The sequence below is a fragment of the Panicum virgatum genome, chromosome 5N (genome assembly GCF_016808335.1).
Source record: "Panicum virgatum strain AP13 chromosome 5N, P.virgatum_v5, whole genome shotgun sequence".
Taxonomy (NCBI): Eukaryota; Viridiplantae; Streptophyta; class Magnoliopsida; order Poales; family Poaceae; genus Panicum; species Panicum virgatum.
In genome coordinates this window covers 64,301,245-64,580,285 of record NC_053149.1, presented here as the reverse complement: position 1 = coordinate 64,580,285, position 279,041 = coordinate 64,301,245, and the positions used below count along the sequence as shown (strand labels likewise).

At 47.2% G+C, this 279,041-nt stretch overlaps 21 protein-coding genes, 5 long non-coding RNA genes and 2 pseudogenes across 55 annotated transcripts; 14 read left to right on the top strand and 14 right to left on the bottom strand.

Moving 5' to 3' along the window:
* The first annotated feature begins 2,816 nt into the window (after positions 1-2,816).
* LOC120672944 (transcription factor LG2-like) lies at positions 2,817-13,294 on the top strand. 2 transcript variants are annotated; one of them, XM_039953580.1, is made up of 13 exons: positions 2,817-3,019; positions 3,130-3,265; positions 3,853-4,004; positions 4,692-4,792; positions 5,166-5,396; positions 8,843-8,893; positions 9,410-9,469; positions 9,626-9,703; positions 9,829-9,874; positions 9,987-10,258; positions 10,352-10,582; positions 12,532-12,674; positions 12,884-13,294. In XM_039953580.1, the coding sequence occupies exons 2-13, from the start codon at positions 3,141-3,143 to the stop codon at positions 12,972-12,974; spliced, it is 1,581 nt and encodes a 526-aa protein (XP_039809514.1). In that variant the 5' UTR covers positions 2,817-3,019; positions 3,130-3,140; the 3' UTR covers positions 12,975-13,294. The 2 variants fall into 2 exon arrangements, with proteins under 2 accessions (XP_039809514.1, XP_039809515.1); XM_039953581.1 differs by lacking the exon at positions 8,843-8,893.
* A 1,564-nt stretch (positions 13,295-14,858) lies between these two features.
* On the bottom strand, positions 14,859-18,233 carry LOC120672946 (uncharacterized protein YnbD-like). Of its 4 annotated transcripts, none has more exons than XM_039953582.1 (4): positions 17,878-18,233; positions 17,010-17,377; positions 16,387-16,932; positions 14,859-15,318 (listed from the first exon to the last, which is right to left on the bottom strand). In XM_039953582.1, exons 2-4 carry the CDS (start codon positions 17,017-17,019, stop codon positions 15,089-15,091), a joined length of 786 nt encoding a protein of 261 aa, XP_039809516.1. In that variant the 5' UTR covers positions 17,020-17,377; positions 17,878-18,233; the 3' UTR covers positions 14,859-15,088. The 4 variants fall into 4 exon arrangements, with proteins under 4 accessions (XP_039809516.1, XP_039809517.1, XP_039809519.1 ...); XM_039953583.1 differs by having other exon boundaries at positions 14,861-15,318; positions 17,276-17,377; positions 17,878-18,232; XM_039953585.1 differs by having other exon boundaries at positions 14,861-15,318; positions 17,329-17,377; positions 17,878-18,232.
* A 1,156-nt stretch (positions 18,234-19,389) lies between these two features.
* On the bottom strand, positions 19,390-24,011 carry LOC120672127 (bZIP transcription factor ABI5 homolog). Of its 2 annotated transcripts, XM_039952426.1 has the most exons (5): positions 23,742-24,011; positions 20,211-21,296; positions 20,048-20,119; positions 19,905-19,934; positions 19,450-19,783 (listed from the first exon to the last, which is right to left on the bottom strand). In XM_039952426.1, exons 2-5 carry the CDS (start codon positions 21,216-21,218, stop codon positions 19,691-19,693), a joined length of 1,203 nt encoding a protein of 400 aa, XP_039808360.1. In that variant the 5' UTR covers positions 21,219-21,296; positions 23,742-24,011; the 3' UTR covers positions 19,450-19,690. The 2 variants fall into 2 exon arrangements, with proteins under 2 accessions (XP_039808361.1, XP_039808360.1); XM_039952427.1 differs by lacking the exon at positions 23,742-24,011 and having other exon boundaries at positions 19,390-19,783; positions 20,211-21,218.
* Positions 24,012-43,164: 19,153 nt separating this feature from the next.
* Positions 43,165-45,584, bottom strand: LOC120676981. Its single transcript, XM_039958326.1, has 5 exons — positions 45,285-45,584; positions 44,604-44,879; positions 44,283-44,494; positions 43,905-44,184; positions 43,165-43,799 (listed from the first exon to the last, which is right to left on the bottom strand). Exons 2-5 carry the CDS (start codon positions 44,865-44,867, stop codon positions 43,470-43,472), a joined length of 1,086 nt encoding a protein of 361 aa, XP_039814260.1. The 5' UTR covers positions 44,868-44,879; positions 45,285-45,584; the 3' UTR covers positions 43,165-43,469.
* Positions 45,585-50,249: 4,665 nt separating this feature from the next.
* LOC120676842 (protein TRANSPARENT TESTA 1-like) lies at positions 50,250-52,568 on the top strand. The gene is made up of 2 exons (XM_039958171.1): positions 50,250-51,033; positions 51,664-52,568. Exons 1-2 carry the CDS (start codon positions 50,329-50,331, stop codon positions 52,084-52,086), a joined length of 1,128 nt encoding a protein of 375 aa, XP_039814105.1. The 5' UTR covers positions 50,250-50,328; the 3' UTR covers positions 52,087-52,568.
* Positions 52,569-61,832: 9,264 nt separating this feature from the next.
* Positions 61,833-63,559, bottom strand: LOC120675603 (sialyltransferase-like protein 1). The gene has a single exon (XM_039956803.1). It carries the CDS (start codon positions 63,385-63,387, stop codon positions 62,200-62,202), a length of 1,188 nt encoding a protein of 395 aa, XP_039812737.1. The 5' UTR covers positions 63,388-63,559; the 3' UTR covers positions 61,833-62,199.
* Positions 63,560-65,493: 1,934 nt separating this feature from the next.
* On the bottom strand, positions 65,494-68,414 carry LOC120672525. The gene is made up of 5 exons (XM_039952960.1): positions 68,094-68,414; positions 67,887-67,993; positions 67,081-67,582; positions 66,613-66,728; positions 65,494-66,028 (listed from the first exon to the last, which is right to left on the bottom strand). The coding sequence occupies exons 1-5, from the start codon at positions 68,355-68,357 to the stop codon at positions 65,824-65,826; spliced, it is 1,194 nt and encodes a 397-aa protein (XP_039808894.1). The 5' UTR covers positions 68,358-68,414; the 3' UTR covers positions 65,494-65,823.
* A 703-nt stretch (positions 68,415-69,117) lies between these two features.
* LOC120672523 (transcription initiation factor TFIID subunit 12-like) lies at positions 69,118-73,924 on the top strand. Of its 2 annotated transcripts, none has more exons than XM_039952959.1 (8): positions 69,118-69,812; positions 70,448-70,609; positions 71,079-71,504; positions 72,200-72,274; positions 72,935-73,013; positions 73,112-73,176; positions 73,281-73,316; positions 73,530-73,924. In XM_039952959.1, exons 1-8 carry the CDS (start codon positions 69,294-69,296, stop codon positions 73,632-73,634), a joined length of 1,467 nt encoding a protein of 488 aa, XP_039808893.1. In that variant the 5' UTR covers positions 69,118-69,293; the 3' UTR covers positions 73,635-73,924. The 2 variants fall into 2 exon arrangements, with proteins under 2 accessions (XP_039808893.1, XP_039808892.1); XM_039952958.1 differs by having other exon boundaries at positions 69,125-69,812; positions 71,010-71,504.
* Positions 73,925-91,062: 17,138 nt separating this feature from the next.
* On the bottom strand, positions 91,063-100,811 carry LOC120673790. 3 transcript variants are annotated; one of them, XR_005674850.1, is made up of 4 exons: positions 100,459-100,811; positions 95,440-95,529; positions 91,543-93,636; positions 91,063-91,436 (listed from the first exon to the last, which is right to left on the bottom strand). It is a non-coding gene; the product is annotated as an uncharacterized LOC120673790 (long non-coding RNA). The 3 variants fall into 3 exon arrangements; XR_005674849.1 differs by lacking the exon at positions 100,459-100,811 and having other exon boundaries at positions 91,543-92,455; positions 92,960-93,636; positions 95,440-98,692; XR_005674848.1 differs by lacking the exon at positions 100,459-100,811 and having other exon boundaries at positions 95,440-98,692.
* Positions 100,812-107,585: 6,774 nt separating this feature from the next.
* LOC120675776 (cytochrome P450 94C1-like) lies at positions 107,586-109,547 on the top strand. Its single transcript, XM_039956986.1, has one exon. It carries the CDS (start codon positions 107,651-107,653, stop codon positions 109,223-109,225), a length of 1,575 nt encoding a protein of 524 aa, XP_039812920.1. The 5' UTR covers positions 107,586-107,650; the 3' UTR covers positions 109,226-109,547.
* A 5,397-nt stretch (positions 109,548-114,944) lies between these two features.
* LOC120673801 lies at positions 114,945-127,703 on the top strand. Of its 2 annotated transcripts, XM_039954810.1 has the most exons (14): positions 114,945-115,528; positions 116,290-116,416; positions 116,534-116,571; positions 117,129-117,222; positions 119,281-121,880; positions 121,969-122,100; positions 122,239-122,311; positions 122,423-122,462; positions 122,623-122,695; positions 122,767-122,826; positions 123,631-123,708; positions 124,712-124,884; positions 126,585-126,631; positions 126,715-127,703. In XM_039954810.1, the coding sequence occupies exons 1-14, from the start codon at positions 115,329-115,331 to the stop codon at positions 127,348-127,350; spliced, it is 4,371 nt and encodes a 1,456-aa protein (XP_039810744.1). In that variant the 5' UTR covers positions 114,945-115,328; the 3' UTR covers positions 127,351-127,703. The 2 variants fall into 2 exon arrangements, with proteins under 2 accessions (XP_039810744.1, XP_039810745.1); XM_039954811.1 differs by lacking the exons at positions 124,712-124,884; positions 126,585-126,631; positions 126,715-127,703 and adding an exon at positions 124,036-124,122 and having other exon boundaries at positions 114,994-115,528.
* Positions 127,704-127,976: 273 nt separating this feature from the next.
* On the bottom strand, positions 127,977-131,067 carry LOC120673803 (WD repeat-containing protein ATCSA-1-like). Of its 2 annotated transcripts, XR_005674852.1 has the most exons (10): positions 130,649-131,067; positions 130,185-130,442; positions 129,925-130,084; positions 129,661-129,836; positions 129,127-129,361; positions 128,823-128,977; positions 128,644-128,733; positions 128,492-128,563; positions 128,163-128,340; positions 127,977-128,094 (listed from the first exon to the last, which is right to left on the bottom strand). XR_005674852.1 is itself a non-coding variant. In XM_039954812.1 (9 exons), the coding sequence occupies exons 1-9, from the start codon at positions 130,799-130,801 to the stop codon at positions 128,281-128,283; spliced, it is 1,359 nt and encodes a 452-aa protein (XP_039810746.1). In that variant the 5' UTR covers positions 130,802-131,067; the 3' UTR covers positions 128,088-128,280. The 2 variants fall into 2 exon arrangements, 1 of the variants encoding a protein (XP_039810746.1); XM_039954812.1 differs by having other exon boundaries at positions 128,088-128,340.
* Positions 131,068-135,451: 4,384 nt separating this feature from the next.
* Positions 135,452-143,366, top strand: LOC120675787 (protein BUD31 homolog 1-like). 4 transcript variants are annotated; one of them, XM_039956994.1, is made up of 5 exons: positions 135,452-135,693; positions 136,320-136,445; positions 136,540-136,727; positions 137,031-137,067; positions 141,743-142,444. In XM_039956994.1, exons 2-5 carry the CDS (start codon positions 136,352-136,354, stop codon positions 141,859-141,861), a joined length of 438 nt encoding a protein of 145 aa, XP_039812928.1. In that variant the 5' UTR covers positions 135,452-135,693; positions 136,320-136,351; the 3' UTR covers positions 141,862-142,444. The 4 variants fall into 4 exon arrangements, with proteins under 4 accessions (XP_039812928.1, XP_039812930.1, XP_039812927.1 ...); XM_039956996.1 differs by lacking the exon at positions 141,743-142,444 and adding an exon at positions 142,944-143,366 and having other exon boundaries at positions 135,454-135,693; XM_039956995.1 differs by lacking the exons at positions 137,031-137,067; positions 141,743-142,444 and adding an exon at positions 142,944-143,366 and having other exon boundaries at positions 135,508-135,572; positions 135,618-135,693.
* An 801-nt stretch (positions 143,367-144,167) lies between these two features.
* LOC120675786 (protein starmaker-like) lies at positions 144,168-147,162 on the top strand. The gene is made up of 4 exons (XM_039956992.1): positions 144,168-144,476; positions 144,591-145,009; positions 145,111-145,411; positions 145,718-147,162. Exons 1-4 carry the CDS (start codon positions 144,363-144,365, stop codon positions 146,909-146,911), a joined length of 2,028 nt encoding a protein of 675 aa, XP_039812926.1. The 5' UTR covers positions 144,168-144,362; the 3' UTR covers positions 146,912-147,162.
* A 1,800-nt stretch (positions 147,163-148,962) lies between these two features.
* Positions 148,963-153,795, bottom strand: LOC120675491 (nucleobase-ascorbate transporter 12-like). Its single transcript, XM_039956694.1, has 10 exons — positions 153,321-153,795; positions 153,113-153,210; positions 152,847-153,017; positions 152,613-152,713; positions 152,011-152,146; positions 151,861-151,911; positions 151,466-151,753; positions 150,910-151,144; positions 150,499-150,785; positions 148,963-149,528 (listed from the first exon to the last, which is right to left on the bottom strand). Exons 1-10 carry the CDS (start codon positions 153,793-153,795, stop codon positions 149,307-149,309), a joined length of 2,064 nt encoding a protein of 687 aa, XP_039812628.1. The 3' UTR covers positions 148,963-149,306.
* A 3,812-nt stretch (positions 153,796-157,607) lies between these two features.
* LOC120674360 (GABA transporter 1-like) lies at positions 157,608-167,840 on the top strand. Of its 2 annotated transcripts, XM_039955537.1 has the most exons (6): positions 157,611-157,931; positions 165,041-165,271; positions 166,059-166,156; positions 166,261-166,447; positions 166,537-166,667; positions 166,791-167,840. In XM_039955537.1, exons 1-6 carry the CDS (start codon positions 157,811-157,813, stop codon positions 167,403-167,405), a joined length of 1,383 nt encoding a protein of 460 aa, XP_039811471.1. In that variant the 5' UTR covers positions 157,611-157,810; the 3' UTR covers positions 167,406-167,840. The 2 variants fall into 2 exon arrangements, with proteins under 2 accessions (XP_039811472.1, XP_039811471.1); XM_039955538.1 differs by lacking the exon at positions 165,041-165,271 and having other exon boundaries at positions 157,608-157,931.
* Positions 158,667-160,939, top strand: LOC120674362. 2 transcript variants are annotated; one of them, XR_005675064.1, is made up of 5 exons: positions 158,667-159,061; positions 159,638-159,961; positions 160,042-160,083; positions 160,230-160,291; positions 160,592-160,939. It is a non-coding gene; the product is annotated as an uncharacterized LOC120674362 (long non-coding RNA). The 2 variants fall into 2 exon arrangements; XR_005675065.1 differs by having other exon boundaries at positions 159,623-159,961.
* Positions 167,841-168,233: 393 nt separating the features above from the next.
* On the top strand, positions 168,234-172,868 carry LOC120676054 (annotated as a pseudogene). Its single transcript, XR_005675633.1, has 12 exons — positions 168,234-168,626; positions 168,717-168,759; positions 169,205-169,327; positions 169,528-169,647; positions 169,727-169,805; positions 169,954-170,070; positions 170,902-170,999; positions 171,286-171,400; positions 171,481-171,600; positions 171,692-171,762; positions 172,055-172,259; positions 172,348-172,868. The product of XR_005675633.1 is annotated as a probable 3-deoxy-D-manno-octulosonic acid transferase, mitochondrial (transcript).
* A 131-nt stretch (positions 172,869-172,999) lies between these two features.
* LOC120676055 (cis-prenyltransferase 4, chloroplastic-like) lies at positions 173,000-180,654 on the top strand. Of its 2 annotated transcripts, XR_005675634.1 has the most exons (6): positions 173,000-173,286; positions 173,382-173,449; positions 174,900-175,022; positions 178,108-178,344; positions 178,456-178,569; positions 178,935-180,654. XR_005675634.1 is itself a non-coding variant. In XM_039957273.1 (5 exons), exons 1-4 carry the CDS (start codon positions 173,020-173,022, stop codon positions 178,313-178,315), a joined length of 666 nt encoding a protein of 221 aa, XP_039813207.1. In that variant the 5' UTR covers positions 173,001-173,019; the 3' UTR covers positions 178,316-178,344; positions 178,456-178,779. The 2 variants fall into 2 exon arrangements, 1 of the variants encoding a protein (XP_039813207.1); XM_039957273.1 differs by lacking the exon at positions 178,935-180,654 and having other exon boundaries at positions 173,001-173,286; positions 178,456-178,779.
* LOC120676056 lies at positions 178,980-184,208 on the bottom strand. Of its 2 annotated transcripts, XR_005675636.1 has the most exons (3): positions 183,927-184,208; positions 180,891-183,590; positions 179,033-179,294 (listed from the first exon to the last, which is right to left on the bottom strand). It is a non-coding gene; the product is annotated as an uncharacterized LOC120676056 (long non-coding RNA). The 2 variants fall into 2 exon arrangements; XR_005675635.1 differs by having other exon boundaries at positions 178,980-183,590.
* A 2,675-nt stretch (positions 184,209-186,883) lies between these two features.
* On the top strand, positions 186,884-198,816 carry LOC120674086 (RNA polymerase II C-terminal domain phosphatase-like 2). 7 transcript variants are annotated; one of them, XR_005674969.1, is made up of 18 exons: positions 187,064-187,420; positions 187,838-188,308; positions 188,613-188,823; positions 189,347-189,504; positions 189,591-189,661; positions 189,760-189,865; positions 189,947-190,036; positions 190,399-190,456; positions 191,172-191,302; positions 191,385-191,438; positions 191,956-192,052; positions 192,735-192,943; positions 193,347-193,427; positions 196,252-196,317; positions 197,368-197,441; positions 198,272-198,344; positions 198,426-198,541; positions 198,647-198,816. XR_005674969.1 is itself a non-coding variant. In XM_039955196.1 (16 exons), exons 1-16 carry the CDS (start codon positions 187,064-187,066, stop codon positions 197,676-197,678), a joined length of 2,247 nt encoding a protein of 748 aa, XP_039811130.1. In that variant the 5' UTR covers positions 186,888-187,063; the 3' UTR covers positions 197,679-198,180. The 7 variants fall into 7 exon arrangements, 2 of the variants coding, with proteins under 2 accessions (XP_039811130.1, XP_039811129.1); XR_005674966.1 differs by having other exon boundaries at positions 198,260-198,344; XR_005674967.1 differs by having other exon boundaries at positions 186,884-187,420; positions 198,260-198,541.
* LOC120674087 lies at positions 198,341-200,888 on the bottom strand. The gene is made up of 5 exons (XM_039955197.1): positions 199,787-200,888; positions 199,570-199,639; positions 199,294-199,469; positions 198,873-199,220; positions 198,341-198,801 (listed from the first exon to the last, which is right to left on the bottom strand). The coding sequence occupies exons 1-5, from the start codon at positions 200,252-200,254 to the stop codon at positions 198,577-198,579; spliced, it is 1,287 nt and encodes a 428-aa protein (XP_039811131.1). The 5' UTR covers positions 200,255-200,888; the 3' UTR covers positions 198,341-198,576.
* An 864-nt stretch (positions 200,889-201,752) lies between these two features.
* On the bottom strand, positions 201,753-206,774 carry LOC120674088 (pleckstrin homology domain-containing protein 1-like). The gene is made up of 2 exons (XM_039955198.1): positions 206,176-206,774; positions 201,753-202,134 (listed from the first exon to the last, which is right to left on the bottom strand). Exon 1 carries the CDS (start codon positions 206,652-206,654, stop codon positions 206,199-206,201), a length of 456 nt encoding a protein of 151 aa, XP_039811132.1. The 5' UTR covers positions 206,655-206,774; the 3' UTR covers positions 201,753-202,134; positions 206,176-206,198.
* Positions 202,907-206,634, top strand: LOC120674089. Its single transcript, XR_005674971.1, has 2 exons — positions 202,907-203,089; positions 206,006-206,634. It is a non-coding gene; the product is annotated as an uncharacterized LOC120674089 (long non-coding RNA).
* A 3,730-nt stretch (positions 206,775-210,504) lies between the features above and the next one.
* LOC120673317 (nuclear pore complex protein NUP62-like) lies at positions 210,505-220,310 on the top strand. Of its 2 annotated transcripts, none has more exons than XM_039954096.1 (9): positions 210,505-212,130; positions 212,405-212,492; positions 212,579-212,663; positions 212,850-212,972; positions 213,361-213,438; positions 218,698-218,801; positions 219,180-219,267; positions 219,346-219,444; positions 220,053-220,310. In XM_039954096.1, the coding sequence occupies exons 1-9, from the start codon at positions 210,606-210,608 to the stop codon at positions 220,143-220,145; spliced, it is 2,283 nt and encodes a 760-aa protein (XP_039810030.1). In that variant the 5' UTR covers positions 210,505-210,605; the 3' UTR covers positions 220,146-220,310. The 2 variants fall into 2 exon arrangements, with proteins under 2 accessions (XP_039810030.1, XP_039810031.1); XM_039954097.1 differs by having other exon boundaries at positions 210,509-212,028.
* A 1,830-nt stretch (positions 220,311-222,140) lies between these two features.
* Positions 222,141-228,636, bottom strand: LOC120672816 (auxin transporter-like protein 1). Of its 5 annotated transcripts, none has more exons than XM_039953410.1 (9): positions 228,065-228,618; positions 227,742-227,965; positions 227,402-227,587; positions 226,800-226,912; positions 226,509-226,692; positions 226,276-226,373; positions 224,072-224,537; positions 222,786-222,979; positions 222,257-222,727 (listed from the first exon to the last, which is right to left on the bottom strand). In XM_039953410.1, the coding sequence occupies exons 2-9, from the start codon at positions 227,931-227,933 to the stop codon at positions 222,610-222,612; spliced, it is 1,551 nt and encodes a 516-aa protein (XP_039809344.1). In that variant the 5' UTR covers positions 227,934-227,965; positions 228,065-228,618; the 3' UTR covers positions 222,257-222,609. The 5 variants fall into 5 exon arrangements, with proteins under 5 accessions (XP_039809346.1, XP_039809347.1, XP_039809344.1 ...); XM_039953409.1 differs by having other exon boundaries at positions 228,149-228,618; XM_039953411.1 differs by having other exon boundaries at positions 228,263-228,618.
* Positions 228,637-241,057: 12,421 nt separating this feature from the next.
* LOC120676629 lies at positions 241,058-242,017 on the bottom strand. Its single transcript, XR_005675925.1, has 2 exons — positions 241,694-242,017; positions 241,058-241,358 (listed from the first exon to the last, which is right to left on the bottom strand). It is a non-coding gene; the product is annotated as an uncharacterized LOC120676629 (long non-coding RNA).
* A 16,651-nt stretch (positions 242,018-258,668) lies between these two features.
* LOC120672119 lies at positions 258,669-266,129 on the bottom strand (annotated as a pseudogene).
* Positions 266,130-279,041: the final 12,912 nt, after the last annotated feature.

Below are 279,041 nucleotides of genomic sequence, written 5' to 3'. Positions count from 1 at the left end.
TTCCGGTCACTAAGCCTGAAATTCCAACTGGCGTGTCATGTCAAAACAAAAGGGCTACCGGTGATAAAATCTAGAAGACAACGAACGAGATTTAAGTGGTGCAATCCGAGACTATGTTGTCGCGATGTCTGTGTGTTGTTCTTTATTTTTTAAATATTATTAGAGTGTATGTACGTTGCTATGGATAATATAAATTTTATCTGAATCTATACGAGACCATCAATTTATACTCTTTCAATCCGTGTATAGAACCGCACCAGGTGTTGATTGTTCAGGTTCTAATTAGGATTCCGATTAATTAATTTGGGTTCTGATTAAAATTCGGATTGATGGATCAAATAATTATTGCTTACTTTAGAAACAAGTAGAGTTACAGATTTTTTTGCGGTGTCTCGTTTTCACTTTCGTAATTTGCCATTGTCGGATGGCAAAGCATGATTCGCCAGAACTGCATGCCCATCTCCCTCTTCTTGCGTGCGTGTATCTCACTTGCTGATTCCGCAATGTTCTCTGCCCAATAAAAAACGGCGAAAACGAGATACTAGACCATAGAGTGCAGACCTATTCTTGCCAAAAGATTTGCAAAATCTTAAATCTACCGAATCTCTGAACAAGGAATTGGACAGACCGACAGGGCGACCTTCTACTGGCACTGGGTAGGGTATACAGTATAGTATTTTCTGCTCCTTCTCCGTACGCACTGTTCAATGATTCACTGAAGGCCCAGGCCTCCGGCACATGAACAGGAAGCCTTTTGGAACTTCAGCCTTGACCAAGCCTGGTAGAAGAAAGAAAGTCTCGCTAGAGAGAGAAAGAAGTGTTAAACAAAACCAGCAGTGACAGAAACCAATAAGTTATTTCAAAAAAAGAAACCAATAAGAATTTTCCAGAATTAATGATCTTTGTTGGGCTTTTGCAGCTCAAGGATCAAGCAATTTCTTATAGTTAAAAAAGGTTCAAGCAATTTGGTTAAGTGACCTGAGGAGTTGGCCAGCAAGTATAAATGCAGCTTCTTTTTGGAGTAGTTTATCATGCGCTTGAGGCCCTACTTAGGCAAAGGATTAGGCACTAATGACCAGTCAGCAACTTGGCCTCAACTCATGCAAATGTGTTTAGTGTGCTCCCTGTTTGCAGTTATCCATAGCATCTCAGGAGGGGAAGACCGGGAGAGCCAAGGAGGCCAGAATGAGGTCTATGAAACAAATACTGTATTTCTCTTTATTTGAGGAAAGAATGTTTTTAGTATTTGGTGCATGACAATGCCATGATGTTGACCTGTGAAGACGGGGATAATCCCAAACAAACCCATTTCCAAGCACCTACCAGATTTTAATATTTTCCATGCTCCTAGCCTTTTATAATTCTTCACATTGGATGTGTATCCATATCATATTTGGTGGTGTTTCGGTTAGGATAGATTGCTTGGGATTAAACTAGTTTCTTGTGATAATTGGAGATGTATTATGGAGTTAGAGCATACACTTTGACGAATCAAATTAAATGAACTCCCTCTGTCTCTCCTAGCTAGGCTTCCTCTCTGTCTCTCTCATCTGCTTTCAACACCATAGAATCATAGAAGGGGGAGGAGATAGAAGTGTAGAACAACTTCTCAATCTCAGACCTTTTATAAAAAAAAGCTTGTGTTCCTTTCTCTCTCTGTTCTCTTTTTTCCTCTCCCTCCTCTTTCTATTCAATGCCTTCTTTTGCTGAGTACTTGCCGTCTCAGAGGGCGAGGGCCAGAGGCCGGCCAATGAGAGGTGAAAGGTGGTTACAAGGAGTGGAGTAGGAGACAGAAATGCTGACAGAAAAGCCCTACCACACCCCTCTCTATCCCTCGCCTCGCCCCCTCTAGCCTCCCTCTGCATCCCTTCCCTCCCTCCCAAGTCCCCAACTAGCGAACCTGAAGGGCTAATAAAAGAGGCGGTGAAGCTTCGCTTCCTCTCCCTTCTCGTCTCTTTGAAGCTGCTACAGCACAGGAAGGCGAAAAAGGAGGCGGATTGATTTCCCGGCGGCGATTTTGCCGGTCCTCTTCCACTCCGGCGGCCTTCTGGGCGTCGGAGAGCGAGATGGACCGGCAAATCACCGTGCGGTTGTGTATAGATTAGGTAGTGTCCTATCTAGGTCTAGGTTTTGCCGGAGAGGGGTGTCCTTCTTGCGGCTGTGTCTTCCTGGTGGCGCCGGCGAGGCGATGGCGGTGGCGTTGCAGAGGGATAAGGTTTCCCGGTCTCGTCCTCGCCCCTTTGGAGGTCTCCTTCGTCGTCAAGGGTGGATCCGGGGAAAAGGGGATCTGCCGAATCCCCTGTGTTGGAGTTGGCGCGGTCGTCTGATGGCGGCGCCTTTTGTCAAGGGTACGGTGGCGGTTGTGGGCGGTGCGGCAAGCTGGAGGATGGGTCGAGCTCGAGGTCCCGGCGGCAGGAGTCATCGGCGAGCTTTGTCCCAGGATCGGTGGAGTTCGGGGTGCATCCCCGGCCGATGCTCTTCCAACGGCGCTTTCATCCCGGCTTCTTTGTCGGGTGTCCTTTGCGGCTCTTGTCAAAGCTTTGCAGCGATGGAGCTCTTCCTGATCCATGGTGGCCACGACGTCTTCCTCGACGGCGGCCGATTCGTCGGTGCTGGTTAGCGGAGACTTCTGGTGGCTTCGAGTAGCACAAGGGCCTGGGACTTTTATGTAATTTCTATTTCTTGTAGGGGCCTTTGTGTAAGATGGTGAGAACAACTGCCCATGTATCCTTACACAGGGTATCTGTATTTGTTCTCGTATGTGTACGCTTTCCTTATCCAGTAATACAGGTATGCTTAATAAAAAAAAGTCCCCAACTAGCTGTTACAAGCCTGTGAGAAAAGAGGAGGCAGGACGTGTTCAAAAGGACAAGATCTTCTTTGCAGTACAGTGGATGAAACTCCAAGGCCGGTTCAATTCGCCAGTGCTCCTCTTTTCCGCGTGCGAGAGCTGCGAGCAGAAACAAACAAAGAGGCGGCGAGGGCTCTGCTTGCAGCCTTGCATGCTTTTGCAAGGATGGTAAGCCCACGGCATCTTCTTCCTTTCTCTACTAGCCCTCCCTCTCTTCCGGCAAGCGCCACCACAATCACTCACTCTTCTTCTTCATGGTCTCCTGTTGGTAGCGGCAGAGCTCGTGACCATGGTGCACGGCGAGGAGAGCTCCTGGAGGATGGAGCGGGCGGCGCTGCCTCTCAATCCGGCGTTCGCGTACGGTGTCCAACTCCAACACCATGCCGCCGCCGCCCCACCGCCTTCCTGCTTCCTGTACGTGCCGCCTCTCCTCCCTCAACTCGGTTCCGGTTGGTTTTTTCTTTGATCCCTCTGGCCCGCCATCTCCTACCTCGCCTCATCCTCATCCAAGACCAAGAGCCAGCATGCAAGAGCTCCCGCTGCTGCAACTTTTTCCGCGTCGCAACCCAGCTGCTGCAACTACGAGCACTTGCCGTGTTTTCAAATCCTTGAGTGCGCGCAGCTTCTTTAAGTAAAGTATTTTTCGCCGTCCTTTTAATCCGTCTTTATAACAGACTGATTCCACAAGCTTATGCTGCGCCACTTTGGTTGGATTACACCTCCGCCCACGCACCGGAATTTCTTAATGCCCAAGGCCTGCATCCCGCGAGTGATTTGAGCACCGAGGTCGATCGGATCGGCTCGGCTCGGCTCCATCTTTTCGCTTCGCCCTCATCCTTATCTGCCTGCCCATCAGCAGGAGGTCTAGGCGGCCTCGGGTCTCGGCCTTTCCATTCCTGAAAAGTTTTTATCTGCTAGCTTTTGCCTCCTCGGTGGCTATAGCCTAGCTAGCTTGGGGGGGCGATGACTGACGGGCTCTGTGTGCGCCGCTGCTCGAGCAGGGACATCCAGCCCGCGGCGCCGGCTTCTGCCTACTTCGGGTTCGTGGAGCTGGAGGAGGCGCTCATCCATGGCGGAGGCGCCTCTGCCAGCACCGGCGGCTGCGTCGACCCGGGCGTGATCACCAGGAGCGACGTCGCGGCGCAGACAAAGCGTAAGCTGCTCTTGGGCTCTTGTTCTTCTTCGCTCTCCGAACCTCAGCTACATGCCAAAAAGGCTCTTGGGCTCGCTTTCGTTTCTCGCCTCGCCGTGCACAGCGCCGCACAGGGCGAGACATGCCTCGCCTTTTGGCGCCCCTGCTGGTTTCCATTCCTATGCAACACAGTGTGCAGCAGCTGCAGCTGCACTGCATATAATGGTGTCGATGCCGATGCCACAAAGATGGAAACATTACGTATTACTCTCTTGGTTTCTCTTTCTCATGCATTATTTCTTCTTGCTACTAGCTACCTCCTCCCTCTCTCTCTCTCTCTCTCTCTCTGCAACTTCATGGCATGGAGGATGATGGATGAGAGAGAGGGAGAGGAGGGGATGCATGAACAGGGGAGGAATCGGTATTCGATAAGGCCCCGTGTTAGGCCTTGTTTAGTTGCGTAAAAATTTGGGTGTAAAACACTGTAGCACTTTCGTTTGTATTTGATAATTATGGTCCCGTCATGGGTTAACTAGCTCAAAAGATTCGTCTCGCAAATTACAATCTAACTATGTAATTAGTTATTTTATTTAGCTACATTTAATACTTCATGCATGCGTTAACATTCGATGTGATGGGGAATCTTGTAAAGTTTTGAAATTTTGAAGGGAACTAAACAGGGCCTTAATTCTCCTTGTATGCATGCAGCGGCAGCGGCAGGATACCTCGCGGGCGCTGGCGCAGGCAGGCCCCCCACGCTGGAGATCTTCCCTTCGTGGCCAATGAGGCACCAACAGCAGCTGCACAGTGTAAGCAAAGCCAAGCACAGGCCTCCCGATCTCCCATGATCATTGATTCATGCATGCACGCAGCGCATTCACTCGCTCATCTCGCCCTCTGCCTCGTCGCTGAACCCAAGAAAACATGTGGCTGTTCTTGCTGTGCTGTGCTGTGTTGGCCTGCTGCAGCTCTGCATCCGCAGCAGCCAGCCAGCCACGGCGACGAGCCGACGAGCGAGCGAGCGAGGGTAAAAACGAGGACGAGGAGGACGACGAGCGATGTGCGGCGTGGTGGCGGCTCATTGATTGTGTTTTTTATGGTTTTTACCGCGGCGGGGCGGACCAGACATCGGCATAAATCTTTTTACCGGCCGCTCACTGTTGCCCTGTAATTGCTGAACAGGGGAATTCGCAGTTAGTAGGGAGCACCACTGACTCGAGCTCAGCTCAGAACACAATGTCTCAGATGGAGTTGGTGTCCCCAGCCTCCCCTGCGCCGGGACAGGAGGTCATGATGGTGACCACTGATGATTACAGCTACAAGCCGGGCCTCGCCGCTGCCGCGCCCCCGCCAAGCTTTCAGCAGCACCACCCGCCCCCGCTGCAGCTGCACGGAGGGGGAGACCATGACAAGGTACGCCTGCCTCCTGCCTCCTGCCCCCTCCCTCTGCCTGGCCGGCTGGACCTCCTCTTTTCCTGCCACAGTAGCAAGCAGTGGAGCACACCCCCTCTCCTGTCGTAGGCTCTCCTACGGCCCCCAGCCAGCCAGCCACGAGCTCCCGTCGCCCAGCACGACTCACCAGTCTCTTCTCTTCAGAATATTGATTGCTGTCACGTCGTTGAAAAAACCCGTCCTCAAAATCTTGCGGTACTTCTTGTACGTAACACGACGCTGTTCTCTCGTGTCACACCAGCGCCGAGGCAGTGCCCGTACGGCAAGAACCGCGCCACTGTGCTGTTGCCTGTTGGTGTTGGTGTACCCTGCCCCCAATCGCTTTGCAGCTTAGCTCATGTCCCTAGGATAGGATGAGTGAGTGAGGGAATGACGGTGAATCTTGCCGCTAAACACAGAGGCATGCCATGCGTGCGTAGGGTGATTGGGCCATCCGAATTGGAGGCCAGCCGTGCCCAATCCCCTGGGTGATTGGACTGATGGCATCTGGTCAATCCTACGGAGGGGACGCCAAATCATGGCCAGGGTCACCCCTAACCTCCCTTTTTGTCTCTCTCTCCCCTGGATGATCATCATGGATGATGGATGGACGGATAAAAGCTGTGGTAATTCCCCTTCAAGAAACAAAGGGAACAAAGGCTCTGTTTAGTTCCCATTCCATAAATCTCGTAAACACAAAAAAACATCACATCAAATGTTTCGACACATGTATGGAGTACTAAATAAAGTCTATTTACAAAATTTTTTGCATGGACGAGCTATAAATCGCGAGACGAATCTAATGAGCATACTTAATCTATGATTTGCAACAGTGATGCTACAGTTACCAGCCGCTAATTATGGATTAATCATGAATTAATTAGCATCATTAGATTCGTCTCGCGATTTACAACCCATCTGTATAAAAGGTTTTATAAATAAATTTCATTTAGTACTTTAAATTAGCAAGATTTTTTCGAAATAAAATTTGCGTTTCAACTAAACAGGGCCAAAGCTGTGATGAGCCCCATTTTATCTGCCTGCACTGCACCTTGCCGCCAACAGCACCGATCGATAGCAACAGGGCCGTGGCTGCCAACACCGGCCTCACTGAGCTTTCGGGGACAGCTACAGGCCTACAGCCAAAAGCTGCCTGTGTGTGTTGGACGGAGATGGACAGTGGCGGTGCAGCAGCAGCGGGCGGCGTCCATCGACGGTGATGGACGGACGACAAGGAGCTTCGGCTACAACGTGCCTGTAGCTGTAGCTGTAGCTGTAGCTGCAGTTCCCTTTCGTTGGATGGCGATGGCGAGATGGTGCTGCTGTATAGTGTTGTGTGTGCTATAGCTGTAGCTATCTCTAAACCTCTAAACCTGGACCAAGCTCTCGCATTTCATTGGGCCACGTTGCTTGTTTTCCTCAGCCGTTGGATGTTGATCGAACGTCCCAGCACGTGCATTACAGCTAGCGTTTCCAGAGGCTTCGAGCACAGGCCACGGAACGGCCGACTGGCCCCGCCCCGGCCGTAAGCGCAGCCCGCGCCGCCACCGCCTCCGTCCTCGTCCCGCGCCGCACCGAGCCACCGCGGATGAGGACAACGGAGGAGGAGAAGCCGCACCGCATCGAGCTGCCCGCCGGGCAGTCGCGCCGAGCCGCCGGGCCACCGCGCGCCGCCGGGCCGCCACGCCGGAGCATGCCGAACTGCCTACCGGGCCGCGGAGGAGGAGAACGAAAGAGGAGAACCCGCCGCGTCAACCTGCTCGCTGGGCGCCCTCGGCGGCGCGACCCGGCGTCGGCCCAGGCAAAAGAGGAGAACCCGCCGCGTCGACCTGCTCGCTGGGCGCCCTCGGCGGCGCGACCCGGCGTCGGCCCTTTGCCTGGGCCGCGGCTCCAGCTCCACGGTGCAGCGCGGACAAGGGTGAGGAGACACGCCCCGCTCCCTGACAGGCGGGCACCGGGCGAGGAAGTCCAGCAGCGGGTCGAGGACAGGGTCGCCTGCCGGCGCGGGGACGGCGCGGCCGTCCTGATACACGAGCTCCCACGCCTCGAGCGGATCCGGGGAGGAGAACGGTAGGCGGCCCTTGGTGGGCGTCTCAGCCTCGCGCGCGTCGAAGAAGCCGTCGGCGTGGACGGATGCGACGGTCGGCTCGGTCGGCGACGACGGCGGGGAGTCCGCGGCCGGGTCGTCTCCGGCACGGGTAACCCCGGGCAGGTGGAGAGGGTCCACGAGTGCCCAGTCCGTACGCAGGCATAGCACTTCGTGTGCGCACGACCTGTTCAACGAAATGCCGCACTGAGCGGCCGCATACCACCCCGAGCTGCATTTCAGACGGCAGCAATGTTCAACTTCAAGACGCTGCTTCTGGAGGATGACAATACCCCAAGAGCCCGACGGGGACAAGATGGCCACAGGCGAAAAAGGAGACAGTGAGATGGAGGGCAACGCCGACAAGCGGAGTGCACATGCAAGGTTTAAGTTTTCTATTCCTTACTCTACGGTGCTCTAACTCCAACAGCTGCTATCCATCACTACAACAGCGTAGTAAGGAGCTCGGCGAGGTGTTAGTGGAAAAGGAAGAACTTTGATGTTTTCTTCCCTCAATCTGTCCATTACCGTGGTTCTACATAGAAGTTGCTACTACTTCAGCTCTCTGAAAAAGCTATTAACAGCTGTATCATTTGAAAATCAGGTTCATGACACAATATTAGCTGTCAACTATTATGCTAGCCAAATTAACAGCAAAGAGTAGTGTCTGTTTGGACAGCATAACACGATACACTAGACTGCTACCTCTTTATATTGCCTAGTAGGATAAAACTTTGTGCAGGTTACTCACAAAGTAACCAACAAGGAAATAATGAGGGAGCTGACAAAAATTGTCCCACCAAGGACCATGCATTGACTCATATATATGCACCTGGTTTAATGGAATTCAGGTGGGGATTTTCCGTCCCCCTGGTGACCTCTCAAAAAAAAAAGTGGGGACTTATCGTCCCCCGTGTTTCCCCTAACATATATATATATATATATATATATATGCCAATTCAATCATTTAACTTCAACAAATGGTTACTGATTAACTTCTATATTAATTATTGGGTCCATAACGGTACCAGTTCACTCACCCAGGTTCAGCCAGGAATAATTGTAGATGATATATGAAGGTTTAGGTGATCTATAATCTTGATTGTTGTGCAAAACAAACTTCTATCCGTTGTTTCTACATTTGACGCATTATTACAGCTTGTACGAGAAGGGAATATATGGTCCAAGATAGCCATTCAATTTGATGGAGTATTAGTGTTTCCAATCATACAAGTCGTCTACTAGCTGGGCAGCCCAATCTGGCGCGGCAACGCCGCGCCCCAGGTTTTCTAGTACCATCTAAATTCGGGTGGCTTGTTTGTTGCTGGTGTACTTTGCACAGAGGAAGCAAGGAGGATCCACAAGGAAAGATGGCAAGTTGGTGGATGCCAAGGTGGGATGGCTGCTCTTGTTGCACTGAGGCCCTATTTAGTTCCAGCGCAAAAAAAATTTACGTTGAAATCTTACTAATTTGAAGTACTAAATGAAGTCTATTTACAAAAATTTTTGTACAGATGGGTTGTAAATCGCGAGACGAATCTAATGATGCTAATTAATCCATGATTAATCAATAATTAGCGGATGGTTACTGTAGCATCACTGTTGCAAATCATGGATTAAGTCGGCTCATTAGATTCGTCTCGCGATTTATAGCCCATCTATGTAAAAAATTTATAAATAGACTTCATTTAGTACTCGCATGTGTCGAAACATTCGATGTGACGATTTTTTTTGCGTTTACAGGGTTTATGGGTGGGAACTAAACAGGTCCTGAATGTCTGGATTTCTCTCATGTCTGGATTTCTCTCCGGCTTCATCACTGTTCCTGCTTTCGTAATCATATATGCATCGCATGGACAGACCTGCATCTGTTTCGTTTTCCTGCACGCTGACCATTGGATTCTGGCAGACGGAACGGCGGCTGGCGCAGAACAGAGAGGCTGCGAGGAAGAGCAGGCTCAGGAAGAAGGTGATGACTTGACTGATTGATTACAGGAACTCCAGCCATCAACTGTCATTTCGATCTTTTCAGAAAAGACTGTCATTTTGTTTGATGATGGGCAATGCCTGGTCCTGAGATTGCTGATGAGTGATTATCTTATCTGCCCTTGTCCTTTCACCGCAGGCTTACGTGCAGCAGCTGGAGACTAGCCGGATCAGGCTCCAGCAGGTCGAGCATGAGCTCCAGAGAGCACGGTCACAGGTTTGTTCCAGCCCGAACTCCGAAACTAACCCATCTGATGAATCTGATCGTGCATTGGATGCGAGCTCGTATCATTTAGAGCTTGCTTGATGTGTCATGGGCATTTTCATTTTGCCGTGGTCCAGGGCCTGTTCGTTGGAGGGTGCAGCGCCGCGGGGGGCATGGGCTCTGGTAACTCAGCGCCGTCCATTTCGTAGTACTCACCACTAGCTGCCGCCGCAGGCCCGCCGGCGCGGTGGCCGAGACGGCCGGCTGCTAACTCCGCTGTGCCGTACGCGTGCAGGCGCCGCCATGTTCGACATGGAATACGCGCGGTGGCTGGACGACGACAGCAAGCGGCTGGCGGAGCTCCGCGGCGGGCTGCAGGCGCACCTGCTGGACGGCAACCTGGGCCTCATCGTGGAGGAGTGCATGCAGCACTACGACGAGCTGTTCCAGCTCAAGGCGGCGCTGGCGCGCGCCGACGTCTTCCACCTCCTCACCGGCAGCTGGGCCACCCCCGCCGAGCGCTGCTTCTTCTGGATGGGCGGTTTCCGCCCGTCGGAGCTGCTCAAGGTACGAGCACGACCGCTGCCGCCGCCATGGCGTCCGCCCCGTGCGTGCTACTGCTAACCGAGCCTCCCTCTTTTTCTTGCATTGGCCATGCAGATCCTGATACCGCAGCTGGACCCGCTGACGGAGCAGCAGCTGCTGGGGATCTGCAACCTGCAGCAGTCGTCGGAGCAGGCGGAGGAGGCGCTCGCGCAGGGCCTGCACCAGTCCCTGGCCGACACCGTCGCCGCCGGCACGCTCAACGACGGCGCCGCCGCCCCCAACTACATGAGCCTCATGGCCGTCGCGCTGGAGAAGCTCGCCAGCCTCGAAAGCTTCTATCAGCAGGTCACTATTTTTACTCCCCCTCACCGTTCCCGGCATCATTCACTGCCCCCCGCATTGAGCTCTTATTCTTACTGCATCATGATCGGTAAACATTTTTTAACCCAACAATCTAACACAAAGAGGAAAAGCTGGATTAAACTTTCAAGTACAGTAGTCCTTCCCTGTCAGAACAGCACAGTAACAGTAGCAATGGAGCTGGTCCTCGTCCAGTCGTCCCACAGGCTACTGGGCCTTGTCCTGCTTTCTCCATGGCAGGCCAACCTTTTGTCAGAAAGCTAGCTTAAACCTGCAGAAAACCGGATAAGCATCATTACCACTTTCCAGCACGCATAATTAGCTCGTGATTAAACAACAAGCAAGCTAATGGCTTTGTTTAGTTCCAAAATTTCTCTCTTCAAACTTCACTATTTACCTATCACATCAAATCTTTTGCCTCATATATGGAGCATTAAATGTAGGTAAATAAAAAAACTAATTGCATAGTTTTGATGTACACGATGAAACGAATTTTTTGAGTCTAATTAGATCATAGTAGGACAACAATTACCACAAACAAACGAAAAGTGCTACAGTGTGCTACAATGTCCGATGTGACTTTTTTTACTACCATTTTATGGATCTAAACACAGCCAATGCTGTTTTTTGTTCAATGATCACAACAAGCTAATGCTGCTGGTGACAATTATTGTATGTTTTCTGGAGGAGTTGGTAGGGACCAAAGAAGGCAAGGCTTTGATCCTTTTTTATGTGTGTGGTTTTGGCAAGGCTTTGTTCCTGGTCACACGTGTACTGGCTGTACATACACGTACACACCTGTCTCTTTCTACAGAAAGTCAATGGCCGGATACATACGGTTGGCACTGTGCAGAAACGATGCCTCTTGTGCGTCTTCCCTGTGCCGGCCATCTCCTTTTTATTCTCTCTCCCTCTCTGTTTGCTGGTGCCTCGGCAGAACAGAGGCCCCACAGCCACAGCAAAAAATGCTTGAGGCCTCTCATTCATGGTGTGCTCCATGGCTTGCAAAAGTTGCAAGGGCTCAATCCATGAACAGTGTCAGGAAAAGGACACGGCCACCTAAACTTGAGCCCCATGGACGGCAAGAAGCCTAAAATAAATGACCATGCCTTTTTATGGATTAAGGAGATTGCGACCTCCAATTTGTTAGTTTATTTTCACCTTTCCTGAGCTATTATTCCTTTTGAGATGTATGCTTATTTTTGGTCTGTAGACAGAACTTTGCAAGAAGGCAGCTAATTAGTATTTCCTAGGTTCATGATTGGAGCAATCATTCCACAGAAAGCCTTATAAGACCCATGGGCACAATGAACAAAGTTGTTAGGAGTAGCAGTGTATTTGGATAAGATAGAGGTGCATATGAAAAAGACCTATTAGAAACAAGATCACAGATGATTGGTCATTCTCCTATTTTTTCAGGCTCTCAGGATAGAAGCTGCTTGTTGCTGATACTCACAACCTACTATCTCCAATCATTAATATATGATGTTTTGGACAAACAAAATGAATTAGTTTCAGTTTGTTTTGGTTGTCCAAAACATCATCATCGTGTATTGGTGACTGGAGGGAGTATTTCTTTTCATTCTCTAGAGATATGTAATATAAGAAAATGGTAAGCATAACTCAGCAAGTTGATATACAGCTGTCAATAGGTGGAAAACAATTGCTACACCATCAAAAGTCCAAACTTTTCTGAAAAGGACGTTTCATTAGATTAAGATTAAGCACCACCAGAGAACTTTGAGCCAGAGTCCAGGCTAGAATATAGTAGGAATAAGACAGCACGACAACACTAGAATAGATGCATCTGCATGATCCGAAAATGCCCTGTCATTCAAGATAATGGAAGCGCCAATGTGCAGCATAGCCAAGACAAGAAACAAATCTAATGTGACATCTCACCTTTCTTTTCATGTGTGCTGTTCCAACTGCAGGCCGACAATCTCAGGCAGCAGACATTGCATCAGATGCGCCGGATCCTGACCACTCGGCAGGCGGCGCGGTGCTTCCTCTCCATTGGGGAGTACTACCGCCGCCTCAGAGCTCTCAGCAATCTCTGGGCTTCCCGCCCCCGCGAGTAAGATTCAGACTTCAGCCTTCAGCTGTAAAACTGCACCCTGTTATTAACTCACTGCACTGTGGTTGTTCCCAACCATGCCTGAATCACATGTACTCCTTCTCTTTCCGAAAGATAAGATCACTTTTTTTTTGTTCAGATTTCAACACATGAAAAGTGAGAAATCTACATGGCTGACAATGCATGCATTTTACTCTCTCCTGTAACAGTAACTTCATCGGTGCAGAGAGCCTCAGCCCCACAGCAACGGAGCTGCAGGTTATGCACCAACAGCAGCAGAACCAGTTCTCGGGATTTTGAGGCCTCACCTGGAGGGTGTAGTAAAGTAGGGGCCGCCAGTGATGTGACCAAGATTCTGATTTTTGAGAAGGAGGTGCATTGTAATGTTGTATTATTAAAGTACTGAGAAAGCAGCATCACTAGGCGAAAGGGAGAGGAAGGAACTGCTGTGGTGCAATGTTGGGTGGCTCACCAGTTCATATGGCTCTTGAACTGATTGAAGGGTTAGCACTGCAGATTTTTTTTTTTGTGAGTAGCAAGAGAAAACAAAGCAGAGGCAGAGTAACCATTAAATAACTCTCAGGTTGTTTAATTGTTATGAAACACTTCTTTAGTAGACTTATCCAGGATGGATAGGCAGGGCCTAAGAGATTATTATACCACATAAATATGGTAGACAGGCAATGGCCTATCATCGGGTATAATCTGGTAGTGTTCCTCAATAAACAACGACACCAGCTAACCGGGCTGTCATCGCCTCATCGGCTACAATCTGGTATTGCTCAACAATAAACAAAGACATGGATGGATGGACCAAACGTTGCCTCTCCTAACAAAGAAATTGCTAACGAACTAAACAAACTGAATCAAACCAATGCTAATCCAAATTACAGGCAGCCAATTTTCGAAACACTTCTTTAGTAGACTTATCCAGGATGGATAGGCAGGGCCTAAGAGATTATTATACCACATAAATATGGTAGACAGGCAATGGCCTATCATCGGGTATAATCTGGTAGTGTTCCTCAATAAACAACGACACCAGCTAACCGGGCTGTCATCGCCTCATCGGCTACAATCTGGTATTGCTCAACAATAAACAAAGACATGGATGGATGGACCAAACGTTGCCTCTCCTAACAAAGAAATTGCTAACGAACTAAACAAACTGAATCAAACCAATGCTAATCCAAATTACAGGCAGCCAATTTTCGAAACCTGATTCTGCTAAACACTGATGGGAAATAGAGAAACAGCAATCTGTCTAAAGCCGACACAAAAGTTTAATATCATCACCCACAACAAGAAGAAGAACAAGCCTTTTAATACTGTCAAATAATATTTAAAAGCATGACTAGTGAAGAGTAAGGCAGAGCAATGTCTGAAACAGCTAGAAATAGACGTCAAGAAAGAAGAGCAATAGTCAGCAACACAAGTGGAAATAACACAGATGCTAACTGAATAGCAAATTAGAAGATGCAAGTCCATTCTATTCATGGACAAATGAATCTAAGAGAGAGCTGTCATGGCCTAAGATCAACCTATCAATGGGCCTGAAGATTTAGAATCAGCTCTGCTTTGAATGCATCTACCATGAACATTTTTTTAAAATATCTACCACGAAAATTTGAATAAGTTGTCATGTACAGCACTTTCCATCAGATGAACAATATTCCAATCACGCAGGTCTCAAAAATCCATCCTTTTGACTGCAAATTTGTGATTGAAAAGGCCTGGCAACAGCGATAAGGATAAAGGCCACAAGAGCATCCAAAACACAAGAGAACTTCATAGGAAAACTTAAAGAGAAGAATAGCTGAACACTTTCTTTGCGATCAAGTGAATGAAACATAGCAGTGATATTGAATGCAGGTTGCTGAAAGAAAGAAACATATCACATTTAGCTATAAATGAGACCCCATCAACCTAGCAGGGATTTTTTTCCCCCAAGAAGAAAAGGGTTCGACAACAGCACTTGCCTGGCAAGCATTCAGTGAGGAGCAAAGGTGTTTGGTTCCGGAGGGCTAAACTTTAGCCCTATCACATCAAAGAGAATCTTGTTATTTAAGAGTATTAAATGAAATCTAATTACAAAACTAATTGCAGAATCCCTAGGCAAATTCGTGAGACAAATCTAATGAGGGTAATTAATCCATAATTAGCAGATGTTTACTGTAGCATCACTGTAGTAAACCAAGGGTTGATTAGGCTCATTAGATTCGTCCTGCGAATTAGAACCCAGCAGTGCAACAACAGTAGTAAATTTATACATATAGTTCATACAACATACATACCAGAAAAGGATACCTTAGAGAATGAGCAATGTACATACTAGGAAGCAGTAAACAAATCTACAGAATGGTATAGTCCATCTTACATATCACAGTTATTGAACAATCCTGTTTCTTCCAGTTTCATTTTCGGTTATAATCTGAATGGATAACAGAACTCACATCTGATTCCCCACTTCTTTTTGAAGAGGCGAGCAGATGTTTCGACCATTCCTCCAAGCTTTTGCGGTGAAGAGTGTTCATCCTAATACAGGGCCGTTTCTCACGAATCATTTGCTCAGCAGCTTTCCAATCTTCAGCCAATCCTAGTGCAACAAGAAGTGCACACATCACACAGACGCTTCTGCCATGACCTGTTGTTAGGGATGTAACACACCATTAAATAACCAGCCAATCCTAGTGCTCAATCAGTCAATTGCATGGTCTATTAGAGAAGTGAGGAAATTGGTATGCACAAACCATTATGAAGAGGTTTAATTTTGAAACCAGTAACAAGGAGGTTTAAGCTAAAAGGCAAATTAAAGGTTGAGTTGGGTACATGTACCAAGCTTAAGCTTAATTTTCTTTTAATTTTTACGTTAATCTTGGCTAGCATTAGCAAACTCCCAAGGTACACTATATACTACTATATATGGGATGGATCAAGATACAGCCCAAGTGCAATGCAGATGCCGTTCAGCATCCCATGACGGTTTCATACTTGTTTGCAGATAAGCAAAAATAAATTATACATGAAAAATAACACACATGACACAAGATGACATAAAGGGCAGACCCAGTGCCGGCGGCTCCCACTGATTGGGGTCTAGGGAAGGGATAAAGAAAGGCAGGCCTTTCCCGTACAGTAACTGCAGGGAGGCTGTGTCGAACCCGCGACTTGGTGCTCAGTGGGTTGGCTTCACATCACTACACCAGGCCTGCCCTTCTAACACAAGATGACATGAAAATTGAAAAATAATGTATCAGTATGTTTTGTTTACTGACTAAACAATCAATGCCAGCATCTTTTATATGGTTCACCAATTCATTAGAACTCATCACCTCTGGAGGTAAATATGTATCTCAAGTCCCAACAACTATCTAAATACAACTAAACTACACAAATGCATTCTGGAGGGCCGACTGAGAGCATGTGTGGAGCCGTTTGTGGAGACGCTACGAGACAAGCAGTCGGAGGACTTCTGTTGATTAGTGGCTTAGCTAGTTTCTTTCTCGGTTGTCGAGCGGGTTGCTCTTTTTCTGTTCTTTTGCTTTGCAAAAACTGGTCTCCCCAGTTCTGATTCCTGTAATAACTCTCATTCGCTTTCTATAAAAGCCAGGTGAACCCTTTTTCTAAAAGAAAAGTATTTCCAAGAAAAAAATACATAGGGAAAAACAGCATAGTTCATTATCCAAAGTAGAGATGAGGAAAACATTTTTACCATAGGCACAGTGGACATAGATAGCCTTGTTCTGTGATCGCTTTCTCATAGCCCATCGCACCGCAGACTCAATCTGTGATGGCTGAGGAGCCCTTGTATCCCAAGTAGCAACGCACAGATATGCATTATTGGATAGAGTCGGGCTTTTTGGCAGCTCGCATGTGCAATCTATGACTGCAGGGTCACATGGTGGCAGGTGTTCAACTGAAGAAGGCCATCCTCCAACAAACACTCCATCTGCAATCTCAGTGTACAGGGGCTCATTTTTCACAAATCTTCGTAGCAGCACAAACATGTGGATGAAAAGAAGAAATGGCGAGAACATGATCCATGACCACAAAGGAAAGCTTCCATCGGATGCCTTGCCAAGGAGTAAAGGAAGATCAATCGCTGGATGGGAAGCTATGGAGACTAGCATTGCAATCATGGATGCATATATGAGAGGAAATGAGATAAGGGTTGCTCCAAGTCCATGGAAATAATATGCCACAGAAAGCAGGACAGCAGCCTTCAGTCCAATCAATCTAGATATTCCCCAACCCATCTCTGCAAGACATTAGATATAGACTTCAGTCCAACAATCAAGGACGAACAAGCACAAAATACATAGTAGTTAAAGCAACCTTTCACCATAAGAAACTACAGCTTGTTTAATGAACACAACATACAGGAATTATGTTATTTCAGTGGGATAATGACATTCAATATTATGGCTTGCTCAGTTGCTTTTTGTTTCGAAGTGAGCAGTATCAATGATTTAACATTCAAGGCATGTGGAGTTTATTAATTCCCCAAGCACAGCACAATATCTGACGTGATCCACTGATCCTTGATTAGCACAATCCAATGGTTCTGAAAATTTGCATTTTGAAACTCCACAAGGACGCACGTGAATCTGGAAACACGGTGACACTATATGCATTCCCGCAATGAGCAATTCACCATTTCGACACACGGTCACTTCATCCAGAACCCCTCAAATCACAGGGCCCTGAAAATTGTCAACAAAATCAATTCAACATCAACAGGACTGACACAAGACCTTGGTCCTATTTGTTTCTGCTTATCTGGACCTCGCTTTTCTGAAAAAGTAAGATTCTGAGATAAGCCAACTGTCTGGAGAATCGGCTGTGTAAATAAACTGGGTATTTGGCAATCCTGATTATTTTGAGTTGATTGTGTAAGTCGAGTGGTAAAATGTCTGAAGTGGCCTGAGGCTGATGCTATCTCATTTTTTTATTGAATACTAGCAGAAGTCAATAATTCTAATGTTTTCTAGTAACTTGTCTACATATTATAATGTCACAAATATGCCAAAGGATATACCAGCAGAACGGGCAAATTCCAAAACGGCGAAGGAACACTTGTATTAGGAGAATCAACTATCGCTATTGCATTTCTACTTTGTAAATTACATGTATGTTAAATAAGACTAGATTGGTCTATGTCAAGTAGTAAAAGTAGGGGCATTAAGGGGGTGGGCATCCTTACTCGGATGGGTGATGGAGTAGAGCACGCCGAGCACGAGCAGCGAGTCCCCCAGCTGCCAAAAGCGGAGGCAGGAGAACCAGCCGGCGTCAGGTGCACTGCAGGGGCGACGGCGAGGCTCCGGAGGCAGGGGAAGGGCAAGACGGCGCGGATGCGGAGGGAGGCGACGTCAGGGGAGGGAAGGACGGCGCTGGTCTGGAGGCAGGCGCGGGGAGGGCAGGGGCGACGGCGATGGCGGCTGCAGCGGGAGAGGGCAGGGGTGGCGCAGGGAGAGGGCAGGAGCGAGCAGGGAGAGGGCAGGAGGCGGCGGCGGAGGGACAAGCAGCGACGGCGCACGGAGAAAAGGAGGTCGGGGTCAAGGAGGCTCGCTTGTCACATAGGGAGTTCTCAACTTCTCATACGCGAAAAATCTAGGTTTTGCCGATTTTTAATAGAAAAAATTTAAAAAATAAGCTAATTTCGGCTGATTCAATAAATAAAGTTCTGTGAAAGTGAATAAATTAAAACAAGCTGAAAACAAAAAAAATCGAACGGAAGGAATCAAAATATTCAGAAAAGATTTTAGTTTATTTTCCATAACAGCTTATAATCACCCAAATAGAACCCTTGTCTCACCTATGCCGCAAATCTCAGAGTCACACACGCTCCGGAGGAGATTACCCTTAGTGCCGCCTGTTGACCAAGCTGCCTCACTCGCTTCGCTTCACGGCGTCCTCTCCCCTAACGGCTCGCCGTAGAGCGTTTCCCTGCTCTCGAGCCACGGAGCTTGCCGATCGTCGGAGTGGGACCCTCTCTCTCTAGGTTGAACATTTTTTATACCTCTAGGTTGAACAGTTTTTTTAACTCTAGGTTGAACAGTAGATGAGGGTGGAGACGAGTCCTGAGTCCTCACGTGATCGCCCTCTAAAAAAAAGAGTCCTCACGTGATCAAATTTTCAAAAAGAAAGAAAGAAAGAAAAAGAGTCCTGATGTAACCGTGTGATGGAGTCGCGTGCACCGTACCGTGGGTGGGAGGTGGAGTCTGTATATGGGCTTGCAGCAGAGCCACAGCTCACCAGAGGGCCCATGTTCCTACTTAGGTCCTGAGTGCGGGGGAATAGGTCCGTGCGGCCCAGATATGATCAGGTAGCTTGTAGGTTGCGTTTTTTTCTAGTACACAGCATCGATATTTACTGTAACTCAACAAACACTAAAAAATGCTGGAAATATTTTTTTCTGCGAAATACGCATGTTAGAATATGTAACTCAATAAACACTAAAAAAACTTTGGAATCGGCATGGTTTTAGGAAAGAAAACCTGCAATGCAAAACACTTGGCAAAAGCACTCTGCTGTGAAAAAATATTTGTACTCGCACTAGACGTCAGAAGCAAATGCAGACGATGGAGAAACAAACGGTATAGTATGGCTCTTGTCAAATACTACTATGTACGAGCAAAACACAAAGCACTCTGCTATGAGAAAAATTTTGGTAGTACTAGGTACTAGTAGACGCCAGAAGCAAATGCAGAAGATGGAGAAACGAACAGTATAGTATGGCCCTTGTTAAATACCAATATACTATACACGAGCAGAACAGGCAGAGCTTGTGTTGCGTTGCTATCTTACAGCGGGTTTATTGTTTGTACTACGACGCACGGCTTATAAACAGCAGCAGGCCAACGCACAGCTCGTGCTCATCAACCATTTTACAGCGATCACATCGCGTGCTGTTACTAACGACGTTGCTACTACCGACGCTGTTGCAGGTACAGCAGCGCTTCCGACGGAAGCAAGCGGATTGGACTCTGCACAATGCGAGCAGCGCTGGTCACATTTCACCACTTGGCGCTGCCGCAGCGGCGCAGCCCGCGACCGCTCTTCTTGGCGCTGACGTTCTCCCTCGCCTGCTCGATCATCTTCTCCACCAGCTGAAACAGACACAAAGCCATGGCATGTTCCCGTCAGCACACTGCCCAACAACCGTTTTGATTGCTACACTGACAATTAGCGGACGATGAACACTCTGCAAGAGAATGGCAGGGACATTACCATCTTTTTCTTCGACAGCAGAATTGTATTCTGCAGGAGAAAGAAGACGGAGCGCAGAAAATGTGTTTGGTCAGAACAATGTCTTAGATTGCTAAGAGAAATAATTGGGAGATGTTGATGAATCATGCTTCGCTTCTCAGTACCTCCTCGGCTTTGAGGCGCGCGTTCTCCTCCTTGAGATGGTTCAGTTCGGCCTCGAGCTCCACGGTATACGCCTGCACCAGCACCGTTTCAGAGCACATCAAGTCTCTTGTCACTTGAAACGCAAAGACCACCGAAAAACAGACGAGAACAGCAAATGCAAACCTGCTTCCTGGCTCGTGACCGGGCCGCCGACTCGCGGTTCTTGATCATGCGGCGCTGCCGGCGCTCCACCGTCTTCTCGGTGCAGCCGTCCTCGGGGAAGTCGCGCTTCCTCGCGCCGCCGCCGTTCCGGACCATCCCTCCGTTGCCAATGCAGCTCATCATCTCCGCCTTCGTCATGGCGCTCATCCCGTCCGACGACCCCGGGCTCACGGCGGGCGCCACGCACTGGGACGGCGGCGGCGGCGGCACCACCGCCATGGCCCCGGGGTACCCGTTGGGGTACCCCATGCCGTCGCCCATCACCGGGAACACGGCGTTGGCCGGCGCCACCTGGTACATCATGGGAGCCGCGAGCTGCCCCTGCGGCATGTGGCCCATCGGCGCAGCCGGGACCATGCCGACCGCCTGGCCGTACCCGGCGGCGAAGGCGCCCCGCACGACGCCGGCCTTGACCAGGAAGTCCTCCAGGGTCATCTCGCCCAGCGTCACCTGCCGCCCGCTGGCCGCGACGCCGCCGCTCCCCGCCTGCGGCTGCACGACGGCCTGCGGCGCCGGGTGGGCCCCCGCGTCCGCCGGGCCCTGGTTGATCTCCGCCCAGACCTCCTCCACCGTCTTCCGCGACAGCGGCGGCGGCAGAGCGAACGACCCCTGGCGAACCAGCCCGCTCCCTCCGTTCCCACCCACCCCTGTCGCCGCCGCCTCCTGCTCCGCCGCGTCCTGCTTGCACCCGCCGGTGGCGGCCTGGAACTCCTCGGCGTTCCATATGTTGGCCACGAACTCGTCCATGTTCATGGACCCGAAGTTGCGCCCCGGCTCGCAGAGCGAGCTCTGCAGCTCCTCCAGCGTCAGCGACATGATGGACGCCTGCCGCGCCAGCTGATCCGCCTGCGCCTGGTCCTCCGCCGCCGCGCCGCCGGGCCGGGCGCCGACGCCCTGGTCGCCGCGCTGGTGCGAGGTGACCTCCTGCTCGTCGAGGACCTTGACGTTCTTGCTCATCTCTGACGCCATCACGATCCCTCCCCTAGATCTTCTTTGTTTCCCCCTTACTGCTCTGCTTGAACGCCGCACGCCGTCCTTATTTATAGCCTGCATGCCAGAACAAAGCGCGGTGATTAGAACCGGCTCCAAATCGAGAAAACCCAGGTGCATGCGGTGCCGGTGCTTGTCGCATCCGCTTGAATAAATGAACAGATAAATGGGGGCGCTGATCGGATGTATGCGAGTGGATGGTGGATAGATACTTCCTCGTTTGTACACTTGCCTCGTCTGTTACGTAGGTTCAGTTTCATGCTCTCGCAAAACGGGACCGATCTTCCACGCTCGGCCAAAGACGGTAAAAAAGAAAGGTAATGCTGATTACTTCACCCTGCCTCTTGTTTTGTTCTCTTTGTACAAAAGACTTCACTCTAGTTGTGCCGTAGTATTAATTTGCGCAAAACAGGTGAAGTCGAGAACAGAGGTAAACGCTTCCATCCATCCTCACAAACTAACACTTGTGCTTTACCAGCCAATCGCTGGCAGATACACGAGACGTTAGTAGGCTTGTTCCTTGAGGCTTCAGCGGCGGCTCATGGCTGCATCCGGCTTCGATATGCATGGCAGGTCATCGGCGCACGTTTTCCTTGGGTTCCGGCATGCGAGTCAGTTAGGCCTGCGTGCGTCCTCTGCTCTGGCAGTAGCCAAGGAGCGCGTGGTGACGTCGCCCCCCTGGCCGTTTCCCAACAGAAACGAAGGCCCTATTTACCACTCCATAAACTCCGTAAACACAAAAAAATCATCGCATCCAATATTTCGACACATGTATGGAGTACTAAATAAAGTCTATTTACAAAACTTTTTGCATAGATGGGCTGTAAATCACGAGACGAATCTAATGAGCCTACTTAATCCATAATTTGCAACATTGATGCTACAGTACCACCCGCTAATTATTGATTAATTATGGATTAATTAGCATCATTAGATTCGTCTCGCGATTTACAACTCATATCTGCAAAAAGTTTTGTAAATAAACTTCATTTAGTACTTCAAATTAGTAAGATTCCAAAAAAAAAATTTGCCCTGTAACTAAACAGGGCCGAATGCTGGTGGTAGACGGGGCTGCGAGGAGGCGTGACCATCTTGAACCTTGATCCGTCTCCCCCCACGGCTTCCGTGGTGGGACAACCCGGCCGTGCGCTAAGCGCGAGGTCTGACGAGCTCCTTGTTGACATTTAGCTTGTGGTTCGCTGGGCCGCCGCGGACGTAGCGTGATCGGCCACTCCTATTCGACCTCGACGCGCGTGCTAGGTGCAGTCACAGTAATTTATTTCTTTTTTCTTTTGCACGACGCAGTTGTGCATGCAGAGTCATGCTATACGGCAGCAAGTGGCGGACGCAAATTACAAACTTAGGGGGCTTGGTTCTTTCTCATTCTCATCTCCACTCATTTTCTCTCATTTTCTTCATCTTTTTTTTTCTTCTCATTTTTCTCCTTTGATTTCAATGGAGGTTTTGGGCAGTAGGCGGGGCTAGAGCCCCCCTAGCCCCCCCTAAACCCGCCCCTGACGGCAGCCTGAGGTGAAATTATCAACCAAGGTCCTTGAACTTTCCCGGATTCTCACATTGGTCCATAATATACGCTAAATGGAAGGCGGCGCATCTAGGATAAGTTTTCGGACGTTTGCTCTAAATCCAACGATTTCAGAACTAACTGGAATCTCCATTAGAATGAATCAACTGATTCAAAAGTCTAAGTCTAAATACCCAGATGAAGATTCATGAAAAAGTTGTGCACGTCTCGCATCATCTTTGTGTCAAGTGTGAACTCTGAAAAGCATACATACTCCTAGCCGAGCGCGGGCCAATTTGTTCTGAACATCTTCCAGACTGAATGAATTGTAGGCCCATAATTTGTATGTAAGGTGTAAACTGGCATTTGTCCCATAAATCCGATGTTGGCCCATTTTAGGCCCATGTCCAGATAACATTGAAACCACTGGAAGCTATCACTATATCGCTTCTTGTCTTCTTCTTCTTCTTCTCCACAAAAGCTGACACTTCTCTTTTTTTTAAGTTTTAATCTCTCATGTGTTTTAAATTTTTAAATTTTGTTTCTCATCATCATTTAAATTCTTGCCGCAAAAGAAAATACACAATTTAGTCCTATATCATTCGTAAATGATAAAGGTCGCACCTACGAAAATCTGAGGGAGCTTGTAGTTGTAGGTACTTCCCCTTTAGGACGGGTTACTGGCAGTGGCAGAGGCAGATGCATGGTGGTGTTCACATTTTCAAGGGCTGCCTCAACTGTAAATGAATGGAGGGCCAATCGACCAGACATGCAGCAACAGAAGGTCGCTTCTTCAACATTACGGCAAAAAGATGAGGAATGAACAGCATAGTATCAAATCAAACCCGGTCAGCAATAGTCAGTCCATCGACCTAATTCCTGCCCCTCGCTGTTAGCTCTAATCACGAATTACGCCGCAAAGCGCACCGTCAAACACCCCGCATTCATCCCAAGTTAGCACAAACGGTAGTGAAACGTACCTGCTCAGGCGCCGCGCCCGAAGCGAGCACCGAGCGCGGCCGCGCGCCGCCCGGCAGCCGATGCCCAGCGCAGAGGTTGGCCGGCCGGCGGCGAACCGAGCAGCCGCCGCCGGAGTGACGGAGCGGAGCGTTAAGCGGGGAGAGTTTCTCGCCGCGCGGACGGACGCCGCGCGAGAAAATGGGCGCTTGGCTTGGCGTGGGAGCCGCGGGGCGGTCTGGGTGCGGCGCCTAAACGGAGGCAATTAGCTCTGAGCTGCTAGACATGTGCGCGGCCGTGTCGGCATTACTTATAGGCAGGCGCGGCCGCGTGGGGGCGAGACGGCGCATCTGGCGCTGCTCGCCCCCTGTCCATCGTTTGGACTTGTCGGGCTCGTCGGCGCGCTGGCTTTCCACCCCAATCGCGATCCTTTTCCTTGCCTTCCGGGGGAGGCGAGGCGAGGCGAGGCGATGGGCTCCAAAGTTTCGAGGGGCCGCTACGGCCTAGCCGCTGCATGCGGCTTGCTTCCGCCTCGGGGTTTTGTCAGCTCTGCAGCCCCCATGCAGGCAGGCGCAGGCAACGCCGCAGTCTGCCGCGCGTTTATCTCCTTGTTTTTTTTTGCGAGGAATATCTCCTTGCTTTTGTTTGCCCTTAGGCTCTCTGCCGAGTTGCCACCGCCCGCCGGCTGCGCGCACCGACGCCGGTGTACACCGAGGGGCGTTAGGGGGTGATTGGTTGCTCGTATGCAGCCGAACCTGGCTCGCGGGATGCAACGTGAGCGTGATTGGTTGGTTGAATTAGCACTTGAGCCTGGCCCGTGCGGTGCAAAAAGCTTCTCCGGGCCTGGCTCACCGCATGCAGCAAAATCGAGCGTTTCCTGGCGGCCAGGCTCGTGTGGTGCAAGCTAAGCTTATGGGGGAGCGTGCACTGAGATGAAAAAGGGGCTGGACCGGCGCTGGATAGGCAACCAAACAAAATCTCTGATCGACCTGGCTGATTGGAAACATGAGCCAAACAGATGGCTGCCGCACCTAGCGAGCCAGGCCAGCGGGGGCCAGGATCTGTCGTGCGAGCCAGGCTGCGCAGGTCCGCAAACCAATCGCGCCCTATCTGGCTGGCACACTCTGCATCGCAGATTTGCGCCGAGTTCAGACAAGAGCTCGCGAGATGGGAATACGAGATGAGAAACATCCATGCATGATTGCATGTCAGTGTAAAGTCGTCAGAAATTCAGCTACGAACCGGAACCAAAACCAAAACTTGCCCTTGCTCTAGCTAGGGTGTGTTTAGATCCGCGAAAATCTAGTAGAAAATGTCACATCGGACACTGTAACACATTTTAGCACTTTTCATTTGTTTGTGGTAAATATTGTCCTATTATAGGTAACTAGGCTCAAAAGATTCGTTTCGCAACGTACATCAAAACTATGCAATTAGTTTTTTTATTTACCTATATTTAGTACTCCATGCATGAGTCGTTTGCTATATTTAATATTTTGATGTGATTTTGATGTGATGGAAAGTTTGAAAAATTTGGAGAAACTTGGGGAAGTGAACACAGCCCTAGTTGCATTGCATTTGAATTGAACATTCTCCCGGGTAGCATGTCAGCACCGAAAAGACAGACGCACGCCGTGCCGGGTGGCCGTAGGAAAACGAGGAGGGGTGGCCAAAACGTACAGGCCGCGAGAGGCGGACACGTGCAGGATACGTGCCGTGACGGTGATCCCCACTCCGTGCCTGCAGTCGACGGTCCAATCTCCGTTGCGCAGTGCAATCAGGTCCTGTTTAGGCTATTCCCAGCAATGCTCCTATCAGCATGCGGATGCGGAAAAAAGGCACGCAGATACGAAAGATGCTCATGCAGCAGGTTGCGCATGCGGCTGCGGAAAAAAAGAGTCCGCTCTCAACGCCACGCATATCTACGGTTTCTCTCTCATCGCATCCTTGCAGACTGCTTTTGGTATTCGCACCAGCAACCGCATGCTGCTGGAATTGCTCTCGTTTTTAGGCAGCGCTGGTGGTGGGCCATACTGAGTTTTTGCGTATCCGCATCGGAGGACTGCTGGGAATAGTCTTAGTTCACACCCCATAAATCCCATAAACACAAAAAAGAGTAAAATGCACTGGAGTCCTTAAACTAGTTGATCTGTTCTGTTTAAGTCCATGAACTTTGAAAATGCATTTTTAGATCCACAATCTATTCAAGTGTGTCATTTGAGGTCCAAAACACCTCTTACCAGCGTTGACCGCCTACGTGGACCGCCACGTAAATCCAACGTGGACCGTATATTTGCAAATCACCCCTTTCCTACACTTTGTTCCCCCAGGCCTTTCGCCGGGAGAGAGGAATGGGCAACGCGCAGAGGTGCTCGCCGGCCGCCCCTGCTCCGCGCCCCGCCCCGGCCATGGAGGTGCTCGCCGGCCGACCCTTCTCCGCGCCCCGCCCCGCGCGCAGAGGTGCCATGGCCGCCGCCGCCGCCGAGCTCGAGGGCACGGGCACGCCTAGCCCCCCGGCGCACGGGCATGCCCAGCCCCCCGGCGCACGGGCCGCCTCCTCGCGCCACTCGGCCCTATCCCACCGCGCGTGCCCAGCTCCGGCTCGCCGCGCATCTGCCATGGCTGCCGGACACGCGCGTTGGAGCAGCGGCCGGCCTCCTCCGCGGCGGGCCCGCCATGGCCGCCAGATCCGGCCGAGCTCGAGCGGGCCTGCCATGGAGTAGGAAAGGGGGCCTGGGCCGCCCTGCCTCCGCCGCGCCGTGGGCGAGCCACCCGCGGGCCGTCCGCACTACTCCGCCGCGCCGCGTGTGCAGGGGAGGGCCGGGGATCCGCGGCGCTCGCCCAGTCGCCTCCACCTTTGCCTCGCGCGCGCCCGGCCGAGCAGGGGCCGTGGCCGCCGCGAGCAGAGGGAGGCCCGCCGCCGCCTCCTTGACCCCGCCGTCCTCCGCACCTCCTCCGCGCCGCCGGTGCCAGCGCGCGGGCCAGCTCGAGGTGGGGAGGGGCAGCGAGCCGGGGAGGGGCGGCGCGGCTCGCTACTCTGCGCGAGCAGGGAGGGTGCTCGCCCGCCGCGCGTGCCCGGCCCTGCTCGCCACGGAGCAGGGGCCGCGGCGGCGCCCTGCTCTGCCCCCCGTGAGCTCGAGCGGGAGGGAGAGGGAGGGAGAGAGAGGGAGGAGGGGCCGCCGTCGCCATGGCCGCGCCATGACCCGCCATGGCCGGCAGCCAGAGAGACGGCCCAAGCTCAGTCCGTGCTGCCGGGGCGGGGCAACGCCGCGCCGCGCGCGGATCCGGCCGACGGCGGGGCGCCTCCGCGCCACGAGCCTCCGCGGCGAGGGAGGAGGAGGACTGGGGCGGCGCGGCGAGGGAGGAGGGGAGAGGCCGCGGCGGCGCAGAGCTGAGGCCGGAGGAGGGGCGCGCCCATGGCCGGCGCGGGGAGGGAGCAGGAGCGCCCATGGCCAAGGCGCGGGGAGGGAGCCGAGGAGCGGGGCTGCAGTGGCCCGGCGGTGCGGGAGCAGAGGAGATGAAAGGATGGGGGAGAATTGAGGAGGGCTCGGCTTGGGAGGGGTGATTTGCAAATATACGGTCCACGTTGGATCTACGTGGCGGTCCACGTAGGCGGTCAACGCTGGTAAGAGGTGTTTTGGACCTCAAGTGACACACTTGAATAGATTGTGAACCTAAAAATGCACTTTCAAAGTTTATGGATAACAAGTCAACTAGTTTAAGGACCCCCAGTGTATTTTACTCAAAAAACATCACATCAAATGTTTCGGCACATGCATGGAGTACTAAATAAAGTCTATTTACAAAATTTTTTGCATGGATGGGCTGTAAATCGCGAGACGAATCTAATGAACCTACTTAATCTATGATTTGCAACAGTAATGCTACAGTAACCATTCACTAATTATGGATTAATTAGCATCATTAGATTCGTCGATTTACAACCCATCTGTACACAAAGTTTTGTAAATAAACTTCATTTAGTACTTCAAATTCAAATTTGCAAGATTCTTTCGAATTTTTTTTTTTGCGTTCCAACTGGCCTCAATTGCGCGGCCTGCTCAGCCGGTGCCCGCACCTCCACAGGAAGCAGTCAAGCAGGTACGCACATGCACAGATCCACTGGTCTGTCGGGTCGCTTGCAGCATCCACACCACACTTGACACTTCCACACCCCATGCGGATGCGGGCCGCCGATGGGCAATGGCTTGCTGAATGGAAGGCATGGAAGGATTGCTTGTGCTTATCTTTGAATGAAGTGCTTGTGCTTGTGCTTGTGCTTGATGTGGGTGTGCTGCTACAGCGGAGTGGCAAAGTATTGGTTAGAGAAAAGAAAAAAGAACATCGTTTTTATGTTTCGTTTATAGGAAATTTTATTCCGTCTTTTCACTGTGTAAATCGTGTTGGGATGAGATTTTAGATTCTTTTTTCACTCAAGATGTTTCTTTTTCCAAGGGCACTTCCGTTCAGACAAGGTTCTTTTGAAAGCCTGGCCTTCTTCGATGGAATTTCAAAATCACCAAAAGAAAAATCTGACTTTAGATTTGGGGACCATTTTGTAAGCAGCAGAGAATAGAAAAACAGGAAAAGCATCCGGTTGCTGTCAAACTAAAGGTGCAAGCTTTGAACAGAGCTTGTTGTTGAAGCTCTCCGATTCCTGTTCCGTGATGTTTGACCAAGCTTTGTCACCTCCTGACGTAGTGTCTTTCGACCATTCATTTTACAAGATATTTGGGTGGGTTCCGTGCATTTAAAAAAAGGATCAAATAACTAACTGCCTTAGATGATATATTAATGGGCAGCCCACATGAAATTTTTTGTGAGCCGTCCACTCTCCTCTCTCTCTCTCTCTCAGAAATTTTTTCGAATAAGTCCCTAACATTTTCTGAAATCAACTCGCAGTCCATCACACCTCCCGTCGGCCACCGCCGCGCGCCACACGCCGTGCGTGCGGCCCGCCGCCGGCTGCGTGCCGCGAGGCCTCGCCCGCCGCCGGCCCGAGCTCACCGAAGAGAGAGAGAGAGCGAGCGAGCAGAGGGACAGCGGGAGCAGAAGGGAGCAGGCCAGCACGTCATTGCACGCAGCTCTCAGCCGTGGCGAACGCCGCCGCGTGCCCCGTTGACCAACCGCCACAGTGTGCCCCACAAGCCGAATCGAGCTGCCAGCGTGTGCCACCTCAACCGCCACAGTGTGCCCCACAAGCCGAATCGAGCTGCCAGCGTGTGCCACCTCGACCGTCGACGAATCTAACGCGCCCGCCACGCGCATCCGTGCTAAGGGGCAGCCGCCGCTGCACCGCGCCCCCGCACGGTGGAGGCCTCACCCGCCAGCGGCCAGAGCTCCGGCCGCGACCAGGTGAGAGAGAGAGGGACCCGATGCCAGTTCGAGTTCCCACCGCGTCCAGGGGAGAGAGAGAGGGAGAGTGGGAAGGGACCGAGCCAGTGGAGGGGCGTACGGCAGCACGGCGCCACGCGCCCCATCGCCGCCGCCCCACGCGCCGCGAGGCCCAATCATCGCGCAGGAGTCCTATCAGCGCCCGCTTTGTCGCCGTCGCGACCCTTCGGTCGCCGCCGGCCTCGTGCGCCCCTGGCCGTCCTTGGCTCCGCCGCTGGGAGGGCCCAGGTGAGTGAGGTGCGCCGGGAGGGAGCTGGCAGAAGGCGTGAGGAGAGAGAGAGAGAATGACAGGGAGGGAGGAGGACGTTGGTTGGGGGAGTGGGTAAAAAAACTGGCATGTGGGTCCCACAGCCTATGACGAGTGCGGGGAAACTTCGTGTAGATAATGAATCTCGATGACCAGAACAAAATATTCAGAAGAGATGCTAGACGTACAAATAGTACACGATAAAAGAAATAAAAGTCTATTGATGACAAAACACACACCTGCCGCATTACTCTACAGGTATCCGGATCCCCACCTGACCCTGATGGCTAAAAAAGTGCTTAGCGTGCGACACATATTTAAAAATCTCATGCACGAATAAAATAAAAACACATCTGTGCATGCTAATGCTATATAGTTGTTCCACTACACAGGTTGTTCAACCTACTAACAGTTAGTGCAGCAATAACCTGCGACCAAAACAAGAAAAGGAGAACAAATTGACCAAATCGTCCTACATACATAGCAGTATTTAAAAAAATAATATCAACCTAATTACATTCTTTTTTATGTATCAAATAAAGTTTCAAATAATACAAATAAATGGTACAAGCAGGTCTTCGGGGCGTTTCTAGTTGTAACAGAGTTTGGGAGGAAAAACGAAAAGAAAAGGTTGGTGGTGGGGTTGGAAGGAGAGGCTGGGTAGAGCCCAATGCTGCCCCCACACAAGTAGGAGCAGGCTTCATGGCACGGAGGCCTTTTGTCACAGAATAATCCAAATAATACTGATCAAGTGCAATAATTAACAACTTAAGCTTAAACCACAGCTTCTGCACTCAACCAGTACACCCAGACTACCTGCTGTAACCAGGATCGATTACACGGGAACTCTCGACAAAAGACGAGCACAGGTGATTACAAGCAAAAGCAGAATTCAAATTAATTTACAAACAGAGTTTAACACAAGCTTCAGAAATAATTTACAACAAAGTTTTACAATCCAGGGTTTACAATCCAAATCTCAGAGTTCAACACAGCGGAAGTAAAACAGAGTTTAAAATAGAGACCCAAAATACAATACGATAACTGCCATCGACGACAAAAGACGAGCTTCACATCTTGCCCACTGATGTGAGGCCAATCTGCCCGTACTTTATGGAGAAGACGGAACCCACTCGACAGTCCAACTCGGAGAAGAGGCTGACCACTCCAAGACGCACAGATCTCCTCGAAGTCTTCCGGAACATAGCCTGCTCAGGAAGGGGTACAACCAAACCCTGAGTACTCTAATACTCAGCAAGACTTACCTGTCTATGGGTATACTTAGCCCATTAACTAGACATGCAAAGCTCTTTGGCTCTGGAGTTGTTTTGCGGAAAAGCTACTAATACTGAATCCTTACTTTCAACATTTTAGCTCCAATTGATTTGACAGCTACAAACTAAGTTCACCTATTTCTCTAGAGCATACAAGGTTGATCATATTATCTTTTAGTAACATACAACTTAACATTTCCATTCCAGTCTCATTCCACTTCTTTACTACGATGTGACAGAGAGATCAAGGTTCTCATATCCGCGAGTCACGGCGAATCGATCCGATTTAACCTTGCAAGGTGAACCTAACTCACACGCCCAGTGCGACCCTGCCGAGTTACACCGAGCAACCATTCCCACGATTACCCCGAATCCTGAATCAAGCCCGCCAGCACCCGGATGATGAGCTCCGCACGTGCGAACACCCGGTGAACCCGTGGACGACTTCACCATCCGTCATCCCCTACCCAGCACCGCAGGTCGAGAATCAGAGTTCGACGCAATTTAGATAATTAGCTTACCGGTTTCGACTACCTCCTACTCCCGGCATGTGGTTAGTATTGTTCAATCCTCGATCAATAGTGCCAACAATGGTACGGTCCTCAATCGACACAGGTGGAGTCTTGGTTTTTCCTTTATTCCATAGTCATGTCCAACTTTCCTCCACCCGGTCTCCACTTTCAATCATACAGTACTCTTTTCCCATAACCTTCTGAGGTGGAGGTGCGGGATGAGGTGGAGCGGCTCGGGGAGGGCTCGGGCTCGAAGAATGGCGGCGAGACGGCGACGGAATGGTTGGCATGGCGAGCGGCGGCGCTAGGGTTTGCTTGCTCCGCTCGCGGCGCGAGGAAGGGTACGACGAAGGCAAAACGGGATTGGCTACTGGAACGGCTGCAGAGGCTTAAGCAGCGCTGGGACTCACCGGAGAGGCGACGCGTGGCGGCGCTGGCACTGTCGCCGCCACTTAAGAAGAACAGGGGAGATGACCGGTCTAACCGACGCCCCATACCGGTCTAACCGGTCCCGGCCAGACACGATCAATAATTCCATATTCCACTTTTAACTGCCCAAAACTCAAAATTTTCCATTGAAACTTGGAATTCGGCCAAAATAGAAGTTGTAGAAGAAGATTAGTTCTACCACTTTGGTATTGGGCGAAATTTGATTCGGAGTTTGGATTACGGAGAAAAACGTGCTCACCGTTCGGCTAGAGTTGAGTACTATCGACGATCATGATCAAGCTAAAGACATTACTATGCCATGATTAGCGATTAATCATAGGATTAGCACCAAAATTAACACCGGGGTGTTACAGCCTTCCCCCCTAAAAAGAATCTCGTCCCGAGATTCAGGACGATAGAATTACGGTGGAAAGTTCAAGGGCAAATACCTTGATGCGTGCGTAGAAACTCTAGATACTTGGACTTTAGAAATTCTTCTTTTTCCCAAGTAGCTTCCTCTTCGGAATGATGAGTCCACTGAACCTTATAAAATTTGATGGTAGTACGACGAGTAATATGGTCCTTGCGATCAAGTATCTTGATTGGACGCTCAACATAAGTGAGATCAGATTCTAACTGAATTGTATCACTATCAATAGCTTCAGTTGGAATTCTCAGACATTTCTTCAGTTGTGATACATGGAAGAAGTTATGAATTGCCGCAAATTTTGCTGGAAGATTCATCTGGTAAGCTACAGGACCACATCTCTCCACTATTGGATATGGACCAATGTAGCGGGGAGCTAGCTTTCCTTTTACTCCAAATCTTTGCACGCCTTTCCAAGGTGATACTTTCAGATAGACGTGATTGCCAACTTCAAAGGCAAGTGGACTACTTCTTTTATCAGCGCAACTCTTCTGCTGAGACTGCGCAATTTTCAAATTTTCTTGAATAAGACGGACTTGCTCTTCAGCTTCTTGAACCATATCGAGTCCAAGTATAGTTCTTTCCCCTGCCTCTGACCAATTCAGAGGTGTCCGACATCGACGACCGTATAATGCTTCGAATGGTGCCATTCTGATGCTTTCTTGGTAGCTATTATTATAAGAAAATTCCGCTAATGGCAAACATTCATCCCATTTCTGTGGGTAAGTTAAGACACAGGCATGGAGCATATCCTCTACAATCTGATTTACTCTCTCCGTTTGGCCATTTGTTTGAGGATGATATGCAGAGCTGCGAATAAGATGGGTCCCCAAGCAAGCATGTAATTGCTCCCAAAAGCGAGCAACGAATTGGGTCCCACAATCGGATATGATGGTCTTTGGCACCCCATGCAAACACAGTATGTGATCCATGTACAACTCGGCATACTTCTTTGCCCGATAGATAGTTTTAACTGGAAGAAAATGTGCTGATTTGGTATGGCGGTCTACAATAACCTAGATAGAATCATAACCCTTTTGAGTTCGAGGTAAACCGACAATGAAATCCATACTAATGTCTTCTCATTTCCATTCAGGAATATTCAAGGGCTGAAGAGTTCCCGCCGGTCTGAGATGACTAGCTTTAACCCTTCGACAGATGTCACATTCAGACACATACTTGGCAATCTCTCTTTTCATCCTAGTCCCCTAAAATCGTTGTTTCAGGTCTTGGTACATCTTGTTGCTACCAGGATGGATGGATAGTCGGGAAGTATGAGCTTCATCAAGAATTTGCTTTCGGAGCTCAAAATCCATAGGTACCACTATTCGATTATTAAACCATAACACATTCTGATTATCTTCGTGGAAATAACTTACTTGCGGATCTCCTTCTGATAATCTTCTCTGAATTTCTTTTACTCCTTTATCTTTCTTTTGTGCTTCAATGATTAGGTCACGAAGAGTAGGAGTGAGTTCTAGATGGGCCAATGTGCCATGTGGTACAATGCTCAAGTTCAATTTTTCAATTTCAAAGCAAAGAGACTCACTTAAGGGTGTAGCAGAGAGGCAATGACAGTGATCCTTGCGACTTAATGCATCTGCAACCACATTTGCTTTTCCTGGGTGGTAGTGTACTTCGTGTTCATAATTCTTAATCAACTCGAGCCATCATCTTTGATGCATATTCAGATCAGCTTGAGTGAAGAGATACTTGAGACTCTTATGATCTGCATAGATGTTACACCTTGTACCCATAAGATAATGTTGCCAGATCTTTAAGGCATGGACTACGACTGCTAGTTCAAGATCATATGTAGGATAGTTCTCTTCGTGACGCTTGAGTGATCGAGAAGCATAAGCTATCACTCGATTCTCTTGCATCAGAACACAACCAATTTCGGTGCCTGAAGCATCACAATAGACATTGAATGGTTTTGTTGTATCTGGTTGGGCTAGGATTGGTGCTGAAGTAAGTAGAGTTTTTAACTTCCGGAAAGCTTGCTCACATTGGTCACTCCAATGAAATTTGGTACCTTTTTTGAGAAGTTCAGTCATAGGTTTAGCAATCCGAGAGAATTCTGGTATGAATCGACGGTAATAACCCGCTAAACCTAAGAAACTTCGGATTTCAGCCACTGAGGTTGGAGCCTTCCAGTTCAGTACATCCTGTACTTTTCTGGGATCAACAGAGATACCCTCAGTCATGATAACATGACCTAGAAATGGAACTTCCTTTAGCCGAAATTCGCACTTGCTGAGTTTAGCATATCGCTGATGTTCTCTGAGACGCTGAAGTACTATATGAAGATGCTGAGCATGTTCTTCCTCCGTCTTGGAGTAGATTAGGATATAATCAATGAATACCACTACAAATTTATCCAACTCTGGCATGAATACTGAATTCATGAGGTACATGAAATAAGCTGGAGCATTGGTTAACCCAAAGGACATAACCAAGTACTCATAAAGACCATAACAAGTGGAAAATGCTGTTTTTGGTATATCTGATGGCCGAATTTTGATTTGATGATAACCAAATCGAAGATCTATTTTTGAGAAGAACTTGGCACCGGCTAATTGATCAAAAAGGAGATCAATGTGAGGGATAGGATACTTGTTTTTAATGGTGACCGCATTCAAGGGTCGATAGTCTACACACAATCTTAACCCATGATCTTTCTTTTTCACGAACAAGGCTGGACAACCCCACGGTGAAGTACTTGATCGGATGAAACCCTTATCTAGTAATCCTTGCAACTGGATTTTCAATTCAGCCAACTCACTATGAGTCATTCAATATGGTCGTCGAGATATAGGTGCTGTACCAGGCTGTAGTTCAATCACGAACTCCACATTTCGATCGGGAGACACACCTAGTAATTCTTCTGGAAACACATCAGGATACTCACTGACCACCGGAATTTCCGCTAAGCTTTTTCCTTTAAGGTGATAGATTGCATTGATGGGTAGTTCATGCTTAGAGAGATGAATATCCAAAATACTATGTGTGGAAGAATTGATTCGGACAATGCGAGATGAAGTATCAAGGGTAACACGATGTTCTTCCATCCAATTCATTCCAAGAATGATATCTATTCCCCGGTTTGGAAGAATAATGGGAGTGGTTCGAAATTTTTTTCCACCTAGGTCAAGGAATACGCCCGAAACACATTGTCTGGCGTTTAACTGTGCACCCGATGCATGAATAATATATGGTCTTTTCATGTATGTTACTTGTAAGTTGAGCCGTGCTACACATGCTTCGCTGATAAATGTATGAGATGCTCCGGAATCAAATAACACAACAACAGGGCGCTGGTTAACGGAAAACATACCCATCGTCACTTGAGAACCGTCAGTAACATCTTCCAGTGTAGTGTAGTTCACACGACCAGTTTTGATAGGTGCAGCTTTCTTCTTGTGATCCTGTGTACTGGCAGTTGGAACTGGTGCGAGAGGCTTATAGTTAAACTGCTTGCGTGGTAGACGACAATCACGAGCCAAATGCGCAGGAAGTCCACAGTTGAAACAGGGATAGTTATTAGTGCGTGTAACTTGCTGCATTGGCGGCCTCTGTCCTTGCTGCGGCGCTGGGAGACGTGGTACCCACGGCTGCTGTTGTGGCGGCCTAGTGACCCAACGGCCTGGCTGCATAGGGCGTCGTGGAGCTTGCTGATTTCCTGTATGTACTACCTTGTACCTCTGGGGTGCACTGTTGGAAGATCCAACAGGTGCCTTCCTCTTTTTATCGGCCTTGTGAGCTAAGGTAGCATCTTCTTGAGTAATGGCCTTATTAACCAGTTCTGTAAAGTTGGCACAAGTAGTTAGGGCCAGTTTGTCTTGCAGTTTGGTGTTCAGTCCCCTCCGGAAGCAATCCTGCCTCTTTTCGTCACTATCCACATGGAAACCACCATACTGAGACAACTGATTAAAGATTTGAGCATACTGCAGAATAGTATTGTTTCCTTGCTTCAATGCTAGAAACTCTACCATCTTCCTTCTCATCAGACTAGTAGGGATATGATGGGCCTTGAATGCTGCCACAAACTCATTCCAAGTGAGTTGTGTATTGGGAGGGAGCAATGCTTTATGATTAACCCACCATATCTTTGCTGGGCCTCTCAGTTGCTGCGATGCAAAGGCAGCCTTGTTCACTTCTGTGCAATTGAGGATGCTGAACTTGTCCTCGATGGTGTGAATCCAAGCATCTGCCTCAAGGGGATCATCTGCCTTGTGAAACAGAGGTGGTTAGGTGCCCAGAAAACCGACATAGTCAGTTTCTGCTGGTGGTGCTTGTCGACCTCTGCCGACATTGTTTTGCACCAATTGCCTCATCAATTCGGTCTGCTCATTGCGGTCAGCGATAAGGGCCGCAATAGCCTGAGCCAAGGAGAGAGGTGGCGGTGGTGGTGCTCCGTGATCTCCATTTCCATGGTTAGCAGCGTTGTTATCGCCCATCTGTAAAAGCACCATCCCTTGGTTAGCCATTTCGCTATTAGGAATAATCCATGCAATAAAGAATGTGCATAATTAATATGAACACACATCATGATCTATTCCCCTCACGATATGGTTCACCAAGAGAGTAAAAATACTTGTTTCCATTACATCCGCATATATCCAAATTTAAATAACAGATTGAGTACTCGGCTGGCTACAATCTTGCAGTTATACACGTTACATATCCGGTCCGAAGTAGCCCTAAAGTAGGTAGTACTGAACATTGCTCAACAAAAATGCAGATTCATAGACATCCAAAGCCTCGCTCATAACCAAAATTTTCACACATTAACATGAGGATCATTACAGGACAAATTTTACATTAAGCAGCCACGCTGCTTAAGCTGATGCAGTTCGTTACATTACCACACCCTACTACAACTCCATACTAGCATTAAAAAAGGGTTTGTACACAACCCGAACAACACACTATCATTAGCGAAGGGGTTATCCTACATGACTCAAAGTCACTGAGTCACAAAAGAATTCCTCTACCCAGGGTTAGCCAAATGCGTCACACTAGCCATCCTACCAAACTGTGCAAAAGTTAGGCTATCACAAGGGGAGAAATTTCGTCTTCTGGCTAAGTCCTCACGGTGTCCCAAGTCCAGACTCAACTCCGGACACTCCCTCAATCTCCTCCGGGTCTTCCTCCTCCTCCTCCTCCTCCTCCTCCTCCTCCTCCTCCTCCTCCTCCTCCTCGGCCTCCATCGCCTCCATATCTGCCACTGCCTGCACTTGAGCCTGGACATCCTCAATCAACTCATGGGCCTGCTGAAGTTGCCCCTCCAGGTGCTGCACCATCTGAGTCCTGTTCTCCAGCTCCTCATGCAACTCCTGAATCCTTATCTTTCTAGCTCTGGACTTGGCCTTCAGGGTCTTGATCTTGTCCTGAGCGCCCATCATGTTTTGCTCATGAATGTGGGCATCTTGAGCCTTGCTCCTACATATCGCATTCTCCTCATGAAGCTGCTCGTACATGTTGATCAACGCAGAGGAGTAGCTGAAAGAGAGGGTTGTCCTGACGTTGTAGTCGGGCATCATGTAATTCAGGTTGCGGTTCACTCGATCTGCATAAGCCTGAGTGGTCTCATCCTTCAAAGGAATCACACTGTAGGGAGTATCCATAACCTCAGCATTATGCTTCTCAGAGAACTCCTCAATGGCCTTCCTAGCAGCGATCTCCCAGGAGTCTGCCAGCTTCCTACCGTAGACAGTGATTTGCCACGAGTCCAATTCCAAACGAGCGGGGCAAGCAGGAATCTTCACTATCATCTGACAGTGCTCGATGCCCAGCAAGCTAGACTCATGTCCCGAATACTGTGGGGGCTCGGTGTAGTCAAACGCCCTGAGCATCTGCCACAGCAGACGAGGAAAATGGCCGGTGTGAAGGGCACTGGAGTGTGCCCAACCCTCGTTATCCACGATCACGTGCGTGAAGTTAGCCATCTGTAAGAAAACATAGCGCTGACGTAAGTCTCCAGTTTTGACTAGAAAAAGAATAAATTTTTAGTAACACAACACAAATAAATTTTTATGAAGCGCAACAATTAACAACAAGGCGATCAACCGACTAAAATTTGCCAGATGCATGCACGTTCTATCGTTTCTCACCCAAGCAAGTACCATATATGGTATACGAAAACGGCTAGTGGCACAATTACGTACTCTCCCTCTATATACATATTAGTCGTTCCTACGGTCAAGGATTCATAATGCGCTTAACGTAGTTAGTGTTCCTGCAGACCAACCAGGACAACAAGAGATATAAATATCCATTTCTGGACCCTTCGTGCCAGCACACACGAACGGCCCCCATGTGTCCTACGCCACACGGGTAACGCATATGCAATTTCCCACATATTCACCCATACATTACCGACCACTATAGAGACGGCACCCAAACGTTCGACGCTGAATGGGCAGCGCTGCATACGTTACCGAAGCAACGTATTCACTTCCCGTACAAATTGCCTTACGGGACACCCAAGGGTACACGTGCCCCAAGGTACACGGTTATAACCAACTGCATAACGAGTTTTCACCTTGTAACATTGCCTTACGAGATGGCCGTGATCACAATCACACGGTAAGAAATCCGCACTCTATATCAGGCGGCAGATAGCGACAGGCTCGTTTGAATTGCGCCTTATCACCTCCTCGTATGCTCAACATACGGGACCCGCGCACGTATGAAATACGTGGGCTATTCTAAGGACTATCAGAATACTCACCTTCCTTACCTCAGCGTAGGTGCGTCGTTACAGAATAAGAGTTGTGCACAAAAGTAAGGTTTAACGAGAAGTAAATGCTGGAAGTGCTGGAATGAAATAGATACTTAGATGCCTCCTAACTTATATCACATAATTAGGGCATACAAACTATCTATCCTATTCCTTAGCGCATCTAGCGTCAACTTTTCGAAAAACCAAAAAGTTTTGCAGTTACGCACTCAAATAATCACCCCCCAGTGCAATTAGCTCTGATACCAGCTGTCACAGAACAGTCCAAATAATATTGATCAAGTGCAATAATTAACAACTTAAGCTTAAACCACAGCTTCTGCACTCAACCAGTACACCTAGACTGCCTGCTGTAACCAGGATCGATTACACGGGAACTCTCAACAAAAGACGAGCACAGGTGATTACAAGCAAAAGCAGAGTTCAAATTAATTTACAAATAGAGTTTAACACAAGCTTCAGAAATAATTTACAACAAAGTTTTACAATCCAGGGTTTACAATCCAGGGTTTACAATCCAAATCTCAGAGTTCAACACAGCGGAAGTAAAACAGAGTTTAAAATAGAGACCCAAAATACAATACGATAACTGCCATCGACGACAAAAGACGAGCTTCACATCTTGCCCACTGATGTGAGGCCAATCTACCCGTACTTCATGGAGAAGACGGAACCCACTCGACAGTCCAACTCGGAGAAGAGGCTGACCACTCCAAGACGCACAGATCTCCTCGAAGTCTTCCGGAACACAGCCTGCTCAGAAGGGGGTACAACCAAACCCTGAGTACTCTAATACTCAGCAAGACTTACCTGTCTATGGGTATACTTAGCCCATTAACTAGACATGCAAAGCTCTTTGGCTCTGGAGTTGTTTTGCGGAAAAGCTACTAATACTGAATCCTTACTTTCAATATTTTAGCTCCAATTGATTTGATAGCTACAAACTAAGTTCGCCTATTTCTCTAGAGCATACATGGTTGATCATATTATCTTTTAGTAACATACAACTTAACATTTCCATTCCAGTCTCATTCCACTTCTTTACTACGATGTGACAGAGAGATCAAGGTTCTCATATCCGCGAGTCACGGCGAATTGTTCCGATTTAACCTTGCAAGGTGGACCTAACTCACACGCCCAGTGCGACCCTGCCGAGTTACACCGAGCAACCATTCCCACGATTACCCCGAAGCCTGAATCAAGCCTGCCAGCACCTAGATGATGAGCTCCGCACGTGCGAACACCCGGTGAACCCGTGGACGACTTCACCATCCGTCATCCCAACCCAGCACCGCAGGTCGAGAATCAGAGTTCGACGCAATTTAGGTAATTAGCTTACCGGTTTCGACTACCTCCTACTCCCGGCATGTGGTTAGTATTGTTCAATCCTCAATCAATAGTGCCAACAACGGTACAGTCCTCAATCGACACAGGTGGAGTCTTGGTTTTTCCTTTATTCCATAGTCATGTCCAACTTTCCTCCACCCGGTCTCCACTTTCAATCATACAGTACTCTTTTCCCATAACCTTCTGAAATAACAACCCTATATCTCGCGGGTGACAGGAAATCACCCGTCTTCTACCGAATCTTCTTTACGCGTAGCAGTGCTATCGTCCCGCACATACTAGTAGAGACACTGGAGTAATCTAAGGATTATGCATCTAGGGTTCCATACAACTCCTAGAAACTTAATGCACAAGTACATACTTTAAAAACACTTTGTAAATTTAAAGTAAGGGTTATGCTCCGGGGCTTGCCTTGCAAGTTAGCGGGGTTAGCAACGTCTTCCGGAGCTTGCTCAACGGTTTCCTCGATCTGCTGCTCTCCTGCTGGTGGCTCCTAGACCGGCTCAGCAACTAGCTCGTAGGTTACCTCGGTGTCAGCGGCTACACGAGTAAAATATGCTATGCATGAGATGCATAAAAAGAAAGGCAATGCAATGCAAAGCAATGCTTCCAAAAGAATGCGCGGCCAAAACTGGAAACAACCTTCTTAGCTATGGTTCAAGGATGGTGCAGTGCTGAATGGAATTTTAGTCCTTAATTACTTTTAGCCTGAAGTGTCTCCAGCATGACGACCCGACTAGGAAATTCTCTTGAGCGGATCGGCGCAGCTCTAGGGCCGAAAGGATTTTTTCTTCTTCTAAGTTTCAGCTACTAGCAAACCAATGCAAGCAACACTATCTAGTAAAAGTGACTAAACTAACCATTTCCTATCTCCATCAGATAGAACATGAAATCAGGAAGCTAATGGAATTGGTTTTGCAATTTTAGGATTTTTTTACGAATTTCTACGAATTTGGAAGATCGGAACACATAAAAGAATAGTGAACCGGTTGGACTGGTCCACTACACCGGTCTAACCGATCAAGACCGGTCCCACCGGTCACAGCAAGCGGTTAAACCGCTCCCACGGGCGGCGCTCCCTCCAAAACAGAGCAGCGCGCGGCGCGGCTGCCGGCGGCGGCGTTCCCGCAGGCAAAGGGCGAGGCGGCGGTGCGGAAGTGCCGGGACACGTTCAATGGAGGTAGGCGGACTCTGTGCGCATGATAGCGGCGCGGGACCACGCGCAGACGCGGACTGCGATGAGCGGGCGGCGGTGGCGCGACTACTGCGGTGGCGCTGCACGTTCCCGGCGGTGGTGGCGCGAGAAGGAAAGGATAAAGGGTTTGGGTAGGATGAGTAGGCCACGGGGAAGCTCACCACTAGCTGGAATCGGTTCGAGGAGGGGTGGAGAATGGGCGTCGACGAGAGGGCGGAGCTCCGGCGGTCGGGTTTTGGGTGGTCGGCGGCGGCGGCTTCGATTCTGGCCGGGTAACGGCCCAATCGAGGTCGGGGCGGGACTATGGAGGTGCGGGGTGAGGTGGAGCGGCTCGGGGAGGGCTCGGGCTTGAAGAATGGCGGCGAGACGGCGATGGAATGGTCGGCACGGCGAGCGACGGCGCTAGGGTTTGCTTGCTCCGCTCGCGGCGCGAGAAAGGGTACGACGAAGGCAAAACGGGATTGGCTACTGGAACGGCTGCAGAGGCTTAAGCGGCGCTGGGACTCACCGGAGAGGCGACGCGTGGCGGCGCCGGCACTGTCGCCGCCGCTTAAGAAGAACAGGGGAGATGACCGGTCTAACCGGCGCCCCATACCGGTCTAACCGGTCCCGGCCAGACACGATCAATAATTCCAGATTCCACTTTTAACTGCCCAAAACTCAAAATTTTCCATTGAAACTTGGAATTCGGCCAAAATAGAAGTTGTATAAGAAGATTAGTTCTACCCCTTTGATATTGGGCGAAATTTGATTCGGAGTTTGGATTACGAAGAAAAGCGTGCTCACCGTTCGGCTAGATTTGAGTACTATCGACGATCGTGATCAAGCTAAAGACATTACTAAGCCATGATTAGCGATTAATCACAGGATTAGCACCAAAATTAACACCGGGGTGTTACACCTTTTTCCCGAGGCAAGCCCATTTTGTACATTGTTTGCCGGGAGGCGATGTGTGAGCAGTTGCCGTGCATTAGCGCAGCAATCTCGGCGCGCGTTAAATTGGCCTTGCCTTAGTCAGGAGCCCAGCATTAGCGCAGCAATCCCGGCGCGCGTTAAATTGGCCTTGCCTCAGTCAGGAGCCCAACCGGGCGTGGGAGGGGCCCAGGTATTGTGGTCGGAATGGGCCTGAGAGAGCCCACACCCTAGTGCACAACCTGGGCTGTTGCGCTTTTAAGCAGCGCAGACTCGAGCCCATGTCCCTCCTCCCAACCCCGAACCGTGGCCTGCGTTGCGCTTATTTGAGCCCGTTTCCTCAAGAGTAACCAAACGATACGGTACCAATGAGGCTATAGTTAGCCCAACGGTTGCAGATATGAGCGGGCAATGTAATTCCCGGCCCAATTACACGCCAGGCCTAAAATCTTCAGCGATCACGAACTGACGCAGCGTGGGCTGCGACAAAACTGCCATGGAAACGCATCGCCTAGTTTTCTGAAGGGAAAAAGGGGGCATGCAGCATGCTGCTCCATGTTAAGCATGGGTGGTTAACTGGTCATTAGGTTTGCTGATGTGTTCGAGATGCTAGTATAACTCGAACAGCCGAACTTCTCAGCAGAGCACAGACTCAATCTTAATTCTACTCTTTCTATTTTTATTTACATATTGTCGTATTAGATTTGTTCGAACACTTTTTTCAAAATGGTGGGGGAAACATGAACGGCTCACATCGGTCTGCTGAGAATTTGATATTATCATATTTAATGAACGGCTCACTTTTTCTACATATTATCATATTAAATTTAACTAAATCTATAGAAAATATAGTAACAACTATAATATCAACCATATGCACTATCGACGTGTATTTTATGGTGGATTTAATGGAACAAATTTAATGTTTTCTCTATAGTTTTGGTAAAAATTATCACATTTAATATACGACAAACCTAATACGATATGTAAATAAAAATAGAGTACATACTTAACACCGTAACGGCTCAACATTTACATGGGTAGCTTCTTAATCCATCAATGTGGATCAAGTACCATGACGCCACTGGCCAGCTGTTCCAATTGCTAATTCGATCAACTGATGTTCATCAACTACCAAGTTCCTGCACTTCCCAACTCGTCAGGACATCAGCGCATTGACTTGGCCCAACGCCGTTTATTCTCCACCTACATACGTGCGGATATCTACCTGCTCGTTTAATTTCCTCACCAACCTCTCAGCACGTTCAGCTACCGTGGCGCGCGCGGCTCGCTCTGCGGCGCCTCGCCGGCGCCGAGCAAGAGCTCCCTGACGATCTCGTCGCCGACCCCGTCCATGTCCGGGAGCGCGTGCCCGGCCTCGGGGTGCTCGTGGTACCGCACCCACGGCAGCCTCCGCGCCACGTGCCGCTGGATCTCCACCTGCACGATCCTGTCCTCGTACCCCTGCCAGATGCTGACCACGCCCTCGCCGTCGGGGAACGGGTTCCTCATCTCCGTGGGATCGAACTCCCATCTGCCGAACAGGATCGTCGCGTCGCGGCATAGCGACTCGTAGGTCCCCTGCCGCGTCGCTTTGGCCTGGGAAAGAAAATTGTGATTTTGAGATTTTCCACCACGTCAGTACGGGTAAAATCGCAAGAAAAAATGGTAAAAAAAACTGGCCAGGGAATGAGAATTTCTTACCCGATCCACCTGCTGGCCGCTCTCGCGCTGCTTCCTCCAGAGCTCGGTGAGGATCTCCCAGTCCTTGGCGGTGAACGCGCCGCGCTCGCCCCTGACGATCGGCGACGTCGGGAGCCACGTCTGCGTGAGCCAGGCGCAGAGCAGCGACGGCGCGTGGTGCGCGATCCAGAACGTCGTCCTGTCCCAGGCGTCCAGCTTCCCGTACGCGCTCCTCCGCACGTCGTCCGGCAGCGGCCACCAGTAGTTCACCGCCGGCACGACCAGCGACGCTCCGGCCAGCCTGCAACAAGCCCGATTCCATCCACTCAGAACAAGATGATCATCTGAAGCTGCGGTGTATTCGTGAACTGGAGTGCATGCGAGCTGCTCTGCCCTGACCTGTGCGGAATGTAGTGGAGGCAGCTCCACGCGATGTATCCGCCCATGGAGCAGCCCAACACGTAGAACTTGTCCCCGAGCTGCAGCGCGTCGGCGAGCTCCTCGACGTCCGTGGAGTCGCTCTTCAGGCACCTCTTCGGGTTGGCGTCGCTGTCGCCGTACCCGGCTCTGTCGAAGAACAGCATGTATATCCCCAGCTCCTCCACAAGCTCCTGCGATCGTGACAAATTAAACAAACAAGAAGTGCGATCATCAGATTTGTGCACGCAAAACACGGCGGTGCGATTCGGATTAGTGCGATCGAGCAAGATCTGTTACTACCTGGGACACCTGGAAGCCGCTCTCCTTGGTGGAGCCGAACCCGTGGACGAAGATGACCTTGTACCTCGCGTTCTCCTTGCGCACTCCGGCTTCCATGTAGGCTAGGTGTCGGCCATCCTTGAGCCGGACTCTCGGGGAGGTGATCGGCAGCCCTCCCGGAGCGCCCAAGATCGCCGGGGGAGGCGGCCGGGTGGCCTGGTATGCCCAGCCCAGCAGCGCCACGGCAAACACCACGGTTACTTTCGAGAGCGTGACCATCGTCATCCGTCAGTCAACCTGCATGTGAGACGATCAAAAATCCCCTCAAGCGGATGATAAATAAGATGGCAACTGAAGAAACAGAGCATCTACTAGATGGCACGGTGATCAGAGAGTATCAGACGAGCCAACGGGAGCAGCAGGCAGTTTCAAGTGTGCCAGTGCATGCGCATGGAGCCAAGCAGCAGTTACGCAGAAGACTATGGAATTAGGGCTCAGGAAATACGGCAGATAAAGCATCTCACGTTTTGGGGTGAATCAAACATAAACCTCATGTTCTGAGTGCCAAACTAGCACCGCATCTCAAGTTCCGAAAGAAAATGCACAAAAATTCAACTTCTACCGTGCACAATCACAGGCAGGAGGATCAAGTATCGAGAATCGTCAAAGAACCAACTGATGAAAAAGATCAGGCGGACTTGCCATTTGAACGGTGGCCCCAAAGTTCGGCAGCCGGCAAAAGCGGAGGCCGGCGAGCAAGACCTTCCGCCGTGCACCCGCCCTTCGGTTGTTTCCCAGCAGACCCCAGGGTATGAGCGATGCGTGGGTGGCGATGAGAAAGAGGTCGCTGGCCTTGCCGGGCGCTTGTGGTATGAGGCGGCCCGTCTCTCGGGAAGTCGGGATCAGCCAGCTCCCGATCAGGACTCATGTTAGATGCCCATCAGCGCCGCCGGCTTTGTCCCACATGACAAGATCGACCCGGTGTGGTGTAGGCCTGCCGCCGCCGCCGCTGCTGCTGCGCGGTGCGTCCAGTTTGTCTGCACCCGCGATCTGGCACACCAAGCTGCACCGGCCGTAAACAAATTTCGGTCCGACCGGGGCCGGGCCACCGGGGTCTATGCTGTTCCTGTTCGGGCAGTGACAGCGCCAGCGAGCGGGGGATGCCATCCACTCCACCGATCCCCGCCGCGGCCTTTGGTGCATCTGATCTCGCTGATCGAATCCTTTCGCTGGCCGTAAACAGGCGTCTTGAATCGTCGGTCTGCCGCGTTCGGCAAACAAGCAACGTACGGCCGGAGAAGATCGACGCACCGCGGCCGGCAGCGCCTGCACGACTGGTCGACCGCGACTCTTCACAGTTGCGAGCACCACCGCACCGCTGCGCTCGTCCGTGGATTCGTGACGGGGATTCTGATGATGGTTGGACAGAACGACCGAGGAGGCAAGGACCGCCGCGGGGTAAAAGTCGCGACGTCCCGTTCATCGCCTTCTGGCTTCTTGTGCTGACTGGCTGGTGGGCTGGTCGCCGCGTCGCTTGCGCAGCATCATCGTCGGCGACCACTGCGGCCTGGGCCGTAGCTGCGGCGTTGGATGTTATGATAGGCCGACGAGTGGAGGCTTCCGGCCCAGAAGCACGTTACGAACGAGCCCGCCCCAGACAAGAGGGCCCACGGCACGGACGTGCACACATGGCGTCTTTTTATTTTTATATTTTTCGAAAACATTTTTTACAGAAATATATTTTCAATTTTACAATTTACAGTTTTGTACCCCTACCGCCCGCCTGCCGGGCGGCAGGGACTTATATGTAAATAAAAAAAATTATTTACGCGGTGGTCCTTGGCGGGAGCCTGTCGCCCCTGCCGCCCCTCCACTGGGCGGCAGGGGGCCTGCCGCCCGGCTGGGGGGCGGCAGGCTCCCCCGCAAAATTGCAGTGGCCCATTAGATGTGTTTTAGATATGGATACAAATAAAAACCATTAGTAAAGAACATGAATATGAAAAGTATAAGCTAGCAATTCACACACATACGTAAATGAGAACGAAATAGGTGATGTATGAGAACGAAATAAGTATAACATGATGACATGTCCATAACAAAAATACAGAAACAGCTAGAAGCACCTCCTAACCACCCCGGCCACCCCGGCCATGTCGACCTCTTTTACGCTGAGCGTGGACGTGTTCTGTAGAGTAGGTGTGTCGCTCTGGAGGCCCTACGTCTTTACCTGGACGTCCGGTGGGCACAGGTGTCTGGAAGGTAGGATCGGCCTGCGGGTTAGGTGTAGAAAATAACCGACTCCAATCTTCGAAGTTCGCCTCAAAGGTATCACGCGGCCAATTCGCAACCCTCCCTCCCTCCCTTTCTCCCTCCCTTTCTCCAATTCGTCCGGTCCGGGCTAATGATGGCTGGCCCCTGGCGCCTCTACGTGTGCGGCGCCTCCGTCCCGAAAAGCCTTCCACGCGACCACGAGTGCACGCACCTCGCGCGCCTAGGCAGCGGCACACCGTGAACGCCGCCCGCCTACTTCTGGCCAGCACCTGCATCTGTGGTTTCCGGCCGGTGCATGCATGCGCTCGCTTGACACGTCGCGCAACGGCTTTGAACGGTTAAACGTGCGGCGCCGGCGGGCGTGGTCGTGTAACGAACCGGCCGGCCGGTCCCATGCGTTCCGGCGGTGATCGGAAGCAACGGCGGGTCCGGTCACGCGGCGGCGTCCCTGCCTTTTTGACGGCGTCTTGGCCGGTTGATGTCATCATGTGTCTACGGGAGTAAGGTAAAGCTGCACTGGGGGGCTATGTCGGCACCCAGTGTTACGTTTTTTCAGTGTTTTCTGGTGGTCTTGCCAGTCACGAGGGTGCAGAGATTACGGGGGAAAGGTGCTCGACTGAGCTCGATTCTGGTCTTAATCTGGATATTCCTGGGGATTGGAGAAAGGTGCAGTGGAAGAACAAGCCGACGTTAGTGGTGAGCTGAAACTTTCCGATCTAAAATTTTCAAGTAGAAAAGGAAAGACGACATGCAATGCATGCCATGAGTATCTTAGAAATTTTTAAATATGCTTACTACAAATTATAAGAGGAGGAAGGGGAACATCCAGTTTGGATCGCTAAACTTGCATGGTAAGAATTTTGTAATTAACAAAGTTAATTGCTCCTAGTCAACAGTCAAAACAGGGGCAAAAATATGTTGAGTACGTAGGGGGTACAATCATATGGACTTGTGAATACTAAGAGCAAAATCACAAAGTTAAGGAAATTGAGAGTACAATAACAATTGCACTATAAAGTAGGGACAAGAACACTAATTTCTCAATTAATAACCTCTTCATACAACCTTACCAAACGATGATGTGGACGACAGTCACACTAATCACAAATAGGAGCAAGAAGAGGGTAAGTGGAAGGGACGATGACAATGGTGTATGAGTAGAGACACCCAAGTGGCAAGATATATCCTCACGTGTATGAACGTCAATTCTAATTCCAGTTTTAGTGTATAGTTTTATTGCACAGTTGTCAAGATTGAGAACTTGGTAATTAAATTGAAAGAGTGTTATGAGAATAAAAATTCTCTCTCATCCTATGAAACTCCCCTTCCTCTCTCCACATATTGATCCTGTCATGTCATCAAATTTGATGTGGCATAAAATTTAATACCTATAAAACTCTTAGAAGACTCCCACGGAGACTATCCTAAAGGTATGGACGTGCACCTAAAAGCTATGATCATCCTTTAATAAAATATATTAATGAGACACACAGTGCACTAAATCATAAGTTTGACATCTAATGGATTGGGGGTACAACCATCGCTGCTAATCATTCTAGGCTAGTTTTGTTTCATTCTCAAGTGGCTATCAAACCTATCCGGTCATCATCCCATGACCCACAAGCTATAATTTTTGTGTATTTATTTACTTAGTAATTCGTTGATCAATAATATAAATATTTTATAGACTTCTCTGCCATTTGCAAATATTTTTTAAACAACTATGTTTTGTCATAATTTATTTCTCAAATAAGCAAGAGAGCTGCACATCATTGTATTAAGAAGAGAAAAAAGTTTATTTACAACTAGCAGAACAAAAGAGCTCACGCGACATAATAGGCACTAACCTAGTGCTAAGAAGCAATGCCCTATAGAGCCAACCCTTAACAGACCACTCGTGCTTAAAACAACTCAAGCGACGAGCGCTCAATGGATGGCATCACGGGCACATCACTCAAGCAGGTCTTTACCAGCCTCAAAATGGCCTTTGTCAAACTTCTCCGTATACAGCTGCGTGTAGCCTTCTTGGAGTCTAAGTTGTTTTGAAAGGGTAACATGGTCATCTCGCTTGGAGTATTCCATTTTTTTTATGCTCTCAAAGACAACTTGTATTCCAAATCTAAGGCAGAAATGTATTTGTATACTAGCAACTAAAATAGCACTACTAGAAAAAGTGGCATTCGTCCACCTCCGATTAGTACCGGTTGCTTTAAAGCCGGTACTAATGTCAATTTAATACCGGTTCTACAAAACAGTGCCCCCCCGGAGCCATTTAGTACCGGGTCATATCTCCACCCGGTACTAAATGCCACCATTTAGTACCGGTTGGTGTTATAGCCCGGTACTAAATGTCTCCCGGGGGCCCAACTATTTAGTACCGGTTTTTAACACCATCCGGTACTAAATGGTGGCATTTAGTACCGGGTGGTGTTATGGCCCGGTACTAAATGGTCCACCTGGGTTACTTCAAAAGGATGATATCTTCCATCCACTCACATGGATTGTGTGGATAGAATGGTAAAGGAGACTACGCGCGAGGCCACACGTCACAAGTTCGAACTCCAACGCACGCGCATTTATCCGGATGTATTTTTTCTAAAAGATGGTATATTTAGTACCTCCATTTACTACCGGCCAGCCGGTACTAAGGGCGCCATGCGCCCGGTACTGATGGCCCTTTTTCCTGCAGTGTAGGAAAGCAGCTGACGACGACGGTGCGTCAACAAGGCTATACCGCGGGCGTTGATGTAGGTGAATGAGGACACAAAAGAAGACCCCGTTCCGTCCTCTGTTCCTCGTCCCAGCGTGCGTGCCTCACCAAAACCCCATTCAACGCCCGGTACTACCTCAGCACTGGCCAGTGAGGACCGTTCACTGGTCCACTCTGCTCGCAGCACGCAGTGGACCGCGCCTCCTCTGCGACGCATGGCGGCATGCTAAGAGACCACCCATCCATGATCATCCACCCGAGCTCCTCTGCAGAGACCCGAGCTGGATCGATGGGCACACAGCACTCTGCAAACGAAGATCACCCAGGTGCGTGACGCGCCGCGCATCCGCCTCGGCGCTCGTTCACACGGCCACGCGTTATCCGGAGCGGGTTTTCTTTCATCTCCGTGCCTGCCTCGAGTGTGAAAGCCTCCGGACTTCAACCCGCGAGAGGCGCACACGTAAAGCTAGCGAGCTACCCGGCTAGAGGGAGAAGGCGCTGGCCTGGCGTCGAGCGTATATATGGCGACGGGCTGGTGGCCTCGGACCCTTCGTTTTCTGCAGGGCCGTGACAGGCACGCCTTGACATTGGGCAGCTTGCTGCTAGGCGCTAGCTGCTACCTGTTCCTCCTCCTCTTCCGTCTTCTCCACCAACCCACCCCCCCCCCCCCCCCCCCCTCCAAGATCAAGAGAAGGAGCCGGAAGCCCGGAACGCACTAATATATAATAGCTTGTGAGAGGATCGATCAGCGCGATCACCGGATCCATGGGGCTGCGGGCTTGTGCCATGGAAGGCGGTGATGCCGTGGGGTCGCCGTTCTTCCAGTGGCTCAAGCCGCCGCGGTCCTCGTCGTCGTCGGCCTCGATGGCTGCGGCGGCGTCAGGGCAGCAAGTGGTGGTGCTCGGAGAAGAGGGGCGAGCTGGTGGAGGAGCGGAGGAAGCGAGCAGCATGACGTGCCTGCCGCTGCTCAGCAGGCTCGGGGAGGGGAAAGGGGCCGATGATCATCACGAACAGTGCCCTGTCAAAGAAGAGATCGCCATGAGCGGGGCGAGCATCGGGGATCTGGCGCAGTCGGGGGTGGATTTGAATATCGGGTTGCCGATGGGTGGACCCTGCATTGAGGATGCCGTCATGGACGACAAGGACGTCGACGAGGAGGAGGAGGAGGAGGAAGGCAACGAAGTGGAGGAGGAAGATGATGAGGACGAGGGGGAGGAGTGGAAGCATGTGCATGGCGGCTGCAAGGTGGAGGGGATGGATCAGCAGCATGAGCATGGCGAGGTGGTGGCGTCGGTGGTGGAAGGATCGAACAACAACGGCTTGGGGGAATTCGGCGTGGTGGGCGCGGAGAGCGGCCTGCCGATCGGCTGCCGGTACTGGATCCCGACGCCGGCGCAGATCCTCATCGGCCCCGTGCAGTTTATCTGCCACGTCTGCAACAAGACCTTCAACCGATATAACAACATGCAGGTATTGTGTGATGTTTCCTCTGTGCATGGTCTTATTTATATCATCTTGGATCTTCTTGCTTCCCTACTAGTGTTTTGTCTACTGTATTATTGTAAGTCGATCGACTTATGATCAATTTACCTTGCTGATTTAGATTTTTTTTTAAAAAAAAACAGAAGGCACGTCGTTATTGAAACTGCCAGCACGAACTTGCAAAAATGGTGTGAATGAATTGAAGAGTTCTATTATAAGTTAGAGATCACAGCATGCAGCACACAATTGTCTTGAATTTTCGACGTCATCGATCTATACTCTGCAGGAGCAAGAGTACACGCAAGCTTGCACATAGAGATGACAGATCACGACATTTTGTTGGAACTCGATTGATCGAGGTCCTACTCATCTTCATGACTGACCTTTGCTTCCATGAATAGCCTTCCTCATTCATACACTATTATATCATCCCTGCATGCACCGAAGCTTAAATTGATGGTGATCATCAGTTCTTCAGATCACAGTCAAGCAGCAGTGTAGTAGATGCAAACAACAAGAAAATGTTGATAATTAAAATTCCAGGCAAATTACAGTTTCTCCAAGCAGCTACGTAATAATTAGTAATACAAGCATGATGGATGCATTGCATATTTGCAGATGCACATGTGGGGCCACGGGCGCGAGTACCGGAAGGGCCCGGAGTCGCTCAAGGGCACGCAGACGCTGGCGATGCTGAAGCTGCCGTGCTACTGCTGCGCGCCGGGGTGCAAGAACAACGTGGGGCACCCGCGGGCGCGGCCGCTCAAGGACTTCCGCACCCTGCAGACGCACTACAAGCGCAAGCACGGCGCCAAGCCCTTCAGCTGCCGCCGCTGCGCCAAGCCCTTCGCCGTCAAGGGCGACTGGCGCACGCACGAGAAGAACTGCGGCAAGCGATGGTTCTGCGCCTGCGGGTCCGACTTCAAGCACAAGCGCTCCCTCAACGACCACGCCCGCTCGTTCGGCGCCCACCACCGCCCCGTCGACGACCCCGCCGCCGCCGCTGTCGCCGGCGAGGTCCGACGCTTCCACCATATATAGTACTACTACTTGTCGGTGAGATGTGATCGATCGACGATCATCTGCATGTGCTGCGTGCATGCGTGCGAATGAACCATGCAACCGATACAACGATGATGCTACTAGGATCAAGGTAACTGAGAAATAGCAGTACGTAGTAGCTAGATATTTCCTTGGATATATCGATCAGCACCAACAATGCTGATGATGTATCCAAGGAAAGTATTTAAAGCGAGATGATAGATCAACAATAAGGTGGTGGCTGCTTGCACCAAATCTAGCTGTGAAGTAGCTGAATTTTCTTCTGCCGGAACCGTGGGCTGCAGGCTGCGTTACCCGCTGCCCATGTAACCTCTTGTACTGGAGAAAATTTCCCGGCTTCACAGGCTAATTAGATGTAGTCCGGAATCTACTGGTATGCAATTTCTTTCATGAGACGTGCGTGTTGTTGAGGCATCGCCAATTGTTAACTGGCATAATATACTGATCAACCGGTTACTATCTGTCGGCGATGTTTTTCCTTGCTATTTTCAGTAACCATCATCTTGGATTTATATAGATCGATCTGTTCCTTCAGTTTCATCTGAGTTTTTACTTGATTAATATTGATGTGTATACTGTATGCAGAAACTTCAAATTGTGTCCTAATCTGCCATAATGCACAAAGGAAAATCAACTGCTATGTTAAAATATGAAAAATCAACTGGCATGCCCCTTAACTAGATTTTCGTTTGCCCCATGCGTGTTTGCAGGAGCTTGGTGCGACCGCAACGGTGATGCATGTCGTGTAACAAACTAACCGTATTATTCTTCTCTTAATACAATGATGCACCGAGAAAAAAAAAAGGTCTTTGTTAATTGGCTAGGTTAGCTAGAGTACCTTTTTTAGCACTGAACAATACAATGCACATATTGGCCCATTTTCTATCGTAACATAACTGGTGGCAATCATCATTTCAAAAAAAAATAGTGGTAATCTTATTACCATACTTTTCTTTGCAAACTGCTTAAAACTTAATAAGTTGGTGAATTAGGCTATACTAGATTAAAACTGGCTATGGCTACAAACACATGCGCGGCTGAATAGTGAATACAGCAGATATGTGATGGCTTGCAGGTAATAATAAGGTTTAGCATGCATGCATGCAGATGCAGTATTGCTGTATAGAAGATGCTACTCTCTGCATTTGCTAATTTGCAGCATGCTGTGCAGTCTACCGGTCTGCATACACGCGCGAGCATGCAGCCTGAATTCGGCCTCCTATGTGGCACTAGCTAGCTAGCAAAAAATTTCAACATTCCTCGCGGAGGGCTACATGTGTGCGCAAGTCAACAAGGGAAAGCGACGGATGCACGCGCACCTAGCGATATCGATCGCGTCAGCTGCCGACGCAGACGCAGCACACCGCAGAGACAAGATCAAAGGTTAACTTGGACAAGGATGATCGCACTCACACACACACACACACACACACACACACACACACACACACACACACACACACACACACACACACACACACACACACACACACACACACACACAAAGAGAGCTCTTAATTACTACCTTGATCAAGTGGGCGGCGGTCGCCGCACCTGCTAAGAGAGTAATTATGGCGGGGATTAGCTTTATTGGGGGCCTGCTTTGGCAGATATGCTTTTCGTCTCCGCATTTCCAAAGCCTCCCTGGGGGCCAAGGTGACGAGGACCCCCTTTTTTTTTCTGTTCCTCCAAGTCCAACTTTGTGGCGGCCATGGACCACAGCCTGGTCACACGCGCCGCGATCCAGACCGATCGAGACTCGAGTGTGTAGTGTTCACTTCATCCAGCCTTCATTTGGCGCGAGTGCGATGGTATGCAGGCAGAAAACTGGAAAGAAGATGGTAACAGGCCTGACGTATATACGACGTTCGTGTATTCCACCCATTGGTGTGGTTGACCACTTGAAAAATGCGTGCTCGTGCAGTAGACTAGTCCAGATAGATACTTTATCTGCATAGTATGTACCAAACAAGTAGCAATCGAGGGTCTTGCTTGCATACTGCCCAGCGAGACCCAGCCTATCTACGAAGGGTTCGGGCGACGCCGGCCGCCGCCGCCGGACGCGGCTGGAGCCACGGGCGGGTGAAGAGGAAGGAATGTCAAAAAGGAGGCCATGGGCGAGCGCCGAAGGTGACCGCCTGGCCGGCCGGCCGGTGATGTAATCTCGCAGGGCGCGTACGTACGTGCTGCGCCGGGGATCATGTGCTAGCTGCTGCTAGCTCCGAATAAAACCCGCCACGAAGGCCTGTCGGCTCGGCGATGCAACGCGGCGCCACCGTACCGGCGGCGGCCGTTTCCCACCCGGTCGGGCTCGCCGAGCCCGAGGTAACCAATGCAACGAATCGCGCACGCACGTCGTCCATCGTATCACGCCCGCCCGGTTCACATTGTAAAACGACAAGCAACAACCGGAACTTGGCAAATGCATGGCACGGCGCCGCGCTGGAGGGCCAGGGCGCATCCTGCCGGGCGTGTCGCGTGCCGTGTCGGGTGGGAACGACGAGCGGGCTAGCTCCGGGCGATCGTTCTGGCATTGCGGCCGCAAGCAACACATTCGGAGGAGAGAATCATATATGCTAGGGCCCCATGCCCATGGGCCATGGCTGGACGACGACGTTGATCGTGCGTGTGTCGCCAGCGCGGCTTGACGTGTCTCAACTCTCAAGTGGACGGCCATCTGCAGCAAGCTAGCTCCACACATATGTTGGGTTGATCTCCACCAGTTGGTCCAACGACCAATTGGGCCTTTGACTCGTGCTCTGATCGGGAGCGTCCAGCCCAATACAAGGCTGGTGGGCCCCCGTCGCGCAGTGCTATAAATAGGAGGTGGGGGCTAGTGGCTAGGGTTAACAAGGTTCACCACAGCCGCCACTGCCCCACTGTCCAAACCCTACCCGATCTAGAGGGCATGTTGCAGTGACGGGAAGCTCACCGCCGCCGCCCGCGACGCTCGTCCACCAGCGACGCTGCTATCGTCCTCGACTACGCCGCTACGCCACGACGCATCTACACCGCCCGTCGCTGCCCGTGCGCAGTCTCCATCGACGAACGCGGCCGCACCATGGAAACGGCAAGGTATTCCTCTTGGTCAAGTTCGTCACCCACTCGATCTACCACTACGCGATCCAAAGTAATCCAACAACATACATATTGCTGCATGTTCACATGAATGATTGCACGTACGAACTATGACAGCAATTTGGACACCTGATTGTAGGTATTACCACATCGATCTCAGCGCACGCGTCACGTTGGCGTCAGAAGACGGATAAAATCACGGGATGCGGGAGCTGCACATTCAGGCAGCATACATACGGTTTAATTAGGAGATGCACATTCGATTGCCAAGTTAGCTACAACCTAAGAAAACGTCTCCTCGATCGGCGTAGAATTCTTTTTTTTAGGGCTGATCGGCGTAGGATTAAGTTCTAGCACCATGCGCACAACACTTTGCTTGCCGGGGCGGGGAGCACAGCTTCGCAACCCATCCTTGTCCAGGTTTGCTCGTGCGCAAACTTCATCTCAATCGCGCTTCACAGAAGGAATGATTAAAGAGGAAGGAGCTAGCGAGCGACTTTAGCTAAAGAATGTCGGGTGAGGCAAGGAAAGGAGCAGACCAAAGGCGATCCGCCTTTTCACACCGACAGAATTGGAGCAAAAACAAGTGAAAATTTGTTTATGCATCAACTGGTTTTTCACTTTTCAAAAAACAAACCAGTCACCGCCGCTTCGCTGCACGTTGGTGTAGAGGAATAGGATGCACCACCAAGTTCGCGGCCTTTTTATCTTCCTTGTTATTTTCCAAGAAATTAAAAAAAAATCTCTGAAAGAAATTAACACTCCGTTTCTTTTATAACTGTGCAATAGCATCGGTTGAGTTATAATCTATATCAAGTTGCAATATGTAGCTTTGACTGCTGCCTACATGCACATTTTACACTTAATTATTAGATCAAGCTGTCCTAATTCTTTTATGCCTGATTATAGCAGCACTCGACAAATTGCAGTCAAGATACACCGACCAGGCCAGCAAAATTTCTCCTTAAAATATGATTGTCCAAAAACAAGGGCTATTACCAGTTTACCACTAACTGACTCACACAAACATGGTTACGGGCGCTATGTGATATAGCATGCCTGCGGCAGCTGCAAGGAAACTTTCAGTAAAGTAATACTTCATTATGAGCAACAGTCACGTCCTTGGAGATTGCTGAATTGGACGTTCTTTTATTATATTTGTCTGTTTGTGCTCAAAGGTATAAATACCATACAGACATTGTTATCTTGTGGTGATACTATATGTCCAGCATGATCTCCACAAAGGATAAAGTTTTGTCGGCTTGACCTCTGTTTTGGCAGCCATATATATGCAGCTACCTCAATTATAATTCGATTGTGTTAGATGCAGAACGCGTTCTAGCAGACCTGAATGAACCTGGTTTCTGCGTTGTTAATTATGCTCGAATTCTTCGCCGCGTATCCGTAGCAATTATCAATGACAATTTGAACCAACTGTAACATCAGGGTTGAACACACTCAATGTCTACATGGACTTGTGGTGCACGTACTTGGTAGGAATACTACCTTGACGAATGCGCGGAGTCGTCGATTCAGCGGTAGTACTTTTGTCCTTCAGAGGCCTATCTTCTCCTGATTAGTCAAACTGTCAAAGTCTGCGATTAAACGACGGGACCTAGCATTCAAATGCCTTGGCTAGCCTGTAGACTGCAGAGAGTGGTAATGTGAGACTTTCAGGAGAAGTTGCATCAGGCCCTAGTCACGCTGGCGCACTCCGACAGAAACTGATTTCTCGAGGGTATAGCTCGGACCAAAGCTTGGGCTGCTGATTGAGATTTTTATCTAGTCTATCACAGATTATGTTGATGAGTTGGAACAAAATTGTTTTACGCATTTGTGCATGCATCTAACAGTTAGATACATGCCCAAGTACGCAGTACAATGTCAATTTAGTGCTGCCAGCAGAATACAGGTCAACTAGGAAGGCCACCCCACGCATTTGCGCGGCTAGATGTTACCATCTCTAATGTTATATTTTAAATTATTTAATTTTTTGTATTTATTATTTGTGCAGTTTGTTGTAAATATATTTAAGATTACATCTTTTTAATCGGCTTTCATAAAGCATTTTTTGTTGACGAAAATAAACATCTATTAAAGCTATTTTGAGGATCAATAATTTGATTTTATTTTCATACTCGTTCTAAGTTTGAATTGGATACCATTTTGAGATAGTTCTAAGTTCGTTGTTGTATATGTTGATTAAAAAATGTTTAGTTTCACTAAAGTGTAATTTTTTTAGTAGTACTCAAAGTTGTATTTTGAGGATCGCGTCAATGTCAAACATATTATTATTCATTTGGATGTAGTGTTAGTTTTGACATAAGAATTTTTTGAGCATTTTTTTGTTTATGTGTTATAGTTAATGTTGTAGTGTAATGTTTTCATTTATTTAATTTGGATTCTATGTCAATGATTTGCGGCAGCTTCTTGGCGTCTTCCTGGTACTCACCTGCTGGTGCTGTTGCTTCTTGTTTGTTGTTATCTTGGTTGCTTAAGGGCAGAGACAAAAAGGAGAGGTTTACTTTCTCATTCCCAGCTTAATTTGTAGAATTGATAGATAGAGCGTGTGAATTCTATTCACCAACAACCATTCATTTCTTCGTTGTTGCCCCAAATCCAATAATAATTCCTCCACACTCCACACTCCACTCCTCCGCGTCGCCCATTCCGTATCCATGTTGGCTTATGGCCTTTCTTTTTTCTCATTTTCCTTTTCCTTTTTTCTTGTTTTTTCTCGTCCCCTTATCGTTTCCAATGGAATATGGATTTAGTGCATCTATTTTGTTCCTCTCTTAGCCTTGGGTACTCATTTAATCAATTTAAAAAATATGTTGCAACTGATTTGACTAAGATAGTGAGATAAACAATGGTTGACATAATGCTGTTTCTGGTTTTTTTCAGCGCCATTTATTAGTTTCAACATGACTTTTGACTGAAATGTTAGTAAATAGAACACATATTAACTTTATTTGTACATGTTTTGATTGTATACTAAAAATAATATTCCTCGCTCCTATAAGGTTACAATTATTCAACTAAAATGATACTATTTCTCAGTAAATTGTGAGGCTACAACTTTTCTACTTTTTCCAGCGTAGTGCTGTGGTGTGCAAATATTTTTCTGAAGCTTGTTCGAATTTTTTTTATCAAGTTTATGCCTATAAAAAATGAATTAAAAATCATGATAGTAATTTGTAAGAATCTCTTAGTTTACCCAATGCTAGTTGTTTGGAGTCTCATTATTATGTTACATATTAGATTAATTTCTTTATAATGGCATGGTGGCCTATATTTAGTCAAATACTGTGGTATTTTGGGCCGATTTTTATCATAATGACAATTGTGAGTAATTTTAATTTCTCTTATTTTCTCCGATTAACGTGAGAATTTTTAGGTCTTGAGATTGAACGCGGAGGCTCCGTTTGTTGGCCAAATAATAAAATATTTCAGTACACTATGAGGCTACAACTTTTCTACTTTTTTAGCGTGGTTTTGTGGCGTGCAAATATTTTTCTGAAACTTATCTGGAATTTTTTTATCAATGCTTATGCCCGTAGAAAAAATTAATTAAAATCATGATAGTAATTTTTAAGAATCTCCTAGCTTACCCAATGCTAGTTGTTAAATATTGGATTAATTTCTTTATAATGGCGTGTTGTGCTATATTTAGTTAGACACAGGGGTATTTTGAGCCGACTTTTATCATAATGGCAGTTGTTGGAATAATTTCTTTATAATTGCGTGGTGGGCTATATTTAGTCAGACACAGGGGTATTTTGGGCCGACTTTTATTATAATGGCAGTGGTGGGTAATTTTAATTTCTCTTACTTTTTCTGATTAATGTGGAAATTTTTAGACCTTGAGAGCGAACGTGGAGGCTCCGTTTGTTGGCCAAATAATAAGATAATAGATGGTAGAGTAACTTGGTAAAAGCATGTGCCAGAGGCAGAACTCTTTCGCAGGTTTTGGAGTAGTGAGTGGTAAATACTCCCTCCATCCCAAAATAAGTGTTGTTTTAGAGTAAGGTTAATAATTTAGTCAACTGTTGGCTGTAAGGATTCTTGTTGCCTACCTCTTAGCCTACTCATATAGTGGTTTAGTCCTTCATCATTAATACATGGCCCACCTGTCTATCTCACAAGGTTTTTTGGTTCTTATGTCGAAGCCGGATGTGAACTTACAGCCCACTTCTCTTCTCTCTCCTCTCTTTTCCACCTCATCATTCAGCCTGCCATAATACTTGCTCTTAGGAGTTGGGCATGGAAATTAAGGAGGGGTAAAAAAATGGAGTGTGCAGGAGGGGTAGAGGAGAGAGATAGAGATAGAATTGCATTGGAAAGCGAGAACTATATTTATTTTGGAATAAATTTTGAATCCTAAAACTACACTTATTTTGGGACACAGGGAGTATCAAAGTCTCATGTACTTTATAGTCAAATGAAAGACCCCAACTGCTCTGCAAAAAAAAAACACTAATAAGACTTGGTTTACTCCCTTTGCCTATACACAAGGAGCTACTTTGGATATTCTTTTGGAATGTTTTTATAGTGGTTTCGGGATACAACTTGGTTTACTCAGGAGTCAGGACTTTGAAATAAACCTGGACACCTGGTTATATTGTTCCAAAATGCATACCTGGGCTTCTTATGTTTTTGGCCTGGGCCTATCACTGTCACTGCAAAGTGTGGATAGTTATCAGTTTGGGCTTCTTATTTGCAAGCCTTCTTTCGCTTTCGTGTCTTGAATCTTCATCGAGATAGGCCCGATTTTGAACTAGGTAGATTAACAAGATCAGGCCCATGCAATAATCACAAACGGATCGGGCCCATCAAATCCAGGCATCTGGCAGAGCCTACCCTGGAGGCCAGGAAGGTGAAAGCATCAGAACTCATGCGATACATTGATAAGTGAAAATTTGTTCCAAGTGCGAAGCCTACCGGCCATCTGAAAATGGAGGTGGTCAGGTGGAGCACAGACATATGGAATCAAATAAAGAGTGAACTAAAGGTTCAAAACAAAAGTCACCAGCTCAACACAATCTAGCAAGAGCTGGTGGAAGCACCAGTGAATTATAAACATGACTAGGCTGTCAAATTGCATTATTAGGAGAAGAGCATCGTCAATTGGTGTGGGCGCAAAAGTCCTTATCAGGCAAGTGACCAGAAGCTTTTAGGTAAATGGCTAATGATTGAGTAGTTTTTTATTTGATAAACAGACAGTAGTATCAGTCCTTGCTCCCAACTTAGTGATGGTAACCACAGAGATTGCTAGAAAAGCCCTGCAGATAAACACTTACTACTCCAGAAGCACCAATAAACACAGAAGGATATAAGGCTCAAATGAGAAAAGAGGACCACAATACTCCACAAAACTGGATTACTAGGGTGTGTAAATCAAGACCGCGCATCACTCATATAAGTTGCAAAAGCAAAAAGAAGACAAGGATGGAGTAAATAAACATGACAGGTATAGATAAACAGAACTGTGGTATCAGGTGTTCAGGTATGGTCACGTTTCAGATACTTACCATAACTTCCCTGGGAATCCTATACGGAATCTGATATCAATCGAAAACCTTGGTGTATAACAACAAACTCCTCTGCAAAAACAGTTATAATGTTACAGGGTCATGCCGGGGATTCTGTACAAAAGTGGCAGTACTTACTGATATAAATCAACAAATTCGGATAGCACTGTTGTTGGAGCTGAGATATAAGGACTGTTGTTGGAGCTGAGCACCAAAATCACAGCCTAAAAAGTAGGAGGCCTTGCTTGATCTGAAGTAGGAGCTATTGCTGGAGATGCTCTTATACAGGGAATCTCTTTCCTTGTACTATAGAGATAGCAGAGAGCAATAAACTGCAGAATCAGTATAAAAGAAAACAAAAACTGCAGAACTGAATTTGTGCGCAACAATTATTTTCAGGTGTTATCTAAATCACTCCAGTTACAATAATAGATGCTCAGAAATATACATATAGTCGGGTACTCAAAGGCTAAGGAGAAATGCCTGAAGTGAACAAAGTTAGGAATTAATTAACATGTTTGAGAGAAGATCTAGTGCACGCAATAATTGTGATGTCCTTTTAACTTCAGAGATAAAGTAACAACACAAAGGTATAACGCAGTGTTGTACAATATTGCAGAAGATATATAACATAGCGGACCATATCATCAAATGTTTCTTGAACACATTGCAAGGTCGGATGAAATAAAAGCCAACAGGTGGCTGCAATGAACTTAATCATGATGACTGATGTACAGACCAAGCAACTGGAGAACTTGGCAGAACCACTGAACATGGTTGGATTCACTTCAAAGAAACATGGAGAATATTATTGTCAGGCCATGGTGGGCCATTTGGATTTTGTAGGAAAAAACAAAAAACGCAGAATGTCATAACTAATATGTGCTAGAAATTGATCAAGGTAATATCCAATATGTATAAATGATCTGCATTCCAATCTGCCATTAGCATTATGCTGCAAACTTCAATAGTATAAGAAGATGACTCGAAGAAAGTGAAAGGAAATTATATATATACATATCAACAATTTGGTGACAATGCCGACAAGGGAACAGTAGGATTGCAAGAGAATTTGTAAAAAGAGTTCATCAAAATAAAATGTCAAGGTGCCAGAAATAGAAAAACTATAAGAAGGCTAAAGTGATGGTAATTTGTGTATAAGATATACAGTTTGTTTCGTAATAAATTGAAATATCAGTCTAAGATTACAATTCCAGACCCTGCCTCCGATCCTGCTGAAGCCAAAAACCCAAGCAATCCTTCTATACCATCGATTAGCCTAAATCCCATATACAACTTCCAACTCCAACAGCACACGAAAACTTTTCTACCTGAATTTGCCTATTTCATCTAATCAAAATAGATAAACCCACCGACACAACAAGTTTTACAACGTACTTACCAGTGGAAACACCCGAAAAGAAAGAAAAAAAACACCGGTGCCACATAACGTCGAGCACATGCCGCGCTCTACGAAGCTGGCCTAATGGTAGAAGACGACGGGCGGGACGGCGAATCCAGCATCCTTGAGGAAGGGGACTACCTGCGGGTGCTCGGCGAGGTCGTGATAGAAGGCGTACTCCGCCTCGTAGTCATGGAGATCCAGCTCCGCCTTCTGGTTGCTATGGTAATGGTGCTTTGCATCGGAGGATTTCCCGAAGCCGAACACGCTGACTCTGTCACAAACTCCTACCGCGACCATGATGGCCTGCATCCCGGACGAGTAGTGGAACATGGCGGCGTCGTGTGCGCGGTTCCAATCCTCGGCCGCGCGGCCAGTCTCCGCGACGAATCGGCGGAGGGAGTAGTACTTGACGATGCGGGCGCAGAGGACGTCGAGGCGGGCGTCGGTGCAGGAGATGGGGGAGCCGTGGCGAGAGGATGAGGTGGTGTTGCAGGCTGCGATGTCGAGGAAATGGGCGGCCTGGCAGATGTAGAGCAGGATGGGGACGCCATGGCCGTAGGGGTGGCAGAAGCAGCCGGGTCGGCGCGCGCAGAGGTGAAGGACGTTGCTGTTGATGAAGGAAAAGTTGGTCTTGCTGCCGACGTGAGCGGCGTACCCTGCGATGCGGGCGTTGTTGAGGCGGAACACGGCGTCGTGGGAGTCGATGAGTGCGCCGTGGTTCGCCCTGAGGAGGATGCCGCTGTTGCCGACAACTGCGCAGGATGGGATGCGGCCGGGTAGGGAGAGGAGGGAGGGGAGGCTGCCGAGGACGGCGGGATCGTAGCGGCGGAGGCGGTGCCAGGAGCGGAGCGCGCGGCGGAGGGCGGGGTCGATGTGGAGCTGCTGCTCGTGGCGCGGGAGCGGGTGGAGCAGGGTGTCGTGATCCTCGTCCGGGTAGCGGCCGCGGCGGGGCAGCGGGAAGCGGTGGTGGTGGAGGTGGAGCGGGTGGAGGAGCCGGTCGCGGCGCCACGCGCGGGCGGGCGCCGCGGAGGCCGGGAGGCGGCCCTCGAGGAGCTCGTCCACGTCCCGCCGCAGCGGGGCCTCCGAGGGATCGACGGCGGCGAGGCGGAGCAGCGTGGCGTTGAGGCGCGCCGGGTCGAGCGGGAGGGGCGGCTCCCGCGCGGGCGCGGGCGCCACGGCGCGGCGGAGTGCGGCGGAGAACGAGGCCGCGCCGACGAGCACGACGAAGAGGAGCACCGCGAAGGAGCGCCGCAGCGGCCGCTTCATCGCCGCCGCCGCCGCCGCGGACGCAGCCCCAGACGGGGCCTAACTGTGTCGGAGTCGCCGCATGGGGGCACGCGCATCAGGGAGGGGCGCGTGGGGGGTCCCGGGTCCTTGCGAGCCGAGCTGGGCCGAGCTCTGTCCCTGTCCGAGCGGGTGCGGCCGCGTGGGGCGGCGAGGTTTTTTATCGGTCGCCGTGCTAACGGGCTCGCTAGGTGGGATTACGGGGGTATTTAGTTGGGGAAAAATTTTGGGTTTAAATATTGTAGCCCATTTTATTGTTATTTAATAATTAATATTTAATTATAGATTATTTAATATCATTATATTCATCTCGTATGAATTAGTTAAATTGTGCAATTAATTATTTTTTAATTATATTTAATATTCCATACATGTATGTGTTTGAAAGTTTGATTTAACAGCTACTGTGCAAACAAAATCGAGAACTAAACGCTGTCTATATCTATATAGGAGTGCGCTATTCGTGGCTGGTTGGACTTGGGGTTCGGCGAATGGGGGATCCAACGTGCCCTGCTCCGGTTCGTGCATCGGAGGCCGTAATGATTTTTACGTGGGTGGCCGGCGGCCACCGTGCGCGGGACCCGCCAACATGCCTGCGCGACGTGACAGGTGGACCGACCCTTTCTTCCCTCCTCGACCAGTCGCCATTGCTGGGCTCACGGAGCAAGAACTGATGAAAAGAAAGAGCGCGCCACGCCACGCGCCCACGCCGCATGCCGTTTCTGATGATTGCATGGGCCTGTGTTACTCGTATGACGGTATGAGGAAGTGAGTCGATCCCTTTTTCAAATTCCCGTGAGCGGATCTTCCCGGAAACTACATGTCCGGGCACTTGTGTGGGCACTTGTGTATTTCTGGGCACACATGATGCAGGCCTGCAGGAGTTAGCTAGATCAGGCGAACAAAGTGAGCATACTTGGAAAGTTTAAGGATGAAGATGCATATGCCTCCTTTTCTTTCAGGAAACAAAGGCGCAAATAATTCAGATTCGTGGAAAACGATGTGGAATTGGTTGGGAACGGCAAGCAATTTTGAATTGGGCATTGTGGAATTGGGGCTCATGGACACTGTTGGAGGACACTTTGCCCGACGTCGCGCGAACTGATCTGCCTCGGAAGGTTCACGCCCTGATCTTGCCTCCCCCAACTCGTCCTGGTCATGTTCCTCCCACTAGAACCCATATTATGAAAGGGAAAGCCCATTGAATTGATCTGGTTTACGTCGCTCTCAAGCCTCAGCCTTCTGGCTTCTTGCTGCCTGAGCTTTCAACCCCTTTTTTTTCTCTCGTCGCATGCGAGTAAGAGGAGACCCAATTATCTGGTCTCCTTCTGTTTTTGCAGCTGATTAGGTTAGTATAAAGCTCCCTGTTTGTTTACTAGAGGAGCAGAGGTGGATCGTTGCCGTCTGTTCCCCCTCATCTACCCTTGTCGTGTGAGGTACCCATCGTCCCATCCACATAGTCGGAGTCGATGACAGGCAATGAGAATCTTCAGTGTGATAAGAATCTTTCAGCACTTTGAGGATAGAAAGAGTGATGGACACCTTCTGTGCAAGTGCAGACAATTTTACCGGCCTGCTGCGCAGTGCTGCACTGGTCCAAAGTAGCAGTCCAGCTTCCTGATAAAGTGACAATTGCATGTAGGGTGACTAAATTAAAATGCTACTACTGCTACTTGCTGTCTTGGTAAAATTTTAAACCGTTTTGTATCGTCAGTCTTAACCAAAATTGAATGCGTGGACCTGGGATAATGACTATGTAGTGTCTGCCACGTCTATGGAAGTGTCTGCCACGTCTGGAACGAGCCCGGAGATGCTTATGCAGGCGAAATTGACCGGACAAGAAGACAAGAAGAACTGCTTCTTCAGTTCTTCCGTAGACCGGTAGACGGTAGACCGCACCAATGCCAGTGAAAATAGAAAGAAGTGTAGACGAGTGGACGATATCCACTTCACTTGTTAGACATGCCCCAATTAGGCTGAGAGGTTTGCATCGGGAAGCTCCATCTGGCAGAAAGGCGCATAACGGATCGCCAATTGGACTATCAATGGCCCAAATCTGAATCCCGATCGAGCAAGGGCTAAAAGAGCTGTCATGAAAAGTATTTATCAAAGCATCCTGCAGATTGTACGTGTAGATGTACATACATTGTTGTCTGGCTAGGAGGATAAAAGGGGTGGCACCCTGATAAGAGATAACAGTTCATTCTGAAATTAAAAAGAAAAAAAACGTAATCCAAGCAATGCTCTAGATCGAGCACAGATTCTATGGGATAGTAGTACATCCTGCATACTTCCGCAACAATGGCGATGCAAGAGTCATGATAAAAGCGTGAGCGTTCAGACATCATTAATTGTCAGGGGGAACTGAGAGCGACCAGGTTCCATCATATTTGCATAGCAGAAGGCAACGTGAGCCAGCTAGATGTTTGCAACTCCAACGACGTAGGCGTTCCAAGCATCTCCTTGATTGAAACGCTGCGATTCTTCATATTTCACATCTCGATTGGCATTGTATTCCTTGGCGTTTCCACTTGACTGGGTGTTTGGCATCTCCCTGATCCAAACGTGGATGGACTTGAATCCAGCTTCCTCCAAGCAGTCTTTGATCTCTGGTATCGACCACCTGCCAAAGAGCAACAAGAAACACACATCTGACTACAGTGTTTTCATAGCAGAAAATTAGCAAACTGTCTTCTCATTGCAGTGCATGATGTACAGAGATAAAGATAAAACGTCGATGAAGCTTTGCTGGTACTTTAGAAGTGTACAGGCACTGCTGACAATAATTAAGAAAGCCCCAAAGGTCACACTCTTCTTTACGAGAAGGTACAATACCCCGTTCGGCTGGCTGGTGCAGCAACCAGCCAGCCAGCCAGCCATTCGTGAGAAACCTGCCGGATCACAACAGCAAACCAGCCAGCCAGCCAATCGGCACAGCAGCCAGCCGATCAGCCAGCCAACCGAACGGGCTGATGGCATAGGAAATGGTTGGCCAGAGAAATTTCATATAAATGCTACAAGCCGACCTCATGGCCTGCATATGATGCTGTTAAGCTTTCAATTAGAGATTCAATATTATAGAATTGGTGAAGTACTTGAAAGAGTTAACACACTTGGAGCCTACATAACATTTCACCAAGTGAATGGGGGGATAATAAGCAGCGATTATGAAGGGAAGTGTTGTCAAGTAATGTATAAGCAACATACAGGCGCCAATGGTATGTGAAAGCATGCCGCAGCATTTGCTTCTTCCCAGCTTGAAAGTGGAGACTGATCCTTGTTTGGCGACTTGTGATATCAAACTCTTCTTGCTCCCAGAAATACTGTACGCAACCAGGTTATGAAGAAGACAAAAAATTCTTAGACTGCAATTTGTATCAACTTGCAAAGTACAAGGGTACAAATTATGTGATTTATAAGTTTGATGGATGCTAAGTTTCAAAGTGTACTGGAGACAATTTGATCTTTATATAATACCAATTATCCAAGCTAAATTTGATAACAACTGATGCTGTGATATTTAAGACAGAAAACCTGGTTGAACACATAGCAAATTATAATATATGCTGATCTTAGCCTCATATGATATTTTGTTTCACAATACTTCAAAATATTAGGGTCTTCATGCTTTGTTAATTACTATTCAGTGTTAACAATTAACTCAACACCACTCACCGTGAAGCTGGGGAATTTCCGTTGGAGACGCAGCTTGCGTTCAGATGATGTGCCACCATATACATCCATTACAAATATACTACCTCTTTTCGAGAGAATGTTAAATGCATGCCTGAAATACAAAACCAAGTCCTTTCGACTATGCAAGCAACAGCAGCTGTAGTTGAATGCACAGATAATATCCCTTCCAGGCAAAGCTGCCTCTGACATGGTTGAATTGGCTATGCACTTCGAATTAGCAAGACCTAACTGCTCGCATTTGTTACTTCCTGAAGAGCCATTGCCGCTGTTTACATCAAGGCCTTGCACAAGATCATTGAACCTTTGCTTGACAAGACGTGCTTCCTTAGGTTGTAGAACATTTCCATGGAAAAGCAACATCCTTGAATACCCATCAGCTCCAATCTTGCTTAGGTTGTTTTCAAGGCACCACTCAAGTGACTCAAGGTCCAAATCTAAGCCGATTGCTGTCCTTCTTGCATCAGTACGGATCCATTCAGTACTGCCAAGAGAACAGCCATGAATCATGAGCGATACAACATGAATTGCACTCTAAACCTAAGCCGTCTCTTTACTCTGGAGTGCATTTGACGAAAAAAACGACATTCTCCAAAGAGTAGCTATTGAGACACTTAGTGTGATAGCTTATAAAAAGCGTGTGCACAAAAGTGCAAATACCTGGACACCATTCCTTGCTAATGGGACTGTAAAACAGAGCACATAGGACACCACACAGCACAAAAAGGCGTATGTGAAAACGACATACAGGAGGTTCATACAAAGGCTACAATGCTGAGTGCTTTCACCTGAGGAGGGCCGTGCCACAGAAATCCTCCTGCAGGTGGAGAGGGACGCGCCCGCCAACGTACATCAGGAAGAACTTTTGTAGGTAGCTGATGTCCCCCTTTGGAGACTAAAGACAAACAGATTACACGCATCGGCATATAGTCGAACAAGTTGTGAGCTTAGAGGCTTTCACAAATCCAAGCAATACCCGAGGCGAACCGATTTACCTGCACGGAGAGCTGGTATAGGTGAAACTTGGAAGGCATGGACCCCGCTGCCCACTGGTCCTTCTCGTCAGCTTTGGCATCTTCCTCTTGTTCGTCTTCCGCTGTTGCTCCGTTGGTGCCGTCGTCGTCGTCGTCAGAGGAGTCCTCATGGTGGGGCGGTGGCGCGTCGTAGGCTGATGAAGGCAAGTCGTCGCCGAAGTGCGACGTGCGGCGGCCACGGCCCTGCCGGTGCGACTCCCTCGGCTTCCTCCCGCTTTTGCCCATCGATTTTGTGTCTTGGCTCCGGAGACAAGCGGCTGCGCGCGTTTCTTTTTGTTCTAGTTCTTGTGGAAACTTGATTTTGCAAACAAGTCCTGATGCTTATCCGTATTTCTTTGTACTTATTGAGACACGTATGCAACAAGCCAACAAAACTCTACGGCTCTGGTCCTGCGTCCTGCCGAACTGCCAGGCAATTCATCGAATAGGACCCTCTCCGTTCCAAAATAAATGTAATTTTAGGATTAAACACGCAAACTAAGGATAGGTGTAAAAATATCAAAATATTTTTTTATTTTTTTTATAGTGAGTGAATAAGATGTTAGTTGTCTTTTGTGAGAATTTTTCGAAATCTGACTTGTCGTTTGTGGTAGATAAGTCAAAATTAACATTTTTTGTGGAACGAATTTTGAAATCTAAAATTGTATTTATTTTGAGAGGGAGGGAGCAGGTCTAGCCACAATTTTCCGAAGCCGAAATACCCAAACCTGTATTACCAATAGCTATCTCGAGTAGAATATTCTAGTTTAGTTCGGAAAATTTGAATATATAGTTCCGGTAACTGAATATTCTAAAATACCCGAAATTCTAATAAAGCCCAATATGCATACAAGATTAGAAGTAGCCAGGCCCATCCCGCCGGCCCACACACATCTGTCTGACTCCCCGAGATCCCCGTCAGCCCGCCGCCTACCCACCACTCGACCAGGCCACCAGCAGGCGCCCACGCCACACCAACGCGGCGCCGCCCGCCCTCGCAGGCCGCCGCCCAGGACCCTGCGCGGCTGCGCTGCAGGCCCCAGCCGCCAGCGCCCCTCGCCGGCCATCGTCCACGCCAGCTCCGCCCTCACAGGCCGCAGCCCAGGACCCTGCGCGGCTGCGCCGCAGGCCCCAGCCGCCCGCACCACCCACCGCCCCCGCGCCCCCCTCCCGACGAACAGCATGGACGCGCCTCCGCCCTCGCAGCCGGACGCCGCCGCGGCGGCGGCGCCCTCCTCGACCTCTGCTTCTGCTTCCTCTGCGGCGCCACCACCACCTAACCCACCGGCTTCCGCCGCCTCTGCCGCACCCTCTTCCGACTCCACCATCACCACCCCTACCCCGAACTCTGGTACGGCAGCAAATCCCGCTCAAACCCTAGAGGCCCCAGGCCCCAGCTCCGTGTCCGCGAGGCCGCCGCCGCCGCGAATGAGGCCACCTTACACCCACCTAGCCTCGCCCATTACGATGTCCTCGTCCTCCTCTGCTGCCACAACTGCGACCTCCTCCTCCGCTTCCGTTCCGCCCTCTTCCTCCGCGGCACCCCCTATACCAAGGGGAGGGGTTGTTGTGGGGATCCCTGCGCCGCGTCCCGCACAGACGCCCGCTGGTTACACCGGGTTCGTGCCGCCGCCTCCGCTTGCTCACCAGTTTGGATCGATGCATCGCGGCCCCGACCTGCCCCCGCCGTCATCTTCACAGGTTTGTATATATTCCCGGTCGATTTTATTTTTATGCTAGTACTATATTCACGAGTTGTTCAAATGTAGTTTTGCTCTAGCAAACCATGGCTAGTGAGTGTTAGCTACGGCAATTTCATCTCACTACACCCATGACTCGTGTGGATTAGATACCAGAAAATACTGGAACCCAAGTCTGCAGTTTACAGCTTATTGAGCACAGGGGCCTCAGAGCTAAGCTCCAAATTATGGAATGGTACATGTCTTCTGCAATGTTTACCCTACAGATTCGTCTGCTTATTTCTTGTCACTCCCGGCACCTGAAACTGTCAAATTCAATTCATAATGTAGGTATAGGAGTGAAAACACTCAATTGCTTACTTTCTGTCACCTGCTGTTTTGACTCATGTCTTTGTGTCCTTCCATCAACACAAGGAATTGCCAAACTCAGTTTCTGTATTGGATGGCATTTATCACTGCACATAGTTCAGCTATGTTATGGACTTCTTGTTTGGAAGATTATTTTGTAGTTAGTTAAACCATGTAAAAGCATTATAATTTTGTAATGCCTGCAGGTGTGTTTTATTGTCAGTAGATTGCATCCTTTACCTGTGCTTTTGACTTCACTGAAAATTCCTTATTATTGATGGCCTCCAGTTTAGGCAGCCTTCTCCTGGGATTCAAAATATTGGGATGATTGGATCCCTAAGCGCATCCCAGGTGAGACCAGGAATAATACCCGGTCCACAGCAGCCAAGACCTGGCCTTCCATCATCAACAACTCCAATTCCATCTGGTAGTCAAATGCCAGGTTCACAAGTAAGAAAACTTTCTAGTTTAAAGCAATGAATTGTACTTCTAGGTAATTTATCATTCTGTTTAAGTTAAATGGGGCACATCATCATATATCTTAATTCTAGTCAAAGAAGTTACATTTTCAGTATCCAAGTTAATATAGACACAAATTCCATATTTAATTTATTTTTCATGGGATGCCATTATAGTTCACTTCAAATGTTGATTTATCAGTTGTCAATCTACAAATATGACTCTGGTTGTTATAATTGTTTTTGTCTAATTGTATCACCGGGGTAGTACTAACGCCTCAGTTGCTTTTGGTTAAGTTCTATTTTGCCGTCTAATGTACGATGGAATGCTCTCTCATAAATCATCCCAATTCATTTCATAATCTCTGCTTGATTTAAGTATTTTCCTACAGAGAACCCCCTCCCATGCTTTAATGAGGCCGATGACTGTGAGTTCTCCTGCTCCTTCCCCTGCTTCACAGCAAACTCCACAAAATTCAACTTCAGCATTTAGGCCGCAACAGAGGCCACAAGTTCCACAGCCAAGACCACAACAATCTGCACCTGTGACTCTGCATCAACAGAATGTAATTTCACAACAGCAGCAGCAGCAGCAGCAGCAGCAACTACCGCACAATCAAATTTTGCAGCAGCAGCAGCAGCAGAAGCAACAGCAACAAAGTTCCTCGCATCAAATTCAACAAAATTCAGCACCCAAAAACCAGCCACAGCATTCTCAGCAGCAAGCTGCTCGCACCCCAGTGACAATGACACAGAAGCCTGATTCACCTGCTATACAAAATACAACTGTTTTGCAATCTGTCAATACAGTCGCAACTGATGCGGATGTTAGTGAAACTGGTACTCGACTACTGACCAAGAGAAGCATACATGAATTAGTTGCTCAGGTATGCTGCTATTTCTTCAATGTAGTTTGAAAGGTACATGGTCCTGCATTTTTCCTCTTTTTTTCCATGGATCCTGACCTGCTGACCATATGATCAATTTGCACCTATATTCTGGCAGTAAGGTCAAGTGGGTCTCTTTGGTTTCTCTCAATTCATTTTGCAAATTCTTTGCTAGGTCTGTACAGTGACCATGGAAGTCATGGCAAATATGTAACAAGGTCCAGTAGGTCTCTTTTGTTTCTCTCAATTTCATCGTGCATGTCCATCTGTTGCTAGGTCTGTACAGTGGCTGTGGAACTCATTACTCATGATGACCAACACTTCGCTAGTTCAATTATCCTACTATAAAACTCGTAACTCGTAAGTAGAGCCACTAGGCACGTTTCCCAGGCAGTGGGGAAATGCCAATTCAAGTTTATATACTCACAGGACCAAACTTAAAGGATACCTCATCACAGCATATGTATTTCAGTATCTCACAGACAAAGTAGAATTCATTTTACCATAACTGGCTGTGATTTCATCTTCATAGTTCCCATTATATTCGTGTGCTTCTGATGATCTGCACTGAACTTTGCGTCAATGGTACTTGAACAGATATTGAAGTAGGATTGTTAATAAATATTAGTTAATGTTGTGAATAGTGAACATTAGACATTTGCTGGGTTGATTTTTCATCATTCAATACTTGACAGATTGATCCTAACGAAAAGCTGGATCCTGAAGTTGAAGATGTTCTTATGGACATTGCGGAAGATTTTGTTGAGTCTGTAAGTTATTCCACCTCTGCTTTAGGGACTTCTTTTCCCTAAACAAAGCTTACTTTGAGAAATGTATTTTCTTTACAACAAGATTGGAAGTGTATTATATTTTCAACAAGATGAAGATACTAACAAAGCCTTTTTAGTCTCAAGCAAGTTGGTGTAGATCTCTTTTCGTCCGAAAATATACATTCTCACTCCCATTTTCTAAATTCTATTAGCTTATGCATCCTAATGTTGTATGCACGGATTTCCAGAGATTTATCTTTTTTTGGCTAATGTATTCATATTTATTTTGATGCCCAGCTTCCTTGGTATTATCAGTTCAGTTATGTTTTATCTTTTAGTGAGTAAATATAAATATCTCTATGTAATTTTTCTTGAAATGCCAGAACTCCTCAGTCATTACAGCCTTACAGGGTTGAAGGCTCCCTAATGTTTTTTTTTGTTAGACTTTACTTTCAATGTTCTTTTCTCTTGTTTATTAGTATTGTTTATAGTTGATGGGAGATCATGTCATATAAAAACTTCTGAAAGGTTCCGTTTGGTGAAAGTTATCTATCATTAGATCTGCATGTCATGATATAAACTAGCTTTATATCATGTCTCCTGGGTCTCTCTCTCCAGTGTATAGTTTAAGTTCCGTTTGCTGATAACTGTTTTAAGCAGGTCACTACATTTGCTTGTTCTTTAGCAAAGCATAGGAAGTCAAACACCCTAGAAGCCAAAGATGTACTCCTCCATGCAGGTGATCCCATTTTATTTATCTTCTAGACTATATGTGATGTCCTTTCAGGTAACATTTAAAATGTCATTCTGTTATAACTTAAGAGTTCTCCATTGCAGAAAGAAGCTGGAATATCACGTTGCCAGGCTTCAGTGGGGATGAAATCAAACTGTACAAGAAACAGGTAGTTCATTATTTCTCTTTTTTGCTTGCTTTCAAATTTCTTCCTGTAGTTATTTTCTTCGTTGTTCATCTTGTACTAACCTCCTTTGTCTTGATGATTTGCAGCACATAAATGACATTCACAGGGAGAGGCTTGCTCTGGTACCCACTTTTTAAGTTTTCAGCAACCATCCATCTAATTTCATGCATGATTGGACCCATGTAGCCATACATCTTCCATCATCTCTGTTGAAACTTAGGAGCATATTCTAGAATTTGCATGAACATTTGTCTGTTGAATCTGCTATACTTGCATTGTTCGCTTTCTTTTCATGTTGTATTTACGTATTACTCTCTTTTTGTAATTATCATCAGATCAAGAAGTCAATGGCGACTGACACAAGAAACTCTGCTGCCCAAGCTGCAGCTAACCAGAAAAATCAGACTCCAAAACCATCTGCCCCAGCTGCTTCCCCATGAAAGATGTCCACAAGCCCCGCAAAACCAGTGTCACGCATCGCCACCTGTGGTGTTTGGACAGTGTGGGTCTGTTGTACTGTTGAACCGTTGTGGCAGACTGGGTATTGCTGCAGCAGTAGATTTGTTGCAATGATTACATGTACAGATGATTTTTTTTCGGGTACATCGGTGGAATGTGTTATACAAGCAATGTAGTTCCTTGTTTTCGTTGTATGGTACTTTCAGAGCCTCAAATATTTTATTAGCTGTCAATGATCGTCATCCAATACAGTACTATTCGTGTTGAGAAATTATGAATCGTTTATACCATCAGCTGAGGGCATACTAGTCGTTAATTATGCCACGCCACTATCGGCTAGCATTTTATGGCCGTGTTTGGTTTGTAGCGTGCTAGTGAATAGTGATATTTTAACCGTTAATTACAGTGTCAAATAAAGTCAGTTTACAAAATCAACTTCAGAACCCTTGCGCTAGTGATCCTGAAAAATCTAATGAGGCTTTTGACCGCACGATTAGATGATGATTATTGTAGCATTACTTTAGCAAATCATCAATTAATTACTGTCATTAGATTCGTCGCGAAAAGTTACACCCATCTCTGAAAAGATTTTGCAAATAGACTTCTTTTAGCACATCATGCATGCGAAATTCCCTTTGTAGCACTAGATAGCGCTGGGGAACCAAACAAGGCCTATGTGTTTGTTCAGCAGAAGTAGCTGAAGGAGCAGAGTGCAGGAGCAGCGGAAATCCAACTCCACACGCGTGCGCTAGCAAGCGTACGAGCGCACGATTTCCTACCGCGGTGGCTCGAGCTCTAAGCTCTTGTACATGTACGTGGCTCCCAAAATAGCTTTTATTTTTTCACGTGACAGTGCTGCTGTGTTGTGCGGCAGCAACAAACTTACGTGACGAGCCCTGGCATCCTGAGCGCAAATCTAATTTGACAAGCGCTCGCCAGAAGCGCTGCTGGCGCGCGATTCATCTGGCGTACACCGCTCTAACGGGCGGGCCCACAATCACGTGCGGGTGCCGGTCTGCTGGGCAGCCCCAAGATTGCGGCGCCACGGGCTTTTTTCCTTACTTTTTCATTTTGTTTTTTCATTCAATAATTTTTGTGTTATATCATTTTGTATGTGTGTACATTATGGACAAGTTATACATAAAATTCTCCAAACAACATTCATAGAAGATAAAAGTTATAACCTATAAGTTGTTCATACCATGAAAGTGATGGCACAAAATTATCGAATAAAGAAATTATCAGAAAGAGAAGTATAAGTTGTGTGTATAAGTTACAACTTTTTCAAATATAAAAAGTTTATGCGTATAAATTGACTAGAAGAAGCTATGTTATGCGTGCAAACTATGTGCATCACAGGAGTGGCACTTCAAATTTATACTCTTATAACTTGTCTCACAAAAGTTATATATAAAAGTTGTATGCATAAGTTATGTGATCGTGAAGTTTGTGCTATGTAATTGTTCTTTTAAGTGGTCCGAATTTTTTTTTATAAAAATTATGTACATTAGTTATGTGATCATGGAAGAAATGGTGGCAAAGGAGGTCTGAAACAGCGTGCAAAGGAAACTGCGGGGGAGAAAGATTGGAGTCGGAAGCCAAAAAAGGAAACGGACGTGTCAGACGCGGAAACCAAAAAAAGGAAAGGAAGGACTGTCCGAAATCGTTTGCTGCTACCAGTCCTCGCGCGCGCGCTAATTAGAAGGACCCCAGGAGCAGGACTTGTCTGTCAATTCAGTAGCCGATCTTTCATCACTGCTACCCTAGATATTAGTTCCTCATTTGCAAGGTGAGCCGATCATTCATTCATTCCCATCCATGGACCAGCGCCAAATTTTGATTCCTTGTTTTTCCTCCCATTTCTGTGCTCTCCAAGTCGCCAGTACAGACATACGCATACGGCATACCCAGTAATAACTGGGACGGCTGAGCCACTTGCTAGTGACATTTCACAGATGCAGACAAGCAGTGGTGCTACTCGGCCGCCTGACGCTGTCGAGTGCCATCCGCTTCGTAAAGTTCGTGGCAGATCGCCAGTCATTTCGTTCTGAGAGTGCGAGGCGCGGCCGCAGCAGCAGCAACCAACCATCGCGCGGCGCCGAACAATGGACGTCTCAGCGAAACCTCGTCGTCCCCGCCGGCCACGCTGATCCCAGGCCAGCTCCTGCCGGCCCCGCGACGGTCGCAAGAATTTTGGACGGTCCCGCTCGAGCCTATGGCCGGGCCAGGACCTGGTGGTTGGCCGCGCAGCTCAACGATAGACATAGACCCCGTTACACCGAGATCCATACCTCTCCCTCACCCAACACGGGCCAGCCAGAACCAGGCCAGGCCGCCGCACCCGGCGTCCACGCAACGCACGCAACGCCGGCCGCGGTTGGAGCCTGGAGCTGCAGCCGTTGAGGCTTGTCATTCCCAGCGGCCACAGCGCCCACGCCTCCCCTACTCCTGGCCTCTCCCTTCCGGTGGGAGAGGCCCCGTTCCGGTGCGGGGCGCCTCTCACGGCCTCGCGGCCGTACGTGCGGTGGTGGCCCGTGTCCCGGTCCCGGCGCAACTGCTCGCGTCGTCCTCCTTCTGTCCTGCGCGAGTCTGCCACCACCGCGCGTTCATCACGGGGGCAGAGCTCCCGATCAGAATCATCCGTGGTCAGGCAGCTGTCGCGCCGTCCTGGTAAAGCGTCGCTGCTTTCCACGTGTGGTACGTGACGTGCCCGCCCGCCCCCGCGTTCCCCTTGCTTCCTGCCGTTTGCTATCGATTGGGCGGTGGTCCGGCCGATCCGATGACCCTGCTGGGCTACTTTAAACTTGATCCGCCGCAGCTCGAGGCTAGCTATGCCATTTGACTGACGCCACCGCTGCTGCGTAGCATAGCTTCTCCTTTCGGCGCCCAAGAAAGAAGAAACGGAGAGCGTCCCGGCTACTCGTATCTCAGCGGTCGCTGTTGGCGATCTGTGTGTGAGCCGGCTTCTGTCGGGGACTCTGAAGTCGGCATCGTCGTTCAATCGTGAATTCGATCGCACGACAACGGAGCCCGTGCCAGAAGAGGAGAGGGGATCGGTTACGAGACTGCTCTTTCTCGGCTCGATCAGATCAGCGCTACTGTGACTGTGACTCTCTGAGTTCGTGTCGGGAGGCCGATGGATTCCCTTCGATCACCGCAAAACAGCAGTGTCTTATCTCTCGGACGGGCCTGGCCGCCGAGACATCATCAGCCCCTCGTCAGCCTTTACGGCTTTACGTTTCAGCGCTGCACGCGCACCGCATGAAACTTTGCAACTGCTGGGGCCGTGACATGTTGTTGGCAATTTTCTAAATCGACAGGGTCATTTTTTTTAAGAAAGCCCACAGCTGTCTGTTGCCTCCGGACTCTAGTAGCTGTAGCTCGCATAGCAGCATCGACCGTGACGCAAAATTGTACTCCCTCCGTATCAATAATAGAAGTCGTTCTGCGCGCGAGTCTCCAGAGCACAATAGAAGTCGTTCTGCGCTAACCGGGGAGAGTTGGACGTCCCTGCCCCTGCTGCTTTAATTGCACCGCGTCGTAACTGCCCCGTCGCCGCGCCTGGTAACTGGCCGTCCTCGCGTCGCCTCGGAACTGCACCCGTCGCACGCGGCCGGTGAGTAAATAACGCCGCATGCTGGGTCGCTGGCTTCCTTGCCTCCGCATGCTGGGTCGCTAGCTTCCTTCCTTGCCTTGCAGCACGCTCGCCTTCCTTACAGATGCATTACCGTTGTCATGTTCATGGCCGCCGTCGTCGCCGCCGCCGCCGTCGCCGCCGCCGTCGATGTCCTCGTCATCGACCCCGTCGTCCTCATCATCTTCATCTACGCCGACGTCATCGTCATCCAGCGCTGGCACGGGCACAGCATCGTCGTCTTCGTCATCTTGAGGCTCGTTGAGATCAATCCCAACGTTGCCGTCGTCGTCTTCCGGTGCAGGCTCGTTAAGATCGAACAAAGCAAACAAATCGGCCATGTGTGTAACTAGAAGAGTGGTTCAGTGCATGAACAAGAGTGGCTTAGTAGCTAGAAGTAGTGACGCTGCAAGCAAGCGAAAACCAAAACGAAAAAAGCAAACAGCAGTCCGCCGCGCGCTCAGGCAAAACCAAAAAAATGCACCGAGCGTCCGCGCGCGCCCGCACAGTGCCAGCAAAAATGTGTGAGGCCGGGGCTTCGAACCGGCACCGCAGTCGTGCCAGCGCCCGCCTCGATGCGCTAACAAGTCGACCATTCGTGTTTTGTCGCATGATACATAGCCCCAGGGTCATTTAATAAGGGTAGACAGGGAAAACTAACCCCTGCTCCCTCACTCCTTGGTATGCGCAATCATGTCCTAAACGACCTCTAATACCAGTACGGAGGGAGTACGACCAAGATAAGCTGCCTCAGGGCCTGTCCGGACGTTTCATGTGCTCCGTACATAAATTGGCCTCACTTGGAGTAGATAGATGAAAAAACTTTGAACACATGTATGAATTATTAAATGTAGTTAAAAAATAATTAATTATACAGTTTAATTATAAATGATAAGACGAATTTTTTAAATTTAATTAGTTCATAATTAGATATTAATTATCAAATAATAATGAAAATATTACGGTACTAAAATCTAAAAATTTTACCGATTAACTGCATCCGCATGCAATCTGCAACAGCCTTTTGCTCCCTTTCCACATGAAATCCACGGGCCTGACCGTGGTTTTGCCGCTTCTGTTTCCCTGCTACTTGGCATTTGGCAACCAAGTTGCCAACCAGCTCGCATCGCGGGTTGTTGCTTTCCCACATGTTAGGGACAATTTGATGGCGCATTTCTGATCACGGGTGCTGGTTTTGCCTGCCCGTGTGTTTCGCGGTCGCAACACGATGAACAGCTCGATCAACAGGTGAGGGGAAAAACATTGCCGATTGTTGACAGCCAAATTTGGCATCTGTTGAGGTCGACCGGTCTGTACAGTCCGAGTAGAATTAGGGTTTTTGTAAAGAGTCCTCATGTAATCCTACTCGTGAAGGGGTACGTCTTCCCCGGCCTATAAATATAAAGGCTAAGGACGATTGAGGTTAGTCCCAATCGATTCACACATTTATCATTTACCTTTTACCTCTAAACCCTAACTTTTCCAACCCCATCTGTTGTTCTTCGCTCGTCTCCACGGCGTTCGATGGCGTTATGACTGGCCTGCCGACCTCAGAGCAACCCTAGCTCCATTAGCTCCGACGGGGTCCCTCCCGAGCTCTTGGTTCTAGGTCTTCGCCGTCTTCCTAGAGTACCGGTCTGACCGGTCCGCTATACCGGTCTAACCGGTCGGCGCAGGGATGCTGCTGGTGTTGATCGTTTTGACGATCTTGCTGCGTGTTCTAGCGTTTTCGAGTGTGTTGGCGCAAATTAGTGTCAACACACTTTTTGGCGACTCCGCTGGGGACAGATTAATCTGGTTTTAAAACCGATCTAATCTAGTTCTCAAAGAAGATGGGTGTCATCACCGACCTCGACGAAGGCAACATCTCCACATCTATCGAGGAACTCAGCGAGGAGGAGCGCCAAGAGTACTTGGTGGTCGGGGAGCACTTCAAAGCACAATTCTTGAAGGGATTCAAGAAAAATCAGCAAGGCCAGATCACGATGGTTCAAGACTTCGTGATGCCCTCCTTCACGCTCAAGAATATGCAAGTCGAGGTAATAAGCAATGTAAACACTTCATCTTCCAACTTGTTTAGCCAATTATCATCTATTATGGATAAGAAAATTGCTGATATATATAAGCCCATGAATGATTTAAACGATCAAATAGATATCATGAAAAAAGGCAAATCCGTAGATGGTAATTGTGCTTTCCAAACTGTTAATTCATCGGCTATGCTAGCATCTGTTCAAGAACCACTATATGGCATGCCGACGAGCTATTTTGCAGGGCAAACATCACCATTGCAGCTGGTACAGCCGAATGCGGCTGGACCGGTCAGACCGGTCCAACAGACCAGTCAGACCGGTGCAATGGTGGTCAGCCCAGTAACATCTACACCAAACATGTCTACTCTTTGCTCGGCAATCCTTAGCCGAACCAATGAGATGACAAATTGTGTGCAACCTTCTCCTTCACAAGAATCTGGTTCTCCACATAAACCGATTTTTGTTAATGTACATGAAAATTCTGCGGGGCATGCACCGATAAGTTCGGTTCAGACGATGCTACAAGATAATCCTATAGAACATCGTCTTACTTCTATAGCACAAGCATCCACGAGTGGTAGATGCAAAGCCGATCCCGCTAGGTTAAAAGAGGATCCGGCTAGTGCGATGAAAACTAAATTCGGAATGGATATAGGTAATTCTACATTATACCAAAAGCCATATCCTTCTGAATTTGATTTAGTTTCTTTTCCTGCTGGTTGGTATGTTCCTGATTTTGTGAAATTTAGTGGTGATGATAATAAAGCACCTTGGGAGCACATTGACCAATATATCTTACAACTGGGAAAAGCTGGTTTTCATGAGGCTTTGCGCATTCGCTTATTTTCATTATCTTTGACTAGAACCGCTTTTTCTTGGTTTTCTTCATTGGCCCCGAATTCTATTCAATTTTGGAATCAGTTGGAACGTAAGTTTCATTATCATTTTTATAATGAGCACAATGAAGCTAAAATGTCGGATTTGGCATCGGTTAGGCAAGGCCAAGATGAGCCTGCTTCGGATTACTTCCGAAGGTTTAAAGATATAAAGAACCGATGTTTGAATTTAACAGTTTCTGAAAAGGAATTGGCTGATTTGGCTTTTGATGGTTTGCGTTCTTATTTGAAAAAAGAACTCGAAGGCTTTGAGTACTACACTATTAATTATTTGCACATGAAAATTTTGGGTTTAGAATTTAGACTCCAGAGCGCAAAAGATGCCCATAATACTCATCGGTCCATACATGTCGATTGTAAATCTGAATCGGACGATGAGAAAAAGGAAGCTTATGTTACTGAATTCATATGGCCATCAGATGTAAAGCCATGTTCTTGTTCATCGCTTAAGCCGATTCCAAAGAATCGGCAAGAACAAGCTCGTTTCACTTTTGATGTTTATAAGTGTGATCGTATATTTGATGAATTGCTTAGAAACGGAAACATCAAGTTGTCTCATGTCATACCGCCGCTTGAGGAGCTGAAGTGGCATGCATATTGCAAGTGGCATAATATTTTTTTCTCATGCAACTAATGATTGCAATATCTTTCGTCGAAAAATCCAATCGGCCGTTAATGAAGGACGATTGGTAATGCATGAGGTAAAAGATGACAAGGCGTCATTCCCTGTCCATACGATTGATTTGGATAATGTCAAGGTACTCATTTGGCCGGAACAAGCCGAAGGAGCAAAAGGAAAAAATGTTATCATTGGTGAGCCAAGGCCGAAAAATATCGATAACAAGATTCAGGCTAGGGAAGTGACGATGGAGAAAACTCCTGATGGAAAAGAGTCATTGAAGATCACTGTCAAAACTTCAAGGCCCGGGGGGAAAGAAAGTTTCTCTCAAAAGACGAGTCGGCCTGCAACTCAGGCACGACCGGTCAGACCGGTCGCTTCAACCGGTCAGACCGGTCAGACAAAAGGCCGGCCCAGAACTTTCAATACTAAGCGGCCGGAAGGAGGTACTCAGAAGGTTAACGAGTCAAAGGTGCAGGGGAGTTTTACAAAGCAGAAGCTCACCTTCGCTCAGTTACTGCACAAATACACAAAGCCCGTTCCAAAAGATCGGCCACTAAAAAAAGAACCAAGTTCACCTCCGCGTCAAGGAAAGCATTCTTCTCCTAGGGGAGAATCCAGCAAGCGTAGGGGTGATAGCACTACAGTATTGCCTCCTCAGAAGGTGTATGCTGCTACGTCATGGGCGTCACTGGCATCGGGTTTTTCTTGTCCTACATGGGGACATGAAGGAATTTGGATGTATTGTTATCCGATGCTATACCCACCATCTCACCACAGGGAGGAGGATCACAGAAGGCCTGTGTTCGGCAAGGTTGCGCGACCAGTGCATGACCGATTGAGATCCAACCAATCAGGCCAGAGATGACAGCCTGCACCGGTCAGACCGGTCGCCGCTGACCGGTCAGACCGGTCTCATTAGAGGCCGGGCAAAGCTCATTCTCCGAGACAGGTTTACCATGTCAAGGAGAAGAAAGAAGAGGTACAACCCACTATTGATCCAGAGAAAGCTAAAGCCGATGATGTTGTGCAAATCGGCAATATCAAAGTGGTTGTCAATAATGCGGGTACAAGGCCGATGGTTTTTGGTAAATCGGCCAATCCTTCTATCCAAAGGCCGATCATGGCCAATGATCATGAGGCCAGCAGCAATAACTCGATATCAAAGTACTTTCAACCAAGATGGTGTCCTTCAGGGTTGACTCGTACTCAAAGAAGGAAGCTGCAACGTCTACGTGCTCAGGAGAAGAAGGAAAAAGAGTTCAAGAGGCTGAGGGACAAACAATCCAACCACTACAAACCAATGGTCCCTCAAGACAAGGTATGGAGGGTCAAAGCAGTTGACCAGCCCGCACGACCGGTCAAACCGCCTCAGGAGACCGATCTGACCGGTACAAGCGACCGGTCTAACCGCCCAGAGCAACCGGTCAGACCGGTTGAGGTTGCAGCAGAACAGAAAGCCGCATCGGCAATGCCTGTTTCGGTTCCTTGCGATGGAGAAACACCGCCAACATTCTCGGTACAAGGCAATGGGGAGCTAGTGGATCATGAGGCTATACCAAGAGAGCAGCAATATGGAGCTCGACGACATTTAAGTGCTCGGGGGCAAAATATTGGCAAATGATAATTTACCTCATGAAGTTTCTATGCAATAGATCAGTTTGCAAGGGGCTCTCAAGACTTTGATCTTGTATTTGAGGTCTTGAGCTAGTTGAAAATTGCAACATCAGCGGATAAAAGCCGAATTAGGAGTTTTTCAATTCGAGCTAGAAAATTGGCAAACTATTTGTAATAAGACATATTGATGCTCTTACTTCTATTCTTCGGTTAAATAATGAAACCGAATTTACTTGGGGGGCAGAATAGCAAGAGGTCTTTGAAAAGATTAAGGTTTATTTGTCTTCACCACCTGTGCTCAAGGCGCCTAAGAGAAGGGTTCCTTTCAGGCTTTATGTGGCTGCTAAAGACAAGATCATTGTGGCTGTTTTGACTCAAGAAACCGAAGACAAAGAGTATGTCATCACTTATATAAACCGATGACTTATTGATGTGGAGACAAGGTATACTTTTACTGAGAAATTATATTTGTCTGTCTATTATGCTTGTACCAAATTAAAATATTATCTACTATCTACTACTTGCATAGTAATATGTCAAACCGATGTGCTCAAGCGCATGTTACAAAAGCCGATTTTAAGTGATAGAATCGGCGAGTGGGATTATGCTTTAGTTGAGTATGATTTGGCTTGTGAATCCTTGGAATCTATGAGAGGTCAAATCATAGCGGATTTCATTGTTGAGCATCGGATTAATGACAAGCATGATCTAGAAGTCGGCTATGTTACTTGCACACCACAGAATTATATTTCGATGGATCGGTTTGTAGTGATGGTCAAAGAATTGGTGCTGTCTTGATTTCTCCAAGTAGTGGTATTCTGAGTTCTCAAACCGATCAAAGGAGGATTGCATAAATAATCAAGTTGAGTATGAAGTCTTCTATTTGGCTTGGAATTCTTGCAATCTATGGGCGTGAAGCATGTTGAAGCCTTTAGAGATTCTCTTCTGGTGGTGCAGCAAGTATCTAAGGTATGCCAGTGTTATAATGTTTCTCTAAATGCATATCTTGATAAATACCTCGATATTATTTCCTCTTTGGATGAATTTATTATCAAACATATTCCGAGGGAGGAGAATGGAAAGGCAAATACTCTGGCGCAACAAGCATCTGGCTATAATGTTACGAAAAAATATTTCAACATTCGCAAGCCGATGCAAACGAAAGCCGAGTGTCTGGTTCTGGACGCACCGGTCCGACCGGTCAGCGCAACTGGTCTGACCGCCCAGACCGGTCAAACCGGTCCAGAGACCGGTCTGACCGGTGATGCAGCTGTTAGTTCTGATTCAGCCAAAAAAGATAATTCAATCGTCTTGGCCGAAGCCCAGGATTGGAGGGTTCCTCTTATGTCGTATTTGAGAGATCCTGGTCGTGGCGCAGAGAGAAATATTCAGCGTTTGGCTTTCAAGTATATTTTAATTGACGATGAACTTTATCGTCGAACTGCTGAAGATTTGCTTCTCAAATGTTTAGACTCGGATCAGGCTCGGATTGCTATGGGTGAGGTTCATGAAGGTATTTGTGGTACTCATCAATTGGCTCCCAAGATGAAGTGGTTACTCAGAAGAGCTAGTTTCTATTGGCCCACCATGCCGTCCGATTGTTTTAGATACTATAAAGGGTGTGAAGAATGTCAGCGATTTGGTGATTTGCAATTGGTGCCTGCTGCGTTGATGCATCCTATTATTAAACCATGGCCGTTCCGAGGTTGGGGGTTGGATTTTATTGGACAAATTAATCCTCCATCTTCAAAGGGGCATCGCTTCGTGTTAGTTGCTATATATTATTTTACTAAGTGGACCGAAGCAGTTCCTTTGAAGAATATGACACATAGGGAGGTAATTGAGTTTATTACTGAGCATATTATTCATAGATTCGGCATTCCACAAACTTTGACAACGGATCAAGGTCCTTTATTTATATCAAAAGAGGTGCGTTTGGCAAAGTGCGTGAAGACGAAGACGGCCGGTATTGGATATCGCCCTTAGTTTTATTTTTAGAGTTATATGCTCTGTGTAAAATATGTACATCAAGATAGTTCTTGCTTTTTGGCTTGTGAAACTCACCAAAAAGCAGGGGGGCATATGTTGACAGCCAAATTTGGTACCTGCTGAGGTCGACCGGTCTGACCGGTCGGGCCGACCGGTCAGACCGGTCTGGTCTGTACAGTCCGAGTAGAATTATGGTTTTTGTAAAGAGTCCTCATGTAATCCTACTCGTGAAGGGGTACGTCTTCCCCGGCCTATAAATATAAAGACTAAGGCCGATTGAGGTTAATCCCAATCGATTCACACATTTATCATTTACCTTTTACCTCTAAACCCTAATTTTTCCAACCCCATCTGTTGTTCTTCGCTCGTCTCCACGGCGTTCGATGGCGTTCTGAGTGGCATGCCGACCTCAGAGCAACCCTAGCTCCATTAGCTCCGACGGGGTCCCTCCCGAGCTCTTGGTTCTAGGTCTTTGCCGTCTTCCTGGAGTACCGGTCTGACCGGTCCGCTATACCGGTCTAACCGGTCGGCGCAGGGAGACTGCTGGTGTTGATCGTTTTGATGATCTTGCTGCGCGTTCTAGCGTTTTCGAGGGTGTTGGCGTAAATTAGTGTCAACAACGATGGCCCCAGCCGGCACTGATTGCGATCGAACAAGTGAGTCATTATCCTGACTGTGTCCTGACAGCCTCACAGTGAGGGGAGTCCAGACACCCTGCCTGCCGCCGGACGCCGGCCGGCCGGCGACCCCAACACATGCACGTCTCCGTCCAGTCCTTGCGACCTGGTCGCCGGGATCCTAATCGAGCAGGCCATTCGTCGAGACGGATCTCCCCCTCAGGCTTGCTGGCATGCCTGTACTGGGGCAATTTTGTTAGCTGCCAATTCCATTGCACACTCGAGTGAGCGAGCCCAGAAGCGATGAGCCACTCTCGAACCGGCGGTTGGTACCGGACAAAACAGGCCGGCGCTGCGCTCAACTTCCACGGAAAAAACAATGGCGGTCGATCAGCGACGAGCAGTCGCCGCTTGCTCCGTGATGATTGGTGCTGGGTGTTTCTGTCGTCGTCTCCGCCGCGTCCTTGAATCACGGCGACCTCCTCCCCCGTCCCCGTGTCTCCGTGCGCGCGCAACGCTCGCGCGCCATGTTCGAGATGATAGACACTACCGGAAAACATGCGTTTGCCGTGTGCCACAAAGTTTGCCGTGGGCAAAACATCGGGCGCACGGCAAAGGCTCGGTTTGCCGTGTGCCAGGAGAAAAGGCTCACGGCAAAGGTCCGGCACACGGCAAACGCACATTTTGCCGTGTGCCTCGAGACACAGCCCACGGCAAACAACTGACACACGGCAAAAATTGAGTTCGCCGTGTGTTTTTTTTTTGCACACGGCAAAGATTTTTCAAAAAAATTAAATTTGACCTCCACACATTTTCTGGTATAAGTATACAATACATGTTGCTCCATGTTAAACATTGGTAAATTTCTCGATATTTTTGCTATATTTAGACATTTAATGTCAGTAATCAAATTTCTGATGATTGATCTGGAAGTCTTTTGATTAGTGGAGTATAAAGAATATAAAATTGATAGACATATTCGCGAGTTCAATTTGAGGTTGTATGCGTAAAACATAAGTAAATTTTGAATATATTTGTAACAAATCATGGTCCAGAACGTGTTGCCAAATTAGTTTAAAATTCTAATAAAAGCAAACAAATTCCGAAAATCATGAAATTTGTCGTGGTGTCATTATTTCATGTGTGGATATTGTGGAAAAAATTTAAAATGTTTCGCACAAGTTTCGCCGTACAGTAGTTATATATCGAAACATCTCCAGCGAAGATCCGTAGAGTTGAAAGTAGTCGTATAGGTTTATACTAAATGTTACGAATGAATTTGCAGATGACCCTGAAACATTTTCTATTTGCAAAACACAAGTAAGGTTGTTTCATGCCAAAATTCGGTTATTTTTCGGTTCAGTTTGATAATTATTATTTTTTTTGCAAATAATCTATTTGTTAACGTTAATAAAATTAAAGCTAAAAACACATGAAATAATAAGTTTCATGAGTTAGTTTGGCTTTGTAAAACTCTTATCTAAAATTTTCATGTTTGCAGTTTAGGAATTGGAATTGAAAAATAGGAAAAAAAAATACTTTGTCGTGGGTCAAGGATCAAGACACACGGCAAACAAAATTTCCTCCCCCCAACACCCCATCCGGCCCGGCCCAACACACCGATCACACCCTCTCCCTAACCCTACCCCCTCACACGCCGACCCCCATCTCTCCCCCAGTCCCCACTGCCGCCACCCTCTCTCCCTCCTCTCTGCCCACGCCGCCACCCATCCCTCGTCTCCGACGCCACCGCCGCCCAAATTTGGCGCGCGAAGTGGCTTCGCCGGCCTCCGGCACACGGCTGGCCCCCTCCCGTCGCCCAGCCGGCCCCCTCCCGGCGCGGTCATCTCCCGACCGGCCCTCTCCGACGCCACCGCCGCCCCGACTGCCGCCCAGATCCGGTGCGCGGAGTGGCTTCGCCGGCCTCCGGCGCACGGGCGGCCCCCTCCCGTCGCCCAGCCAGCCCCCTCCCAGCGCGGCCTCGGAGTGGCTTCGCCGGCCTCCGGCGTGCGGCTGGCCCCTCCCGGCGCCCGCCCGGCCCCCTACTCTTCCTCCTCCGGCACGCGACCACGCGTCGGCCCACCCCTCCTTCCTCGCTGGGAAGCCACATGAGGGACGCGCCGGATCCGGTGCTCGACGTCGACGGTGGAGGCGTCGATGGCTCCAACGGTGGGGGAGCGAACGGCGGCGGCAGGGGAGCGAGCGTTGGTGGCGGCCGGCAGGGCAGCAGCAGCGGGGGTGGGAGCGGCAGCGTGGTGCGGCCGGCTGGGCAGCAGCGGCGGGGGTCCGGGCGACGGCGGGGGTGCGGCCGGCAAGGCAGCAGCGGCAGGGGTGCGGGCGGCGGCAGGGGTGCTGCCGGGCCTGCATGGATTTCTTTTTTTATTTGATATTCATTTTTTTGCCGGGTGTCGAAAAATGCACACGACAACCTTTTTGCCGTGTGCCCGGCAGAAAGCACACAGCAAAGGACCTCTTTGCCGACACTTGTATACCATGAGCGCTTTGCCGTGTGTTTTTCGGCATTTGCTGTGTGCTTTTGGCACACGGCAAACTAGACGACTCCGGTAATGATAGGAGCTGATCATGTGCAGGAACAGTGCCTGGACAAGGCGCCAGGGCCTTGACCTCACGAGGCGGATCGCCCTCACCGGATCGACCGGCAGGTGCTGCCGCTGGGGCTGCCATTTCTTTATCGAGCTTCATGCCGGGCGCTGTGCAGGGCACGTAAACGGCTCGGCAGCATCGCTTTTTCGGCGACGGAACCGGGCGACACGGGAATAGTTGCGCACTTGCCTGCCCTACGCTGCTGGTCGCTGGCGTACCCGTACCTTGGTGTTCGTCCTGGCTCGCCCCCAGCCAAAGCCAACCACCACACAGTGACTGCACCGGGGCTCAGACCCTACCATGTGGCAAGATGGTCGGCGTTTTCTTGCCCTTCTTTAGGCCAAGAGCTCTCTGTACGTATCGCCATTGGATCTGCATATCAAGAGGACACCACTTGCCTTTCCATGGTCGCACTGGTACAGCTACATACACTGTCACTGTGTACTACTACTACAATCTTCCATTAGCTTCAGCTTTGTTTCTACTCCCATGGCTCTTCAACTCACCATCCGTCTACCTCGACGGATAGGCGGACAAGACACAGGGATGGGTTCATGTAATCGGCAGCATGAAGCTCTCCGTCAGGGTGCAGGGATCTGTCACGGACGCCATGCCCGGCGCAGGACAAAACATTGCACGAGACGAAGCGATTAGGACGATAATAGGACACAGTGAGCAGGCAAAATAGCAGCATCACGTCAGCCAAATCCGATGTGGAGGAGAGAGAAGCGGAGAGAGAAAGAGATAGGGCGTAGTTGCTTGCTCGACCCCGGCGCATACATTAGTATTTTAGAGCCTGGCAACGCATCTATTGAGCTCCTGTTAGTTGTCATCCCAGCAGAAGTCACAACAGAGCATTTAAAGGGACGTATCTATTATCGTTGCTATTAGTAGATCTCCGTCCAACCTTCGTTGGGTCGCCATCGGTGGCTCTTTTCTCTATCTACTGCTACTGGGTACTCGGCTACTAATTCGCCCGCCCGTCATGGTGGTCTTTTCCCTTTCGTTCTCCGTGTCCGATCCCCTACCTGCTTTACTGCAGCGTTTGTCTTCTAGTGTCACGCTTGCCGGTTGCTGAGATTAAACTGTGACGTGGTTGGGCTCTTGTTTATCCTTGTATGACAGTTACAATAAGCAGATGCCGTGCCATTTTCAGAGGATTATCTTTCAGGGCAGTATGCTGGACTGTCGCGTCACGATACAGGTAGAGAGGCATTCATCCTCTGCACAGTTCAGACCGGCCATGCATTAATACAGCGGCCTGTTTGGATACTGGGGATCAATTGAAAACAGAGCCCTTGTTTAGATGAATAAAATTTTGGATGTAAAATATTGTAGCACTTTCGTTTGTATTTAGTAATTATTATCCCATTATGAATTAACTGGGCTTAAAAGATTCGTCTCGCAAATTATAGACAAACTGTTTAATAAGTTATTTTGTTTATCTACATTTAATATTTCATGCATGCGTTCAAAAATTCGATATGATGGAGAATCTTGTAAAATTTTGGAATTTTGAGTGCATCTAAACAAGGGGAGAATCCGTGTAAGAACAAAAACAGAGCTTCACAACGTCCAGAAAATGACTGCGCTGAATGAACTGATACCAGGATTAGTTGGCCAATCCCCTCACGGAGCTAACGTTCAGTGCATAGAGCACGGATCCTCATTTATGCCCTGTTTGCTTACGTGCAAGATTATATAATCTAACTTATGGTGGATTATATAATCTGAAATAATCTATAAGCTGTTTGGCAACCTAGATTACTATAATCTGAATTCTGAAATACGCATATTTTCAGCAGCTTATGGATTATTATAATCTAGGGTGTTAATTATATAATCTCTGATGAATAAGGTGGAGTGTTTGTTTCCTTGTGAGATTATTTTTTGATTTTAAGCTGGGTTATTTAATCCCATATGCAAACAAACAAGGCCTTAGCTCAGGCTTGCATTACTTTGCTTACGCCGATACTGACATCAGATCAACGAAGGATTAGAAAGAAACCTAACCGGGTAAAATCTAGGCAACTTTCAACCGCTAATTCAGGGCAGCAAAAGGATAGGAGATAGGTGAGGCAATCATCGCACCAACTGACCTGGCGCGGGTTCCGCGGATCTCGCCAAGGAAGAGCACAACAGTATGTAAGAACCGGTTGTTGGGTCAGTAATGGCGTAGGCCTCACCGCGAAAGGGACCCGGCCGGAATCATTCGCCGCTTGGAAGGAAGGAAAGGAAGGGAGAAAGATCGGCGCAGCGCGAGCTGGACAGGGACGTTCATTTTCTAGCCGGGGACGGGGAGGGCCCCCGCGGCGCCGGACGGAGGTGTGGCGGAGACAGCGACGTCGCGAGAGGCAGAAGAGGAGTCCGGATCGATTCTAGATGGCGCGGCGCTTGCGACACGATCATGGCGCGTGTCTGTCTGTCTGTCTCTGTCCGCTGGTCCCGCCGACGCGAGACGGGTGTGCTGTGCTCTTCTTCGTCCCCGGCCCGCCACGCTGACTACTCTACAGTAGTAGGTGCAGCGTCGGTGGGGGGCCATTCATGCCGCCGAGCTCGACGCGTCTGGACCGTAGCCTCTGTGCGGCCCCCGGCTCTCATTTTCGTCACGTGTGTGTGTGTGTCTACGCAATGTGGCCGGCGCGCGCACGAGGCCTCTTCGCACGTGTCCAGCCGCCCCCAGGTTGGTTCCGTCTCCGGCCACGGCCACCACTCTAGTCCATACACCACGACAGCGTTTCGATGTGCTTACGTGACTTGATGACTCTTCTTAAACCTCGTCACAGTCACGATAATTTCGCGTCTGTAAATTTGTGTCTGTGATAACAACACATCACAGACGCGGATTTCCGTGTCTGTAGACTCTTCTTGTTAAAACGCGTCTCTGATGAACCACATCAGAGACGCAACTAGTTAAAATGAGTCTCTGATAACAATTTGCAAAAACAAACAAAAAAAATCTAGATCCACAATGTACATTTCTAAATCCCATATTGCACAAATGGTACATTTCAACCATTAAAAAACTTTGCACAATGATGTTAAAGAAACAATAAAACGGTCTGAAAATTGACCTTACGTAAGACTTCTCATGATCAAAATACATAAGATAGATGGTTCACAGTAGATGGTTCACAGCAATAACCCTAGTCAGCCGAATCGGAGCAGGTGATGACCCATGGATCCCGCCACCCTCGACCAAGCTACCGTAGATGTGGCCTTCCTCGACCGAGCTACCATAGAAATTAAGGTGAAAAGGAAATAACAGAAATCAAAGTATCTAATAGTGAATCCTAGATCCAACTAGACACTTAAGGTGAATGGTATAATAGGTTTAGCCTTCCATATCTCAACTTCAAATTTTCTCATACCTCTCTAATCAAAAGCTGAAACCTACACAAAAATGAATGGCATAATAGGTCAAACTATTAAGTTATGGGCACATGTCTAAAAAAAGGAAGTCATGGCCACCCAGAAATACACAACGAAGAAAACTGGAGATTAGCCATTAGCAAATTGAAGATGATATATTTATCAACCAGTTTAATCTATAGCCATATACCAGCAAGAGGTAGTAGAGCAACTATAGGACAGTCTGGATAGGAATGTTACCTTGAAAAATAAAAAAGCTCATGTAAACAAAGCAAGATGATAGTCGTTGCCTCTCCTATGTGGTTCAAGCATTTTGTCAAACATTTGGTCTGACACCATTTACCTTAGGAACAAAACAGCAAATTTCTCGAGGGCAGCCAACACATAAGCTAATGCTGTTCTCTGGAACCAAAGAAATGAAACCAAGTCAGCATACAAAGAAGAAAAAATAGAAGGTAACCATGGTAAGACAAAGAAAGCAAAGCATGGGATGGGGAGAAAGACTTACCAGAAGAGAAAGTATGATGAATCTTAGCTCCCTGTGAATCAATAAAAAAAATTATAGTTAGTTTGGGGGTAGTGAAGGCTTGTTTGATCAAAGGGGTAAAAAACAGAAAAGGGGAATAAAAACCTGTAGGATTAACTAGCAACAGTTAGCAATCAGATCAACTAGCAACACAAATTACAGAAATGAACATGCATTAGGAGTCTGTAAATGCAAAAGTTAGGCAAGTGAGGTGGTGATGCTTCAGTTTGTGCTTTTCACAAGGGCCTTGAGATAGTAAAGAAGCATGCCAAATGATTAACACATACCAACAAACATTGCTCAGTCCAAAAGATACTTAGTTACTATCAGCAAACATGTCTCAACATAGAAAAGAACATCTTTAGTGAACAAGATAATCCAGTAAAGAAATGGTTGAAGCAGCTACAGGGGGCCACTAGTACAACTGAAACTTCCACTAAGACCGTAATAGTAACACAAGCAAAAAAAAATACTTTGAACAGACTAAACTTCCAATGACTCCTTGTATGTAACTAGTGGAGGTGCACGTGCCACATGCACTTAGTTACTAAACTAAATGCTTTATTTTCACCATAGCAATGTAGGGTGATTCATAAGAATTGTTTCATCTGCACATCATTAAAACTAAGAAATATGAAGGTTTTCTACCGAACAAGATGAGCATTATATATTTTCACCATAGCAATTTATAAACAAAGTATGAGAAAACCAGCAATTGAATGATTAATTGGGTGTCATACACAGCAAAAAGAACTTACCTGGCACTATCAGTAAAAAAATAGACATATATATTTACACCACTACTACCGGTGCAACCTCAAGCACTTGCATTTTTTGCTGGCCTCTCTTTCTCAGGGCAAGTGGTAGACTTGATCGTGTGAATGCTTATTTGCTACTGCAACATTGAGAATCAACATTTTTTGCACTTCAGTAGATAAATTAGTATATTTTTTGCAGCTGAAAGAAAAGATTTCAACATTTTTTACTTCCTATCAGCTATTGCAACATTGAGAATCAACTGCCAGGAAAAGATTTTAATACTTTTTACAGGTTATTTCCCATTCCCTATCATGAATGCCTTACAATCCATCATGAACTGTGAGAACCAGTAAAGTGTAGCAAAGTTAACAAAGAAAATGGTCTGCAATGGCTCTGCTCATATGCCCTTGTAAATTAAATAGCCATAAAGTACTCCTTTATGATAATCAAGAATAGAATAAGATTCATCCTAAAATCTGTAGTCAAACTTATAAAGTATTGAATAATATACTAAAATGCAACAAGACTGCCTGGAATATCAATTTTGATAAATATAATATGCTAAAAACAGATTAAATGGATCTGCACCTATCTGACCATCAAAAAAAAAATCTAGGAACTTTTCAACAATACACTTAACTGAACGAACTATTATGCATCTGATGCACGTAGAAGATGCTAACTGAAGCTTTGGTCGAAGTGCCAAATGAACCAAGAAAATGACAAAAGAATTTGTTAGTACCAATAGTGCTAACTTTTCAACATTGAGTTATTTTAAGGGAAAAAAAGGAAAACTGAATGAAGAAATATATGGAGTCTCATTATTTGTTTGTACCAATAGTGTAATAGTCAATGTTGGGATTTTTGTCATCGAAGCTATCTCAAGAATACTCGATTCACAAATAGCAGCAGATAGTGTAAAACAATTTGTTTGTTGGAAAGGAATCATTGGCCTGCTAGTCATGCTGATCATCCTTAGGAAGTTCCAAGTATCTGAATAAATAACAATATAAGGTTTCGATGTGCATACTATAGCAGGAGATACTACATAGGACTCTATTAACAAAGGAGCTAATTAGTAGTAGGTAATATCATTAATGTGCAGCCTGGTTAAGTATGGGTATAATTAAGTAGAGACACATCGAATCCATATCCAGTAATCTATATCATATATTGAAGTTTTCTAAAAGCAAGCAGCAACCAGGGATAAGTAATATTGCTGACATGTCTGATGATCAAGTAATGAACAGTAGTTAGGATGTATAAAAAAAACTTACCAAGATGCAGGATTGTAGCTTGAATCAAGTTATTTTCTTCCTGCGGTGTTGATAATAAGTTAATCAAATAATTGCTTTGTATAGATCTGTATTCTCAATTTGATCTACAAATACAGAATTGTCATGATCATTAAAAATTTCTTATGGAAATCAGCTATGTGTATACTGATGTAATTAACATTTGGCTCATCTATAATGCTAGATTCTTTGGCGTAGCACTCAATAAGTTAGTAAAACTACCTTCTCCGTGAGCAATGGTAGAAGCGAGAAGTAAAAGTGGAGCAGCGCCGGCCCGAGGTCAAGGAGGAGGATGCGGCGGCGTCGGGGCAGATCCAGCCAGCACCAAGATTGGAGAAGACGGTGCCGGTGTGGATCTGGCCGGCACACGGCGCCTAGGGTTAGGGTTGGGAGAGGAACTGAACGTTTGGGGACTTACCGATTTAGGAGAGGCAGCGGAGCACGAGGGAGGCGGAGGAGCTCGAGGGAGGCGGCGCGGGCCTGGACGCAAGCGGCGGCGGCGGTGCGGAGGGGATCTCGTGGGCGCGGGGAGGCGGAGGCAGAGGGTGGCAGTGGAGAGCGAGGGGGTAGACGAGACAGAGCGAGACTGGAGAGAGATAGAGAATGAGAAGAGAGGGAGTGGCGGCGGAGAGCGGATCTGGGCAGAATAGCTCCCGGCGTGGCGGTGGTGCAGGAGCGGCCTAAGCCGCCGGGGTCGAGGCGACCGAGAGAGATGAGAGCTGACGAGTTTTGATGGGGGTTGGGGGAGGCGGACCGGAAGGAGAACAAAAAGAAAAAAACAGAGTCGCAGCAGCTGCAGACGGAAAGGACGAAGGAGCAAAAAAGCAGAGTCGTATATTAGAGACGCGAATCAGTAAACCGAGTCTGTGATCTTTCTGTCATCACAGACTCTTCCACTAAAAACGCGTCTCTGATAATTTCCTAAAAAATCACAGACGTGTTTCCACAACACGAGTCTCTAATTATTCACATCAGCCACTGGTGGCCAACACATCACAGACGCGTTTTGTTTACCCACGTCTCTATTAACAAATTACAGACTCGCTTTGTTCCACGTCTTTGATGAAAGTGTCTTTTTTGTTCCTTTCTTACATAGTGTATCCCCAGTTTTCTACCACGTGCCGCCGCTTTTCTCCGTCCAACGGGGAGCCGAGCGGCCAGCTTTTGGCCTTCTCGACGTGCTGCGGTCGCGAGCATCGTTATCCGCCACTGCTCCCGTGTTGTCGCTGCTCGGTCGAGCTGGTGCTAGCAGCGGCATCTGGCCGGCCGGATCGCCGCGCCGCGACGACCACGCATTTTGCGGCGCCGGCGCCGTAGCCATCACCTATCAGCCGGACTACTCGATCCAGGCTGCGTACCCCGCCCGCACTGCTGTGCATCGCGCTCGCCGTCGCCCTCGCCGCATGCCAACACCGCCGCGCGGCGGCAAGCCGGCCTCGTCGCCTCGCGCGTTGACTCGACCTGCTGGTCTCCGATCCCTCGCGCCGCGCGTGCCCGCCCGCGGTCGGTCGGTCGGTCAAGCACTTGGGCTTGGGCTGGGGATTTTATTACCCATTGGTGAGGACGACTCGTGCGGACGGGAGTCGACGATCGATCGCCACTTCGCCAGCGCTGGCTGCATCGCAGTGCTCGGAACGAAAGGAGCGCCTGCGGTCGGTCCAGTTCTGCAGATCTACATGGGCACATGGCGGCTAGGAGCTGATGAATGATGATCAGCATGGCTATCAAGAGCGAATCGATTCGGTCACTGGACTCGTGCCTGTTAGAATCTTGGATCAACTAGACTAAGAAAGAACCACTCATATGCATGAAGATGAGCTCATACCTGCACAACTTGAGCTCCCATCTGTGTTACTCCTTCTGTTCTTGCTTCTAGGACGTGTGGATCGGTAGAGGAGAGTCCTTCCCATGGTTTCTGTGTAGAAACTGTGATTGGGTAGTTTTTGGCTGAAGTTGTCTAATTTTTGTTTCATAGAATCCATAACCATTAGAAAGACCTCAGCCCCTTATTTATACACAGCACCATAGGGGGATAACTCCATGTAGGGTCTTCTAGTGCTCTCCAATCAAGAGACCAAATCCAATTTGGACTTCTTATTGACAGCTGTAGTTAGTTAATGATGATGTCATTGCTGACATAATCAACTTAATAATGATGTCACAGCCGACATGATCAACCCAACATTCTCCCCCTTGATCATAAGGCTAAACTTATAAATTCACTTCTCAACAAAATGACGCACCAAGACAAAAGCATTACAATGGTGAATCACATACCATTGAACCCAGTTGCTATAGTATGCCATCTCATATCAAATGAATTTCTTTAACTTAGGAGCTCCATAACTTATTCTTTATTCTTTATTCTTTATATAAAACTTATGGACTCATTTCTCAAAAGAAGGTACACCAGACCAATCAATCACTGTAGTCAATTAAGTACCACAGGACTAAGTGACCATGGTTCCCATTCAAAATCAAAATGATTCCGCTTAGGCTCATGGGGAGATCGCCCTACAATTATTCCCAGAGTGCAGTTTATTTTTCATATACATTCATATATTCTTATGAACTTTATGTGCGCACTTCAAAATTGAAAATCAAACATATTCTAGAATCATAGTTTGTCCCTGAATAATAGGCTGCCATTTAATCTTTATGCCGGCAATCTTTGTAAGGCAAGCCTTTTAAATTATGATACTCAGCACTTGTATCTTAATACTTAACTCTTACATATACTGAGCATCAACATTAGTCTTATAAAATGCTCAACACTTATATCTTCAATACTTATTTGTTGAGCAGTAAAACTTAAAATCTTAATACATCATTAAGGCCATGAAACATGTAATGTTTGATTCTGGAATAATTCTTTCACAATGTCTTGGGCCTGGCAATACCCTTTGACATGTTACTCGAATAAAACTGCACTCTTTACATAATAAGTTTCGGGATAAATTTCTTAAGAAAACCCTTATTTTCTCAAAAAATAATATGGATTAGGGACAAAAACCCATATATCAGTTTTTGGGATTAAACATACCACAAAATAATCTACATCTTTAATGATGTTCTGAGTTGGGTGAAGCCATTCCACAATATGGCTCCCCTACAAGGGTGCAACTTTTGTGGACATTAATGCACCTTTACTAAGAAACATTATTGTCTGAACACCCCATAACTTGGTGGTTACCAGACTTTCTTAAAAGTGAGCATGTAATCCCTTAGTGCTATACTTATAGCACAAAACTTCTTTAGCACTTATGCCAACAGGCAGTGCATTCTAGACAATTTTCTAGGGGTCCAGTCCTAGACTCATGTTTGCCAGATATCTCGGTCTTTAAAATTTAAGGGCATATCATAACTTAGGTATATACATCACTTATGTCTGCCACAACATAAGAGAACTTATTGCCCTTAATGGGAGTAAATATAGTTTTGGGGATAATACTTAATATTCCCATTTTCTGGATCAATCTTGGTGAATCTTAATACTCAAATAACGTAAGGAACATCACCAAGAATAAATTTAACTCCCTGAGGATAAAACTCATTCCTTATAATATACAATATCCCTATTGCTTATTGTCAACAAGATGTTGACTAATCCAAATTTCTTATTGAACTTTAGTTCATCATAAGCTAATACCCTCAATAAATAATGTGCAGTAATAAATACTTCTTTCCTTTAATATATCTTATCATAATAATTGATTCCTTATTTTACATGAATCTTACCAAATGAACATAAGATTGTGCCTTTCATTATTTCATTTTATAGTGATATTTAGGCATTGTCTCTATTAAAAGAAACTTAGCATAAGTATTAGAAAATTACAAACTTCCTTCCATGAGATAGAAAGGATTCTTAAAACTTATGTGAGGCTTATTATTAAAAGATGGCTAACTTAGGCCATTAACATTAAAAGATAAATCTAATTATACTTTAATCACTTTTGTCTTAAAACAAACACTCATTCTTAATAACTCTTAATGTCATTAACTAAAACTTTAGATTCAATGAAATATTTAAACAATATTAGTAACTATATTCCTTCTAAAACATAATGGAAGCTAAATAACAAAAATCAAGATACTAAATACAAAATCTCCACATATACATAAGTGTCTCAAATTTTAGTATCTTTCATAACATAATCATGTAAAGGAATTACTTAAAGAAACAAAATATAGACATACCTGATAAATCTTTTATTCTTAATAGTGGGAAGTTCAACTCTCCCCCTCGAAATATGGACTAAGCGATAGAGTCATATTTCGATGAACTTTCATAACAAATATTTCACATTATTAGGATGAAGGATGCTAACTTAACTTTATGAAAAAGATTTCCAATAACCTAACATTAACCTTCATTCCTTATTTTGCCTTATTTTTAAGGCTTCACCTTAAACTTTCTTATTTATGAGGTCATAATAATCATCATACCTGTAATGCTTTATCTTACTTTGCCAATCTTTCTTATGAGCACAAATTTGTTTGAGCTTCAATCATAATGCTTTATGATTGGCAACATAATAAAATGAACTCAGAAGGTTCCAATGACCCTTTATTCCTTAGCTTTATTCTTATGATCTTTAGGCTTTGAGAATTACTTCTCCATTATTGCCAGAGAAATTACAACATAATTGGACTAAGGGATTTGCTCCCCCAGATCTTTACTGGCATCGATCATAAGATAGCTTAATTTAATTTCCTCCCATTAGTTGTTAATAGACAAGAAATTCATAGATTTCTTATCAATTTCTTAATTAGCAATGCTTCTCTAATAGGAGCTTATTGCGTTTATTCACGTAATAAGTATTCATGACCTCACAAAAATAATCTATCAGTAAACTTAGCTCGTTTCTTATTGAGGGTACTTAAAACAGCTAAGAAAATTATGGCTAAATACAAAACATCATCAATAGGGATATTTTAATTGATAATTTTGTAAAACTTTAATTATTCTACTTTGCATCACCTTTGGGCAGAAACAAAGTAGAACATAACATGAAAATAATATTAATAATTCTTCATCTTATTATTATAGGCATAAAATTTCTTTATGTAAGGGAATATTACATCAATATAAACAATTTTGGTCATGCTTGAGACTTGAATTCTTAATTGATCTGGGAATTAAATAGTAACACATGGCTATAAGTAGCCTTAGAATATATAGCCATAAGTCACATATATAATCATAAAACTTATCAAGTCTCAAGAATTCTTTAATCAGAGGAACTTAGTTGCGGAAGCGTAAACATTTGTTGCTAATATTCACTTATGGTTACTCAATACCTTTTGTCTTTAGCATAATTCCCCAATAATACATCAATTATTCTTGTGGCCTTATATAAGAAAAGATCCATAAGCCATTTATGCATTAAGATTTTTCCCAGATCATTAACTTCTTTTATTGATCCAACCCACATCAGCTTTGGCCAGAAGTAGATAGGAACAATAAAATTCTGTGAACAAGTATTCATTAATCAGCTTTGGCCAGAATAACAAATACAAGTCACACTTTATTTGACTTTAATCTTCTTTTACTGATCTAGTCCACATCAGCTTTATTCTGCTTATCATTATTAACTAGGGCATAATAAAAGATCCTTAAGATTTCAAACATAAAATCATAATCATAGCTTAATAGATGAAAATAGTTGATACATATATGTCTTTAATTTTAGTGGATTGTTAGCCCAATAATGAATTTTGGGTCATCACTAGAGGCCCATTTTTTGTGCAGTCCAAAGAAAATAAAAGAAAACATAAAATTTCTGGCCCAAAAGAATTTATTCCGAGCTGGGCCAATTTCCGCCTGGCCCGCTTAGCAGCACCGCCTTCCCGCCCGGGCCCCGAGCCCAGCAACCTGGGCCTGGGCCGGGAATGTGCCGTGCCCCCGGCCGTCCTGCCGCAGCCCGTGACGGACCGTTCGGGCCTCAAGACGCGCGAGCCGTCGGATTTCATCCGACGGTCGCCGCCGCGCCCGCGCCGCACAAAACGACCGCTCGGCCGCCCGCGCCCCAAACCCTAACTTCATTTTCTCCCTCCCCTTTTCTTTCTCCTTCACCCGGCGGTGGCGACGGGCGAGCAGGGCGGCGGCGCGGTCGTGCGCGCGCACCCCGGGCGGAGGGAGCCGGCGGCGCTGCCGAGCTCCACTCGCCGGAGCCGCGTGCGGCCCTCGTGGGCGCGCGGCTCCGTCGAGCGGTGCTCGACAGTGCCCTGAAACGGCCGCCCGCACGCGCATGAGGAGATCCACGGCGGCGGCGAGGCGGCAACATCGCCGGCACGGGCGACAACTACGGCGGCTCGGGTCTTCAATCGGTAAGCCACCACCACCCGCACGCCCTTATCTCTTGGGATTAGGGTTAGGGTTCTTAGGATTTGGGAAATTTGGGGATTCTCCTGTAGCTAGGGTTTCGGGTTTTGGGGATTTCTTTAGGATTTGCTCTTAATTTCTTCAATCCCCTTCTTCTTTAGTACTTAAACTGTTAAACCGAAACCCTAGAGCCCAATTGGCTCTCTAATGCGGCGCATTAATTTAATTTGGGCATGAACTTAAACACTTTTGGGCTAACAGAGACTATTCTTGCATGAACATGATGAACACCTTAGGTATAAGCATAGAACAAACATGATTTGATTATACAGCGAAGTACTTGGAGCATGAACACTTGATTCATCATGAACAGAAGCTAACCATGAGCATCTCATTATGAAATTGAAACTTTAGAGGGTTCAATCTTAGAGCTAGGTGGCTCTGGTGCCATTGTTAGAATCTTGGATCAACTAGACTAAGAAAGAACCACTCATATGCATGAAGATGAGCTCATACCTGCACAACTTGAGCTCCCATCTGTGTTACTCCTTCTGTTCTTGCTTCTAGGACGTGTGGATCGGTAGAGGAGAGTCCTTCCCATGGTTTCTGTGTAGAAACTGTGATTGGGTAGTTTTTGGCTGAAGTTGTCTAATTTTTGTTTCATAGAATCCATAACCATTAGAAAGACCTCAGCCCCTTATTTATACACAGCACCATAGGGGGATAACTCCATGTAGGGTCTTCTAGTGCTCTCCAATCAAGAGCCCAAATCCAATTTGGACTTCTTATTGACAGCTGTAGTTAGTTAATGATGATGTCACTGCTGACATAATCAACTTAATAATGATGTCACTGCCGACATGATCAACCCAACAGTGCCTCCCATGTCATAGGCTTATCACAATAGCATCACAGGATACTGGACGCTTACGCGAGAGCTTGGACTGCTGGCTGGCACACTGTGTTCTGGAGGGCCGGTGACCCAGTGACTGTCATGCAGATGCAGAACCAGTAGTATAGTGCTAGCTGCACGTTTTACTCCGCCGACATCCCACCATTAGTTCAAACAAAACATCTGGCCTTTTGGTCCGGGGAGGCGATAGCCATGTCCCAACCAGAAGTCCATCATTGAACGTGCTCGCCGCGAGATGTCGGGACAGGTGCACGGCAAATATCACATGACAGAGCGTGACCGATCACAGATTCACGTACGTCCGCCGGATAATTGCAGTAGACTAAACGCCCAGAGTTTTGTCTTTCAAGATCAGCAGGTTTAGTTTTAAGTTTTCCAAACATTATAAACATTATGAACAGCAACATCTGATGGGAATGGAATTGGATACGACAAACGCAACGGCCGAAACCGATGGATTTAGGCTGGGGCGTCCCGGTGACGGTGAACTACTAGCTAACAGGTGTGAGCGAGTTAGCTGCGGGTGTTCTCTCTTTATTTTCTCTAGTGGACTCGGAAACAGTGGGCGCGACCACAGGTCTAACCCTGACGTAATTGCCGCCATTTTATTGATTGCAACAATTATTTCAAAGATGATGGGTGGGTACGAATCTTTTGTCTCACATGGTCGCGGCTGACAGCGACCTTGCTGACAGCGACCTTGCGCGGTTTCCTTTGGATAGGTGAGGGTGATGCTAATGGTTCTAGATGCTTAGTTGCTTGGGACAAAGTGCGTTGCAGCAAAGACAAGGGGGTCTCGGCATCAAAGATCTTGAGGTGCAAAACATCTGCTTGCTCTTAAAACTGCTGCATAAACTGTACACAGCGACTCAATTCTCTTGGGCGATTTGGGTTCGGCAGCGCATCTGCCTTGCACCACTGGAAGGGGACTTGGATGGAAATCACTGGAACATACTCCGTGAGCTGCTTCCTCTGTACCAAGCAATTACCTCGGTTAGTCTTGGAAATGGTCGCTCAGTCTTGGAAATGGTCGCTCCACGGCTTTCTGGCAGGATGTCTGGCATGGTGAGGAGAGCATGGATGAGCGCTACCCAGCCTTATACAGCCACTGCAGAACGCCTACTCAATATGTGTATGCAGTTATTACAGGTAGATTAAGGGGGCACCTTGTGACCAGGCTTTCGGCGATTACTGCAAAGGAACTGCAGGATGTGCAAGCGCTTCTTTCACATATCCGACTGACTGATGCTGCTGACGAGCGGAGTAGTCCCTTCGCAGCTGAGGATGGCGCCCTGATCACTTCTGGGCTGTATAGCATGATCAAGTCAAGCAGAGAGCCAGCTCTCTCAGCCCAAGCTGGATTCTGGAGCTCTCGAGCTCCGCCTCGGGTTCAATTCTTCGCCTAGTTGCTCATGCATGGGCGTCTGCAGTGCCGGACAAATCTCCTTCGCAAGAAGATCGTCGACGATGCCACCTGTGAACTATGTGCTGAGGCAGCGGAGACTGTGGACCACCTGCTTCTCCATTGTCCGTTTGCTGCTTCTTTCTGGCAACGCCTGTGAATCCAAATGGAGCCTGATGCGGCCGCCTGCAATCTCCTTCATCTCCCAAAGCCGGAAAACTTGCCGGCGGCTCACTTTAATACTTTTGTCTTGCTATGCTGCTGGCACCTTTGGAAGCGTCGCAATGGGATCGTCTTCCGGCAAGAGAGCTTGAACCTTCCACATTTTTTGCAGAATTGTAAACTTGATGCTAGAGCGTGGAGCTGTCGCCTCCCGCGGCAGGATATGTGAGTTAGTGACCACTAGTGCAACGCTCTTTCTTTAGCAATGTAAAGCTACAAAACACTTGTAAAACTTTTCTATCCGGCCATCATGGGCCAAATATAATGGAATGATTTCCTCCCCCCGTTGACCCTTCAAAAAAAACCTTGCTGCTATATACGCATGTGATCGATCTGTATACATACATCTTTCAAAGACACTACTGGATCAAATTCTAGAAATAAATCATGCATTGAATGGCATCGTGGACAAAGACTACACAATACGGACTGTGCGTCCTTAGCATGATAGTGTTATGCAGATACGTCCAAGCCAGTCATAAAATAACATATTATACTAATATCAATAACTGCTATCATTGATGTCTCGATAAAGATATCGGTGTCCCGTACTTGTATCTAACCTCATAGAATTAGCGCTAAAGTAATTAACACGTGTCGACATTGCTTACTTTTATAGCTACTTTGGTTCTTTTACGAGTGTTTTTAGTTGTCTTAAGGTGTTTGGATACCCTGGGTTAAACTTTAGTTCCTGTCACATCAAATCAGATGTTTGGGCAATAATTAGAGGTATTAAATATATGCTAATTATAAACCTAACTGTATAACCGGAGGCTAATTCGCGAGATGGATCCATCAAGTCTAAGTCTATGATTTGCTTATGTGGTGTATTATAGATAATAGATTCGTTTCATGAATTAGCTTCGGCTTAAGCAATAAATTAGCTCATGTTTAGTCCTTCTATTTAACGTCCAAATATCCAATGTGATCTGGACTAAAAATTAATCCCCGGATCCAAATACTCCCTCAACAAGATGAAGCTAAGCCCTTGTTTAGTTGCCAAAACTTTTGAAATTTTGACACTGTAGCACTTTCGTTTGTATTTGGTAATTATTATCCAATCATGGGTTAACTAGGCTCAAAAAATTCGTCTCGCAAATTACAGATAAACCATGTAATTAGTTATTTTGTTTAGCTACATTTAATATTTCATGTATGCGTTCAAAGATTCGATGTGATGGGGAATCTTGTAAAGTTTTGGAATTTTGGATGCAACTAAACAAGGGCTAAATTTCTACTAGCTAATAAGATGAAGCTAAGGATGTACAGTGGCGTTTCGATCTGTTTGTTATCAGTTGACGCTTTTCTGTGGATATGCTACGGTGGTACTGACGTTTGGGGCCATTTTATACTGCATATAATGCACCGCAATCCATTGGGTGAGCCAGGCTCGTGAGCGTATTTTTTGCAACGATCAAGCCAAGCTACAAAGGTATATGCAGCCGACCGAGAGACACCTCTTTCGCGGGATTATATTATATGTATGTACTACGTACTCACGGTTTTTGGATAATAAGCGGTGAACATTTGCTCCAAACGAGCATGCATGCTCAAGGTTAAAGAGGAATGAAAGCTTCACAAGGTAGAGAGCTCAAGGTTAAAGAGGAATGAACATAAAAGGGTACGATCACGAACATATATGTACTCAAATCCAAGGACTTGAATGTCTCTTTGCCCATTATTCAACAAACACATTTAAAACAGAAACGCAAAATGTATGGTGGAGCAAAGTTTGTCCGTTTCTGAGTTCAGAATGGGCAGCGACATCTGCAGTAAGATATTTACGTCAGGTAACTTTATTTCCTTCTGTTCTCCATAAACAAAGCCGTTCAGATCTAATGGACTGTTACGTTGTCACGAATACATCGTCGCGACGGCAATCAATAGGATGTGTCCTGTTCTGTAGCGGTTGGTTGAACAGAGCCATGATTAAACAGTAGCGCATGCTCACATGGCTTGCTCCAGCTCGACATATATACGTGTCTGCGTGACTACGCGCGCACGGGAATCTCGTCCTCCTGGATATGGTATAAACCATTGCTACCACACAAACTATTTAAAGTAAGGCATCAAGATGACAAGATAAGCTATCTCGCTTGCTCATTAGATTCGTTGGAGCTGTTGCAGTGTTGGTGTTTTCATATGCATGCAGTCTGTCGGTAACGCTGTACTACGTGATAGTACGAGACCAGCTGATATGTGATGGCTTCACATTTCGTGATACCACACAATCAATAGGATGTCGTCGTGTTGACAGTACGCTTGTCCATCTTGTGGACATGTTCACCTGTTTACGTTCCAAACTGGCCGGCCACTCTACATGCAGTGTATAGTAATTAGTATATATACATACATACATACATACATCTAGAGTAGATCGATCGTGCGCCGCCTGCACGTTGTCTCTCTTCTGAGCATCTGCTGGAATCCTGGAACGCTAATGTTAGAAAATTAATTAAATATCATGATGCCGGGAAGCATGTGCTAAAGCTAAGCTAATTTGCCGCCTAGCTAGCTAGATCGATCAGTGTTTGATTCCTCTTGGGAATACGAGCGGATGCATGGCATTATATAGGCAACTTTTTCTATGCAGGTTATTCAAAAGAGAGAGAGAGTAATTGATCAGATGTTGGTAGGGGTGGTTCACGACATAGTGGTCTCCTCACAATCCAACTTGACTCTTATATATTTTTAACTCAAAATTATTTAAAATCAGAGTTCGAATTTTTTAGAATTCGACCCTTAGATAATCTAAACCAAAATTTAAAGTCTTTTACCACCCCTACATGTTGGAGCTGAGCAACAAAGTGGCCGGCCTGTGACCTTTCCTTCCCCGTGCAAGGTTTAAGAGTGCGATCAGAGTCACGCTGTTAAGTGGCCACGTCAGTTCTTATCAGGCATTCAGGCTAGCTCGACAACTCACCTGCCACTTCACGTCTTCACCGGACCGCCGCGTCGTCGACGTTCAAGCGTGCACAGTGTCCATATCCCAGCTGCTGTGTCGTCGACGTTTAAGATCCTGTTTGGTTTCTAAAAGTTCATGGACTACTAAAAGTTCCTGATCTAAAACTTTTAGCCTCACACTGTTTGGTTTCAGAGACTAGAGGGACTAAAGAACATTTAATAAAGTTAACAAAGTATAAAAATACCCCCCACCTCCACCGCCCAATTCCAATACCTTCTTATGCGCCTTCTTCGCAATGTACTCCACGATCTGCTCCTCGGTGACGTCCCGGCGCCTCCGGCTTCCACTCCTCCCCCGGCGTCCGACACAGAATCCTCGCTCCCGCTGCCGTTCGCGTCACTGGATGAGGACGGGGAGTCCCTCCGGTGGCTGTGGCGGCTCCGCCTACGGCGTGGCGAGCCGCTAGAGTCCGAATCGGACGGGACGGGCTGCGCCACCGCCGCGATGACGATGGGCACCGCCGGCCCTCGCTGTCGCGGTCCCGCTTCGGCATGTCGGCGATGAGACGGAAGGTGCATAGAGTCGTGGGCACTCGCCGCTCACCGCTACTGCTGCATGCGCTCGCCCCTGCTCTGCCACTACGGGCTCGGCTCGCAGCCGCTTCCTGCTCGAGGCCGCCGAGCATGAGGCCTCCACAATCGCCGCCAAGGTCGACGCGGAGCGCAAGGCGGAGGCTACCACAGCTGCTGCCAAAGCCGCCGAGTGACGTGCGTGCCGCGGTCGTCCCGCGCGCCGCGGCCACCGGTTCGCCAGGAGGAGGAGAAGCAGGAGGGGGGCGGTGGCGAGGCCTTGCGCGGACGGTAGCGACTGCGGCGCCAAGACCTTGCACGGGCGGGGCCGGCAGCGTGGATCTAGGGTTCGTGGGCGGCGGCGAGACCTTGCGCGGGCGGGGGCCTTGCGCGGGTGCGGGCGGCGTCGGCGGCGGGCGGCTTGCGCAGGTGCGGGCGGCGGTCGGTGGCGCGAGCGAGCGGGGAGTTGGCGCAGAGGAAGGGGGAAACAGGGGGTCACCGGGTGACGGTGGTGGTGGGGAGGGGTGGGGTTCGCAGGAGTAGGCTGGAATCTGGGTCTAAAAGACCCAAAAAGCTTCTTAAGAAGGTTTTTTTCATTCTTTAGACTTAAACTAGTACCTTTTAGAGTCTTTTAGACTCTTTTGTTTGGGTTTTAGACTCATAACACCTAGCGACTTATGGAAAGACTCCGCGCTCCGCACCGCGCGGCTCGTGGAGACCCCTGTCTACCGCTCGCGATGCGTCCCTGCACCCGCGTGGCGTACCAGCTAGCTGCTCCTGCATGCCCGGCCGGATCCTCGTCTCGCTGCATCGGGGGCGGGGCTGGACCAACGCGATGAATTGGTTGCCACGTACGGCGCTGGCGTCCCGTGCATTGACGACTGACCGTCGGCCCCAGCCCCTAGTGTGCCGCTGCTCCAGCCTCGTGGGTGCATTGAAATCGACACGTGCTCACCGGGCCGCGGCAAAGCTAGCGCCAGGAGACTCTCTCGCCTCCGGCGCGGTGGCACGCACGCTGACACTGCAGCTCGCCGGTGACGCCCTGCTGCGCGTCGGATCGGACACCAGTCGCACTGTGACCGGAGCCCGGCCGCCGGTCCACCGTCCGTAACTGTTTAATGCCCTGTGGTGACCATAGGGCCATAGGCCACGGTCCACAGAGTCACAGCCCCTGCCCCGGCTCCAAAGTTGGAAGGTGTAAAGGTTTCCTGTTTCATCTGCTCTTCGCCTCCTCTGTGGACAGTGGTACCGGCCACGAGAAAATTTACAGACTTGGTGGGGTAAAAGCGGCCAGCGGTTGGTGGTGGGAGGTCCACGGCCCGAGCACATTTACGCACTGCCAGAGGGATGCGGTTTTAGCTGCCGATCAAGCACATGCTCTCGCCAAGTACCAAGGCTCCAACACGACACATGGAGCGAACAGAGGAGCGGAGAAAACGAGCGTGCCCGCCCGAGAACGAAAGGCTCGTCGTGAAAGCAAGCAACGGGGAGGGAGGATGGGGTCAAACCAGCAACAAAGAAGTACAAAAAGCCCTCGCGATCCACCCATCATGTTTGTACCCATCCCTTAACACGAGGCATCCCGAAGTATAAAACGGCCTCCCCGGGAACGCCACGCCACGGCTCTCACACCGCGCACCCCCGCGTATGAACGCGCGCGCGCGCCCACCGCACCCGCGCACACGCAGCAACAGCCCATGGCCGCCGAGCCCGGGGCGCTGGCGTTGCACGAATCCGCGAGGGCACTTGCGGCCTCGGTGCAGCCGCAGGTGGCCGCCGTGCTCTTCGTGTCCGCGGCGTGCACGGTGGCGCTCGCCGCCCTCCTGGCCGTGCTGCGGCTGCGCCCGCCGTGGTGGTGCGCGTGCCCCGTCTGCGAGGCCTACCTGACGGCGTCGTGGGCCGGCGAGTTCGACAACCTCTGCGACTGGTACGCGCACCTGCTGCGCGCCTCGCCGGCGCAGACCGTGCACGTCCACGTCCTCCGGAACGTGCTCACCGCCAACCCGGCCACCGTCGACCACATGCTGCGCGCCCGCTTTGACAACTACCCCAAGGGCGCGCCCTTCTCGGCCATCCTCGCCGACTTCCTCGGCCGCGGGATCTTCAACGTCGACGGGGACGCGTGGCTCTTCCAGCGCAAGCTCGCCGCGGCCGAGCTCGCCTCGCCGGCGCTGCACGCCTTCGCCGTGCGTGTCGTGGCCTCCGAGCTGCGGGGCCGGCTCGCCCCCCTGCTCGACTCTGCCTCCCGGGAGGGCAGGGGCCGGGTGCTCGATCTGCAGGACGTGTTCCGCCGCTTCGCCTTCGACTGCATATGCAAGATCTCTTTCGGGCTCGACCCCGGCTGCCTCGAGCTGTCGATGCCGGTGTCGTCGTTCGAGAACGCGTTCGACGTGGCCTCCACGCTCTCCGCCAGGCGCGCCACCGTGCCCATGCAGATCATCTGGAGGCTCAAGCGCTTCTTCAGCTTGGGGGACGAGAGGAAGCTCCGGGACGCGGTGCGCCTCGTCGACAGGCTCGCCGAGGAGGTCATCCGGCAGCGCCGCAAGCTCGGCGGCGTAGCCTCGGGCAGCGACCTCCTGTCGCGCTTCATGGGTTCCATCAACGACGACAAGTACCTCCGCGACATCGTCGTCAGCTTCATGCTCGCCGGCCGCGACACCGTCGCCTCGGCGCTAACCGCCTTCTTCCTGCTCCTCTCCGATCACCCGGAGGTCGCCGCGGCCATCCGGGACGAGGTCGCCCGCGTCGCCGGCGACGCCGACCGGCTCACGGCCTCCACCTTCCACAAGCTCAAGGGCATGCACTACGTGCACGCGGCACTGTACGAGAGCATGCGGCTGTTCCCGCCGGTGCAGTTCGACTCCAAGTTCGCCGCCGGCGACGACAAGCTCCCGGACGGCACGGCCGTGGCGAAGGGCACCCGGGTCACCTACCACGCCTACGCCATGGGCCGCATGGAGTCCGTGTGGGGCCCCGACTGCGGCGAGTTCCGGCCCGAGCGCTGGCTCCGGGACGGCCGGTTCGTCCCGGAGAGCCCGTACCGGTACCCCGTCTTCCAGGGCGGCGCGCGCGTGTGCATCGGCAAGGAGCTGGCCCTCATGGAGATGAAGGCCGTCATCGTCGCCGTGGTCCGGAGCTTCGACGTCGAGGCGATCGAGCGGAGCTCCCGGCGGCCCAGGTTCGCGCCGGGGCTGACCGCCACGTTCGCGGGCGGGGTACCGGTGCGAGTGCGCCGGCGAGCACGTGAGAGCGGGGACGGCCCGCCAATCTGACGAAACGGAATAAAAAACTGTTGGTGTCATCACGATTCTCCCCCCTCAACTTTGCCTGCCATCATCTTTCCCGTCCCATATTCAAAACGGAATATCGCATTGGGGGGGGGGGGTGCTAGATTATGTGACGCGCCTGTAATCCAGTGCCTGTCGATTGTCAGCGATGACTCCGTGGCCACTCGCCCCCGCCGGTGATGTGAGTGCGCCGGCGCTCGGCCGCACGGAGCAGCCGCAGACGATTAGTCAGTCTTCCATCGTCTCCACTTGAGCTACTACTAGTAGATTGGTAGTAATGGCAATAGATTCCTAGAATTGATCGGAATTGGTCGCATCATGATCCTCATCGGATTTGGAACTTTGGGTCAGACAAGGGAGGAGACGTCGCCGCGGCTGAAGCTGCTTTGCATACTTCGCCGGCGATCACTGTTCGTTCAGAAAAGAGATTGCAGGCATAAATGGAAACACGGAACAGATGCCGCCGCTTCTGAAAGGAGGGTGGGAGGAATCAAAGAAAAATATAGCGGTGGACGGAGAGATTCTCCGGTGTTGGAGTGCGGTCGTCCTCGTGGCCCAAAACCAAAGGGAACAATGCTTTGGATTTGGAGATCGCTAGCTCACCTTTCCGTGGAAAGAGAGGCGGAAATGCTCCACGTGTTTGGTGCAGGGTCCGGGCGCGGGGCGGCGGTACGCGATGGGCAGGGGGTCTGGGGCAGGGTGTTGCACGCACGCACGTACGGCTGCCTAAACAGATGCCGCTGCCCGCTGGATTCTTCTTGGCGGGAGCCCGGAGCCGCAGCCGCTGAAGGAAGGAACAAGGGCACATGTAGCCGGTTGAATTGAAGTGCTGTTGAACTGCGAGTCTTCTTTTTCCCTTGCTACAGTTAAGAGGAGGCGGAAAAAGCGACAGCTGCGCGGTTTCGTCTTCCGGCGGCGATTTCGCCGGTCCTCTCCGGCGGCCAGTCTGGCGTCGGAGAGAGAGGGCGGCCAGGAAATCATCGTGCGGTTGTACATATAGGTCTAGGGTTGTGTCTAGGTCATAGAGTTTGCCGGAGGAGAGGTGCGGCTGCTCCTGTTCGTGTGCGGTTGAAGGCGGCGGCGGCGTCCTCTCCTTCTCGGTCCGTGTTCCTTCCGTGGCTTGTCGGCGATGGCGGCGCGGCGGTGAGGATTTTGCTCCTCCAGAATCATCCGAGTGAGTCCTTCCGCTCGTTTGCTTCATGTGAGGTTGGGGTTTGTCGGGAGGGAGCTCCTCTGCGATGGGCTTTTCCGAGCGGCGTCGGCGAGACGATGGCGATGGCGGCGCAGCGGAATAATGTCTCCAGGCCTCTTCCTCGCCCCGGTGGCGTTCCACTCCGGCGCCATCGGAGGGGTCGTGGAGCTATGTACAGGAGTCCGGGGCCGGTGCTTCATCATCTCGGTCAGGTGATGCTAGTGTTGGCCTTTTTCTTTGACAAGGGTGCGGAGCAAGCTGTAGGGGTGGCGAATGGTGGTAGGCTGGATCCAGCTCTTTCTTCCCTTGGCGACGCATGTCGTCGACGGCGAGCTCTGATCCAGGGGCTGCAGGAGTTGGGGCGCAGCCCCGGTCGACGGGCAAACGCCGATGGCTTCTTCTACTGCGACTCCAAGAAAAGCCTGTGGGCGAAGGGGCTTCTCCAGTTCGTGGGGACGCACGTCTTCTTCTCCGGCGGTGATGACCGGCGGCGACGAAGTCGATTGCTGGCAGCTCGCGAAGGATCCAGGGGCTTTATTGCAATTTCTCTTTTATTTAGGGTCTTTTGTGTTGTTTGGCTGATACGGCTGCTTTTGTATCCTATACGTACGGTTCTGTATTCGTATGTGTACACGGATGTTATTCTTATCTAAGAAATACAGAAGCGTATTATAAAAAAAAAGGGCACATGTAGCCTGGGCGCCGTGGGGGCGGCGGCGTTGGATCCTCCGTCCGCACTCCGCAGGACTCCATGGTCCTGCTGCCGTCCCAGCGTGGCAGCGTGTTGTTCGCTCTCCGCATGGACCTCTTGCCAACCAGGCCGCGCGCCATCAGGACTGGCGGAGTACCACGGATGGATGAGGCATGGACCTCTCCGAAGAAGACACCTCAACGACCGAATCAAACACTCATGCACAGCATGGTAGTATCGAACAGAAACTGATTTTCATTGCATTTAGAGAAGTACAATGTGTGGCGTTCTTCAGACCCTGGGTTTGTCATTGTGCACGTCTCATTAACAAAATGACATTTGTGCTAAAAAAATATTCGTCGTTCTCACCCTGCTTCAGATCGGCAAAGTCATTATTCCGCGACAAGAAATAAAACCAAGACGGTCCATACAACATCATCACTGAGAGTATACATCTATCCCCACACTACGGACCAAACTATGTAACGAATATGACCCCATTTAGACCATTTGGAGTGATTTTGGTGATCGAGTGACAACGCAATCAACAGGACTAACGAGTTTGCGAGATCATATTTGTAGGATTTTTTAGCTCTCTTGGATGACGTCCAAACCATATCCGAGACGTCCAATGCACCGTCGAGACGAGGTGTCCAACCCACCGTAGAGATATCAAGTCGTAGTGAAAAAGCAGAGATGTTCAAATGACCGCTGCAACAAGTTAGACATATGAAGGATGAAACAGAAAACAGAGTAAGCTCAGATAATCCAACACCCCCTAGGTCGGACTATCCGACCAAAGAAGCCGGAATATCCGACGCTGGGAAAGAACAGTCAGATCAACGCTCGGAGCATCCTTCAAAGAGCTTGTTTGCCAGAATCTGAAATTTCCTTTAGGCTCGGATGATCCGATGCAGGCAAATGGGATCGTCGGACTAAGGGTCGGATTATTCACCAGAAAGCCTGTTTCTCGAGTTGGAAAATTTGCTTCAGGATCGAATAATCCGACGTGACAGATTTAGAGCGTCGGAGTAATGGTCAGATCAATGATCAGAGACGTTGTCCTGAAATTCAAATCAAACCTTCAGCACCGGATGATCCGACACAAGGTTTGAAGGCCGTCGGACTAATATGTCGGATAAATGACGTCAGCAAAAATTGCACAAGGTAACGGCTACCGTGGAGATCACTGTGGGGTCGGATCCGATGCCCTACACAGAAAAAGAATTAACGGCTCTAAACGGCTAGTTCAAATTGGATGGCTATATATATGGGTTCCTCCGGTCATTTGAAGTTTGCTGGAGTTCAGAGAAGACCCACACACATCCAAAAACATCTCCAAGCCAACCAAAAGCTCAAGTGTTCAAATCCTTAGTCCTTAGCACACAATTGAGAGAGGTAGTGCTAGGTTAGCTCCATAGTGAGTGAAAGGCAAGGTTGTGTACCTTGTGAGCTGGTTCTTGAGTGAACCAAAGTGTATCTCGGTGTGCCGGCCATCCTTGGAATCTTGGTGACTCGCCGGCACGTCTTCGACCCTCCGGCTTGGTGTGGAGCGGCGACGATAAGCTTTGTGCGGGGGACGTGGAGACCCCCTTCCTTGGAGGAGAAGCTCATTAGTGGAACCTGGGATCAAGGTGACCGTGGACTCGGTATCATCGGAAGAGACTTGGTTGCCGAGAAGCAATACTCTTTGTGAGTGTTTCAACAACGTAGATTTAGGTGTGCATTTGTAGCTAACCGAACCACGGGTTAAATCCTCGTGTCACAAGAGTTTGCGTTCTCTCATCCCTTTTTAAGCTTCCGCAATTACTTATTGCAATCTTTGTGTGTCTTTACTTTCTAGAGTAGAATCTTGATAGGATTGGCTATAGGTTGCATAACTCTTTTGAGATTAGAGTTTTTACAATAGAAGAACACTAGTTGCACATCTAGATAGGATATCTTAGTTTAATTTGTGTGCAAATAGTTAGAACTTACGGTTAAGATTTTTTGTTTGGCTAATTCACTCCCTCTCTTTTAGACTACGAGCACCCGATTCCTGACTAAAGTCTCGATCTATATGCTGTCCTCTGAAGGCGGTGACAGCTCCGATGCTAATAAAAAGGAAGCTGTCCATGTGTGCTGATGACATTCGAATCATTGTGAGGATAAGAACGGTTGAATAACATAACAACGTTCCTCTCCTCTCGGCAAGTTGTCAAAGCGTCAGGTGCTCTCAAGTTGCAAGAAGCGAAATTTGTACCCTGCAGCGCCGATCGTGACCAGCCAAGGCGACGACGCTGCAGCTACGATTTATTTGCACTTTTCAGCAGGCCCGACAAAAGAATCTTGTGACGACGGAAATGGTTGTGCATCAGCTGCTTCCTTTCGAGAGAATATCGTGGACTTTGCCTTTGAGGTCGCTGGAAGAGCCATCAATCAGTGACCACCGCGAACACTCGCTGGTTTACCGGGGCTGCGAGCAGCCTAGCAAGCGTCACCGGCTTCTGAATCCGTGTAGACCGATCGGCCGAGAAGCTAACACAGTTACAACTAGTTCTCTAGAGTGCTAGTAGCTCTCTAGCGCCGGATCACGCGTGGCGGCGTATGCCCGACACATCCGGCGGGTGTGGCGGCACCAACCGCGAGTGGTGGTGGGCGTTGTTGTACCCGGGCGTGCAATCTGATTGCACGATCGCACGATCGCACGAGGAGGCGATGGCACCGGCCTTGGCCTGGTTCCCGGTGGGCGCGCGATCGCTCGATGGCGTGGATGCGGAACCTAATTCGGCGCGGCGATTTGACCCCCGCCCGGGCCGGCCCCCGTGCCGGCAGCCGTGCGAACCGAATCTACCCTGCTACGGCACGATAGATTTGCAATTTTACCCTCTTTCGCTGTGAGAACGTTGCTCATGGTGACAATGGATGGCGACGGGAAGACACTACGGTGGCATGGCGAGATTCCCTCGGGATCGTGGTGCGTGATTGCTTTTCTCTGGCTGGGTGTGTAGCTGTGTATAGGTGCGATCGTGAAAGCCGCAGATTTCGTTGACGGTTCTTCGCTTCGTCTCCACCCTAGGATATGTTTATAAGTTGTATGCCCTAAGAGAACATATCGGATGGAAACCACAATCTTCGTAAAAATTCGTGCAAACCACGATAAGAAAAATCGTCTAAATTCATCAAATAAAATCACACATGTAGATGATAAATACACAACTTTGTAAAATATTTTGTCTAAACTCGACTTCGTTTGTGAGATATAAAAATAACAACACAAACGAAGTCGAGTTTGAACAAGATATTTTACAACGTTCTCTATCATCATATCATCTACATGTGTGATTTTTTGGTGAATTTAGACGACTTTTTTTTGTTATGGTTTGCACGGTTTTCTCGAGAATTGTGGTTTTCACCAAATATGTTTCCATGCAATAAACATAGCTGAATCTCATCTTTGGTGTGGTGGAGTTGTGCAGATGCCACTAAACCACCACACCAAAAGTTTAAATCCTCGTGACCACGTCAAATCACCTTAAATAAATAACCTAAGCAAAAAAGTTACCTTTAAGTAAATAAAACAAACGCTGAAAATGCGAAATGCAATCAGGCCCAATTGTTTCTTTATGTTAGGGCGGGCCTATGAACTATGAATACAATATTGCCTTAGAAACATAGGGGGCCCATGAGTTGCAACTGCAAACTCGGTTTCACAAGTTTATTCGGCCCATCTGCTGATTATTCTAGCAAATCTACCCTGTTCGCGCGGCGCTTGGCCTCTTGGGAGGGCTCCGGTCAGCCACTGTTCATCTACTGGTGACTACTGTTTACTGGAGCGGAGCCAGCCACAAATTGTTGGCTCCGGTGGCTCCAACCTTCCTTAGGTTGACTGTAGCGCGGAGCCGATGCGGCCGGAGCGCCTAATTCGCGTCCGCCACGGCGCCACCACGCTGCCTCCTCCTCCACCCCCTTCCGAGAATCCGAGTTCAGACCTCGGATCGAACAAACCCCTGCTCCCCTCGTTCGCTCAATAATCCCCAGCAGCCGCCAGCCGCCTCGTCGGCAGCGTACGGCCCGCTTCTCGTCGGCGCAACACACCCACTTCCCCACCCCTAGCTTATTCATTCGGCGCCGCCGCTTCCTCCGCCGCAAGCATCCCGCGCCTCAGTCCGCCACCGCCTCTGCAGCGACCTCCCAGGGCCTCCCGCCCCCCCACCTCGCCGGCGATGGCCGCGCCTCCGGAGGCGCCGCCCCAGCCGGAAGATTGTGAGGGGAAGGATGGCGTTCAGGTGTGCCTTTTCGACGAGTCAGCAGATGGGTTCTCCAGAACGGTGCGTGCCATCTCGGAGCTCGCCGACTTAGAACCCGAACCAGATTTCCCTGACGCGGAAGTCGAGCGGCTTGCCTCGTCAATAACGTTCCTCAGGTGAAAACCGCTCCCCTGGCTTCCTCTGCCCCGACACTCGATCACTGCGATGGAATTGGCATTTTTCAGTTGTTGGCGTGACGACAGTAGAGTAGCTTGGACAGGATTTTATAGTATCGTAGTCCTGATGCTGTATAGAGAGTAGCTTGGGCAGAATTTTGTAGTATCATAGACCTGATGATGTTTGATGTACAGAGTCTTGTGCCCGCAACTTTCTGTCTCACTTGTGATCTTCCAATAAAATTGATGTGCAGAGCTTTTACGCGTTAGTAAAAACGATGTATGTTCATGTTTGATGGAGTTTGGTTAATTGATACTATATGCGAGAATGCAAAGCTTGTAGATTTGGAATATATGACGTCCCCTGGAGCGCCTGGTTGTGAAAGTGTGATAAGACATGTTTTGATGCAGCTCTATTGTCCCCCAAGAACACTGTTCATTTTGGGTCAAGCAAGCCAAAGCGGGTGTAGTCATACTTGGCCCTGTTAATTAGGAGTTGATAAAAATATCTTAGTTGTGCTGAATGTTTCTTCGTGTTAATTATCACAATAAAAGCATGATTATTAGTTTTGTTAGAGGCCTGTATGTTACTTACTCAAATTAGATTTTTTCTGCAGCCACAAGCTCTTTGAAATATAAAAAGATGCAGGGGTTACATCTGCTTTCTCCTTTCCTTTCAAAACGGGCTATTGTTGATCTCTGGTTTGGTATCATGATATCTGCAAAATTAAGTCATCACTCATTTGTCTCTTTGTCTTCAGAGAATGGAGGCACTTCTCTTATGAGTCAAAAGATGTAAGTTTCAATTCTGGCATCGAGTCAGCTTCATCAAGAGATGGCATGCACAGTATAATCTTACCACAATTTTCATCTGCAACTGTTCCCCGGGTCAGTGAAAGTAAACTCTAATATTGTTTTTAGCATTATTTATGTCTGACACTGGAAGAGTTAGTATTATTTCAGCTGATACTTTGTCTCCCCTTGGTCTTATAATAATCAATACAGGTCACACAGCAGGAAGATCGGAGGGATAATACAGTCAGGTGTCCCTCCCCCCCCCCCCCCCAACCCCTCCCTCTCCCAACAGGCCAACACACACACACTACCAAAACCAACTCCTGCAAACAGTAGTTTAGAATAGGTCACATTGTTGCGGCACATGTGTTTAATATCCCATGCTCTTAGTATCTTCATACATAGACCACTGAAGATTAACCTTTTTGTTGAACTGTTTTCTAGATAAATATAATAAATACTCTCTTGGTCCAGAACATTATCTCGTTCAATACTGCAGAGTACCTTATGATCTATTCTTACTTGTGAGTAGCCGAACCATGAAGTCACTTGATAAAATGATGAAACTCTTCATCTTCAACAGCAGCAAATTCTAATATTATGACGAAAATACCTCTAGTATCTTTCATTTGCACCATTTCTCCTTGTTCTTCATTAATTTGAGTTTGAGAGTGCCATGACTTTGTGAGAATAGCTATTAAAATCAGCCAGCCACCCTCTTTCACTTATCTCTATAGTTGATTATCCATGTAATGTTATAGAACTATCTTGATTGAACTGTGATAAAATGTCTTTAATTTTGCAGCTTTGATTTTATTTTATTTGCTGGGGGAAATGTCTGGGCCTTGGACTGGTGCCCAAGGTTGTGCGACAAGCCTGGCTCTTCTATAAACTGTGAGGTTGTGGCCTTGATAACCATGAGCTAGTAGTTAAGCTTTAAATGGACTGTGAAAACCTATGCAGCACGGATACGGATACGCGTATCGGTATCAGAAGGATACGGATACGCGGATACGGCAATTTTCTAAAAAACCCGATACGCGGATACGTTTTACTATTTTCTTTAAATAAATAAATAATGGTACATATTAAATTTGTGAAAGTAGTAAAGTAGTAAATTACCTTGCAATAGCAATTACTAGCCAAAGCAAAGACCAAAAGCAAAATCGACCGAAAATAGAAATAGGAGATCGCCTCAGACCTCAGTCAATAGACCAAGCCCAAATAAACCTATATGAGCCTACTCAGAACAACTATATAAAAAGAAAACTCTACTCTATCTTTCTCCACACCGTCCGCCGCCCCTTCCCTCCTCCTCCTCCTGCTCCCACCCCCGCCCCTCCCCTCCTGCTCCCACCCCCGCCCCTCCCCTCCTGCTCCGGCCCTCCTTCCCCTCCCGCCCCCGCCCCCGCCCCCGCCCCCGCCCCTCCCCTCCTGCTCCGGCCGCCGCACGGGGCCAGTCCGCTCCAGATCCGGCGGCGGCGCGGCTCCTCTCCCTCTCCCCCGAGTGATGGCGGGCTGGCGGCGGCTCCTCCCTCTCCTCTCCCTCGAGCTCGGGCGGATCCGGCGGCGCACGGCTCCTCTCCCTCTCCCTCGAGCGACGGCGGCGGCGGCTCTTCTCCCTTGAGCTCGAGCTCGGCCGGCGCTCGGGGAGGCTGATCCGGCGGCGGAGCGGGGCCGCAGCGGTGCGGGGACGCGGTGGCAACGGCGGAGCGAGGCCGCGGCGGTGCGGGGACGCGGCGGTGCGGGGACGCGGCGGAGCGGGGCCGGCGTGCGTGTGCAGCCATGCGAGGCGTCGCCGCATCGGGACATCGAGGCAGGGGAGCGTTGGCTTCTTGTTGGGCTGGGCCGTATCCGAACTGGGCCGAGACGTATCCATTCATGAGTTTCCGGCCCAACTAAACTGGGATACGCGGATACGGCGTGGATACGTATCCTGGCCGTATCCCGCGCGTATCCGTGTCGGATACGTATCCGATACGGGATACGCATGCCACCTGCCGTATCCGTGTTTCTGAGGTGAAAACTTTAAATTTGTCTGAAAGGCACCATTTTGTTATCCAGTACCCAGGAAAATAACACCTGCCATGACATGGCAAGTAGCTCCTGAGCTCACCAGTCAATGATACATTGGGGCATGAGTCTACTTCCAATGCATAGCATAAGACTGACATGTCACAAGGAGAGCATTATTATTTTTTTCTCAAATGAGATCATCAAATTGTTTTTGTAGAAATATCCCCTTCCAATGCTCATTATCATATCATTTTTCCCTAGGTTCCTAAAGTGAATTAAATACTGTATGTATTGTACACAAATCCTTCTTATGATACACTACAATGTAAGTCCATAAAGTTTCCTAATATTGGATTATCAAACACAAGCGATTTCTTAAATAAGATACTGCTTTCACCTCTCTCATTAATTGATTGTCATGTCAACAAAAAAACAATCCTATGTGACACATATGATACTACCTGTTGGAAGTAGCTTGAGTGTTAATTTATTAAGTGCAAACATACTCCCTCGGTCCCAAAAAAACAAGTACTTCTAGGATTCAATATTTATCCCAAAAAACAAGTCATCTTACCCTATTTATAAAGTGCATGTGCATACAAGAATCAATTAGTGCCAAATATGGGCAATAAATAGGGGCAGACATGGTCATTTTACCTTTTTTGTTAATTTGTCCTAGAATTCTTAGGATGACTTTTTTTTGGGACGGAGGGAGTATATCTTTAAACCCTGTAATTATTTTCTTGAGTGTATCTTTTTTGCACAGGATGAGTACACAGGTGCACTTATACAAAATTTTTTTTGTCAATAGCAGTTATGCTAATAGTTCTATTTTCATTTCAGTCCTAATTGAAAGGGTACTTTGAACTTATGAAAAGTAAGTAATACCAAAATGTTAATTGGAGCTCATAATCTTATTTCATGTATTCTGTCCTTTGCAGTATCTTGCTGTTTCTGCTCACCCTCCTGGTTCTTCTTACCATAAAATTGGTATGCCCTTGACGGGGAGAGGTATGATTCAAATTTGGTGTCTCTTAGCACCATTTGAAGATGCACATTCTCGTCGGCCACTGGACGCATGCAATGGTATTAGTCGAAGAGGAAGGCCTAGAAAAATACCAGATGGGACTAATTCTGTTGGTTGTTCATCCAACCCACCAAAGCCAAGGGGGAGGCCAAGAAAGAGACCTTATAATGATCAGTTGGAACCTGTTCCAAAAAGACCAAGGGGCAGACCGAGAAAAAATCCGCTGCCAGTTGCTAAATTGGAAGATTCATCCCAAAATAGTGGATGCCAGGATATCGTTCTTTTTGATCCTCTTGCCACTTCAAAAGGTATTCCAGATGACCTTCCATTGGCTTATGTCATCCCAACCACGAAGTCAGAGAAATCAGCTCCAAAAATAGGTAGAGGGCGACCTAGGAAAAATCCAAGCGACAAATTGGCAGGTTCATGTGCCGCTGTATCAAACGAAGATGTGCGTACAGAACCATCTCCAACCTCTGCAATCTGTTCAAAACCAAAGAGACCACGTGGGAGGCCCAGAAAGTATCCGGTTCCAATCAATGATAAATCTGTTTCTGGTGCTGATTTTGATTTAGGACAAGAGACAACTTGTCAGCCTGTTTCATTAAATGGCAGCTTGAACCACACTGTTTGCACAGAGTTTAATGCCATACCTAGGAAAAATCCTAGTGACAAACTGATAGGTTCATCTTGCGCTGTATCAAAAGATGTGTGTATAGAGCCATCTCCAACAACTTCAATCTGTGCAAAACCAAAGAGACCACACGGGAGGCCACGAAAGCATCCGGTTCCAATCAATGATACATCTGTTTCAGGCGCTGATGTTGGTTTAGGGCAAGAGACAACTTGTCAGCCTGTTTCATTTAGCAGCAGTTTGGACCACACTGTTTGCACAGAGTTCAATGGTAATTTAAGTATTGTTGCAGTTGATGATGCTGCATTGCCTGTTATTCACAAACTGACCAGTTCGCCAGACACTGTAGTAAAAGAAAATGCATCCATAGAATCTCCAGCAATTTCAACCCGTAAGCAACCAAAGAGGACACGGGTGAGGCCTCGAAAATATTCAGACACTGATATTGAATTAGGGAAGGATACAATTGGTCGGTCTGTTTCATCTGGATGCAGTTTGGACTACATAGCTCGCACAGAGTTCAACTCTAATTTGAGTATTGTTGCGGTTGATGCAGCATCACTATTTACATCCTCATCAACTGCAATTTTTGAGAAGTCAAAAGGTCAGAGGAGTAGAGCACAAAATAAGAAGAAAACAATTCCATATGAACTATTTTCCCCAGTGGTTTCTGGTGTTGAACCACGGAGCATGGGTTCCAGAGAAACTATTCCGAATGGTCCAATCGCCTCTGTTGAAAATACTTTGATATCTGCACAGAACATGGTATCAGTGACAAGTGACCTTTGTTCTGCTAACATGTTAAACTCTTATGACAATGTACATAAAGGCGCTCTTTCAGGTGATTTTGTACAGCCCATCCACATTTCACCTAAATCAAGACAGTCAAGTTGTAGGAGGGGAAGAGGAAGGCCTAAAAGGAATCCGCTTTCTGTTGGAACTAGTTCTTTAGTGGCTTGTGGTGCCAGCTCCACAAAGATGACATCTGTACTGACTAGTTCAGATAATCTCACATCTTTGAGTAAGTGTGATAGAGAATTTATAGCAAGTAATCTTGGTTCAATTGGTTCAAATGGGTGTGGTATTGAGAAATCCAGTGTTTGCTTGGGTGTTGTATCATCTGATGCTGTATCACCAAGACATGGCTTATACAATGCAAATTGTAAGGAAGAATCAAGTACCAAAAGAGGAAGCAGATCCAGAAAGAAGCCCATTTCAACTGAGCACAGTCATTTTACAGATTTTAATGGCAAAGAGCAAAAAATGCAGACAAATCTAAAGTCAAGTGATCCTGTGGTCTTGGTTGAAAATTGTATGAAAGGACCGTGCCCTAGAAAAGGTGGGGGGCAACCTCAAAGGATACCTGCTTCAAATGAGAGTAATGGCACATCTGTTTGTGGTGAAACACACACAATGGAGAGATTTTCCACATCTATGACTACTGCATCACCTAGAAGTGAAGACATGGCTGATGAGGCTGGTTTGATCCAGTCTAACAATGGAATTGTTGGTTGTGAAGGCATGAAAGTAAATGAAAGCAGTACCTCCAATGCTACTTCTGATTGTAATGAAAATGCACAAGCAAATCAAGCTGCACCCAGTTTCAAGAACAGTGATAGGGTTATTGATGAAGTGGAAGCTACAGAACTAGTACCACTCAAGCAACCAAGGGAAGATGACAATATGTTTGGTTGTGCAGAAAACTCAAACTCTTCTCCAGTCCCAAAAGACATTGCTCTACCAAGGGTTGTCTTGTGTTTAGCTCACAACGGCAAAGTTGCTTCGGATATCAAATGGAAGCCTCCTCTACTAAGTCAGCCTGAACAGAAATCACGCATGGGTTTCCTTGCGGTATTGTTGGGGAATGGCTCCCTTGAAGTGTGAGTTATGGAACCTGTTGCTATTCTAGAACATCGTTTTTATTTGCTACATCATCGCACTCATACTTAAACTCATTGTTGTGCATAGGTGGGAAGTTCCATCACCATGCATGATCCAGAAAATATACCCCCCCTCTAAGGTGGAGGGTTCTGACCCTCGTTTTCTAAAGCTACAACCTGTATTTAGGTCTGTCAAAGTGAAGTGCGGGAACAGACAAAGGTATTGTAACATATTTTAGCTATATATATGATTGATACTTTTGCTGATAAAGCTAGATGTCAGGTTTTTTACTTTCTGCTATATTCCTCAGCCTGAATATTCCTTTTGAAGCCATTACCTCTTTATAATGGTAAACAGCGTTCCCTTGACAGTTGATTGGTCGCCTTCTCCACCTCATGATATGATATTGGCGGGTTGTCATGATGGAACGGTATATTTTCTTCTAGTAGAGAATTGTTTCCTTAGCTCAAACCCTGTGACCTTTAAATCTTATTTTAAGCTTCAGTTCTGAAAGTTTGATGGTTGTATTTCTATGTTCTAGGTTGCTTTATGGAACTTCTCAACAAACCTGTCATCACAAGGTAATTAGATAGCTTCCTTTTTCAAGGCTTTGTACAACTTCTCTTTTCTCTGGAATTGGCCACTTTACCAGTTTGATAATAACTATATTCCTGAACTGCATATTTCTCATTTGATATTGATTTTGATTAAAGTTAGCCACTTTTTCTACTGAATGCGCAGATTCAAAACCTTTTATGTGTGTCACTGCTGAATCTGTTCCCATTAGAGCTCTTTCTTGGGCACCTTATATAAGGTACTGTGCAGTATTATTCTTCTCTTCCATTTTAAAAGCCAATCCAGTCCTAACTTTAATCTTTTCAACAGTGAGAACATAAATATCTTTGTTACTGCTGGAGATGATGGTCTAAAGTTTTGGGATTTAAGGTTTGTACATAAATATCTTTGTTATATGAACATGTGTCCTTGGAGGCTTATCTCAGCTCATGTGTTTGATCTTTTTTGTTAAAATCTCACTGAGCAGAAATCTATTGAATCAAGTCTCCTATACTTTCCTCATTCTCTGCCCATGCCTCTGATTCTATGAACTGAAAAAAAACATCTCAATAGCTCTAAGCTCATATTGAACAATCATGTTCATCTTCATACTTTGTTTTGAGATATTTGAGGTGAACAAGTAAATAACACACCAAATGCATAGACTATGTTATTCTCAAAAGGACTATTGTTGTTTATAAGAACCCAATGTAATTGGTACTGGTAAAGTTTGCGTGTGTCAACTGAAGCTTCTTCAAAAGCATTATACTCATTAGGTGTGATACTGTAAATTCTTGTTACAGTTTGTATCTGTCTTGGAAGTATAAGGGGGCAACCTTTACAGGAAGAAAAACAAACTGGATAACCTTGACTCATAATATGTCTTTAGTTCTTTCAACAATCTACTACCATTTTTCCAGGATAGTCTTAGTACTGTATGCTGAAATTATTTGTGCTGGTTTAAATTAAGTTTGATGGAAAATCTCATGAGTTTGGTCGCACTACAAAATGGACTTCTTTTCAGTAACCTTAGCAAATTAACTCTTGGGTTCCTTAACTTCGTTTGAAGTTTTGGAGAGCTCTTCCTCTTTGACATTTGTGCATGCACACTTGCATTTGTTTTTTGTTTTCTTCTTTCGCTGAACTGTGATATTTGATTACTGATGATTTTCATGCCATGAAACTCTTTTGCAGAGATCCGTACCGTCCTCTTTGGGAGCTAACTACTGCTCCAAGGGCTGTATTAAGTGTTCAGTGGTTGAAGGATGGAAGGTAGTACTTAGTTTGATTAAAGAGTATATCTGTAAAGAAAACCCATTGGCACAAAGTTGCTTTGCTTCATGGCTGGAAACAATGTCATTAACTTCGGTCTCTACTCTCTAGGCACTGATTGAACTTAGCTTTTTTCCTCGACTTAATTTTCTTGTTTTTCTTGTTATTAAACACTTAGTAGAAATGGATTTATTTTTGTCATTATGCAATACATGAATGTGCTATAAGTTTTTCAGCTTGCATTATTTACATGGTTTTAAGTATTAATGCTTTAGCATGCCCATGCACCTTCTATATTATCCAATACTTGCTCCCTTTGTTGGGCAGGAACTTCATTCACCCATTCACTGCAAGTTCATTGATCTAACTCACAAGTCAAAGCATCACTAAATGTTGTTCATGCATTAAACATAATGTGACTAAATAAGGTACAATGTTTTTGTTTTTTTTTCCTTGAGGGGATTCTGGAATATGAGAGGATCATCACCTTACGTTTATTCCTATGTGGATCTTCTATCACCTGCAACTGCAAGCATCGGATAACCTAGTTAGGGCGTTCTCTTTTATCAATGTGGTAGGGTATCTTTGTATTCGGTTCTGTAGGACACATGGTTCTTACAGCGGTAAGGCGAGGTGCGGCGAGTCACCACCACCCAGACAGTGTGAATAAAAAAACTTCTATTGTTAGTATCTCTTACTACCTCCGTTCTTTATTGTTTGACTTTACATCAAATATTAAGGGATGGAGGGAGTACTTGATAAGGACCTTATAGTTTTCTCGAGAAAATGAACAGTGCAATTTACTTAGGCTACTGTTGTCTTATTAACTGCGGTTTACATTGATTGGCTAGCACTTTCCAGCTGGAGAACCATTTGTGATGCTTAGGTGGTACAGGAGAATTCTATGTACCACATTTCTGTTTATATGAGGCTACTGGATTTTTTTTCTTTTTTCTGCTAGAATAATTATGCTAATGTTTTATTTATTATCAAATGTTTTCAGGGGGATTCTCATCTCAATGGAAGATGGTACACTGAAATTTCTGAGCTTGCCCCGGATTGCAAATGATGTTCCAGCCACTGGAAGGCCATTTGTTGGAACAAAAACTCAGGGTGTTGCAACTTATCAGTTGTCAGAATATTTGATTTGGAGTGTCCATGCCTCAGACACTACAGGTACATTTAGTAATCATCTCTGTCACAACAATTTCCATATCCTTCGTAATCGGTACTGAATAACAAAGTTCCTAAAAAGTAGCAGTCAGTTTGGAGGAATTATTATCGTATAATTTAAATGTAGTGTCAGTATCACTTGTGTTTTTTGTCTAAATATCATGGATGGACTTGGTGCTAATTGAAATTTAAGCAGGTCTCCCTGCTACCAGTAGTTACTGGTTTAGTTCTCATGAAATTATCAGTTCGCTATTTCATAGTTGATAGGTTAGATTTGTAGAACTTTTCACCAGTAAACAAGTTACAGGTGCACTCTCTAGTGCACAAGAAACCCCTTTTAATTTGTTTCCCTTTTATACATGTGGTGTCACGGCAGTGCGCCCGTGCCGCAGTGATTGTAGAGGGTACCCGCAGCCGCTGCGCTGCTGGTTTCCTGCCCGTGTTGCTGGTAGCTGTCGCTGGGAAGGCGACGTTTCAGCAGGAAGATGAGAACTGGAAGAAGGAGATGGGAAAGTAGATTGTAATCTGGCTTGTTTATTCCTTCTCCTTCGTGGCTTATAAATAGTCCAGGATTACAACGACCAACACATGAACAAACTCAAACAAACTCTTAACAACCATCCTATAATCTTGCTAACAAACGAATCTAGACTCAACTGACTACAAGACTGCCAAACTAACTCCACGAGCTGTTGCTGGAGGCGCCACCCGGAGCATGCAGTCGTCGCCGGCGGTACTGAATACCGCCCATGACATGTTTGGATATTACGCAACAGTTTAGCTTGGGGGGGGGGGGGGGGGGGGGGGGGGCACGAGCATTGCCTTCCAAAATGCACGTGCAGCTGAGGGCTGCAAGGTTGATGAATGCCAGAGAGCTCATTGGATGTTGGCCGTCCATGTTTGTGAAAACAACAACTAAAAGCATGACATCAAAAGCAAAAATGGTCCCCAAATCAGAATAACAAAGGAGTCCATACAGCATAGAGGGATTCAAATCCAAGCAATTGGAGACCTAGGAGCCTTGTTGTTGGCTGCAAGTCTGTGATAGGTCAATTACACTGATGAGTCCATTGCCTTCGTAGTGGACTTGTCGATGATGCCGATGAGTATATCAGATTAATGGCTCGATGCGATCACTAGTGAGCGTTCCCTCCTTGTTGAATCAGCTGCGAAGAGGAAGTTGGAGACGGCTGCACGAATAGATCTCTTTGTCGTCGCTGATTAGATCGCGGCCACTGATGGGATTGCTGCGATCTCCAGGTTGGATCGCCGCCGCCACTGCTGATTTCTTCATCCTCGTCATCCTTTGGTCATTGCTAGTGAGCATTACGCTCATCGATGTCACTGAGTGGGATCACTGATGACCTCCCATCCTCATCATATGATCTTGCTTGAGCAGCGGATATGATCTGAACATTTTTTGTGTCGCCTCATGAGGTCTTTTTTATTTTACTGGTGTATGGGGCTTGGGCTCTGTATTTTACACTAATTTCTGTCAGAAAAATAGGCTTCCAAACAGCCTGTTACCTGAAATCACTACCAGACATAAAGGTGGATGAACTGTTCCAGTAGCTTTCCAAAATAGCAGCTGCTGTCTCTTTTTAGAATCAGGAGCGTAGCTTGTTACCTGATTGTTGGTTGCCTGTCTGCGGCCCCTCAGTGTCAAATTTGTAGTGATCCTAATATTTGTTTGCTGATGACAGGTTGTGCTGCTTACTGTGGGGCAGATGGTACTGCTGTGTGCTTCCAGGTAATCCTTCTATGTGACATTATGGGCATCATTTCTTGTCGTTCTGAGTTCAGTGCTCTAAACAAACACTCAACTTGCTGTAGCTTACTCCAAGGTTCTGGGAGAAGGAACCTGGGCGGAACCGTGTTCCTTATTTCCTTTGTGGATCATTATCAGAGGAGGGAGGAAATATTAAGATTGGCAGCGGGCAGCAAATGTCTCCATTACCAAATGTTCCAGTGGTGAACAAAAAGAGTACAAAACCGTGCCAAAATATAGTTCAGGGCCTCCCTGCAAGCAATGTCACTGGCCCACCGGTATGCCAGCTTAACACCCCCACAGGAAACAGGGATATTGTAAATCCAGAACTTGGCGATGATCAAGATGATGGCCATAGTGAAGAACAAGGAACAAGTGCTGTAAATCCAGAACTTGCTGATGATCAAGATGATGGACACAGCAAAGAACAAGGAGCAGGTGCTGTAAATCCAGAACTTGGTGATGACCAAGGTGGACACAGTGAAGAACCAGGAGCAGGTGCAATAGTTTTAGCTGGTCCTACAGAGCAAGATGATGCTTACTCGTTGAACTTCAAGGGTGGTGAATCCCCTAAAGACTTCGAGGTCTTCCCTCCCAAATCTGTTGCATTGCATCGAGTGCGGTGGAACGTGAACAAAGGTAGCGAGAGATGGCTGTGCTATGGAGGTGCTGCAGGCATCATACGGTGTCAGAGGATCTAGAGACAAGGGCACATTTGGGCACGCTCCCCGTGAAACAGGACAATATGCTTACATCCATAATAACTGATGGTAGGTTCTGTTGTATTCTTTCTGCTACTTATGACCTGATCACCTAGGTTTGTTTTCTTGGTTGTGCCAAACTGTTATGTAATCATGTAATTATGCCAGAGAACCAATACAACAGATTTTCCTATCTTAGGACCTCGCGGGGGTGCTATGTAGCATAGAATAGAAGCCATCGGTTCTGACTTCAATACATTGGACCTGGTTAGAAGTCCCGGTTGTGACACTAGTACCAGTGCATGTGAACCGTCTTTGAAATAAGCGAGTATGATTCCATTTCGGGAGGAGAAGAACATCATAGTGCTGATTATTTAGCGGTCTGATGGAATTTCATTTCTTGCTGATTGTTTAGCATTTTAGTGGTCTGATGGAATTTCATTTATTAGTGCTAGTGATTCTTGAGCTACACGGTGGGACCGTGTCTGGTTTCCCAGGAATTCTCAGTTTCAGGCGTAGCTCTCTCGTGGCTCTATTGAAAGTTCCAGGATTCTGAGCTTGTTTTCTCTCAGCAGACTAGCTTTTGTTATGCGGCACTGTCCTTCTTGACTGGGCCATTTGAGAAGTCAAAAAACCTCCTGCCAATTTCCTCAAAGCAATTTTTTTTCCGCACTTTGGGTGAAGTATCATCATGCACAATCGTTTCAAAGTGTATGGAACAAGGCTCCAGCGCAGAATAACTTGTCAACCCGAGAATCCCTTATCCTTTTTTTAAGATAAATTTACCAATAATTCAACGAACTGACAAATGTACAACCTCCTCGGGCTGCTAACAAGAGCTGACAGCCTCAAACTTGTTGGCATCCGTCACATCAATGTAGCATACACGAATACAATCCTTCCGCTTTCGGGGAAAAAAGGTTGGCCTTCTCAGTCGCTCCAGTTATCCTCATCAGCTGCAGAAAGCCCATGCCGCTTCTCATCATCTTCCTGTACAATTTAAGACTTAAAGTAGTGTCAATTCGTCTAAGATAGCTTAAGCCATATTTTCCTTAAAATCGTGAGAGAGTAGAGCTTGCCAGGCAAACCCAACAAAAAGGGCTTACAGAGCACCAAGTGACAGATGATATATATACTATACCATTTCAGTAAAAGCTGGAGTTGATGGAGACCATACAAGAATTTGTCTATCATTGCTGCCAGTATAAAGTTCCTGCATTCCTGAACACTTAGAAACATAGTAGATATTGAAACATTCACGCCAAAAATATGATAATTAACAAGCAAACTTACTTGGTCCTGTTCACTATAGTAGCAGCAATTCACAAGCTCGTAGTGACCCCGGAATGCCCGAAATGTCGTACCAGACCATAAATTGTATGCCTAATCATATATATACATATATAACAGTAAAATGTGAACCCCGAAATTATTTGAGAGTTAAACTGACAAGCTAACAGACAGCAACACACCTTGATGCTTGCCATGCATGGAACAAATGCAAGTGATGGATCATCAGTGACTGCTAATTGCAACGGCTTGCCAGTCTGCAATCGCATAGCTTCAAAATTGACCAAAGTGTTGCATCCTGAATCGATGTCCCATAGTCTTAAACGAGAATCAGATCCTAAAGGAAAGGATAATCTTGTCTTAGTAGCAGCTTTTATACTGACAATATTAGTGCATATTAATCCTTGTAGGTATAATATGCCAATGAGTGACAAACGATAAACAACAGACAACACTTTAAAACAATTATAACTCAAGTTCGCATACCTGAGCTAAGTAGGTACATCCCATCTTTAGTTGTTCGTAATCCAGTAACAGCACCATAATGAGATGTTGCACGGTTTTGACTGGATGATAAACCAGGATGCAATCTCTGTTGCAAATGTCCATGTATCAGATTTTGACATTTGCGCATTGTTGGTGAGTTCTTCTTAGAATTTCCGGTCCTTTTGTGAGGTAAGCTCCTTGTGGAAGTTGAAGGTCCTATGGAATCAATGTGATCCTGCTTAAGATGAAAAATAAGTAGCATTGATGATTAAACCTTGCTTTTAATTATTTGGATTATCTCCAAGTCCAGTACAGAACACATTGCAGTATTAGATGCTTAGAGCACTAAGGCCCATCTATATATGCTGAAACTTGTACGCTATTGAATTCCAGTGTAACAGACAGATTTGTAAAGGATGTAAACTACTATCTGAAGGTCATATCATAACTCTCTTTTAGCACTCTGGTCAGGTTCTCTTGAGAAAGATTGCAAATAGAAGAGCAAACAATAACAATGGGGGAGAGTGAACATACATTCTCTGTTGTGCTTTCAAGAAGAGGAGATCTCCTTCCAAGCTGAGACTGTGATTGATCAAGAACACGAAAGCATCCAGCTCTCCTGATGTCCCAGAAACGTATTGCCCCGTCGCAGCCACCACTCATCAAAACCCACTCACTTGAGGCAGACCACTCCAAGGACATGATGCCATCTAAGATGATGGGCGGAGATAAGAAGGTACCATACAAGCAAAAAAGGAATATTTTCATCACCACATTTGCATTAAGAAACTAACTAACCACGGTGACCGGACAATGTGTGGGTAAATGCTCCAGAAGCTATGTCACACAGACGGACCTGAACATCTGCGCTCCCAGTAGCGATAAGCATGTGCGTTGTTGCAATTGGAGACATGGCTGCAGTGAACACTTTACCAGGCATCTTAAAATCCATGACGACCTGAGAAAACAAAATGATGCACACAAAGTTCAGAACATCAGGATCGCAAAACAGGCAGGATTAACAGAGACTGTGGTAACTGAGAAATCCAGGCACATACTTGAGTCGAATTGGTATCCCAAACTTTGACGTACTGATCAAAGGATGCTGTGACGAACAGCCCGGTATCCACAGGATACCAAACTGCCGCCGAAATGGCGAACTTGTGGCCATTCTGGTGCTGCTTGTCCACAAGCAGTATGTGCCTGTGCTTCGCTATGAAGCCGGTTTCGTACTCGGTCGCGTTCCACACATCGAATACAGCGGCCGACCCATCCGATGCCCCGGAGAGCAGGTATCTCCCCTCTGTCAAATCAACCTGAGCATATTGTCAGATTAGACACCAGCGAACGCGAGCGACTACTCATAGCGTAACAAAGGGCCCATGATTCGGTGTTGATTACAGATTTGATGTGTTTCTCGACAAGGTCAGCAAGGAAATCCATATGGATGGAGGCAATGGTTAACGAACTAACTGCGGCTCATTGAACCGAGCGGGGAGGCGAGGGAGGAGAAGCGGGGGACCTGTAGCGAGTTGACGGCGCCGTGGTGCGGGGTGGCGAACTCCTTGCGGTTGGAGAGCGCGAGCGAGGCCGCGCGGCGCGCCCGGGCGGCGGCCTCGAACCTCCGGGCGCGCAGCTCCCCGCGCTCCCTCCCCCTCACCTTCTCCAGCCACATCCAAACCGGCCCGCTCCCGGTCGTGCCTGCTGCCTCTGCGGTGACGCGCGTGCAGCGACGGCGACCGCGGCAGGACGAGGGCCGCCGCGGCCGGGTGGGTTGTGGTCGCCGCTGCGCTGACCGACGTGGAAGGGATCAGCTGTTACTCTCGGAAGCTTCCATTGAATTCGGCAGTTATACCCCGATCCAGATTCCGATGGATTTTACTGGCAAGTATTGACGCGAGCGGCAAGTCACGCGATCTCGTGCTCGAGGAGGTCTCGAGTGGAAGAAGCCTTGTTGGAAGTTGTCATCGCCCAGCTAAAGCGGAGTTTGAGCCTTTACGTTAGGATACTCCGGTAGCGAATTCGCAACATTGGGCCCACAAAGGCAGGCCCAGAAAGCAGGTCCGGTATCAGATTCGTAGGCGGTTTTTTCTTTTTTATATTTTTTAAAAATTAAAATTTCAAAAATATATGTCCGTTTTCAAATATTTCAAAAATATACCCCGGTCGCCCTCCCATAGAGCGACAGGCCCAATGTGTAATTTTTTTTTTCAAATTTGCAACGAAGTCCCTGGAGAGAAAAAAAAAGGCGGGGGACCTGTCGCCCCCCAACGGGCGACAGGCCCCCCCTTTTTTTTCTCGGACTTTTATTTTTGCAGGGACCTATTTTGAGCTATTCGAGCGTGTATTCGTCATCATCGTCGGCAAGATCTCGGCCGCTAACTCCTACCGCACGTTACTTGTCCTTCATTAAATCACGAAAAAAAAAATCGCAAGAACTTCCCTTATTTCACGAGTATTATGGAACCCACAAACATAATAAGTTCACATAAATAATATCTATAAAAACAAATAACAAGTAACCTACCACAATCATAAACATCGGATACAAATAAGCGGTCCACAGCTATCTCATTACAAATAAACATCATATACATCTAACCACCCCTAGGGCGTCGGACCCTCTTAGCCCTCTGCTGGGCACGGACATGTCCCTCGGAGTAGGTGAGAACATCCGGAGACCTCACCTGTCGCTCAGGACGCGCAAGGGGCTGCGGTGTCTGCTGCTGAGAGATCCCAAGTGGTGCTCCTCCTAGCTGTGAATACCCCAAGACATCGAGGTCACCTTGCGCGGCAGGCTCTTCTGGACTCAAGCTGTCGAAGTCGTCTAAGGTGAATGTCTGGCGCCCGCATCGGGGTAGAATCCTACGCAAAAAATATGGATGTTAGCGTACGCTCGTATATTTCGTAATGACATGTAGAAACCGAAATACAAAACATAAATTAACCTGTGCACGCCGGTATCTGTGGCCCCGGTACCATCCCTGGATACGGTCCGCCAACTGGTGTTGTCCCTCTAAACATTCCAGTATGGCCGAACGCAGTAGCTGGATCGTATCTTGTATGTGATATTAGTAAATATGTAGGAGCACTTGATGTAATTTTAAAGAGATATGTACGTTATCTGTACTTGGGAAGAACTGCGACGTCGGCCCGTGTATGGTCGACGGACACGGGAACGACGACGACGCCTGAGACGACCCGTGGCTGTCTTCGTACTGCACACGGCTTCCGAAGTTGTGCGTTACCTGACGCAACTGATCACGCTGCCTCGTCCATGCCTCTATCTGCTCAAACTGGGTCATTGGGGATCCGGCATGTACCCTCGTCAGGTAAGTCGAGCAGTCCGTCTCCATCATGTTGCAAAGGCGAAACTGCATCAATTCAGTAAAGTTACAAACACATGAATTATCTTATGAATATGATTATATATATGCAAATATGATCAAGAGACTCACCGCGCCAGCTAGTGCCTCCACGTGGTGCCGGGCATAGCCATCCTGAGGCCTCGCCTGGTGTGGCTGCGGGTGAGTGTCAACAAAAACCAGACGAGCCCGAGTCCGGGGTAAGTACCAGGTGAGGTAAGCCCTAAAGGAGCTATCTGTGTGTGGTCCTGTTGGATGGACCAAGTGCTCGTCTGCCTGTTCCCATTGGTCCACCCACGGCTGGATCTGGGTGAGCCAATCATCAGAGCACGGCAAGCCACTCCTTGACAACCTACAAAGTGGACCACGAAGAATCGTTAGAATCGACACGAATGTATGAGCCAAGTTCATTCATAATTACCTGTGGTCCTTCACTAGCTCTGCACTCAACTGATCAAGCATCTGCCAAAATGCATTGAATTTTCTCTGTTGATTTTGGGTGCACAACCTCTTAAACAGGTTCTTAAGATCCTTGTTCTTGAAGTGTTCATAGAAGTTTGCACCCATATGCCTAATGCACCACCTGTTTTGGACATCAGGCCATAATGGAGGCGTTGTCGCAGTTCCACATTGCAATTTCAGTATTGATTGCAGGATACCTGCATGCCTATCACTAATAAGGCACACATCTGGACGTGCAGCAACAACATGATTCTTCACTCGTTCAAGGAACCAATACCAACTGTCTATGTTCTCATTCTCAATAAATGCAAATGCGAGCGGAACAATTTGGTTGTTACAATCTACACCGATTGCGGTGAGTATCTGACATTTATACCTTCCAGTCAAAAATGTGCCATCAATGCAGATCACCGGAAGACAAAACTGAAATGCTCTAACAGAAGCACCTATGCAAAAGAAGGCTCGTTGCATAATTCTTTGTCCCCTAGTCACGGCTGGTAAAATGTATGTGTCATAAAAGCTTCCAGGATTTCTAGCAGCAACCTGGGATAACATACGAGGTAGGTTATCATATGATGCCTCGTATGTGCCGAACCGTATCTCGAACACCCTTTGTTTAGCCCGCCATGCCTTCAAATAACTGATGGTGTACTGGTAAGTCTGCTCAATGTGTCGAATAATCATTTTTGGCTCATAATTTAGGTTGTCCATAATAAACCCATACATTTGCTTTGCAACAAAGTCGCATGATATATTGCGATGCGAGGGAATAACTTCTGACAGCAAACAAGTGTGCTCTGTGACAATGGAACATTTCCAGTTTGACTTCCATTTTCCCTTGAATGCATGTACTCGCCATGGACATCCAGCATTCACACACTTCACCTCATATTCTTTACTGGCAGACTTCACGACTCTGAATTCTCGTTTCAATGAGATTGCCCATAGTCTCACAGCATCTTCTACGACTTCAATGTTTGGATATGTTGCACCTTGCACTACCTCATTCCCTCTGTACTCCCACTCCTGATTTCGTACATCTTCTGCGATATGACTGCCAAAACCATGCTCTTTCCACTCTTTTGGCAATAAGTACTGCTCGTCATCAGATGAGTCCTCATATTCTTCCATCTCTATTGCGGTTTGGTCTTCTGCCTCCATCTCGTCCACAATGCTATGTATCCTCTCTCCCTCATCAGCAAGGCCATGTGGTCCCATGTTTTGGTTCTCTGTCTCTTCTGACTCATCTTGCTCAACATAATTGGTCTCTCTTCGAATACTCGGAGTTCCTTGATCTGCACAATGTTGGATTTCATTTTGTTTCTTATCCCGGATTTGAACAAGAATGGCCAGAGGCCACCCACGCTCTAGAGCTGCTTGCATGTACTTCTGCCAGTCATCAGTGCTGTGTATCATCATTAATTCCCATAATTCACTTTCTACCTCCCAATTAACAAGAGACTGGACAGTGATCACATGTGTCAACGGATCAACATGGAACCCACGCTGCAGCCACTTACATATGGAACCAAAACTCCTTTCCAGAGGTTTATCTATGCCGCTAGATGTGCGCTTAAAGGCAGAAAGATCTACTCCATTTGGCCCATACATAACATTGTATTCACCATAAAATACTTGAAACTGTATTTTGCTCGACATATCTGTATATCACATAATACTTATCGAGTTATACTCTTTACTTCACTACCTTATTCAATAATCCGTAAAAACTAAGTATGGAATTCAACTATAATGTATAAGTATTCATAACTACGTGATGACTCTCGAATTCTATACTGCATATGCCAAATTCTATTCTAAATCATAATTAATTTATAAACATATCTCTAATAGCACTGCAATTGTAATAATAAATGCGTAGAACTAATTTTCTAAACTAATTTACTACTACATAACTACAAACTAAAGTATCATTGAACTCCTACTTAAATGGATCTACTATAGCACTAATTAAATTAAATTACTCATATTTAAATACGTAGTACTTAAATATAACAATATTTAAACTAAATGTACTAACCTGCAGATCACAAGTGTTGAATCCGGCAGGGCTTCGCCGCTTTCCTTCTCCTCACTCCTCTTTTTTTTTCTGGATTTTTGGTGGAATTTTCGGGCTCAAATGAGGAGGGAAGGGGAGGGCTGTGGCTTTTATATGGGGGGAGACCCCGGTCGCCCGCGGGGGGGGGGGGGGGGGGGGGCGACAGGCCCCCTGCCGCGACTGTGGGCCGGGCCCAGCGGCGGTCGCCCGTGGGCCGGGCGACAGGCCCCTATCGCCCCCCCACGGGCGACAGGGCTTTTTTTTTTCCTCCAGGGACTTCGTTGCAAATTTGAAAAAAAAAATACACATTGGGCCTGTCGCCCTATGGGAGGGCGACCGGGGTATATTTTTGAAATTTTTGAAAACGGACATATATTTTTGAAATTTTAATTTTTTAAAATATAAAAAAGAAAAAAAGTTCGTTTCGTTGGATCAGGGCGGCCCAAACTAGGGCTTGGGATTAGGCCAGAGCAAGCCGGCCTTCCCCCTTCTCGGCTTCTTCCCCCTTTCCCCCTGACGACCCGACCGCCTCCTTCCTTCCGCCAAACCGAAGCGCGCGGCGTGCCTGCTTGGCTGCTTCGCAGGAGTTCGTCCCTTCTTCTCGACATCCATATCCTCGCCTCCAGTGGCCCGGTGTGGAGTGGGATCCATTTGGAATCGGATTGATTTCCCCTTTCGCTGGTAAGGAAACCCTAGCCCGCTTCGATGGATCCCTTTAAGATTGTTTCTGTTCTTCGAAATCTATCCGGTGGATGCAATACGTTCATCCATTGCATCGATCCATGAATCCATCCATCCGGATTGTGCCGATTCGTTTATTTTCCAGAAACTTTGAGGTTCGACGGAACACCCCGTGCCGGCGTGCCCCATGTCGAGTCCGCACCTAGGGTTTAGGAACGCCTGCTTGATTCTGATGCCGTCGACTTTAGGTTTAGGAACCCCTCATGTTATGATGGGTTATGGTTACAAAGACATGTCATGTTTTTTGTGAATTAGAGCTGAGCGAGCGTGATTGGCATTATGTCATGGCGCAGTTCTATTGTGGACAATTAATTCTTGTGCTATGTAGCATTCAGTACTGTTTCCTAGTGGTCAAACCCTTCGATCTCATACTTGAGGTATTAGGTAGCACACTGGTTTTAGTCTGATGGCGTCTGGCTTTCATCAATGCGTTAACTTTCAAGCTCTACACTGTGAATCCATGCTCATTGCTGATTTTATAAAGTATTGATTAGATTTATTGAAGAGTATGCTTACCCAAGTGTTATGTTGAGCCTTATGCTTACTCCATGGTCATGTTTTCTCAGATTTGTGTTCTCTAGACATTCCATAAACCAGCATGCCAAAGATAAAGACAAGCCGTGTTTCGTATCCGGAAGGATGGGAGCTTATTGAACCAACAATCCGTGAGTTGGATGCCAAAATGAGAGAAGGTATGCACAGACATTATTTTATTCGAGGCACTCATTACTGAAATCAATTGATATTTGGAGCATATAATTGTACTAATACTTTGTGCTCATGCAGCTGAAAATGATCCACATGATGGGAAGAGGAAGTGTGAAGCTCTCTGGCCCATTTTCCGTATTTCTCATCAAAGGAGCCGCTACATATATGATCTTTACTACAGAAGGAAGGAGATATCACAGAAGCTTTATGAGTTTTGCCTGGACCAGGGTTATGCAGACCGCAATCTGATTGCGAAGTGGAAAAAGGTAGGTCCGTAGGTATCCTTGGTCCATATGTATTGTATATTGTTTACTGCTCGGTTAGTTATTTGGCTACAATAGATTATCTTCTTTTTTTGGGGAGGGTGGGAGGGAGGGATGTTAATCTCCTCATGTTCTGCAATCAGTTGGTAGATTTATTTAGTGGAAATGATGCATAGATATTTTGTATGCAAAATTGCATTATAGATATCAAATTATTACACTTCATTTCTAAATGTGAGATTTATATAGCTTACATGATAGACTGCAGTAGCCACTGATGCATGGCTTGGCTTTTCTGTACACTAGAATGAACCTTATGTTGGTCCCTGCAATCAAGGGCCAGGTAAGCAACCTGGTCACCTTCCTCTCCCTTTCTTTGGCTCCAAGGTAGAAGAAGAGCTGAGCTCTTCTGCACACACATACACTTTGCTGTCTGCTCTCTGCGCTGGCTGAGAGCTGAACACTAGAATGTGGCAAGAATGAACTGTCTTTTTTCATTGCATTGCATTCATATTTATACACCATTGCTACCTACTCTAAGGTGCTACCAGTTATGGCTAATAACTTCTATCACTATCTGAACATTAGTGGCCTAGAGCCATAAGTCAACAAAGGCTGCAAGTCAACAAAGGCTGCTAGCAAACTGCAGACTTCCTTGACCAAAATCAGAAAAGGGACAGCTGCAGATTAAGTCTTACATTACTTCTCCTAATCCTGCTGCTAGCCCTGGACCTCATCCATGCCGATCATCTTCCTCAATTCCGAGAACCGAAGACGCCCGAGCGACTTGGTGAGGATGTCAGCGAGTTGCCGTCCGGTGTCGACGAACTTGATGACAAGGTGCCCCCCATCGACGCAGTCCCGAAGAAAATGGAACTTCACATCGATATGCTTGCTTCGGTCGTGAAAGACGGGGTTCTTTGCCAGCGCAATGGCCGGCTGGTTGTCCACCTTGAGTGCTGGCGGGCGAGCTTCAACGCCAGTGAGCTCACCCAACAGCCGGCGCAGCCAAACGACTTGGCACGCCGCGGTGGCCGCTGCAATGTACTCCGATTCACAGGTTGACAGCGCCACCACCTTCTGCTTCAGTGACTGCCAAGCCACCTGTGGTGCTCTTCCGTCCATCCACATCTCCAGTCATGTCCGCATCGCTGAATGCCGTCAGCTGAAGCCCGCCGTGCCTGGGGAAGACGACGCCCATGTCCAGAGAGCCCTGGACATAGCGCAGCACCCGCTTGACCGCTGTCCAGTGGTCCTCCCGCGGGTCTTCGAGGAAACGGCTCACATACCCGACTGCGAACGTGATGTCTGGCCGCGTATGCGTCAGCCACCGCAGCCCGCCGACGATGCTCCGGTAACGCGTTGCGTCCACCCTCGCCGCCGTGCTGTTCTTCGACAGCTTGATCCGCTCCTCCATTGGCGTTGCCATGGGCTTGCAGCCCGTCATCCCGGCCTGCTCCAGCAGCTTGAGCGCATAGGCGCGCTGGCCCAGCTTGATGGAGTCCCTCCCCTGCTTTACCTCGATGCCGAGGTAGTAGGAGAGTGCGCCGAGATTGCTCATTTTGAAACGAGCCGCCATCTCGCATTTGAACGCTTCAATGTCCTGCGCCCGAGCTCCGGTGACGATCAGGTCGTCCACGTACACGCCGACGATGAGCTCTTCCTTCCCCCGTCGTCGTGTGTACAGCGCATGCTCGGTGGCGCAGCGTGCGAACCCAAGCTCACCCATGGTGGTGTCGAGCTTGGCGTTCCACGCCCTGGGAGCTTGGCGCAGCCCATACAGAGCCTTCCGCAGCCGGAGCACCTTGTGCTCTGCCCCCGGCACCGCGAAGCCCGGCGCCTGCTTGACGTAGACCTTCTCCTCCAGGTCGCCGTTCAAGAACGCCGATTTGACGTCGAGGTGATGGACCTGCCAGTCCTTTGCCGCCGCAAGAGCTAGCAGCAACCGCACCGACTCCATCCGAGCCACCGGTGCGAACACCTCGAAATCAATCCCTTCACGGTGCACAAATCCACGGGCAACGAGCCGAGCCTTGTGCTTGACAATGGCGCCGCGCTCGTCCCGCTTTACCTTGTAGACCCATTTCAGGCCAATCGGCCGGCATCCCGTCGGCGGATCGACCAGCTCCCAGGTGCGGTTGTCCTCGATTGACCGCATCTCCTCCATCATGGCCTTCCGCCAGTCCGCGTCACGCTCCGCAACCGCGAACGTGGCCGGCTCCTCCGCGCTCATGAGCATGAGCTCTGGATCGGTGAGACGCGAGGCCAGCCCCGGCAGCTCTGCATCACCGATTACGTCGTCCACTCGCCTGAATCGGAGCTCCTCTCCGTCGTGGTAGGCATCCACGAACTCCGAGTAGGAGGACGGGGGGGATGCGAACTAAGGATCCGCCGCCGCTGTCGGGGTCCCCTGTTCTGGAAAAACAGGGGAGGCTGGGGACGCTGAACTCGCCGCGCCAGGACTTGGCGGAACCTCCGCCGTGCCAGGACTTGGAGGCTCCACCGCCTCCGCTTCTTGCTCCTGCGCTGCCTCCTCTGCGCCACTCCGGCGCTCGATCACCAGCTGCTCGACGACGAATTCGCCCGTCAAGCCGCCGCCAGACCCCTCTGCTTCCCCTGCCGCGGGCGTGCTCCAACTCCATGCCGCCACCTCGTCAAAAATGACATCCCGGGACACCACCACCTTCCCCCGGGCTGGGTCGTAGAGCCGATAAGCCTTCGTCCCATCTTCATAGCCCAGGAACACCATCTTGGTGCTCCGATCTTCAAGCTTCCCAAGGCCTGGCTTGACGGTCTTCACGTGCCCGATGCAGCCGAACGTGCGTAGGTACGAGACGTTTGGTTTACGCCCATACCACGCCTGATACGGCGTCATCCCCTTCAGGGCCTTGGTCGGTGAGCGGTTCAAGATGAACACCGCCGTGCTCACCGCCTCGCCCCAGAATTCCGCCGGCATCGCCTTCGCCTTCATCATCGAGCGTGCCATCCCAACGATGGTTTGATTTCGCCGCTCGACTACGCCATTCTGCTGTGGCGAATATGGTGCCATCAGTTGACGCGCCACTCCCTCTCCTGCGCAGTAGCTGGCGAATTCCACCGCTGTGAACTCGCCGCCACGGTCGGTTCTGAGGACGCGCAGCCTCTTCCCGGAGTCCGCCTCTGCCCGCGCCTTGAAGCGCCTGATGGCCTCCGCCGCCTCATCTTTGCTCGTCAGGAGCTGCAGCCACATATACCGACTGCAGTCGTCCACGAGCAGGATGAAGTATCTCCGACCACCATGCGTCGTCGGCGTGATGGGCCCGCACAGGTCCCCGTGGACCAGCTGGAGCACCTCCTGCGCCCGGTACTTGGCCGCCTTTGGGAACGGCAGACGCCTCTGCTTCGCGGCCAAGCAGCTGTCGCAGAGCTCGTCGACGTGCTTGATTTGCGGCAGCCCGATCACCATCTTGCCCAGGCGTCCAAGCGCCTCAAAGCTCAAGTGGCCGAACCTCCCATGCCACAGCCATGGTTCCTCCGTGCACGCCGCCGCGAGACACACCGGCTGCTCCACCTTCAAATCCAGGAGATAAAGCCGGTTACGGGAACGTGTTACCTTGGCGAGAAGACGCCGTTCCCGGTCCCTGATGCTTAGTACTCCGGCCTTGACGAGCACCTCCGACCCGTGCTCATCCAGCTGCCCCAAGCTCACAATGTTTGAGCGCAGCTGGGGAATGTAATACACTTCCTGGAGTGCACGGTGCTCGCCGTTGCGGCACCTGAAGAGGACCGTGCCCTGCCCGCGGATGATGACCCGCGAGCCATCGCCGAACTTGACCGTCCCGGTCTTGGTTTCGTCGAGGTCAGAGAAGGCGGCCTTGCTCCCCGTCATGTGGTTGCTGGCCCCAGAGTCCAGGTACCACCTCTGCTCCAGCTCGTCGCCGACCGCGCCCAGCAACACCCGCGCCTCTGGCTCGTCAAGGTTGACGGGCTGCGGTGCAGTCCTCTGCTCCGTGTCCGCCTCCTCTGCTTCGCCATCCTTCAGCGCGCAGTACTGCACCATCAACAGCGCGTGGTCGTCGCTCTCTTCTTGAGCTAGGTGGGCCTCCTTCTCTTTCCGCTCCGGGCACTCCTTAGCCCAGTGCCCGATCTTGCCGCACTTGCGGCAGGCATCGGGGTCGAAGTTCTTTTTCCCCTTCCCGCGCGGATTCCCGCACGCCTTGTTGCCGCCGGCATACCCGCCGCGGCTTGAGGAGTTCTCCCCGGTCCGCCGCTTCATGCGCGCGTTCCACTCCTCCTCGGTGAGCAGCAACTTGCCGCTCTCCTGCCTCCGCTCCAGTGGCGCATCAGAACGCCCTTCGGCCAGGCGAAGTCGACCGACGACGTCCTCGAGCGAGACCTGATCCAGGTCCAAGGTGGCCTCGATTGTAACCGCCATCTGGCTGTACTTGGCCGGGCACGCGCGGAGCAGCTTGCAGACGACGTCCTCCTCCTCCAACTTCTTCCCCATCGTTGCCAACTGGCTTGCCAACGACTGGAGTCGGAGCGCAAAGTCCTCCACAGCCTCGCCGTGGCGGAACTTCAGGTCGTCGAAGTCCCTGCGCAGCTGCTGCGCCTTGGCCCTCTTGGCTCGATCCGAGCCAACTCGGAATGAAGCCAGCATGTCCCACGCCTCCTTCGCCGTCTTCTTGTTGCCGATGGCCTCGTGGAACTCTGGTGGCGTGGATGACAGCAGTGCGTCCATGGCCTGGACGTCTTCATCCTCTTCTTTGGTGCCGACTTCCACGGCCGTCCAGAGCTTGCGCGCCTTGAGCCGCCACTTCATCAGCACCACCCACTCGCCATAGTTGGTGCGAGTGAGCTGCGGCCAGTCCCGCGAGCTCGTCTCCCGCACCGTCCTGATCACAACCTCCGAGACATCCTTCCCCTTGTCGCCTGCACTGGATGCCGGGGAGTTTTCGCCAGCCATCGTTCAGCCGCTGGGCTAGAACGACACCGTACGGCTCTGATGCCACTTGTTGGTCCCTGCAATCATGGGCCAGGTAAGCAACCTGGTCACCTTCCTCTCCCTCTCTTTGGCTCCAAGGTAGAAGAAGAGCTGAGCTCTTCTGCACACACACATACACTATGCTGTCTGCTCTCTGCGCTGGCTGAGAGCTGAACACTAGAATGTGGCAAGAATGAATTGTCTTTTCTCATTGCATTGCATTCATATTTATACACCATTGCTACCTACTCTAAGGTGCTACCAGTTATGGCTAATAACTTCTATCACTATCTGAACATTAGTGGCCTAGAGCCATAAGTCAACAAAGGCTGCTAGCAAACTGCAGACTTCCTTGACCAAAATCAGAAAAGGGACAGCTGCAGATTAAGTCTTACACCTTAACCTATTGATTTTCATTTATGTTGGAAATTGAATATTATGACTATTACTGTCCTGCAGCTTGCAGTCCAGTCAATTGGTTTTTGTTTATGTTGGAAATTGGAGATCTTGAATTTTACCAGTTAAAATAGGTCTGTTCTACTTAGTTGACTGAAAATGAATCTATCAGGCATCCAGTATGTTCTTTTGAGTCCCCCATAATTTTCATAGTGGTGTCTGAAAATGTTTTTTTAACCTTTAGGGTGAACTAAAAGTGTCTGGAAATGGTTGACTGAAGTTAAATACTCCGTCCGGTCACACCATCATTTAGCTATTGCTATTCTTTTCCTGATCACTGGTCATATGTACCTGCTTTGGCCTTTGGCAAAAATCCAGTCAAATCTTTGAAACTTTGGCTGTTGGTAGCTTTCAAATTTTAGGTTGGAAATATAAAGCCTTTTGTAGATTTGTATTGAAAAGTAATTTAATACGTATATTGGATTCATATAGAAATGTGGTTGAATTCGCACCATGAAAACATTAAAAGGTCAAAAGCGCCCAACATTTTTTACTGCAGGTAGCTGTAGATCAAAACCTCAAAGATTGTATGTTGGATCTTAATCTTGTTTGGGACTTGGAAATGATCCGGCTGTTATAGTGTGTTCTAGATGAGTTTTAAGTAAATTTGGAATACTAAGCGATTTTGCAAAGATATATATTTGATTGAATCAGGTATTACCATTTTTTACTTTGTATAAACTAAAAGAAATTATAACAGATCCACTTTTTCCCGCTGCCTGTACAATATATTTTTTATCCATGTTTAATCTATATGTCTTGATTGCTTACTGATACATTTTGCTTTTAACCTATTGCAGCCAGGTTATGAGCGCCTTTGCTGCCTTCGGTGCATACAGACACGTGACCACAACTTTGCAACGACTTGCGTCTGCAGAGTCCCCAAGCACCTCAGGGAGGAGCAAGTGATCGAATGTGTCCATTGCGGCTGCAGGGGCTGTGCCAGCGGTGACTAATCTTGTCGTTATGCTGTTGGGTTCATGACTCATCATCTCAACCTTAACACTTGTGATCTCTCGTGAGCATGTTCCGATAAAGAGCAGCGGGTGCCTATAGAGGTGATTCGCATGAATGTATTGGTGCAACTTGTAAGCCTAGGATGCTTAATTTCTTGACGTTTGTATGTCTCTGTTATGCTCAGACTTGTTGACTTCGTATGTATGTATTATGACGATTTCACCTCATGCAGCCCATGCTGATTTACTGTTTTGTTTTTTTCTGTACATATATGAATGAGTGTGCTAATTGGATTATTCATTGTCATCTATTACCAGAGCTGTATTGTCCTTGCGAAGTGTGTATCGCGTGCCGTCGCCGCTGAAGAATGAAGACACTTCTATATTGGACGAGCTTACCGCCAAATGAATTATGGCGCCTATCGAAGTCGTCTGGAAGCATCGGTGGGATGTTTACCGAAGTACAGACGGTAATCTCAAGATCAGTCAGCTTGGCACTGACTGACAGGCAGTCAAGCAAAGATTCCAAGCGAGTGCGGGCGAGCGGCCAGCCATTCAGCCAACCAGCTGCTCATGGAGTCATGTGCCGTCCGACTCGCAGATCGTTCCCCTGCGATTGGATGTTCCATCCCACTAGCCTGGGGCGTTGGTAGTAACCGTTGGCTCCGGCTGGCCTCGCGTCGCGTTGCGCGAACACGACGAGCTGTGCTTGCCCCCGCCCGTGCCCGTCCGTCCACAGCCCTGGGTGGAAGTGGAACATCACCCGGTGGTTGGCGTCTGGACAGATTCATCCCGTACGTAAACAACCACCGCTGCCTGGGGTACAGCCCGTAAGATGCCAACACGCCACACTGGACCCGCGCCGAGTGGGTGAGGCATCGCGCTTGGAAACCGACGGCGCCGCAGCGCGACGTACGCCGCCGTGGCGGGGACGCGCCCATGGTCCTCGTGCGTGCGACCGGCGTGCCTATGTCGAGCGAGCCGGCCCGGTCAGTGTAACTACCCGCGTGTCGGTGGCCCGTTGCCGCTGCACGCTCCCCTCCCAGGAAACCGAGCGCTTCCCCTTTTTTAATGCGCGGGCAGGCGGGGCGCGGCCGCCGCTCAAAGCCGGTCACGACGCCCGCGCCGGCATGTGAGCGAGCGGGTTGTGGACTAGTGGCTGGCGGTGCTACGCGGAGCCCCGCTCCCCACGGAGAGACTTCGGTAGGCGGTAGCTAGCCTCACCGGTGCATCAGCTCCGCTCGACGTCGTGCGCGCGGGCGGATGGCGGTGGCGGACTCCACGGCCGTGACCGTCGACTTCCTCCGCGCGCGGCTGCTCTCCGAGCGGTCCGTGTCGCGCGCCGCCAAGGAGCGCGCGGACGAGCTCGCCAAGAGGGTACGTCATGGCTCCGGCCGCGCGCCAGTCGCCATGCCGTCGCGCGTTCGGACATTGATGTTGATGGATGGCATTGGCGATTCGGCATTGATTCGTGTGCGCTGCTGCGTTCAGGTCGCGGAGCTGGAGGAGCAGGTCCGGGCGGTGACGGCGCAGAGGCGGCAGGCGGAGCGGGCTGCCGACGAGGTCCTCGCCATCCTCGAGTCCCAGGGCTTCGGCGGCCACCTCTCGGACGACGACTCGGACTCCGACCAGGAGGGCGACGCCAGGAGCCGCGGCGACACGGCCCGCGCCCCGGGGGAGGAGGAGCAGGCGGCGGCGAAGTGCGAGGCGGAGGACGCGCTGTCCGGGACGGCCCAGCCCGCCGGCGGGCTGTCGTGGAAAGGCCGCAGCGTGAGCCCGCACAAGGCCACGCAGCTCAAGCACAAGGAGAGGCGGAGGAGCTACTTCTACTTGCTCTCCTCCTCCGATTCCTCGCCCAAGTACCGGATGGGGCAGTCGTGCCGCAAGAACAAGCGGCGGATAGAGCTGAGGTGCTTCTGCCTTACAATGGAGCCAACGTCAAATTCCATATGCCATCCTTGTCAGTATTCGTTCTTATCTCTTTACCTGACAAACGTGCGCTTCTGATCAGCAATGGCAGCAGATCCGCGGCACCGGAAGATGACGGTAGCGGCGCAGGGAGTCAGAAGCGGCGGCAAGATGGGTCGGACGTCACGGACGATGGCCAGGCGGACGTGAACGGCGAGGTGGTTGGAGATGAGCAGAGTTCAGGGGATGGAGGAGGTGGCCAGTACGTGATCAGGTATGAGAAGGATGGGGAGATGGAGAGGGTGCTGGAGAGGCAGGCAGAGCTGATAGGACAGTACGAGGAAGAGGAGAAAGCTCAAAGGGAGTGGGAGAAACGGTACAACGAGAACAGGAATGCAAATAAGGTACGCAACTGAAAATATTAATTTTGTACTACTGAATTTATGGTTTATTGTTGCTCTTGGTTGCTGCTACAGTAGAGTGTAATTATACTATATATGTGCGCCGTTGTAAAACGTACATGTTTTTGAGGCATCGATTCTTCCCATTTCTCATCTGTACATGCTTGGTGCCTAGTTGTGTCAAAAATGCTGCAGAGCTTAGCACTGCAATGGTTCAGAATTGGGCATTTGATTAGGCGAAGCTTACAGTTTTGCTCAATTTACTTTTGTTTTTCTTATCTGAAAAAATGTACTTTTTACAAATTTCAGGTTGGTGTGGAGGTCAAGAATAAGACATATCAGACAGATGCAAAGTCTAAATCAAGTAAAAAGGACCTCCCCACCACCACCAACCCATCTGCTCAATGTCTGCCGGATGGTTCCTTTTCAAAATCGCCCCAAAACGCATCACAAGAAACCGGTTCCCAGCGGCGTGAAGCAGGCAACGAGCCTGATCACGGTCGTGCGCCAACCTCCTCCATTTCAGCACAGGAAAGCTCCACTGTCACTAAGCAAGATGAAGACCGCGGAGACCTAATCTCAGACGGCGATTCAGGCTACAATTCGAACGCCGAGCGCTGCGCCACCAAAGCACCATCAGACTGGAGCTCGTCGCAGTTCCATGACAACACAGACAGCCAAGCTGACACGCAGCCGTATCGACCGGCGTCAAGCAACATTGCGGATATAGAGAGTGTCCTGCAGGCGCTTCAACGTGCCAGGATATCCCTAAGCGCCAAGCTGAGCAAGCCGGTTCCTCCCAGCCAGGTGACCTTGGCGCTCCCGGCACCGGGGGACGATCACAAAGACTACGACGACCTGCCGGCCAACGATGACGATAACTCGTATGGAGAAAACCTCAGCAGCTCAAGCCCAGCTCGTCAGGAGATACTGGCGCTCCCGGCACCAGAGGATTACCATGAAAGGTTGGATTGGCCACCGGAGTTGGACGGCGCTGCCATTTCACAAGCAGAGATTTTGGCGCTTCCCGCTCCAGGAGACGATTGCCGCAAGGAGATCGAGGATTACACGAAGATCCCTGTCGGCACTCCCGGTTTATTCCGGTTGCCAACAGACTCATTTCCAGTGGATGAGAAGATGTTCTCAGGTAATGCCTGCGGTTCAGGGTTTAGTTTGGGGGCAGCGGCTCTACTTGCCACCAGCATTTTCAGCAATCCTCCTGCTTCTTATGGTGCCGGGACATCAGTTCCATCTGTTTCGGGAGATGGGTCAGGGTTTTCAGCAAAGCAGCGCTGTGATCTTCAGACTCCTGCGCTTCTCCCGGTGCCTACTCCTGGTAGGTGCAACATTCCCACCCCAGATTTTACAGTTGGGTGTGCTCCTCCCCTTCCTGGAATTCCAGGACATGAGCGAGATCTGAGGAGAGCAGGGTATCTTGGGAGTGCAGATTTGTTCATGCAGCGTGGTATCGATTACACCATATCCAATAGGTGGATGTTGTAAGCTGTAGCTATACCATGTCCTTTTGTTGATGTCTTCGTTTGTTAGCATTTGTGCCATTGTGTGGCTGTGGTTCGGTAAAGCAGTATAGAAGTGTGTTCTGCAGACTGCAGTAACGTAGACTGTAGTACAGCATACCACAGCACTTCTCTGCTTGCAAGCAGAAGCACTGAGAATTGTAGTAGTGGAGACCTCAGCAACTGCAATGTTGTGGAAAGGTACTTGAGGATCAGCGAAGGTAACTTTGCACCCCACCTGGCTAGTGCGTCACCTCCTTTCGCCGAATTGGTCTGCGGTCTCCGGTTTTGCGGCACGGCACTGCAGTGTCGCAGAAAGCGCCGTTCATGATGAGTACGCTGCTCGCCTCCTCGAGCAGCCTCACTGACCTTTTTGTCCTGCCCACCATCATGAGGCTATCCACAACGGCAAGAGCAAATTTGCTCCTCATTCTCCTCGTTTCCTACGCCCCCTCACATATTTACTGTCTACAATGTGTTTACAGTGCCAAACAGTATATTTGTTCCTTCATTTCCTCTCTCCATTGTGGACGATGCTCGGAAAATCATGTGTGCCGCCACCGACGCCAGCCGCCATCATCGGTCATCGCGACCACCGCGTCCTGCCTCAAAGTCACCACCCACCTGTCGCGCACAGTCCGTTCCGTGCGTGGCGCGTGCGGGTGCGGGCGCCGGCCGGCGGGGCGTGCCGGTGCCGCTCGCCAGCGTCGGGGCGTTTGCGACTTTGGGAGCGCCGGAGCGGCCGGTGTGGCCTGTTTCTGCTGATGGCGTGCCCGGGGAAGCGGCCAGGCCACCGGTTTGACCTCAGGAAAAGCGCGGCCGCCTGGATTATTGGGTGCTTGCATTTCAAGCAATGGCCTTGTTTGGGTATGCTAGGAAACTAGCACGCACGCATCCCGAAAAAAGAATCTCGCATGTATAAAGCACTAAATGAAATTTATTTGCAAAATCTTTTTAGGGATGGGTGTAACTTTTCGCGACGGATCTAATGGCGGTAATTAATCGATGATTTGCTACAGTGATGCTACAGTAACCATCCTCTAATCGTGCGGTCAAAGGCCTCATTAGATTCTTCATGGCCACTAGCGCAGGGGTTCTGAAATTGGTTTTGTAAACTGGCTTTGTTTGACACCGTAATTAGCGGTCAAAGTTATTACTATTCACTAGCGCTACAATTGGAGCACAAACCAAACAAGGCCAATGTGGCGCCATCATTGGCATGCGAGTACGTGAGTCAGCAGTCAGCACAAGCGTACGGCTAATCCACCGATTATACGTCGATAATGATGAAGAGGCTGATGTAAAAGTTTGTAAGTTTCCTTATAGTTTGACTTGTATAACGAGTGCCCGTGACAGACAGTAACCAAGATGTCAGCTAGCAAGGGTATAGAGCTTCATGGAGAACAGTTGAGATTGAGAAGGCTAACTGAGGCGAGGGCTCCTATCTACAGTGCTAGCTGCTAGGCTCTTTTCTGTCTTCAGCTTTCACGACCTTTTTGTGTGAATAATCTGGTCAGTGTGATGAAACTAAATACTCCCTCATTCTACTATCATATAATGTAAATTTTATATGATTGGATTCGTAATCAAATATATTTTACCATGATTATAAGTTTATAACCATAAGTGATATGATATATTATAAATAAATAATCAAAGTATTATTTGGAAGACCGTACCATGTTATACTATACCTTATTATAAAATTGGAAGGAGTAACAGTTACAAGTTTGACAAGTGAGAATTATACTCGATGCGGAAGCCGACCTTAAACAATACACCTGGGGTTCATAAGTGATATGATATATTATAAATAAATAATCAAAGTATTATTTGGAAGACCGTACCATGTTATACTATACCTTATTATAAAATTGGAAGGAGGGAGTAACAGTTACAAGTTTGACAAGTGAGAATTATACTCGATGCGGAAGCCGACCTTAAACAATACACCTGGGGTTCAGATTTAGCACGGTAACCTGAATTCCCATTAGGGTTTACGCCGGTTTCTGTGGTGAGTGGTGACTACAAACCAACTGGGCAAATCAGATTTCTGGTTCATATGAACCTAAGTTAACACAAAACCAGATAGAGTTCAGGTGCAGCTCAAGTTTCATTTTACCCAGCTGTTGCCTATACAAATTGATATCTCTTAAGACCATCTAAATAACAGGAGAACAAAATCCGTCAGCGATGATATACAGCAGTCTCGAAGTATCTGAAAATCTAGATGAATCGGGACAAAATGACTAACCTAAGAAGTAATATAGGATATACACTAGCTTGGTCACGAAATAGTCAGTCATGATTAATGACTAACCACTCCCTCCACTTGAGATGTTGATCAACTTGGCCAAAGCTACAAGCTACCCAAAATTGTGCTATAGGCCAACACACTTCACCCACCTGAACGCACGTCCAATCTTGAAAGGAAGTTCATAGTCTTTCACGAAAGCTGATTCTCTCTTGGCGGCCTCTGATTCTGACCATACATACAACCCCCGCTCTTGCCGGCCACCAGGGACTGTGTTGTCAAGAATGAGAGCAACCAGAAATGCAATGACCATGTTGAGTGACAGTAACGTGTTGAGGACATAGTTCACCTGAAACGCAAGAAGATAAAGAAATTGCAGTCAAATACTCAGATATAACCAAAGGCTGTCAAAAACTCGCACCAGGAGTTGGTAGGATGGCACATGCTCGCTGTAGGATTGTATTTTTTTTCCTTATGCAAGAATAAGCTGTAATGATTTCCTAACCATATTAGGCTGGATTGTAAGTACAAGTAGATAATCTAGCCATTTAGATCTGAAGCATCATACAAATAATTCGATTTTATATTTCTTTATCATTTTCAAGTGCAAAAAAATGGAGTACTTCAAACTTGAATGTTGACCCATGTACTTCAAACTTCAAATGGTGGGGGGAGGGGGGGGGGATTCATGCTCAACAGGGCAGTAATATATATATATAATTCACGATACTTCAAACTTGAATAACCAAACATGTAATGGAGTACATCCAACATCAGATATTTTAAAAGTTTTACCCACTAGAACTATTCATGCTTGACAAATACTCAGCTGAAGCATATAATTTCCTTCAATTAGTGCCTTCATATGCTTTTTTTTTCTTTATACATTGATCGAAAGTTGAACCATAAACCTTAAATATATTCATTTGCGAAGCATATAGATGGTCAGGTTGGCATAGGAACAAGATATGTGGTTTGCCTTCCTAGGTAGCCAGTGGCGAGTTGTGTGCAGTCAAAGGCAGGCCAGCCGCAGAGGCTGGCTGGTGGCAGGAGAAATTAGCAGAAGGAAGGGGAATGGGGAGATGGAAAGATACTGGTTGGTGGTCAAGGTGAGGAACACAGAGGAGAGGGATGGTGACAGCAGGGTGGGAGGTGTGCAGGATTAGAGGCTCCTAGGCTCAACTTAGGGTTGCAGTTTCTTCATTTGCCTGGCTAACAGGCAATAATGCCCACCTTTTTTCACTGTAATGCGCATATAAAGAGCAGAATAGGATAATAAAGTATTCCATTGAAAAAAGATTGACAGTTTGAGTACATACCCCACCAGATCCGGTGTGAACAGGTCCATGAGATGCAACAATGTATGGCTGAAAGTAAGTTGGCACTGATAAGTTTGCGCTAGGATGTACACCATATTGCTGGAAGTATGAAGGAACTGATAGGGACAAGAACAAAGCCAGCCCAACTATAATACTGTTCCTGGAGCTTCCAGTGGCACTGTATCGAAGATTTGACAAGCCAAGAGCACATAGCATTGCCCACATGAAGCAAAGGAGAGCAGCAACCAAAACATCAGGAATAGAAGCAATGAACGCTCCAACTTTTCCTACAAAGGAGTAATAATAACAGTGATAAGCAAGAAGAATGCCTTTTATTCATTACTTTGATGATATTTGCTCACAGCATAAGAAATTTTTCACCAAACTGAAAATGTGAAACAAGCTTCTCACCAACTATAGAAAGAAATAGAAGTAAAATAGCACCAAATCCAACTGCTCTTCGGCTACCCATTTTAGTCACAGCAATTGTGTGTACATTCTCTGTTATCGTTGAAGACCCAACTCCTGTACCCCAAAGGCCAGCTAAGACTGTAGAGACACCTTCGACACCAATACCTCTGCTAACAACTCCAGATGTTGGTGGCCTTGTGGCCACAAACAAAGATGATGCATGGTAGGAACCAACCTAAAATTGAAAAGGCACAAGCATGTTGTTAGGAGATAGGCAAACTTTAGTCAGAAGTACATTGAAGTCAAATGGTTGTTTCTGGACTTGAAATAATGAGAAGAAATTGTTTTTTACTAAGTGAACTAGTTTCCATGCACCAAAAGTGTCGGAGAAGAAAACCAATGTCAAGTTGACCATTAGCAAGAAGTTTGCAAATGTAGGTAAGGCAATGTGCCAATGGGTAGATCTTATTCAAATAATTATTGCTAGCTTAGTCAGAGTAAAGATACCAACGGCAAGCGATGCAGATATCAAACTTCAGAGCAATCGTCAACTTACAGAATCCACAGAAGCAATAACTGATACAACACACATCACAAGGCCCATTTTCCAACTAAAAACCGGAGTGCCCCACTGCAACGGATATGGAAATCTGAACCAAGGTGGAGATCTTAAGGCATGTGAAGTGTCTACACGGCAAGATTTCATCCTCAACACATGCTTCCGACAAAAGGCTGATACATTGTTTGAGGCTGGAATATTTGCATCACAACCTTTGTAGCTATAAACTCCAGTTGCTGTGAGAACAAAAGCAATGGCCCATGTGATTCCTAATCCAAGAGGGACCTAAGGAGGAAGCATCAAGAGTTCAGAAATTAGCTTCTCATACTAACCACCATGCAGCACAAAATCACACGTGCAATCAATATTGCAAGCCAAAATCTTATTCTTACCGCATAAATAAGAAACACTCTGTAGCCGAACAACTTTATTTTCCGGAGGTACTGCCACAAGTGAAATAGATAAACGATCAGAAAAGGAAAATGTTTCATTATTCACATTATATCACACAGCATCTGAAAAGTGATTTCCTGCATACTCACAAGTGCAAAAATAACCACCATCAACAACTGCAAAATTCCCATCTCTATACATGTGCCTAATTTAGCAAAACCATAGCTGAAAAATGAAAGTCCAACAGCTGCAACTGTTGGTGAGACAACAACTGGATTTATCAACCTGAAATAAACAGATAAAGACAAAACACAAATAAGGAAGACATCACCTGAGTATTACTACTTGTCACAGTAACATATGGTGAATTGTGCAACAAAAAGACTAGGTGCATGAGTAAATGTATTCATCAGTTATAGCAAACGTGAAAAGATGTTTATGGCTGGAAACAGACTGTGTTCACTTGTAACTGTGATGACCCTTGTAGCTTTTGAGTCATCTGCGCTCGAGAATACGCCATGTGCACTGTTTCTATTGTATGGCCATGTGAAAGATGATTCTGACCATGACAAAAGACTTGAAATATTAGGCATTCAGAATGAAACTTCAGATCAAGTTTTATATTTTCTATACGAGTGCATCTCATCCAAGCTATTTTTTATTCATTCACTGCCAAGGCAATCATTTATTCGCATTAAATTGGATGGACAGGAAAATGGTTTTGTATTTATTAACAGAAATTGAGGCGCACCTTAGAAATAGTGACATGAGGCCTGTATATCCCAAGATCACTTGGAATGCACCTCCAATTATTATAGCTCCCTGCAGGTGCTTCATTATGTGCTTAAAATTCTGCAATCAAATGCAAGCTGTTAAGCTCAGTCAGGACTGCCAGAGGACCAAAACCAAGAGAACAATGCATGACTGCAACACTGGCCATGTTATAAGCACTGAAACACCATAACACAAATGAAAATATGCATACATTGTCATTGAGCCCAAAGAACTCCTGGGAGTTTATGATCGCAAGTGCAGGAGCAAGGTATACAAAGGATGGGCCCTGCACAAGAGGCAATCTCGTTCCAATGAACATGTGCAGCAATGTATTCATCCCTGTGACGAGCAACACCGTGGACACCACTGCTGCCGTGTCATCCTAATCAACACACATCCAAACAGCAGCCCTTAAGTAAAATATTCACTAAATCAGTCATACAGCATGAAATACTACAGGATCAATGCCACACTCACTGCTGAGCCACCCATTGCAGGAACCATCACGAGAGGGATCAGGATGATGGAGCCAACCATGGAGATGTAATGCTGGAATCCGTATATCACCAGAGGAACTGCAACACAGCTTAAAAACAGCTCAAATTAGCACACCGTACATCACGACCGCACGAATTAGCGCAGCACTTCACACATGCATGTTTCTCTTCCTTGATTGAGTACTTACATAATCCAGGAGAGTCACGAAGCTCGTACTTCACATGAGCCGGTCGCTCCGGCGCCTCCTCCTCCTCCTCCTGTAGCTGCGGAAGCGAGGGCGCGGCCGCCTGCCCATTCGGCCTTCCGCCATCGGAGTCCCTCCTCCGCGTCCTCGGCTGAGGAGGGGGCGGCGGGGGTTGCCGCCGCTCGCCATTTCTCGTGGCGGCAGCGGCGGCAGGAGGGGGCGGGAGGACGGAGTTGGGCCGGGCCCGCGGCGGGCCGGACTCCAGATCGGCAGGGGCCTCAACGGGGCGAGGGAGGGGGACCTGCCCGGAGTTGGGAGCGGACGCCGAAGGCAGGGACTCGCCGGAGACGCGGGACTGGAAGCCCGTGCGCTTGGCCCAGGAGAGGGGCTGCGCCTGCGGCTGCGGCGGAGGCGCCGGGGGCCAGGGCCCGGGGCGCCCGCGGCGAGGCTGCGGCAGCGCGCCGGACGCGGACGACATCGCTGGGGCGGGGTACCGCCGCCGGCAAGCGGCGGCGCTTGGGGTATGGTCCGGGCAGAGCGGGGGAGTGGCGGTGGCGGTGGCGAGGGTTTTAGCTTTTAGGGGAGCGTGATGCGGTGGGGTGGCGGAGGGCGGAGGCAGTGAGCTGGACGCCTCGGACGCGTACAAATCCGTGCGTGCGGAGGCGGAGGCGGAGATTCTGCGGACGCGGGCGGGCGGGGCCCGCCGTGTCAGAGGACGTTGCTGGGTGTGGCACTGTGGGTTCGTGCGGCGTGCGTTTGAAATCCGGGATGATAGGAGCTAAATCCCTCAATGCCATTAAAATTTTAGCTAATTTCTTGATTGTCATTGATCTCACATGTCATAGACACAAAAAAATCCATTTAATGTCATTTAGTGGCATTCAAGGGATTGGCGAAAATTTCAATGTCATTCAGGAATTAACTCGGATGATAGGGTCAGACGCGGGTCAAGTGACAGTGGTGCGTACGTGACTGCGAGGTCGTACTCGGTCGCCGTTTGGCTGCTCTTCCGTTCGGTAGCCAGTTCCTGCTCCAGGCCAATAGTATTTTCCTCTCACACCACTCCAGCCACAAGCTCCAGCTCTAGCCAGTCCAATAGTATTTTTCTCTCACACCATTTCAGCTCCAACTCCAGCATGTTGAACGCAGTTGTTGGCTTGGCACTAGCAGCCTAGCAGTAGCACGAGAGGATTAGCTTCCGCATCATCTCCACTTTACGTGGTCATCGATCGAAAATACCCCCCACTTCCTAATGAACTTCCACTGTGCTGGATTGAGATTTTTTTTGCTCTCTTGTAAAGCGAAACCTTGTTGGAAACCCATTGTTGACTCGGTATCATCATGGATAGAGAGAAATTAAAACATATAGTTAATACGGTCTTGTTTAGTTTCCATCAAAAACTTTACACATCAATCACATTAATATTTGGACACATGCATGACGTATTAAATATAGATGAAAAATATATGTTGCGAGACAAATCTTTTGAGTCTAATTAGTCCGTAATTAAACAATAAATTGATACAATAAATATGTGCTAATAACAGATTAATTAGTTTTAATAAATTTTTCTCGTAGTTTATAGACGAGTTCTATAATTAGTTTTATGATTAATCTATGTTTAATACTTTAAATGTAAAAAGATTCTATTTCAAAACTTTATCGGGAGCAACTAAACTAAGACCTACATTTGAAAGGGGGAGAACCATTAGAGCATCGTCCCCAAGTCAGAATCCATCATATAAACGTACTCTCGTAATATGCTTGAACTGAGATAAATTAATCACTTACTGATTAGTTATTAGCTCGATTTTGCTAACAGACAAGCATATGGTCTTTTTCGCAATAAAACACAGTAATTGTTCCTGTCTTCTTTTTTGGATCGATATTGTGGGCAAGCAGCCCCTATATGTTGCACATCGCGGAGAAGGATAAGAATTAAGAAGGGAGGATCAGAGGAAGAAGAGAACAATGCTATGAACAAGAGAACAAGAGAACGTCATAGTCATCACTCACCATGCTATGAAGACTTTTTTAAGATAATATGGGGCCGATTTTCATTCGGCTTTCTACTATGGGCCGCTACTACTTGGGCTATTGGGCTGGGCTCGCGGAAGGCCGGGCCTATTTCGTGTCCTACAGAAGTATGAGAAGGGCAAAATGGAGGAGACCTTTTCTTCCATTCTTATCAGTTATCACCCCAAGTGTCAAATCCAGAGAAGTCCTGACTGTTTTTGACGGGAACATGTTCTTCTTTCGCACATGATCAACGGTTGGATCAGTAACCTGGCTGCTCCGAGTTTTGCCACTGTTTTACCAGAACCCACTAATGACAGTTAGTGGATGCACTTTTTCACCGGAAATCTAAAGCTTTCGCCGCACTTTCTTGCATTTGGATTACTAGCTTTCGACAACAACGTTATCTGCTCTCCCTTCTACATTGAAAAATGCACGCTTTGCCACTCCTCTGGTAGAACAACACGGCATGCTTTCTCCTACTCCGAATTCCTACAATCTTGGCAAGTTAAAGCTGAGTGTACCCTTTAGTTGCTCTTTTGGCATAGCTTATATCAAAACAGCTCACTACAGGGAAGCCAAAGCCGGAGAAGAAAAAACCTGGCCTCAACTAGCTTTAAATTCATTTTAGCACGAGCTTATAAAATATCTTAACGCTATAGTATTTTAATTTATGTGAAATAAGTAAAGATGCAGTTAAAATAAAGCATGCCAAATAGACCCTTGTATTCGGTTGTGGTGTCACTTCATCTGGAACGGGTGATGTACACCGGTCGAATGACACTTGTTTATTTTAGTGGCGAGCAGCGTGTACCTGCAGGCACCAAGAACGTAAACGTCCCCCATTACACTATGCTCACGACCTGTGTGGCTAGCAGAGCAGCAGTATTCTATGCAAGTTATAAATCTATAACCTACTCAGCAGTGACAGACCTCCTGCATCGAAGTAGCATAGTTCTTCTTTGTTTACACGAAGCACGTGGACCCAGGCTGCTGAAACTGTTAGAAAATCGTTTCCGCAGCTGGCCTCAGTTGCCAAGCGTTGAAAAGGTCACCAGGTCGATTTTTTTTCCCAACTCAACTTGCACGCAAGTGATCACAGGACAGAGCACAAGAATAAACAGCCAGAGTCAGAACAAACTATACAATCATCATCTACAGTTTTGAATTTACGGATGCTTGGCTGTTATTCCCCATTGCTTGCCCACAGGCTGCTGCTACATCCACAAAAGACGTAGCACTGACGAGGATTTGTGCTGTTGATATGATAGCGGTCGGTACTTACCCAATACCACTACGATTGATACCCCGGCACCCATAACTGTCACACACCTCCTTCATCATAAGCAAAACATCAACGACGAAAATACGTGCCGAGTTGCCGACTGACCATTTGTTGAAGAAAAATAAGTTCGCAGAGTGTATTTAAAAAAAAAACTTTGGAGAAAACTCAGGTCGCTCGCAGTGAGCACTGCTATCTTCAGTTATCCCCTAGTAGACAGCAGGAGCATGCGTACTCCCTCCCTTCTAAAATACAAGATATTTTGGTTTTGTTATTTGAGCAAATGCATAAGAAGAGTATTAACATCTAACACATTAAATATGTAGATTATGAAAATATATTTTATAATAAAGATGATTATTCTTATTTGACATTCAAAATATTATTATTTTTTATAAATTTGATCAAATTTAGAAAAAAAATGACTTAGCAAAAATCAAAATATCTTATATTTTAGAATGGATGAGTACACACTTATACACAATGGCACGGCACACCCACATAGACTCTGCACGCTCCTCAGCCACTAGATACGCTATATACGCCTCGACCGGTCGGTCGGTCGGTCCACCCATCAACGTTGACGCTCGAGCGCTGGCTAGTGGCCGTGCCACACCTACGCGCTGCTGCAGCTCTGAACATGGATCATATGCGCGGGCGCAAGCCAACACGCATCACATGGTCGGTCGATGCCCCAAAGATAGCAAAGGCGTCGCGCAGCAGGCTTAGTTATTTTTTTCTACCATACCGGAATGGACGCCGTCCGTCGTAGTACTCGGCGCCGTCAATTCCAATCCCCGTATTTTTTTCCCCCTCCAAGTTGCAACCATTAGCTTCTGATCTGGCTGCCGTGTAACCAGTCGCGCGCCAAGGACGCTGCCGCACGGAGATCCCACGCCGCGGTGCGCGGCCCTTTCGTCCGCTCGGCTCGATGGGTGCAGATCGCGCTCGCACCAGCACCAGCACCAGCACGCACGCGGCAAGGCGCTGCGCCCATATAAGCTTAGCCGCCGGCCTCAGCTGGCTCACGCCCTGTGTGAGCTTGCAGATACTACAGGCTACAGCACGCGCAGCCGGCAGGGTCGTCGCCTCGGGCTCTCAGGCGGCTCAGCCAGAGCGACGTGCTGCTAGCTGCTCGCGTCGGCAGAAACTAGCTAGCTAGCCGGCCGGTAGCCACCCCTTCCTTCCAGCGGCATGGGGATGGAACCTGTGGCCGCGAGCCGGGAGGATGAGGAGGCCAAGAAGATGGAGGCCGGCGGCGACACCGTCGGCCAGAAGCTCGACGCCGGCGCGCTCTTCGTGCTCCAGTCCAAGGGTAAGCTACCTCGCTCGGCGTTTCTTCTCACTCCATCAACATCATCTCTCTTCTCTGCTTCACCTGCATGGCAAGCGCGCGTGTGCTCCTTGCCAACCCTCCCTCTGCAACCATCTTTGTGTTTCTTGAGGGCCGGCAAGGATCACGGCGAGGCCACTGGCTATTATTGTTCTCTCTTACGCAACCTGAGCGTGGCTCAACGCCTCAACCTGAACTAGTCAGTAGTTTTTTTTTCTTTTTTGGAAACGAACTACCAACTAGTAAAAGAATGTAAATAAAGGCTGCAAGCACACGAAAGATCGAGAAGACGATGATTATTCAACATGTTAGTATACTATTGTGATGATTTAGTTAAAGAAAAGGATCATTGATTTCATCATGCCTGGCAAATGATTTGGCCGTCCGAAGTTACTGTTCCCCCTCTGACCACAGACCACCCCCTGATCAAAAGTTCTCGAGTGAATGAATGCATGTTTGAATGCTCTTGCTCTTGCCAATCTACCCCTCTCCCTGTTTTTTTTTAAATCCCACGGCATGGCCACACCTGCACGTTTCGCCGCTTGTCCTTTTTCAACCAGGAAAGAAGAGACAAAACAAGGTGTACTTGCAATGCCCCTGCGATCCCTGCCGAAGTGTGTGCCGATGAACAACACTCCTGCATGTGCGTGGCATACCGTCTGTCTCCCAAACTAGCCTGGCCCCGCACAGAACCCACAACTAACATAACATTCGCCCTGTTCAGCGGTTCCACAAAACCGGCTGCCGGACCGCACCCAACCCGCATGAAACCGTCAACCCGAGTCTCACCCACGGGTCGGTCCCAGACCGTTCGAGAACCAGAGATCTACTCGGAACTTCTGCCGGTGTGCGGGTCGAAACCTGAAACCCGCTGAAACTCGATCTACTCGGAAAAAGGGGGCGGCGCAGCGGCGGTGGCGCGGATGCCGCGCGACGGCGTCGCTCAAGGCCTCGAGGTCGAGGCCGTGCTAGCAGCCGAGGCAGCGTGGGAGCAATGGGATGCTGCTGCCTCGATGGCTGGATGCTTCAACATGGACCTGGACTCGCCGCAGCATCTCCCGGAAGGAGGCGATGGGTCGATCTCTGCTCCCAATTCGTCTGCACTGAACAAAGTTATCTTCTATCCCTTTTGTGTTGTTCGTTCCCATCCATCTGCTCCTTTGGTTTTGTGAATTGTTGCAGCTTTAAACCCTAGCTTTGATCGACATGAATATTTCGTTCTCGTGGATTAGGATTAGATTGCTAATAAAGGGGATGGTTCCAGGGTACATGTGGATTGGGATTAGAAACGGCAGTTCTTGCTAATCCACAGTGGAAGAGTACAGACACTAGTATGATTAATTTTCATAGCCTCGTCGTGATTAAATGATGCCATCAGTATCTTTATTAAAATTGACAGCAGTCAACATAGGCATTGCCGTTTCTTGGAGGGTAAGAAGAGGCACTGAAACAATAGGTTCTGCTATTTCTGGGCAGATTAGGAAGTACTAGTATCTTCATTAAAAGGATTAGCAGAGAGCACTGTCAAATACAGGCAATGTGGCCATGCGGGTATGTCAGGGTTGTAGATGTTGCTCCTTTCCCTATAATTATACAGTTATGTTGCTTCATCATTGGAATATGCATTGCCACTTCTTGGAATATTCATTGTTTAAAATTGCAAATGAATTCAGCATTCTCTATTTCAGGATAACCTGGATGGTGAAGAACAATCTTTACAAGCACCTGCTGCAATGTCCTTAGAAGAAAGCAATCGCAGAATCAATAGGCATCATTGCCGTCTCAAGTCGAAAAGCGAAAGGGGTCAACTTCAGCGGTTAATGCTTCAAATACTATGCATATAAGCGAAACAGATCAACTTCAGCAGTCAACTACCTCTCCCACTCCGATCTCTCCAGTTCACAAAGTTGAAGCTTTAATTTGTTCACAAAGTTGGCTTCGAACATCACAAAGAAAATTAAGTGAAAGAGAGGCTGCTGAAGAGGTCCAGGCATACGAGGAGATTAGAGAAGGTATTGTTTTTGCAATTGAGGAGAAGTGTCGCCTTATGTGTGTCAAGTTACTAATAACTCCATTCCTTTTTTATATATAGAGTTTGTTTCAAAGGACTGCACTGACAAGCAACACCATGTTGGTATGTCTCTTTCTCAACTTGCTAAAGGGCTGAATAGTAGTCATTATTCATTGAGCAATATCACAGCTTGCATGTCATTACCATTATTTAACAGCTGTTGTATTAGAGATTAATGACCAAACTGTCAATTCTTTGTGATGATGCAGGTTTCATTGAGCTGGACACATAGCCTTTTGATGGAAGGCAAGAGCTCGAGGGCGATGACAAGGTTTGCCTTCCATCCTTCTTGTGTCTTCAATGATGAACACATATCTTTGTTTCTTCAGTTCATTTCGAGTCTTATTTGTTTCAGTTCAGTCAGGTCAATCTATTAGTCTGCTAGCTTAGTCAATTTCAGTTAACCGGACGGGTCGGTCATGGTTGGTAGGATGTTGTGCTCTTTAGGATTTGAATCCACCGGACAAATTTATTTGTTATGATGCAGATTTTATTGAGCTACAAAATTCTTTGTTATGTTGATTGTTATTCTATATCTTATTAGTGACAAAGCTTTTTTTTAATGTTGCAGATTTTATTGAGTTAGACATATAGCCTTTTGATGCAAGTACGAGAGTATTATGGGCTATGCGGGTCTGAAACAACATCAGTTTTGTTTATGTTTTGGTTAAGTTAAACCATTGTTGGTACCCTGCTTTCAGAAAACTTGAGTTCCATTGGCAGACATCAAATGTATTCAGCACGAACAGTTCCCTAGCCATGATGTTCTCTTTCCACACTAGGCTAAATTCTGTTAAGTTAAATTTTGAGGCTACTGATATCTTCCTGTATAAGCTGTTAAGAGGGAATAGTTTTGGCATGTACTAAAACTCATTGAACGTATGCTGCTAATTTCATCTTCTTTGTCTAAGCTGCACAAGTTTAAGAGAAGCAACTATGGATTTATTTCGTGAAGCAAACTGTGCGTAATGGCCGTGAAATGTAATTACTTTGGTAGGATTATCGTGCGTATTTATGAAGCAAACTATGCAACCTGTATATATTTGTGCAACCCGTGTAAACCCTGGAACCGTCCGTACCAACCCAACCCAATGAATTGTTTAATCCGGCAGCAACCGTTGAAAACCAACCCACTCTGGACCAGCCACGTATCTGCTTGCTTGGGTTGCAAACCCGGAAGAAACCGGCAAAGCCGGACCATGAACAGGGCGACATAACATGGCTCATTCATTTAAGATTAAAAGAAAGAAACTAGTTGAGCAGATTCAATCAATTTTTAGTCAAATGTACTTGTGAATTTCACTTGACGCATCGGATTAGTTTATCTCAAGCCTGATGCGTGTGCTCGCGCTGGCCATTCACGTCGTTGACATACTCATCACATACTAGTAGCAACATGCACCCATGTTGCATCCACACTTGGGGTCTTGGGGATTGGAGCAATAATGCTGGCAGAACTAGACCGGGAGGTTGGTCATGTACTCCTGTTTGGCAAAAATGCGTTAGCTAATCATACTCGCGGCAGTCAACAGGATCTTAACAATCAAGTGCAGGTACAGTCAGGCAGTACAAGTTGACTCGCTCGATCGCCGACGATGAGGTGCCTTTGACGAAGCAAATTTCTCTGTGATAGTGTTGGCTTGAGGTGCTCTGAATTTTGAGAAGACTTGATAGGTGGTGACGTTGCAGATTTGAAAATCAGGCGCATGTATCGGTTCAGAGATGGGATGAGTATGTGCTCTTTATATGTACACGTGTTAATCTGTGATAGTGTTGGCGTCAATCTAGGGCCAACACACGAATGCGCTTGATCGCGCGGTGAGCGACGGCACAATTGCAGCGTCGATGCTCAGACCGGTCAGACCGGTTCGCCGGTGCAGAACGGCGAAATCCAACGAACGCTCGCCCGGGAGGGACCCCGTCGGGGCAAACGCGCGTAGGGTTGCCCTAGGCTCGGCAGGCCAGATAGGGCGTCCTCAAACGCTATGGAGATGAGAGAAGAACAGCATGTTGAGGTTGGAAAAGTAGGGTAAAGATAAAGAGATAAAAGATGATAAAAAGTAGATGTATTTGATAGATTCGATTGGGTTGTCCCTTCAATCGGCCGTGACCATTTATATTTATAGGGTGGGGAAGACTTACCCCGCAAGAAATCCTGTTTACAGATCTAAATCTATTAAGAACTCTAATTGTACTCGGACTCCTCCTAGACCGGTCAGACCGGTCTGATCTACTAGTCAGACCGGTTGGTCATGCCAGACCGTCTACAGACGCATAGACCAGTCAGACCGCCTGGACATACCGGTCAGACCGGTCTGTTCAGGTTGCTGCCAATTTTGGTCGTCAACATATGCCCCCCTGTTCTTTGGCAAAGCTTGCGTGCCAAAGAACACTTTTCTGGATCAAAATTGTCTAAGGGCGACGATTAACAATGCGTCGGCCATACATTATATTTAAACATGCTAAAATAGCCGAACTAAGAGAACTAGCATGTAACAATTTCTAGATTACGATCAGCAAACTATTTCGGCTTTACATTCCTTAGCATGTTCAATAACAAAAATTTTGAGACGGCCAATGCGGCCGATTATACAAATCATAGCTTCTTGATAAAGTATAAAACTGATAATCATAATATGACAGCCAAGAATTATGACCAAACCATGGATTAAACACACCTGAATATGCAGACCATGGTACGTGCATCGACGAGATGAATGACGAAGACCAATACGATGACCGTTGATGCTTTCTTGATCTTGGTGGTAAAGAACTCCTTCGTTTGCCTTACAATTGATTGCTTTGTTCTTGCGCAGATATCTTCTTGTATTTATCCAAAAGCTCTTCAAAGATCGGCTTGATCCTATTTTTTGCACCACCAGACTTCCCAGGTTCAGACCGGTCTGACCGGTCTGACGAACCGATCAGACCGGTCCTGTCAGAACCAATATGGTTGCTCTTATCTTGCCCCCCGGCCGAACTTGAACATTGTTCGACTACATTATTAGGATCATTATTGGGGACAATTTTACTAATTGAGCTATCCGATTGCTCTTCAACAACCGGCTTCTCTTTATCTAGTGTCAAATCTGAATTTTTGTTTAATCGTCCATCTTTTTTGACACGATAAACTTGCTTGATCACCTTATGTTTCTTTTTCTGCACAGGCCGATTTTTAGGATCAAAACAGCTATTAATTGTAGGTGATGGCTTACTAATTGCCGGCTCCTTATAGGTAATATAATTTGGGCACAAATATGTAGGAAGAGACGGCATACATGAATTATAATACCACGACTGATAAAAACAGGGCATGCTATAATAAGATCCGTATGGCATATGTATAGACGACCTATATGATGAAAACGGCATTGAATTAGGAAAATTATTCGGCTGCCGATTCCGATCATGGAATTGCTGTCTTGGAGTATATCTCGAGTGTTTGGATGTTTTGACCGACTAGCATCATTTTTTTTTGGATTTATCCGGAAGATCTCCAAGAAAGGGCTTCGGCTTTTCCTTTTGATGCTTGTGACGGCCTTTGGATTCAACGGTTTTCCAAACACCAATCTCGGGTTTTTGGGCTTAACCATCTTAAGTTTTGATTTATTTTGCAAAATTCTAGATGAACCGGTTAGACCGGTCGTGGAACCGGTCAGACCGGTTGCGATGCAACCAGCATCTTTGCCTTTGTTTTGTTGCCCCCCGAGCGTTGAAGTACTAGATTTAGTCTTTGTGCTCTTGTTAGGGGATTTTGATTCAACAATTTCGGCTTGGGACGGCCGAATTGTATCTTGACAAGCAACATCAGGAAAAATTTTGCAAGAATAATTAGCCGGTTTTTCAATAGCCGACTTTTGAATAACAGGAATTAGATTTACTTTATCCACTATATCAATTAGTTCAGGTTTACCAAAGCAAATACTTGATATAGATACGATCACTATTGGATAAAAATACTTGTAGATAGTACCTTTCTCAGACCATCGTGGTATGATGGCGATCCTTTGTTCTCCATCCAGCATGAAAAACTCAGGTCGATCTGTACTCGAAGAATCTCCTGACATAGTTCAGAAGTCACCGCCATAGGTATGTCTTCAGATTGCACCATATTGCTAGGGCTTGATTTCGGTTATGCAAAACCGAAACACATTTGTCCCCAGCGGAGTCGCCAAAATATGTTGACGTCAATCTAGGGCCAACACACGAATGCGCTTGATCGCGGCGAGCGACGGCACAATTGCAGCGCCGATGCTCCGACCGGTCGGGGTAACCGGTCAGACCGGTTCGCCGGTGCAGAACGGCGAAATCCGACGAACGCTCGCCCGGGAGGGACCCCGTCGGGGCAAGCGCGCGTAGGGTTGCCCTAGGCTCGGCAGGCCAGCTAAGGCGTCCTCAGACGCTATGGAGACAAGAGAAGAACAACATGTTGAGGTTGGAAAAGTAGGGTAAAGATAAAGAGATAAAAGACGATAAAAAGTAGATGTATTTGATAGATTCGATTGGGTTGTCCCTTCAATCGGCCGTGACCCTTTATATTTATAGGGTGGGGAAGACTTACCCCGCAAAAAATCCTGTTTACAGATCTAAATCTATTAAGAACTCTAATTGTACTCGGACTCCTCCTAGACCGGTCAGACCGGTCTGATCTACCGGTCAGACCGGTTGGTCATGCCAGACCGTCTACAGACGCCTAGACCAGTCAGACCGCCTGGACATACTGGTCAGACCGGTCTGTTCAGGTTGCTGCCAATTTTGGTCATCAATAGATAGCACACGTACACGCAATCATTTAATTAAAGACTTTTTGTGATTACTAAAGGGATGTTTGGATTACAGCCGCAACTCACCATGCTACAGTGTTAGGCGGGTGTGGCGGTCACAATCCCCGCCACAACTTTGTGGCGTGGCAGAGTGCGGCCACATTCCAAACACGCTCAACACGCTCTAAATCTGAAGTTTTAGGGTTGTAGATAGATATCGAGCTTAATTTGTTCATTGCATGATGGGCATGGTGCAGGGTCATGGCTGCACTGCGGGTACCACCTGACGACGTCGATCGTGGCGCCGCCGCTTCTGAGCCTGCCGTTCGCGTTCGCGGCGCTGGGGTGGACGGCGGGGATCATCTGCCTCGTCATCGGCGCCGCCGTCACCTTCTACTCGTACAACCTCATCTCCCGCGTCCTGGAGCACCACGCGCAGCAGGGCCGCCGCCAGCTCCGCTTCAGGGACATGGCCACGGACATCCTAGGTCAGTTTCGCTCCTACTCTTCATAAACTGATGGCAGATTAGTCTTCAGGACGACACCATCATCCGAAGCAGGCAGATTGCTTGGACTCGACCCGTGATGCTTGTTGATGCTAGCCGTTGTTTTTTTTGTGTGGGGTTCCAGACTTCAAATTAAAGCACGTGGTCAACATAGTGCAGCAGATCGGTCAGAGCTTGGAGGCATCCGGTGTCGGCACACCGCGCGCAGCAGCTCCCAATAATTGATGGTACTTATTACCATTGCGTCCAAATAGAACAGTTCGTTGTCTGCTAGGCATGGTGCTCATGTAGATTACTAATTTACTAGGAGTACCGTGGCGGTCACATAAATCTCAGCATGCCTCGAGAGGACAGGGCATGTTACGTGTGCAGTTCCTCCCAACCTGTTGTATAGTCGGCCAAGCTAAGGCCCCACGCTGAAATTTTGTCTACGAAACTTACCACTTCAGTCCAGATACTGTGATCTGTAAATGCATGCCTTAGTTGCTCGAGAACGCGACTTGCAAGAAAAATACCAGCACTGGTAACTTCCCATTACCTGCAATTTGCTCCAACTGAAAGCGTATGTGATATCACATACGTACCAGACAGATAATACAGTCTGTCAGATATGAAGTCACACATACTTGATGTTGGGAAAAACCATCATCCGTGAGCGAACTCTTCGAGTGATCACACGTTTAGGATGTTTTCGGCGGCTAACCTGTTCGCTGATACGAAGTACTACCTGATAAAATTTGAATTTTGACGGTGCTGACTACTGATGAAGGGCCTGGATGGGGGAAATACTACATCGGCCCGATCCAGTTCCTGGTGTGCTTCGGAGCAGTCATCGCGTGCATTCTCCTGGCCGGCCAGAGCATGAAGGTACCGCACCCTACGCCCGGGACATCGTCCTGGAGATCTGTTATTGCATAAACAGGACAAGGCTGGTGCCTGATTCACAGGTGTGCTCCTACTTTGACTTGCAGGCGATCTACCTGCTAGCCAACCCGGGGGGCACGATCAAGCTGTACGTGTTCGTGGCCATCTTCGGCGTCTTCATGGTGATCCTGGCGCAGCTGCCGTCGTTCCACTCGCTCCGGCACGTCAACCTCATCTCCCTGCTGCTGTGCCTCGCTTACAGCTTCTGCGCCGTCGCCGGCTCCGTATACCTAGGTACTACCCTTACCATCCAAAGCCAGCATTTCAGAGATCAAAGGAAAATTCCAGTGACAAGTAACTGCTACGACAATGCGACATGACAGGAAACTCCGACAAGGCGCCCCCGAAGGACTACTCGATCACGGGTGACGCGCAGAACCGTGTGTTCGGCGTGTTCAACGCCATCGCCATCATCGCCACCACATTTGGCAACGGCATCATCCCTGAGATACAGGTACGTAGTAGCCTGATCATCAGAAGCTCTCTGAATCAAATCTAGTACTAGTCATTAGCCACGGGCGACAATGATTGTCAGCTGCAATAACTCCTGCTTGCAACCTAATATAATGTGTCTCAGGCAACTGTGGCGGCGCCGGTGACGGGGAAGATGTTCAGGGGGCTGTGCCTGTGCTACGCGGTGGTGGTCACGACCTTCTTCAGCGTGGCCATCTCGGGGTACTGGGCGGTCGGCAACCAGGCGCAGGGCACCCTGCTGAGCAACTTCATGGTGGACGGCGCGGCCGTGATCCCGGAGTGGCTCCTCCTCGTCACCCAGCTCTTCACGCTGCTGCAGCTCTCGGCGATGGGCGTGGTGTACCTGCAGCCGACCAACGAGGTCCTGGAGGGCCTCTTCTCGGACGCCAAGCAGGGGCAGTACGCGGCGCGGAACGTGGCGCCGCGGCTCGCGTCCCGCACGGCGGCCGTCGCGCTGGCCACCACCGTCGCCGCCATGGTGCCCTTCTTCGGGGACATGAACTCGCTCATCGGCGCCTTCGGGTTCCTGCCGCTCGACTTCGCCGTGCCGGCGGTGTTCTACAACGTCACGTTCAAGCCGTCCAAGAAGGGGGTCGTGTTCTGGCTCAACACGGCCATCGCCGTCGTGTTCTCGGCGCTCGCCGTGACCGCGTCCGTCGCGGCGGTGAGGCAGATCGCGCTGGACGCCAAGACCTACAAGCTTTTCGCCAACGTGTGAGGAGCTTTTGTAGTCTGCGTGCAACAGCCGATGTAGTTCGCGGGCGCTTTGTAGTCTTGCAGCGGTGTACGGTGGCTCAGGCACGCGCAAATGTGTTTTTCTGCCTGCTTACGGAGTAAACCACGAATCCAGTCTGGGGTCTCTGTCCATAAGCGAGCTAGACCGTCAAACCACGGGCAAAAGGGATCACGTACCGAATCAGCTCCAACAATCGTGATGCTCATCCTGTATGCATACGAGGAGATCACACACACACGTATTGCAATTCCTCAAGGAGGAGATCGACATGCGTTTGCGGGCCTGCGGTGCACCAGCTGTATCCTAGTTTTTTCTTATGATTATTAAGCTTTTAGAGTTCGAGTAACTATGCTTTTATGCAATGTAAGAACTTGCTTCTACTTCTACATAATATAATAGTGCTCCTGCTTTTACTTATTTAAATAATATTTACAAAACGTATTGTATGGTCTAACTTGAACTTCCTCCATCACTATAAAATACGGTTCAGTTATCATGTAAAGATAAGGTTCCAGTCATCCATATTCATCAATATAAAATGCTTTAATATTTGTCCCTGCAACATCCGTATTCATCAATATAAAGTGCTTTAATATTTGTCCCTGCAACGCATCCTTAGTATCTGAAGTTCTGAAAAACTCATGCCTGGTAAAAAATCTGAAAAGAGGCGAAGTGGAACAGCCCACTGAATTTGGAACGCGTAAGAGAAATGAAATCCTTTCCATTTTAAAAGCGGAAACTGTGTGAGTGCGTAAGCTAGCTCGCTTTACGGATTCCGAGCGCGTGCTTCACTGCTTCTCATGTCCGAGTCGATCTCAGAACTCACTTGATGCGGCTGGGGCCAACCGGCCAGTTCTCTCGCACTTCCACCGCCGACCCTGCCGCGATGTGTCCGGCCTGCGCGCCGGCACCGGCGGCGGCTCGCGGGGGCCTGGCGCTGTACGAGCTGTACAGGGCCGCGAGCCGCGCGGCGGCGCCTGCGGTGCTCCTTTGGCGGCGGCTGCAAGGGCTGGAGCACCCGACGCGGTGGCCGGAACGGCTGGGCCGGCCGTCGGCGGCGCGGCCCCGGCCGGGATCCCCGCTCGTGTGGTTCCACGCCGTGTCCCTGGGGGAGGGAATGGCCGCGCTCCCCGTCGTCCGCCACTGCGCCCGCCTCCATCCCGGCCTCCCCGTGCTCCTCACCACCACCACTCTCTCCTGATTGTAAGCTCCCGCTCACCGTTGCGAGTTCCATTTCTGAAAATTGGTATTATGCGGTCGTCCCTTGACAGCTTTGTCTGGGCTTGGATGCAGCGAAGTCATCAAGGATTTGCTCCCAGATGGTGTCATATATCAGGTGCGTTGCAGGTTGCTCGCGTAGCTTCATAGCCATGAGGCTGTGCTGGAATTAATTTAGTGAGCATTAACATTGTGTTTTGTTTTCATGTACGTGTTAATTTCTAAGTTGGGGTGGCTTTATTCGTCTGTTGACGCCTGTCCATGCCTGCCTAGGTTTTGTTTTTTCTGTCTCAAAAATCAGATAATGGATTTCCAGTTGTAGTTACTTAGATCTTACAGTACTATTACCTAACGTAAAATTTACAGGGTCATTTGTCCCCAGCTGTTAGGCTGTAATATCTCACTGTAGACTTTGAGTGAAAATTGAGAGATGAAAAGTGTAGTTTGTTTAGATGCTGGGACAAGGATTCTGGGATTCTACGTCAGAACTCAGAAGTGCTTCTTGTACAATTTCGCATGCTATGTTTACCTCCATTCCGACCTCAATTTTTTTGTGCATGTAGTTTGCTCCTCTTGACTGTCCTGATGCAATAGACAATTTTATTGGATACTGGAAGCCAAGTTTGGTACTTCTTATGGAAAGTGAACTCTGGCCAAACCTCATTATGTCTGCAGCAGAAAAAGGCGTAAGAATCTTTCTCGTAAATCTGAAGTATGATGAGATCTCTGTTCATCATCATGCTCATTTCTGATTTCTAGAATTTGGACACTTTTGTTTGATTCCGGTACCGCAAGAGCAGACCTTTTGTCTGGGCTATTCATAGTATCTGCATCGTGTTGTAGACTGTAGCTACTGATTTGCTAGGAATTACCTACTTATCTTCAGATTGCAGTCGCTCTTTTAAATGCCCGCATGTCACTGAAGTCTTTCAACCGCTGGTCCATGCCTCTAGGGTTGCCATTAGTCACTCTGATGCTCTCTAAACTATCACTTGTTGCCCCATTGGTAAGTATCAATTGTAGTGCTGACCTTACTTTGATGTACATCTGTTAATGCTCCCACCATTCATTTCCTATCAATGCAGAGTACTATTCAGGCTGTTCGTTTTCAGCTGTTACATACACCACCAGGGATTATCCATTTTGCTGGAGATTTAAAATATGGTATGCTCAATTTATGTCTAGTCTTTTCTGACATTACATTTGAAGTGAACCTATGAGTGATTTAGTTTTAAAGGTTGTCTTGGGAGCTTGGAAGATAACCAGGTTTACAAGTCAAATGATTTATAGAGCATTCATGTGATTCACATAGCTGTTGGCGATGTTAATGTTGGGGAGAATGAGGTCAACAAAATAAATGATCTTCGGAAACAGTTTAGTAATAGACCCCTCTGGATGGCTGCTTCTATTCACAGAGGTGAAGAACAAGGTAAGAACTCAGGACTGCACCTTTTCTCTGATTCATGGATGTATTGTATCAAACTTATTCCTTCTTCGAAAAAATGTAGTGTCGTTTCCCTTCTACCAAGCTGTATAAAGGAGCTGTTAGCAATTCACATTCCACAACAATGTTACTCTCTGCTGTTAGAATCTGACACCTTCAATGACAGATTTATGGTGTCATTATATAATGGTCAGAGTTGAAAGGTTGACTTGCATTTATAGTTAAAGGATAAGGCAGTCAAATATCTAGGAGTACTGACTACTGAGTCAATGGATTCGTCTGTATCCTCTAGCTTGGAATAACTTGATACTGAATTTTCTTTGTTTTAGGAGAGTCACCTCTGCCATAACTTCATTCATGTAGTTTTTTATGATCAATCTTCTGTCATATACTTAGTCTGCTTACTCTTCTGTGATTCTGTCAGTACAGTGATCAGGAAAAATGGAGTACCATTTGTGAAAGTGCATCTCAGTTATTTATTCACCCTTTTTGCATTCTTCAATGTGTATTAACCTTGAGGCATTGCATTCCCACCATATTGTGCTTGCATTCTCAACACAAAGGAAAAAAGTTTCAATTATGTGTGGGTTGTTTTAGTTCTGCTATTTGTTTTTTTTCCCCATTTCCTCTTCTTTCTTTGTGTGTGTTTGGTTAGCACCTTGTGGATCTTTTGCAAGCCAACTTTCAATATAATTGATCTTTACACGCACGTGCGGAGTGGGGGGTTGGGGGGGGGGGGGTCCCACAGTTTCATGGTAAAGAAAAAGGTTTTCAGCTTGTCACAGGGCATTGATTCCTTTTTCTTTATTTTTTCAGTCATTCTCCGGGTTCATGAAGAGTTAATCAAGATGTATCCCACTCTACTACTAATTCTTGTGCCAAGACATCCTCAGGACTGCAAGAATTTTTCCTTAGTATGTTAATGGTGCCTCTTTTGCCCCACCTCTGTAGTTTGTGAGACATTGGTCATTTGACTACTTTCTGTATCTTGTTGGATACCAAAAGTGAAAATATTGAAATGCACAAAGGTAGTTACAGGAGCAACTTGACTTCGCTGTTCGAAATTTGGATTTATTTGGCATGTAGATTATTATGCATTTTAATTTTGAGTCCCAACTCTGTTCTGGTATCAGATGGCATTCAGCGATAAATATATATATGATATGAACCCACCTAAGATACCTTTGTATGTTGTTGTAGGCTCTGAAGAAACAAGAGGTCAATTTTGTGCTGAGATCGACAAAGGAAGTGGTGTCTTCAGGCACTAGGGTATACATGGTCGACACATTAGATTTGTGCACCTCTCCTTCTGAAAGTTAGTGTGCTCTTCCTGCACAAATTGTACATGCCATTTCTGAACTAGGAATTAATGGCATAAAATACCATTGAAAGCAGGGGAATTAAGAATGCTTTACAGGGTCACTCCAGTTGCGGTTATTGGCAGTTCATTTCTACCTGGCTTAGCTGGCCATAATATTTCTGAGGCTGCTGCAGCTGGTTGTGCTGTTGTGACAGGTGAGTTGAAGGCATTGGTGTTTTATTTTTGACATTCTTCGTAAAAAAATCGCTATATCTGTATATTCATGAATTGAACTCTGGCTTGCAGGACCCCATGTTGGACACTTCTACCATATGCTGCTTGATATGTGGCAAATAAATCCTTTAGCTGTCAAGCAGGTCACGAGTTTTTGTTATGCTTTATTCCTTAGTTCAACAAAGCATCGTTCTGTGAGATTGTGATGTGACTACGTCACACCATTTGTTTGCATTATATATTTCATCACTTTCTCCTCCATAGAAATAATCGGGGAAGGTGTCCGTATAATGAGTGATAGTTTTTTTTTTTGGTTCTGGACATGCCTCTTTTCCCATTACTTATCAAAATTAGTTGGGCATGAGAAAAATCGTATTTAACAAAGGGAAGTGGTTCTTAAAATTCTTTCACAGAGTGCTTTTTTTTTTCATTCAGGTGGCTGGAGAATTCGAACTTCTGCAAGCACTAAAAGAACTGCTCGGTGATGCCGAAACTCTGGGAGCATGTCAAAGAGCTGCAAAAGATGCATTTTCCATTATGTCACATGGAGTTGTGAACCGTGTATGGAATTTAGTCTGCAGGTTCGCCATTGACTTCCGAATAGATACGTGGAACAGTTGATTTAGCAGAGCCCTACGTGGTATGCTCATGGAACCAATTTTTTCCCCTGATAGTACGATAATTGCCGTTCACCATATTATCGCTGTTGATTTATTGCAGTCCTGCAGGGACTCTGAGGAGGGGAAATGCACATGAAGACAACTGCACTGTTGAATGCGACATGCTGGTGCCTCTGGTGGCCTGTTGAGTGGTGACGAAGGACATGAACCTCAAATAAGGCCCCTACACTCACCTGAACTGAACAGTATCGCCTTGTCGTCTACTCGGTTTGCTCCTCTCAGAAATTAAAATATATTTGGATAAATTCCTCTGGGTTGCCTGTCATCCTTCTGTTTACTTGTGGCGTGGGTGATATATTTTTCGGAGTATTCTTTAGCGCCAGCCAGCAGATGATGTTTTGCAGTCCTTGTTCCTTTCTAAAATCTCCACTTTCAAGGTTGCGGGAATTTCAAGGACGATGCCAGATTTAGTGTTAGATGTCAACTGTTAACTGCATATGATTTATTAGTCGTGCTATGCGCGATTTTTATGTCCTTTTCTTATCTTGCTAAGTCCTGTTTCAGGAAGTAAGGAAAGAAGCAGAAAATGACATAATGGTTAGTATTTACAGATTCAGATTTGGGAAGACCAAAAAAAAAAAACGACGCGATGAATTATTTTTGGCCAGAAAAATGCTTCGAGTACAAACATGCATCTAAACCATTTGATGCATTCGTGATGTTTTCTATTCAAGCGATTCCAATCGTTGGATCTGCCCGCCGCACGCGCCTTCCCACGCCATGCCCGCGCGCCGGAGCAGCACCGCTGCACCGGCGGCCGAGGCCGCGCTCCTCCCGGCCCCCCTGCGCGCGGAGTCGCTGCCGCGGCACGTGGCGGTGGTGATGGACGGGAACGCGCGGTGGGCGCGCGCGCGGGGGCTGCCGTCCGCGGCCGGGCACGAGGCCGGGCGGCGCGCGCTGGAGGAGACGGTGCGGCTCTCCCGCGCCTGGGGCGTCCGCGCGCTCACCGCCTTCGCCTTCTCCCACGAGAACTGGAGCCGGCCCAAGGTACACGCCTCTCAGCTCTCGCCCGCCCGCGGTGCCACCATAGACTCCGACAGTCCGACGAGCTTGGACGGTTCATGCCTTGCTGGAATTCGCAGGTGGAGCTGGAATTCGTAATGGGGCTGTTTGAGCGGGTGATCCACGAAAGCGTCGCTGGGTTCTTGAGGTACTACGCGTCTAAGTATCACCGATACGCGATACGCCGATACGGGTACGGTACAGGTACGGTACGGGTACGGCGATACGGTGATTTTCAAAAAATAAGGATACGCCGATACGGCAAATATATATATTTTTAAAAACATAAATTGCCAAATAATTTTTGAGAACGAAATAGATAATAAACATTACATTTCCAAAAGGCCAACACACATAGCAAATGTTTAAGTTCAACCAGAAATAGCTAAATGATTAGTTCAACTTGGATGGGCCTACGTTGATGGGCTCCCGATGCTCTTTCAAATGAGGTGTTATTGGTCCAAAAGTATCGGATGGAGTATCGGACGGAGTATCGAGAATTAAATCTTTTATTTTTAAATCATAATTTCTCGATACTTCCCGATACGCGTATTGGGCCGTATCGGATACGGGTACGGCACCCATTTTGAAGTATAGGTGATTCATAGCTACGCGTTTGGGCGGCCAGTTAATAGCCTCACACTTCGGTCTGTGCTGCAGGCCCGGTCCTGAGATTTTAGTGCCCAGGGCGAAACTCAATTTAAGGCCCTTAATACAAATATATTCATGTCAAACACTTTTTAATACTAAGTATTAGATGCATATTTTCTAGACAACATAATGGTGCTAAATCTGTAAAAGAAATTAGTAATCAGAAACTAGCACAAAATCGAAGGGTACTAGATGAACGCAAGAAGAAATTTTTGCTGACTGTCTTTAAAAACTCGCACCTCAATGTATAGATTCTATTCCTCACCAATGTATAATGAATTGAGATTATCAGTGGCCAGCTGCAACGAACATGTAATATATATAATGATATGTGGTCATCAATGATATCATAGCGAAAGGGCTTGTAGCCTAATAGTTGCAAGAGCCTCAGTAGCACCTGAGGTTCTCGGTTCAACTCCCCATGGGAGCGAATATTCAGTGGTAGGCGACGTCTCGGTCTTTAAAAATGCTCATAGGGATAGAGTTTGCGTGTGTGTTCATAGGGGTGTGAGTGTGCGTGCATTGTTCTAAAAAAATAATATCATAGATCATGATAATTGTTACGTGCAGCTAGGATATACCTAGCTAGCTACCTATTCGGTCGTACTTGATTGTCGATGGCTTGATCTTGGTAACTGCGGATTAGACACATGAACATGCTTTCATGCGTTGGGTAATATGACCATGTATTGCTCATGATGTGTACTCTACATAGTATACATGTAGGGGCCCCTTGGATTCCGAGGCCCGGGGCAGGTGCACTGCTCGACCCCCCTCAGGGCCGGGCCTGCTGTGCTGGCAGGCATTCCCGATAAGATGCAGAGCATTAGAAAGCTCGGCTTCATGGAACTAGATAGGATAATGTCTAGCTATCAACTTATCCTAGATATATCAATTTCTGAATTACCAATCGATGGTATGACATTTTTGTTTCTTATATTTTACAGGGAAGGAATTTGGCTACGTGTAATCGGCGACTCCTCGAGACTGCCGGTCTCTCTACAGAAGACAGCAAGAGAAGCAGAGGAGGCCACAAGGAACAACTCCCAGCTCGACCTGACACTGGCGATAAGCTATGTGAGAACCGCCCAATTTGATACTATTTTAAACGAACCGCCGGTCATTATCATCCAGATAAGAGTTAACACGTGCTTGCTGGAGAGCGTGCCACGTGTTATCCCACATCAAGATATACGAACAACCGACACGTCATTCATCCAAAATAATATCAAATCCGGTAGTCCCGGTATGTGCTCCAACATACGCCCAGGATCAGCATATGCACACACTGTTTACAATCGAATACATCGCCAATCATCCACAAAGAGCAGTTTTACACACTTAATATTACACGTTTGATATAGGTGGGTTCAAACTTCCTTTACAAGCCTTGGGCACACGAAAGTCATATTAAACAGAAACATAAAGTTTATTGCATTTACATGCTCTCACGAAGCTCGATTACGATAAAGACTTACTAAAGTAATGACGCCTTACTCAAGGACATCATTACAGCCACCACGACCTACTCTTCCCCCGCGTTTGGATCAGCGGGGTAGAAGTGGCCGAACACCACTTCCGGCTCACCTGCAACTAGGTTTAGAAAGCAACCTGAGTACAAAAGGTACTCGCAAGACTTACGCGATTACATATACAAGGATCATGCAATGGCTCAAGTAAAAGCTTTAAGGTTAAGTAATTATTGCATCAGCATTAGCTCTCTACACTATCACCTATCAGAATTAATTAATCTTGCCCAACCCCAAACACTTTTAGTTGATTAAGAGAGTAATACAATCCATAACTGATCATAACTATAACATGAACCATTCCCAACACAATCGAAATTCTACGAGGAGTTCATGGGATAAAGAGCGTGCTCATAACCGAGAGCGCGGCAATTCGAATTGATTAAAACCTTGCAAGGGTGTACTACTTTACCCACATGACGCGAGGACCATGCGACTCACCCAACCGATCACGCCGGGCAAGGGGGGTACTCACGTCAACCGTTCCCAACAAGGCTCGATCATTGAACCCCACACCTAGATTACGAGTAGAGACTTAGTTCCACCAGGGACATCTCTAAACTTTCCTACACATAGGTCCACCTGGGGACACACTAAGCCTCTCTGCATAGCCCGTAGCCACGTATCTAGGACTGCACATCAATGATCAAGTCAAAGAAGATAATTGGCTTATCCGTACCATTATATTGGATATGTGGCAGCACGGAAAGATGCTCAAAACCGACGTCGTCCACTCGGTCCTTAATCGATCCAAGCGGACTATGCCCATGTGACTTCATTCTCTAGGCCCTAACATTCCGCTCGAATCTCGGTACTCCCACTTCATCACCACCCAAACCGAACTAGTGCGATCGAGGATTATCGGTAAGTGTGAACCTCCAAACCATTCTTGTCTAGTGAGCAAAAGAAGTATTCTAAGCAGGGCTAAGCCTCTAGTCAAGTTAAGTAATTAACTATCTAACTAGTGCCAAGAACAGGGATAACAAATCAAGGATGGATTATGCATAAAGATAGGTATGAAAATGCAATACATACATACTATACATATATAGCCCAACAATACACAAGTGGAATAGCTAAACTAAATCAGATTAGATAGGTGCAAGGAATATGCTTAGCTGCTTGCCTTGGTTAACTTCGGGCTCGACCACGAACGGGATTCCGGGTTCAGGCTCCACGGACTCGGTGGGCTCCACGGGTTCGACCTCCGACGGTTCGGTCACTAAAATGCAAGAATGTGATGCAAGAATTAAGGAATGAACTAAATAGCAAGCATAAATCATGAAATAATTTGACAATGCAGAGGACATCACAAAGAACTCATGAAAATTGATTTTGCAGCAAAAGCAGTTCCTTATAATTAATCATAAATATAATAGTTTTCAGCCACTCTAAATAAGGTAAATCAGAAAATGAATGCAAACTAAATTAAACAAATCTAAGAAAATTATCTTAGATACTAGGCATGAAAACAAAGCTAACAAAACTGGTTTTACTATTTTCTCACTTTCCAGCAAAAAGTTCTATATTAAACCATTTTCAGACAAAGTATAATAAAACAAGCTAAAACTTTGATAAACAGCAAGGAAGCATGTGAACAAGTTGCACCACTGAAAACTACACCTCACAAGGAGTCTAACAAAATTTGGTTTGGTATTTTTCGAGCAGTACACAAATAACTAAGCATTAAACTCACTTTTTCAAGATAAAACTATAGATAAATCTATAGCAAGGTAACATGAAAAAAACAATATTTTTCTTGAGTAGATCCCAACTAGAGGAATCCAACAAAACATGTTTCATAATTTTTAGAGTTATACACGAATTTCTACACATTTTGCAAGATTGCAGGAATATAAAACCTAAGAAACCGTAACAAAAACGCTAGGTACACCCGGATCCCACACCCGCAGGCGCTGACAAGTGGGGCCCGCTGGCCAGCGGCCCACCAGCCCGAGTCAAGGCCGACCAGGGGCCTTGACCGGCGGCGGGGCGCGGCCACGGCACGCTGGTGCGCGTGGTGCGCGCGGACACCGCGTGCGCGGCGCGACGCGCGCACGACACGGCAGCGTCGGCAGACGGCGGCGTGACGAAGCAAGGCCGGAGCAGGCCAGGGGAGGCGCGCACGGGAAAGAGGAGGAGGCGGTGAGCCTCACCGGCGATGGCGCAGGCAAGGAGCGGCGACGAGGAGGCGGCGCGACGGCGTTGGGCGGCTGCGGACCGAGGCGAGCGGCGGCGGCCCTGCACGGCGAGGCCCAAGACCGGGTTAGGGGCGAAATCGGAGGACGACGACGCGAGGAAGCTCCCCATGCGAGGAATCGAGGCGGCGCTCACCGGAGATGGCGAATCGCGGCGGCGACGGAGCTCGGGCCGGCGGCAACAATGGGGATTTGGGGCTAGGGTTTGCGGGGAGAAGGAGGCCGGTCGAGCGCGGACGAGGAGAGGGCGAGGGGAAGAGTGAAGGGGCGGCACGGAATGCGAGGATGACCGGCACGTGTCCCGAAGATGGACGCCGGCGACGGGCGACGCGTGCGGCGCGGCGCCGAGCAAAACAGAGGAGGAGAGGGAGAGGCTGACGAGCGGGCCCGGCGAGGAAAAATTGATTTTTTTTTCTCTGGGTTGTGACAAGCTACAGCGGGCGGAGGGACATAGTGCAAGCATGCCGGAGCCTGGAGGCTGAGCAACTTCCTGCTGTGGCAGTCGGCGTACTCGGAGCTCTTCTTCACGGACACGCTGTGGCCCGACTTCGGGGAGGACGACTACCTGGAGGCCCTGGTCTCCTTCCAGAGCAGGGAGAGGCGGTTCGGTGTCAGGAAATTGTAGCGCAGACATGAGGAAGGCGTGCTTGAACGGTCATTAGCAGGTAAGCATTGGTCCGTGGAGCATGATGGGTTTGGGGCTCATGGTGTTCGCGTGGTGCGGCTGTGTTTGTTACGACTCACAAGTCACAAATGGGGCTTGGGTTTTCTTGCAGGATGTCGTCGAACAAGATGCTTAGAAGATTACACTGTAGAGGGGAACTCGAACTAAGCATTGGAGATGGCAGATGTGAGATGTCCTTTTGTAGTGGTGCTACGCTACGCAGAAGGTGAACACTCAGTCGATTGAAATTTAACGTATCTGTCAGTCACCGATCCCAGTCATTCAATCTCCATCCAACCACTGTGGCTGTTTTCCTTGTCTGTTCTATTCTGCTGCTATTAATATTTAATTGGGCCCGCACTTTCCTGTCGAACATTACATCTTTTTAAAAGAGTTGAAGAAAAAAACAGCTATCTCATTGTATGTTCAAATTTTACACCCATTTCACACATTCAAACACCCAGTAAATACAACAAAGATAGACTATTGTGCATTTCTAACCTCAACATTTTGCCGTATAGACTGCACCAGCCTATAGCCTATTGTAGGCATGTCAGTTGATGACAGTTTTTTTTTTTCAATTTTGAACAGAGTAATGGGAGTCACGACCACTTGAACTTGTAGGAAAAGAAGGCATGGCCAAAATAGGGTCACAGGTTCCATTATAAAAAATTGAAAATCAGTAGTCAGAAATAATTCACCACAATTTCTTGATACTGGATAAGCAAGTTGATGCTTCAAAAACACGTCTATGCTAATTACATGTGCCACAAATAATTTTGAATATAGTTTAAACCAACAGAACTAGCTGATGTGAATAAGTTGTAAAACTGACAAACTAAACATCTGTTGATCATCGAATCAGAGGAGATGCATATACAATTGAATAATCAAAATATGCAACTTCTTTGCACCAGGTTCAGGAATTTTCTTAGGAATATCATCAAAACCCTGCGAAAGAACAATCTGAGTCAAAGATCAGAAGTAACAAAAGATCATTCAGAAAGTCCATTTGTAACAGTAAAGTCTACTAGGCTCATATTGTCCTAATGACACTTTTATGCTAAGTCTTTGTGAGCTTAGAAAATAATCTGAGAGAAGATGATGAAACTTCCATGCCAATGCCGATTACCATGAAATTGGTGTAAAATTAAAACCCTAGTACTAATAAAGCATCTACAATTTGGAGCAAAGATACATATGGCTGTCATCAGGATCGGGAATGTATCTCTTATCAACCCAATCTTCTATCGGTAACCATTAGCGTGGTACATTAAGCATCAGGACGAATGGTCTCGGTGTTGTCTGGGTTAAAAACATTCAGACCTCCAACCATCAGTTGTACTTACTAACCTAAACATTAGCTGGAGTTATATTGGGATTTGGAGAAAAACCAATGATTGCTTAGTAAACATTAATTCTGTAACCACCAAATACATATGACATTAAACATCCTCATTTCACATCACTCTAGAAATCATCCTCAGCTAACTGTATGTCACAGGTATAGGAAAATGATAACACAAAAACACAAGAAATTATAACAAAAAAAAACAAAAAACTTACACTGCTACATAAGGGTGTAATTCTAGTAAATGACAATAGTAATTTGTAATTAAACTATCTAAAACAGTTTTGTACGACCTTTCAAACCCTGCCAATATTTAGACAAAAAATTACATTAGAAATTATGTGACAATTCTATGACCTCAAATATTTAGACAAAAAAAGTTACACTGATATTGACAATTTTGTGACATCTCAAGTATTTAGACAAAAATTACACTAGAATTTACTATGATTTTCACAGCTTATAGTACGATGAAACTAGAACTAAATTAGGAAAATGAATTAAATTGATTTGCAACAGTTATGTGATCAAAGGATGTTGATGATACTTTTAGTGTACTTAGAGATCAGACGTTGTAAACACTACACAATATAGAGATGTAGAGCACATGCCTCCAATAGGCAGCTTAAATACTAATGATGCTAAAATAATTAATCTCTATAATACAATGAAGCCGTAGGAAATAAAAATATTGTCCAAAGCTTCAATATTTGTGCAATATGAATAACTGAATAGCTATGTGCATCAATTTAACTCTAGCACCACAATTCCACAAATATATCAGATATATATGATGATTCTAAAAACAATAGCTCAAAATGTCACCAGAAAAAAAAATTGACTCGAAAATTACACAAGAACTTCCACTAGTAAACTCTATATACAGGTCACAACAAAGTCTAGTTTCTTTCGGTATTCGACAAACAAATGGATGTGATAATCTAGGTCAACAAAATTAAATATAAGAAAAAAATACAGTTCAAGCATAATTAAATTACAGAAGTGCTAACTATGTAATTTATATATGATACATGTAACTTTTTGCATGGCTTAAAGCAAATTGCTCGATTTGGGCACCTTGAACAAATGGATGAAAAAAATAGATGCTGCCCCAAAAATATAGCTATTGAGGAGAGAAGTGGAATGCATGGTACAAAGGATGCGTATTCATTAAGATCAAAAATGAAGTTTTATACCTGAGAAATAAGACTAGAGTAGATTTATGCAAAACCAAAATTAGAAGGGAAACATATGAATCCTTAAACTGCAAGCTGTGGTTTAGAAGAAGATGGAGCAGAGGAAAACAATTGATATCAGTAACAAGTTCTGATTCTGCTAACTGAAATCAAAAGCAAACTGTTGAGAGCACAAATTTGGAAGATCAACCTTTGGTACCTTTCTTATAATAGATGGATAGGTATATCTCACTAAGGGGAGTGCTAGACTATGATTGATAGCTAGCTGCAACTTCTAGCAGCCTCCTAGTGAAGCAAAAAAAAAAATTTGTTAGTACATGATCATAAAATTGTAGATTTTTTAGAACACAATATCAGTTCACATATGATTAATAATTATATTATAAAAAGTTACAGTACAACTATATTGAAATTGCAGACATGCTTCTAGTGTAATGTTGTGTATACTGCTTGAAAGTTTTTTAAATGGAAACTAAGCTTCTAGCAAAAAACGTCACGACGACATATCCTATAATATAAATTATCACTATAAACTTTAATTTTTATTCTGAACTAAAAGAACTAGGAAGAATATATGTAAGGATAACAAAATGAAAATACATGTGAGAAAGGTACATTGTAGGAGGAAACATATACACAGTTACACACAAACTTTATACATAAATTAAAAAAATCACACTGCTAGTAAGAAGTACTAGAAATATAAAGTCATATTTACATTATTAAACTATAGTTTCAGAAATCACCAATTCCACCGGGATTAGAGTATGCATTTTTTAAACACATGATGCATCATGCAATGGGCACTGTACAACCCAAACCAATCCCCATTGATGATGCGGCATTGGATGGGAACTGCACAACCCAAACAATCCCCACCGAATTTGATCCGCTCCGCTCAACACACACAAATCACCAGCACAAACAAATCAAACATAAACACCAACAGATCAAACCAGGTATCTATGCTTTTCAATCAGGGCAACAATTAGACAACAACACGACCTTACAAAGTGACCTTCAAACAAATGCATACCAACAGGACCTATTACTACGGCTAGATCAATGTGTTGCTAGATCAAGGATGCAAGATACTATCAACATCATTAACAGACAATAGTCTACAGCTTCACATAACCACATTAACCAGTATAACAAGCTAGGCAACAACCTAGAGTAAACTCCCAAGTTCCCAAGTTGCAATACTTTCTAAGGTTATCATGAGCACCAAGAAGCTTGCCCACAGACAGGTAGACAGGTCACATCAAAACCATAACACCACACCCTGCATATATTCAAAATTTGATGATATACAAAACATAAATGATGGCATATATCAATTTGAAAAGCACACTAACATAAAATTTAGTGAAACACAAATGCAGTATCCTAGACTTCAGTATAAAAAACACAATAAACATTACATAAAAACTTTTAGGTATAAACCCTTATATTGAGAAATTATAATATAAGAATATAAAAAGGAGGCAGAGCTATAATAATATATAACTAAACATATGAAAGGCAACAAAACAACTGAAATGGTCGACAGAATGTGTAGTCGCAGATGGAAATGCATAGAAAAAAAATAGAACAATATGGTCACACAAAAACATAGCAGAAAGTAGACTTGTGGTAGAACTCAGAACAGTATGATCAAATATTTAGTATATTTTCAATTGATTACTAACATACAAATTTGTGGGGGTCAATATCCACCAAAGCAAAACTGCCTAATCATACTACTTGCTGCGCCTGCAGCTACAGCTGCTTGCCAGGTTACTTTTTTTTTTTTAAATTCCCCTGCCTCGGATGCTGCAGGAAGAGTTGGCTAGCTACAGCACCCAGCTCTTCCGAATACCCTAAAAGTAAAAAAACATATCAAAGTACCGATTAGTATCCTATATCCATGTGCAATATGACACTATATTAAACTAAAATGAACAAATGTTCATAAGAACTTCAGGGAAAAAAGTGTTATTCAGGGTTTACAACTAGGTAAATAACAACTAATAAAAATAGTAACAACAGCCTTATCACACAAAAAAACTATATAGAAAATAGTATTAATTATAATGGAGGGGGAAAAGTATTCTTATGAAATTAGAATTAAATCTGACTAAGTATAATGGTTTTAAGATTGATCTTGCAGGGAGTTGAAATGGGGAAGCTAGTATTACATACATAATAAGAACTCCTGGTGGTATGACTTAACCTTGAAAACATTAGGATTCAAATTGAAAAACCACACTGAAAGTAAAACATTAGACAAATGACCAACCTCAACATAAGCATTCATTAGAGCACAAAAGCACCCACCTTCGCCATGGAAATCAGCCTGCAATTCCCTACCACTTAGCGGACATAACAGACTATAGAATCACTGCCAACAGTGATGAGTTTTGCTATAGTTCAGGACAAATCCCACTCTACACCAAAGAACTTTATATAAAACTTTCTTGCACAGGTTGCGATCTCACCCACTCTGCCAATTGTTGGCAGCCACACACGTGTAACAGCGCCGCCTACGGAAGACATGCTGAACCTTGGTATGCGGCCATCAACGCACAGAGGCTCCTCGGGTAGCACATGGTCCATCATCGATGCCCACAGCAACAATGTCTCCCACCCTTACGGCATTTGGATATTTTGTCAAACACCTTGCGAGCAAAGATGCTAGCCCTCATGTCACTAGGACATCTACACACATATAAACACATGAGGATAGCAGGACATAAAAAATTGATGAATACACGACAGAAACCACTATATTGAGCGGTAGTTAGGACGCAATGGTGGAAAGGGAAAACCTATGAACACACAGGTCCCAAATCATGAATCCAAAGTAAAAACCAAACCCTAACACATCTAATCTCCCTCTCCCAAGGATGAATCTGATCCAATCCTCATCGTGAATCCAAAGCATAACCAAATTCCAACTAATTCCACATTCCCCTTTAATTACACTTGAAATAAAGCTCACATCATGAACCCACACGAAACCAAACGCAGCCATAGGAAAACAGCAACTAATACCTGGCTGCTTGACACCATCCATCATCGTCTCATAGATGCAAATGGTAACATGCTGTCAGAGGCCGATGAGATCGCGAGGTCGTCGGCCTCTTCGGATCACTCCATTTCGCCTTCCATTGAAGTAGATTGAGAAGGGGGAGAGAAGTCAGGAAGACACGAGAGAGAGAGAGAGAGAGAGAGCGCTCCATTCTGCTGGTAAACAGCCGCACAGACAAATGAGCTAGGTGGACCCGAGAACTGTCCGATCTGGAGCGGACCGATGAGACCGTGTGCTACAGTAATAAAAAGTATTGATGCGAACAGTACCCACAAGTACTCGCCTGTCGCCTCGTTCGGCTGGCCGGGCTGATCTGGCGTGAGAGGAAAACACTGTTGGTTGGCTGGTTGGCTGGTGGCTGGGCTGATTTGGCGTGAGAGGAAAACGCTGTTGCTGGCTGGCTGAAGCTGCCAACCAAACAAGACGACTGTTTGATTACTGTTTGCTATGGTACTACGTCGGGTGATACAGCACTACGTCGGAATACTGTACCACTAGACTCATTTTACTATTCGCATCCGTCTGCTGCAGAGGATCCGGTTCCACACCATGTACGTGTGAGTTAATCGCAGGTGTCCATCCAACATCCAACGCGTCAGGGCATCGATTGACACATAAACGAGATTTCAATCGATTGACAAGGAGCAAATCTCTAAAATCATAGAAGTAGGGAAGAAACTGCAGTAGAGACAATAGAGAGATCAAACTGCATCTCGGATCTTGATTGAGCCTGGAAGAGTAGCAAGTAGTAGCAACGGTATGATCCTAGGGTGGTAAAGGGCTCAACATTTTGAACTAGAAAATCTAAGGGCCGGATCCTAAAAGGGCCGGGCTCTAATTTTATGTAATTTTGAACTAAAAATTTTAAAGGCTTTATTGGGCTGTGAAGAGGCCACTAGGGCCATTGCCCATTACCACCCCTATATGATCCTGAGTTTGATTCATGCAACCATGGTGAGTCAGAGCACGAATGTTCGACTGACTGTAACTGGTGGCTGGTGCTAATTTGTTGTGAAAAAAATTCTGTTGGCTAGTATCTGCTATTGATTTGGTGTGAGAGAAAAACACTACTAGCTGGTTGGTCGGTAATGTCATAACAAGATACATGTCACAGAAATTGCGAATTTCTAAACTCCACAAGGTAGCTTAATGCCGAAATTTTTTAGATTCGGCTACTGTATCACTTTTATTTTTATTTGGTAATTAGTGTTTAATTATGGACTAATTAGGCTCAAAAAATTCATCTCATCATTTACAGCTAAATTGTGCAATTAGTTATCTTCTTAAACTATATTTAATACTTCATATATGCGTTCAAAAATTTGATGTGACTGAAAATTTTAAAAATTTTTGAGAACTAAACATGGCCTTTGTTGCGTTGTACTACAGCTTCCTGTGCGTTTTCGTCTATATATGTGTAAGGCTAGGAGCACTGGGAAACGGGATTTAGAGGCAAACAACGATAAACTAATTGACTGATTGTATGTCTGGAAACTAATAAAGGTATGGGCATGGCCAGAGGCAGTCTGGCACTAGGGGCCGCGGTAGACTGAAGAGTGAAGAGCATGAGGTGGGGCCGTATGGGCGGCGGTCGGGCGTCGAGTTTTCGACACGTAACCTTGGGCATGGTTCCACCGCTGACTTTAGTGCTTTTCCTGCTATGCTATTGCCAAGGATACGTGGATATCATGTTTGATCATCGACGTTATGGCCCTTCACAATCTTTTAAATCTCTGCTGTCCTTTTTCGCTCTGATGCTCATGGATTAATAGCTCGAAACCAGAGTGAAGAGGAGCCAACTTCACAATCTTTTAAATCTCTGCTGTCCTTCTTCGCATCGCAAAAAATTAAGTTAACCGAACTCGCCCAAACTGACCATCTTTTAACCACCTTCAAAAATATTGAAAAGCTCACCTTCCGAAATTTGGAACCCAAATCCACTCGCAATCAAACGAGGCAGGCACACAAACCATTGTTATATTTCTAGGATCACACAGTGCACGGATCGAGTAGGATTTCTTTCTCTTTTCTTGATCTGAGTACAAAAGGGGTCCTAGATCTAGAATATAAAGTACACAGAAAGGGAGAAGTAGAGACCATCACCACCGGCGGAGCTTGAAGCGGCCATCTCTGGTTCGTTGATGAAGATCCGCTCAAGGGCGGCGACGAGCCGTGCAGAGGCGTTGTCGGCGTAGCGCCGGAGTTGAGGACGGTGGCAGCAACGTCGATGGATCAGCGTCGATGGCGGCGGTGAGTCTTTCCACTGCTCTAGCGCTCCCTCCAGATCGGCTAGGGTTTAGAGAATATGTGGGTGAGGGTGCTAGCGGCGCGGTAAATCTCGTACCGAGTGCCTGGCCCCTCACCCCCTTTTATATGGCACTGTACAGCGGGGGCCCACCAACCATAAGGGTTGGACGCCCCGATCAGGGTGCGGATTAAGGGCCTAATAGGCCTATTAGGAAGTTGATCAATCCAACAACCATGCCCCAGATGTAGGCCGTGTTTGTTTTCACTTAATTTATAATCTAAGCGTGGCCGAGAGAAGCAAAAATTTTCTCATTTTTTTTATTCTCGCTTCTCGTAGTTCAAATTTTTAAAATGAATTACCATAAAAATAAAAATAAACGAAGCGTTTATAGTGGGATTATAATCGGAAAGATACAAGGCCGTACCAAACCAGCGGGAAGCGATAATAATCCGGGTGGCCCCCACGCGGCGCACCGAGCCAGGCGCGACACTGGAATCTAGTCACAGTCACTGACACGCCGACCCTGGCCCGGTCCGCGACGCGACTTGGTCGGCTGGGTCCGCGTGTCCGCGACCGGACCGGTGACTGGACAGAACAAACGGAACCATCCGCCCCGGCGCCTCGCCCCCCCAAAGTTCTATATAAACGCAGCCGAGACCCCCCCATCCCCGCAGCCCCCCTTTCTCTCCGCCCTCCTTCCTTCATTCCCCCCAGCCCAGACTCCAAAAACCCGCGGCTCCGCGTCTCTCCGCCGAAGCGGGAGGCGGGCAAGCGGGAGCTTCAGCCTGCGCGCGCGGGCGTGAAATTACACTCCACCCTCTCTCTTCTCGCTCCTCCGATTCCCCACTAGCGATGGCCGCGCCTCGCCCGCCGCCGCTGGGGGGCCCTGGAGGCGGGCCCGGTGGCAGCGGTGGCGCCGCCCCCGCCGCCGGGGCGCCCGCCGGGGTCAGCATGCGGATGTTCCACGGGGAGGTGTTCCTCGGCGAGATGGAGGTGTTCCCGATGAAGCAAGGGGGCGAGGGGGGCCTTCCGTTCCCCAGCAACGAGATCCGCGTCAGCCACCTCTCGCCGCCGAGCGAGAGGTGCCCGCCGCTCGCCATCCTGCAGACCATCGCGCCCTTCTCTGTGCGATGCAAGCTGCAGTCCAAGCTGATGCCTCCCCTCCCGAGCCTCCACCGCCTGTACCTCGTTTGTTTCAACGAGTTCAAGGTTTGTCCCCAATTTTTTTTTGTTTTTGAACAATCGCGTATGGGTATGTGTGGTTTTTGTCTTGATTCGAGTGTAGTCGCTATGCTCATTTGAAATCGAAGGAAAATACGTAGCTTACTGTGACCTCCTAGGACGACGACTATCCATTTACTCCATCCGTAATTCGTGGAACAAGTATCAGGAGTCGAAGCATTTTGCACATTTCAGTTTTGGTCCATCATAGGTGTCTTTGGCTTTATGTGATTGGAATTGTCATGTTCATTTGAAATTGAAGCGGAAAACGTAGCTTACTGTGGCGGTACCTGTACTTCGTGGAACAAGTATCAGATATTGAAGCATTTTTCACATTTCATTTGATAGAAGTTTTCACAGACCTAGAAGGTTTGTATAACCCTTTTATCTCAATTGTCTGTGTAGAGTGCGGTGGTAGTGGTTGGAGACGAGGAGCTGCACCTAGTGGCAATGCCGACCAAGTCGGAAAAGGCGCCGTGCTTCTGGTGCTGCTCAGCACGCTCTGGCCTCTATGCATCCTCAGTCAGGATGCTCAACCTGCGCTGCCTTGCCATTGTGTTTGATCTTGATGAGACCCTTATTGTTGCCAATACAATGAAGTCCTTCGAGGATCGGATTGAGATGCTTTCCCGCAGGATGGATGTTGAAGATGATCCTGTGAGAATAGCAGGGATGTCTGCAGAAATCAAGCGGTACATAGAGGACAAGGAGCTTCTCAAAGAATTTATAGACACAGATACAGTTACGGACAATGGCAAAATAGTTGGAACCCAAAAGGAGGAGGTTCAACCTGTGTCTGGTGGTCAGGAGCGTGTTTTTCGTCCTGTTATCAGACTGCCTGAGAGGAATGCAATTCTGACTCGTATCAATCCAGAGGTATGATATGACCTTATTCGAATGAATTCCACAAGCATTGTTGTTGGGTGTTTGGGCCTGCAATTTAGCCTTGTCTACTTCTGTGACATGATTGGTTGACCCTACTAAGTTTCTCTAGATTTAATTCAATATATGTTGTTATGAACTCAGGCACTCAGCATAACTACTCCTATATACGGAAGGTTTCAAAATTTGGGATATCTAGAGATTTAGTTCTGTCATTCAGCTTAATTATTTTATGATTACTTTACCTTTAAATGGTTATTTTATCATCTTACCCATTCGCATGATGTATTCTATTCAGATTCGTGATACCAGTGTTTTCGTGAAGCTAAGGCCTGCTTGGGAGGAGTTGAGAAGCTACCTAACAGCAAAGGGAAGAAAGAGATTTGAGGTGTATGTATGTACAATGGCTGAGAGAGATTATGCTCTTGAGATGTGGAGACTTCTTGATCCAGAAGGCAACTTGATAAATCCGCAACAGCTTTCAGAACGCATAACTTGTGTAAAGTCAGGCAAGTCTACTTGTTTCAACTATTTGGTTTTTTCCTTTCTGAATGCAACAGTGCCTTCCTTTTATTGGTATGTACTATATATTATTCGCACCCTTACAAGTAATACAGTTAGCTCCCGGTAGAGCCTGGTGCAGCGGTAGAGCCTACCGTCTGTAACCGGAAGGTCCCGGGTTCGAGTCCCAGCCTCTGCACATTTGTGTGGGTTAGGCTTGGGGCTTAAAGACAACCCTTCCCCAGACCCCGCACAGTGCGGGAAGCCTACGGCACTGGGTACGCCATTTTTTTTTACAAGTAATACAGTTAGCTCCAAATTATTACTGCATCCTCTGTGTCCCTATGTTCTCAGTGAAACTGCTAGACTAGTTCTAGAAACGTAGGGAAGTACATGAAATAGCATATAATATATTTGGATAGAATAGTGCAACTCTAACCTTCCTATCACTCTGGTCTCTGGTTTTGATCTTCCGCCGGAATTGTGCTTGATTAACCATCTATTTCATCACTTCTCTCTATTGTGTGGCAGGTTCCAAAAAGTCTCTGCAGAATGTCTTTCGAGACAGAGGATGCCATCCAAAGATGGCCATGGTAATTGATGACCGACTTAATGTTTGGGATGATAAAGATCAGCACAGGGTTCATGTTGTCCCAGCATATATTCCATACTATGCCCCACAAGCTGAGGTACTTATTTGTTTATTACTCTATATCTTGTGTTGAACATATGCCCATTCTGGAATGATATGTGTATTTGCTATAACTATTTATAGATGGCAAATGCTGTTCCAGTTCTTTGTGTTGCAAGAAATGTTGCTTGCAATGTTCGTGGTGGTTTTTTCAGGTAGGTCAATGTATGTTGTGACTTGTGATGGAAGTTCTGTATTTTAATGATATATTTCTTACTGGTTCAGTTGGGCCTTTTCTTTTCTTTTCTTTCAGAGAGTTTGATGAGAATCTACTGAGGAAAGTGTTTGAACTATTCTATGAAAATGGGTTACTGGATCTTCCATATGCACCAGATGTTGGTGACTACTTAGTCTGTGAGGTATTAATATTATGGATAAACTAATGTTCTCTCTCCAGTTTATTTTCTGTAACTTCATGCTACCTTCCAATTTTTCTACAGGATACTAATTTTGTACCAAGCAATAAAGATCAGGCTCCTATACCTGAGGGCATGAGGGGAGCTGAAGTAGAGAAGAGATTGAATGGACAGGTAAATTTTTATATCCTTTAATCCTTGTGTTGTATCGATTTTTAGGAAAAATGTTATGTAGCCTTTTTAACTAGACGATGCAAACTAATGGTCCCCTGTTTTGTTTTGAGTCTGCGGGCAAGCACTGTTTAATTGCCATCATATGGCTCCTGCAGTTTGCTTTTAGCCACTTATAACTACCTACCTTTTTACTACATTGCTTTCCAAAATGTGCTGAACTGCTGCTAGTTTTTCCTGGGACCGAATTTACACCTATATCAAAAACCCAAGTACTCTAGTCTATTCTCTTGACTAGTGGTTGTGATTGATATCTTGCCATTCAAAGTAAGCTTCAAGATGTTCAATTATTTTCCTTATTTCAGTTGTATCGGGGGGAGCAAAGGGAAGGACAGCAAATGTCATCTTCAACCCGTTCACCAGGTACCTCTCATTTCATAAATTTGGTCGTATAACTTTTGATTTTTTTTTCTTCTCCTAGCTCTTCCTGTTATCTTTTATTTATTTATTTATTAGCTCTCTAATTTTCATTGTTTTTGGATTATCATGTTAACTTGCCAAGAGGATATGGGCCTCCTTTCAGCCATTTTCCTTTGTTACTGTGCTATGTGGTGCAGCAATCCGAAAATTATTGTTCAAGAGCCTAATATTCATCTCCTAATTATTCTTGGTTATCTTTATTTTTTTAACTATTTGACATTGCATTTACTCCATAGTACTTAATATTAATGCTCGTACTCTCTTCTCGCTATGTTTAAAGCATATGAATGTTGGGCCACAGTAGGTGGTATCATTTATGTTAGTTGTGCCTGATCAGACAGCATTGCCTGGAGTCATTTCATACCATATGTGAGCTGGACTTCGTGCCTTAAGCCCTTAAGTAATTAGCTACAGGCTCTGGTTTTGATGATGAAGAAATGGCAATGTGAGGCACAGGAGGAGATAAAAATATCATAGGACCTTCTTACTTTTTCCCTCTTTCCTGAGGTCATACATCATATGATCTTTATAATCCCATTGTGAATGCATTCCTGCCTAGGATTCTTGTTCCTGACAACCTAGCCTGAACTTATATCGCATATGTTGTATAGAATCAAAACTTGGTGCTGTAAGTAATCAACTTGGATCTTTGGTCTAGATGATGAGGGGATGTCATTTCGAGGCACTGGAGCAGGTAGGAATGTCCAGCCGAATGGGGGCGCACTAGCAATAGCCCCCTCAGTATTTGTCACGGTGTTACAAGAAATTGGGCGACTATGTGACTCCAAGGTATGTATGAGCACCTTACTTTTTCAGCTTATCTTTGTTTTCTTATTTGATTCTGAAGTAATCCCCAACTATTCTCTTACAGGTGGAATTCAGATCTACTGTAAGCAATGGCAAAAGTATGCAATTTTCTGTAGAGGTTTGTATTTTGAATTTTTTGACTGGTCAGTGTTTATACCATATAGGGAACTGAGCCTAGTCCAGACTCCAGACCACCCATGTTCAAGTCCTCGTCGAAGCGAATTTGGGTGCTTATTTTCTTAATATAAAAGCCATCTAGTTCGTCCAGTGCTGGTCTAGTTTTTTTTTTAGTGTTTATACTTTATACCATATTCTGTTGTCAATAATCTGTCCATTTCAGAATTGAAAGAGTCAAAGAGCTACATTACCTTAACCACCTGAACACACATCAACAGCATTGTCATGCCAGTACTTTCGTTTTGTGATGGTTGATAAAATCTTTCATACTTGGCAAACATCATGTAGCTTCAGTGTCTCCAGCTACTCTAGAATTCACCTCACTTGAAGGCTTAGAAGCTGCTCTAGCTTAGCTTCATCTGCTAGTTTAGTTATGCATTTTTAGATTTAGGTAGCGACACTTCACATTTCTGCTTAATCATTTCAGCTTCACCTTAGTTATCTATGTTGTGTTCCAGGTTCTGTTTAGTAATGAAAAAATTGGAGTAGGCATCGGAAAAACAAGAGATGAAGCCCAAGTTCAAGCTGCTGAAAAAGCTCTCCAAAATTTGGAGAGTGAGTATATATCCCTTACATCTTGTGTACTGCAGGATTTGCTATATTCTTAAAAAAATTCGGCATTTATAATGTAATAGATTATACGTGAGCAAGCAAACATCTGGAAGCCCTAAAATATTTTCATGTTGTTTTATGGAAAACATCATTTAAGGGCCATTAAACTATTTGTGCCGGTAGACTGACTAGCAGGCGATTTGTAAATGTTGACGTTGTACTATGATTTCCTTTTATGATTGATGTGATGGAACAGCTTTCTGATCTTGGCTTATCCATCGAATTTTGGAATATGTCAACTGGTAATTTTTACCAGACTAGCTGTAGGCACATGACAAGAAATGGTTATCATGTCTGATTAATGGGCATACACATCACCCTGTCCATGGAATGTAAACCAAATATTGCAACTGGAACCCCCATTGCAATGTGAACACGCTGGTGGCAGTTAGCATGAACAAGAACGGCAGCCAACCTAAGAATGCTTAGTAACACATTATTGTGGACAGAGCAACCAGCCATTCCTTACTGCGCATGTTTAGGGGTTTTCAGCTCTGCATTTCTATCTGTACAAATTTGTGATAACAAGGATACCTTTGAGAACTTTGTTACATTTTTTTCTTGTTTGAGAGTACACAGCTAGAATTTAATGTACATTAATTTTCTTCAATGGATTGGCTTGCAGGCAGTTATTTGTCATTCGTTGCTCCTATTGCTGGAGTTCCTAACAAAGATTCAAGGAAGTCCCCAGGGAGTGGAAATGGCTTTCTGGAGGATGTTACTTGTTCAGATGTTGATATTTCCATGCACGAACCTTCTGGAAGTACATTGAAACAGGATCATTCAAATAATTTGGATAAGTTGTCATCTGTTATGAGTCTTATTAGAGAACATGTAAGTGGTTATGTTGCACTTGTCATTTCTTTGTTCATACATTATTTAAAAAAAAACTCGGTCTGCGGGGGAAATAAACCCCCGAGCATTGAATAAGAGAAGACCTCTCACACAGGCCGAGAAAACCCCCGAACCCCTACCACACCCTTACACAGGGGCGCTGTTACCCATGTGAGTGCGGGCCGGGACCTTCCTTTCGTGCTTTGGCGTGGCGGCAGGCGAGGGGATTTTTTTTAACCCCAGTCTGAAATTCCCTCCCACTGGGAGTTGAACCCAGGACCCGAGGAGTGCTATTGAGGCCACCTAACCAATCCGGCTAGGCACCCGTTCGCGTTCATACATTATTTTGACATGCTGAATTTTGTTTCCTTCATTGACTACTAATTTTTGTTTAATATTGTAGTGCTTGGACGACCAGCAAGTAGTGTTTCGAGATCAAGTCCAGAATTCTAGCCCAGCCAGAATCGAAGAATACCATTTTCAGGTTAGTTAACATTCATGCTCACATTTTTCTTAATTTTACTGGTATAGTTCTTGCATAGCAATTCATCAGGGTGTTGCATTAGTGTTCTACACTTTGGAAACACAGACCAAGTCGCACTTGCGACTGCTACCTGCTGTTAGAGTATATTAGGGATATCTCTATATTAGGTGGATTAGGATTGTATCCATATCCTACCAGATCTGTAGGAGAGGCTTCTTGCCCTCCAAGTCATGTACCCCAATATATTCAGCCCCAAGGCTCAGGCTAATACAATCCATCAATTATACCAATTCTATCACTTTCTACATGGTATCACGAGATTAGGGTTTGAGATCCTAGGCTATCTTCCGCTGCCCTAACCCTAGCGCCGCCGGCCGTCCCGCACGGCTCCCATCCAGGGCGCCCCCTCGACGGCCTCCTAGCGCGCCCCCGGGGAGGTTCCCCATGACCTCCGCCGGGGGCAGCGCCCTTCATCGCGGTGGATCGAGTTAATCCGCCGCCATCCTCGCGTCTAGCAGCAGCAGATCGTGACGTTGCTGCTGCTGATTTATTTTTGGTTAGTTTCTCTGATTTTTACTCGATCACTGATCGAGATTGAGTCGCCCACCGCCCGTCGACCGCCCTCGACCCCGTCGACCTCGCGCCTCTACTTCGACATCGGCGTCGACTTCACCGGCCTCTTCTTCGTCTTCGACATGTGACATGGTGACATGGACGGTGCCCTAGGGGACGCCCATCTGCACTGCCCTCCTCGCCGCTTCGTTCGCACGTCGACCTTCGCCGGCTCGTCGTCGCCTTCACCGATCGGGACGCCTTCACCGACTTTGCCCACCGTCATCTCGCCTCACGCTACTCGGTCTGATCAGCTGATGTGCGTGATCCACCAGGCTTCCGTGACATCCGTCCTCGTCGAGCGCGCCCTTCACCGAGCACGGAGGGCTGCCGCTGCATCGTCTCTTCGGGCAGCAGTGGCGTCACCCTGTGGTGTTCTCCGCCGTTGCTTCCTCACCGCCGTCGAGCACATCCCCGACCTCATCGTGGACTCGTCGCTGCGCACCCCGCGCATGGTCTTCGTCAAGCTGTACGAGTTCTTCGCCGTCTCTTTCGAGCGCCGCCGTCGCGTCAACCGGATCATTCGGCCTTGTGCTGGAAAATCTGGGTTCCCCTCCTCGCTTCGTCTAGCACAACCACGTCGCCAGCGTCGCCATCTCGTCCCCGACTACTTCGTCTACTCCAGCAACAGCAGGCGTTGGCATCTTCTACCTCGCCTTCTTCTGCACCTGCGACCGCCATGGAGGCCTTCTCTGCTGGTCCCTCGGCGACGGCGTCTGGTTGTGCATCCTCCCTTGCACGTCCGGTATTGGCAACACCAGTGCGTGTCCATCGTCCCCGATGCATTCCCGAGCCTGGCAAACTCGGGCATGTGTCGCCCGATGGCCTGACTGCTTCGACTTCGGCATCGCTCCCTCTACGACTGCCTCGACGCGTCGCCATCTTCGTCTCCGACGTCTTCTTCATTACGCCACCACCATGGCGCCTCCTCGTGCGCCTGCGGCTTCGTGTGCGGCTACCTCGTCTTCGGCAACCTCGACATAGCTATGTCGACCACGGCTACTCTACGTACGGCATCATCGACCATGGCTACTCGTACTCACCTCGGCTACCTCGACATCGGCACAAAGGGCTATCATCTGCTTGAGCAACCTTGTGGTTTTCCACTCCAGCCACAACATCTGCGGCGCACTGACCGTTGTGACTGCGGGGGGATGTCAGTTTATCTACTTCTCTCCAGTCTCACCGTCTGCGACGCTCCCGCTGTGACTGCGGGGGGATGTTAGAGTATATTAGGGATATCTCTATATTAGGTGGATTAGGATTGTATCCGTATGACCGTATCCTACCAGATCTGTAGGAGAGGCTTCTTGCCCTCCAAGTCATGTACCCCTATATATTCAGCCCCAAGGCTCAGACTAATACAATCCATCAATTATACCAATTCTATCACTTTCTACACCTGCCTTTGGCTCTGCTGGTTATAAGTGTAGGAACCAATATGATAAGACCTGCCAGGTCTGCTAATTGGAAAGCAGTTGTTCCGTTTCTTCAAAAACGGAAACAACAGAAGGGCAGACCTAGTGCAGTGGTAGATTCTCTCCACTTGTGGCCTGAAGGTCCTGGGTTTGAATCAGCCTCTTTGCTGAATTTCAAAAGAATTTTGCAAGGGTAAGTCTGTAAGAATTCGCTTCCCTAGACCCCCACCTTGTGGGAGCCTTCGCACTGGATATACACTTTAAAAACGGAAACACAGAGCAGTAGGAACTGGCTTGGTTATCAGTGGTGGAGCCAGACCTGAAGCTAAGGGGGTGCTAGCCAGTAATGGAAGGTGCCGTTGAGGTGTCAGACGTGACTCGGCGTCTCCAGTTTTTTCACACCTTCCTTAGCGAAGAGAAGTTCTTGTTGTTCATTTAGGAATGGATTTGCTTGTAGGAGGTCATCATGCAGTAACTGCTTAGTAGCTGCACACCTAGACGGACTACACTCAACAGCTAGCTACTTACCTCACTCAGCCTTGAAAGAAATTCTGATGGCGGGGGGGGGGGGGGGGGGGGCATGGCCCAGGTTGGGCGATACATGGCTCCGCAATGCTGGTTACCACCTGTTTTCTTGACTCGCTAAGGGTGTTGAACTGTTGATATTTGTATTCAAATTTAACTTGCCTGCAAGTATTTAACAAACCGATCTGAGTTGGATGAATTGGCCCTAGCACCTGGTGCCAGATTATTAATGCAGACAGCGTCACACTTCTTTCTATATTCTTTTGAAGGTTGAACTAGCTGGACAGATTCTTGGGAGGGGTTCTGGTTCGGACAGAGATATTGCAAAGCTTCTGGTACTATGTTTTCTGCTGTGTTTCCCTTTTTATCCTTGTACATCTGCATTCCATTGCCGTATTAAGATATTTTTTGCATCAGGAAGTGCACCAATTTTCATGCAGATGGGATCACAGTCCAGATGTCCTGTCTATGGTAGATTAGTACACAGCTTTAGGTGAAAGTGGTCTTCTGATACTTTATGTAAACCATTATCAAAATGGAGAAACAATGTTTAAGAGTTAGAACTGAGAACACGTTGCATACCTTTTATTCAGATAAAAGAATTAAAATCTCATCTTGATCTAAGTCGCTACGAATTCTTAAAATTGATTTCATGTTTCTATGTGTGTGTTTCTGCTGAGAGTTTATTACCGTCTTTACATGTCAAAACAATAGGCTCAAAAAATTCTGGCCTAGGTAATTTCTTGGGTGCCCAACTGAAACTTCAGATGTGTAAATGGTAATAAATTATACATATAATTTGCAAAGAAAACTAACTATACGTGCAGAGCATGGCACATTTTTGTGAATGGGAAATGGAGATATTACCTTCAGTGGCAGCTCGTATCCACGGAAACAAAGTGCTGCATAGCATGTGCTTGAATGTTAATCGTTTCAACGTGAAGTTTGACAAAAATAAGAAACCTTATTTGTGCAGTTTATTCCTGGTTTATGCCATACCAGTAACCGGTCAAAATGGGTATTGGGCCAGCAGTGGAATACGTAGCCTTGCATCCCACCTGCAGCCATGAAATGATGGTGCATACTATATGTGTTTCTTTCCTCTGAAAATATAGTTTCTATTAGTTTACTATGTAGCTAGGATTGTGACAAATGTAACTGAATCTGAAAACATGCCCTCAAATACACAAATAATCATTAGCATAATTACGTGATGATGTGGAGCTTTTGCAAGTCATTGGTTGCTGTGAAAGACTGTTGTGTATCAAGCACTATATTTGACTATTGTACTCTGTTATTCCTGTCCCAATGTAGTTTCAATGGTCATCATTTGTCTTGAGTATGAGCCAATTGATGAAAACTCATCCACCCCTTTTTGGTTTCAGGCTGCAGAAGAGGCATTGAAGACCTTAAAATCTACTAGTGACCCACAAATTAAGAAGTATCTGAGACCTGTAAGGTAATTTGACTGTTGCCACTTTTTGGTGTTATGAAGCTGTGTTCTCTGTTTAACTTGATTTTGTTATTTATGTAGAGTACAGAGTACCTTCTATTTATGTAGCATAGTTGTAGTTGTATCCTTCCTAGAAAGTGTCATCGTTCGACATTTTGGTTGGAATAATAAATGCTTGACGGCTTTCGCTTTGTCAGGTTTACAGTTTCCTTTTGTCCTGTGTGTTTCAGATGCAATGGCTGATCCCCACCCCCCTCTGAGCTCCGTAATCAAATGAGTTCCATATTCAAAAAGGTCGGAATGTGAGGACAGCAGCTCATTTCACCATCCCAGCTGTCTGATTTAGCAGAAGCGCAGTATCCTTTCTGTGAGTATGGTTGACATCTCACCTGGAACCCATGATATGTGCCGAACTTCAAGCACATGTTTCGTTCTGGAAAGGCTGGCTTGGAAGGTGGTATAACATAGAGGGCAGACATGGTGCTTTATGGATTCTTTTGACCATCTTCATCAAAGAATCTTCCCATGTGCAACTTATTCACATACAATTATAGATGTTCAATCTTGTTTAGGATAGTGGCATAGTTCTGTAAACAAGTAGGAATGTAGATGTCGTGGATCTAAATTGTTTCCTTGAAGGAATGAAGGATGTGATGACCCATTAACAGTTGGAGCATTAAAACTGGAATGCTTGTACTGGTTGTTCATGTTTATGTCTATTATAAACGGTGCTAAATCCTTTACATATCTTTGTGTCGCCCTTGAGGACGTTCCAGTGCTCAGGTTTGTTGAGTTATACGCTCACATCTGTTTCTCTTTTGGAGTTCGCTCTACAGATTCACCTTCTCATGGAACTGAGATTGCCAGATTGGACAGGTCGAGTCTGCCTTGATGACAAGCAGATATGAGGTTGATGGCGCTCAGCTTATTACTTACTATTTTCTAAACTAAACATACTTGCAGTAGTACTACTTGATATATGCAACACAGTGCAGGGGAAAACAGAGGTGCGGGTTTCCTGCTGCAATTGCAATCCTCAGTGCTGTCGTTCTTTGCAGCATGTAGAACTGAATACGCGAGGCACAGCTGATCTTCCAAAACAGCAGGTTTGCAACATACACATAGATTCCTGATTCTAATTTCATGTTTTTGTTGTGCCGATCTGGAAACCGAGGATCCGGAGCACCTGATGCATGGCTTTTCCGGCCCAGGCCAAGTCGTTCTCTAATATACTTGGCGGCCTATTTGCCAGCTGGGCGCCTTCCTGACACAAGCTAGTGCCATCGCCGTTGCTGCCCTTTTGTGCTACTGTTTTTGCTTCTCCACGGAGCTCTTCTAGAACCGTCTGGTCTTTGTCCAATATCAGCTGATTTTCAATAAACAGATGTGAAATGTGAGCTATATGATTCTATAAAAAAATGGTAATTCCGCGTTTACCTGTGGTTGGTTCGTTTCATTTGCTACCACCTGCAGAGGAGCATCTGCTACGACTGCTGCCACCTTATTCTTCAGGTTCTCATCCGTTGTGACGTTGTTATGTGCCAGGGTTGCACCATTGCTTCCTGCAAGGTCGTCTTGAAACATCACATCTTCCAGCCCGGTCGAGAGCTCTTCTTCCTCCGATACTTCCTGTTTCATGGCGTGATCCCAGTCTTCGTAGACGACCAAGATATTTGTAGTTTCAGTCGTCTCCAGGGTTCTGTTAGCGCCGTGCTGCCAGCAAACATGCCCCGAGGCATCTCGCAGCAAGAACTTGAACTCGATCAACTCGTTTGCCGGCAAATCCTGTCCAGCCCAAAAGCGATCGGGTCAGTCACACACGACCATGGAATGAGGAACGCGCGTGACTGAAGCTCACCGTCTTCGCCGTCCAGACGTGGTCTTCCGACCAATCCAAAGCGGTCGCCTTGCTCGGATCCCACAGGCCCAGCGCCGGGTCGTCGCCGACGACGAGGAACTGCTGCCCGAACGCGCACCGCTTCTTCAGCACGAACTTGACGCGCACCGTCTTGGCCCCGGGAACTGGCGCGATCTCTTCACAGAGAGACATGTCATCGTTAGTGCAGTGGGTTTTGCTGTCCGCGTAACGACGCCACTGCAATGGATCTGTTCTTATAGGGCGTGGAGCTCATACCGTCAGTGCCGGGGTGAGGCAGGTTTCCGGCAGGAACAATGGAGTTCGCCTCATCCTCATCCTCACGCACCTGCGCAAAAATCAATGTAGTTCTCAATTGTGCGATCGCATCAAGCGCCATCAGTACTCCCTATCGCCCGTCAGCACACGAACACAACCGACAGACGAAGCATGGGGAAACAAGCCGACGAACTACAGCGAGACGGGATCAGATTACCTCCAGCGCCACGGCGTGCTCACCCCGGGATGATTGTGCCGGGAGTGGCAACCCGACCCCGAGGGACGCGACGAGCGGCCTTCTTCGGGCGGCGGACGGCGCCGAGCCGACACCGACGACGACGCGTTCCCACGCCCGCGCGCGCGGCCTGCTGCCCGGCCGTGCCCGCGCGAGCAGACCGGCGCGGCGCGCCACGGCGGCGGCGGCTTCCATCGGCTTCGGACTCGGCGGGCGGACGCACGGCGGCCAGCCTGCACCTGCAGAGCCGAGGGAAGAGCAGCCGGCGGTAGGAGTGACACACGGCAGTGGACTCGCCTGCGGGGCCGCTGCGCTTTGGCCACTTCTTCGTGGCTTTTTTACGTGTGTGGCACGCCGATCGCGCGGGGTGGCTGTCAGGCTGTGCGGCTGTGTGGTCGTGGTGACCGTGTCAGTTAGCTCGCGGCCGGGCCGGGGCCTTCCCCCTCCCATCTTGCCCCTGGTCTCGCGTCAGGATCCCCGCGCGCGGGGGTTTCGTTTCCTGCCCGCCTGCTCCTGCCGCTCGTTGCGTCTCGGCTCGCGACCGCGCTCGCGTAGATTCATTCGCTCCGCAACTCGCCGGTGCCCTCCACGCCAGCCGCCACATACGGGTAGTCCCGAGCTCCTGTCTCTGGTTTCAATTAGCATGCCGATTAATTACGGCAGAGAGTGCTCGACAGCGGCATTACCGATTGCTTGGGTGTGAACACAAAAGCATTCTGAACGCCGTCTCAGGATACTAGGCGCAACTCAAAAAAAATGCAAAGATCAAGGAAGACATTAATCAGTAATCACACCGCTCGTTTCTAGAAAAAAACTATTCGGTTCGTGCTTGTAATACTTCGTTGTGAGAGTAACATTAGATTGTAACGGTGTGGTATGAGGAGTCCAGCGCTCCAGCGATAAATCCATCCATGTATCCAGCGACGCATGCGGAGCCAGCGTCTAGTTTCGCGAGACAAATTAATACTCCTAAAAAAACTAGTTACGCCTACTATCCGGAGACACGGAGGGAGTACGTGCCTGCGATAGATGGATCCTTGTACGTCACGAACGCGCGTGGCTTGAACAACGGGTGCAAGTTTTAGCCCTTCAAGTGCCTTCAATTCCCGCGATAGCGCTTGTTCTTGCATCATTGCATGTACACGCGCAGGGGGGGGGGGGGGGGGGAATACAGGCATGCTTACACGTCAACACAGTTACACAGGCAAGCTGAAACTGTAGGGCAAAGACCAGAGCAAATGAGCGTGAGTCCTGCCGTGTGCTGTATCCATGAGTCATGAGTGGCTCCAGTGTCACGGACAAGCTAAGCGTTCACCGCGGAACGAGATTGTGCAGGGTAACAGGCTGGTGGGCACCGGCAGTATGAGGAGAGGTAGAATTTTATATCAAATATCAAATCAATGAAAGAGACGGCATAAGGATAGCCTAGAGCTCAGTTTATTGGCAGAAGTTCACTTGGAATTTGCAGAGGTTGTCGAAATGAGAAAGACCAACTCTAAGAGGACTTCCAAATTGTTCCACATTTATAAACTGATCTGTTGTTGACTAATCGCCCACATGCGTCTTGGCAACAACTTAACTGTCGAGAACGATAGTATGATTCGGCACAACACATTACAAAGCCAGACAACCCACAGAATAGTAAGTAAGCTATCTGAACGAAGGACAGCGCCACCCAACAAAGGGCTACTGCAGCTATCTGAAAGCTGTAGCAGCTCAAATCTAAGTGATTCCGGAGGTAAAAATTTGTTTGATGCATGTGGCAGCTAGCTCCTAGTACTAATATGGCACACAGCAGAAGCATTAAGAGATTCCGGAGACAGATGTTGCTGGATGCATGTGGCATCTAACTCGTGCTAACGTGGTATACAGCGGGAGCATTAAGATATTCCCGAGGCAAATGTTGCTAACTCGTAAATTGGAGCAACCCTGGGTTTTTAAAATTGTATGAAGCACAGGAGAACATAAATTTCCATAATGTGAAAATTTTATATAAATTAACAGAATGCACGTTGACCTTCATAAAAAGGGTCGTCATAATTATGCTTGGACAATAAACTTAACCTATAAAATAACCTAGCTGCCATACTTGTATTGCATTCCTGAACCGACTGCAGACCATTTAAAATATTTTCTTTCTGAAACTTTATCAACAACCTTTAAAATATGTACTTTGGAAAACAGAAGCCATTCCGTAATTGTCTTAAAAGATACTTTTATAATTTCATAAGAGATACTTTTATAATTCCATAATTCAGTATATAGAAAACAATGGTCGACAGTATTTACCTCAGACCATGCTGTCCAAAGCATATTGTGTCTCAATCCAACTGTTGCAAATATGAGGATGAGTTTATATTATCATTTGACACCTTGAATTTAGTGTTACAATCATAGAGTAAGATAAAACCTAATCTTACTCAAATGAAATGAAAGGAAGTATCCTTTGATTCAGAGATAAGAATATAACAAGCATATTTCAGCGCAAAATAAAAAGAGATAATGATACTTGGGAAACTAACTAAGAAGAGTTGTGTTTGGAAAGATTCCCAGTAAGCATATTAGATCCCTAAGAAAAACGTGAACCAAACCCTACAATGCTGGTTGTTGATTACAGGATTACAACACAGTAGCATCGATCTTTAACATAATAATGCTGAAGTCATTAGCACATTCTACACCCAAAACATTTCCAATAGTGAGGCAGATAGCCCGTGACTTATCAGCTCAGATGCAGATATGGTGATACACCTATAAGATTATTGCTGATTCTAGCTATTTTCATAAACGGTCAACTTGATTGCCCTAAGCTAGTTTAATCTGTTTTCATCAACATGACTTTCAATGATAAATTAAGGATATGAGATCATAAAGAACACTAAAGCACATATCTTCCACTTGGAAAACAATTTCGTCGTGCCTTTCATCATAAGCTCATGCAGAAGGCAACAGTGCTAGGTTTTTCAAAAAAGAAGGCAACAGTGTTCTAGAAGTTGCTCCTGTAAACACGGCACTGATTGGAGTTCATCATGGTCATCGAAACATAGTTGGTGGAGCAGACAAGTGGCTAAGTGAGACAGTTCAATTATGGGTCAAAGCCAACGGGAGTAACAAGTAATTTCATGGATCAAAACTGATATGATATTCAAATAGCACAAGTCAAATTCAGCAAGAAAAATTGCAGTAACTTTACACATCCAATGGTGTCTCTTCACAAAATTCTAAAACAGCCAATACAAATCAATTGACCAAATAAATCAAACGGCCGTGCAGAAATTTGAACTAGTTTCATATAGGTAGCTGGAACGTAGGGTCCCTAACGGATAAGTTGCGAGAGCTAGTTGATGTAGCAATTAGGAGGCGTGTAAATATTCTATGCGTTCAAGAGACTAAATGGAAGGGCCAGAAGGCGAAGGAGGTTGAGGATACTGGCTTCAAGCTTTGGTACACGGGAGCAACTCCGGGTAGGAATGGTGTAGGCATCTTGATTGATAGGAGCCTTAAGGATAGAGTCGTAGAGGTTAGAAGGCAAGGCGACCGGATTATCCTAATCCGGTTGGTAGTTGGAGATTCGGTTTTGAATGTGATCAGTGCATATGCCCCTCAGGTAGGCCTTAGTGAGAGCACCAAGATGCAGTTCTGGGAAGATCTAGATAGTATGGTTAGTACCGTGCCTACCAGCGAGAAACTCTTCATAGGAGGAGATCTCAACGGTCATGTGGGTGCGACTAATGTAGGGTTCGAGCGAGTGCACAGGGGTTTTGGGTATGGTAGCAGGAGTCAAGAGGGGGAGGATGTGTTGAACTTCGCGTTAGCCTACGACTTGTTGATAGCGAATACCGTGTTTAAGAAGAGGGAATCCCATCTTGTGACGTTTCGTAGTGGACAACACTCGAGCCAGATCGACTTTATCCTTACTAGGAGGGAGGATAGACGTGATTGCTTAGATTGTAAGGTGATACCTGGGGAGTGTGTTGTCCCTCAACACAAGCTTGTGGTGGCGGACTTTCGTCTTCGGGTACGTGTCCACCGGGACAAATGTACCAAGATTGCGAGAACAAAGTGGTGGAAGCTTAGAGGGGAAGCGGCACAAGCGTTTAAGGAAAGGATGCTAGGTGAGGGGCCTTGGGAAGATGGAGAAGACGCAGATGACATGTGGCTAAAGATGGCAACATGTGTTCGGAAGGTGGCCTCAAAGGTGTTTGGCGTGAGTAAGTGAGGCAAACAGGAGGGGAAAGACACCTGGTGGTGGAACGACGAGGTGCAAAGGGCTATTAAGGAGAAGAAGGAGTGTTTCAAGCGTCTCCATCTTGACAAGAGTGCAGCCAACTTCGAGGGCTATAAATTAGCGAAGAGGGTTGCAAAGCGAGCTGTGAGTGTAGCAAAAGGTAAGGCGTATGATGACCTGTATCAGCGGCTAGGCACGAAAGAAGGGGAAAAGGACATTTATAGGATGGCTAGGATCCGCGAGCGGAAGACAAGGGACATCAAACAAATCAAATGCATTAAGGATGGGACAGATCGACTGCTAGTGAAGGATGATGAGATCATGGATAGATGGAGAGAGTACTTCGACAAGTTGTTTAATGGCGAGAGTGAGAGCCCTACCCTTGAGTTAGATGACTCTTTTGACGATACCAACAGACGTTTTGTGAGGAGAATTCAGGAGGTAGAGATCGGGGAGGCTTTGAAGAGGATGAAGAGAGGTAAAGCGTTGGGTCCTGATGGTATTCCCATTGAGGTGTGGAGATGCCTAGGAGATAGAGCAATAGTTTGGTTAACTAAGCTTTTTAATCTCATTTTTCGGTCAAACAAGATGCCGGAAGAATGGAGGAGAAGTATATTAGTACCTATCTTCAAAAACAAGGGCGATGTTCAAAGTTGTACTAACTACCGTGGGATTAAGCTGATGAGCCATACGATGAAGCTTTGGGAGAGGGTCATCGAGCATCGCCTAAGAAGAGGGACAAGTGTGACCCAAAACCAATTTGGGTTCATGCCTGGAAGGTCAACCATGGAGGCGATTTTCTTAATACGACAATTGATGGAGAGATATAGGGAGCAGAAGAAGGACTTGCACATGGTCTTCATTGACCTTGAGAAGGCATATGACAAAGTACCGAGAAATGTCATGTGGTGGGCTTTGGAGAAGCACAAAGTCCCAACCAAGTACATTACCCTCATTAAGGATATGTACAAAGATGCGACGACGTTTGTCCGGACATGTGATGGCAACACCACTGACTTTCCTATTAACATAGGCCTACACCAGGGGTCAGCATTGAGCCCTTATTTATTTGCTTTAGTGATGGATGAGATCACAAGGGATATACAAGGTGAGATCCCTTGGTGTATGCTCTTTGCTGATGATGTGGTGCTAGTTGACGAGAGTAGGGCAGGGGTTAATAGGAAGTTAGAGCTGTGGAGACGCACGTTAGAGTCGAAAGGGTTCAGACTTAGTAGGACCAAGACCGAGTACATGATGTGCGATTTCAGCGCGACTAGGCATGAGGGGGGAGACGTTAGTCTAGATGGGCAAGTGGCGGTCCAGAAGGATACGTTTCGGTATTTAGGATCGGTGTTACAAAAGGATGGCGACATTGATGAAGATGTTTAGGCATAGAATTTCAGCTGGCTGGTTGAAATGGCGGCAAGCTTCTGGCATCCTTTGTGACAAGAGGGTGCCACAAAAGCTAAAAGGCAAATTCTATAGGACAGCAATTCGTCCGGCGATATTATACGGTGCTGAATGTTGGCCTACAAAAAGACGACATGTGCAGCAACTGAGTGTAGCAGAGATGCGGATGTTGCGGTGGTTTTGCGGGCACACAAGGAGGGATAGAGTCCGGAACGAAGTTATTCGGGATAGGGTCGGGGTGGCATCAATTGAGGAGAAACTTACTCAGCATCGGCTGAGATGGTTTGGACATGTCCAACGAAGGCCTCCTGAGGCGCCGGTGCGTAATGGGATCCTTGAGCTAGTCGATAATGTAAAGAGGGGTAGAGGTAGACCTAAACTGACGTGGGATGAGTCGGTTAAGAGAGATCTTAAGGATTGGAACATCTCTAAAGAGATAGCTTTGGATAGGAGCGCTTGGAGACTAGCTATCAATGTGCCTGAATCTTGAATTTATTTCTTTCGGGTTTCATCTCTAGCCTACCCCAATTTGCTTGGGAAAAAAGGCTACGTTGTTGTTGTAGTATCATATCAGACAGCAAGCTATAATCCTGAACTTATTCCCCCAATGACCGAAATATTATACAAATGCACAGATCATATCCACGAAGCAAGAAGATGCAAGCGCGAAACCTAAAGGAGTAATAACATAGAGATGCTGCAGAGTTACAAGGTGTGTCCGGTCCTTGCTCACCAATCAAAAATCGAATAAATCGATCACTTCTCGCCAGGGCGGCTGTCGTAGTCGACGACCTCAGCGTCGGTGACGGAGCGGGAGTGCTGTACGATGGAGCGGCCTATGTAGTTGATCCACTCCTCCTTCTCCTTCTCGGTGTCCGCGATGAAGTACATGGTCTCGCGCGGGGTGGAGAGCTCGAAGGCGTAGGGCCGGTTGAGCACGTCCTCGGCGCCCTTGACGGTGAGGCAGGAGGCGACGGGGATGACGCCGCGGGGCACGGAGGCGCGCGTGACGGTCGAGTCCTTGAACCAGAAGAGCCTCCCTTGCTTGAGCACGAACCACCGCCGCCGCCACGTCTTGATGTACTCGCCCTGCTTGGTCAGCCAACCCACGCGCTCCGGAACACGCCAGAACTCCACGCCGCCGCCCGCTGAATCGGCGTCCGCGGACGCCGCGCCGGTGCCCATCACCGCCCGCCACAAGCTCGCCGCCATGGGTGTGGGGAATTTTGGGGATCGGATCGGGTTTGGGCGTTCGGCAAGTCGCGAGTAACCTTTTTTTTTTCTTTTCTTTTCGCGAAGAAGGGGGTTTGTTTTGGTTGGACGGCTGGTTCTGGTTGGATTATTGTCCCCGTTACAATCGAGCCGAGCGACGGGATTGGATTGCAGACTGCACTGGGCGAGCTGTTCGTATTACAGGCTTACAGAAAAAAAAACAGATTTCTTTATGACTTGACGAGCCCTTTCAGAAATGAATTTTAGTTTGCAAATCGAGTCCTTTTAGAGTTTTGAATTACAAGAACAGGTACTTACGGAGAAATAGAATATTAGATCCCCCCCTCAAATTCAATATGATTCTCATCTCTAATAACAAAAAAAAATCTTTCAGCTCAATAATTTATTGAATTTTTACATTAATTTATTGCATCGTGGTTATAATATGGATGGCTTTAGTTTGTTCCGCATGTCCATTTCTATATGTACTACTATTACATTTTGATAGTCAACACTGTTTCCTCCTAGGAAGAAACCATTGCTCTCCTTAGATCATATTTTCCCCCTCCTATTCAACTTTCCTCCATTATCTTTTGCCCTCCTTCCACCTCCATTCACGATACACGAACTTCTTCTACTGATTTCTTTCTGACCATCTCGTCATCATCCTCGTGTTTTTGCTTGTGAAGTCAACCCATTTCTCATCATCATACATGCTTATTTTTTATTATGCCACGTCACATTTTTTTCTTATTTGTGCGCCGTGCTAATCTTTGCCTACAAGCTAATCACCAACTTGTCCTTGCTCTCGATCTAACTTCCTGTGTCCCTATGCCTTTTTTATCTGTGATGATGGCCCTTCTTTAGTATTAAATCTGTATATTCTATTATCATATTTCAAAGTGGTGAAAGTGGATGAGAAAAATGAGGAAGAAGTAAAAGCTCTAAGAACAAGCACCCAGTAATAGATGGAAGCGATGGAAAGCACGCATAGGTAAAGCCCTCAAAAAAAAACACACACACACACACATGGTGGTAGTCATCTTATCATGGATGACCCTAATCATCGCACGTAAGACATTGCAATTCTATTTGCATTTTGTAAAGTTCCATCGTTACGGAATTCGCAACTCCAACCATAGATAAAGGTAAAAAGTAGGATGAGCCTATTTCCTATTTCATCCTTTTGAGGAGCATAACGGATGGAAACCATATCAGGTTTTTTGATGATATATTTTAATTGGTGTTGATTTAAGTATAATAAAATATAGAAGAGGAAGAAGGTAAATAAGGTTGGCGTATGGATATGAACCGATAAAAATATTGACTGGTGTAAGGATCACCGGGGTGTCCGACCCTAGAGGGGGAGGGGGTGAATAGGGTCGCTAATCGCTTTTCTATCCTAGGGCTCAATCTAATTGCATAAGATAAACCTAACACGTCCTACATATGCTAGTTATGACTAAGGTTTATCTATGCTACCCTCTACTTACCCCAAAAGACTTGCAACCTATAGTCAATCCTAATCAAACTAACTAGAAAAGTAAAGGTAAGCAAGAAAGAGTAAATGCGGAAATGTAATGCGGTAAGTAAAGCGGTAAGGGAGAGGATATGCAAACTCCCGTGAAGACACCAAGACACACGATTTAACGTGGTTCGGTTAGGACACCAAAGTCCCTCCCTACGTCCACGGCCACTTGCTCACAAAGAACAAGTGTGATACCGAGTCTCTTCGCTTGATCACCGTCTTGCCACGCCTCCAAGGCTCCCGACAAGCAAAGGCTAAGTGACACCAAGTCACAAAGACGAGGTCACCGCCACCGTCTATCTCGAAGCGTCACCACGGCACCGTCTTCACTATCTTGGAGCTTTAACACCAAGTAGGGGCCTCCTTCCCCGCACAAAGTGTCGTTGCCACTCCACACCAAGTCGGAGGGTCACACGACGAGTACAAGTGTTTGCTTGTCGCAGCAAGACTTCTCTCAAGGGAGCTCTCGCAAGAACTAATCCCTAATCAAGCACTAAGCACTCTAACAAGTGTGCTTAAGCCTATATGATGTACAATGAGGCTCTATGGTGGTTGGAGATGATCTTTAGCTCTAGTATACTTCTTTGAACTCCAGCACTCTCAAATGACCCAGCCTTGGGGGTATATATAGGCAGCACAAGCAAATATAGCCGTTGGAGAAAAGCTGCCAGAAAAACGCTTAACGCCGGTTAATCCGATGCTCCCCAAATCGCCATCGTCGGTTTAACCGGTGATACTAAACTGCCCACTGAAAACTAGCCGTTACGTGTACGGGCAATCAACCGACGCAATCGACCGGTGTATGTAATATTAGCGTCGGTTTAACCGGTGAGTGCAACTGTCCTCTGATCCTTGAAAAACAAACTCTCTGGACAACTGCACCGACGCCATTAACCGGTGCATCATCGGTTCATCCGATGTATGCATTTTTCTTGGTCTGCTTCTGCCATTGCACCGACGTATTCAAACTTCCCATCGTCGGTTCATCCGGTGCCAAACCCTAGCCCGCAGGCCATCTCTGTCATTGCACCGATGAGTACATTTTGCCTTACGTCGGTTTAACCGGTGATACTAAAACTCCCAGACGTGCTCAAGTCAATGCACCGACGTGTGTGATTTGCTTGGCGTCGGTTCAACCGGTGACTTGATTTCTTTTAGGTTTCAGGGCGCTGCCCTGAGACCCGCGAGGGGCGGCTCCCCCTCGACCCCCGTCCGCTAACCGGGTAGCGAAACCCCCGTAGGGGCGGCCCTTCGGGCCTAGCTTCGCCTCTCTTCTCTTTGTCATCACTTGAACCTAAAAGCCTGAGTATATCATCTAAGCAAACACATTAGTTCAAGTGTTGCGTGTGTCATTAATCGCCAAAACATTATATTGAAATATGGCATGAGAGGCCATTTTCGCTACAACTGGCAACATACTGCAATAACTATGAGCGATGTGGTTTTATTATTAGCTGGAGAGGGACTATGGAGTTATGGTACTTTTTGAAAATTTCCTTCTTGCCATTGAAAAATATAACTCATCCCTTATGTGTCATCAGATAGCATATAAGAGATTCTTTTTTTTTGTGTCTATGATATGTGGGGCTAATGACACATGAGGAATGAGTATAATTTTTAATGACATAGAAGGAATTAACACTTTTTTCTAGTGGCTTGCTAGATGCGGTGGACTATTCCTTCACTAGCTCAACATGTATTGGCTCTGCTATGAGGTGGAATTGATGAAAGATTGTTCATCATACATTTTGATACTTTGATAGATACTTCATCTTTATATACATGTACTCCCTCCTTCCTCGTTTATAAGGCACACACGCGTATCAAGATTCAAACATTTATATCTTTGACCAATAATTTAACTATTAATTTTTAATTTTTATAATGTAAATTTTATATGATTGGATTCGTGATCAAATATAGTTTACAATGATTATAAATTTATAATCATAAGTGATATAATATATAACAAATAATTGGTCAAAGTATCGTTTGGAAGACCGTGCCATGTTCCACCGTGCCTTATAAACGAGGAAGGAGGGAGTAATAGAGTTGTACAATTTATTTTTTACAATATAATCATAATTACTCCTACATAACTAAACTTTCTATCTTGGATCTGGACCTAAATCCGGTAAGTCTTTGCAGTCGCAGTTCCAATATTGCATAAAACTCTCATGCTTAATGATGTTTAGCAAATTTTCGCAAAAAAAAAAATTTTAGCAAGGCTGCAAGAGCCAAGAGGCCGGAGTTCAAAAAAAAAAGAAGCCAAGAGGCAAGAGGCAGCCTATTTCAAAATATGCCACAAAAGGCAACCAAGCCAAAGCGCGGAGAAGCGCCCCAAGCCCCCCAGAAGCCGCTCAGCCGTGGAGCCAGCGGCAAAACCACGCTAAAATCTCGCCCAAATCACCGCCGCCCCAGCCATGGCGACCTCCTTCGGTTTCGGCGGCTCCGCGGCCGCGGGCTCCACCGCCTCCTCCCCCTTCTCCTTCTCCTCCACCCCATCCGCCTTCTCCTTCTCCCAGCCGGCGGCGGCCTCCTCCCCCGCCCCCGCCTTCGGCTCATCTCTCTTCTCATCCTCCGCCGCCGCTTCCTCTGCCCCTACTTTCGGCTCCTCCCTGTTTGGGGCCTCGTCCGCCGCCGCGCCCGCCTCCACTGCAGCCTCCCCTTTCGGCTTCGGATCCACCGGATTCTCGTTCGGGCAATCCACCGCAGCCGCCTCATCGGCCGCGCCGGCCCCATCCCTTTTCGGTGCAACGGCCGCCGCATCCCCCGCCGGAACAACCCCTAGCATATTCGGCGCTGCCACCTCCGCCGCAAGCAGCCCCGGCCTCTTCGGCGCTGCCTCTGCCCCCGCAAGCAGCCCGGGCCTCTTCGGCGCGTCCGCCGCCGGCTCTGCGACGTCTACTCCGGGCCTGTTCGGCGCTACCACCTCCGCGGCAGCCACTCCGGGCCTATTTGGGGCCACCTCCGCCGCGGCGACCACACCGAGCATATTCGGGGCCACTTCCGCCGCTGCGACGACACCTAGTCTGTTCGGCGCCGCCACCTCGGCTGCGTCCACGCCAAGCCTCTTTTCCGGAGCCTCCACGGGCTTCAGCTTTGGCTCATCGGCGTCCGGCTCCACCAGTACCACGGCCGCCGCCTCGGCACCATCATTCGGCTTCTCGTTCAGCTCGGGGGCGGCCGCGTCGAGCACTGCTTCCACCACTGCATCATCACAGGCTTTAGGGTTTGGAGGCGCCACTGGCTCGTCGCTGTTCGGATCTACCACCTCTGCGCCACTCTTCAGCAGCAGCAGCACCTCTTCTCCAGCCCCAGCTGCAACCACGACACCATCCTTTGGCTTCTCTGCCTCGCCAGCAACAGCATCCGCCCCGTCCTTTGGTTTTACGCCGTCAACAGCAAGCTCGACGACGGGGAACACGGCTGCTTCCTTGTTCTCTTCTGCTTCCTCGGCTCCTACCTTTGCTTTTGCTAAGAGCACATCCGCCACTCCTACCACTCCAGTGTCCTCGCCTGCCAACAGCCTCTCCTTGGCCACTTCGCAGGCTTCACCTGCACCCTCGCTATTCTCTAATACCAGTGCAGCAGGTAGTTCATCTACCGCTACATCTGGCTTCTCCTTTGGTTCATCTTCGGCAGCTTCTACACTAACTATAGCTTCTATCTCTGCAACTGGTGCATCCACTGCGCCATCAGCTACTTCAGCTTCTGCGACATCGGGGTCATTGTTCCCTGCTGCTTCTACTAGTGGTTTCAGTTTTTCAGTAGCACCATCATCGTCATCAGCAGCGGCAGCAACAGCCACTACCACCACTGTCACAAGTGCATCTACGTCTGCAGGCATGACCACTACCTCTCCATTGACTGGAACAATAGGGTTTCCTAGTTTTAGTGTTCAAACAACCACACCAGCTTCTACCTCATCTCCAACACTGTCACTTGGTGAGCTTCCATGGATCTTCATCATCTGCAATTGTCCTTCAACCATAGTTCAATGACATTGTTAGCCATGCCTACATGCCTGGTTTGGACCAATTATCGTGCCTCCGTGCTTGGTTTAAAACATTTAAGCGTCACCCACAGAGAGTTATATTATAGCATCCGGTTTTTACAGCATAACATCTCAAATGAATCTACATTATTGTTTCGAGACCTGATATTTATCACTACCTGCACTATACTGACCCCTATGTTTGTATGTTTGCCTGTACTATAGGCCTTTCTACTACAACTGCTAGCACATCAGCCACCACCACCAGCACAAGCCAGGCAACTTCCTCAGCTGTTCAAGCTAGCAGCACAGGGTTGTAGAAGTTCTCTTGATGTATTTCTACTATTAGTTCTGGATTCTGGACTGACATTTTCATTTCCTTTCTGCTGTCTTCTGTAGTCCTGCTACTTCTACAGCTATCACTCCAGCATCTTCCCAAGCACCTAAGCTTCCATCAGAAATCGTTGGCAAAAGTGTTGAGGAGGTACTGCACTTATCTGTTTAAACTACAGTTAGTCAATTTCCACTTTGGCACTTTCTTTTCTCTGTCAGCAATGTGTTGGAGACTAGAGCAATATCTCTGCTACCTGAACATCTGATTTTTCTAATTAAGAAGCTCGACCCTATTTTTCACTCTCTAGATAAACTCACATAATTCTGTATGCTGTAGATTATTAGGGACTGGAACAATGAGCTTCAAGACCGTACTGTGAAGTTCAGGAAACATGCAACTGCAATAGCTGAATGGGACAAGAGAATTCTGCAAAATAGAAATGTTCTTATCAAGCTTGAGGTTCAGCTTTTCACTTACTATTACTTTTTTGAGCAACATGTCTAACTGTATTTACTAAGGGGCTCAAACTATCTGGCAAATTCTCATTCAAGCTCTTGTAGTTAGGTGATCAGCTTATGGCTATACATATGCTTGTGCTTATTTTAGATTGTTATTGAGTGCCATCTGTAAAATAGTGTTTAAGATAAATGATATTGACAGTGTATGCTTTGTTACGAGTAGATGGTAGCAGGCTAATTAAGCTTAGTTTGCGAAGACCTGAAGTAGGAAAATTGATGGTTTCTCATGGAATTTTAATTATCTTGGTGAAAAGTTTTGATTCAGATTACTCTATACCTTTTTGAAGATGTTTATGCAAGATTTTACTGTGATTACCTCTTTGTTGCAGGCTGAGGTGGCAAAAGTTGTTGAAACACAAACAAGCTTGGAACGCCAACTTGAGTTGATAGAAACTCATCAGCGAGAGGTTTGTGTTTCTTCTAAGTTTCTTTTTTTGTTTCCATTGCTTGCATTAACTATACTTCATCCTTTGTTATATGCTCCTGTTTGTTGGAGTATATTGAGCCCATGTATAGAGGCTCATCTAGAGGCCCATGTTTAGGAACTATATATCCCACCCTTCTAGGGTTTGGAGGAATACAAGCCAATATTCTCTCCTATCCTCTCTTCTACATGGTATCAGTTAGGGTTTTCTGGCTACTGTAGCCGCCGCCGCCGCCATGGCCGGCCGGCAGCCGGCGCCGCCGCCCTTCCCTCCCCTCTCCTCCTTCCCCTACCTCTCCTCCTCCCCTGCTCTGCAGCCCGTCGGCGCTGCCGGCTCTGCCGCTCCCCCATGCGCCTGGATCCCGAGCGCCGGCTCCTCTGCTGCTCAGCTGCCGTATGCCGCCGTTGCGCTCGCCGCCACAGGCGCAGCCGCGGGCGGGGCGGGCGCAGCAGGCGCGTGCGGCGCTCCTCTTTCCTCCTACCCCGGCATCTCCTCTGCTCCTGCTGCCCCGTGCGCCTTCCCTCCCCTTCCTCCTCTGCAGCCGCCGCCCCTGTTCTGGGCAGTGCAGCCGGCGCCCCTGCTCTGGGCGCGTGGTCGGGCGCGGGCCACTGGGGTCCTGCTCCAGCCTCCTCGCCACCTCCCCGGCCCCCCGGACCGGCTCCTTCCTCCCTCCTCACCCGCCGCCGCGATGCGGGCGACGCCGGCCCCGCCGCCGCCGCGGCGCCTCCATTCCGCGCTCCTCCTGCTCCTGCTCGTCGCCGCGGCGCTGGCGGCGCGGGCGGGGGCGGACGACCTGGCGAGCGACGGGCGGGCGCTGCTGGCGTTCCGCGACGCCGTGGGTCCGCGCCTGGCGTGGAACGCGTCGGACCCCACGGGCGCCTGCTCGTGGACGGGGGTCACCTGCGAGAGCGGCCGCGTCCCACAAACCCCCAAAACACCTCCGCACCACCGCCTCAGGGCCCTTTCACCTGCGCGCCGCCATCTCAGGGACCCTTTGCCTCTGCTCCACCGTCTCAGCTGGCATCGACCGTCGCCGCGGCGGCCCTCCCTGGCTGCGCGTGGCAGCACCAAGGCACCACCACCGCGCCTGCCGCTGCTCCAGCCCAGGCCAAGCCACCACCAGCCCCTGCTTTGCAGGCTCCGGTCGTCGCGCCCGCCAACCTGGCCGCCGCCGCCGCCTTTGTGGCCGCAGCCGCGCACGCCGCGCAGGCTGCGCGGGCCGACGCCTCCCTCGCCGCCGCGCACGCCGCGCAGGTCGTCGCGCCCGCCGCGCGCACCGCCCAGGTCGTCGCGCCCGGGGACCACGCGCGGGCCGCTGCGCAGGCTGTCGCGCACGCCGCGCACGCTGCGCCGGTCCACGCCGTCGCGGCCCTCGTCCTCGGCCCCAACCGGCGGCCATGCTCGCCGCTGCTGCTCCCCTGTTCGCGCCGCTCTGGACACCGCCCGCTCCACCCAGCCAGCAGCCGACCTGGCCTGGGGGGTGGGGCCAGGCCGCACTGGCGCAGTCCTTCAGTGCCATGGGGCGGACGACGCCGGTCAGCACCGAGTGGATCGCCGACTCGGGTGCCTCCTTCCACACCACCCCAGATGTCGGTATCCTCTCTTCTGTCCGACCCCCACACCCCTCTTGTCCTTCCATCATGGTTGGTGACGGGTCTTGTCTTCCTGTCACCGCCGTGGGTTCTGCTCCTAGTTCTTTTCTCCTTCCCAATGTCCTTGTTGCTCCTCAGATGGTTCATAACCTTCTTTCCATTCGTCAGTTCACAGCTGACAATTCCTGTTCCATCGAGTTTGATTCTTCTGGCCTCACTATAAAGGATTCGGCCTCCCGACGTTCTCTACTCCGGTGTGACAGCACGGGACCCCTTTACAACCTTCGCCTTCCTTCTTCCGTTGCACCACTCTCGTCTTCTTCTTCACCCTGGCCGTCTTGGTCTGCCGCTTTTGCCGCGACACCGTCTTCCACCACTTGGCACCGTCGTCTTGGTCACCCTGGCCGCGACGTTCTGGCTCAGCTCGGTCGTAGTACCGATGTTCCTACTACTAGGGCTCCTGCTCAGCACCTCTGCCATGCGTGCCAGCTCGGTCGTCATGTTCGGCTCCCTTTTTCCTCTTCTTCTTCGCATGCGACGCGTGCATTCGATCTTGTTCACTGTGACCTGTGGACCTCTCCTGTACTTAGCCTTTCTGGTTATAAGTACTATCTGGTGGTGGTCGACGACTTCTCGCACTACTCTTGGACGTTTCCTTTGCGCGCCAAGTCTGAGACCTTCCCCACCCTCCTCCACTTCTTTGCCTGGGTGTCCACTCAGTTCGGCCTCACCGTTAAGGCCTTCCAGTGTGACAACGGGCGGGAGTTTGACAACTCCACCTCCCGTTCCTTCTTCCTGTCTCGGGGTGTTCAGCTGCGTATGTCTTGTCCGTATACCTCTCCTTAGAACGGCAAGGCTGAGCGGATGATTCGCACGACGAACGACGTCGTGCGCACCCTTCTGATCCAGGCTTCCCTGCCCCCGCGCTTCTGGGCTGAGAGCCTTCACACCGCCACCTACCTGCTCAACCGCCTTCCGTCCACAGCTTCTCCTGCTCCCACTCCACACCACGCTCTCTTCGGTACCCCTCCTCGCTACGACCACCTTTGGGTCTTCGGGTGTGCGTGTTACCCTAACACCTCCGCCACCGCTCCCCACAAGCTGGCTCCCCGCTCGACTCGTTGTGTGTTCCTCGGTTACTCCCCTGACCACAAGGGGTACCGATGCTTTGACCTCACCACTCGCCGCGTCTTGATCTCCCGACACGTCGTCTTCGACGAGTCGGATTTCCCCTATTCCACCTCCTCTACACCTTCTCCTGACCCCGAGCTGGAGTCTCTGTTTCCGACTGACCCGGTGGTTCATCCACCGTTACCTGTCTGTCCTTTTCCTGCAGGTTTTCCCGGCGCGCCGGCACCGTTTCCGGTGATCCCTGCTGCGCCGAGCGCGGCCCCGGTGCCCGCGGTCGCGCCACGCGCCGTCCCCGGACCTCCGGTCGTGCCGCGCGCGGACCCGGTGTCACCCGCTGCGCCACGCGCGGCCCTGGTGCCTTCCCCTGCACCTGCGCGGTACGCTCAGCCGGTGCAGGTGTACCGGCGCCGCTCGGCGCCGACCCCGACACCGCAGCGGTACACTGAGCCGGTGCAGGTGTACCGGCGTCGTTCGGCGCCGACACCGGCGCCGCCTCCTGCTCCAGAGGCACCTGCGACGCCGACACTGCCGCCGCCGCCGCCACCTCCGGCTCCCTCTCGAGCCGAGCCGGAGGTGTACCACCCGCCGGTCATCCATCGGGATCCTCGGCATATCCATCCCATGGTGACTCGGCGGATGGCGTCCCAGGCCGCGACTCTCTCCGCCACCGAGGGAGAGCCGCGGGTCTCTCCGGTACCCTCCTCTGTCCGCGACGCCTTGGCGGATCCTCACTGGCGTCGCGCGATGGAAGAGGAGTACGCGGCTCTTCTTGCCAACCAGACGTGGGACCTCGTGCCGCGTCCGTCTGGTTGCAATGTGGTGACTGGCAAGTGGATCTGGACGCACAAGCGTCGGGCTGACGGCACACTGGAGCGCTACAAGGCTCGCTGGGTCCTCCGGGGGTTCACTCAGCGACCTGGTGTGGACTATGATGAGACCTTCAGCCCGGTCGTGAAGCCCGCTACGGTGCGCACGGTCCTCCGGTACGTCCGTGGCACCGTGGACCTCGGCCTGGTACTTCACCGCTCGTCCTCTGCTGAGCTGGTGGTCTACACCGACGCTGACTGGGCTGGCTGCCCGGACACTCGTCGCTCCACCTCCGGCTACGCCGTCTTCCTGGGCAGCAACCTGGTCTCCTGGTCGTCCAAGCGGCAGCCGGTTGTCTCCCGCTCCAGTGCCGAGGCGGAGTACCGGGCTGTCGCCAACGGCGTGGCGGAGGCGTCTTGGCTACGACAGCTCTTGGCGGAGCTTCACAGCCCGCTCGCCAAGAGCACGCTCGTCTACTGCGACAACGTCAGTGCTGTGTACCTCTCCACCAACCCCGTCCAGCATCAGCGGACGAAGCACGTGGAGATCAACCTACACTTCGTGCGCGACAGAGTCGCCATCGGCGATGTTCGGGTACTCCATGTCCCGACTACCTCCCAGTTTGCTGACATCTTCACCAAGGGGCTGCCCTCCTCGACCTTCTCGGAGTTTCGATCCAGCCTCAACGTAGCCGGTGGCTAGTTGTGGCTGCGGGGGGGTATTTGCCCTTTTGTACTCTATTTGTTCTCTCTTCTTGTCCAGTCTTGAACACCGCTGCGTCGGTAGTTCAGACTGCGGTGGTGTTAGCTTTCTTATTGTCCAGTCTTGAACACCGCTGCGCCGGTAGTTCAGACTGCTTTCTTGTTGTCCAGTCTTGAACACCGCTGCGCCGGTAGTTCAGACTGCGGGGGGGTGTTGGAGTATATTGAGCCCATGTATAGAGGCCCATCTAGAGGCCCATGTTTAGGAACTATATATCCCACCCTTCTAGGGTTTGGAGGAATACAAGCCAATATTCTCTCCTATCCTCTCTTCTACACTGTTGGCTCCCTTGTTCCCGTAATTGGTCATCTCGTGGCATTACATTATTTCATGTTAATACAGATGCTGAAGATTTCACCGCTTTGAATTATGCCCCCCTTGTAACCTGCACATAAGTAGTTTTACTTACCTACCATGGATTTGGTTTTGTTTGTCTTAGTCAGTCAACTAACCCTTTGTCGACGAGAAGTTCAACATTGTGAACAGAATGGGTTTCCAAATGCTAGTTTCCTTGGCATATGTAATAACAGTAATAAACAATGCCTGTTCCAGGCTTGAGTCTTGGCATATGCTGAAGTTGAGTAACGATAACAAATGGTCAAAGAAACAGTGTTGAAAATTTGAAACCTAAAATTAAAAAGAAATCCCGTAGTTCACAATGGTGGCAATTTGATAGGCCTACAGTCCTACACTTGTACATGCTCTGTATAGTGATTGTTTGATGCCTGCCTTCCAATGGGTTATGCCCCCCAACCCCCCAATACGACTGGCAGTGTTTCTTGCTTAATTATTGCAATTTATTGAAAAATATCTCAATCAGTGCCCTTGCAGCTCTGCATGTAGTTTAACCTTGCTATTTTTTTTCAAAGATCTCGAGTGCTGTTCCTATCATCACGGAGAGACTCTTTGTTCAGTTTCTAACTTGAAAGAACTTGTTTTGTAATTAAAGGTAGACAACGCTCTCCAGGGCATGGAGGAGGAAGCTGAACGCATATTCCAGGATGAACGTGCATTACTTCGTGGAGATGAGGCTGCTTCAGCAAGAGATACAATGTTAGTTCAAGAAACTTGGTTCACTGTTTCTGTCTGGATTTTAGTTTTACTCCAAATCTAGGGTTAATGTAGTATAAAGAAATACAGTTCTAATCATTTTGGAAGAAAACATTAGTATGGTTTCTCAAAATGAAATCTGAATTGAATGTTTTTTAGGGAATTGAATTGAATATTATAGATATATATAGCAAATTACCTGTTTATTTTTTATGGTCTGTTTGCAATGGTGTTATGGCTACAAAATTTAGCAGAACTTATCCTGGTCCATTAAATTATTCTATACTGTTTATTCATGTTTGTGATAGAAAATGCCAGGATTCCTCTTTCATATATGCTTTGTTTTGTGTCTCCCAATTAAATTTGTTTTGCAATGCTAAGGTATGAACAAGCAGAAGTTGTGGAGCATGAATTGCAACATATGACAGAACAAGTAAAATCCATCATTCAGACTATGAATGCTACTCAGGTTAGTCAAGAATCAAGATGTACTAATGGACTCGCTATTCAGTCTCAAGCAATCTCTTACTTCCCTTGTCTGATTCAGGGTGGTGAACTTCAGGCCTCTGATAGTATGACACCATTTGATGTTGCTGTCCGGATACTGGATAATCAACTGCGGTCCTTGATGTGGATTGATGAGAAGGTCAGGATATCTAACTTCTTATGGTCATTTTTTTTGTTTTTTTACTTTTAATTTCTTTCAGTTTGACATGTTGAAACCCCACACTTGTGTTCTGTAAAAACAATTTATTTCACAAATGTTTGTTACATTATGGGCCAAAAATATTTTAACATGTTCCCTGATGAGTCTAGAAGGCTGTACCTCTGCTATTTGCACCGCTGTTTTATTTAGTGTCTCCTATTCATTGTCTGTGGCATCCCAACAAGTTGTAAGCTTTCAAGTGTAAATATCTTAGTAATGATGTTAGCATGATGCAGAACGGTATTGTATGGTTCTGTGCTACAATTCTGTAGAATCTGCCATTGAACAAAATTTATCCCATAATTTAATATACCGTTCAGTTGAATCCTGCCATTTCACCATATAACCTTCCATAGTTCTGTGAAACCACCTTGCCTTTAATAAAAAAAATGGAGCAATTTGATTTATATAATCTTTTTCATTGCAAGGTGCTTGATGTATTGACAATTTTACGCTGGTTATGTTTCTGATAGTTATTAATGGACTCGGCTGACTGAAATGCTTGGCTCGAAACCATTATTGATACTTTTTTCTTCCATGTTTCCTAGGTTAACGAGTTCTCTGGCAGAATACAGAGGCTGCCTAACAACAGTGCTTCAAGTGAACGTGACTCCGGGATTCCCAGGTTTTGGTTAAGCTGATCCGGGCTAGTAAGCATGCTGTGCTTGGTTGCTCCAGCAAATGTACGCGTTATTTTCTCCCCGTTAAAGTACTTTGGTGCCACATACCTCTAGCTGGTTGACTCTTTGATTGATACTATTCAATGTCACTCAGATTGCTGAAAATCAACCCTCTGCTTTGCATCAGTTACCTGTGTTTTCAATTCATATAAAAAATGTTTGGTCTCTAGAATCATGGCAGCAAACATCGTCGGCGAATCGCATCTAACATGTGAAGGCTTTGACAGTATAGCAGCAAGCATCAGGCAGCTAGAGAGAGTAGTGCAGTAGAACCATTCACTTGCTACTGTTCCAGTCACTCTGCATGAGGCCCAATAAAATGTAGCCTGTCCGAAGCTACCAACTAATGGGCTTTTTAGGTCTGTTTCGCTTCGAATAGGCCCATTTCAAGTTCTTCTGCATCGCGCGATGTGGCCCAAAAGCACACTAGCTTTCTGGAAAGATGCTATAGTGTCATATAGCTATCTCAACTCATTTCCCCCTTGTGTTTTGCAAAAAGCGATGACACGATTTGCTTTTCAGTTCCATGTCAAGCTTACCTACCTTGCTATTCCTTAGCGTGGTCTTGGATCTCTTCTGTACAACCAAGATAAGCTACTTGATAGAAAAAGCTGCCGGCTTCCTTCACCTGAAATGAGAGGCTTTGCAGAAACAGTCGGACAACCAAAGACACCAGTGTCTCTCTGGCACGCCACTCACTCCTGGTTTATGTCAATATATCCGTCATCGACAAATCCGTTGCAAACGGCAAGCACTAAGCACAGCTCATTAATCATCATGGGATTCCTTTCAACGGCAAGTGTGAGCTGCATGTGAACTGTGAGGCTCGAGTGGAGGAGTTATTAAACCAAACCATGTGCTGAAAACCCCCGAACTCGGAATCAAATCGAACAAAACCGTCACCAACGGCTACTTGCAGCTAGATTAAGCCATCTCGGAGCTAGTCGACGGCACATGGCCGCCCTGCGCCAGCACCGCCACTATCCCTTAAGCTAGATTACCTCTCCATCTCCATGATAGTCTTCAGGACTTGGGGAGGAGGATGAGGAACACAGATACAGAGATGCAGCAAAGCCAGAGGAAATCTGGAGAGGAACCGGTGGTCAAGGAGGCACATGCCCCGCTCCATGTGGGGCTGATGCCCCGAGGGACGATCGGGGAATCCAGTTGCAAGAGAGCTCGGCTCGCACCACTCACATGGGCGAATTAAAGCGCAACCTTGGCAACCAAGGTCCGTGCTGATGCTGCGACCCGGAAGCCAATCAATAATTCACTACGGCGTAGTCTTGTACGCCGTACGCCAGTGCCCAGTGGTGGCGGCGGCAGCAGAGTACTCCCAAGTCCGAACCCAACCCTCGAAAGCGAGGCTTGCTTGCCCACCGCCGGCTGGCTGTACGAGCAGTAGGGCATGATTAGACCTGGCTGCCGCCGCCGCTAATCAGAGTCATCTGATGGAGTGACCCATTCACGCGGCGTCACCTATGCGCAAAGCCAGGGCCTTTTGGAGGCCATCTCAAAGGAGGCTCCCCCGATGTGCGCGTAATTATGGTCCGCGCCGACCCACGCCGCGCCCGCAACATCCATGGACATCCACCCATTATCTGGAGCGCACGCATCTTTCTCTTCCTTCTCCCGTGTGGTGGATCGCTTTGTGGGGGTCCTTTCAAAGAAGCCCATAAAAACCCGTCGAGAAAACTTTAAGCCGCTCGGCAAAAGCAGCACGATCGAAGTGAGCAAGGATCGCACGCTCACCGCAGTTGCAAGACTACAACGCCAGGAGGACTGGAGGAGGAGGTCCAAAGCGAAGGGGCAATAAACAAAGGGAAAATTCGATTCATGCCACCACAACTCCGTGAAATTGGGTTTCACGTTGAAAATCATGCCACTCAATGGCATGGATTTCAACATGAAATCCAACTTCGTGAAATTGTAGTGCCATGGATCCAACTGACCCAATAAACAAAGGCCACTGTGTTTTGCCTTCAGCTAGCACGAGGAATCGTCCCGTCCATTACAGTTACCCACACGCTACACAACATGGACCAAGCTCCATGAATCAAGGGAGTAGAAAAAAAGAACAAGGGGAAAAAAAATCAAGGAACCCTATAGGATAAGTATGTCATATCATATGGATTGTGGAATCGTCACTCTCACTCTCACATGAGCCGAGAGCGAGAAAGAGAGAGCCTTATAAGCCATGACCATCACTCACACTTATACTGGTGGCAAGCCAAACAAAACACAAGGAACACCAATGGCGACGGACCGATCGGGCGCGGGGTGAGGGGAAAGCGACGCGGCAGCGGCACGGCCTCGGGGGCGAGGAGATCTTGTGTTCTTGTTACGCCAGGGACGGGTCCCGAGCCGCCGCCGTGAGAGAAACCTCTGCTGCTGATCGAGTCCTGCTACGGTGTCAAGTGGCACCCTAGGGGAGAGGAGGAGAGGAGGCTTGTATATTACAAGGCGACCGAAACCTAGCAATTAACACTGGCTGCTGCAAAGCGACGCGCCGGCCGGCTTCCTTGCGATGCCTCCGGCCGGCGCCGCCGCCGCCGCGGCGTACGCGCGCCCTAGTGGTGCGGCAACGGCGCCGGCGCGGCGGGGACGGGCGGCTTGGAGCATTGGTAGCACTTAGCGAAGAGCCCGAACGTGTCGATCTGCCTGATGAAGTTCACCATGCTGGCCCAGCCGCCGAGCCCGAAGCCGACCACCAGCACCCACACCACGATGAACACGTTCACCACGAACATCCCCGTCCAGCTCGGCAGGAAGAACGGTGGCTTCTCCGCGGCATTCTGTTGCATTTTCCATGACAAAAAAAGATACGTCAGAAAGCAGTGGAGCTAGCAGAATATACACGTACTAGTATTAGGACACGGCTGTGCAGGATAAGATGAGCATCGCGCGCGTTCCTAGTACCATCTTTTTCGGGGCATTTTCAGGGCTCCTGTTCGATTTCCTTTCGGAAATAAAGCTGGGGAAAAGGAAGGCCCGGAAAGGAACCCTCCAGCCGCACACCCAAATCCCCATCGCCATCCCACATCCATCGATCGATGCCTCGCGCTCCAGCAGAGACTCACCCGACGCTGCCTGGCGCGCGTCCGGCCGCGGCAATCGGCATCTCCATCCCCGCGAGCGCGCGCGTCCAGAACGCGCCACCGCCGCGACGTCGACCACCGCGCGCCAGGGTCTCCCATGGCAGCATGACGCCGGACATCAGCACCGCATCGGCGCAACGTCAGACATGTCAACGGTCGGTTTCCACTGACCCATCACTGCCGCCACCGTCCCATACCCCTACCCGCGCGCAAGTCGCGACGCGGCGGGCGCGCCGTGCGTTGCTCACCCGCCGGCGGGGGCGGGACCAGCCCGCCAGCCACTGACCGGAACCTGGCACGACGGCGGACCGACCGATCGATCTGCCATAGCCAGCGGCGCCTGACAAAGCGACGGGCAGACACGCGGATTCGGGACGCGGGGGCGATCCCGATCACCCGATCCGTCGTCCATATCGTTGTCGGGCGCCGCGGGGCGGGGCCGGCTCCGAATTAATGTGGCTGTTGGCCGGATTCAATGATTGGGGATTTGCCCATGTAGGCGGCGGGGCCCAGTGCTCTGTTCATCTAACATGAACTGGGAAGCTGGCAAGCTGCTGCCTGTGCACGGATCTCCACTGTCTATTCCATGGCCTGTACCGCGTGTGGCTCCCAATCCGGGCACTGTTCGTGACAGGGCCACGGCTGCTGCGGGCGCTATTGCACGGCCAGGCCAGATGCTGTTCGGACATCCAGAGCCATTTTTCTGGTACTTGAAGCACGAAAACATGCCATGATCGGCCATGGATGGATGGGAGAGTTGGGGGAGGAGAGGAAGTGGGGGGCGCTTACCATGCGCGCGGAGGCCGTGCGGTAGGTGAGGATGTGCGCGAGCGCGGGGATGATGTAGACGGTGAAGCTGACGAGGAGGGCGCCGACGGCGGAGTTGATGGGCCCGAAGAAGGGGAAGATGATGGCGAGGAACCAGATGGGCACCACGATGGGGAGCCGCGCCAGCGCGCGCTTGAAGAGGCTCTTGGTGTCGTGCATCCCGATCACCTTCTCCCACACGAAGTAGAGCGGCGTGCACGCGAACCCGAACGTGATGAACTGGTGGATCAGCATCAGGATCACCGCCGCGTCGCGCCACGCGGTCTTGGGCAGCAGCGAGAAGGCGTTCGAGTGGGTCAGCAGCTCGTCGCCGAACGCCCAGTACATGGCCGCCGCCGACGGCAGCGTCAGCGTGAACACGTACAGCGTCGCCAGCAGGTAGATGTACTTGAACTTGGCAGGCTTCCACATCGCGTGCATGATCTCGCTGCACCGAAAACCAACAATTACTTTCTGTTATTATTATTATTATAGTTTTCATTTGATCATCTTGCAAAAGTTCAGAAATAAACTAAATACTAGTAGAAAAGAAATACAGGAAATTAACAGACTAAACGGCCTCGCACATGCGAGTCAATGATGCCTAGACTTTAGTTGATCAAATGATACGCGACGACGGCAAAAGGAAATCATGCTAGTGCTTCTCCCAGTCACGCACCGGCACGGCAGGATGCTTGCAAAGATCTCGGCGGCAGGAGGAATCTTGCAAGCTCTCGCCAACACATGCATGCCGCGCCTCCCAGTCAAATGATGGAGGACCCGGCAAGTGCGGCCAAATAAGGCCGTTACCAGTAAACTAATCCCCTGCTGAACACTCCGCTCCAGCTTGCTTAGAAGATCTCGTGATGCACTCCACTAATAATCGTCAAATCACTCTTACAGTCTCCAGAGCAGTAAGTTAAGAGCCTAACTGTCCGGGCTCTGAAGAAATTGCTCGAATCCAGCAATGGTGAGGGGCACCGTCAATCAAGGTGGACAGAGACGCTCACCATTTTCTTCTTTTAGGATGCATTGCCCAAAGTGGGCGTGTGTCTCAATTGCTCCACTAAGCTTAAATACCTAATGTGGCAGTCCATGGATGGTTGCAAGCTTATCATCCTCATATTGCCTCCTGCATGAGGGCAACTAGATAGGAACGAATTGCATCTGCAACGCATGATGTGAACTTTGCACTCGCTGAATTCAGTGAAGCATGCTTTGTTTTCCCATTTCCATTTCCCCACTAGAACAAGCAGTCAAGCACCCACATGCCGCAGCTGGAGATACAAAATTCCCAGATCTCCGACCCAGCGGCGCCCACTAAAGACCAAGGCGTTTGAACACCGCACTAGAGCGCGCCGCGGCTGCTAATTATTGCTCGCATGGCTTCTAATCATGCCCCAGCCATCCATAACAATGATCCAGGCAATAAAATAGATCAAGAATAGGCATTGAGCAAGCAGTGGGAATAAAGGGATCATCCTCAAGCCGTCTATTCTAATGCAAAGTGGCTAACCCTGCATCTCTTTTCCCTCCCTCCCTCATAGGCTATATCTTGTACTGGTAGGGGACCTTTGGATGCATCTCTTCTCCCACACACAAATGCACATGACCACACCGAGCTTTAGGAGCCGGATCACCGCGTTTCATCACCAACGGCTGCAGCTACGCAAGCAGCGGGTTCCCACCACGCACAAGCTAAGTGGCCCTGGCTGTTCATGGGGATCTGCTGCACGCCGTGGAGGTAGCTTTGCGAAGCTGAGCTAGCTGCAAAGCTACAGTCATGCATGTGTAGTTAGGATTAACTACAGTGTCGCGGTGTGGTACTGCAGCTGGTCTGGTATCGCCCACCATGGACGACGGACGGAAGGGAGGGGACCAATAGAATGGAGACCGGAGGCAGGCCGGTTTCCTATCCGGACATGTCCTCCCCGGCGGCAGGCAAAAGCTGCAGCCGGTGAAAAGCTCACTTCACCTCTGCAAGCTCTGCTTCAGGGGTAACAATTAACAGCAGCACACTTCCAAGTAATTAACAACTAAACAAAGAGCTCAGTAGCAATTAACTATGGCATTCTGCTAAAGTGCAGAATTGGAGCATAGTAAGCTCGTGCTGCTAGTTTGACTTGAATTCATCCATTTCGGGATGGAATGGAACCGAAGACTTGGCAGCTAGCAGGAAGACTCACACTGTGACGGCGTGGCCTCCGAAGGTGTAGAGGATGTTGGTGGCGCCGGTGAAGTAGAGCACGAGCTTGGTCGGGCCGGTGTGCGCGACGCCCTCTACCTGCACGCGTCGGTCGGCGCCGACGGCGATGGTCAATCATTGGTAGATAGCCGAAGGCCGATAGGACCCAGCGTGCCTGTGCGTGCGTTGGGATGGCGCTCTCCCCGGTGGATGGAGGTGAGGTCGGGGGCTCACCTGGCCGTTGATGAGCGCGGCGATGGCGAGGTACCACGCGGTGTAGGTGGTCATGCCGAGCCCCAGGAAGGACCAGATCCGGTAGTTGTGGAAGGAGGGGATGAACACCGTGGTGGCGCAGCAGGCGCCGAAGATGTACGTCCATGTCCGCTTGTCCAGCCGGTCGTTGATGTAGTAGATGTTGCTGCACACAGAGACCAAAGATCTCGCAGGCTTCAGCTCACCCCTGCTCAGTCCTCTCACAGTGCAGCAGCGGAGTGGAAGATAGGGGAGGAGGATCGGGCGACCCACCTGGCGCAGGCGATCAGCTGGATGACGGAGCCGAAGAGCAGGAACGTGCAGTTGAAGGCCAGGCCGGCCGCCTTCCAGTACGGGCCCAGCAGCCCGTCCAGCACTTCGAACCACTGGTCAACATCACACCACAAGATTATCGTCAGCTCAATCACTACCACTGATACTACCAAGTTTCTACTATCATCTTTGTTTTTTTTAATTCCAGATTGTTAGTTGCACGAACGGCTTTTGCGAGAGATAAGGATCATGGAACTCCCCAAGTCCACTCCGGCATCCATGGCATGGCTCCGCTGGCTTTTGGTTTGACAAGCAAGCAGCACAACGGAGCATGCAGACGAGGGGCCGGGGGATCCAATACCCTCTCCCGTTTTCGCAAAAGGCAGCATTTTCTGCAGCCACGGCGGATCGATAACGACCAGACGCGACTAGAAAAAAAAAAGCAAATTTTTGGTAAGAAGAAAAAAAAGGCCGGAGGGAGGAGACCGGATCAAAAGGATCGAAACTGTAGTCAGTTGCAGATGTTTTAATGGTGGGGAGGAGAAAGTGGAGTCGGGAGACGGCGGCGTCGGCGGCGGCGGAAGCGAAGCAAGCAGCCATACCTGGATGACGTGGTTCTTGAAGCTGACGCCCTCCTTCTCCTTGCGGGAGCGGTACTCGACGTAGAGGACGCTGATGAGGTAGGCCGTCCAGCTGCCCAGGAAGCCGTAGAAGATCTGCAGCAGCACGCCGGACAGCATCCCCAGCTGCGAGAAGGAGTACGGCAGGGTCAGGAGCACCTGCGCCACCTGCAAGACCACGAGCCATGGAAAAACAATTCTCAGAGCCAGGCTGCCAGCCGGTGCTCGCTCTCGCTCTCTCTATCTCTGCGCTCAGCTGAGGGAGCATGGCGGAGGGAGACCGCTCCACTCGCGTATGGGGTGGCGGTGGCGCTCCGCTGACCTGGTTGGAGGCGCAGCTGAACCACGCGTCCCAGACGGAGCCGCCGTGCCAGAGGAAGCTCTTCATGCTGAACTTGCCGCCGCCGTGCTGCTCGTCGCCGTCGCCCGCGCCGGCGATGCCCATGACCCCGACCTCCTCCTCCTTGCCGTTGCCGTCGGACACGATGGCCTCCTCCAGCTGCTCGCGCGCCATCCTGAAGCGCCCGGCCTTCCCGTCTCCGGCCGCTGCGTCGTTGAGACAAAGCGATCGACGTGAGTAGCTGCCGACCAGATCAAGATCCAAAGAACACTACTACAAACTAAAAAAAAACACACAGCCCGTACAGGAGCAGAACTCAGAGGAAGAAACCCGCCGGGGCACGAAGAGAAGAACGAAAAGGCAGCAAGAACACCAACGCCAAGACCTACCTTTTGGCAGGGAGATGATTTCGAAGATCGCGGGAGGCCGGAGGGCGAGTGGCGTGCAGTAAATGCAGGGTGGGTTTCGAAAGGGGGAAGGGAATGGAATGCGGCGGAATTTACTGTACTATCGACGCGGCGGCTCTGTTCGCCTGCAAGACGGGGGCTAGCGTGGTGGCCGCGCCGCGCGGTTGGCAGGCGCCGAGCCGGAGTCGCGGAGCAGAGGCTACGGCCGGGTCCTTCCCCGGCGCTGCTTCTTCCTCGACCCTGCTCTGCTCTTCCTTTATGAGGGAGGGAGTAATGGCGAGGGGCTAGGAGGGAGGAGGGAGGGGACGAGCGCAGCAGGTGTGGGCTATCACTCGTAGGTGAGCGGGGACGGGGGCAGAGAGGCGAGGAATGGGGAGCCCCCTCTTCGTGTGATTCGGTGAGAGAAGAGGAGGGAGATGGTGAGGGAGGAACGATCGATACCAGTTGCGGCTTTAACGCGCGCGGCTTGCAGACTGGCGAAGCCTTCTCTCCCCACGGCCTTTTCACATTTCGCTCTTCCGTTTTCTGTTTGTTTTTATTAGTTTCTCTCTCCTCCGTGGCACTTCCTTTTTTCATACATTATTCTTACGGTTTATAAGATAGAATTTCAATTAACCATGGTCTAAGAGAAATGTTATTTACATGTTTAATATTCTTTTGGAAAAAATTCAATTGGATTCATTGTATTACAATATAAAAAATTGCTTCTGCAAACAAATTAAATGTTCCTTGTAGAAAAATAAAATTCCAAAAACTAATATAATTTTATCATTCCACCTTATTCCTCTGATACAGGAACAATAAGAGGCGTCGGTTGGTTTAGAATCCACGTCTAGAAATACAGCCGACTTTGTGTATGATAATCTTCTAAGGATAATATAGTTGTCATTTCATAAAAAAACAAAAATGTACACTTTAAATGTCCGTACCAGGGGCGAAGCCACGTTCATTTAATGTGGTGCACAGGCACCAGGTCCAAATCAAATTACAGTGTTGTTTATTAAAACTTTGCTTGGATAAAAATGATGAAGTCGGGCACCAGGGTCTTCTTTGATCTAGCTTCGCCCCTGATCCGTATGATGAATAATCTTGTGTTGTGAACCTCACTTTTTCTATGGATCATAGAAAGAGTGACCACTTTATATTTACGGAGAGAGAGAGAGCGATGATAGTATTTACCATTTGCTGGGGGCTCTTTGCCGGAATGGTAAACTCGGAGAGAGCCTTTGTGGCCAAGGGTTGATTGGACTGCAAAAAATTGACCGACGGATGCAACGCCAGGATGTCAGAGGGACTAGTATATTACCTGCTGGATCCCAGGGTTAACCGAACCGTCGGTTACCGGTCAAACCGGTCCGGCCCGGTTCCGATTTGGTCCGGTATGAAACCGATTTAAATTCAAAATTTAAATTTGAATTCAAAAAAATAAAAAATTCCTAAAAATACTTAAAGTTGCGACGAATCTAATGGTGTCAAATTTTCTCAAAAATTTGTTCGTTTAACATACTTTTCGGGCATTTAAAGTTAAAACAAAAAAGAAAAGGAAAAAATGAGACGGCCCATTAAGGCCCACTTGGTAAACCGGTCAAACCGGCCGGTATACCGGTTGCACATGCGATTTTAAACCGACCGGTAAACCGATCAAACCGATCGGTAAACCGGTCTAACCGGTCGGTATACCGGTACGAACCGGTTGAACTGGGAAGTTTGAATTTAAATTTGAATTTGTCCGGTTCCGACCGGTAACCGGCCAAACCGGACCGGTATACCGGAACCGGAGGCCGGCGGTTACCGTGTGAGCGGTCGGATTTTAAAACCCTGCTGGATCCTCGCAAGTCTCCCCTTGTTCCTCATGTAAAACACGGCTACTCAAACTCACAGAGTCAGAGGCTCAGAGCCCGTTGATGCCTTTTTCCCCCTCTACATCCAAGAGAGAGAAAGTGGAAAGAGACGGAGGAGCAGAAGCTAGCTTGCTTGGCACAGTAGAAAATGTGACCGGGAAAACGTTTATGTACAGTGCTGAGAGGCTTGCCGATGGCTGATGCTACACTGAACCATGCGATCATCTGTTGTTGCGATCCTGCATAACTTGTGGCGTCCCGGACCGTACGATGGGTAGACGACCGACTGTATCTGGCACTAGCCTCTTCCAAGCAACGCAGCCGTCGTCCATGGCGTTCGATCTTCTGATGATACTGATCTGTCCGACGGTGCAACGTCTTGCAGCTGGCTGCCGCACATGCTGCAAGCGTGACGACCCTAGTGTTTGTCGTTTTCTAAACTTGCATTGCAAACACGATGGCACAAAATCATTCTTTTCCTCTTTTGAGAAAGAAATAATTAAATCCGTGTAACGGCCAAGCCTCATGGATGACGTAGTATTTCCTTTTCGTTCCTGCGCGTCCAGAAAAAAGAGTTGTCTCCACGTACAAGAATGCAACGATTCTGTATTTTTGTGACAGCAGATTGTTGCTTTCTTTTTCATGTGATTTGCGTTAAGACAAACTACCGCACTAGTGATTTTTGGATTGGATTAGTTCTACTCTAGCTGGTGAAATAGTAAGCACATTTTTCCCCATGAATTTTGCCAACCTGGTGTACTGTTCCGTACGTTGAAAAAAAATATTTGAACACATTTTCCCCCATGAATCTTGCCATTCTGCGTCTTGTTTAGTTGCCTTCAAAATTCCAAAATTTTACAAGATTTCCCATCACATTAAATTTTTGAACGCATGCATGAATTATTAAATATAGCTAAACAAAATAACTAATTATGCAGTTTGTCTGTAATTTGCGAGACGAATCTTTTGAGCATATTTAACCCATAATCGGACAATAATTATCAAATACAAACGAAGTGTGCGATACTTTACACCCTAAAGTTTAGTCAACTAACAAGAGCCTATTGTAGTTTCTCGAAGAAAACAGTGGATCCAATTAAATCAAGTCCGGCGTATCTTTGTGCAGAAACACCACACTCGGTAGTCAGTGCTGGTCTACTGCTCAGAGTTATTGACGTATTTATTCGCAAGGCCTAATTCTGTTGCGCATCAATCATGTTTGTCACTGTTCAACAATCGAGTGATATCATCACATCGTGCAGTATAAATGCAGTAGCTTCTTGCCCTTCCAAATAAAAAAGAGGCTGCTCCACAAAATTCTTCTCTGCCTTCAAGGCTTTGATTTTGTACAACCTGTCCAACAAGGATGCTGCATAAACATTCTGTGGAGGGTTGATTCTAAAAAAACATTCTGTGGAGGATTTTACAAGAGGAGGAAAATAAAAAAAATAAAGAAGTAGCAAACCAGGTGGTTCCAAATAGATGGTGTCATCGGCATATATTCAGCAAATCAGGTTTACATATGCCCCTGGATATTTAAAGGAGAAGGAAAAGAGGATAAAGGGAGTAAAGTACTAAACCAATTCTATTTTCGTTCTTAATATAAAGATATGCAGCTCTTTATGTATTTGAGAAAAAAAATACTATATACACACACCGGATTAGTCACACTTCTACTATGTATTAGGGTCTGTTTAGTTCATTTTGCAAAAAAAATTTGCAAAGGAATCTTGGTCATTTGAAATACTAAATGAAGTCTATTTGCAAAACTTTTTGCATAGATGGGTTGTAAATCGCGAGACGAATCTAATGATGCTAATTAATCCATATTTAATCAATAATTAGCGGATGGTTACTGTAGCATAACTGTTGCAAATCATGGATTAAGTAGGCTCATTAGATTCGTCTCGCGATTTACAGCCCAACTATGGAAAAAGTTTTGTAAATAGACTTTATTTAGTACTTCAAATTAGTAAGATTCTTTTTCACTTTAATGCGTTTATGGCTTTTTTGTGTTTACACGTAAAGAACTAAACAGGGCCTTAGTAGGTCCCATATATGGTTGCTCGCAGAGGTTGCATGCGGGTCGTCGGCGAGCTTTTCTCCCCTTTTAAAGTTTATAAACCCATAGACGCTAACAATGGACTTCCTCTTCTTACACTGTTTCTTTGTATTGTGTCTTTCTTTCAGGGGCTCCTGTGTGAGTTTGGTTGGGAGTTGGGACATGCTCTGTACCCGTTGCGTATGTGTACTGATTCGTACAACCAGCCTATCAATCCGTACTCCTGCACGAACTAATAAAAATTAATATAAAATTAGCTTGTTGTAATAAATTTTATTTTATATCACACCTCCATGTGTGTTTGATATAATTTAATTCAACAATTTATTTGTAAATTGGTATGTTTGTCTCTTCTATCATGGTGACACATATCGTGGATAGTATTTTTATATAAACAATACATAAATAATATACTAATAATGATATAAATATTTATTTAGAATTTATATTGGTGTATTTTAATACTTTGTTATAATTACATAATTTAGATTCAGATTTAGGGGTTACTGTAACTTTTAATATAACATGATTTGATAATTTATATGCAAATTTAGGGGGTTAGTTGCACTATTTTTTAACGACATAGGTTAATTTACACAAAGATTAGAGAGTTACTTTAGATTTTTAATAATGACAGGGTGGATAATTTAGATACATGTTTATGGGTTACTTTAGCTTATTTTCATAATGGCAGAAGTGAGTAATTTATTAGAAAAGATAACAGATTCAATAACTATTATAATCAGAATTGGAGGCCCGAAGGTGGCGGTGAAGGCCCGAAGTTTAGCAGTGGTCCCCGAAGGTCGCTCGAAGCTACTCCAAAGTTTTGGGATGGTGCAAGGGTTACGATTCGGTGTAAGTAGGCAAATTGTACATTCTTACCTACGAGAAATGACCCTTCGTTCAGAATATTCGCGGAATATTCCGGGCAACCAAGGGTATTTATGCCATGATGTACAAGGAACATGTACTACGCACGCTCAAGAACAAAGGCTATACTCTAAAAAAAACTCGGCCGGGTGGGGAAAGACCGCCCCACCGGTATTAACTTAAGAAGAAGCCTCGGCTTCCCCGACCGAGAAAATCCCCGAACCCTAGCCCCGCCCTGACACTGGGAACCGTAACCCCTGGGAATTGCCTGAGCCATACACGGTCCTCAGGCCGACCTGGGCCGGCTCTTAACCAGTGCTTTGGCACACGGGACCGGCGAGAGGATTTTTTTAACCACAGCCTGAAATTCGCTCCCACGGGCATTCGAACTCAGAACCTGTGGAGTGTCGCTCGAGTGTCTTAACCGCTAGGCTAAGCACCCTTTGGCAACAAAGGCTATACTCTGTCTCACTGCATTTTTCTTGACCTTCGTTTCACTGTTTATGCTTTTCTGTTTGGGTGAACGAACAAGAAACCGAGAACCCAACACCTCACGTGGAGCCTCCAATTAGTAATAGTGAGATGGCTTGTATGGTTCTCTTGTGCCATTATAATACAATCTGGTACTCTCAAAAAGAAAGAAACTTTCAAACATGGAGAATACGCGTTCAGGTTCTGGTCAAAACTGGAAATCAGTTCCAGCAGCATTCTAAAACAAATTACTGTCGCTCTTGCTTAATACTTGTAGGAGTAGTGAAGTATTGCACTGACTCAGAAGTATCTCATCTCACTTTCTTGTTCATAAGCGGACAGATGGAAGTTTTATCCCCGTGCATTTTACCGTATTTTGTTATTTCCACACAAAAGATTTTGTTAGTACCAGCAGAGCATTTTATAGTTGGGCTGATTTTATTTGATCATGCGAGAGGGGATGGTTGCCCAGGTACAGTACGGCGCAGCTCCCCTGCAATCAACCAGCTGCTCCGCCCATCCCTCCTCCATAAACCGCAGCAGAAAGCGCGTCCTCCCATCCGCTTGCTTTCCCGTTCTTTCCGCTCGCAGCCCAGCGCCGAGCAAAGCGATCGGGCCTCCAAGGCGGTTGGTGGCTCCAAGTCAAGACGATCGATCGATCGAGTCGAGTAGATTTGAGCGTTGGATTCGGTTCATTGGAATCGGAAACCCCAAAAGGATCGTGAGGATTACACGGCCGGGCAGAGCAGATTAGACGGGTACCCGGCAGCAGCATGGTAATCATGATTCGATCGGTGGTGGACGTCCTTGTTTAATGGCCGCCGTGCGGCCGGCCGGCCAGCCGGAGAGATGGGAAGCGACGAAAAGCTCCGGCGCGCGGTAATGGGCGGATTCATTCACCGTGTTCGGCTGGTGGGTAGCCCTCCAATCCTACAGTAATTCCCTCTCACATCACTACAGTCCCAGTCTCTAGCCACCAGCCAGGTAATAGTATTTTTCTCTCACACTATTCCAGCCTCCGGCTCCAGTCTGGCGAACGCTGTGATTAGCATTAGCCACGCTAATCATGAAGGGGCCGGGGTGGTTAGCTCAAGAGGTCATCGAGTGCGGCCTCAAAGTTATTCTCCAGATCGCGGGGGGCCTTCGCTAGCTCTTGGCGGAAGGGAGGGGGATAAAGAAAATGCTTTGGTTCGTTTAGGCCGGCCGGCCGGCTAAATCCTTCTTTCTCGAGAAAGCATGCAGGTTGGCCATGATCGCGCCGCAGTTTTGCTCGCGTACTTGAGCGGCTGCCGGGGGCCCATGCGGTTTGAGTACGCAGGGGATGCTTATGCTTCTCGGAGAATTTCTGTTCGGAATCATGCCGCGGGTGCCACGCTCTCAGGTCCTTCGACTTGGGATTACTATGTTTTTGGGCGCAGTAGTGCATAATTGTATATATAGCCCTCCACAGGCATAAATTTTCTTTGCATTCAAACAGAGTGCAAAAAAAAAGGATCCAAATAGCTTTGGCACTTGTTTTTATGTACAAATAACAAATTTGAATAATCAAACAATGGTATATATGTGTTGTAGTTGTCCAAGTCGCAATAATCATTCTGTTCGGTTGATTTCGACTGATTCAATACTATTATGTGAGAGAGAACAAGCTGAAATAAACTTTAATCAAAAAAGCCTAAATAAGTGAATGTGTTTTCCCATCCTTTATTTTCGTCACGCCTACATTACAAATATCTTATTAATCTATTGGCACATAGAATACTTATATCATCTATTATCTTACTATTTGGCCAACAAACGAAGCCTCCACGTTCGCTCTCAAGGCCTAGAAATTCTCACGTTAATCCGAAAAAAAAACTAAAATTACCCACCACTGCCATTATAATAAAAATTAGCCTTAAATACCCTTGTGCTTAATTAAAAATCACCCACCAATGCCATTATGAAAATTAAATATAAAATACCATTTGGCTATGTATAAATTACAAACATATACTGTTAATAAAAATTAAAGCTAACAACAATCAATCAAAATAAAACAAAAATAAGAATAATTATATGCATAATATTATTAAAGCTCCACAAATCAAATTTTTTTATAGGTAGATTATATTAGAATTGTTTTAAACAACAATAAGAAAAAATAAAATTACCCACCACTGCCATTATAATAAAAATTAGCTTTAAATACTCTTGTGCTTAATTAAAAATCACCCACCAATGCCATTATGAAAAATTAAATATAAAATATCATTTAGCTATGTATAAATTACAAACATATATTGTTAATAAAAATTAAAGCTAACAAAAATCAATCAAAATAAAACAAAAATAAGAATAATTATATGCATAATATTATTAAAGCTCAACAAATCAAATTTTTATTATAGGTAGATTATATTAGAATTGTTTTAACCAACAATAAGATATAATTTACGATAATGAACAGGGTGATGTATGGTAACAAATAGTATAATCTTTAAGTAAGGATACAACGAGATGCAAATTTTTGAATTTTCAATACTAGCTGCATAAATACGCGGGCTATACACCTAGTTTTTTATTTAAAAAAAAGAATTCTTCTATCATGCAACCTAGAGAGGACATTGGTTTTCAATGCGTTATCCAAATCAAAGCCATTCTTCTTTTTCCCCCTTAAATAAACATCACACGCAATACCTGGCCTATAAGTGGAGACTGTAGACCCTAAATTGACCTTTCACACCCTATCAGCCTTTCTATCAAATCAAAGATTTTCCAATGATCACCCGCAAAAAAAAAGATTTTTCCAATGATACCAACTGATCAAAGTGGAGTAATATTCCCAACATTCCCGTTCTGGAGAATTCGCATGTGGCTTCATCATATCATCCAGTACTATTATTTGACTCCACCTGTTGTTTTCCACAACACCTCTATATGCTTATGGAAACTAAACATAGACCCCAAATTTAAAAATGCCCTGAAGGACACAAATAAATCAACCACACTGACGACCTTTCTGCTTCGTGGATTAATATTCGAGATATGGTGTGATACCCCCTCTCCACACCCTCCATCCCAGTCTTTCCACGGAACCGGTTCCTAGATCGTACGCTTCGCCTCACGCTAGCTCGCCGGTCACCGCGCTCCGGAAAACGACGTGCGTGCTGCGTCACATTGCCATTGGCCATGCCTGCAGGCTGCAGCTTGCTTGGAGTAGCTCCGAGCTGCCGAGATGGAGAGTGACATGGGCGTCAATATTCCCACTTTCCCAGGGCATCCTCGCGAGAAATAATTATTATTCTTCCTGTGGGGTGTTGATTAGCAACACTACCAGGCTACCAGCAGGAGAAGTAGCTTGATTATTAGGAGGCCATGAGGGACAGATAAGCACAAAACCAGAAGCCTAATCCGTGGCACGATTGGTAGGAATCTTGGACAAAACCACGTCCAAAAAATACCTCAGAGAAAGGAGACGGGATTGGGCGGGCAAGGGTTGCTGCTGCTTTCCGAGGGGTTGCTCCGTCGCGGCATTGGAGACCGGCGAGCCGAGACGCCTCCCCGATACGTGAAGCCATGCCGCCGCGACGGCACGCATGCCACCCCGCCCATACGGGATTTGTCGCTTGGGTGCGTCTTCTTTTAGGCCACCCGTGCGTAGGCGCTCGCCGGCCAGCTGTATCCCTCCTTGTACGTATTCTTCCGCGTGCGATGGATGAGCGGTTTTAAAAACGACACCATGACAGCACGCAAAATGATGAAATCTTTCTGAATTTTGGTCAAATGATCCTGCAATCCCGCTAACAAACTCTGTGATGCTTGCTATGCTAGCGCTAGCAGACCAAGGACCGTTAGGCGTGGCATGATTGTGCAAGGCATATGCCCTGGAGATGCTGCAGTACCACTTTGTCAATGAGCTCCCACATAGTAGGCATGATCAACAGTTGAATCGCCATCCGTTTGTACCTTAAACTCGGAGTTAAAAAAGAACACAATTACACGTCTTTTAGTCCTTAAATACTAGTCAAGTAGTACATGTGTTTACCTACCGAAGCACATGCAATTTAGCAACTAACCACCTCTCTAATGAACTTGCATAAGTGGGAGATAAGAAAAATTACTATAAACCTACCTACCTATCGAGTGGCAAATCCTAGCTTGCTAGCGTAGGCTAGCGTAGTGGAGGCGAGATTATACTAGCGGGCTAATCGATCCCTCCAACCACGGAGAAATCAGAAATGAAAAGTATTAGCCGCTTTGGCTAGTGGATCCGATCTGCGGTTAGTAAACTAGCTCGGCACCGGCCGGCGTCGCTCGCGCCTCCCCCGATCGCCCAAGCGTGATCCTCCGGCAGCCTAATCCGGCGTGGAATGATTGCGCGGTGGACTTTTGGCTCCGGCGAGCCCGAAAGGGCCGGGGGCGCCTTCGTTCAATCGTTCTTAACCCTGCATGATTAAGCAACTGCTTAGCTCCCGGCCCCAATCATCATGTCATGTGCACACGGGCGGCCGGCGTTGTCCTTTTCCGCTTGGGTCCATCGGGCAACAGCTCGCGCCGGAAAAGGGAAAATTGGAATGGCAACAATAATTAAAGCCTTCAAATCCAAGAAATCCATGGAGTTTTCCAGCTGGATTTTATGGACATGCTACAGTGCAGGAAAGCAAGCGATGGGATGGCCGCGGAAGGCTGGGCTGCAGCTGCATCTGCATGGTCAGCATGGGTGGTATGAGGCGACACTGTTCTGACCGGCCGTACAACTGTCCCGTCATGGACATGCAGCGCAGCGGTAGCCTCGCGCTCGCGGATCCGGCGCCGGCCCCTAGCTAGCAGAAGACTTTGCCCCTGTTTGGCAGGGCTCCGGCGACGACGACGAGCCGGGGCAGGCCGGCCGCCGATCGATTTGCTTGGGACCCCGGGAAGCCCCCAACTCGAGATCCGATAAAAATGTGGTGCGGCGAATCCGATTTCGAACCACGCATCCGGAAATTTGTTTCCTACGTGACTCCCCAAAGCCTTGGCTCCCAAAGTCCAACCTTAAATAATCACAAAATAATCGCGTGATTAACAGATACTCACTTCGTTCTAAATAATTAACTATTTTAGTTTTTCTATGTGAATATATATTTGAAAAATCAAAACATCTAATAATTTAGAACCGAGGGAGTAGTGACCATACTGCTCGTTTAGATAAAAACGAAAAATTATCATATTATTTGATTTTTTCTTTTTTTTCTCGACAACATGGATTATAGTATTCTTATTCTTCATGTGAAATTCATGAATTTTAAGCATACAGATAGTTCATGTAGCCTTATACAAAATATATAGGCCACGTAGAATAGGGTATGGTGTCTGCATTGCACTTGAACAGTGCTCCGCAGCTATCCTGAAGAATAAACTAATAAGGCCACTTGCTCGAGGCATTGAACAAGCAAGAACGGCCCGGCCGTCTGATTTGGGGGAAAAAAGTTTCGCAGGTTAGGTGAGGGATTCGTACAGTATGCCCAGCAGGGGAGCGTTTATGATGAGATTACGAGACCTGCGTAAAACTAGAGTATTTGGGGCGGTCGGTTTCCGTGGATTCAAGGTGCTGCACGGCAGTAGCTGGCCAGAGCGATCACACTTGCGCAAAGTTTAATCGGACGGTCAGATAACATAATGTACTCGACACGTGCGGTTGCTTCACGATTTCGGTGGATCTCATCTGCGTATCCTACGTAGGACAGCAAACAAAATACGTGCTCGTAGTCAGCTTTAAAGCTGACTCCTACTATCGTGAGTGGCTTCTGATCTGGGTGACTTAAAGTACGTGTTCGATCAGTGTCAACGTCATGCAGTCAATTTGAAGTGGCAGAAATATTTGAGGTACTGTAGTTGAAGTATTGACAGCAAAAAAAATCAAGAAATGTGAGAAATTAAAATACTTCCATTTGCTCGCGTCCCAGGTGCACAGGTCCTTGTTCCTCGTTTCATTCAAGTACTCAATCCTTTTATCCGACTTTTTTCCTTTGATTACACTGATTATGGATTTCTAGTAACTTGCCGGGGCCTTATCACAAAATAAAAAACAAGGGCTAGAACTCGGGAGCAGCAAAAAGACAGCTACCGTTGCAACTTTATGAACAGTGGAATAGATGTACGAGCAACTTGAATTCAATTTTAATCAAGAGTCAACTGAAGAGAATTGCCTGAACATATACCGTACATGAGGCATCCGGTTAATTAACTGATCGAAGCATTAATGAAATGCTCAGCACTGACGTAGTATATATTTTCATATCGCCTGACAGCGTACGCTTTGTATTTCTTTAGAAACAATCAAGGGCGAAGATCCATCAGTAGATCGACCATTATCCCGTTGCCTGATTCCTCCTGCGTGATCGTATTTCTTGACCAGATCACAATTCCGTTGCAGCCGAGCTCGACGTCCAGAGCATGTGGGCAAGAGTTGACCTCCACACGAGCGCCTGGGCTTTGTAGCCGTTGTAGAACAGCAGTTGACCACCACTACTTAAGTTGCATCAAATACTTCTCGCGCCTGAACTGAACGTGCATTTATGTCAGATTTGCTCATGCATGCCTAGTGTCCTTGTTACTCTCCTTCCAACTTGAGTTTATTTTTTCCACCCTAGCTACCGTTTGGTTTCGCGTTCGGCGATCACTCTGTTTGCTTGACTGTGGCTGGTAGCTGATACTTATTTGTTATGCAAGAAAAGTATTGTTGGCTGGCTGGGTGGTTGGTGGCTGGTACTGATTTGATAAACACTGCTGGTTTCTTAAACCAATCAGCACAAAATGTTGCTCGTTGAGTTGAATAGAGAAGAGCACGTACAACATTTTCATGAATTTTGTAACGACCAAAGAAATCAGCTCCTTGATAATCTTAGAATCACATATTCCTATGGAGTAAACCATTTTAGACATGTACTGGATAAGATAATATTGAGTGCTAAATGCATGAACTTTAGCATCTATTAGTAGCACTTATATTTTTGTCAGTCTTGACTAAAATTTAGCCCATCCCATTAGTGTATGGCTAATAGCAGCACCGACTGCTGGTTGGGAGGCACGCCGTGATGGTGCTGGGCCTCGCTAACTCAGCCAATAGAAGCGGACGAATCCTAAGAATCCCCGAGCGTTCTTATGCCGTCGGCCATTACTTAAGACAGTCGGAAATAATAGTTGCCGATTGTTAACTGTCGGTGACTTTTCCTCGGCCACTCTTGGTCGGGCATTCGACTAATGGCCAAGGGTCTGTTGGCCAGTGTTGTTAGTGACGGTGAATGCCCAACGGTTTACCATCAGCCACATGCTGAGTACACTATTCAAGGAGATGGTCACTCATACAAATGCCGACTGGTGATTGGTTACTCCTGCCGATGGCTATTTTCTTAATTATAAATCATTTTTCACATTCCTCATTATTTTAAAATTAAATAATATTTGGTTCTGTTACGTCATTGTTTGGTCTGACACTGATACAAACCAATTGCATTCAATTATATTTTTTAAATTGTTTTATATTGGCCCAAAGTTTGAAATAAATAAAATAAATAAAGAATGTGGGCATTCATTTGATTACCCGCAAAAAAAGGCCTTCATTTGATTACCCGCAAAAAAAGGCATTCATTCGATTGCAAATCACTGGATGGCTGTATACATTGATCGGGAACAAATGACAAAAATTACATAGATGATAACCTATTTACAGGCCACTTATTTGTCTCGCATATAAAAGGTAAAAACAATGAGTAGATTGTCTTTAGTCTTCTTGTCTCCACCCTTCACGCATTGTCAGAAGTCCTAGAATCCAAAGCTTGATCCCATTTGACGCAACAAATCTAAATCCAGAAAATATAAAATAGATTAGAATCCTAGGAAACAAATTGTTTGAAGAATGTAGAATAAGATAAAGGCTTTCAAATCGAGAATTCAATCTGCGTAGTGATCATCCCGGGAATGACGAAACCTGAGAAGAAGCATAATGTGGATTAGTCCTGAACCGATTATTCAGGCCAAACTTTAGGGTGTGCAAGTTGCTCAAAATAAACTTAAGCCCTGTTTAGTTCCAAAAAAATTTCAAAATTCTTCGTCACATCGAATTTTTGAACACATGCATGAAGTATTAAATGTAGTTTAAAAAAATAACTAATTGCACAATTTAGCTGGAAATGATGGGATGAATCTTTTAAATCTAATTAGTCAATGATTGGACACTAATTATCAAATAAAAACGAAAGTGCTACAGTTGCCAAACCCAAAAAATTTCGCGAATTAAACACGCCTTTGAGGGTATTCAGGTACCTGTAAAGCGATGGATGGATCACGCCGGCTATCAGCGGGCAAGAGTACGGCGGTGTAAATGGTGATGCATGGTAAGTCTCGATCTACAAACCTTTCACGGCCTCTCATGGCAAATCGCGGCACAGCTAGCAACAGATTACAGTTTATAGATATACCTGCTTCTTGCCGTGGGACGGCCACAGCTCAGCCTCCGATGGTTGCAGGCGGCGATGACGACCGACTCCGGCCCCAAGATCTTCATGAACCTTCCCCCAAGATCTGAGTTCTGAACTGGATAGGGACGGAGGGAGAGAAGGCTTTGACGGCTAGGTGTTTTCTGCAGGTTAATAGATATATACTACTCGTTTCCGATCTTGGATGGTTGTGACGGTCAGTTACCTGATCTTATGGTTCTGTGACTTATCACGAACGTGGGACTGATTCCAAAAAAACGTGGGATAGAAAATAAAGATAATTAAGTAATATATCGCGAGAAAACAGCAGTGTTTCATTCCCATAATTTCTCTGACTGTACACGTTGAGCTGGTGGTGATTCATTAGACCGGTCGGCCACTTCTTATATTGCTGACTGTGGCGAGAAAACTATCAGGCACATTTATAGGTTCCCGACTGTACTAACAAAACTAACAGGCATTAAAACTACTGTAGGCCATTTTCATAATATCCGAGAGTAACCTGTCCTGTCAGCAATATAAAAACAGTCAAACATTCTTAGGTTTACCAACAGGCGGTCGGTAACTTATACTAACTCTCGGAGGATAAAGTTAGGATTCTAGTAGTGACGCAAGGTCTCTCCGCCTGCTTGAGCGGGCGCATCGCGAGACGCTCGCCTCCTTCTCGCTTCGGCCATGTAGATTCTCAGCCGGCTCTCCACCACCCATAATACTTACTCATAATATTTGCTCTTAGCACTTTCTGCTTGGATATGATTGTGCTAAACTTTAGCATTTTGGAGCATTAGGCCATCCCCAACCCTCCACCTAGGATAGTTTTCATAACAATAATTACACTGCCACTTAGGATGTTTAGTTTATGTGACACTATATTAAATGAGAGAGACGGAAGAGATGAAAAAATTGAATCTTGAGATCCAGTTTCTACACAAGAACCTATGCACAAGATACTACCAAATTTTGCATTAGGAGGCCAGTCCCTATCCAAGACACTACTAGTAGTTTCTATACTTACATATAGAAACTATATCTCCAATGCATAATTTTTTTCAAATAAATTGCTATCCAATTATATCTCTTCTCTCTTTTTTCTCCCTATTCTCTCTTCATTTGTTTTTGGTTTTCGTGTAGACATGGTTTCTTCAAATTTTTCCTTATCTCCTCATTAATTTTCTTGCCAAATCAGTTTTTTCTTACATACCAGCTTGTTTAATGCTATGGAAACTAGCTAACTTGGAGGGTTGGGACTGCTCGGAGAGAGTAGTGTCCTCGTGATAAGTAAATAACAAATATGATTGGTTGATAGGTGAGAGAATAATTGGTTGATAATAAGTATTAATTATTGATTCATATGAAAAAGCTATGCATTAAGGGATGTAGTTTCTAAACAGTTTTTTGTTTATAAACAGTCTTGTTTATGCGGTGGTATTGGCACTATCTGTAGATACTTTTAGTTGGAACGCATATGGATCCAAATACCCACTAACTCGTAACCTACGGTTCCGTGCACACTAACGAACGCACGAACTACGGAAGTATGCTAGCAGATACAGATCGAGACGATGCAAGGCGGCGGCGTAAAATACAGTCATCAATCAAGCTGGATCCTCGGGGTAAACCGTCCGTCCGTCGGTGACTCCTCATTGGTTTCCGGGGCGGAACGGAGCAAACCAGATAGCGGCGCGCAGACCCACCCACCAGTCCGGCGTCGGCGCCGTCGCCCTGGCCCTCACGACTGACTAAGTGACTAAGGGTGGAATCCGGTCGGATACGTATGGAATCGGATTCGGATGGTATTTTTTATCACATTTTAACTCGGATACGGATACGGATTCGGATGTTATTAGATACAATGCAAAACGAATGTCTCGAATTCGGATACAGATATTTACTTGATTTGGAACATAGTTATATTCGTTTGTTTTATTCATTATAAACATATTTCGAATGTATCACTAAGTCATTCTACAATAAGGATTAAAATATGTAACCATTGTAGTTAAGAAAAAGATATCTCATCAAAACATATTTATCCATAAATATTTAAATAGTTAATAATATAAAGATATAAAATGCAAATGAATAAATATTTTAATGGAAATATCAATAGTTATAAAGAATAAATGGAATAAAGTATATTTATAATTTTATCAATAAGTGAATAAATCAAAGTAAATTAAAATCAATATGATTATCCATATCAAAATATAGTTAATTAAATTGAAATTAATTAAACTTAATCTTTATATATCATTAGTAATATTAAACCTAGTAGCACATGTCATTTATTCATGATCACTCTTAAATAGTTCCACAAAATACATTATTATTAATACTAAAACTAATATATCACTAATCATTAGTTATATATATAATTTGTATTAGTTTTCTATGTGCTCATTCTTATTCGAATACGGATGTTGCAGATATTGTCGAATACGGATGTGGAATCGGATATAGAAAAATGAAGAAAAATGAATTCAGATATATCCATTTTAATACCACATTACAATTAGATACAGATACGGATATCCATATTAGGTGCGGATACGGATATGAATAAAAAAATTCGGATAATCATTTCCACATTCTCACCCTTACTCACGACGCGGCAAGACGAGGCGGATCACCTCGCCCCGCGTCGGAAGGGAAGACGGTGCAGGGCTCCGCGATGCCGCCGTGTCCGCGAGCCCCCGCGCTCGCGCGCGATCTTCTCGGGAACGCGCGGTCGAAGCGAGGCGGCGACCCTCTCGTCCTCGGGCGGAGCGTCGTCGTCGCGCAGCCGTAGCCCGTTGGAGTCTTCGCCTCCACGTCCGGGGCATGCGGGGCCACGGCGGCAGCCGACCCGAGCGCCACCCCCGCACGCCACCGTGCGCGGCCGGACACCGGCCGCTATTCAGACGGTGCGCGGCTGACGCAGCGCCGGCCGCCCGGCGTGTCGGACGACTGTCTCGGTGCACTGCACTGCCCACACGGGCTGCGTCACGCGCCGACACGAGACGCGTCTTCGGTTCCCGGGCACGCACGGCAGGACTGGTGTGCCATCTGTGAGTTGCCGCATCCTTTTCGAGCAAGCTTTCCGATCCTAACCGTTGGATTAACCCTGTTTGCGCTTTTAATTATATGTGCCTGATACTCCTAGACCTACTACACCTCAAAAGGCAAAATCATCCGAATATACAGTAAGACCCTGTTTAGATACCAAAATGCAAAATGCAAAATTTTTATAAATTACTTGCATAGTGTATTAAATGTAGTCGAAAAATAAATCGCATTGCACAAATAGACTGTAAATCGCGAAACGAATTTAATGAGTCTAATTAGAACGTGATTAGACACTAAATTACTACAGTAATACTACAGTAAATATGCTCTAGTGATGAATTTATTAGACTCATTAGATTCGTTTCGTAGTTTACAGACGAGATCTATAATTAATTTTATGATTAATCTACATTTAATACTTTAAATATTGAAGATTCCCTTCTAAAAATATAAAAATATAAAATACAAAGTGATCTAAACAAACCCTAAACGTAGGTCCAAATATATAGGCTCCACCCCATAAACCCGTAAACGCAAAAAAAGTCACATCGAATATTTCGACACATGCATAGGGTACTAAATGAAGTTTATTTACAAAATTTTTTGCATGGATTGGCTGTAAATCGCGAGACGAATCTAACGAGCCTACTTAATCTATAATTTGCAACAGTAATACTACAGTACCATTCATTAATCATGGATTAATTAACATCATTAGATTCGTCTCGCGATTTACAACCCATCTACATAAAAATTTTTGTAAATAGACTTCATTTAGTACTTTAAATTATTAAGATTTTTTCGGAAAAAAATTTTGCGTTTCAAATAAACAGTGCCTAGATCGAAAAATACAAGCTCAAAAGTCAATGATCCCATGCCGAGCTTGCTAATGCTATTGCTAGTAGCCTAGGAGTAGTACACTAGAATATGCTGTAGCCTTTGTTTGCTGGCTGCACGGGCTAGTACCTGCATGCTTACTGTGGATGTCTGAATCCAGCGAGCCAATTGCTCTCGCCATTCCTGTAGCTAAACAAAAGGCCCACAGGCAGGGTAGGGCAGCAGTAGTATCCCTAGTATCTAAGAGCTTACTACTACTAGTACTAGTCCAAGCCCCACCGAACGCCCAAGAATCAAGTGTCCAAAAAAAAATCCTCCCAAGAATAAGAAAAGGGAATGTGTTTACAAGACGTGGACTTGCTTGGAAAAATTTTCTCCGCGGTTTCAACCTTTTTCCATAGGGACGGCACACCAACCTTTGGAGACCGATTGGTGGATTTGACCTGAACTCCTGAAGTTCCTCCAACATCAGACCAAACCATTTCCGGTTCCTTTCGGAACCGCGACGTTGCGCGCGCGTGCGCAAACACGACCTGACAGGCGAACAATGACGACGGAAACAACCACCTGCTAATTGACAAGCGTAGAAGATCGATCACGAAGAGTGGTGGTAGCATTATTGCGGGGCAAGCCCGCTGCCCATACCCAACCAAAGATCACTTTGCTCCAGGGGTCCTATCTCATCTGGCCATCTACGATGGCTGGCAGGCAGCAATCCTGGTAGTGGTAGAGATCTGCTCCCTTTTTTTTTTTTGCCTTCTCCACTAGCCATGCGCTCCCTGTGGAAAAGAGACCTCTGGAGTTGCCTAGATTTGCTCCACACCCTGGGCCAAAATCCAGCGCACACTTCACGCAAGCAGGGCGCAGGTCATGAGCACCCTTTCTGTGTCTCTCTCGATCGCTCGCTGGCTCTCCTCTTCTTGCACGCATCCTGCGGCACATTTAGGCCCCGTTTGGGAGGGCTTCTGGAGCGGCTTCACGAGTGGCTCCAGGCGAAGTCCTCCCAAACGTTTGTTTGTGAAGCCGGTCCTGAAGCCATTGGCGGCTTACACAGGCAAGATAAAGCCATGAAATCGTGGCTTCACGCGGTTTACACATCAATCTAACAAGTAAAGCTGTTTTGTCAAATATTTTCTAAAACGGCTCCAACTCCACCAGAGAAGCCGCTCCATCTGAGGAGCCGGAGCCAGAACTGTTTTTGAAAGAGCCGGAGCCCTGCCAAACAAACTCTTAAACAAGACACCACCACATTTAAACAAGAACGATACCTGGCCATGCATGGCTGCTCGAGCTCGGCTCTTCGTCAAACAAACATGAGGCGCCACCCCCTCATGATCCTCTCAGGGTGGTGCAGTGCAGCAAGCTTTCTCCACTTGCGGAGCTCCTGGCGGCGGCAGTGCCGATGCCGACGGCGCAGCGGGCGCGGCGCGCACATACGCCACCCGCGCGCTCCACTACCATCGGCATGTCCCCCTCTTGTCTGCCCCTGGGGGATCCCAATGCTTCCACGGTTTAGACCACGGATCATTGCCTGCACTACCAGCCTCGCCGGACAGGAACTTGTCACCTCCACTGGCCCTGCTGGCCGCCATCGCCCGTCTACATACACTAGTCTATCCACCCATCTCTCTCCATCGGCCGGCCTGGTACTCCGTGCCCGTTGTGACCGGTAGGTAGGGGTGGTAGAAGGTCCAATATTTTGAATTAGAAAAAACTAAAGTCCAAATCTTAAAAAAATCGAACTCTAATTTTACATAATTTTAAACTAAAAATTTTTAGAATCTTATTGAGTTGTGAAGTGACCACTAGAACCATGTCCGGTTACCACCCTACCGGTCCGGTAGGGCGTGCTGCTGCGTCAAAGCGGTTGTAAAGCGACGCCGATGCCGTCGCGGGGGGAGATGGATCGATCGATCCGGGGTTCTGGTACGTGCGGGGCTGGAGTGTCCTCCGCGCGCACCAGGGCGGGGCTCCTCCGCGGCTCCACAGTGCTGGGGGTTGGGGGGTGTGGACGGGGCCAGCCAGGTTCCGTCAGGTCGATGGCTGTACGAGCCCCGGGGCGCACCGGCGCAGCAAAACGGGGTGGATAGAGGCCACAGGCGTAGCGTAGTGCGGGGTTCGGTGCCGGCCTGCTCGTTGCGCCGGCCTACAGTGTGCCGAATATATGTCATCATCTAGAGAAAAAATTCTCCAGATATTCGGAAAAGGAATTTCTCCGATAATTCTCACTCCCCTGATGTGGACGAATACGACGGTTTCCTTTTCCCCGTAGAAAAAAAACTATACTGTTCGTGCACGAAATAAACTTGCCCAAAAGCAAGGGCCTGTCGTTGTTAGCCTGCCGCCACGCCGCGCTAGCAACAGCGGTTATCATCGTATAAAACTTCCGGAATCCTCCAAGGTATCTGATGCCGGAGGGCTAGCTAAAGCCTGAAGCTGATAGTGAAAAAGAAATACGCGCACTGACTGAAACGACGAGCGCGTTGAAGCAACCGCGGTTGCATCACCCCGGAGCAGCGAGCCTGCGAGGATGTCAAAAAGGGGCAGGGCTGGGCGCATGCCATGGGCATCTTCGCAAGCAAGCGGGTAACAGGATGTGACTGAGGCGATGTGAAGAATCCTGCCATGGAAACCGACCCCCGGGAAGCAAGCGCTAATGGCAGTGGTGACGGGGTGGGGTTGCCGCTTTGGGACTTGGATTTGGTTTTGACAGCAAGCAACCGAACGCTGCTGGTGTGTGATGCAAAGAGGGCTTTTTGATGGAGAATGTTTCGAGCTTTTGATGCAAAGAGTTCTTTCTATGGTCCCATTTCTGCTTTTATGCGTCGGAGCGCCCCTCTTTTTTTTCACCCTACTACATTTGAGCTGGCGACAAGTTGGACTGGGCCGTCCGATCTCACTCACAATATGGCCCATTTCCCGTGTTGGGAAATGATTGGGCAGTGGTCGCGACAGTTCCGGCGTCACCATGCGTGCAGTAAGATGATTCGCATGCGTGACCACAAAATGGCCGGTTCCGTTTGATCCGTTTCATTTCAGACATCAGCTTCACCCATTCAGTGTGCCCCCGTCTAATCGTCCACCAGGAAGAGAGAAACGTCAGGAGGCTGTTTGGGTGGGTGGGGGGGAGATTCTGGCGCCGAAGATGTGTCGAGCTTCCCTGTTGGGGAGTCCGAATCTCCAGCTTCAAAGCGCGCGCTGTCCAGAGAAAATGCACCTTTGGTGGTCATGATGGTCGCCCAGAATTCTACTTACTACTCAAACGTCGCCAGCTAGGTTGGATGTTCATTGCTTCTCACGAGAAGTGTTTAGTTGTGGAGTGCTCAGAAAAAGGACGAGTGATCGAACAAACAGCCAGGTGCAGTCAAAGTTTGGTGAGCATGTTCAGAACCCCAAAGAATTAGGCTAGATTGCCCTACCACCCGTGTAATCTACTCCGTCATAGTGCTTTCTTTGGCCTCTAATGCCAATTGATCTACCGATGCCCCCCCCCCTGTTTATTAGGAGCAGCCAATGATCAATCGCACCCGGAATCTTCTGGCGAACCGCTCGCACTTATAGTAATAGTGCAGGTACTAATCAGAGGTTTTAACCTTGAACGCTATCTCAGACGCGTCTGTGGACCGCACTGGCTGACTTGACCTGCCGAGTGCGCACGCCACGGGAGCGCGAGCAGCGAGCAGTGTGCACTAGCTGCAGCCTGGAGAGGCTCCAACAGTCTCGCAGCTGAACAGAGACCTCGCCTACGGAATGGCCTAGTGGGAGTGCAACCAAGAGCAAGCGCCAAGGGAGAATTTTTTGCGGTTCTGGGTGTTTGGAGCATGGACATGGACTCCAGGGTTTCAGCGTCCTTTTCCCAGGAGCCAATGATTGTGCCGGTGGAGGAACTGGAGGCGAGGCAGGGCAGCGGATCTGCCCATCTGTCCCCGCATGTGTGGTGCCCAAGACTCCATGGGCGAGCGGCGAGCGGCAGTGATGATGAAAGGAGCTTGGGACTTGCAGGCTGATGGCGGCTCGGCGCCCAATCGCCCCCGAACAAGCGTGTGCACATGTGGCGTCTGGCGCGAGCAACCGATGAACAGAGGCTGCTTGATCGGAGCTCTGATCTCCTAGGAGGGTCGCAACGTGTTCACAAATCAGAGATCGTACAGAGACTTGACACATGCGGCCTCCTCCTTAAATTTCGAGCTGGATTTTAGGGTGTGCTTGTTTTCAAGGTACAGGGTAAGAATGGAAACGGATCGGATTCGCATGGAATCGGATTCGGATATCACTTTTTACCACATTTTGAATTGAATACGAATACGAATACGAATACGAATACGAATACGAATTCGGATATTCTCGGATACGAATGCAAAACGGATGCCTCGAATTCGGATTCGAATTCGGATATTGACTTGATATATGAGCTAATGTTTAGTTAATTTCTTTATTAGTAGTTTTAGATTATAAAATCGTTATACAAGTACAAACTAAAATATAATAATATAATAAAGATATCTAATTAAAAATAATCTATTTATCATTAATAAATAAATACATAAAAATAAAATTAGAACTAAAAATATATTGCAATAAACATATAAATAATTTTGTTATATATAATTAAAAAATATAGAAGTAATTTTGAGATAAAATAAGAATATTTAAAAATAAATTTAATCTTTTATACTATATCTTTATTATAAAATTAATAATATTGGTGGTAAGAAATAAAAATAATTTCTTAAATAGTTTTTCAATAAAAATAGATACAAATAGTGTCGGATATTGTCGAATACGAATTTGGAATCGAATAGAGAAAATCAATAAAAATCGGACTCGAATGTATCCATTTTACTACCATATTAAATTCAAATATGGATATGGATATTCATATTAATGTTTAAACGGATACGAATATCGGATAATTCGGATATTTTCCCATGTCCTCAACAGGGGCAGCGCGTGTGGACAAACATTCGTGTGGCGCGGACGCCGACCCGACCCCTCGTGCCCTTCACGTGCGGGCGGGCACCCCATTCCTGGCGCTACAGCGACGGGGGCGCCACCATTGATTGGGCACTGCCGCACTGGGCAGCTACATGATCGCGCCGATTTGCGCGAACTCGCTGCGGATTTGGTGCCCGATCCGCGAGCGAGATCGATGGATGGCCTCGCCCTGGTCCCGAGTGGCGAGACCGAGAGAACGCTGGCCGCCACCGCGTCCCGCATGGGCTCCGCGCCGTGCGAACGTGATCCCGGGTCGCCGCTCTGCCCGGTGCCCCAGCCAGCCTGCGCTGCGACGCGAGGGCGACGCCACGGCGGCGTCGCGCTGCGGCGCCCACCCTACCGACTGGCCACTGCTGCTGCCTACTAGTAGCAGCATCGACTGGGGACTCGGGATCCATGCCGGCGCTATTGCCAGCGAAAGCGAGAGTACGGGCAGCACGCAGGCGAGGCGAGCCAAGCTGATAATTAAGGAGGATCGGGTCTGGCCATGATGGCCGTGGATTCTGCCGCTGAGCCATCCCGGTCTCGGTTGCTTGCCCGACCTCTCGATCCTCTCGTTGGGTTTGGGACGTGAATAAACAAAAATTCAGAACGTTTTGTGCTTTCAGGTGCAAAAGAGCGAGGGCTATCATCATCTTTTGGCAAAGCAGCAGCGTTAAGGTTTTGGAAACCTGGAAAAGCGGGGTTCGTTCAAAAGCACCGGCTTGTCCTTTTGGGAAAGCGCCATGAATCCGCTTTGCTGAATGTTTTTTCCTCTCCCGATCGCAAGCAATTCTTTCATCAGCTTTCTTTTCCTCCCTTTTTATCAGGGTTGGGCACTGTTGATCCCGGTTTCCGACATGGAGTGGGGTTGAAGTCTGGTGGCACAGTGGAAGCTCAACCTGGACATGATCAGGATAACAGTGGCCGTCGTTTCCAATTGAAGGCGCCGTACCACGTTGAGCCCGACTAGGCGGCATCGAATGGAGGGAGGGGGGGCGATCTGAGCTGTGAGGAGTGATCATGACGGCGATGGCGATGCTGATGATGGTCTCGGCCAATCCAATTCCAATCCCCGGCGAGGTGGTGGTGGTGATGGTGGAGGTGGGGCTCGTTGGAACTTGCGATCCTACGTCCTGACATGGACCAGCGCAGCATCTATTCCCTCCCGTCCACACCTAACCTAATACTGTGTTCCTAAACACAGGGTTCTTTTTTTTATGTGAACTCCTAACACAGGGCCCTCACGACGCCCTTAGCTAATCGTATCGTCTCTTTTACTGGGCTTCGACTTCAAGCAGTTTGGTGTGCACGAAGGAGACGGTCGTGCATTCTGTCAGCCCACGAGAATAGGGGCGCACTAGTATGCATGTTTGCTTCCTTAGATATGCGGCATATTCCGTTGCACAGTCAAGTGGAATATTACTGGTTGACCTGAATGTCACATCATGCTCCAACACACCTTTTCAACTGTGGCGAACTGAAATTATACAGACTGATTTTTTTGAGGAGGATTATACAGATTGATGAGTGCTGACTCCTGACTGCCGATTTGTTCTTCAGTTTGAGTTGCGTGGTTATGTTCAGGGGGCCCGTGCAAGCTCAGTTAGCCCGAGCAAACATGCAGCCCAGTTTCCGTGGAGAAAGTTGGAAACGACGAAGTTGGTCTGGGAGGCCCGATTAAAGCCCAGACTAAAGGAAACTTTAACTAGGCCCCAAAAGTCTGGAGCCCAATAACAACAAACTAGCAGCGGGAAGTGTGATTTTTTTTATTTTTTTTCCGATTTGTCAAAAATATATGCCAATTTTTTTTTACAAAAATATCATCCTGCCGCCAGTTCATCCGGCGGAAGGTAGGTACCGCCGGATGAACCGGCGGTAAGTTCGTTGGCCCACGGCCCATCTAACATACCACCGGTTCATCCGACGGTAGCTATCTACTGCCGGATGAATTGGCGGAAGGCGCTACCGACGAGCTACAGCCGGCTATAGCCGCGCTGTAGCCGGACTGTAGACCCGTACTGTAGTATACAGTAACATATCGCCATTTCAAACGGCGGTAGGTCCTCCCACATTTTTTAATTATTTTGTATGCTCTCTGGGCTGTAATTATTTGTTTAATTATTTTATAGGCTCTCTGTGCTGTAATTATTTTCTTTATGCTTAGAGATATTTCAAAAAATAATAGAGATAACAGAGGTTATGGAAATACTTTTTTGAAAACTAATACAAATTAGATTTAACTCTAGGAGAATGTGAAAATATGTTTTCATAAAATATTGTCATGAGCTCTAATTATGATTTCGACCTCCGAACATCTTAACAGGCGGATGGTCGGATCCTATGGGAGGGACGGTCCGTTGGTGTAACTAAAAATTGTCCAGAAATTTTATTGGTTATGGTGACCGATTGTGCAGGTAGTTGACCGAATTTAATGCATTTTTCAGAGTACTAGTATGATAAGTTTCCATTGCCGGACGATGTACGCTTAGATATATTTCAAAAAAATAGTAGAGCAAGCAGAGCTTATGAAAATACTTTTTGTAAACTACTACAAATTAGATTTAACTCTAATAGAATGTGAAAATATATTTTCATGAGATATTTACATGAGTTCCAATTACGATTTCGATGTCCTGTCACCTTGCATCGGATTCTTCTACACCCCTACTCATTCACTGTGTGTGGATGTGATGGTACGTCAATTGACAGCTGTGCGCTTTTTAGGTTGCGTGAACCATGCCTATAGACCAAATACCTCCATCTATAAATAGGGACATCACCCCATCTCATCCGAAATCACTAGACATCCCCGCACTACCACCATGTCTTCCTCTGGTTCTACCTACATTCCGTAGAACAAGATTAGAGAACCTGTGCCTCAAGGAGTGCAGGTTCCAATGTGCTTCTGCGGTTCGTTGTGCAAGCTGATGGAGTCCAAAGTTTTGGGCGATGACTTCGGCAGGAGGTTCTTCATGTGTGACAACTACGAGTACGATCCGCCAAAGCGCTACGGCAAGGACAAACCGAAGGTGTCACCTCGTACTATCTAGTTTGCGCCTTCGGAGTACAGTAAGTTAAATCTAACTTGCTTGGAAATAGAGTCTACCACCTCTTTGTGATTTCATACAGTGGCTGGACACGGAGCAATCGACCGAAGCTAAGGAACACGTTGAGCGCGAAGCAAGGTGGGCTGCGGAAAGGTGGCAGCGAATGCTGCAAGAGGAAAAAATGGAGGAGAAGCGCAAGAAAGATAAAGAAGAGATCCAAAAGACATAACTACCTAAGTAAGACGCCGCTACCGAAGCGAGTTGCAATGCGTCTAGCACTGCGTATATATATAGGCGGTCATGACACCGCGGTCTCGGATCAACGGGTATCGGTCATAGTTGTATTACATGCAGTCTAGTCGTCGTACTGTCAGTGCAATGTCGTATCCCATCGAGCGTACTATCGCACGAACTAATAGTCGTACTGCCACTGCATCGACCTACTCGTGATTATTGCACTGCCCCGACACATCCCATCGCCCGGAACACTGCACGGCACCGGCCGAATCGTCATAATGTCACTGCACGGACACACCCCATCGCCCAAAGCACTGCACCGGCCTACTCATCATAATGGCACGTAACGGACACATCTCATCATAGTCTGCACAGGCCTACATAACATAGTCTGACGGAACAAAGTAATTAACAAGCTTCAACCTGTACACTAAATGCGTCCGCGCTTGCCCCCTCTCCTCCTGCCACGTCGCTCTGCAGCCTGGGCCGCCCTAGTGTGGTGTTGCGAGTACGTCAGTGGCTCCGGCGGGATGGTCTCGCGAGTGGACCGACAACCCTGCTAAGGAACAGGCGTCTGCTCCACCTGAGTGTAGTCCTGCGTTGCGGGTGGGGCGCCCCCCAGTTGTGAAGTGCCGACGACCTCCTGCGTCGGTGCAGCAGAGAAGAACGTGTTCACTCACTCCATCTGCGCGAGCCTGAATCTCCTCATCGTCGTCTGTCCCTCCCACCTGCCGGTACTCTGATTCACAAACACCCATCCATTAATGTTCAATTAAGTATGTACTTGTTATCACAAATTAACAACTCATCTTAGACGTACCTAAATCGTGTATTGGACGACGAAGGGAGGAAGATCCGGCGCCGTACGGATCTATCGGCGGAAACGATGACGAGCCGGGCACTACACGAATAAAAAGTACAAGTTGATGAATAAAGTTTTACTTGATGCGGTATTGTAAGTGACACGAGGTTAGAGTATGATTTACCTGCCGAGTATAAATGTGCCGGCTGCGGCACGTACGTGGGCCGAGCTGCAGAAGCCGAAGGTGTCGCCATCGTGACGGGTGGCGGTGGCGGTGGACCTGACTGTGCCGCGGGTGCAGACCGTCGTGACGATGGACCGGCCCCAGGCACCGGCCCCGAACTGCGAGGTGGGAGCAAGATGTCGTCCTCACGACAAGTCACGGCTCGCAGAAACCGCTTGCACATGTCGATGAAACCGCTTGCACATGTCGCCGAAACCTACACATCACCTCGTACCGACGTTCCATAGAGCCAACTGGAGTCACCCGTTGTAAACGGGCCTTTTTAAAAGCTGCCTCCATATACTCCGTAATCTTGTATCCGTAAACTTTGCGATTATCGACCGTATCCTTCTGTGCCACAGCGTAACAGTCTCTAAAGTACTCGCAAGTGCGATACAAGAAGAACTCGATGATCCCAACAAGTGGCAATGATCTTACACCACGGAACACCCAATTATATACCTCGGCTAGGTTCGTAGTCATTAAACCATACCTAGCACCTCCTTCATCAAATAGTAAAGCTCATTTCTCTTTTGGTTCATGCTCAATCCACTCCGAGAATGTCTTAATTGCCCTTCTCCTTTTGCGCCAGACATTCGAACCGTCCAAGCCTACGTCTTCAAGTGAGACCTGGTCGTCCTCCTCTGTATTGATAGGTCTCTTCGCTAGCTCTGCCGTTTGCTTTTTGTCAGCTCATCCAATTTTTTCCATAGAAAGTTGAATTTCTTTTCCTGATTCTGGCTGCATAACCGTTTGAATAGCTTCATAAGGGTTTTGTTCTTGAATTGGCTATGAAAGTTTGCCCCCATATGCCTCATGCACCACCTACTCTTTAGGTCCGGCCAAAGTGCAGTCCTACGACGCTCAGTAGAACCATTATGTATGTCATTGATTGCTTGTAATATACCCTTGTGTCGATCATGAATCAAACACACATTCTCTACATCTTTGACAATCATCTGCTTCACCCTCTGCAAAAACCAATACCAAGTATCCCCTGATTCTTTCTCCACGAAGGTAATTCCCAAAGGAAACAATTGCCTGTTGCCATCAGCTGCAACAGCTGTGAGGATTGTGCCTTTATACCTTCCTATCAAAAATGTCCCATCTATGCAAATGACTGGCCGGCAGTGCGGAAACACCTCAATGCAAGTGCCCAAGGCCAAGAACAACCGTTGGAGTACCTTCTTTCCAGGCTTCTGGGCACATGGATATGTTTTTAAGTCATAGTAGCTACCAGAATTTCTAAGGCATATCGTGTGCAGCAGTGCCGGGATATTGTGATACGAAGCTTCATACGTCTCCCACCTCATCTCCAGTGCTTTCTGCTTCGCTCTGTAAGCTTTGTTATAGCTAATTTTATATTTAAACTCCTCCTCAACAACACAAATAATCGATTTAGGTTCATAACTATGATTGTCCACGATCAAAGGGTACATATAGTTAGCTAGAAAACCTGCACTGAGGTTTCAGTGCTGTGATTCTAGTTGCTCAAATATGCATGTGTGCTCCACAACTTTTCTGACCTCCCAGAAATCCTGCCACTTGCCCATAGAAGCGTACACCCTGAAAGGACATTCGCTTCTCACGCAACGCACGTCATATGTTCTCGGACAGCTCTTGACAACTTTGAACTGTCTTTGCAAAGAGAGAGTCGACCAACATTTTATAGCTTCCTTCATATTGTTACTGTTGCCATACACCGAACCGATGCGTACCTCATTTTGCCTGTACTCCCAAGGGACCGCTTCACCTTCATTTACACTTAATTTTGAAAAATCATACCCGGACTAGTTGTGTGGGACATGATCATCATCATCATCATCATCATCATCATCATCCGAGGAATCATCATTCATTGCATTGTGCTGTTGTTCACCCTCTCTCTGAAACTCTTCAACTATCTCTGGAATGTTTTCCCCTTCATCAACCTGACCAGTTGCTTGACGAGGTTCGTGTGCAGCATGTCTATCATCTTCTACAATCTCGAGTTTAGCACCTTCTTCATGAGGTTAATGCATCGTCTCGGTATCTTCCGATACTATATCTCCCTGCCTTTCATGATCCCCACCAGCTTCAGTACTAAAACTAATCTTCTCGAATGCTTGAACAAATAACACAAGCGGTAAGCCTCTGCTACTACTTATATTGACATAATTTCTCCAATTTTGCGTCCCTTCAAGCGGCAATAGCTCCCAAAACACTGGTTCCCTTCGACTGACCACTGCCATGACAGAGATCTCATGTTCATCTCGCTTAAGGGCGAAAGCTTTGAATAGCCAATTGGATAATGAAATCCAAGTCCTCTCTCTAGCTCGGGATATTTTTTTTGTGATCGACCTAAACTCTGACAAATCTACCCCTTCAGGACCATATCTAACTTCTTCGGACCCATAGAACACTTGAAAATACAAATCATCTGACATGCCTGCCAACATTTACGACAATAATTACTCGTCCTTAGAATTTAATCAATGCTAATAAATATGTCTGCTATTTTTACATCTATGTTAATTGTTTCTCTAGAATTTCTATTACTGACATATATTCGTAGGTTTTCGATGTAATATAATATCAATTAATAATATTTCTATGAGACTAATATGTCCATTTGAACTCATTAATATTTATATGTAAAATAATATTCATATGTAAACTAATATTTTCAATTTTATGTTCTACGATTTTATATTAAAATAAATTATATTCAAATCACTAATATTTATTAAAACTATTTCTACATATAAAACTATATCCAAATCACTAATATTCCTAGTGCTAATCTACCAACTATTATTAATAAAACTAAATTTTAAAATTTACCTGCGACCCAAGGTGGCGAGTGCTGCCTCGGTGCGGCGGCCGGGGGAGCGCCGGCGAGCCGCGCCGGCCGGCCAAACCCTGGGTGCGCCCGCCGCGCCGCGGCCGGGGGGCGGCCCTGACAAAGCGCGACGCGGGCGGCAGAGCGGGCGGGTGGCGGCGCGGGGGAGCGAGCGGGCGGCGGCGCGGGAGAGCGAGCGCGCGGGCGGCAGCGCTCGAGGAGCCAGCCGGGGCATTAATAGGCGGTGCTTACCGCCGGTTGGTTCGGCGGTAGGTACCTACCACCGGATGAGCCAGCGGTAAGTGGCAGCTACCGCCGTTTCAACCGGCGGTAGGTTCCCGGCCCACCACGGCCCATCGACCCGGACTCCTACCGGCGATATGTTGTCAGGCTGTGGCCCACACAACCTACCGCCGGTCCATCCGGCGATATCTCGCTTCCGCCGGATGAACCGGCGGCTGGGTGACAAATTTGCAAAAAAAAAATTCAGTATACATTTTTGATAAATCGAAAAAAAATAATATAAAAATAAAAAATTCGGGAAGTGTAGGGGGAGGCCCAATCGGTTTCGAAGCTTGTGCAGATTAAACAGGAATCCTTTTTCGCCAAGGCGCCTCGATACGGTTACGAATCCGACGATACAGCAATGCCAAAGGCAGAGGTAGAGAAAACAAGGCATCGCGGATGAGATCGATGGCTTATGGATGCATGCAGCCAAACCAACAAAGGGAAAAAGTAAGCAAGCAGCCAAGCCGGAAACGCAGACAAAGGGGGAAAGTAAAAAAGACGAGTGCAATTGATTTGCCAAAGACATCACATAATCCCATGTTCTCATTATCGATTTCAATTTTCAGCAAGAAATGTGACAGTAAATGTTGTTCCTATGCTGGAAATTAGCTACATAATCGGTTCTGCAAGAACCAAAAATGGAGAAATCAAAACCACAGTCAACTATCTTTTGTATGAATTGTGTCAGGTATTACTGTCATTACTCATCACATGTACACTTCTCTCCGCACTCCAAGAAAGAGTTTCTCATTTTCACCAAGTTTTGATCCTGTAGATCGAAGGTGGCCTGAACTGAGTGAAGCTCCCTGAATTATAAGTAATTCATTAAGAGGAAGAAGCAGTAAACTGCAGTTTGCTGAATGCATGACCAAATACAGACGGTACAGCCTGCTTGACTATCACTGGCATCCTTCAGCACATTAAGGACTGAGCCTGAGCTAGCATAATGGGATGTATCAGTCAGTCACCTGAGCAATGCACATCCATGGTGGTATTTTTGGTAAGTCTAGCTAGCATCGTGGCTGCTCCAGACATTTTTGAAAGAAATGATACATCATCGATTAAATAGTAAATAGCCAGAAGACAGAACACTTGCTGTATTGCTAAATATATAGGATTAAGAACCTTTGTCCTTACCTTAAATGCAAAACCTATATCTGAAATGTCAATCTGAAGTGTTACTCTCCTAAGCTTATCTTCCTTGGACTGCCCCAGCTTCATGAATCCCTACAATGCAAACTCCATCACACACTAAACAGTAAACATTTGGGTTGCCATTTCATTTCATTCCAATGCACTAAAAGATTAACCATATTTGCACACCTGATCACTCAAAACCATGCACATGTTAGAAAATTCAAGCATTCCAACTGCTGGGACTTGGGTTGATCTACAGATTCCAATGTACGATTTGTTAAGCTGAAAAAGGGTATACCTAGGTAGGTTAGAATCATACAAGATGAGGTGATAAGTGCATTATTTCACTAAGGCATGGAGTAAGTGTTACCTCTCCAAGAATAGTAGCCTTTTTCTTGCAATGCTGGAAAGTATTTGCCAATGCACACAGTACCATCTGCCCAACATTTCACACATGAGAACAAGATGCAGAAATGCAGAAGACTACAATTAAAAGAACAGGAGGAAGCAAAAAGGAGTAACAAAGCTCTGAAGGCTTCTAAAGAATTGTGACCTTACCTGTTGGTGTTGGGGAAGACATAGTATGCTATCTACTACTGGTGACTTGAATGCCTTTGACAAGGCTATATCCATATGGTCGAATGTCACCTGTGAATAAAATATTAGGCCTCTGATGCTAAAATGATTCAGGCATTAAATAAAATCGTGCCAAATAATTTGGACAGGACCAAGTGAAAGTAAAGATCATTGTGGGAAACTATTCTATCAGTATAAGTAAATTTATAAAGGTTATTTAGTAGAAGATAAAGAAAGAATTGACAACATTCAAGCCTAATGATGGCCGTAGTTCAAACTACTTTCAACGGAAGTACAAGACCAGATTTATGTAATCACATATTCACATAGATCACATAGTTGGCCAATGACAATTTATGACATAAGCCGGCACCTCAAATAAGATTTTTATACTTAGAAACTACCAATCTAGTTTTATGTCATGTCCACCTAGAAATTACTTATCAATTCCTGATGAACTGTGAGAAGCAAAACTTACTATTCCTAATTCTTGACCAGAATCTTGTAGTCTTGCTTCAAGAACCTCCACGGCACTCCTAGAATTAACAATATAAGAATGTTATACTTTAATGGCTCACATTGCTGAGACAAGCAATCTTAAACAGTCACCATTGATTTGACATAAACGAAAGATTTTGTTAGCACTTGCATCAACAAGATTTAGAATTCCTTTGGGTACAAAAAAAAGTTGTGCCCAACATTTTATTAGCTATAGCAATGGAGCTAAGTTTGCAGAGGATATCATTGTTTCAACAAAAACAGAAGTGATTTACCTGCAAACACCTAGAGCTTTTCTCATGTCACCAGGGGCTGCTGCGACTTTCTGATAAAATAACATTCAACAAACATTATAGAATGAACATAGATGACAATACTTTAGTACAATATTATGATTTCTGTCAATGAAACAATACTGCGATCTTTGCAGGTTGAATGCACTTACTCTAGCACAAAACTCCAGAGCCAGTGGTTCAAAAACATCATACTCAAGAACCTGTATAAGTGGCATAGAAAACATATGAACTAATGAACAGCAAGCAATTGAGTGTTTAATAACAGGAGATAGATGCATAGATATCTGAATTGGTAACATGACGAGATATTACCTTTAGTCTATGCTTAATTATGTCAGATATTTGATCCTTGGAATAAGCACGAAAAGTAACAACAAGAGGTTTGCCTGTGAATTAAAGTAGCAAAGTCGAAGGAATGTTAGTTTACTTCATATCACAAAGTGTAGCATTTAACATTGGTGGCGATGCTTACAATTTAAGGATTCAAGCTTTGGAAGAAACCGATCTGCAAGGTCTATGGCATTCGCAATTCCTGAAAAATAGCACTATCAGTCAGCAAAACCATATTAATTGGTTCATTGGTATAAACACCCAGTAGTGGGTGACTGGGTGTGAGTATCCTTCAAAACTTTACCTATTAGTATGCATCTAGAATATGGGCAAGTTGTAAGCATGAAAAGATCATGTAGCACAGCCGGTCTCTAGTTATTAAGTAGTCCATCTCGTCCACAATGACCAACCTGGCAATAGTAGCATGCAATTCAGAGAACAGGCCTAAAACAGCAGGAAAACCCCAATTGTCACCATGGATATAAGCAGTTATTACATCATTCTTCTTGGAGCTGATTCCTTGTTGGAAAACATGCTCTGAAGTTGCTGAAGTGGTGACAGTTTGTTGCTTCCCTTCTTATGGTTCTGAAATTGTCTCAGTATCTGCATTAAAAAGACAATTAGTAACTACAATTTTGGTCGAGTTAGACATGCATAAATAGATCGAGTATATAAATGCACAGCAGTTAATACCTTGCTAAAAATCTCGGATGTGTTTGACAGGTTTGTACAATTGATTGCTAGCGAGTCGGGTGTCTTCTTTCCGATCTGCATTCACACAAAATTAACACAGCAAATCAAAAACTGGAAACTGCAGTGGAACATGAGATGTTGTCAATGCCTACCTCATCAGCAAATCAAAAAAAGGTATGCAGACTTTTGTGAAAGACTTACTATGGGAATACCAGGCAGATTTTGTGGGCTTCCAGGAGACCATAAAAAAAAAGATACCCTCTGAGTTTTTTTTAGAAAAATTGATCCTCAACAAAAATATGTCTGGCACTGGATTCCATCTAGAGGTAGATCTGGAGGAATCTTAAGTGGAATAAAAACATAAAGATTTGATATTCTCTCCTCTAAAACAGGCACTTATTTTATAATGGTGAGAGTTTTTGACAAAAAAATGAGGAAAAACCTTTGCCTCGTAAACGTCTATGGACCAGCTCAAGATGAAGGAAAGGAAGTTTTTTTGACTGAATTGGCTCAAATTTGTTATGAAAACAAAGACCCTATGTTGCTAGGGGGAGACTTTAACATTTTAAGATTTAGTGATGATAAAAATAAAAACTTTCGACCCAACAGGTACTCTGACATGTTCAATTTAATTATCAACTCCTATGCTTTAAGGGACTTGACTTTAAATGGTGGGTTATATACTTGGAGCAACAATCATGAGGATCCTACTCTGGAAAAACTTGACAGATGTTTGATGAGCGAGAACTGGGAATCTCTCTTCCCTCTGTCCAATCTGAGAAAGATCCCAAGATACCTTTCTGATCACAACCCTCTGTTGTTGTGTACAGATCAAGAAAAAATCAAGAAGAACAAAACCTTCAGTTTTGAGAATTCCTGGTTTAAACAGGAGGACTTTCTACCAAAAATACAGGAAATTTGGGGGAGAAAAGTCACAGCTAGCTCTGCAGTAGAGAGATGGTACATAAAAATAAATAGAGTTAAAAAATTCCTCAAAGGGTGGGGACTGAATCTGAAAGGACAAGTCCGACGATACAAACATCTCTTACAGGATGACTTAACCAAACTAGAGAAGAGGGAGGAAAGTTCTAGTTTACCTGCAGATTTATTAGACAAGAAAACTTTTATTCAAACAGAGTTGCAAAAATTATTGGAAGAAGAGGAAGAATACTGGCATAAAAGGTCCAATCTGAATTGGCTGCTTCAAGGTGATAACAATACGGCCTTCTTTCAGAAAGTGGCTAATGGAAAAAAGAGGAAAAATACAATTTTTTGCTTACAAAAAGATGAGAAATCCATAGTGGAAGATGAAAAGATTTTGGAACATGCTACTTTGTACTATAAAGATCTCTTTGGTCCCTCGGAAAATCCTACTTTTAAGCTAGACTCATCTTGTTGGGATGAACAAGATAAAGTGACACAGGAAGAGAATGATCTCCTCTATAGAGCTTTCACTTTAGATGAGATACAAACAGTCATTTTCTCTTTGGAAAAAAATTCTGCACCTGGACCAGATCATATTCCAGTGGAGTTTTATCAAAACTGCTGGGAGATTATCAAAGAGGATATTATGGATATGTTCTTGAAGTTTGAAATTCACAATTTAGATTTGGGGAGACTCAATTATGGAGTTATCACCCTCATACCCAAGCTGAAAGAAGCAACCAAAATTCAACAGTATAGACCCATTTGCTTACTAAATGTGAGTTTCAAGATCTTTACCAAAGCCTTGATGCTTCGGTTTGAAAATTGTATTAGCAGAATTACAAACGTCTGCCAATCAGCGTTTATTAAAGGAAGAAACATTATGGATGGAGTAATGGCACTTCATGAGGTGTTGCATGATACCAAAATTAAAAAGAAAGATGGGCTTATTTTGAAGTTAGACTTCGAGAAAGCTTATGATAAATTAAATTGGGACTTCCTGTTTAGCTGCCTGCGGCAGAGAGGTTTTTATGAAAAGTGGTGTCGTTGGATTAAGCTGGTGGTTACTGGGGGTACTCTGAGTGTAAAAGCAAATGATCTTGTGGGAAGTTACTTTCAAAGTGGCAAAGGTGTGAGACAAGGGGATCCTTTGTCTCCTTTACTGTTTAACCTTGCAGCTGATGCATTAGCAAAAATGATACAACAGGCCCAAAAAAACGATCTAATCCAAGGCCTGGTACCTGATTACGTTGATAAAGGCATGACAATTCTCCAGTATGCGGACGATACAATTCTATGTCTGCAAGATGAGGACGACACAGCTCAAAATATGAAACTTTTACTTTATCTCTATGAACAGTTGTCTGGTCTTAAGATCAACTTTGAAAAAAGTGAAGTGCTTATGATATCGCAAGATGAAGAAAAATCCTTGAGATATGCAGAACTATTCAACTGTGCAGTTGGACAGTGGCCTATGAAATACCTGGGGGTTCCGGTGTGTGGTTCTCGCCTTCACATTAAGGATTGGCTGCCTCTTGATGAAAAACTTACTAAAAGATTGGGAGGTTGGCAGGGGAATTCACTGTCCTTTGGGGGGGAGGTTAACCCTGCTGAATTCTTGTCTTAGCAGTATACCAATTTATAGTATGTCCTTGTATATGCTACCAAAAACAATTCACAAGAGGTTAGACAAAACAAGAAAACGTTTCTTTTGGCAGGGAGGTGGAATAAAAAAGAAATACTATCTAGTGAAATGGACAAAAGCAGCGCGACCAAAAAATAAAGGCGGGTTGGGCATCCAAGATCTCTGGAAATTGAATATCAGCCTTCTGTGTAAGTGGTAGTGGAAGTTGGAGGTTTGCCAGGGAATTTGGCAGACAATTGTTATGAAAAATATGTGAAGGATAAAAATATAGCACAGCTGAAAGTAAAACCAGTAAACTCGCCGGTCTGGAATGATCAGTTGAAAATAAAGGACATTTATCTGAAAGGAAGAGTAATGTGTGTGGGAAATGGACAGTTTACTGATTTTTGGAGGGATTCTTGGTGTGGCATGATCTCTCTCAAAGAGAAATTCCCAGATTTATTTGACATATGTAATGAGACTACAGGGACAGTAGCCCTTTTTGCAAATAGAGGTTGGAACCTGTCATTTAGAAGATGGCTAGATGAGAGACAACAGGAGAGCGTGAGAAAGCTGAGGGATATGTTGGCTCCCTGTGCGTTGTCAAGTGAAAGAGACTATCCCAAGTGGCTGGGTGAAAGAGATGGTAAATTCTCAGTCAAATCCCAATATGCTTCTCTATGGGCAGCTGATACTGAAGATAAAAATAAAAATCTTTGGAAGGCAAAAATCCCTCTGAAAATTAAAGTATTTATGTGGCTAGTGAAGTCTAATGCTATTCTCACTAAGGACAATTTGTCCAAACAAGGGTGGCAGGGGGATCAAACTTGCTCCTTTTGCAGTACTCCAGAAACTATTGAGCATCTTTTCTTTGGTTGTGCAATGGCCAGATACTGTTGGAGTCTAGTTTCTATTGTAATTGGAGCTGACTGTAGACCATCCTCCTTCTCACAATTTTGGGTGTGGGCTGCTAAATACATGCCTCATCATAAAAAGATTTTCATGGTCGGTCTGGCAGCCATTTGTTGGGCTTTATGGAGAACAAGAAACTCTATTTGTTTTGAAGATAAGAAATGTCGATCTCCTACTGAGATCATCTGCTTGGCATCATCTTTTCTCTCTTATTGGGCAGGATTGCAAAAGCCCCAAGGCAAGGTGGAGCTGATGATGGGTGCTGAAGCTCTAAAGAACACTGCTCTGTCCTTCTACCCACAGGAAGCTCCCCCTAAAGACGCGGGTTTGGTTCTTCTTCGGTAGACGCGAGCTGGCTTCCCTCTTTCTGCAGGAGATAGTTTCAGTACTTTTTGCCCTCTGCATTCCCGGCTGGTGGTAGTCTTTGTTGGCTTAGTTTTTGGTCTTGTTTCGGTTTGGGTGGCTGTGTCCCCCGCTTGATAGACTCTGGCTTCTTAGCCTTTTGGTCGGGCCAGCAATCTGCTGGTTACTCCATTCCTTTTCTTTGCAGAACCTATAAACTAAACTGGTACTTCTATAATTTCGTTACTTCTTGAAGTAATGAAGTTCGGGCACGGCCCTTGGTGGAAAAAAAACCTCATCAGCCCAGCGCATTAAGCTCTCCTTGACCTTGTTAATAGATGGGTCAATTGGATCCATGCCACTACAACTTCTTGAAATTGGATTTCATGTTGAAATCCATGCCATTGAGTGGCATGATTTTGAACATGAAATCCAATTTCACGGAGTTGTGGTGGCATGAATCAAATTTTCCCTTAATAGATAAGGTCTTCCCCGTGCCGGGGCACCCACAGATATACAGGCTCCCAGCCTTCTCCTGCTCGACGCAGGCCTTACAGAACTCAAACACGTGCCTCTGCTCATTGTCCCGGCAAATCAATTCGCACGATGGCACCGTTGCCACGTGCAGCGCCTCCTTGACAGCTCTCATCTGCGCGGGATCTGCGTGGCACGACCAATTCGCCATCAGGCTCCCAAAAAAAAGCAACTAAGTGAACGCATGGGCTGGCTAAAATGGAAATTGCGAGGCTTGCCTCGGGGATTCCACTTGGGCTTCTCAGCCGCGACAAGGTCACCGTAGAGCCGCTTCCTCGAGGACTTGGGCGACGCCGACAGCAGCTTCGGCGTGCAGACCTGCGAGATCGAGTAGTTGGTGTGCATTGGCAACGGGGAACGGATGAAAGGAAGCAGCTGACTCGACAGATCTGCATCAGAGGCCAAGTAAAGCAGCGGATCGTACTGTTCCGGCACCGGCGTGCGGAGATCGGAGAGGGGAAGTGTGCCGCGACGCGTCCGGCGACTTGCCAGATCGGCCTGGCGTCAGCCGGCGCTTGACGCTGCGCGGCGTGCTCGCGGTACCAAGGGACGGGGTGGCGGCGGGGGACGAGCTCGCCGTGGCGCTGCGAAGAGTCGGCATTGCTGCTTGGCTTGGCGGGAAAATTGGCGGTTACTTAGGAGATGTGGTGGAATTGGGAAGGAATCGTGGATGGCAGGGAGGGGGTGCAGGGTTTAAAAAACCGACCGGTTCGATCAAACCGTGGGTCCGGTTTCGGTATACCGGACCGATTTGGTCGGAAACCGATCCAAACTAGTTGAAGTTAAATTTGAATTTAAAAGTCGTAGTGCAACCGGTTCGTACCGGTATACCAGCCGGTTAGACCGGTTTACCGGTCGGTTTGGCCGGTTTACCATTGATTTAATGATATTTTCCGACGATTAAAAGTAGTTCCCCGGTGTAAAATAAAAAGAAATTTCGGCATGAGCTATGCACATATTAATGTAAATGATCACACAAAAACAACAATTTATAATCATGCATACAAATACAATAGTAATAAGCATGCATACAAATACCGAGTCATACACTTATACACATCAAATAAAAGTTCAACGTAGGAATGAGAAGACCCCCATTTGGGACGCGATTTGGTATTCGGCGGTGCACATCAAAGCGATACCTCGCACTCTAAGCAGCTCAGCCTTGTAGTGTTGCCAAGTTTGGTCCGTCCACGCCGATGTTGTCTGCCATTCCTGAACTAACATATTGTAAAAATGAGGTCTTCACATTCGTACACCCATCTCGTCGGTGGCTGCATGCTGATGTCAGGAATGAGATAGTAAAAAGACTGCGAGAAATCGCTATAGGAGGAAGAAGAATACTGTGGAGTGTTGTAGTCTGTCGGTCCACCTGTTCTCCTCTGCGATTGCGGTGCTCCATGGTCGGTGTCCTGAGTAGCATGTGTGAACTGAGTCTCCCCTGTAATCAACCATATATCATAATTAGTAGTCAATACTCATGGTCAGAAATATGTGTGTATTTGTATGTGCAATGTATACCTGTGAAACGAACACCACGAGCATCACCACTACCACCAGCAGCACCAGCAGGACCAATACCACTACCACCACCACCACCAGCAGCATCAGCACCGTCACTATCATCACCATCATCGGCCGAGCTGCTATCCTTGGACTCCTGATACAGAGGACTACGCTCACCTTCGCCATCATCAGTCTCGGTGTCGCTGCTCACTGGTTTTGCTGTTCATTTGCCTTTTCGATGCTTCGGGTCACCCTTCGTAGGCCCCTTCTGCAACTTCCTCTTCCCTAGGTGAGTGTCACCCACATTTTTATGTGCCCAATCGCTGATGGAATCATCTCCCGTATCCTCACGTAGATCTGATAGGTTTATTTGATCTCTGACAATATGGGACGGGAGAGGGATGTCGCCGTCATCATCATCCTCGTCCAAAACTGGAGCCCGGTTAGATCTACCATATTCCATCCATTCCCACACCGGATTATTCTCATCATAGAAAGAAAGATGGGCCAGCTGGTCAATAAAATCACCTTCTTCACGCATCGGTGCGCCGGAGACCTCCTCAAGTCGGAGACGAAGGTTGTAGTTGACATAGACAAACTTGTTAAGTTTCTTGTGCGACAAACGATTGCGAACATTTGTATGCAGCAAGACAAAAGTACTCCAGTTCCGCTCGCATCCACTGGACGAACAACATTGTGAAACAAGCCTCATGGCAAGGTACTGCAGCTTTGGAGTGCTTGATCCGAACATCATCCACCAGGACGCTGCATGTGCAACCGAGTATGTAAGAAATATATTCGAATAGAGAAAATAACAATATCGTACGGAGTAACTCTTACATGGGGATGTCTTTGGGTCCATCGCCATCCGCATTGCCATTTCACTGCCAAACTCGCCAACCTTCTGACGAAACACATCAAACTCCTGCAATGCCTGCACGACGCTCTGGAGATCCGTCACGCGCTGAAATATATCCTTGAGTCCACGAAATATTTCTTGAGTTGGATCCATCGTATATGCATACCTCGGATTTAGGATAGCAGCTGCAAAATATAAATCACTTCAAATAAGCATAAGTTCAATAGAGCTTAAAAATAGATGACTCGTGTGTGCTTACCTGGACCCACATACGTGCCTATGAACACATCACCCAACCTCTCGTCCGCCACCTGAATATACTCCTTCAGTGTGGAAACATTTGTTCCAAAGAAAAACTGCAGCTCCTGTTTCATAGTCTGGTAGGCCATCACGACTTCGCACATGTTGGGCCTCTTGTCCTGATCAGCGAAGCGAAGGAACTTGTATATTGGTTGAACCGTGTCGATGATATATTTCAATGCATCCCACCACTCCATACTTGCAAAACTTGCATGAGTAAATCTACCATCTTCGGTATTCGCCCATTTGCTGTGTAGGAACTCAGTAGATGCCATCCACTGCATGAAACGATCACGTTTCTGATAGATGCTCTCTAGGAACATGTAGCTGGTTCCAAATCGAGTGGCATTCCACTTGACCAACTCACCACCGATTGCGTTCCTCGTCGTTGTATTCAACTGACCATGATTGTGTAACCAATTTGAAATTCGCTTGCACTACTTGATCATAACACCATGTTCAGACCTTCGATCTATATCCTTCAACATCAAATTGACGGTGTGTGCTAGACAAGGTGTCCAAGCTATGTGTTCATACACCTCACTTAGTAGTTCCTTGCATGCTTTCTTATAGTTCAAGCCGTTGTCGGTGACTACGTGCACGACATTCTCCGGTCCAATCTCTTCCACCACCTTTCGAATCTCCTGCAAACAAAGACAGATTGTTTAGTAACATGTCAAAACATACTCAATGTGAATAGAACATGTTTAGGGGCTACCTTGAGCAAATATGCAGCATCTTGAGTTCTTCCACTCGCATCAATAGACTTATGGAACCACATGACCCCATTGCAATATATCAAAAAGTTGATGACACTCATCCTCGTCGGGCCAGTCCATGAATCACACATCAACGTGACGTCAAATAAGGGCCAGTCTTTCTGAAACTTTACGTACCTCATCTTCAAGTCTTGCTCGTTCTGATCAAGGTACTTGCCATCAATATCCCGTCTAGTGGGTGATGCGATACCTTCACCTGCAACCATATGAAAATCATGAGATACAAGAATGTAAGCTCATAGGTGTCATTCCAATGAAAGAAAACTTACCCTACTTCTGTGTCTCCCTGACCGCGCTGACAAAATATGGACTGTCAGCCAGTCTTCCAGGTACTCCTGCAATATGGAAAAACTTTGACCAAGCTTTACCAATAGCTTCCTTTGTATTATTATCCTTCTGCGTCCAGGAGCCTGTATCAATCCTTGGTTGCGTCATTCCTCTTTTTCCAGCAGTTGCCAAGTTATAGTCCTCCACCACAGGACTCTCCCTCTGCGAAGTGGCCATTCGAAACATCCTCTTCATAGCATTCTCCCTCGTCGAACCACCACCCTCTCCACGCTCGTATGCACCTCCTCTCTGTTCCTCCCCCATCAGAACTCTACTTCCGCTCTCGATAGATACATGGCACGCTGCACCTGAGCCTCCTCATCTTCTTCATCACCGGGATAGTTTCCCTCCGCTGCAGACTTCTCCCGTCTCAACCTCTCTCGAGCCCGGTCAGCAGTTGCCTTCTTTGCTCTATCAATGTCACGCTGAAAGAAGTCCCGCACATCAGGTGGTACATTCCTGCAATGGACCACCTCTACCCCGCGCCCAGCCAAATGTTGTTTCAATCTAGTCGCACCACCTCCTCCTTTCTGCGTACGACAATAGTTGCATCGCCATCCGGGATAAAGATTTTCACCGTGTTCTCATACAACATCTCTGCCTGCCATTGTCTATCTGCATTCATGGACAACAAAAACATATCAATCACATAAATAAAATTCTAAATTCTACACCTAAATCTTACCTAAATCCTAATTCCTACACCTAAATCTTACCTAAAACCTAAAACATATCAGCCATACACATAACTCTAACCTAAATCCTAAAACAAATCATCTAATATTCTAAATCATACACCTAACCAATCATTCTATTAAAAATTTTTCACTTCATACCATCTCCCGGTCACACCGGCTTATCGACGCTACCGGCCGGCTAGCCGCTCGCACCGGCCGACTAGCCGCCTCTGCGCGCCGGTCTGCGACCAGGTCCGAGGCCGGGCCGGCTTACCGGACTAACCGGCCGCTAGCCAGGCGCGGCACCGGGAGGAGGCCCCACCGGTCGCCGGTGGTCGGCTGCCCGGCACTGCGAGGAGGGCCACTGCGCCGCTTTATTTTCAGGTACCATTCGAAATGTGTAGAAGTTCATTCGGAAAATTAGACCCCAGATAGAAATATTAGTCAAATTAGAAATAATAGTTTTAATACGATTATTAGTTTAGATAATATTAGTTTAAATACAATTATTAGTTTAATATTAGTGAGTTAAATTATTAGTTTAGATATTATTAGTTTAAATATGATTATTAGTTTAGATATTAGTAGTTTAAATACAATTATTAGTTTAAATATTAGTGAGTTGAATTATTAGTTTAAATATGATTATTAGTTTAGATATTAGTAGTTTAAATACGACTATTAGTTTAAATACGATTATTAGTTTAAATATTAGTGAGTTGAATGATTTGTTTAGATATTATTAGTTTAAATACGATTATTAGTTTAGATATTAGTAGTTTAAATACCACTATTAGTTCAAATACGATTATTAGTTTAAATATTAGTGAGTTGAATTATTAGTTTAGATATTATTAGTTTAAATATGATTATTAGTTTAAATATTAATGAGTTGAATTTGGAATATTAGTTTGCTAGAACTATTAGTCAGTTATATTATTTTATGTACAAATACTAGGACTAATAGGACTATTAGTCCGTTACAGAAATTCTAGGAAAAAACTTAAGGTACATATTAAAAATTAATTACACAGCACTACATGTTTTAAAATTATATTGGTTTTAGATTTGAATGGTCAGCACAGTAATATCAGCGGCTCACATACATTACTTATTTAATTGAAATGTGGGTAGAAAATATTGTTAATATTTAGACTGTGGTCTGAATTTGACCTCACAAAATAATAAAAAGATTTACTGTCGCAAATGTTGGCAGGCATGTCAGATGATTTGTATTTTCAAGTGTTCTATGGGTCAGAAGAAGTTAGATATGGTCCTGAAGGGGTAGATTTGATAGAGTTTAGCTCGATCACAAAAAATTACCCAGAGCAAGAGAAAGGACTTGGATTTCAATAACCAATTGGCTATTTAAAGCTTTTAGGCTTAATCGAGATGAACATGAGATATCTGTCATGGCAGTGGTCAGTCGAAAGGAACCAGTGTTTTGGGACCTATTGCCGCTTGAAGGGACGCAAAACTGGACGAACTATGTTAATATAAGTACTAGCCGAGGGTTACTGCTTGCATTATTTGTTCAAGCTTTCGAGAAGGTTAGATTTAGTACTGAAGCGGGTGGAGAACATGGAGGCTAGGGAAATATAGTATCGGAAGATCTGGAGACGATGCATGAACCTCATGAAAAATGTGCTGAACTCGAGATTGTTGAAGATGGTACAAATGCTTCACACGAACCTCGTCAAGCAATTGGTGAGGCTGATGAGGGGGAACACATTCCCGAGATAGTTGAAGAGTTTCAGAGGGAGGGTGAATAGCAGAACCATACAATGGATGATGACTCTTCGGATGATGATGATTATGATTATTCTGTGCCACAGAACTGGTCCGGGTATGATTTTTCAAAATTAAGTGTAAATGAAGGTGAAGCGGTCCCTTGGGAGTACAAAAAAATGAGGTATGCATCGGTTCGGTGTATGCCAACAGTGACAATATGAAGGAAGCCATAAAACGGTGGTCCACCCTATCTTTGCAAAGACAGTTCAAAGTGGTCAAGAGCAGTCCGAGAGCATATGGCGTGCGTTGTGTGCGAAGCAAATGCTATTTCAGGGTGTACGCTTCTAAGGGAAAGTGGCAGGATTTCAGGTAGGTCAGAAAAGTTGCGGAGCACACATGTCTGCTTGAGCAATTAGAACCACAGCACCGTAATCTCAGTGCCGGTTTCATAGCTAACTATATGTACCCTTTGATCGTGGACAATCCTAGTTATGAACCGAAATTAATTATTTGTGCTGTTGAGGAGTAGTTTAAATATAAAATTAGCTACAACAATGCTTACAGAGCGAAGCAGAAAGCGCTGGAGATGAGGTGGGGGACGTATGAAGCTTCGTATCATAATATGCCGGCACTGCTGCAGACTATATGTCTTAGAAATCCTGGAAGCTACTATGACTTGAAAACATATCCATGTGCCCAGAAGCCTGAAAAGCAGGTACTGCAACGGTCGTTCTTGGCCTTGGGGGCTTGCGTTGAGGCGTTTCCGCACTACTGGCCTGTCATTTGCATAGATGGGACATTTTTTATAGGAAGATATAAAGGCACAATCCTGACAGCTGTTGCAGCTGATGGTAACAGGCAATTGTTGCCTTTGGCGATTGCCTTCGTGGAGAAAGAATCAGGGGATAGTTGGTATTGGTTTCTGTAGAGGGTGAAGCAGATGATTGTGAAAGATGTAGAAATCGTGTGTTTGATTCATGACCGGCACAAGGGTATCTTACAAGTAATCGATGACATACAGAATGGTAGTACTGAGCGTCGTAGGCCTGCACTATGGCCGGACCTAAAGAGTAGTTGGTGCATGAGGCATATGGGGGAAAACTTTCATAGCCAATACAAGAACAAAACCCTTATGAAGCTGTTTAAGCGGTTATGCAGCTAGAATCAGGAAAGAAAATACAACTTGCTGTGGAAAAAGTTGGATGAGCTGACAAAGAAGCATACAACGGAGCTTTCGAAGAGACCTGTAAATACAGAGGAGGACGACCAGGTCTCACTTGAAGACGTGGGCTTGGACGGTCCGAATGTCAGGCGCAAAAGGAGAAGGGCAATTAAGACATTCTCGGAATGGATTGAGCATGAGCCCAAGGAGAAATGGGCTTTACTATTTGATGAAGGAGGCGCTATGTGACAGTCCCCGTTTTAAATATAAACCTAAGTCGGGAAAACAGTTTAAAATGCAAACCACAATTCAAACCCTGGTGAAACTTCCCGAACATACCCCAAATTGATGGCACAACTAAGTCATAGCAAAAGAGTGGAGACAAGGTGAATTTATGCACATGAAATGACAAGTTAAACCCCCAAAATTTCAAATACTTAAAAGCCAAAAATCTGTTTAAATAGACCAAAAAGTGAACTCTCACACCTTAGCTCAAATGAACTTTTGCCCAAAACAAAAGTTGTAGAGTTTTACAAGACAAACAATTTTCGTATTCAAAGTTTTTCAAGTTACAACATGAAATTTGGAGAAAACCCGAAAAACAGTAGGTTTAGGGGGTTTTTCATTTAAACTTGAATTCGAATTTTTAACTTTCAAACCGAGCCTCAAATGGGAAAACGTCTGAAACCAAAGTTGTAGATTTTGACACGAGGAACAACTTCGGTATTCAAAACTTTTCAAGTTTAGTTCAAAAATTTTGAGTTTTCCTCGGTCAAACCACGCTAGGCACTGTTTGCTTCTTTTCTCTTTCTTCTCTCTCCCATTCCCGAACTCGCGTCAAACACGTCGGCCGCCGAGCTCGCCGAGCTCGCCGACAGCTGACCTTGGCCGCGCCCGCGCACACAAGGCCTAGCCGCCTAGCCGGCATGGCCGCCGCAGACCGCAGTCGCCTGCTGCCGCGCACACGCCCTCGCTGCTTCGCCCCCACTCCGCCCCTTTCGCCGCACCACCATAAATGCACTGCTTCGCCGCGCCATCGATTGGTGCATGCCACCGTCCGCGCACGTGCAGCCCACTCATGGCCGACCGGCCCGCGCTGCAGCACCGCCCGCACGCCTGCCTCGCTTCGGCGTCTTCACTACACCTCCTCCGCTCGCACGCAAAGGTGAGCCGCATCGTGTCTCACCAGTCAAGCCGTGCGCACGACCGTGCTGACCGACCTCGTCGACGGCACCGAGCCCGTGACACCGCGCGTGCACCCACACTTGCTCGCCCGCTCACTGCCCCGCCTGTGCCACGCGTCGCGAACCCTCTGCGCTCGCACACGCCGGCGTCGAGGCGTTTAACCGCACCGAGCGTTCGCCTGCCCACTCTCACTCCCTCATTTCCTTTCCACTCCTTACTCGCACGCACGCACAACGCCACTCGCTCTCCCGCTCCACACTCCAGCTGCCCGCGCCGAGCCTCGTCAACACCGGCGAGCTCGCGCCAATGCCTTCCTGAGCGCCGAGCAGAGCCCCACTGCAGAGCACCCACTCCCGCACCGCCCCGACCTCGAGCAACCACCCAGGCGCATCCTCTACCACCTCTCCAAGCCACTAGGCAACCACCCAACCCACCACCTCGCCGGGAACGCTGCTAGCCGCGGCCTGCCATCGCCGCCGCCCACTGCTCACCACGGGGAGCACACCTCTGGCCATCCCCAACCTCGTTTGAGCCCACAAACGAGTAGAGCTCAGTCTCCTCTAGCTCCTCCCCCACTTCCCCCTCGCCGCAGGCGAGCTCCCTCGCCGGGAAACGGACCGTCGCCGCCTCCTCTATTCCAGGCTCCGGCCAGGGGCATATTTGCAAGCCCCCAAATCATTCCAGGGGCCTAGATGCAAGTTTTCGTTTTCGTTTTCTTTTGTTTTAAAAAACAACAAACTTGTAAAATCGATATAAATTCATAAAAAAATCGAAAAAAATGCAAACTTAGTTGATCTGAGTTCCTTGTTACTAGATCTACAACTTTCTTTACATACACTTTTTCATTTGCTCACTGGTTTTTGTTCTTGATTAAATATAAATTTATTAGTCCTTTATTTAGATCTCAAGTTATAGCCATGATCTGTAGGTGATTTTTGGACAGATTGTTGTAGATTGCAACTGTAGGACTTTGTAAAAATTTGAAGTCCATTTGACACACCTAGATATAGGTTTTATTTAGGTCTTGCTTTATGCCTAGGTTAAGTAGATTTATTTATTCAAGTTGTTATGCTATTTTTATTCAGCTGAAATTCTACAGTATATCTATTCCATGATATAGTTTTTATAGAAAAATTTTGGAACTTTTTAGTTAAGTGTAACTGGCCCCACAAATTAATAGCATGAGCAAATGTGCTAATTCAAGAAAAATAGTTCCTGCACATGTAAAATTCTAATAATTTTTCTATGGGTTAACTTTGAGTATGGAACCATGCTGGTAAAATATGAGGCTCTGGAACTTGATATAACTATATGTAGGATTTAAACCTGATTAATGTAGCTTTATTTTGTCCTATTTATCATGCTCTGTTACTTGATCCTTTAAATCTGAAAAATTACAGTAGACTTACCATAAGTTTAGGAGCACTCAGTAAAAATTGTAGCATCTTTACTTGTAGGGTTTGTTCGGTATAAATGAATCTTAATTCTAGCAGTAGCTGTTTAATGTATTTTTAATAATTAATATGCTCAATGAAAATAGCTAAAAATTTTATGGCAGGTTTGTACTTAAGTAATTGGATCTCCATAAAAATTCCATCTTCAGAAACTATATCTATCAGCTGTTTTGAATATTCCATGCTTGCACTTGAAAATAATATTTCTAAAAATAACAAAACCCTCACTTACTTAATGAGAAATAGTTAATCTAGATAATACTCTATAAACGATTGCCCAAGGAGATGTAAAGAAAATATTTTACAACTCTATAGTGAATTAAATTAAGTTTGTTACCATCACCACAACTCATGCATGAGCATTTCATATAGATTTGACTACTCTCGCCGACGGTACGTACGAGCTGGTGCCGGAGTCCGAGAGTGAGCAGCGTGAAGCTCAAGTTAATCTAACTGAAATTACTGAAGACCTGAACCAAAGTTCAGAAGAGCCCAAGGCTAGCTCCGCTCAGGAAGGCAAGCCCCGGAGCATGTCCCGTCTATTTTAAATTTATGCAACTTATTGTTATTCCTATTGACTTGTGCATTTAAGATTACAGGGGTTGATTGGAACCTTAGTTGCATGATCCTAGGTACCTATAATTGAACACTAGTATGTGTAGGTCACTAGTTGGCTATGCTAATGGTTAGGTAGAAGTCGAGTGATTTCCTGTCACTCGCGAGAATTATAGGAGTTGGATGTTTACTACATGCTGCAACTATAAGGTCTACGGGCGGGGATGTGGTACTTGTGATGCCCCGTCTGTTTAGTGAAATTTGGTAAGGCCGCAGTGTGTGGTAGTGGTGGTTAAGCGTTTGAACGTACTAACCACATGCCGAGAAATATGGTAATCGGTAAGCTTAAGTACCTGATTGGCCCGGCAAGTGGACTTTATTTTCATCTTCTTTGAACGTCGTTTCTCATGCGCGCACATGCGGGTGCAGAGTCGTCGTACTCTGTAGTCGAGGACGGTGACCCTGATCCACAACCCGGAAAGAAAGGGGAAATGTTGCACGTGTGACTCTGGGAGTAATCACGTGACGTGTGTTTAGGTCTGCCTTGCAAGGTTAACAAATTCGATTCGAATCGTCCGCCTCTCACGGATATTGGGACTGCTTAACCCTTTTGCCACATAGAGTAAGAAGTGGAACAATGAGGATGATGAATATGGTTGAATGATGAAAAATAATTGTTTTCCACCATGTATGCTTTTGGATAGATGTTCACTTAGAATGGTCAATTGAACTAGAATTTTGAAGCTAAAATTTGAAATTAAGGATTTACTCTTAGTTGCTTTTTGGCGAAACAAACCCCTCCAGCCAAAAGCCTTGCATATCTAGGTAGTGGGCTAAGTATACCCATAGTCGGGTAATCCTTGCTGAGTATTAGTATACTCAGCCTTGCTTGTGGCTCAACTTTATTTTCAGGTGATATGTTTGAAGATCAGATAGCTAGCTTGACTTGGCCGCATACTTTACCTCCTGGTTGGTCGGTGGAGTGGGATACGACTCCGGCCAACAATGACAATACCGAGTGATGTCATGTACGGGCTTCATCATGACATCTTGTATCGTCATTTAGAACTCGCTTTATTTCCGCTGCAGCTAAACTCTGAACCACTTTCAATTTGAATTTTCAAGTACCTTTATGAGATTTCGAACTTGGTTTGTAATAATTAAGTTAAGACTCGGTAATGTAATATATTTGTGAAATGTTGTACTCTCTGGACTCACCTTCGTGTGAGTTGCATGTAAGCTTTGGGTTCGATCGACGCTCAGGTGGATTCTTCGGGACTTTACCCGACAGCACTGCCGGATTACTTCGTTTGAAGTGCGTGTTAGCCGGGATTACCTTTAGGGTGATGGTTAGCGCACTTGAGCCGGATTAATTTGGGCGGTTCTGCCACACGCTAGGTACGGTATAATGACTACGAACCTAGCCGAGGTGTACAATTGGGTGCTGCGTGGTGTCAGATCGCTGCCACTTGTTGGGATCGTCGAGTTCTTGTATCGCATTTGCGAGTACTTTAGAGACCGGTACGCTGTGGCACAGAAGGATATGGCTGATAATCGGAAAGTTTACGGATACAAGATTACCGAGTACATGGAGGTGGCTTTTAAAAAGGCCCATTTACACCAGGTCATTCCAGTTGGCAGTATGGAACGTCGGTACGAGGTGATGTGTAGAGATAAAGCCCGCATGAGGGGCCGGCGTGAGAAGCATGTGCAGGAGTGTGTTCTCTATACCGATGCTTGTATTTGCTCATGTTATAAGCCAAAGCTGGTACACCTGCCGTGCACACATGTCATTGCTGCATGTTTTGAAGCTGGGGGACTACAGCCTCGTATGTATGTCTCAAATTACTTCAGGAAGAAAACCATTTGGATGATTTGGAGGCACGAGATTTATGGGTTCGGTATCCTGGGAGACTTCATAACTGATCCTAGACGCAATGCAAGTTACATTCCAGACCCAGATCCAGAAATGTTTCAAGGGGTGGGTCGACGCAAGAAGAAACGTATTTGGAATAACATGGATCGATCGGAGGCTGGTCGAGACGTGCGCCTCTGCTCGAAGTGCCATGAGACGGGTCATACGTACCAGGATTGCACGGCATTGACTTATGGTGGCGGCACAGATGGAGCGGGCCCATCACAAGATGCTCCAAATCCGGCAACGCAGCCAACGGGTCATCGTGGTCGTCATGTGAACAATGATGGCTTTGTGTGATGGATGATGATTGTCATGTGTGTTATTCGCTATCGAATCGTATCCTATGTTAAATTATGTAATGTTAAGAACTACTACGTGATGAACTGATTTCGTCTTGGCCTACGAATATTTGTTGTAATGTGTGGCGCAATCTTATGTTCAACTTTGTTGATGTAATTGAAAATTGAAGTTATATGTTATGTAATTTGTTGTGCATCATTTATTAGGTTATTACGTTTCGCACATTTAGTATTTCATTTAATATTTGTTGTATTATTTAATATTATTACTTATGTTCTG

Coding starts and splice junctions, on each gene's coding strand:
- LOC120672944 (XM_039953580.1), top strand. CDS start 3,141: ATGGTGCACGGCGAGGAGAGCTCCTGGAGGATGGAGCGGGCGGCGCTG. Junction 3,266..3,852: donor CCACCGCCTTCCTGCTTCCT/GTACGTGCCGCC, acceptor CTGCTCGAGCAG/GGACATCCAGCCCGCGGCGC. Junction 8,894..9,409: donor GCAAGTTGGTGGATGCCAAG/GTGGGATGGCTG, acceptor GGATTCTGGCAG/ACGGAACGGCGGCTGGCGCA.
- LOC120672946 (XM_039953582.1), bottom strand. Junction 15,319..16,386: donor CTATGTCCACTGTGCCTATG/GTAAAAATGTTT, acceptor CCCTAACAACAG/GTCATGGCAGAAGCGTCTGT.
- LOC120672127 (XM_039952426.1), bottom strand. CDS start 21,218: ATGGCGTCAGAGATGAGCAAGAACGTCAAGGTCCTCGACGAGCAGGAG. Junction 19,935..20,047: donor CGCGCCTCAAAGCCGAGGAG/GTACTGAGAAGC, acceptor TTTCTCCTGCAG/AATACAATTCTGCTGTCGAA. Junction 19,784..19,904: donor TGCTGTCGAAGAAAAAGATG/GTAATGTCCCTG, acceptor TGTCTGTTTCAG/CTGGTGGAGAAGATGATCGA.
- LOC120676981 (XM_039958326.1), bottom strand. CDS start 44,867: ATGACGATGGTCACGCTCTCGAAAGTAACCGTGGTGTTTGCCGTGGCG. Junction 44,495..44,603: donor GCGGCTTCCAGGTGTCCCAG/GTAGTAACAGAT, acceptor TCACGATCGCAG/GAGCTTGTGGAGGAGCTGGG. Junction 43,800..43,904: donor GCGGCCAGCAGGTGGATCGG/GTAAGAAATTCT, acceptor TTTCTTTCCCAG/GCCAAAGCGACGCGGCAGGG.
- LOC120676842 (XM_039958171.1), top strand. CDS start 50,329: ATGGGGCTGCGGGCTTGTGCCATGGAAGGCGGTGATGCCGTGGGGTCG. Junction 51,034..51,663: donor ACCGATATAACAACATGCAG/GTATTGTGTGAT, acceptor GCATATTTGCAG/ATGCACATGTGGGGCCACGG.
- LOC120675603 (XM_039956803.1), bottom strand. CDS start 63,387: ATGAAGCGGCCGCTGCGGCGCTCCTTCGCGGTGCTCCTCTTCGTCGTG.
- LOC120672525 (XM_039952960.1), bottom strand. CDS start 68,357: ATGGGCAAAAGCGGGAGGAAGCCGAGGGAGTCGCACCGGCAGGGCCGT. Junction 66,729..67,080: donor GGAAATTCCCCAGCTTCACG/GTGAGTGGTGTT, acceptor GGTTGCGTACAG/TATTTCTGGGAGCAAGAAGA. Junction 66,029..66,612: donor TTCACATACCATTGGCGCCT/GTATGTTGCTTA, acceptor GCTCTTTGGCAG/GTGGTCGATACCAGAGATCA.
- LOC120672523 (XM_039952958.1), top strand. CDS start 69,294: ATGGACGCGCCTCCGCCCTCGCAGCCGGACGCCGCCGCGGCGGCGGCG. Junction 72,275..72,934: donor CGGAAGATTTTGTTGAGTCT/GTAAGTTATTCC, acceptor TGTTTTAAGCAG/GTCACTACATTTGCTTGTTC. Junction 73,014..73,111: donor AGATGTACTCCTCCATGCAG/GTGATCCCATTT, acceptor TCTCCATTGCAG/AAAGAAGCTGGAATATCACG.
- LOC120675776 (XM_039956986.1), top strand. CDS start 107,651: ATGGCCGCCGAGCCCGGGGCGCTGGCGTTGCACGAATCCGCGAGGGCA.
- LOC120673801 (XM_039954810.1), top strand. CDS start 115,329: ATGGCCGCGCCTCCGGAGGCGCCGCCCCAGCCGGAAGATTGTGAGGGG. Junction 115,529..116,289: donor TCGTCAATAACGTTCCTCAG/GTGAAAACCGCT, acceptor CTTTGTCTTCAG/AGAATGGAGGCACTTCTCTT. Junction 116,417..116,533: donor CATCTGCAACTGTTCCCCGG/GTCAGTGAAAGT, acceptor TAATCAATACAG/GTCACACAGCAGGAAGATCG.
- LOC120673803 (XM_039954812.1), bottom strand. CDS start 130,801: ATGTGGCTGGAGAAGGTGAGGGGGAGGGAGCGCGGGGAGCTGCGCGCC. Junction 129,837..129,924: donor CACATTGTCCGGTCACCGTG/GTTAGTTAGTTT, acceptor CCATCATCTTAG/ATGGCATCATGTCCTTGGAG. Junction 129,362..129,660: donor TTGAAAGCACAACAGAGAAT/GTATGTTCACTC, acceptor CATCTTAAGCAG/GATCACATTGATTCCATAGG.
- LOC120675787 (XM_039956993.1), top strand. CDS start 136,352: ATGCCAAAGATAAAGACAAGCCGTGTTTCGTATCCGGAAGGATGGGAG. Junction 136,446..136,539: donor GGATGCCAAAATGAGAGAAG/GTATGCACAGAC, acceptor GTGCTCATGCAG/CTGAAAATGATCCACATGAT. Junction 136,728..142,943: donor TGATTGCGAAGTGGAAAAAG/GTAGGTCCGTAG, acceptor AACCTATTGCAG/CCAGGTTATGAGCGCCTTTG.
- LOC120675786 (XM_039956992.1), top strand. CDS start 144,363: ATGGCGGTGGCGGACTCCACGGCCGTGACCGTCGACTTCCTCCGCGCG. Junction 144,477..144,590: donor CGGACGAGCTCGCCAAGAGG/GTACGTCATGGC, acceptor TGCTGCGTTCAG/GTCGCGGAGCTGGAGGAGCA. Junction 145,010..145,110: donor AAGCGGCGGATAGAGCTGAG/GTGCTTCTGCCT, acceptor GCTTCTGATCAG/CAATGGCAGCAGATCCGCGG.
- LOC120675491 (XM_039956694.1), bottom strand. CDS start 153,795: ATGTCGTCCGCGTCCGGCGCGCTGCCGCAGCCTCGCCGCGGGCGCCCC. Junction 152,147..152,612: donor CTCATGTCACTATTTCTAAG/GTGCGCCTCAAT, acceptor TGTTTATTTCAG/GTTGATAAATCCAGTTGTTG. Junction 150,786..150,909: donor TCTATTTCTTTCTATAGTTG/GTGAGAAGCTTG, acceptor ACTCCTTTGTAG/GAAAAGTTGGAGCGTTCATT.
- LOC120674360 (XM_039955537.1), top strand. CDS start 157,811: ATGGGGATGGAACCTGTGGCCGCGAGCCGGGAGGATGAGGAGGCCAAG. Junction 157,932..165,040: donor CTTCGTGCTCCAGTCCAAGG/GTAAGCTACCTC, acceptor GGCATGGTGCAG/GGTCATGGCTGCACTGCGGG. Junction 165,272..166,058: donor CATGGCCACGGACATCCTAG/GTCAGTTTCGCT, acceptor CTACTGATGAAG/GGCCTGGATGGGGGAAATAC.
- LOC120676055 (XM_039957273.1), top strand. CDS start 173,020: ATGCCCGCGCGCCGGAGCAGCACCGCTGCACCGGCGGCCGAGGCCGCG. Junction 173,450..174,899: donor AGCGTCGCTGGGTTCTTGAG/GTACTACGCGTC, acceptor TATATTTTACAG/GGAAGGAATTTGGCTACGTG. Junction 175,023..178,107: donor CTCGACCTGACACTGGCGAT/AAGCTATGTGAG, acceptor CTGGGTTGTGAC/AAGCTACAGCGGGCGGAGGG.
- LOC120674086 (XM_039955195.1), top strand. CDS start 187,064: ATGGCCGCGCCTCGCCCGCCGCCGCTGGGGGGCCCTGGAGGCGGGCCC. Junction 192,944..193,346: donor TGAGTCTTATTAGAGAACAT/GTAAGTGGTTAT, acceptor TTAATATTGTAG/TGCTTGGACGACCAGCAAGT. Junction 193,428..196,251: donor TCGAAGAATACCATTTTCAG/GTTAGTTAACAT, acceptor ATTCTTTTGAAG/GTTGAACTAGCTGGACAGAT.
- LOC120674087 (XM_039955197.1), bottom strand. CDS start 200,254: ATGGGAGGGGGAAGGCCCCGGCCCGGCCGCGAGCTAACTGACACGGTC. Junction 199,470..199,569: donor GCCTCACCCCGGCACTGACG/GTATGAGCTCCA, acceptor CTCTCTGTGAAG/AGATCGCGCCAGTTCCCGGG. Junction 199,221..199,293: donor ACGTCTGGACGGCGAAGACG/GTGAGCTTCAGT, acceptor TGGGCTGGACAG/GATTTGCCGGCAAACGAGTT.
- LOC120674088 (XM_039955198.1), bottom strand. CDS start 206,654: ATGGCGGCGAGCTTGTGGCGGGCGGTGATGGGCACCGGCGCGGCGTCC.
- LOC120673317 (XM_039954096.1), top strand. CDS start 210,606: ATGGCGACCTCCTTCGGTTTCGGCGGCTCCGCGGCCGCGGGCTCCACC. Junction 212,131..212,404: donor ATCTCCAACACTGTCACTTG/GTGAGCTTCCAT, acceptor CCTGTACTATAG/GCCTTTCTACTACAACTGCT. Junction 219,268..219,345: donor AGACTATGAATGCTACTCAG/GTTAGTCAAGAA, acceptor TGTCTGATTCAG/GGTGGTGAACTTCAGGCCTC.
- LOC120672816 (XM_039953410.1), bottom strand. CDS start 227,933: ATGGCGCGCGAGCAGCTGGAGGAGGCCATCGTGTCCGACGGCAACGGC. Junction 226,913..227,401: donor TCAAGAACCACGTCATCCAG/GTATGGCTGCTT, acceptor GATGTTGACCAG/TGGTTCGAAGTGCTGGACGG. Junction 222,980..224,071: donor GCACGGCCTCCGCGCGCATG/GTAAGCGCCCCC, acceptor AAAATGCAACAG/AATGCCGCGGAGAAGCCACC.